The sequence below is a fragment of the Rhinolophus ferrumequinum genome, chromosome 2, assembly GCF_004115265.2.
Source record: "Rhinolophus ferrumequinum isolate MPI-CBG mRhiFer1 chromosome 2, mRhiFer1_v1.p, whole genome shotgun sequence".
NCBI lineage: Eukaryota > Metazoa > Chordata > Mammalia > Chiroptera > Rhinolophidae > Rhinolophus > Rhinolophus ferrumequinum.
Genome location: NC_046285.1, coordinates 44,716,841 through 44,924,226, shown reverse-complemented (window position 1 = coordinate 44,924,226; position 207,386 = coordinate 44,716,841). Strand labels below are relative to the sequence as shown.

The 207,386-nt window shown below is 38.1% G+C and overlaps 1 protein-coding gene across 5 annotated transcripts; it reads left to right on the top strand.

The window, feature by feature from the left end:
- Nucleotides 1-52,359: 52,359 nt before the first annotated feature.
- IGSF11 (immunoglobulin superfamily member 11) lies at nucleotides 52,360-172,225 on the top strand. Of its 5 annotated transcripts, none has more exons than XM_033134863.1 (7): nucleotides 52,360-52,660; nucleotides 149,402-149,565; nucleotides 150,992-151,199; nucleotides 154,512-154,667; nucleotides 167,281-167,403; nucleotides 168,303-168,369; nucleotides 169,924-172,225. In XM_033134863.1, exons 1-7 carry the CDS (start codon nucleotides 52,609-52,611, stop codon nucleotides 170,366-170,368), a joined length of 1,215 nt encoding a protein of 404 aa, XP_032990754.1. In that variant the 5' UTR covers nucleotides 52,360-52,608; the 3' UTR covers nucleotides 170,369-172,225. The 5 variants fall into 5 exon arrangements, with proteins under 5 accessions (XP_032990754.1, XP_032990729.1, XP_032990760.1 ...); XM_033134838.1 differs by having other exon boundaries at nucleotides 52,362-52,660; nucleotides 168,219-168,369; nucleotides 169,924-170,754; XM_033134869.1 differs by lacking the exon at nucleotides 52,360-52,660 and adding an exon at nucleotides 52,784-52,894 and having other exon boundaries at nucleotides 168,219-168,369; nucleotides 169,924-170,754.
- Nucleotides 172,226-207,386: the final 35,161 nt, after the last annotated feature.

Below are 207,386 nucleotides of genomic sequence, written 5' to 3'. Positions count from 1 at the left end.
CGTGAGCAGGGGCGGATACTCTTCTCCTGAGAACAGGTGATGAGCACACGCTGGCATCGCCACCGCCCAGAGGCTGGACCGCAGGCCTCTGTGAATGGTGCCTTAGAGCAGTACCCTTCTCGTTTTCTTGCAGAGGTTCCCAGCGCTGTGTGTGAAATCGAATCGTTCAGGTACCACCACTCCTCTAACCAACAAAACGGTAGCCGATGAAAACAGGAGGGCCGCGTACCTGAACAGAGACAGCTGTTGCCATTACATCACATCCGCGTGTCATCCGCCACTGACGTGTCTATTCACAATTGTCTCTCGCACAGTATGCGTGTGTTAGTGCTGGGCGCTGTGCTAGTAAATGGTCCTGCTCAATGTTCTCCCTTCTACTCTAATCGGTATTGGGCTGACAAGGTCAAATGATGTATTTTTACTTTTAGTTTTTTTTAACCATTTTTACATTTCTGCCATTATAAACAGTGCTGGGGCTGTTTTTCGTGGTACCGAAAAGAGTTTAGTCCTCCTAACACTCATGTTACCAAAGTCATACGGATCTTTCCTCACAATAAGAGTGTAGAGAGGAGAGTCTTGCTGTCCCCCCGCCCAGCAGTTCATGGCTGCAAGAGCTGCTCTTCTCTGTCTCAAGAGAAGGGTGAAACGCTTTTTCCCATCCCCTCTGGGAAGAGCTGTCATGGCTGTGGAAACTCAAGCCCCAAGGTGTTTTCTTGTTGAATTAAACATATATAGCTGGAGGGCTAGAGGGAGGAGAGGGGATCCAGTGAGAATGGGTTCTAAAATCACACTCCCCAATAATCTTATAACAGAAGAGAGGGTTAGGAATTAGAGTTCCAGAAAGAAAGGGAGTAAGGAAGGTGGGGGAAAAATGGGAGAAGGAATATTTAACAAGTGGGGGAATTTGCACTTGATGGTGGTGGCCAGTGGGGTCCAGGTTTTGAGATCTGGCCTTCCCTGTCTGAAATGAACCTTAAGAATCCACTTCAGACCTGCACGGTGTCTAATTTCCAGAGTAAGGCAGTACAGAGGTGGTGATTGATGAGACATTTGATTGACTCTGGAAAGCCTAAAATCTCTGAGGCAGGCTAAGGATTGGCAGTATTATGCCAGATATTCCTTTAATATGGGTTTAATTGCATTCAATAATTAGAGCTAAGACTTAAAATCCAAACACAAATAGTTTTGATTAAAGTTTAAGAAGGAAAGTGGATACCCTTGGTGCCATACTTAGAAGCAGAGAAGAGAATGAAGGCGCACTGAAGTAAAGTCATTTATTTAACAGGACCTAGAACACAGTTGGTGCCCAAGACATGTTTGTTGAGTAAAAATGTATGAACAATCTGCTTTATTTATTTATTTAAAGATGCGTGGAGCAAATGGACAATGCATTTGGAGTACAATAGATGAAAGCTGTGGTTTATAGTTTCAAAGAGGCATTGGTTTTGTTGATTTTTTTTTCATTTGTAAGTTAAATGTTATCATTGTAGAAAAGTAAGAAAAATAAGCAGAAAGAAAAAAATTCCCGAGTCACATCTGAGTTATAACCTTTATTAGCATTTTGATTTATATTCTTCTAGACTATTCCCCATGCAAATCTGTATGTCTACTATCTATAGGTATGTGTATACTTCACAAAATAGAATCAAACTGTGCAACTATTCTATAAAGTGCATTTTCTTTTTCTCTTTTTTTAAATTTTTTTTATTTATTTAAGTGTGTTTTTCCAGGACCCATCAGCTCCAAGTCAAGTAACTGTTTCAATCTAGTTGTGGAGGGCGCAGCTCACAGTGGCCCATGTGGGGATCGAACAGGCAACCTTGTTGTTAAGAGCACTGCATTCTAACCAATTGAGCTAACTGCCCACCCCTACATTTTCTTTTAAAAAATTTAAAAAAATTTTTTTTAAATTATGGTTGACATACAATATTATGTTAGTTTCAGGTGTACACCATAGTAATTAGACATTTGCTTACCTTATGAAGTGACCACCAATAAGTCTAGTACCCATCTGACACCATACATAGTTATTAAAATATTATTGACTATATTCCCTAAGCTGTACTTCACATACGCATGACTATTTTTAATGTTGGCAATTTGTATTTCTCAATTCCTTTCACCTTTTTCACTCATCCTCCTAATCCTCCTCCCTCCTGGTGACCAAACTATAAACTGCATTTTCATTTAACACTATGGTATAAAATGTTCTTCTTTGCCATTAAATGTAATCTAAATTAAAGAACACTAGCTTTTGGAGTCCGCCCAAATTTGCTCTAATTCTGTATCTGCCACTTACTAGATTGTTGAGCTTGGGCAAATCTCATTATTTCTCTGACCTTCAATTTTCTCATCTGCAGATGAAAATGAGAATAATATAATAGTTCGCAGAGTTCTTGTGACAACTAAATTATATAATATATATAATTAGCTCATATGTGCTTCATAAACAGTAACTATTTTAAAATTCACATGTAATCTATTATATGAATCTATTTTGTTGCTTTTAACAGTGATGCATTGACCATTGTTGTACTAACATTTTACAAGCTTGTCGTATTTTTTCTTTAAGATAAATTTTTGGTTGTAGAATTGCTTGGTTAAGGAAATGTCTCATTTTGGTTTTTGAAAGTAGTATATTTAAAAAGTTGAGCTAATTTATATCTACACCAATAATATATGAGAGTGCTGTTTCCCTAAACCAAAACCAATTCTGTGTATATTTTTCATTTTTGCCTATTGATAAGTGAAAACTAGTATCTTGTTTTAATTTGTATTCTTTTTTAAAATATGTTTAATGGCTATTTGTATTTATTTTTTGTGGATGTCCTTGTCATGCTCCTGTCTTTTCCTTATTGATTTGTAAGAGTTTCCAATGTATTAAACATTTTAATTCTTTGTTATGTAAATTGCAAATAAATTTTCCTGGCTTGTTTGCCATGTAGAAGTTTTATATTTTTTATTTTTATGAAGTTAAATTTATTTTTCTTTGTGCAGTTTCTGTCTTTGAAGTCATGCTTAAGAAGCCCTTCCTGGTCTCTTAAGATTATACAAATATTCCTCACATAATTTTTAGTATTTTTGGTATGTGTATTCCTTTTTTCTTACATAGAGTTAAACTTAAGTGTGCAGCTTGATGAATTTTTCTGTATGTACACATTTATGCATACACCCCCCAGATCAAGATGTAGAATGTTTCCAAACTTGAGCAGGTTCCCCATGTCCCCAACTAATGAATATCCTACCCAAAAATTAAGTAATGTTCTGATCACTGTTTCCATAACTCAGTTTTTCTGGCTTTTGAACATCACACAAGACTCTTGTTGTGACTGCTTTTATTTAACATGATGCCTGTGAAATTCATTCATATGCTTACATGTAGCAGTAGATAATTATTTTCCATTGTGGTGCAGTATTCCATTGTACTATACCACAAACTGTCAGTTCTGATGTTGACTGCCATTGGTTTGTTTACCGTGTGGAACTATTAAGAACTTTCTTGGACATGTCTTTTGGTGGACATAAGTGCTCATTTCTCTTGGGATATATCAGATTGTGGGATTCCTGGATCACAGGACAGGCTTGTATTTGGCTTTAGCAAATGCTGCCAGACAGTTTTCCAAAATGGTAGTACCAACTTACACTCTTACCAGCAGTGTGTAAAAGAGGTCCACGTGCTTGCCTTTTACTGTTGGTTGTTCTGTTGTGTTGGTTTCACTGGAGTTTTCATTTGTATTTCCCTTGTGACTAATGATGTAGAACACCTTTACAGATGCTTATTGGCCATATGGATATCCTTTTATATGAAGTATCATTCACATCTTTTGCCCATTTTTGTACTGGTTTGTCTTATTGATTTGTATATCTTCTTTATGTAGTCTGATTGTGTGTATGTGTTTTTAAAAACATTTAAAGCTTTAATCTTTCTGCATTTTATTTTGATATATGGTGTGAAATAGGAATCTAACCTAATCTTATTTTTAAAAGGTTAGCTAGATATTCCAATACTATTTTTAAAAAATGATTATTTCTCCACTGATTTAAAAATACTAGCTTTTCCATATACCAGTCTCTAATATATACTTGAGTCTATGTATGGACATTTGACTCCTGTTCCATCAATAAAAAATTATCTGCTCTGGTGTCTTTTTATTGTTTTCCTTTATAATACACATTAATATGTTTTGGAGCATATCCCTTTCATTATTTTTCTTTAAAAATAATTTGTGACTGCTTCACATATTTGTTCTTCCAAGTGAACTTGGCTTAAGACAACATAAATTTATTTTCTTCCAGTTCTGAAGACTACAAGTCCAAGATCAAAGTGTCAGCAGGTTTAGTTTATCCTGAGGATTGTCTCCTTGGCTTGCAGATCGCCATCTTCTGGCTGTGTTCTCACATGGCTTTTCTTCTCTGTGTGGGTGCATCCCTGGTGTCTCTGTTTGTATGTCCTATTCTGCTCTTCTTATAAGGACCCCAGTCAGATTGGATCAGGGCTCACTCCAACGGCCTCATTTTTGTTTAATTACCTCTTGGCCTTATATCCAAATACAGTTATACTCTGAGGTACTAGGGGTTAGAGCCTCCACATAAGAAATTGAAGGGTACACAATTGAGTTCATTACAGCCATAGATGTGAGGGTTTATTTCTAGGCTGTCAATTCTATTCCACTGGTATAAGTCTGTCCTTATGCTAGTGCCATACTGTTTTAATTCCTGTTGTTTTATAGTAAGTTTTGAAATTGAGAAGTGTGAGTTCTCCAATTTTGTTTTTCTTTTTCAATATTGTTTTAAATATTTAGGGCCTCTTGAAGTCCCATATGAATTCTAGGACTGGTTTTTCCATTTCTGCAAAAAGCCTGTTGGAATTTTGATAGGGAAAGCATTGAATCTGTAGATTGCTTTGGTATTGCCATTTTAAGACTATTAAGTGTTACAATTTATGAACGTGGGATATTTGTCCATTTATTTATGTCCTGTTTAATTTCTTTCAGCAATGTTTTGTAGTTCTTAGTGTACAAGTTTTTTACTACCACCCCCCTTGATTGAATTTATTCCTAGGTATTTTATTTTTTTGGATGCTATTATAAATGAAATTGTTTCCTTAATTTTAGTTTTGGATTGTTTATTGGTAGTATATAGAAATATAGATGATTTGTGTGAGTTGATTTTGTATCCTGCAACTCTGCTGAATTTACTTATTATTTCTAATAGGTTTTTTTCTTTTTGTGGTTTTTAAAGGATTTTTCTATACATAAGATCATATCATCTGAGAATAAGGATGGTTTTAATCTTTTCCAATTGGATGCCTTTTATTTATTTTTCTTGCATAATTACTCTTATTAGAAATTCCAGGACAATGGTGAATTAAAGTGGTGAAAGTGGGCGTTCTTGTTTTGTTCCTGATCATAAGAGGAAAGCTTTCCTTATGGAGTACAATATGCTTTTTTTCATTAAAGCCCGTTAGCAGATTGAGAAAGTGGCCTTCTAGTTCTTGTTTTCTGTGTGTGTTTTATCATGGAAAAATGTTGGATTAAAAAAAAATTGCTCTTTATGCATCAACTGAGATGATTATGTGGTTTTTCCTCCTTTATTAATGTGGTGTATTACACTGATTGACTTGTGTGGTGAACCATGCTGATATTCTTGGGATAAATCCTATTTGGTCATGGAGTGTGATGCTTTTAATATGCTCTTGCTTTGCTTAGCTAGTATTTTGTTGAGGATTTTTGCATCTATATTCATAAGAGATGTTACTTGATTGGTTCCTTCACCCATTTTAATTTTCAGTCTCTTTAGTATTCAATAGTGACTAAAAGCCCAGGTCTTAAGCCAGACAAAACTGGAGTTGAATATTGTCCTCACCATTTAAAGGCTGGGTGTCCTTAGGCAAGTGATCTGTCCTTTGTGATCTTTAGTGTCTTCACTTGTAAATGATAAACACAACTACTGAACTAAGTTGTTGAGATGAGTAAATGATATAACATTTATAAAGAATTCAGTCCCATGCTTAACATTCAGCAAATAAATAGTAGTTGTTACAAGTATTCATGTAAATTTATTGGTCATCTTTTATGTCCCTCAGTAATGTTTGGAATTTTTTTAATATGTTGAGTATATTTGTTAAAAAGTGTTATTCTTATGTAATTTATGTTTTATTATTGTCAATTGGATTTTTTTCTAATATATTTTCTAAATGGCTAATGCTAATATGTAGGAAAGATAATAATTTCTGTTTCTTTTTTATCCTGCCATTTTTTTACTTTCTCATTTGATTAGATATATTCTCAGATTAGTTGATTTTTCTTAATAGACAATGGCAATGATATTTTTTCCTCTTCCTTTATAATATTCATAATTATAGTTCTTTTTCTTTTCTAATATTGAATAGGATGCCAAACATTGTTTAACAATTATGAAGATTACAGATATCTTCATTTTATTCCTGAATATAATGGGAATGTTTCATTAAGTGCAATGCTTAACTTTGTTTTCTGCAATATATGTAAGAAAAAATGTAAATAACTTTCGATCTGTTTTACAAAGGGTTTTAATTGCTTTTTGAATTTTATCAAATAATTTGTAGCACCTATTGAAATAATTGTATGATTGTCTCCATTAATTTATTCATGTTAGTTGAAATAATCATGATTCTGTCCATTAATTTATTCATGTTAGTTACATCAACAGATTTTTTAATGTTAAATCAGTTATCCATTCATGGAATAAACCTTAACTTGGCCATCCTATATTTGTCTCTTAATACAATTCTGGAATCAGTTGCTAATATTTTATTTAGGATGTTTGTATTTTATTAATCAGTGAGATTGAACTGTTGTTATCTTTCCTTGTTTTACGAGGTGTGATAAAAAATATAGTGAATGTTTAAATTTAAAAAAAAAAAGTATTACGGTGAAAAACACATTGCCATTAATCCTCCTCAAAATACTCCCCCTCACTTCAAACACACTTATGCCATCGTTCTTGCCACTTTCTGAAGTGGTTCTGGAAGTCCTCTTTCATGAGTGTCTCTAGTTGTGCTGTCATGGCTGCCTCGATGTCCTGAATTGATTCAAAATGTTTTCCTCTCATGGTCATTTTGACTTTGGGGATAAGCCAGAAGATGCACAGTGCCATATCTGGTGAATAAGGTAGATGAGGACACACCGTAATGTTTTTATTTGACAGAAAGTGCTGTACTAGAAGCGATGTGTGACACGGAGCATTGTCATGATGGAGGACGAAGTAAAGACACTCACGAAAGAGGACTTCCAGAACTGCTTTAGAAAGTGCCAAGAATGATGGAATAAGTGTGTTTGAAGCTAGGGGGATTAATGGCAATGTGTCTTTTAATGTAATAATTTTTTAAAATTTAAATATTCACCATATTTTTTAATCACACCTCGTATATTCTAGATCTAAATCCATTATGAAACATGTTTTGCAAATATTTTCTCCCATGCTTTTTGCTGTATTTTCACTTTCTTGATAGTATCCTTTGAAATACAAAAGTTTTAAACTTTAATGAAGTCCAGTTTAGTTTTCCTTTTGTAGCATGCACTTTTGGTATCATGTTTAGGAAACCCCTAATCCTAGATCACAGAAATTTTGATCTATTGATGAAAACCAGTAAATGCTATCTTTCAAGTGAAGAGTTAATGTATCTGTGGTTTCCTAATCTGCAAAGAGCTTGTAACATTTAACTCCTTACTGATTATGATAGAGGAGCCATAATTTACTAAGGAAGATTGGATGAGTGGAAGAGTGTTTATTGTTCTGCTAACTTGTTGAAATTGATGAAGTTGACTTACCAGAAGGAGTAATACATGAGAGAAGGAAAATCAGAGCTCCTGGATGGTGGCAGCTATGACAGAGAAGTAGCATCAATGCTATTACCCCGATCTATGTTGGGACAACTGTAGGTGATTTTAATACAAATCTAAATTATAATACAAATCTAAATTGGGTTAGCTTTAGGTAATCCATTCCTTTTTAAAGGTTTCAGTGTAATTAAGTAGTCAAATGAAATGGTTCCCATCCTAACATTTTTTATTCAAATCATGTATCCAAAGAGGTCTTTCTAAAAGCAACTATTTACAAATATCATCTCCCATTCACTTGGTTGCCTCTTTGTTTTGGCTTCTTTTGCTGTGCAGAAGCTTTTTAGTTTGATACAGTCCCTTTCACTTATTTTTGCTTTTACTTCCTTTGCCTTTGAGGTCAAATTCATAAAATCCTCTCTAAGAATAAGGTCCATAAGTTTAGTACCTATGTTTTCTTCTATGCAATTTATTGTTTCAGGCCTTATATTTAGGTCTTTGATCTATTTTGAGTTAATTTTGGTACATGGCGACAGATAGCAGTCTAGTTTCGTTCTTTTGCATGTAGCTTTCCAGTTTTTCCAGCACCGTTTATTGAAGAGACTTTCTTTTCTCCATTATATGTTTTTGGCTCCTTTGTTGGAAATTATTTGCCACTATATATGTGGGTTTATTTCTGGGTTTTCACTTCTATTCTATTGGTCTCTGTGTTGAAATATCCAGAATATATAAAGAACTCATACAACTCAACAACAGAAAAAACCAAACAATCCAATTAAAAAATGGGCAGAGGACACGAACAGACACTTTCCCCAAGAAGACATACAAATGGCCAACACATATTTGAAAAGATGCTCAACTTCATTAGCTATTAGGGAAATGCAAATCAAAACCATAAAGTGATATAACCTCACACCTGTTAGAATCGCTATTATCAACAAGACAAGTAATAACAAGTGTTGCAGAGGTTGTGGAGAAAAAGAACCCTCATATACTGCTTGTGGAAATGTAAATTGGTACAGCCACTATGGAAAACAATATGGAGGCTCCTCAAAAAATTAAAAATAGAATTACCATATGGCTCAGCAATCCCTCTTCTGGGTATCTACCCCCCAAAAAACTGTAAACATTTATCCATAAAGATATATGTACCCCTATGTTCATTGCAGCATTATTCACAGTGGCCAAGACATGGAAACAACCAAAGTGTCCTTCCATAGATGATTGGATAAAGATCACACACACACACACACACACACACACACACACACACACAATGGAATATTATTCAGCCATAAAAAAGATGAAATACTGCCACTTGTGACAACATGGATGGATCTTGAGATTATGCTATGTGAAATAAGGCAGAAAAAGCTGAGAATCATATAATTTCACTCGTATGTGCGATATAAAACTGAAAGCAACAAATGAACAAGACAAAGAAACAAAAACATCATAGATACTGACAACAGTTTAGTGGGTTACCCAAACGTAAGGGGGGGGAGGTATAAAAAGGTAAAGGGGGGGTCAATATATGGTGACAGGAGATGTGACTTTGGGTGGTGAATATACAATGCAATACACAGGTGATGTATTATAATTGTACCCTTGAAACCTATATAATTTTATTAACCAATGTCACCCCAATATATTTAATTAAGAAATAAAATAAAAGCAACTATTTAAAAAATTTTAAATATGAAATTTACCTATTATAATGTTCTTACAACATAGAATCTTCCTTTCTCTTTTTTCTCACCTCTCAGGTAAGAAGAAGAGATGTCTCTGTTGGGACTTTTGCTCTGCTGGGACTACTTTTCTAATACTGGTGAGTGACTTGGCATTGATGACGTTTTAATACTATTAGCAGTTCTTACCTCTCATAACCTCACTGAAGGAAGGGCTTTTTATGATACTGACCTCTTCTCACATTCTCCTACTCTTAAAACAAATCTCCCATTTCTCGATCTTGGGAAAAATAATTTTCATTTCAAAAAATATTTATTCAGCATTTGGTATGTGTCAGGTAATGTGGATACAATAAAAAACAGACAGATACAGTTTTTTTACATCAGAAAACTTATATTCTAGAAGGGATCTCTGACAAGAAAATAAGCATTTATAATCCAATGTGTAAGAACTCTGATGGGAGGGGTGGCCCGGTGGCTCAGGCGGTTAGAGCTCCATGCTCCTAACTCCGAAGGATGCCGGTTCGATTCCCACATGGGCCAGTGGGCTCTCAACCACAAGGTTGCCGGTTCAATTCCTCGAGTCCCGCAAGGGATGGTGGGCTGCGTCCCCTGCAACTAAGATTGAACACGGCACCTTGAGCTGAGTTGCCGCTGAGCTCCCGAATGGCTCAGTTGGTTGGAGCGCATCCTCTCAACCACAAGGTTGATGGTTTGACTCCCACAAGGGATGGTGGGCTGCGCCCCCTGCAACCAGCAACGGGCAACCGGACCTGGCACTGAGCTGCGTCCTCCACAACTAAGACTGAAAGGACAACAACTTGACTTGGAAAAAAAGTCCTGGAAGTACACACTGTTCCCCAATAAAGTCCTGTACCCCTTCCCCAATAAAATATCTTTAAAAAAAAAAAAAAGAACTCTGATGGGAGAGGTACCCACAGCTGTTGGTGCATACAGGTGAGGCACTTAACCCAAAGTTGAGGGGTGAGGAGCAGTGACATAAAAGTGGGGTACTGGTAAGTCACTTTGTTGTTGTGAGAGCGTTGCAGTGCTCGAGTCCAGCTGCAGCTCTAACATCTAGTAGCTCCGGTGCCATGGACAAATTTCTTCATCGTTACCACCTTCAGTTTTCTCATATTTAAAATGGGAACAATCATAATAACTCATTTCACGGGTTTCCATAAAAATAAATGAGTTACTACATATAAATAAATGCCTTAGCCTTCGTGCCTTAGTAAACAATACAAATGACAACTCATTAGTATTATGCTGAGGGCTGAAGGGTTCTTAAGAGTTAGGAAGTAAATGGAGTGGTCAGTGTCAGGAGAAGAATATTCCAGGCAGAGAAGAGTGCATCGCATGCCTGGAGGCAAAAGCAATCATGGAGAGTTGGAATAAGTAAAAGAAATTAAATATGCTATAATGCTGAGTATGAGGGGACTGGAAGAAAATAGGTGAAGCAGGAAAGGTAGACTGGGGCCAGACCATAGAGCTGTGTGGCCTTTATTCCAAGGATGCAGAGTCGTGAAAGGTTTTTTTTTTGCAGGCTACTGACATGATCAGATTTGCATTGTAGATCATGCTTATTGTAATTGAAAAATGGATTGAAGGAGAAGATTGGAGGTAGGGAGACTGATAAAACCCTGTTATAGTCCCTCCCATTTTTAAAATGGCCAAGTAGAGATGGCACTCCAGTCTTTTCTCAGAAATCAATGTGCGATAAGACGAACAAGAAACAAAAAAATGCAAATTCAGTCTAGGATGAACTCTATAACCTTGAACCACAATATTTGAGGACGGATTACTGTGAGCAGTGATAGTCAAACAGGAGTATGAGCAGATACAGAAAGATACTGTTTGCAACTGCATACTTCAGGCAAAACTGGCAGAGAATAGTTCACCAGAAGACATACTATACCCTGATGGGACAAAAATCAACATTTTCTCATTTGAAATACTTGGAATGTGCCAGTGGGAGCATCCCGAGACCTAGTTCGTACCAGTGAAAAGCAGAATCAGTAAGAACGAGTGGAGAATCACACTGGTAAACCATATCTGAGTTTTATTTTATTTTATAGGTGAGATAGAATAGAGGAGAGAGATTTTATTGGTGAGAGAGGGCAGAGAAGAGGGATTCTGCATGGGATGCAGCCCTACAGCAACTGATCTTTGTTGACATAAAAGCACAAACAACTTAAATTCATAATCCTGTGTTGTGAGGAGCAGTGTCATGGAGCAGTAAGAATGCCTGCTAATCTAGAACATGGCCTTGGCTCCTTTCTCTTATAAATATCCTACTAACAGTGACCACATACAGAACTCACACCAATCATATATGAGCAGTAATCAACAAGGAACCAGCACAGGATCCACGTAAAGATACGCCACCCCGACACACACACAAAGGGGGGAGGTGGGGAGGACAGGAGTAATAAACAGGCAAAACAAGTGGAGAAAAAAATTCTTGTCAGGAAAAAAATTACAATGGACCAGATAAAAATTTTGACCAAGCGTGTTGCCATGAATTAAAAGATAAAACAAAACAACAACAAACGTCAGTCATGCACTTTCTCTATAAATAATAACTCAAAACAGAGTGTTCCAAGGACTCCGGCTAGATATACTGAGACCACAGAATTGAAAAGGAACTCAGAGAAGAAATTGGAAAGTATTATAGAAATAAAGGTCTCATTGGAAGTAGCCCAAAGGAGAATATATACATATAACTGAAAATACTTTGAAGACCTGGTGGATAGATGGAATTAAGAAAAGCAAGAAAGCATCCAATTAAAAAATGGACAGAGGACCTAAATAGACGTTTCTCCAAAGAGGACATACAGATAGCCACTAGACATGTGAAAAGATGCTCAATGTCCCTAAATATCAGAGAAATGCAAATTAAAAACACAGGAGATATCACCTCATACATGTCAGAGTGACTATCATGAATAAATCAGCAAACAACAAGTATTGGCGAGGATGTGGAGAAAAGGGAACCCGCGTGCACTGTTGCTGGGATTGCAAATTGATGCAGCCGCTATGGACAACAGTATGGAGTTTCCTCAAAAAATTAAAAATAGAGCTACCTTATGATCCAGCAATTCCACTTCTGGGTATTTATCCAAAGAAATCCAAAACACTAATCTGAAAAAATATATATACCCCTATGTTCACTGTGGCACTATTTACAATAGCCAAGATACAGAAGCAACCCAAATGCCCATCAACAGATGGCTGGATAAAGAAGATGTGGTACATATATACAATGGAATATTACTTGGCCATAAAAAATGAAATCTTACCATTTGTGACAACAAGGATGGACCTAGAGATATTGTGCGATGTGAAATAAGTGTCGACTGAGAAAGACAAATAGCATATGATCTTACTTATATGTGGAGTCTAAAGCACAAAATAAATGAACAAACAAAACAGGAAAAGACTCGTAGGTACAGAAAACAAACCAATGGTTACCAGAGGGGACAGGGCTTGGGGAGCTGAAAAAGGTGAAGGGATTAAGAAATACAAATCAGTAGTTACAAAATAGTCACAGAGATGTAAATTAGCATAGAGAATATAGTTAATAATGTTGCAACAACTATTTAGAGTGCCAGGTGGGTACAAGACTAATCAGGGGGATCACTGCCTAGATTATAAAATGTTTAACCACTATGCTGCACACCTGAAACTAATATAAAGTAATAGTCAATGTCAACTAACTGAAAAAAAAATTTAAAAAGTAAAGAAAAGAAAAGCAAGAAAAATGAGACAGAATCCATAAAAATTTTAAAGAAATTGGGAACAAAATAATTGATAGGTAATAAGATCCAACATACATTGAAGGGTATAGATTCAATGGAATAGATCAACATTGAAATATATAATTCAAGAATATTTTTCTAGAAACAAAAGAAGTCTTGGCCCTATTTATAGAAAAGGCATAGTGCGTTTAGGAAAACTTGACACAGAATGGTCAACACAGGTATCATATTCTTACAAAATGACTGGACCTCAATGGTTAAGTCTCTTTTGTGCAAGTAGGCACAAAAATTAAATTTCATATAAGGAAAAAAAGACCAGGCTGGCTCAGACTTCTCCACAGCAACAATCAATACTAGCAAACTGTGGAACGATGCTTAAAATTCCTGAAGGAAAGGAAATAGAGACTTAAGAAAGATATTCTCAGCCAAGTCATCATTCTAAAATAAAAACAGCAGATATCTTTGAACGTTCAAAAACTCAGAGAACATCATTTTCTATTAGTCTTTATAGCAGATGTTTTTCTTGAAGATTCTAAAGGGAAAACTTCAACAACCAATAAATGAACAGAAAAACTATGACAAAAGGAGTCGCAGTGTCACCAGTATGATTAAATGTATGATCAAGTTGGAAATAAAAATGGGTTTATGATTAAAATATTTTATAAACTCAGACAAGGTGGAAATGATAAAACAAACAAAAGGAAATAAGGAGCAGGAGAAAAAATGGGTAGTGGTGTAAGCACCTTTTATAATTGAAAGCCAAATTTATTTACAGCTGATAAATGAAGTAATAGAAGTATAAATATATTTAAAATTTTAAAGATAAGTACTAAGAAAAATCTTATAATGCATGAAAATTAGGTGTTAGAGTGAGTAGGGGAGTGGGAAGGAAATGAAATACACTAATTCAGTCATCGTTGATAATACGTAGTCTATAATAAATACTGCCCAGTGAAATGGAGGATTAAGCATATAGAAGCTGGGAGGGAAATGTTTACCATATACTCTATGGTAATTCCTGAATTTTTACTATTATTTAAAAAAAACGACTTATTTTTCTTAAAAAGAGACTATTTAAGCCACTTATGTAAAATATGATGGTGCCTTGCATTAGAGAAATGGCAGTGGGGAGAAAAGTGGATGGATTATCAGTTGGAATGATAGGTAGTGAGGAAGAAGGAATCAAAGATGATATCTAGGTCTCTCCTGGCTTGGGTACCTGGATATGTGGTTGTGTCATTCCACAGGATAGGATACTCAAATTCCATAAAGATCTGTCCATAGGCTTTGTCCCTTATCTTTCTTTATAGAATTCTGTTATCCTATGCCTTTCTTCCTTTCCATGACTTAAGTTTTTATATCTTTGTGAATAGTTTCCATATTCTTATAAGCTCAAGATTACCTGGATTATCAGGTGCCTACTAGACATCAACTCAAACGTATATCCTTAACTAATCACAGGCAGGACTAAAGAATCATAAAATTTAGACCTAACATGGACCTTAGAAATTTGTCATGGTCTTGTAATTTTATTTTACCAGTGAAAACCCTAAGGTACAGAGGCATTGTGTGACTTTTATTTTTCCTAAAAACTTACAGAAGCTGGAGCATTGGACTTACATATATTTTTTTATCTCCCTGCTCTTCCTTTATTTAAATGATAAATTATAACATTTCTAAGTGGTGGATACTAGAACAACTTTGTCTTCTAACTACATGTGGCAAATAGACAACATAGGGGAATTCACGTCAAACTATCTCCTCTGTGATCTCTACCTCATTGGTTTCAATGTCTTTCTAGCTGCCGAGACTCAAGAGCTCAGAGACCTCTTTATTCCCTTATTTTCATTACCCTCCCTTATCCCACATCTTGCATCAATTCTCTGTTGAATGACTCGTTTTCCTTCTGAAACATCTTATGTTGGTGTCTTTTTCTCTATTGCATTTATTATAGCTAGAGTTCAGATTCTGTTGCCTGGACCATTGCAGTGGCCTTCTAACTGATCTCCTTAACTTTAGGTTTTCCCTTTTTTGATGTCTCTTCTGAATTACATACAGCAAAATGTTTTTTTTTCCCTAAAAATGAGGATCTTATTTTGACCTCTTGTAAAATTTTCAATAACTATTCAAGGCAGATAGATCAAAGTCCAGATTTCTTTTCTTTTTCTTTTTTTTTAATTAAAATTTATTCGGGTGCCAATGGTTAGTAAAGTTACATAGGTTTCAAGTGAAGATTTCTATAATACATCATCTATGTATCACATTGTGTGTTCACCACCCTGAATCAGTTCTCTTTCCATCACTATATGTTTGACCCTGTTTACCCTCATGTACTATCCCCCTTCCCCTTGACCCTCTGGTAACCACTAAACTGTTGTCTGTGTCTATGAGTTTTTCTTTCTTTAATTGTTTGTCTTGTTCCTTTCTTGCTTTCAGTTTTATGTCCCACATATCAGTGAAGGCACATGGTTCTTGGCTTTTTCTGTCCGAAAGTCCAGATTTCTTGGCTGGCATTCCAAGCCTCCATGATTGGTAACTAGCCTTTATTTCTGATTTCATTTCTGAATATACCTGCCACTGTGGCCATACCTGAATAGTCATCTTTTCCAAAATCCAATCTGTACTTTTTGAATCATGTGTATTATTAATTCACCTTTCTCCCTCTATCTGAGGTACTTTCTCCATGTTTATTTTTGTTGAAGATTCATCCATTCTTCAAGAGACCATATATTTCACACCTACTTTAGGAAGCTTTTCTAGAGCAAACCTTCCCCTTACTCCCCCCGTCTTTGAATTTGTGCCACCAATGAAATAATATTCTGACAGCTTTCTTTCCATTTTACTTAGTGGTTTTTGTGTCCATGTACCTTTCTCTTCACATGCAGAGATCGTAGCTTTTTAATTTTGGTATACTTCACCAACCTTCTCTTTCCCAACTTTTGCACATTCTAGATGGATTTAATTGAGGACTCTTTGTGAGTCCTCTGCAAAACTTCATCAATCTAAAACTGAATTGAAAACTGAAGTTAGAAACAAGAGGGATTAACCACAAATATTTGAGTTAATAGTGGAACTGAACTACCCTTGAGACTTGTTATACTTTGAAATGGCATTCTTCACTTATGACTCTTTTTAGTTACAATTTTCATATATCTATTCTGCAGTTGATACAATTGATGTAATCAATTAAAAAGTAAAAAAGTAAAGTTAAAAAGTAAAACGTAATTAATATGACTGATTTCCCAAAGGGACTTGATTATGAATGCAAATAATTTTTTAACCTGATGTTAATGAAAATTGTAAAACATGTTTGGAAAATGTATGACTATCTGGAAAAAATATTTTGGTAGAAAAATTGTTTTATTTTTTAAGAAGTCAATCAACTAAGGGTATCACCTTTATGTGCACCACTTGATTTCATCCACTAGAGGGCAGCAACGCCCCATGATTTCATCAGGCAATAGTAAAATGCTTTGAGATTATCCTTGAATATAGTTTCCAATGCAAAATTGGACAAAATGCATTTGCCATTAATTTAAAAAACATATTTGTTTGACTTTCTGGCCTAGTGGAAATTAAGCCTTAGTATACGCTTTCAAGTTCAGTAAAACAGATTGTGCTGTGTGGCAGAACAATTTTTAGTTTTTAATTTCATTTCTCATTTCATTTGTTCATGCAGCAAACATGCCTTAAGCTCTGTTCTGTGTACTTTCCCTGGGACTACAAAGGTGAATGAGGCATAGGCCTTGCTGCAGAGAACCCTGTTTCATTTAAAAATTTTTATTTCAGTATTCCTATCAGGTGGTCTCTTGAACAACACAGATTTGAACTGCAGAGGCCCACTTATGTGCGTACTTTTCTTTCAATAAATACTGTAAATGTGCTTTCTCTTCCATATGATTTTCTTAACATTTTCTTTTCTCTAGTTTGCTTTATTGTAAGAATACAGTATGTGATACATATCCCATACAAAATATGTATTAATTGACTATTTACTGGTCAACAGTAGGCTATTACCGTGTTTCCCCCAAAATAAGACCTATCCAGAACATCAGCTCTACTGCGTCTTTTGGAGCAAAAATTAATATAAGACCAGGTATTATATTATATTAATTATGTCATATTATATTATATTATATTATATTATATTATATTATATTAACCAGGTCTTATAGTAAAATAAAGCCAGGTCTTATATTAATTTTTGCTACAAAAGATGCACTAGAGCTGATGGTCCGGCTAGGTCTTATTTTCGGGGAAACAGGGTAGTAGCTAAGTTTGGGGGGAGTTGAAAGTGATTCATGGATTTCCGTGGTGTTTGGTGCCCCTAATCCCCAAGTTGTTCAAAGGTCAACTGTACTAAATACAAGCAGGGGTACAAATGTGTCTAAGACGTAATGATACGTGGCATGCCCGGAATGCTTACAACATGGAAAGGCGACTGTTCTAAGTGCTTTACTTCTATGATCTCACTACTCACAACAAGTCTAAAGAGTGGACATGAATATTCCTTTTGTACAGGTGGGGAAATGGAGGCACAAAGAGGTTAAGTCCCTAGCCAAGCATCACACAACATTAAGTGATGGAGCCACCACTGGAAGCCAGGCAGTCTTAACACAACACCCGCATTCCTCATCACTGTGCTGTATACGGTTTCCCACATAAGCTCTGTCCTCAAAAACAAAAAGCCAAAACAGTCACTTACGGAGAAATGAGACATCTGGGAAATGAACAGCATCACACGAATTAAGTGTTTCCTCTCATGGTCTATGGTGGAGTCTGAACAAAGGTACTCCTCTTTCTCACCTAGATTCTGAACGGTTTGAGAAACACAAAAGAGTTGGGAGATAGGGCAAAACATCCCCTTTATTACCAATAGCACCAAGTCTTCTGATTTGGCTCTAGACCTGTTAGCCAAATGGGTTACCTCACTCACCCCCCCGGAAGGGAAGCCCAGGCCTTACCCCCAGGCCTCCCTCCAGGACTGGCTCCTAACAGGGGCAGAGTGCCTGGAGGAGGAGAGAAATGAATGCCCCCTATAAGCCCCTCACTCCCCAAAGGAAGAAGGGACTTCTGAGCCAAGCGGGCGCAATTTGTTCTCCCCACATTTACCACTCAGATAAAGCACTCCCTTTCTTCTGAACAGAGAGAAGCCTGTAATTACATGGACTGAGCTCCTTCTGGGAAGGAACTATCAGATGTGGTGGAGATACATACCTTCCTGATATTTTCTAGCTCCTGCCAGCTATTTACTAGTTAATTTTTTTTGAGAAATCCACTGTGGAAGATAGAATAATGGTCCCCAAACCTGTCTACATATATCCCAATCCTGCAACCTGTGATAGTTTACGTATCAAAGGGGAATTAAGATTGCAGATAGAATTAAGTTTGCTAATCAGGTGATTTTAAAATGGGAGATTGTCCTGCATTATTCAGGCATGTTATGGGCTGAATGTTTATGTCCCCCCAAAATTCGTATGTTGAAACCTTAAGCCCTAATGTGATGGTATTTGGACACTGGGACTTCCGGAGGTAGTTGGGTTTGGATTAGGTCATGAGGGCAAGGCCTTCATGATGGGATTAGTGCCTTTATAAGAAGAAGAGAGAGAAATAGCGCTTTCTGTATGAGCATGCACACAGGAAAGGCCAGTGAGCACAGTGAGAAGGTCACTATCCGCGCGCCAGGAAGAGAGATCACGTGAGAATTCCATCAACTTGACCATGCTGGGACGCTCATCTTGGACTTCCCGCCTCCAGACTGTGAGAAAGTAAATGTCTGTTGTGTAAGCCACTCGGTCTGTGCTCTTTTGTTATAGCAGCCTGAACTGACGAAGAGAAGGGAGGCACAATGGAATCACCTTAAAAAGTGGAAGAAGAGGGATGTAGAAGTGACAGCGATGGCAGTGTGACAAGGATTTGGCTCCAAAAATGTGAGAAAACAGATCATGTGACAACATGGTGTCTAACAGACGTGGGACTCCTGGTCCAGAAGAGGGTGTCGTGTGGATAGGAAGGAGTAAAGCTCAGTGAATTAAAAAGAGGAGCCCAGAGCCTCTCCCCTGGTGTAAGGCCCCATGAGCTGAAACAGGGTCTGTGTGTGAGAGCGTTTGATCTTGTATAAGTCAGTCGATGCCTATGTGACTCTCTCTGTTTCCCTTTGGATAAGCCTTGGCATTTAATAAAGGCCTGAATGTCCAGTCTTTCCCAGCCATGCTGCTGGACATAAAGCAAAGACATATTTGCATAGCTTGAGGGAGAGGTTAATGCAAAGTAGTGCGGATAAAGGTGATTATAAGAGGCAGTCTTCCATGGGCCCCGAGAATCACCGTGTGCTGCTTCTGGGTATGCTCTGGGGAAGCGAACTGAGACTTGAAGAATGAAATGGAGTTTCTAGGCTGACAAGAATTTCCTATATGTCAGATAACACTGAGTCAGGCAAGGCTGTCCTAGGAAGACTTTCTCAGTCTTCTTGATTCCGACCCTTATAGATCTACTCGGTTCATGGGTTCATTTCTTGGAAAAATTAAGTATGTACTCGTATATTCTCTTTGCAGTAGATCTTTAATAATTCATGGTTCTTAGTGCAAAGGAGAGGGTACAGCAAAAAAAGGTTACACATTCTCAGACTTGAGCATGAACCATAATATGAAGTTGTGTGTGTGTGTGTGTTTCAGCTTTTTACTGTCAGTTTTAAATAATAACTTTGTTTGGGTTTTGACTTTGATACTTTTCCTTAGCTCATTTTTCTTTCTTTCTGTCTTTCTTTCTTTTTTTTCATTAGTTTCAGGTGTACAAAATAACATAATGGTCAGACATTTACACCCCTCACAAAGTGATAACCCCACCCCCAAGTCTACTACTCCTCTGACATCGTACATCCTTAGCTCATTTTTATGTGAAATTTTCCGAACTTTTAGAAATGAGGTGGGTTTCAGGAAAGTTTTTTGTTTGTGTTTAAATTTCACAGCGATCCTTATTTTATTGGTGTTAAAAATACGATGACTTGCTTTCTGGCTTTATTTATCTATACTACTTTGGTCTAGATAGTCTTGTCCTTTTTTCCCTATTCCGCTCAATTTTGATTGTGTTCCCAGTACTTTCTCCCCATTGTTATTCCATGTCCTAGTTCTCCTAACTCTCTATCAGCATCTCATTCCTGGAGGACCTGAACTGATAAAGGGATTTTCCCCCCTCAAATCCACCCAAAGCTGGCTAATTGCTGCTTTATTTTTTTCAACCAAATGGACATCAATGCCATGTAAGTTTTGTGGCTCTTAGTGGTCCACCTGCACCAATTTGTATTCGGTGGTTTGTAAGCATACTTTGCGATCCAGTTTTTAAATTAATATTGTTCATGGGTTTTGACTTTTTTAATCTGGTTGCTCTTCCTGTTTTTATGTGAGGATTTGGAAAAATGGAAAAATTCTGCTGCCACTGCCCCCATCTTCCTGGAATCCATATTAAAATTCTTATCAAATATCATTAGTTTGGCCAGTGTACTCCTGCCACGTGATATACCTGATGAGGCGATTTACAAGCTTTATAAAGTATCCCTTAATGTCTTACGATCATCTCCCTTACTGTATCTAGGCTATCTTCTGACTTTAATTTGATTTCTCCCTTAGAAGCAATTATGTTGATTAGCTGAGATGATAAAATACAGTTGGTTGTTCAATTTCTCATGATAAATTATTTATACATTCAGCTTATGTGAGCCCTATTTTGGGCCTATTACTTGTGCCAGGCATTATGAATTAGGTGCAAGAGTGTTGAATAAGCCAGAGACCCTACCCTGAAGGAGCTCACAGTCAAATAAATTTGTTTGCTGGTATTCGTGATCTATCCTTACCTCAGAAGATGTCAGGCCCTTCAAAACAACCTCTGATGAAGAGAAGGAATTTGGACTCTCTATCAAAGCCTTATGAAAGAACTAGTAAAATTTCTGGGAGGTAGAAAGAAACAGAAACTGTGACTGAGCCACAAATTAATGCTTTGAGTATGATTTTGAAGGTTCCTCCTGATGGTTGTTATGATTTGTTATTTCAAAAACGTGGGTAGATTCCTTTAATGACCCAAGTTTTTTCTGACACGTGGTGTCAGCCAGAGTAATTTTAGCAGTCTGGTGAAAAAAGGCCTCAGAAACCCAAATATATGAATAGCCAACAGCTTCTGCAGGGAGCGATAAACAGTACAGTGTTTGGGAGTGTCTGAGCTCATTCCATTGACACAGAACTGATGCAGTGGAATTGCTGGGAGGAAGTGTACCAAAAAGTACAGTGCTGATGACTGAAAGCAAGCTAGATGAGCTTTGCAGGCAGAGGTGGTGTAGCAATTTTCTGTTTCTTGTATAACATTAAGATATTTAGTGTTGAATTGTATGATAGAGCATATTCATTATTTACATTTTTAATATATCTTTGTGATATTATATATTTATATGTATATAGGTATACGAGGTGTGATAAAAAAACTACAGTGAATGTTTAAATTAAAAAAAAAAACAACTTATTGCAGTAGAAGACACATTGCCGTTAATCCTCCTCAAAATTCTCCCCCTTGCTTCAGACATACTTATCCCATCTTTCTTGCCACTTTCTGAAGCAGTTCTGGAAGTCCTCTTTCGTGAGTGACTTTAGTTGTGCTGTCGTGGCTGCCTCAATGTCCTTAACCAATTCAAAACATTTACGTTTCATGTTCATTTTGACTTTGGGGAAGAGCCAGAAGTCACACGATGCCAGATCTGGTGAATAAGGTGGATGAGGACACACAGTAATGTTTTTATTTGACAGAAATTGCTGTACCAGAAACAGTGTGTGACATGGAGCCTTTCTGTTGTGATCACAAAATATGGTGAATGCTGCTGCCGAGTGACATCCAATGCAATGGCAGGGATCTTCAATATGGGAAGCAGCCTGTCAAACCTTAGTAACAGTGTGTGACAAGTTTCAACTTGTTCGGTACAATCAGTCGGGTGTGAGCTATGGTTGAGAGAAGGTGTGCCATAAATCATCCTCCATCATGACAATGCTCTGTGCCACACATCGCTTCTGGTACGGCAATCTCTGTCAAATAAAAACATTACGGTGTGTCCTCATCTACCTAATTCACGGATCTGGCACCGTGTGACTTCTGGCTCTTCCCCAAAGTCAAAATGATTCAAGATATATATACATATATATAAAATCTTTGTGGTAAGAAAGAGTGCTTGTGATAGAGATTAGATCAGTTATTCCCAAGAGGGCTAGGAAAAGAATTGGGAATAAACTCTAGAAATTGTCCACGAAAATAACTAGGGGCAATCAATGAAATAATTCACAGCTTATAGTGCTACATTTGTATTTAAATCATTAATTTAGGCTGTTTGGTTATAGCTATGTCTTAAAACATAACCCTAACAATTGGTTTTGAAGCTGTATAATCCTTACCTGGTATTATTCTTTTTACACCCCCTTTGAGACAGGACAGTTTTGTTCGTTTTATCTCTGAAAACCTTGCTTTTCTTTGCCCTTTTGGTCCCAGAAGCATGCTAAATTGACTTTTTCAGAGAAAGTTTGTCATGTTATCAGATTCTCCTCTTAGGATTTCAGTAAAATTTGTTTTTTAAAAATAAATATTTGAACATATACACTCTGAAGACTGAACGTAGATGAGAAGAATTTCATGTTGTAATCAATGAAACTTAAAGTGATATCAATTAATCTGAAATGTTTTATAATGAGCATGACGACTATTGTGCTTCTTGAAATTTAAGGATAAATGGTAAGCATTGAACTCTGGCACTACAGTGTTTATCTACTGAAGGATAGTATAGACATAATCCCATAAAACACATTATTAATTAACTGTAAGAATACTATTGAGAATATGATGTAATACATTATGTACTACTTTCTACATGAGTACTCATGGATAAATTTCTCTCTGTTCCTGGTGCCAGAATAGTTTTGCTGCTCCTAAACTATTGTTTTATTTACGTTTTAAAGGCCCTATCTTGTATAAGTGATCACATTCCTCTTTGCGTTGCCTGCCAGGAAGCTCAGAGCCAAATTTATGGCTGACGCATAGTAAGTTTGGAGGCTACTTACTACGGCATACATGATTTGTCCTAGCTTCACACTTCATCTTATTTTGCCATTATTTATTACCTTTTAATTTTTGTTATAGCTTATTAATTTATTAATTGTTTTTATTTTTTTGGCAAGCCTATAGATTTTAATTAAGAGGTTTGAATAAAGTGAGTAGCTCATATAAAAAATTACAGAGTGGTAATTATAATAATAATTATAGTCAAAATCTATTGTCCAAAGTTGGTGCTGAATGTGGGCAAACGGGATGAAGCAGGAAATTGCTCTGAACTCTATGTGATGATCTCAGGACCCATAACGTAGGTGGAAGTTGGATGTCAGGCTTTACAATTTCTCTCCTTGGAGCCGCCCACATCTCAGGTGTTCTGGGGACTGTGACCTCAAACTCCTTTTTCTTCCCTATCCTTCATGTTCAGTGCTTGCGTTAGCAGCACAGACAAAAAGTACGTTACGAGGGGAGGCTTCTTGTCCCCTAATATCTTCCCTCGCTGGCTAAAATTCCACCAGACCTACCATGTTTCCCCGAAAATAAGACCTAGCAGGACAATCAGCTCTTATGCATCTTTTGGAGCAAAAAAATAATATAAGAGCCGGTCTTATTTTACTATAAGACCAGGTATATAATATAATATATAATATAATATAATATAATATAATATAATACCAGGTCTTATATTAATTTTTGCTCCAGAAGACACATTAGAGCTGATTGTCTGCTAGGTCTTATTTTCGGGGAAACATGGTAGATTTATTTGGACCAAGAAGCAAATGCCTAGAAAGGATCCAAAAGAATTGGCTCCTCTTATTTCCTTCCATAAGTACGTGTGGGTAAATGACAGCATTATAAACCTGAAAGTAACTTTCAAGCGTCCAAACAAGTCTCCTTTTATAAAGGAAGAGATTGAGGCTCCCTGAGGTAATGTGATTTCCTCTATGGCATACAGTTTACGAATATTAAAAACCAGCCTAGAACCCCTGACTCTGCACCCAGTATCTATTAGGAAATAGACTTTTAAAAACTGTATGGCATGGTACAGTTCTTTATATATACATTTAGTACATAGTATATAGAAAATACTCTACGGAAGGAGTGTCACCTTAGGAGCTGGCAGGGGAGCACCCAGGTCTCGTGGGTTCAGTATTCATGCAGGTATCACTGTCCTGATAATGAGAATAGAGATGGAGCAGAGCGTGAAGAGACAGACTGGGGAAAAGAATACATGAGAACAAGTAGCAATACAATGTAGAGGGAAAAGAGGTAAAGGGTAAGATTATGAGGACAAGCAGAAGCAGATGGGAAAGACAGAGACAAAAATAGAAGTGAGAGAGACAGCAAAAGGAGAACTGAAATGAGCAAAATAAAAACAAATGAAAAAGAGGACTAAGAAGATGAAAAGTGAGTAAGAAAGACAGGAAAAGATAAGATAGGAGAGAGCTAAGGAATGCTCCGCGGGCAGTCAAATGCTCAGTCAGGTGTTGTTAAGTAGCAGGGGGAACCGCACATTGATTATTGTTTAAAGGAATGGGGTATTCATTTTACTTTCAAGTTGTAGAGAGCCACTAATATATTGCCCTCAAATAAAAATTAATGCAACATTTCAAAAAGGAAAGCCAATAAATAAAACCCAAAACTTCCTGGGTAAAATTTTAGTAGGAAATTCATTAACATACTAATAGATTTTTGGTCTGCAGGGAATTAATTAAACTGGGATAAAAAAACAACTGTCACCCTAGGTATGGTCTATCTTTTTTAAAGATGCAAATTAAGCATGGACTCTCAAATGTTACTTAGGATAGGAAAGTTACAATTAGCTGCTATAATAATGTGCTCTTTGGTTCTTGCTTTGTTTCATGGTGGCTTTAATTAAAGGCCCCGTGATGTGGGAAAGTCACATTAATTATTCATCTGCAAACATTTACATAAACTTCCCTGTTCCTCTTCAATAAATTATCAACTTTACATCTACATAATTTAATCAAATGACTAAAAATACACCATCCCCAGCTTCTGCTCCTCCTCTCTGGGCTTTTTCTCTTCAGTGTTATTTGTTACTGGAGAAGATGTCCCACTGTTCTTAAGAAAGAAAAGAAGAAAATCTGTCTGCTGAAATTGTGTAGATAGTGTTTACTTTTTTCCACACTGTCATATTGATTGGTATAAAGCTGTGGTTTGCAAATGTCCATAATTTTTTTGGAGCAAGATAAGAGGTACCGTAGAATCCTGCTATTATTAGAAAGCCAACATGATACTGGGATATATTAATAGAGCATAATATTCAAGAATAAAGCAGCAATTTCTCCCATAATCCTCAGAGTGTGAAGAATGAAAGCTTCAACCACCAAGCATAGAAAAATCACAAAATAGGGAAACTTCTAGGGGTTACAGCTGAAACACAAGCATAAGCATAGTTAGAGAGCCAAGTGCAAAATGAGAAATGCCATTTAAAAAAAATTACTCAAGAAGGCAGATTGGCAATTTGATAAGTCCTTACTTAGTAGGTCTGCAATTTGGTTTAATTCTTAAAGGTACATTGGCAAATAGTTAAATCCAAGGACTGATAAAGGATGATAATGGGAAAAAAATGTACTTCGGAGTCAGCCGGACCTGAGTTCAAATCTCAAGTTTGCTACTTACTAGTGCTCTGATTTTTAGACAGTTTCTGAACTTTCAAAGTCTTAGTAATTTGTCTTAGCTCACGATCATTTGATTACAGGGAGCAAAAACCCATTCAAGCTGGATGAAGCATGCAGGTTTACTATGAGGAAACAAAGGAATCTCATGGAACACATGTACACAAAATATAGCCAAGTTTTATGGAAATTGGAATGTTTTTAGGCAGCTTTTCCTTTCTTTGAGTGATCTAGAGTCTCTTATTTATGATTCCTGTGAAAGACTTTTATTTTCTGGAGAAATTAAAGAGGACCTAAATAAATGGATGAACATGCCATGTGCATGGATTTAAAAAATGAATATTGTTAAGATAGCCATACTCTTCAAATTGATCTAGAGATTCAACATGGTCTCTATCAAAATTCCATCTCGTTTTTTTTTTGTTTTTTTTTTTGCAGAAATTGCCAAACTGATCCTAAAATTCATATAGCAATCCTAGAGATCCGGGATAGACAAAGTTGTAAGACTTATACTTCTTGATTTCAAAACTTACTACAAAGCTATAGGAATCAAGACAGCATGGTTCTGACATGAGAATAAACCTACATACATTCAATGGAATATAATTGAGAGTCCAGAAATCAATCCGTAAGTATATGGTCAATTTATTTTCAACAAAGATGCCAGAATATCCAATGGGAAAAAAATAGACTTTTCCACAAGTAGTGCTGGCACAACTGGATATCCATAAGCAAAAGAATGAAGTTGGACCTGTACCTCATACCACATACAAAAATTCACTCAAAATGAAGGAAAGACATAAATATAAAAGCTAAAACTATAAAACTTTCAGAAAGAAAAATAGCTCTAAATCTTCATCACCTTGAAGTAGGGAATGGTTACTTAAATATGACACCAAAAGCAAAGGAAACAAAAGAAAAGAAAACAGATAAATTGGACATCAAAACTAAAAATACTTGTACATCAAATAACACAATCAAAAGACTGCAAGACAACCCCACAGAATGGGAGAAAATATTTGCAAATAATTTATCTGATAAGAGTCTAATATACAGAATATATAAAGGACTTCTACAACTCAACAAGACAAAAAGTTCTGAAAAAGACAAACAATCCAATTTAAAAATAGGCAAACGACTTGAATAGACATTTCTCCAAAAATATACAAATAGCCAGTAAACACATGAAAAAATGCTCAACATCATTAGGAGTCAGGGAAACACAAGTCAAAACTACAGTGAAATACCGCTTCACATCTACTAGGATAGCTGTAATCAAAAAGCGTTAATAACAGGTGTTGGTCAGGATGTGGAGACAGTGGAATATTCAAACACTGCTACAGGTAATGTGAATGGTGTAGTCGCTTTAGAAACAGTGTGGCAGTTCCTCAAGGGGTTAAACATAGGGTTACTGTATGAGCCAGCAATTCTACTACCAGGTGTATAAGAAAGAAAAATGAAAACATATGACCACACAGAAACTTGTACATGAATGTTCATAGCAGCATTATTCATAATAAAGTGGAAACTGCCCACATGTCCATCATGAATGGATAAACCAAACATTGTATATCCATACGATGAAATGCTAGTTAGCCATAAAAGGAATGAACTTCTGATACATATGACAACATGAGCGGACCTGGAAAAAATGATATTAAGTGAAAGAAAACAGTCACAAAAGATCACAGATTATATGATTCCATACATACGAAATGTCCAGTGTAGGAAAATCCAGAGACAGAAAGGAGATTAGTGGTTGACTAGGGTTGGGAGGGGGTTGGGGGAGGTGGGAGGTGGGCTGTGACCGCAAAAAACTTTCTTTTGGGGTGATGAAAACGTTCTAAAATGTATTGTGGTGATGCTTGTATAACTCTGACTATACCAAAGACTATTGAACCGTACACTTTAAATGGGTGGATTGTATAAGAGATGAATTATGTCTCAAGAAAGCTGGTTTTTTTTTTTAAATTCATATTTTCTGACTTGTGGTGACTCTGGCTTCCTTATTGGGGGTGGCAGGGAGGGATTTAATGTAATACCTAAGTCTCCCAAACGGGGCCACAGCTTCTTAAAAATGGAGTGTGAGAGGATCTGATGGTTATCTCTAATGCAACAATATTATATATGCCTCAAAATTGGAAGGATCCAATGAGACAATATGTAAAGCACCGAGAAAAGTACCTACCTAGGTTCCCCTTTACCATTTTGATTCGTTTTGATTCTTTTACTTCTTGTCAGAGTGAAACAACCATTATTACTTGTAATTTGTTGTGGTACGGTCGCCCAGAAAGGCCAGGAAAGTGGGGTACTTCTTGCAGCCTGGCAATAATCTGTTACTGAGGCTGAGGATTCATCCTGATAAGTCTGTGTTCTGGGCTTTTAAAAATCCTCTAGAATATTTGGCCTTGACAAGGTGTTAGGTTCACCGTTTCCCACATCTTCTGGGCCTGGGAAAGTTTCCTATCCAGAGACTCTGAAAGGACATGATGATGAATTTGAACCCTGAGTGACTCTCGGTGGTCGTTAGCCCCTTGAGTGTCCCAGAATCTGATGCAGTTCAGGCCTGTATTGTGGGCTTTCTGGAAAACCAGAACAAGTCTCTCCAGCCACCTCAGTTTAAATGCATACTATAAGGTTTTCTTGGGGGACAAGTACCTCTCAGAAACAAGGAAATGTCTACAGCTGTCATTACTCTTCCATGCAGGCAAGTCAAATCTATAAGTGACAAGTTAGCCTAAACCAAAGAGTTTATAAATTTTGTATTCTTAGTTTTGAACTTTTGATAGGAGGTGAACTACTCTGTTTATGTAGTTGAATTCTTTCTTTCTTTTTTTTCTTAAGATTTTATTTTTTAGAGAAGTTATAGGTTTACAGAAAAATTGAGCAGTAGGTACAGAGAGTTCCTAGATAAACCCCTCCAATCACATGGTTTCGCCTATAACATCTTGCATTAGCACAGTACGTTTATTATAATGGATTAACTTGATATTCTGGATTTCTAATACAACTTTTGCCACATGAGTGTGATTTCTCAGATAAGGGTTGGTCCATGTCCTCAGGCTTAACCAGATTTCTCATTAGACTGTGGCGCTGTGCTACCGTGTTTCCTTGTATGCTTCCTTTGACAGAGTAGCCGCAAGTAGGTAGACGTTCCCATATGATCACATCAAGGATTTCTGATTATGTTTCTCAAAAGTATGGAAATTTATTTTAATACTGGTTTCCTTATATCCCTGGACTGTGTAAACAAGATTGAAGCAGATTAGATCTTATTTAGCTATGCAGTTTTGTGTGGCTCCATTGGTGATCAAGAACAGAACACACAGGAACCTATTGTTTTGACAGGGCTGAATGTGGCAGTATCTCTGAATTGTACATAATTCCTCAGAATATATATAGTTGCTTAATAGCTTTGACAGTCAGGCCCCAGATGGTATCAAATACTTTTGCAGTAAATATAGGGCAGTACTACTGGTGCTTCTGCATCTGTAGTATACATGGTTTACTTTGGGTAGGCTGCTTTCAGACTACATGTTATAACAACTTCATGTCACAATAGGTAGTATGGGAGAGTGGAAAGAGGACTGAATTTGTAGTTAGACAGACTTATATCAATTCCCCATTATTTCGACAAATAGGAATTGTGTCCTTCGTGTATGTCACTTAACCTTTGTACAATGAACACAATTCTTACTAAGCTGTGGTGAGGAATAAACGATGTGTATAAAAGCATACAACACCGTGCCTGGCACAAAGAAGGAGGACTCACTGAATAGTAGTTTGAATCTGAATTCACCTGTCTGGGGAACTTAATCCGTAAGCCCCAGCTGACGTTGTTATCTCTTCTCCAAGACTTTCCTGACTCCATGTTCTTGACAATGTAATTGTAATTGGTCCTTTGTGCTTCCTTAGTCTTTTTAGACCTCTGTGGTAGCAATTTTCTCATGGTTTAAAAGCATTACCAGAAGACTGTGAGTATTGGCAATTTTCCTTGTGACTTAGGCCCAAGCTCCTACATACAATCTAAAAATTCAAAACTCAAAAGCAAAACCAAAACCAGAAAAACAATCCCTGTACCCTAAAATGCACATATACTCTAATGATAGGTACTTGGATGCTACCCTACACTTCAGAAGTTCTGATTCTTTGCTGTCCAGGTAGGACACCCTGGTACAATTAAAAAAAAAAAAAATCATCTTAAAATAGTTAAATTTTGAGTCTGTTAAAATGTCATCAATCAGTTGTTTTTTGGGTATTGCTTTATCAACTCCCATCACTTCATATTTTTCCCATAAGTCCTCCAAATATGTATTAGATCCATATTGCAATATATTATTTCAGACATAGATATAAATACTAGCAATCCTGTATGTTGAATCCCAGGGAAAGAGGTAAGCTCTTTCTGATGGAGATCAGTTTGTTTTTGCTTTCTATTTTCAAAAGAATTAGAAAAACACATTTGAATTTCTTGCTGAGGGCCTAGCATTAGACGTTATAGTCTCTGCTTTTTTTGGTCTGGAAGAACTGTGATATGTGGGATGTAGCATGAGTTCTAAAGTCAGGAACATCCGAAATTCTAACTTCAAGACTTGCATATTCTTGGTTGAGGTGCTTTGTGGATCTCAGTTTCCTCCTTTGTAAATTGAAGATACTTTCCAGTATTCGTGTCAGGGTTAAGCGAGGTAATGCATACTGCCTAGCACCTAGTGGGGGCTCAACAATTGTTACTTCCTTTTACCCAATGCCTTCTATTCCCAAGTTGTCTCATACTTCAGGGAATCATTGTTACATAGAATTTCAGAGCTGGGAAGAAATAGATCTCAATTTTCATTGCCATGACGACGGAAGGAGAGAAGTGAAAAAGTTCCTCCCAGAAACAGTTAACAACTGCTAACAAAGTAGCACCTTTTAATTGGTGGCAAGTGTATGATTTCCTTCCTCCTGTTACCCCTTTTGCTTCCACTAGTTTCTCTAACCCTATTTATGTACTCTAAAAGGACCAAAAGGAGAAGTTGGTGATTGATTTGCCGCTTACTAAGAAAACATTAGCAATGATATCTAGTGCTTTTATATCACCTACCTTCTAACTGCTGCCTGCAGAATATCATGAACGGCACCTGGGGTATTATTATTATCTGAAATTACATGTTTTCATAATCAATGTCTGCGTTTTCAGATGTTTTAAAGCTACACTTATATTTTATTCATAAAATCTCAAGGAGTTACAATGGTCATTTAGTTTTTCTTTCACTTTCTAAATAGGAGCATTTCTAAAAGGAATTTTTATGCTTTTTGTTTTGACGTGCCTAAAGTTGACTCAGTTTATTTCCATGGTAACATATTTCATCCCTTCATAATTTTTGGGTTTTAACTACCAACCTAATCTACCAAAACTTAAGCCTCTTCTCTCTCTTATAAAAGATATAGAAATAATCATTGTAATTAATATTCTTTATATGCTCTAATTAAGAAAACACAAGTTATGACCTCTTTGTGACAAATAAACTGTTGTCTTTTTATCACATGATAGAGTACAAAGCTATTTTAAAATAATATGTTCCACTTAAAAAACATGTTTTAAAAGTTGCTTTGAAAGACTGATTTCTTTTCTTTTCTTTTCTTATTAGTTTCACGTGTACAAAACAATGTAATAGACATTTATCATTTATTTCCCTCACACAGTGATAACTGCCCTCCCCCCAATCTACAACCCCTCTGACATCGCACACAGCCATTACATTTCCACTGTCTCTATTCCTAATGCTGTACTCCACTTCTTGTAACTATATACATATATATATAAAATTGTAGTTGACATTCATTGTTGTTCAGGAAAGCCTGATTTCTTAAAAGTGGTTTGGCAGGGCTCAGTAACCAAAGTCAGGTTTCAGAGACCAGTGAAGAAGTCATTTACTGAAAATTTCTTATTTGAGAGAAGAAATGAGTGACATAGGAAAACACTGACAGTAGAATTATTTCTTTCTCATTGATAAAGGATCACTACGGATATAGAAGTCATGATTCTTGCATGGAAATATGAAATGGCAGAACTCTCTGGGCTTTTGCTAAAGTATTTGGAGCAGAAAATAAATTTTCTCCGGTGCAATTATAGAGAGGAATTTATTAGTTAGATAAGAAGCTAAAAGAAGTGCTAAGAATGGAACTATAGCAGAGGTTGCTAGCTACCCACCTAATATCCATTCTCTCATTTTTCCTTACTAAGGGAAGCACAATTTTCTTGGAGGCGATGTTGTATTTAGGTTAAAGAATGTTACATTTTCCTGTCTTCCTTATAATAGAGGTAGGCAACTGATAAAGGTTAGGTCAATGATGTATAAATGTAAGTTTAAGATTAACACTTCTGGGAATACTTCCTAAAAGTGAGGGATCCGCGGCTTGTATGCCTTTTCTTCTCTATGGACTTTTCCCTTTTTCCTCCATGAAACATGAAAGACATAATAGATGAGAGTCCATTTATCCTGCAGAGATGAGGGAAAACCATCATCTTATTATCATAGGTACCTCAGCTCAGACCTCAGTCTTGTAATAGTTTCTTTGATGAGTTCAGTGTTGCTTAAGGTTGTCCACTTATCAGATTCGCCTGAGGATATTATGAAAAACTAAGGACTTCTAATAGGTAGGATGTAGTAGGTAGTGGGAGGCCAGTGTTCCTGTCGCAAAACCAAGACAAATTGCAAATATATTTCTAAAGGTATTAGAGAACTGTAAAAGCATTTATGGTACTAAAATTCGAGAGAGAGAACTCTTCTCAGGTAGGTGGATGAACAGCAGCTACTTCTCTCCCTGGGGTCATTTGCCAATTTGGGGCATGGGCTGGGGATCTGAGATGGCCTAGGTGGAAGGACTCCACTGAGAGAAAGAGGAACGCGTAAAATTTTGAGTGGTCATGCAGGGCTGGAGTGAAAAAAAATGAAACTTGAAGCACTTCAGATGCATGTTTGGTTTCCTCCCCAGAACATGAGTCTAGTTTTGGTGTTGCACAGGTGGCTGAGGAGTTCAGTCGAAGGCTTCTCAAAGGCAGAGTGAAATTCTCTGCAATCTCATGCTAGTTAGGAAACAAAAACCTGTCAAGTGAGGGGATGTGCCGCAAACACACAGCTGGTTTCTCCTTCAAGACATTTGCTAGATTTTAAAATAGAGGGGCAAGAGAATGAAGAACTGGGCTGAGAACTTTGGAAAGGTAGACCTGGATCTTCCACAGTTTGTCATAGCTGAAAAGATAGAAAGCCAGCAGGCTCTCAACAAATGTGCAGGAGAACCTGAGGAAAATAGGTGAACCAGAGGCATTCTTGGGTCTTATCCAAACTGAAACTCAGCCCCAATCCAGTTAGTACTTAATTGAGAGGTATCAGCCTCTCATCCTGTGTGCTAGTAGAGGACAGGACAAACTCTCTTTGGTGAAATATAACATTATTTGGAGATTTTTCTTTTTAATAAGTAGAGTTTGGCATACAATAAAAACTACTAGACATATAATGAGGCAAGACAAATAGAATCTATAATTAAGAGGGAAATAAGACAATTGAGTAGGGCCACAGGTGGTCTAGATATTGAAGTGTACAGACAAGGAATTTAAAATAACTATGATTAATAAACTTAAGAAAATTAAGAAAAACATGGCCAAGCAGATGAAGTGATGGAAAATCTCACCAGAGAATTGGATTCTATAAAAAAGTGAAATGGACATACACAACTAAAAATATAACGTCTGAAATTAAGAACTCAATAGGTGGGTTTTATGAGGCTGGACACAAATGAACACGGACTTACTAAACTAGAAGACAATTCAAGAGAAAATATCCAAGTTGAAGCATACAGAAACAAAAGGGTGGAAAGAACAAAATAGAGTATAATAAATGTGTATAGTAATGGTATATCACAAAATACCTGAAGTTTAACAATTGACTGGCAAGCTGGTACCAGCTGGCTCCAAGTTGTGTGAATCATGCTCAGAAAGTCTAAAATATGTTAATTAGAGACCCAGAAAGAGAGAAGAGAATGGGATAGAAGCAACATTTGAAATGATGATAGCTGAGAATATTCCAAAACTTTTAAAATAAATCAAGCCATGGGTTAAAGAACTCAGCCAACTACAAGCATGATAAAAGCAAAGAATACTACACCTAGGCACATCGTTGTAAAATTGTTGCAAACCAAGGTGAAATGGGCTGGATGGTGATGCCCAAAATGGTATCTCATGTCCTAATCCCTGGAACCTGTGAATATTACCTTGTTTGGAAAAAGGGATTTTTTTTTTTAAGTTTATTGGGGTGACAATTGTTAGTAAAGTTACATAGATTTCAGGTGTACAATTCTATAATACATCATCTCTATATATCACATTGTGTGTTCACCACCCAGAGTTAGTTCTCTTTCCATCACCATATATTTGATCCCCTTTAGAAAAAGGGTCTTTATAGGTATAATTAGGATTTTGAAATGAGGAGATTATCCTGTTATTTTATCCTGATGAATCTTAACTATTATCCTATTCTTGTTTCACCATTGTAACAAATTACCTGTACCAGCTATAGAAAAGGAGACATTACTATGAATTTTACAGACATCAAAAATACACTAAAACTATTATGAACAATTTTACACCAATAAATTTGGATGAAATAGATAGACTTTTAAAAAATACAACTAATCAAAGCTGACAGAAGAAGACATAGAAAACCTGAATAATGTTATGTTTGTTAAAAAGGTTGTTCGTTAAAAAAAAAATTTCCATAATGAAAACCCCAGGTTTCATGGATACATAAGTGAATTCTTACTAATATTTATGGAAGAATTAAGACAAAATTTTCACAAATTCATTTGTAAAACAAAACAAAAAAGGAATACTTCTTTACTGTTTATGAGACCAGCATAAACTTGATTCTAAAACTTGACAAGGAAATTACAAGAAAATTACAGACCAATCTCTCTCATGAAAGTAAATGCAAAAATTCTTAATAAAGCAGTAACAAAATTCAGTTATATGTAAAAAGGATATGATCTCATTACCAGTGGGATTTATTTCACACAGTGAAATTAGTGTTCAAAACTCAACAAAAGTAATTTATATATTATTAAGAAAAGAGAAAGGAATAATCTTTGCAACAAATACAATGAAAGCATTTGAGAAAATCTGAGACATTAATTTTTAAAAATATCTTGGCAAACTTGGAATAAAATATACTTTTCTTAATTTGATAAATATATTTATTAAAAACCTATAGGAGACATCATTTTAAATAATAAAACCTCGTAACTTTCCCTCTGATATTGGATATGAGACAAGGAAGTCTGCTACCACACTTCTATTCAACATTTTCTGGAGATTGTAGAAAGTGCAATAAGGCAATAAAAGTAAATAAAGATTGAAAAGGAAGAAATAAGCTTATTATTTTCAGATGACATGATTGTGTATGTAGACCATTCAAAACAATCTACAAACCATTAGAATCAATATGTAAATTTAAATGGACAAGGGTTAATTTTTTTTCTACATGCCATCAAAAACCAAATAGAAAATGAAATTTGAAAAATGATACCATTTATAATAGGATCAAAGAATTAAATTTAACTAGATGTAAGAATAAATTTAGGGATAAATTGAATTAAAAATGGACATGAAACTATTAAACATTATTGTGAGAAATGAAAGAACTCTAAATACATTGCTTGATATGCCATGTCCTTGGTTTGGAAGACCTAATATTATAAAGATATAAGTTTTCCTAAATTAATCTATAGTTTCAACACAATCGCAATAAAAATCCCAGGAGATTTTATTGTGGAAATTGAGGTGCTGATTCTAAAATTCACAATGCAAAGGACTAAGAGCAGCCAAGGCAATCTGAAGAAGGAGAACAAAGCTGGAGGATTTATACTACCAGATATCAAGACTATTATACACCTATAGTAATTAAGACAGTGTGTTGTTGGTGCTAGGATAGAAAAATTGATCAATGAGAACAGAATAGAGGAACAAAACCCTACACGTATGCAATCATCTTATTTCTGATAAGGGCTACACTGCAGTTCAATAAGGAAAGGCTGGCCTTTACAATTAATGGTGCTGGGTTAACAGGCTATCTCTACCTCACACCATCCGCAAAAATCAAATCCACATAGATTTCAGATGTAAATCTAAAAGCTTTTAGAAGAAAATGCATAACATCTTTCTGACCTTATAGTCCTTCACCTGTGGTCATTTCATGCCAACTTTAGGGTTCCTCTGGCACACCGGTTTTCTTGACATCCCAAAGTGTTTCCTTTTTCTCAAACAGGAACACAATAACTCTCATCTGTCCTTTCCTCACCACCGTAATGGAGTGTGTGCAGCTCTGGGAGACCATCTCTGACCTGTCCATCAAGACTTTTTCCCCAGCCATTGTTCTTCCACCACCCATTTTCTAAATTGCAGTAGTGCCTCCTTGAACTGCTACACAGTACAGGGAAAGTGAGGACACTTAGATTTGACTTCTGGCCTTCTCTCTCTTCCTCTGTCTTGGTTCGCCTTTAAAAGTTTCCTTATCTTTCTTGCTAAGGTGGGCAACTCCTTTATGTAATAACCTCTGACCTATCTTCAGGATGACTTAACAATAGAATGCTTTTCTTTGAATCCATCTGACTTGTTTCTTGATACTTAAAAAGGAGCTATTGGAATGAAAAACAAACAAAACTACAAACAATAATGACAAGAACAACAACAAAAGCAGATAGAACTTTTCCCTCTGTTGAAGCCTGGCTAAAGAAAGTGGTCTAAACATGGACTCAAAAAAGTAACCATCATTCTCAAAAGCAGAAGAATGACCTTTTTTTCCCCTCTAGGTGTCTGTTCTGTCATTTTCTGCGCATAACAAAATTCATAGCTTGATCTAAAAGGGGGAAAACTGCAGGAAAACATGATTTACAAAGGGACATTAAGAATGTGTAATTTTAATTGTTTCAAAATATCTCCATTACACATTTTGTTGCTTGAGCCAGAAATGATCTACTTCTCCATTGCCTAATCAACCATCAGTCCTTGCAGATGAATCATTTCTTCAGGGACATCTTCCCAGATTGCTTTATGTTAAATTCTGCTATAGGCCTGAATAGTACCCAACCTCTGTGCTTCATACCATAGTCACATTTGTTTGTAGGATTATGTGATAAATTTCTCCATTTTCCATTAAGCTGAAGGTTTCATAAGAGCAGAGACTTTTCAATCTTTGCTACTAATGTATTACCAATCCTGTGGGCAGAGCCTGGGATATGGTATACTCTCAACAAATACCCTATTTTAATATGCCCCATCAGTAATGAGAATTCACATCTAATGAAATTGACAATTAATTCCTGTTATATGTTCAGCCATTTTTCATAAGGGGGGGGGTAGAGGGTAGGGGAAGGGGTGGAGGATAAAGTGCTTTCTTTCTAAGGGAGGATGTGGGCGGAGGGTGAGTGAATTTAGATTATAAGGCAGGCAGTTCTATCTTAGGAAGCAATGGGTGTGTCCTTGTATATTATGGCCAAGTATTCTTGCATCAAGCTGATGAAACACATGCCAACTCACCATATCTGGAATCACTGATGCTGCCCTGAAGTGGATCAATCAATAACAGGACCCAGAAACAGTCCCATCAATAGCTAAGCTTTATTTTGAAGTGCCACCAGGTGGCGCTAAACCACAGCTAGGACAGGACTACACTTGAATCCAGTGACAGAACCTCTGGAACTCCTGGGCAGCTAGCCAATTTGTTAACCCAGTCATTTTCTTAACCTCATAATATTGCAAACATGCATTTTACATGATGTAATTATTTAGTTGACACTTAATACATCATAGTGGGATTTTTCTATATTTGTTGAGTTGATGAGCGTCAGCATGAGACCTGCGTACATTCAGTAACAGTGGACAGACAGGGTAGGGTTGGTTATGAGGCAAAGGTACGTATTTTGTTAAAGCAATACCTTGAAATCTCTCGCTTCAAAGATCCACACAGAGATCTTCTCGGTTTATTCTGTGGAGTTATCTTGGTTCTGGGCATTAAATGAATTCAATTTTTTTTTTAATGGCTACCAAATACAATGCAATAAAACAGTTTTGGGGGGATATCAAGTCCACAACACGGGTGTTTTCTCCCCATGATGGCAGGCTTTCAAACGAAACAATTCCTATATAAATAATAAAATCAATAATCTAATAATGGTAATACCAACAGTGGCTAACTTTACTTGTCAGGCTGATTATCTGTCAGGAAATGTAAACGGGCATTTTCATATATTTTACCTCATTGAATCCTTATCAAAACGTGTGAGGTAAGTATTATATTCCGTTTTTATAAAGGAGATAGTTTAGGCATAGAGAGGATAAGTGACTTTCTAAAGGTTATTAAAAATATAGCAGAGTTGAAATTGAGCAAACCTTTTATCATTTAGAAGTTCAAATGCAAAAACTATATTTTGTATTTACGTTATTTGATTCCAGTTATCAAGAAAGATATATTATAGAGACTCGCCAAAATCTCTAGGACAAGAAGTATAGTTTTGATGTATAATTTGAAAAGAGCTGGCTATTAAGAAAAACTATAGTAGAATCTTAGAACCATATACACAGGTATATAAACTCTACTTAAGGGAAGGAAGGTCTCTTACCCTGGGGTTCCCCTGAAAGTTTACCCTGAGTCAGAGGCTTATGTAAAGTTAGTTTATTTAAGAAATGATTTTAGGGAGCAGTGTTAATTGCTGAGGGAGGAAAAGCCAGTCAAGGATGTACTTTTTGTTGCTGGATATTATTGGTTGGTTACTGTTAATCATGCCAGGACCATCTGAGGAGCTCGATGAACTAAAAACTGCCCACTTGGAGAATGCAAGGGAATCGGGTTTCCATTGGCTCCCATCCCACATTAATCAAGAGTGGCTCCATAAGTGTTGGCATCCCTGTGTTTCTAGGTTGCACACATCAGTGCCACCAGATTCCTGCTGGAGTCCCAGGCAGCAATGTCAGAGAAGCTCCTGAGCAGAGAGAGGTACTTGGTTAGGACAGTGATGCAACTTACTGTCAGGTTGTACCTGTGAGAAGCTAAGCTTGCAGCAGAAGCTGGAATAAGAGGTAGGGCTGAGAAGATCTGAAATACTGTGCAAGAAGGTTCTAATACTGTAGTACTCTTCCTTTAGGAATACATGGTATTAATCTATGGATTTTGGTAATAATAATAATTAGATATATATATATGGATTTTTCTAAAATGTTATGAAAGCTGTGAACCAATTTATTGGAATTAAAATAACTTTTGGCCATCTGAATTTTTTCTCATTGTGTTACCATAGAAACAAAGCATGGCTCACTATTTTTGAGTTTCAATTTTTATGGGTTATTACTGATTTCATTATTAATAGCACATAAAATCCAGGTATTATTTAGTCTTTCAAGCTCACTAATATAAAAATCTAGATTAATTTTTAAGGGTGTTGACATTCATTTACTTGCGTAAATCTATATCTTTTAAGGAAGACTATTAATTAACAAAGTCAATAGATAGGCTAAAATATGAACAAACAATTATTTAGTTTTAAAAATTAGCAGAAATTTTACCAGTTCAAAATTGTCAGTCAGGTTGCTATTTCAAATATCAGGGTATAGTGGAAAAAATACTGGCCTGGGAGTCAGAAATGTTAGGTTTTACTGTTTGGGTTTTACTACTTAAGAGTTGTATGTTCTTGACCAAGCAGTTGAAAGTTTCTCTGAATCTCACTTTTGTCCATCTGGGAAATTACGGTAAATCTACCTATCTTACAGTGTTGTTTTGAGGATTTAAATGAGACTATGTATATGAAAAAGCACATGGCACATATTAAATATAGTGAGAGCACAGTCAGTGAGGGGAAAATAGAAGAAGCAATTAGAGAGATAATGGGGGATTAGATCAAATTGGGCCTTGTGGTAAGCAGAATTATGCCCCCCACCCCCCCAAATGCCCACTTCCTAATCCCTAGAATGTGCGAATGTTACCTTACATGGCAAAGGTTGTAGATGGAATTAAGGTCACCCTTCAGATGAGATGAGACCTGGAGATGAGATTATCCTGGATTACCCAAATGGGCCCATTGTAATCACAAGAATCCTTAACTATGGAAGAAGAGGCAGGAGAGAGTCAGAGAGATGGCAGTGTGAGAAGGAGTTGGCCTAATGTTTATGGCACTGAAGATGGAGGAAGGTGGCCATGAGCCAAGGAAAGTAGATGGACTCTAGAAGCTGGAGAAGATAAGGAAAGAGACTGTCTGGAAAGGAACGCAGCCTTGCAGCCATCTTGATTTTGGCCCAATGAGACCCATTTTGGACTTCTGATCTCAGAGTTGTTTTACACGACTGAGTTTGCAGTAATTTTTTTTTTTTTAAGATTTTTTTTTTTTTTAATTGGGGAAGGGGAACAGGACTTTATTGGGGAACAGTGTGTACTTCCAGGACTTTTTTCCAAGTCAAGTAGTTGTCCTTTCAGTCTTAGTTGTGGAGGGTGTAGCTCAGCTCCAGGTCCAGTTGCTGTTGCTAGTTGCAGGGGGCGCAGCCCACCATCCCTTGCGGGACTCAAGGAATTGAACCCACAACCTTGTGGTTGAGAGCCCACTGGCCCATGTGGGAATCGAAGCGGCAGCCTTCGGAATTAGGAGCACGGAGCTCTAACTGCCTGAGCCACCGGGCCGGCCTGTAGTAATTTTTTACAGCAGCCATAGAAATCTAACACAAGCCCTGTGGTTTGGAGTGAGGACTTTTACTTTCACTGAGTGAGACGGGAAGCCATTGGACAGATTTGGTCAGAGGAATGATCTAATCTGACCTAATAGGGTCGCTCTGATGCTGTGTTGACAATAGACTGTTGAAGGATTCCTTCCTTCATCTAGCTTTTAGCTTGACTTCCATATTTATTGAGAGATCATCAATTCATTTAAAAATTTAAAAAAAACATGATTTCACATTTTTTTGTAAGTCAAGGTCTCTAATCTGTTTTGTTGCCAGAAAGTCTGAACTACACTTTAAACTTCTATGAAAAACTTATCACAATTTGAAAAACCTGAGTTAACTGATTGCTAATACCCCAATACCACATAAAGTCAAATAACAGTTTCAAGCAGATTAGATTAGTGAATACTGGTAAAGAAACTTTGAAGAATTTTTGAGAGTTATTTTATAAGAAAGAGAATACAAAACATTTTCAGGGGACATAAAACACTTCGTATGTTATTGCCTTTTTCAAGTCCAAAGAACATAGTGGTGCCTTTTTAAGTTAGAATGGATTCAATAGTACATTGTTGCAATGGACTCTGCTCAGAGAGTAACTTTGCCTGGAAATAAATGTGTTCACAATAAAAGGATTTCAAGGAAAAGAGCCAACTTTTCCCCAAATGAATGAAGATGTGAAACTTTGCTGCAGCAATATTCACAATGGTGATAGGGACTCAGCTATGGCGAAGGAAGATGGAGATGCCGCTTACCTTTGTATAAATCCTATCTAGCAAGAGTTCACAGAGGATTGGGCACAAACAGGTATGAGAAAGACTAAGCTGTCAACATATATAGGTTGCAAATCGATCCCAAATGTGAGAAGGATGTTTTAAAATATTAAATGGCCTATTTATGTCTTAACATACAATAAACACTTATTGGCTTGTTAATCAGGGATCTCACTATTATCTTCTCCACTCCTTTATTATTATTTTAGAGACTTTATTGTCTCTTACAAAGGGGAAGAGGGAAGAATTCCTCTCAAATTTTACTTTACTAAAGAAATGACTGTAAGTCATAGTGTCTTTTTTTTTTTTTTTTCTTTTTTTTTTTTCTTTTTTTTTTTTTTTAATTTATTGGGGTGACAATTGTTAGTAGAATTACATAGATTTCAGTTGTGCAATTCTGAATCACATCATCCATAAATCACACTGTGTGTTCACCACCCAGAGTCAGCTCCCCTTCCATCACCGTACATTTGATCCCCCTCACCCTCATCCCCCACCCCCCAACCCCCTTACGCTCTGGTAACCACCAAATTACGTTCCCCAGATTAATTTTCAAACCCCGTGGCCATCCTGTGGTCACCGACTGCCCTCCAATCCCCTCACCCTCCCCCCCAACCCCCACTCCCCCCGCCCATCTAGCAACCCTCAGTTTTTCCTCATTGTCTCCCAAACAGTTTCTGATTAGTTCATTCACTTATTCTTTTCTTTAGAATCCGCAAATAAGTGAGATCATATGGAACTTATCTTTCTCTGTCTGACTTATTTCACTTAACATAATGTTCTCTAGATCCATCCATGTTGTTGCAAATGGTAAGATTTCTTTCTTCCTTATGGCTGCATAATACTCCATTGTATAAATGTACCACAGTTTCTTAATCCAGTCATCTACCGATGGGCATTTTGGTTGTTTCCATGTCTTAGCTATTGTGTATAGTGCTGCAATAAACATAGGAGTGCATAGAGATTTTTGAATTGAAGTTCTGGATTTCTCCGGATAGATACCTAGGAGTGGAATTACTGGATCATAAGGTAGTTCCATTTTCAGAATTTTGAGATACCTCCATACTGTTTTCCATAGCGGCTGCACCAGTCTGCAATCCCACCAACAGTGCACAAGCGTTCCCTTTTCTCCACATCCGCGCCAGCACTTGTTGTTTGTTGATTTATTGATGATAGCCATTCTGACTGGGGTGAGGTGGTATCTCATTGTGGTTTTTATTTGCATTTCTCTGATGGTTAGTGAGGTTGAGCATTTCTTCATATGTCTGTTTGCCATCTGTATGTCCTTTTCAGAAAAATGTCTCTTCAAGTCCTCTGCCCATTTTTTAATTGGATCGTTTGTTTTTTTGGAGTTGGGTTGAGTAAGTTTTCCATAGATTTGTGATATTAATCCCTTATCAGATATATCACTGGCAAATATCTTTTCCCATTCAGTAGGATCCCTTCTTGTTTTATTGATGGTTTCCTTTGCTGTGAAAAAACTTTTTAGTTTGATATAATCCCACATGTTTATTCTTTCTCTTAGTTCCCTCGCGCGAGGGTGTATATCAGTAAAAATCTTACTCCGGGTAATGTCTGAGAAGTTTCTTCCTATATTTTCTTCTAGGTATTTTATGGTTTCAGACCTTACATTTAAGTCTTTAAGCCATTTTGAATTTATTTTTGTATATGGTGTAAGGAGGTGGTCCAACTTCATTTTTTTGCATGTGTCTGTCCAGGTTTCCCAGCACCATTTATTGAATAGACTGTCATTACTCCATCGTACATTCTTGCTTCCATTGTCGTAGATTAAATGGCCATATAGGCGTGGATTTATTTCTGGACTCTCTATTCTGTTCCATTGATCTATGTGTCTGTTTTTATGCCAGTACCATGCTGTTTTGATTACTGTAGCCTTGTAGTATAATTTGAAGTCAGGTATTGTTATACCTCCCACTTTGTTCTTATTTCTCAAGATTGCCTTTGCTATTCGGGGTCTTTTATGGTCCCATATAAATTTTAGGATTATATGTTCTATTTCTGTGAAAAACGACGTTGGCAGTTTGAAAGGAATTGCATTGAATATGTATATTGCCTTAGGCAGTATGGACATTTTAACTATATTAATTCTTCCTATCCATGAACATGATATGTGTTTCCATCTATTTATATCTTCCTTCATTCCTTTCATCAGTGTCTTATAATTTTCTGAGTATAGATCTTTTACTTCTTTGGTTAAATTTATTCCCAGGTATTTTATAGTCTTTGGAGCGATTGTAAATGGGATTGTTTTTTTTAATTTCTCCTTCTGATGTTTTATTATTGGTATATACAAATGCAACTGATTTCTGAATATTAATTTTGTATCCTGCCACTTTACTAAATTCATCTATCAGCTCTAATAGCTTCTTGGTGGAGTCTTTAGGGTTCTCTATATATAGTATCATATCATCTGCATACAATGATAACTTTACTTCCTCCTTACCAATCTGGATGCCTTTTATTTCTTTTTCTTGTCTGATTGCTGTGGCAAGAACTTCCAGAACTATGTTGAATAGAAGCGGAGATAATGGGCATCCTTGCCTTGCTCCTGATCTTAGGGGGAATGGTTTTAGCTTTTCCCCATTGAGTATGATGTTAGCTGTGGGTTTGTCATATATGGCCTTTATTATGTTGAGATAAGATCCCTCTATTCCCACTTTCTTAAGGGTTTTTATCATAAATGGCTGTTGGATTTTATCAAATGCTTTTTCTGCATCTATTGATATGATCATGTGATTTTATTTTTCATTTTGTTAATGTGGTGTATCACATTAATAGATTTGCGGATGTTGAACCACCCCTGCATACCAGGAATGAATCCCACTTGATCGTGGTGAATGATCTTTTTAATGTATTGCTGAATTCTGTTTGCTAATATTTTGTTGAGGATTTTTGCATCTATGTTCATTAAAGATATCGGCCTGTAGTTTTCTTTTTTTGTGGTGTCTTTGTCTAATTTTGGGATCAGGGTGATAGTGGCTTCGTAAAAAGTGTTTGGGAGTCTTCCCTCCTTCTGGATTTTTGGAAGAGCTTGAGGAGAATTGGTGATAATTCTTTTTTGAACGCTTTGTAAAATTCACCTGTAAAGCCATCTGGTCCAGGGCTTTTGTTTGTTGGGAGACTGTTGATTACTGATTCAATTTCCGTGGTGGTAATCAGTCTATTCAGGTTTTCTGTTTCTTCTTGAGTTAGCCTTGGAAGGTTGTACGCCTCTAGAAAATTGTCCATTTCTTCCAAATTGTCAAATTTGTTGGCATATAGTTGCTCATAGTAACTTCTTAAAACTCTTTGTATTTCTGCAGTGTCCGTTGTCACTTCTCCTCTTTCGTTTCTGATTTTATTAATTTGGGTCCTCTCTCTCTTTTTTTTAATGAGTCTGGCTAATGGTTTGTCGATTTTGTTTATCTTCTCTAAGAACCAACTCTTGGATTCATTGATCTTTTGTATTGTTTTTCTGGTTTCTATTTCATTTAATTCTGCTCTGATCTTTATTATCTCCTTCCTTGTGTTCCCTTTGGGCTTATTTTGCTGTTCTTTTTCCAGATCCCTTAAATGTGAAGATAAACTGTTGATTAGTGATGTTTCTTGTTTCTTTAGGTAGGCCTGCAAAGCTATGAATTTCCCTCTTAGGACTGCTTTCGCGGCATCCCAAAGATTTTGGGTCGTCGTGTTTTCATTTTCATTTATCTCGAAATATCTTTTGATTTCTTCCTTGATCTCCTGCTTGACCCATTCATTATTTAGTAATAAGTTATTCAGCCTCCATGAATTGGTGTGTCTTCCCGTTTTTTTCCTGTAGTTCATTTCTAATTTCATAGCATTGTGATCAGAGAAGACAATTGGTATGATTTCAATTTTCTTAAATTTATCAAGACTTGTTTTGTGGCCTAACATATGATCTATCTTGGAAAATGTTCCATGTGCGCTTGAGAAGAAGGTGTATTTTGCAGCATTGGGGTGAAATGTTCTGAAAATATCGATTAAATCCAAGTGGTCCAATGTATCATTTAAGGCTGTTGTTTCCATATTGATTTTCTGTCTGGAAGACCTGTCCCTTGTGGTCAGAGGTGTGTTGAAGTCCCCGACTATAATAGTGTTACTGTTGATCTCTGCCTTTATGTCAGTCAGTACCTGTTTTATATATTTAGGTGCTCCTATGTTGGGTGCATAGATGTTTACTAGGGTTATGTCCTCTTGTCGGATCGATCCCTTTATTATTATATAGTGCCCATCTTTATCTTTTAGTATGTTCATTTTAAAGTCTATTTTGTCAGAAATAAGTATTGCAACTCCAGCTTTTTTCTCGTTTCCATTTGCATGAAATATCTTACTCCAACCCTTTACTTTCAGCCTGTGTGTGTCTTTTGTTCTGAGGTGAGTCTCTTGTATACAGCATATACAAGGGTCTTGCTGTCTTATCCAGTCAGCCACCCTATGTCTTTTGATTGGAGCATTTAATCCATTTACATTTAAAGTGATTATTGATAGGTACATAGATATTGCCATTTTTAAATTTGTAGTTAGGTTGTTTTGATCTTTCTTCTATTTACAGAAGACCTTTTAGTATTTCTTGCAATGCTGGCTTGGTGGTAATAAATTCCTTTAGCTTATTTTTTTCTGGAAAGCTCTTTATCTCTCCATCAACTTTAAATGATAGCCTTGCTGGATAAAGCAATCTAGGTTGTAGGCCTTTGTTTTCCATCACTTTAAGTATCTCCTGCCACTCCCTCCTGGCCTTCAATGTTTCTGTAGAAAAATCATTTGATAGTCTTATGGGAGTTCCCTTGTATGTAACCCTCCGTCTTTCTCTTGCTGCTTTTAGGATTCTCTCTTTGTCTTTAAGCTTTGCCATTTTAACTATAATGTGTCTTGGTGTGGACCTGTTTGGGTTAATCCTGGTTGGAACTCTCTGCACTTCCTGGACTTGTATGTTGGTTTCCTTCATCAGGTTGGGGAAGTTTTCAGACATTATTACTTCAAATATGTTCTCAATCCCTTGCTTGCTCTCTTCACCTTCTGGTATTCCTATGATGCGCATGTTGTTGCACTTGATGTTATCCCAGAGGTCTCTTAGGCCATCTTCATTGTTTTTTATTCTTTTTTCTTTTTGTTGTTCCATTTGGGTGATCTCTGCTACCTTGTCTTCTAAGTCGCTGATTCGATCCTCTGCTTCATCTAGCCTGCTGGTAATTCCTTCAAGTGAGTTCTTAATTTCGGTAATTGTGTTCTTTAGTTCCAACTGGTTTTTCGTTATGATTTCTACATCCTTCTTTATGTTTTCTCTAAGCTCGTTTGTTATGATTTCTACATCCTTCTTTATGTCTTCTCTAAGCTCCTTAAACATTCTTATCACCAGTGTTCTGAACTCTGTCTCTGAGAGGTTGGATACGTCTGCTTCATTTGGTTCCAGTTGTGGAAGCTTCTTCTGTTCTTTTATTTGGGACGTGTATCTTTGTTTCCCCATTCTGGCTGACTGTGTTTATTTTGATATATTAGGTAGATCCCCTAGAGTTCTTAGTTCTTGCTAGGTTATCTTGTGTAGTATGTGTCCTTTATATTTGACTCGCACCACGTCGTCCTCCTCTGCGTGTGCTCCAAAGGTGAGTCTTGTGTTGTGTACACTGTCCCGTTCAAGAAGATCTTTAATTGCTTCCCGCTAATGAGCAGGTGGGGTCAACTCCTGGGCTGACCTGCCGTGAGACTTGGCTCTGCCCCCGCAGGGCACTCTGCTGCGTGAGGGTTGACCACCCCAATGTGATTTGGCCTCTATGGGCTCCAGAGCCTGCCGAGAACCCCCTCTAGGTATGTGACCTGCAGGTCAACCCCGGCTGCACTCCGATTTGGTCTGGAGTTGGCCCCCAGATATGCCGAGTCCCGTGCCACCCAAGCTGGGCCCCGGCAGGGAAGTCCCAGAACAAGGCAAATCACCAAGCACAGCAGCAACGACAACAGCAAAGAAGAAAAAAAAAAAAAAAAAAAAAAAAAAAAAAAAAAAAAAAAAAACAGCCGATAACCCCCGCTCGACACAGGCAAAGATATCAAAGATACAAGATAAAGCAAAACAAAACCAAGCAAAGCAAAACAAAGCAAACAAAAAGCAGCGACCGTCTCGGCCTGAGCCCATCAAGCAATGACCAGGTTGTCCTCTGCTGTACCAAAGAGCCCCCTGCTTATTGCGCAGGCAGAGCCGGTCACCTGGTGCTCAGAGAGACTTTGGGACTGCAGACTTAAAAGCGTGGGCCTGAGGGGTCTGGATGATAGTCTCCACAAAGTCAGTGCAGCTTCTGCCTTGTCCGCACGTATGCACACCGAGAGGAGCACCACCAGTCCTTTGTCCAGAGCTCGTGAGTCCTAGGGCACTCCTTCAGTGTGTGTGTATGGGTGCAGGCGGGAGATTTCTGATCTGCTGACCGTGCCTCACAAGCTGGGCCCCGGCAGGGCAGTTTCAGAACAAAGCAAATCACCAAGCACAACAACAACAACAACAACAAAGAAAAATATCAAATACGTTCACATGCAAAAACCACCTGATAACCCCACTCGACAGAGGCAAAGATATCAAAGATATAAAGACAAAGCAAAACAAGACAAAACAAAGCAATACAAAAAGCAGCGACAGTCTCGGCCTAAGCCCACCAAGCAATGTCCAGGTTGTTCTCTGCTGTACCAAGGAGCCCCCTGCTTATTGCGCAGGCAGAGCCGGTCACCTGGTGCCCAGAGAGACTTTGGGACTGCAGACTTAAAAGCGTGGGCCTGAGGGGTCTGGATGATAGTTTTTACAATATCAGTGCAGTTTCTGCCCTTGCCTGCACAAATGCACACTGAGAGTGGCACCACCAGATATGTGACCAAAACTCTTGAGTCTTAAGGCACCTCTTCAGTGTGTGTGTGTGAGTGCGGGCAGGAGATTTCTGATCTGCTGAAAGCCCAGAGCTGCGCCTGCCTCACTGCTGATCTCCGGGTGTGTCTCGGCCGCTGCACCCACCCCACCCTAGGCAAGCCAGGAAGGGTGGGGGCTGGAGATGGAGGGGTCTTCACTCTCCCAGCCCAGCCGTGCGTCGCCCTCTTCCCGCAGGCCAGAAAAGGTGGTGGCTGGGGGTGGAGGCGTCTCTTCTCTCCTAGCGCAGCCAAAATCACGCACACTGCCCAGTCTGCCTGGGTCAGGGCTGCCCGTCAGGCTTCCCAAAGCGTGAGCGTTAGATACCACTTCTCGGTTCAGGGGCCGGTTTAAGTCTCTGGAAGGGCGGGGTAAGATTGGAAGAGCGGGGCGGGGGAGGGGCCTAGGTATGGAGACTGCGCCCCCCGTCTGCCGCAGGGCGCGCCGCCTTCCCGGCTGGAGAAATCAGCCGCGGGACGCAGGGAAAGAGCCGCCTCCCGGTCTCTGCGCTCTCCGCTCCGCCTGGGCCCCTGTGCGCGCCCGGCACAGCGGGGCTGCACCGCGGTTTCCAGTCCCAGTCTCTGGAAGGGCGGGGTAGGATTGGGAGAGCAGGGCGGGGGGGAGGGGCCCAGGTATGGAGACTGCGCCCCCCGACCGCCGCAGGGCGCGCCGCCTTCCCGGCGGGAGAAATCAGCCGTGGGAGCAGGGAAAGAGCCTACCCCCGGTCTCTGCGCTCTCCGCTCCGCCTGGGATCCTGTGCGTGCCCGGCTCCGTGGTTTTCGGTCCTCGCCCCCGCCAGCTGAGGCTCCGCTGGGGACTGGGCTCTCCCGCCACTGCCGGCCGGGCGCTCCCACGCCGCTTCTCCTCCTCCTCTCCTTGCTCCGTCCAGTTAGCTTACCCCCAAGAATTTCTTAGCTTCAAGCAATCCACGAATCTCTCCACTATATTGTGTGGTGAGCGAAAATTTCCTCGATGGGTTATAGTTCCCGTTTGCAACAAGATCTGGAGGAGAACTCAGAAAGTGCGCCCTGCTGCCGCCATTCCTATGACGTCACTCCCAGTCATAGTGTCTTAAAACCATCTGTGGGGAGCACTGCAGTTGTCTCCCCAACATTTATCCCACCTCCACACCCCATCATCCCTACCAACACCACCACTTCCACTCCACCCCTGTGAGTAGCTGTAGAATTTGGATGAGATTGCCTCCTACCCCCCACCCCTCTAGGGGAGGTGTGACCAAGGAAGAAATGGAGAGGTTGTAGGTGGAATCTCTTCTCCAGGGCAAGTAGATCTCTTTCCTTATCTTCTCCAGCTTCTAGAGTCCACCTACTTACCTTGGCTCATGGCTTTAAGACACTATGACTTATATTTCTTTCAATGTTGGTCTATAAAAAGATAAAAGAACAAGACTTTGTGATGTGGTAGAAGAACTCCACGGTGAATGTCAGAAGAACTTGGTTCCAGTTCTCCTCTGGATATTTGCAATCCCTGAGGTGTCCGTCGATCTTTTTGAGGCTCAGTGTCTTACTGTGTGAAGAGGGGGTGATATTATCTGCTTTACCTACCCCCTGGGGTTGCTGTGAAGATCAAATTAGATAATACATGTAAAAGTACTTTGAAATTTATAAAGTATTATGCAAATGTAAGATGTTGTCTGTTGTTTAGCAATCAGAATACTTAAGAGATTTAAAGAAATCCTACTGTGATCATGAAGCAGATTAGGATAAAAGCACTGATGAAACTCATCATTACTAATAAAAATTTACTCAAAATACATGCTAATGGTATTATCTCTGTGAATTAAAAAGCACTTTTTTTTTTTTTTTGGTTTCCTGTGAGGGTGTCCTTTTGAAAGGCTCTGTGTACAGTACTTGGAGTTTTCAGTTCTCTCGATCTGCTTCCTTTGAGTCCACCATCTACCATCTGCCCACCCGTGCTTCTGGGCAGCCAGATTGCCTCCTGAAATCTGATCGTCCCCATTCTCCCTTCAGAAGCCACACTTCTTTTTCTAATTCAAGGGCTTCCCCACCGAACTGTGAGCACTCTGTCCTCTTAGTAAGTTCCCAGCTCCTGTCGGGCAAGGCAGAAGTATACTATGGTGACAAAGAGGCAGGAGAGCTCTCTGCTCTTCTGATTCATGACAGTGCAGATATATCCCACGTACAATTAGAAGTTATTTAAGGGCGGGGATTATATTTTACACTTTAACCTTCAACCCCAGTGCCTGATGTAGTGTAGATACTCAGTAAATATTTGCTGAACTGATGTGCTAAGAAGTGTATTAGGTAGCTTGCTTTTATCAGGGCTTTGCAGCCTAGATTATTCGGTTATTTATTTAATTAGTCTATCTCTGTACTTAAATCTGGGATTATGGTGAAGAAAAATCCTGCTCTGAGTAGCACCTGCCACATAGCAACTTCCTTGCTTTTCTCTTTATATTACCCTTATACTCTGCTCCGGACTGGGTTAGAAGGCAGGAATATATGCATGACAAGGTAAGGAATCGGACTGGTTGGAGAAAAAGAAATCTACTTGCCCTGGAGTTTAAAAGAATGAGATTAAGCCCAGTGATGAAATCAGAGTTGAAATTTTAAACTTGTTATTAATATCAAAGACTTTGTACTGTCATATTCTTTTCTTGCTATGAGAGATCTCATAAGGGATTCTAGCAAATTTGAAGTAGTGAGCAAAATTGAGGTTATCTCTAGTTCATAATCAAAGTATACCTTTTCAGGGTATTCTTGTTAAAGGTGACTGGCATTTCTGAATGTATTTCCCCCCATTTTTACTTGAAATTATATCAGCAACATTTTTAAAAAAGAAAAAAATGCATCCATGTTTCCCCCATCTTGATACTATTATTTTCATGTCTACATATATCTTCTAATCTTTGTCCAAAAGTGTAGATGTTTTACATATTTGCCTTTCTCCTGTGCATACTATTTTCGTTCCTGAGTTGCTGTGGGAGGATTGTATTTGCCACATGGGAGCTCAGAATTTCTGAATAGCCCCCAAAATCCTAATCTATACTGCTGTAGAAAATGACCAGAATGATCTGGCATTCCCTGGGCAGGTATATCCTCAAATTTAGAAGGCTCAGGTTGGAGGCTGTCGCAGAAAGTGACTGTGGGGGCTGTAGGACACCGACCAGTGCCCTCAATGGAAAAGGAATGAAGATTAGGTTTTATATGGGAAGATGTAGGTAGATATTTAGGTAAAATAATTTCGGACGCCAGCAAGGTCTGTCTTCCCACCCAACTAAAACAAACAAGAAGCAAAAATAAAAATCCAACCAAAGTAACAACCACCCCAATAAAAATCACCTCCTCACTAGTTAACGAATACTTGAAATTAGTTTAAGAAAGCTATACTATTTAAAATGGAAAAATTTTAAATATAAGTTAACGTCAATTTTACGAAAGGGTCAAGAGAAGATGGTAGTCCCTGATAAAATGGGGAATGAGGAATATTAGTACAGCCGCTGCGCTCTTTTCAAGGGAGAAAGTGTAGTCAGGAGTCAGGTTCTTTCCGATTATTTAGGTTACAGAAGAGAGGATTGAGAGAAAGTGAAATGGCCATCTGAAAACTACAACCGACAAGAATCTTCGGACGAAGACAGTGGAAAAATCCCTCCAAGAGCTCTCTGGAGATGAGGACCACCTGTCCCGGGAGGCGTTCAGGGCCGCGGAGGGGACCCGACTGTGGGCGAGGAGGACAACGGCTTCTGGGTTGCGGGCGCTCGCTGGGGTGCGCGGGGGAGCGGATGGCACCGCGCACAGGTGGCCGCGGCCTCGCCAGCTGCGCGCAGCGATCGCTCCGCGGGTGGGCCGCCAGGCGTCGCGCTGGAGCGGTGGTTGCCCGGGAGACCGAGCGGGGCTAGTGGGCGGTGCGGAGCCCGGTGGAGCCCGGCTGCTGCCGGAGTAGCTGGGCTCGAGGTGGGGGGAGTGGCTCCCCCGGCGGCGTGGAGGGCCGTCGGGTCCTGGGCAGCGCGAGGTGGCGGTGGCACTGCGGGGCGAGGCCGGCGAGCGCGGGGCGGCGCGGGAGCTGCACTTGACTCACCTGCGTGTCCGGCGGTCCTAGCACCGCCGGGCGGACCGCGGCCGGGCGGCGGGTCGGGGAGGACCGCGCTGTCCAGAGAGCGCCGAGAGCCCGGTCCGCGCCTCCGCTGCCGCGACGAGGTGCCGGGCGGGTGGCAGGCGCGCTCCCTGCGGCTCCGGGATGACTTCTCCCGGCTCTAGTTTGGCGCCGCTGCTGCTCCTCTCTCTGCAGGGTGAGTAGCCCGCTACGCCATCTGGGGCCAGGCTGGGCCGGCGGCCCGGGCAGAAGCTGTCTGGGGATCGCAAACAGCCTGCTCGCCCGTGCCAGGTCTTGGGAGCCCAACTTTTCAGGGGCCATATTCGTTGCTACAGACCGAGGCTCGCGCGCCCACCCGCCGCGGCTTCTGTCCCGCCGGCGCCCCCCTTCCCGGCCTCCCTCACAACCCAGGTGTTCCCTGATCAGAGAGGTAACTACACCTGCTACTTGGTTACGCTCCATCCTGGGCCTGACTCTGACCCCGCTTTGTTCCTTTTTAGATTATGAACTCCCGTACTTACGAGGTCCAGTGAGAAGCAGTATTTAGAATCAGTTCCCGTTACCAGGTGGCTCCAGGAAAACTAGGAGCCTTCAAAATAATTTAGAAAACTTTAAATTGTATCTTTACCATAACCTTTAACGAGTATATGCAGGTTTTACTGAAAATTTGATCTTTATTTAAAAAAATAACTATACAGTGTGCTACGCTATATTCGAAAGCGATAATTTATTTTTCATATGCTAGTTTCTTCCCCAAAGGATTTAAATTGGCTTACAAAAATACATAGAATATAAATAACAGTATTAAAACACAAGGAATAAACGTGTTTAATTTTCTTGTTAACAGATTTTCAAATATGTATTTAAATTTAATTTTTCTACTCTAACCTTTCTTACATTTTACTTTCTATGAATAGCCATCATATTTAAACTCTGATTTTCATCTTTTCTTTTGTGAGTGCATTGTCCTGTGGAATCAAGTTTTCTCTCTCATTTAATTGATTGTTAACATTTACTGAGATTTATTCTGAAGGGTTTTATTTAAAAAGCAGGTTCAATGATTGCTGGAATATTGTGATTAACTCTGTTTTTTTTTTTTTTTTTAATCCCTAGGAGATATCAGTATGTTTCCCATACTTTTATGGTCTTAATTGAACTGGTAATGTACCCCTAAATCTTTAAGTAACCTAACATTAGCTGACTTAAATTGTACAAATTCTTATAGTGGGGGAGAAAGGAATATAAAACTTTGTATACCTTTTCCATAGAAGCCAGTGAAGGAAATGGTCAAAATTGCAGATAACTTTTGTGGTGTTCAGTAGGTATAGTTTTAGTGATTGTGTATAGATAATAAAATGACATCAGTGTGTACTTCCAAATTAATTTTGTCTGGTTACCAGTTTGAGAGCCAACATTTTTCTCTGTCCTACTTCCTTCAAGTGTGAAATAAAATTCAGTAAATGGGCTTTTATACAATCCCTTGGACATAACTGAAAATATTATAAATACTACTATAAGAACAGCTGAAATTTATGGTAAAAAATCTGGTGTTGACCTTTTATATTACAATAAATATCACTCTTTTTGTAAATAGCATTTGTACATAGTTTGTTTTTAATTATTAGGCAGTACTTTTAAAGAGTTGATGTAGTTCGCAGAATCGGCCTTACGAGGTCATCTGCTTTGTTTTTTCTTTCAGCAGAACTATTCCTAAGCCATCCAAGGATGTTTTTAAAGACTTCCAAGGACATTTCAGCCTTCATGATAATTTGTTATGTGGAGGCACTTTTCAACCTCAAAAATGAAAAAATGTACTCATATGTTCAACAGATTTTTACTGACTTACTCAGAAGTTTGGGTGTCTGGTGGGAAGGGATGGTGGTGGAAGACAAAGATGCGCAAGAGTTTGTCCACAGCCCTTAAGGCAGTTGCAGTTTTAAAACAGGCTGTAAGCATGCACAAATGATTTATGATAGAAGGAATATATGATAAGTGCCATTTATTAATGGTGATATCAAGGAAGACTTGATGGAAACGTTTACTTTTAATCTGGACTTGGAATAAGTTGGATTTGAGTTGACTGAAATGGCTGTGATTGGGCTTTTCTAGCCAAAGCAGCAGCTTGAACAAAGGATATGAAATCAAAGTGCAGGGGCATATTCTGGAAAGGCTAACCTTCTAGTTGCTAGAGCAGGAGATTGTACAAAGGAGGAAAAGGCTAAGAAGATAGTGACAGGATAGTAGAGAGCCTTGAATGCTGAGTTTGGAATTCCTTCAGTAAGCCATGGAAAGGCCACTGATAATTCAGTTTTCTTAAGATAGGGAGGGGAAGAGGGTGAACAGTTATTGAGTGTCTAGCATAACAGTCTCCTGGAGAATACCTGGAGTTCTGACTATATCACGTTCTTGAACCAGTCAATGGCAAAGTTGGTTGGAATGAATTGGGGTCATCTTTAGGACTTCCAATGTGGAATGACGGGGTGGAGTGGAGATCTGAACAAAGTTGCTTCCATTATGAAGAAGGAAAAGGGAAATGGTTGTCAGATAGATAATTGTTGTAGCATCGGCCACTGCAGTGACATAATGCACTGAAGATAGAAATAGAGAGTGTCTTAAATTTTTGAAAGAAAATAGATGTCAAGAATTTTCTGTTTTATATTTGTGTAAATCTCTATGGAGGAACTTCAAAGGGTATTTGAAGAGTTGACTACTATATAGTTCTACCAATGGGTTAGATATATCTAAAGTGTTTCTTGTACAACTTGTGATTCCTTAAAATAGTGGATAACGTTCCAGAATCTGAGAAAATGTATAAAAAGAAAGAAAAGTCCATATAAAATGAAATGAAATTGAGTTATGAGCCTAAATGTTAACATTATGAAAAATTTATTGTAAACTTCAATTTCTTAGCTCTAACATTAATCAGGTAACTGTTTTGGAAGGATTCACTTTTTAGTGAAAAATCTGTAGTGTAACCTACATGAAAGGTGACAGCCACTGGATGAAAATTTTAGAGAAATGAAGCTTAATACATTGTATATTCGACATGGACTATTCAGGAAGCAATTTAAATATTAGATCACCAAGCGCTTGTAAAATGTTATGCTTAGAACTCTTGTCAGACCCAAGGTAATGATGCCATGGGCAAAGACTTTTCCCCCCAGTGACAATATGTGGCACATTTTCAAATGTGTTTTCACACTTTGATAGTGGAAACATTTATAACGAAAAGTCTCATTTGAATCTTCATGCTTAAGCCATGTGATTTAGTGTCAAACAAGGTGATGTGCTGGTACACAAGACTCTTTAGTTGCAGGGAGTTAGAACAAGGGACGGGGACATCCTGGCTGAGTTGGGAGGGAATAAGTTGGGGAAATTGTGGTGTTCCCACTTAAACTGTGATCTGTAACTAGTTTATTTAGAATAGATTTGTATCTACATTATTTGTATCTACACTGTTTGTTTCTACACTAATGATAATCAATTTGTATATTTTACGCATATATGGGATTGCTGGATGTCTGGTAGTCCAGTCACTTCACATTCCCTCCTTTGTTTGATGAGGACTACTTGGCACTCACACAACCCACCCTTGCATTTTGAGGGCAGCTCTCAGAACAGCTGGACGCTCTGAAATCCTCCCTTCATCATACTTTGAGAGTAACTGGTTTCAGAGAGGTTGTCAGTTGTTGGGTGGTGTTCAAAACACCATCTGATTTGAGCTGATTTGGTCTTAAAAGTGGAAAGTTAATTAGTTTACTTAGGAGTTAAGCTGATCTTACTAAATTGTGGAAGGATTTTTTCCCTTTTTATTAAAGTTTGGGTAACTGATTCCCTCTGTACCTGGTTTCCTACCACCTAAGAAAGAGACTGTAGTAGTAGTTTGCGTTTGTGATGGTTTTAAAATTGTAGAAATGTTAAGTCAGTCAGAGAGAGAAAATCTGTTTCCTAATTTCACAAACAATAGATTCAGCCATTGGTCTGGTACCAGTTTGTCTTTACCATTGTCGGATACTACATGGATGCTATATGGTGTGGCTATGCCTCATATGTTATAGGAAGATCACGTTTTAATAAATATCACTAAAATTTTTATGTTTATCTATTTTTATTTTTTATTATTTTCAGGTGTATAAAACAACATAATGATTAAACATTTACACCCCTCACAAAATGATAACTCCCCTCCCAGTCTACTACCCCTCTGACATTGTATACAGCTGTTACTATACCATTGACTATATTCCGTATGCTATACCTTATTTCCTGTGACCATATATATATATATATATACACACACACACACACACACACACACAGACACACACATATATATGTATATATATAAATTATAGTTGATATTCAGTATCATTCTATATCAGCTTTAGGTGTACAGCACTGTGGTCAGGCATACAATCTATGAAGTGATCCTTGGATAAGTCCAGTACCCATCAGCCACCCTACATAATCTATACAGCATTATTGATTATATTCCACACACTGTATTTCACATCTTTGTGACTATTTTGTGATTACCAATTTGTACTTTCTAATCCCTTCACCTCTTCCACCCCCAGCACCCCTCCTATTAGCAACCATCAGTTTTTTCTCTGTATCTCTGAGTTTATTTCTGTTTTGTTTGCTCGATTATTCTGTTCACATGTAAGTGAAATCATATGTATTTGTCTTTCTCAGTCTGATTTATTTCACTTAGCATAGTAGTCTCTAGGTCCATCCATGTTGTTGCAAATGGTAAGATTTCATTCTTTTTTTTATGGCAGAGTAATACTCTGTTGTGTAAATGTGCCACAATTTCTTTATTCAATCGTCTTTTGGTGAGCATTTCGGTTGTTTCCGTATCTTGGCTATTATGAATAGTGCTGCAATACTCGTATGAATATTTTCCTGAAGGCCAATACCATGCCTGGCACATAGTAAGTGCTCAGTAGATACTTGTGAATGAATTAAGTGAGTGGTTACTAATATAAGTGATAATCCTCTGTGTTTGGAGTACCTGAAAAGAATGTGCTTTTGTCTTTTACATAAAAAGATAATTTTTGTTAAAATTTTCTCTAGGGATTTGGTATGACTGTCAGCTTCAACTTCAACCTTAGTATTATATATTTCGTAGAACAGAGGTGATAGGGATATATTTTCACATTCTTTTAAAATTCTATGACTTTGGAAGTTTATTTAAAAATGCAATACTTACAGATCTTTCAAAATTGATTCTTAGCTTATCTTTAGACCTAAATCTTTGAAGTTGTCCATTTTTGAAATACATTTTCATAATGAATTTCCAAAGGTTTTGCTCCATTTAATAAAGAATGATCTTGGACTTTGGGGAATTCAGTTCGAACCTTGAAGTTTCCCATTTCCATGTCTGGTACTTTTAGTCCCGAAGGTCTGTATGTTAGAGCTGATCGCCTGAGAACAGAGATAATGAAAATAACACCTAGTCTAGTGTTGTCTAAGCTCAAGCTCCCCCTCCCCACATCATGTGCATAAAGTACTAGAGGTGCTATTTTAGAAATAGGAGCGTTAACCACAGCAGCACCATGTAGCGGTATCTTAACCTACTCCCAGTAGAGATTGCCATTTGTCCTCCCCTCCCATTCCCTTCCCTTCTCATGAAGTCGGCGTATTTCCAGCCACAGTTTCTTCCAGCTATGATTCATTTTCTTATGGACCATTCTCTCTCAGTCTGCAGTGGTGTTTATAGCTCTCAAAATGTCAAAAGTCTTCAACTAATCTTAGCCACTTTGTTGACCATGTGCCCAAAGATTCCTGAAGTGACATCAAAACATCGATCATAATCTTTGTTTCTTTGGACCAGGTCTATCACTACCAGTTTTGCAACTTCTGTCAGCCCCTATGGGTCAAAATTATTTGGAAGAACACAAAATTAATGGCAGAAAGAGCGGTTGGAGTGTAGTAAACATCACTTGTTGATGAATGTATTCAAATCAGGTTAGAGTTTTAGGCTTTCATTGGCTAAGAAAGGTTGTAGTACAGTTCACATTTGCATATTGCCCACGTGTAACTCCAGAGTGCTGTACTAACATTTGTTGGCCAAGACTTAAGACAGTGTGCAGAACATGTGAAAAATGTGTTAACAGTATACCGCAGATTCTCAAACTTTTGGCCTTAAAGATTTCTGGGGCCTTGAAGATTATTGAGGGTGACAAAGAGCTTTTGTTTGTGTGGATTATGTTTATCAATATTTACCATATTGGAAATTAAAAGTGAGAAAATGTAAAAATATTAATCAATTTAAAAACAATGATAAATCCATTTATGTTGACATTAATAATATATTTTTGTGATAAGTTAGTTCTATTTCCAAAACCAAAAAATATTAGCGAGAAGAGTGGCACTGTTTTACATTTTTGGAAATCTGTTTCATGTCTGTCTCATTAGAAGACAGCTGGATTCCCCTATGGGCTTCTTCATTAAGTTTATTATGATGTATTGTCTTGGTTTGGTTGAAATATATGATGAATATATGGCCTCACACACATATGTAGTTGGAAGAGGAAGGAGTATTTTGATTGCATTTGCAAATAATTTTGTATATCATTCTTTGATATTCCACCAAAACTCAGTAAGTAGTTTCTTAAAGATTGGTTGCAATGCAGAATCAGAAACGATTTCAATAAACATTTCTCCCTCTCTTATATTACAAATTGATTGGTTTATCTTATCCTTATCCTTTGAATGGATTTTTTATTCGTGCATGATTTTTTGGTTACATTATACGTTGATGATTTAGCCCACAATGGCGGATCAAGTTTTCCAAATTTTAGTTATTTCCTTGAATTGACAACAAACAGCTGTCAGATTTCTCTTAAAGTGATAGTCTATTTTGTTCAATTTTGAGAAAAATGTCTGCCAAATATCGAAGTCTGAATAACTATAGTCTGTCTGTGAGTTGTTCTTTCCAGTAAAAATGCTGATCCAAGAAAAAAGCGATTAATTCAGCTTTGAGCTCCACCAAGGCTTTTCCTTGGGACAGTCATTTTGCTTTGGTATGCAACACAAGAGATGTATGTTTCACACTACCCGTTTTGTCACAAGGAATATTATAAAAGGTCAAGATTTAATAAAATTACTGTTACTGCTTCATCAAAGACATTCTTTAGTGAAACTGGATTTTCTTTTATAACCATGAGTGCATGACAGAGAAAACTACAATGAATTTGAGTACAGTTCAGTGCCAGTTCCTTGACTTGTATGGAGGCGCCAGCAAGTACACCCACCACTGCATCTGCACCATCCGTGCAAATGTCAACACAGGCAAAAAGGCAAATTACATTTTACCATTAAGAAGAAAATAGCTTTAATTGTACGGATTTTCTGAAAGGGTCTTAGAGACCCTCTTGGGTCCGTGGACTATAGTAATTGAAACTCTGGCGGACATTAGATTTTTTTTTAAAATTATTTTAGAGACAAATAGCCACACAATTTCATGCTGTGTGAGATTGTTTGCATGTATGTATGCATGTATTAAATGGAGTATGCATGTATTATTTTAAAGTAAATAATAAACTCATTTAAAATTCTTTATTTTTGTATTATAGTTTTTTAAAATTACAACAGTAGCACATCCTAGGCATAAAAATTCAAAAAATGCAGAAGAAGTGTTTAAAAATTGACTCATATCCCACCTCCACCCACTGAGTTCTCTGGTTCTGCTGTGCATTGTTCCAAACCTTTTTCTAATTACAAACAAAGCCTCCATGTACATGTATTTTTTTAATGCCATAAATATTGTTCTACAACTTATCATAAAAAAATAATTTAGTATGGGCATCTAGCCACATCTATTACAAGGATCTACCTTACTGTTTTTAATGACTTAAATTTCGTCATTTAATTTGTTCTATACCATAATTTGTTTAGCTGTTTTCCCGTGTTGGACATTTATGTTGTTTCTAATTTTTTGATGTGAATGGTGTTATAGTGAACATCCTTGTACATGTAACCTATAAATCTGTGTAGGTATTTCTGCAGTCTAGCTGGCCCAAAGTGGAATTGTTTGGATGTACACAGTTAGCAATTGAGGGAGACAACAGCATTGTGTAACAACTTTGTATAGTCAGACATACTGGGTTTGAATTCCTGACTTGTCATTTATTTGCTATCTGACTTTTGTAATGTTGTAATGCCGAGAGTTTGAGTTGGATTATCCTGTAGTGTGTAGGTGGCCCTCTCAGTGCATTAAGAAGTACTAAATTAAAGGAAATGATGCATCTTTAAAGTGTCTAGCATAATGCCTGGCAGAGAGAAAATGCTTGGTTAGTGGCAGTTACTGTTACAAGGATCGATCAGCCCCAACTTCAGTCAGGAGGTCAGAGTTCTATCCAGGAGGTACCAATGGAGGAGGTGTGACCTGGGAGACATCAGACAATTCTCCCCGCCAGCTTTCATTTGCAAAATGAGGGAGTGACATTAGGTAATATCCTGTTCTTTTCCAGCTCTGTAATCTTGTGATTCTTTGATTTGGCTTCCAAGTGTTGAGAATATTGTCAACAAAATAAGCTGGAGGTAATAGGTAGCTGGTTTTAACATATTCATAAAACTTTTAAAAAATAGTTACTTGACTTCCCATACCCCTCTCCTTCCATCACTATAATGAGACTTTATGGTGATATTTATTTTAGGTATTAAAAGCATCTTTATCTGTTGTAGAAAGATTATAAAAAGTGGCTTTCAAATGTAAAGAATTTTACTTTTAAATTTTTTTTAAAAATCGATTTCTGTTCATTTTATCTCAGGCTATGTATGTACCTCTTTATTCTTTTAAATAAATCCTTTATATCATAGACAGATCTTGTATGTGTCAGGAAAGGGTCAGTTGTAAGCAGGCTGTAAATACGACAAAAATTTTCTTTTTCCCACAATCACTGTATTCCGGTCCTTTAACTTGATTTTTATGACCTTTATCTACTTTTCTATCATAATGACTTTTTTTTTGGTCTAAGCCAGGTGTTAGGTATCTAAAATTTATCTATAATGGGTTATATGATGAATATAGATGCTTTAGTATTGCTATTATTTATTAAAGGTGAAAAGCCTGTGAGCTTTTAAAAAACAGTGAGTTTTAGTCAGGGAGGTAGTGATACTTAAACCGAAAGCTTTGGAGGGGTGTGATTAGGGCACGTCTTAATTCTGATTCTAGGTTCTATGTCACCAGTAGTGTTGCCCAGCTGTTCTTTTTTGCATTTTCATGAAAGAGAATGTTTTTACTCGAAGCCAGGTAGTCTCCAAAATGGACAGTTAGTCACATTGGCAGAGCTTTCAAAATAATTCTGAGATTCATAAACTCACTGCCTATTGTGTTATCTTGATAAATATAGTTTGTTTTCAGATCATTCAATTTTTCCTGAAAATAAACCACATTACTTCTTGAATTATGTACTCCACAATAGTTATAGAAACTTAAACATGATTTGTTTTCATGAAAATATTTTCTGAAATTGTGACTTTTAATTTTTCCGCATTTGTGAGTTCATTGTCCTCAGAGCAAGACATGTTTTATTTGCTCTTTGATCAATCTATATTTCCAGTTTCTGTCTTAGTATTTGCACTTACTTGGACAAATTAATCGTGCCCCACCTCTTCCCCAGTTATGTCGAATTCAGGGGGGTTGAGTTGTCTTTCTCATTAGTAAGAAAGTGTAATGTGTGAGCCGCAGGGAGCTGGACCAGTAAGGTCTCTTAGAGCCCCTCTTAATTCCATAATGTCCTTGATCTGATGAAGCCGCTCAGCAAATCTCTTCACAATTTCCATGACCAAGCCATCTGCCTGCATTAAAATAAATCAAATCTGCTTACTCCTTCAATGTCTAACAAATATTCTATAAACTGATGAAGAAGACCAAGGACACGAAAATAATTTGCAATCTTGAGCACTTCCTCTTGAATTCTCGGTTTAGACTCTTTAGACACAGTGGAAGCTGGCATTCCAGCTTTGTCTTTGACTTGCATAAAAGGGTAATGGATCCCTTTCCCCACTCCTTTTATTGCAGTTATCCCATGTGTGGCCGGAGAACTAATTCAGCTTTTCCGCATTTAGGTTTAACATCAGAAAACCTTTACTTGCCCTTCTAGTTTATGTATGCTAGCTGATTAGGTAATTTTATATATGGCAGTTTGCATATATACGCTATATTGAAATCTCAGACAGACTGATTTTGTGTCTGGCCCGTGCTTCCGACACTGTCCAGACTTTGCAGACTGTGTAGATTGTGGCAGCATCACGCTGTACAGGTACATGATCCCATGGCCTGTGCCTAGGTAAAAAACTTTTTTTTTTTTTTAATACCTGAATACCACGGAATCTTTAAAATATTTCTTCTTAGTGTTCTAAACTTCTTACTATCCTTTCTTGCCTTTCCACCTTCATTAGTTTATATCCTTATCATTTTACGTTTACATTATTCCAACAGTTTTCTAGCTGTTCTTCACCTTTCTTCTCTTTGATCCATGCTTTACTCTCTGTCAGGTTCCTTTCCTGTCAAACACTGCTTTCATTATATTCCTCTCTTCCTTCAACAATAACCACAGCAAACTCCAAAAATCTTAAAGGATATATTCCAAAGGTTTTAGAGTATCATTCAGGGTCCTCTATGGCTTGCTACTCTTCCCCACCCCACCCATCATGTTTCCACTGCCCTTATTAATGCTCTGAGCCTACCTGCCTCTGCAGTTGCTCACATTTCCCACTTCTGGTTGGTCTGAAACACCTCATCTCCTTCACTTGACATCCATACTACGTACCCTTTCAGACCCAGCTCTAACCTGTTTCCTCTGAGAGTCACTGCCTTACGTTCTGGGATGACTTCTCAGCAAGAGATTTTTTCTCTTATAGTTTCCTTAGCAATGAGTTTGTCTGCTCCCTTGGAGGCACCTCTAAGCTGCAGTGTCTTGTTTTCTTACACTTGCTTGCAAGCTCCACAAGGTGAGCACTTTGTGCAGTGCACCCGGCAGGTGCTTAATTTATTGAGCGAATGGATGAAGTTTAGATCTTTGCTTCCTTGCAGCCTTTTATCCTGTTATTAGGTAATAGACTATCCAGTTCTCTCATTTTACAGGCAAAAAGTTGAAATTCTTCTGTACATGAAATTGAGATATTCATGTGAACTTTAAAGTTTTTACTAAAGCATAGACATTTCTCATTCTCAAAAATGATCCAAAACATTCTTTTATGCTGCGGATTGAATTTGCATTTCAATTGTGCTCCAGTTTTGAACAGGTTAATAGCATTTCTGAGCCTTTTCCTTTATGTGAACTAAGCTTGCAGTAGCTTCCCACTGTCTTCTTACATCTTCCTGCTGCCTTTCACTATACTTCGTTCATTCCATTGAAGATCATTGACTTATATATAGGCAGTTTTTTTCCTTTGATTATGATGTATTTCAAAGCTGCTATGTTTATTAGAAAAGACAGTCGTGACGGGGCGAAATTTTTAACAAGTGTAGTATACACAAAAATAGCATAGAAATATTAAGAGTACCACTTAATGAACTGTTGTAAGTGAATACACAAAAATGAATATGTGTAACCATCATCCAGATCCAAAGACAGAGCATTGCCAACACCCAGTAGTCCCCCAGTGTCCCTCTCAATCGCCCTACCATTCCCTGTTCCCCAAAGGTAACCACTTTTTGACTTCTAACACCAGAAATTAGTTTGCCTATTTTTGAAATTTATACAAATGGAATCATCCATATTCATTATGCATTCTTTTGTGTCTGGTTTTTAAAATATAACATCCACGTTGTTACGTGTAGCTGTAATTTCTTCACCTTCATTATATGATCGCACTTCATTGCATGAATACACCATGGTATCGATTTATACATCCTACTACTGATAGACACTGCGTTGTTTCCAGTTTTGGCCTATTACGGATTATGCTGGTGTGCACGTTCTTGTACGTGTTTTGATGCATGTCAAAGTGCACTTCTGTTAGTAGGTATATACCTAAGAAGCAAATTGCACATATGCAGTTTTAGTTGGACCTGCCATTTCCCCAAAGTGCTTGTGCTGATCTTGTGCCCACTGCAGTGTGTGAGAGTTTCGTTCCTCTACATTCTTGTGAACACCAGGTATTGTCATTTTTTTTTTTACTCTAGCCATTCTGATGGGTGAATAATGGTGTCTCATTGTATGTACATATTTGTAGGTGTTTTCCACTTCCCTGATTACCGATGAGATTGCTCACCTTTTCCCCTTTTTACTGGCCATGTAGGTATTGTCATTTGTAAATTGTCTGTTCAAGTCTTTTGCCAGTTTTTTAAAACAGCTTTATTGAAATATAATTTGCATACCATATAATTTACCCATTTAAAGTACATAATTCAATGGTTTTTGATGCATTAATTTTTAAGAATTGTGGTAACGTATAACATAAAATTAGCCATTTTGACCACTTTTAAGTGTACAATTTAGTGACATTAAGCACATTTGCAGTGTTGTGCAACCATCATTACTATTTCTAAAACGTTTTCATGACCCCCAAATAGAAACTCCATTAACATTAAGCCCCTGATAATGTCTAATCTATTTTTATCTCTATGGATTTGCCTATTCTAGGTACCTCATATAGCGGAATCATACAGTATTTGTCCTTTTTTGACTGGTTTATTTCACTTAGTATAGTGTTTTCAAGGTTCTTCCATGTTATAACATGTTTCAGAACTTCATTCTTTTTCATGGCTGAATAATATTTCTTTGTACCGTGTTTCCCCGAAAATAAGACCTAGCCAGATAATCAGCTCTAATGCGTCTTTTGGAGCAAAAATTAATATAAGACCTGGTATTATTTTACTATAATATAGGACCAGGTATAATATAATATAACATAACATAATATAATGTAATACCAGGTCTTATATTAATTTTTGCTCCAAAAGATGCATTAGAGCTGATTGTCCGGCTAGGCCTTATTTTTGGGGAAACACGGTATGTATATACTATATTTTGTTTATCCATTTATCTGTTGATAAACTTTGGGGCTTTTGCCAGTTTTTAAAATTAGAGAGTTTGTATGTCTTTTCCCCTGATTTATAAAGTTTTAAAATGTTTTAAAAATGCGTTTGTTATAATACTGGCAGTTTATTGGTTATAAGCATTGCAGAATCTTCTTTTACTCTGTGACTTGGCTTTTCACTCTTACTTTGGTGAGTTTTAAAGAATTCTTTAATTCCGTTTTAATAGTTTTTCCTTTTTGAGGAGCACTCTCTGTGTCTTGGTTAAGAATTCTTTGCCTATCCCAATGTCATGAAGATAATCTCTGTTATATTCTAGAAGCTGTACTGTTTACCTTTTATATTTTGACCTACTTCCCACCTGAAATTGATTTTTCGTGTGTGTGATGAGAGTTGGGAGTCAAGGACTAAAACTTAGCTTTTGAGATGGTTTACCTTAAAAGACACATAGGACCCAAACAGAACACTCTAAAACCTGACTTTATTCTTAAGTAGTATTCATTTCCTCTTTACAGCATTATTTTCTTCTCTCTTTTTTTTTTTGGTCTATTATTTCCCTCTTCTTCCTCTGTTGCCACTGCCTTCTTTATTGTCGTCATCTTCTTCATTAATATCATCTTCATTATCTGGACCTGAGATGAAGTTGTACATTTTATGAACTTAATTTTACTGTTATATAGTAATTTCCTTTAAAAATAATAATTTTTGTTGTATAATAGCATTTTCTATTGTTGAGCACTTTGCATCATTACGTTTGTTTTGTACAAGGAATTTTTAAAAGATGTTAATTTAAACAATTTTTATTTTATTTATTAATTTTTATTGAGGTATAATTGACATGCAACATTTTTTTAGGTTCAGGTGCACAACATAACGATTCGACATTTGTAGATACTGTGAAATGTTCACCACAATAAGTCTATTTAACATCAATCAACGTACATATTGCATTTTCTTTCCCTTGTGATGCAATACAGTATTACTAATTATAGTCGCAGTGCTGTACATTATATCCCCATGAGTTGTTTACTTTATAAGTGGAATTTAGTACATTTTCAAAATTTTATTCACTCATTTTGCCCACCAGCACTCCTAGCTTCTGGCAACTACCAGTCTGCTCTCTGTTATCTGTGAGCTTGTTTTTTTTCTTCTTTTTGTGTTTTTTTGTTTGTTTGTTTTCTAGATACATATAAGTGAGAGTATACAGTATTTGTCTTTCTCTGTCTGTCTTATTTCACTTAGCATAACGCCCTCAAGGTCTATCCTGTTTTCTCAGATCGTAAGATTTCCTTTTTTTATGGCCGAATTATATTCCATTGTGTATATGTACCACATTTTCTTTATCCATTGATGGATACTTAGGTTGTTTCCATATCTTGGCTATTGTAAATAATGCTGCAATGAACATGGGGGTGCATATATCTTTTCATGTTACTGTTTATTTTCATTTCCTTTGGGTAAATATCCAGAGGTAGAATTGCTGGGTCATAAGGTAGTTCTATTTTTAATTTTTTTGGGAACCTCCATACTGTTTTCCATAGTTGCTGCACCAATTTGCAATCCCACCAACAGTGCACAAGGGTTCCCTTTTCTCTACATCCCCGCCAACACTTGTTATGTCATGTCTTTTTATTAATAGCTATTCTAACAAAGAGGAGGTGATACCTCATTGTGGTTTTGATATGAATTTCCCTGATGATTAGTGATGTCGAGTATCTTTTCATGTACGTGTTGGCCATCTGTATGTCTTCTTTGGAAAAACGTCTGTTCAGATCCTCTGCCCATTTTTTATCAGATTATTTTTTTGCTATTGAGTTTTATATGAGTTCTTCATCTCTTTTAGATATTAACTCCAATCAGATATATGATATAATATTTTCTACCATTCCGTAGGTTGCTTTTTCATTTTGTTGATGGTTTCCTTTGCTGTGAAGAAGCTTGTTAATATGATGTTCCGCTTATTTATTTTGCTTTTGTTGCAAAATGAAAAAATTCATCCCTAAGACTCACATCAAGGAGCTTAACGCCCATGTTTTCTTCTAGGCGTTTTATGGTTTCAGTTCTTATATTTAAGTCATTAATCCATTTTGAATTAATTTTTGTGTATAGTTTAAGATAGTGACCAGTTTCATTCTTTTGCATATGACTGTCCAGTTTTCCCAACACTATCGAAGAGACTGTCCTTTCTACATTATATATTCTTGGCTTCTTTGTTGTAAATTAATTAACTACATATGCGTGGGTTTATTTCTGGGCTCTCTATTCTGTTCCATTGATCTATGTGTCTGTTTGTACAAGGAATTTTAACCTGTGGTCCATAAGTGGTTTTCAGAGAAGTCATAGAAATTTTATGCAAAATTTAGTGTTGTATGCATTTGAGATTTTTCTTTTTTCCTGGGGAAAATATCTCAAGTTTTTAAAGTACATTCTTTTTAAAGTATATGTATTTTCCAATAAACCAATGAGAAACCTCCTCCATGACACCAGTGTACTAGGCATTGTGGCTTATACAGAGTATTTAAGATGGTACCTGGTCTTGAGGAATTTGATACATATGTAACTATGGATATTAGTATAGTCTCAATTTGGAGATTTACATGAATCAGAAAAAGTGTAATTATGGAACATTTGTTATCAGAATCTTGTGAGGAAATAGAAATGCAGATAATGTAGTACTTAAAGTGTCAGGAAGAAGAAAGATATAGCCAGAGAGTAGCTTGTGCACACTGCCTGTCTGGTCTCTATCCCAGCCAGTGAGGCAAAACTCCTTTGTTTCTTCTCTATTCAGCACTTTTTAAGGAAAAATACAACCCCTCCCCAACCCACACAAATGGAGGGTTTATTATGCTCCAGGCATCTGGAGGTAGAAAGATGAAAATAGTGTAGGGTCCAGTTTTCAAGACTTCATCCTTTAGTCTGAAAGACAAACACGATTCCACTCATTATGCTATAATGTGTTACATTCACGGTATGAATGAAGTGCTGTCTGCTGCTCAATTTCCATTCTTGTTTTGACCAAGCCACACAATTTCCCCAGGTGGTGGGGTTCTTGGAGTCTGCAGGCTCGGCAGCTGGCCACTTGCAGCAAGGGTTGGAGTGATGGCGTGAGGCAGCAGGCAAAGCAGGTGGAGTCTGAGGCAGTACTCCCGGCTCCCTCAGGGCCTGCCTTAAGAGTGTAAGATACCTACTGTTTCCCTGAAAATCAGACCTCGCCGGACCATCAGCTCTCATGTGTCTCGGAACATTAATATATGACCCGGTCTTATTTTAGTATAAGACCGGGTCTATATAATATAATATAATATAATATAATATAATTAATATAATGTAATATAATATATAATACTGGGTCTTATATTAATTTTTGCTCCAAAAGACGCATTAGAGCTGATGGTCTGGCTAGGTCTTATTTTCGGGGAAACACAGTAGTAGTCCTGTGTGTCCTTGTGAGGGCACTGATAGAGGTCTGAGGTTAGAATGACGTCTGTGTGTGTAGGAATTTCAAGATCAGAGACAAATGCACAGGGATGGGAACTGGTACATACCTGCCACTATTTCCCCATTCAATGCCACCACCACCACTATGGGAAAGAACACCCCCACAGAGGACCCGTTGTACCTTACTGGTTACCAATCTAGGTGTAGCTGGTGAAGATGCTCTACAGCAGAGGCCAGTGTAGACCCAGAGAACTTTGTGTGGATATGAGGGCCACCTCCCTTCTCCTCTGCCTTGGGGTCGTTTGAGGGCTCTCTCCTTCATGTAGTCAATATGCTCTTGAAAATCAGAATGAGGGGAAAGAAGTCTGAAAGGCTGAGCACTTATCTGAGCCATCCCAAAGAGACATCTGTAAGGTTATATAAAGAGGCCATTCAAATTATTGGATGACTAGATCCAATTGATTTCAGTGTTCTCCCTAACCCCTGCCACTCCTGTGATTTTGGGGGTGGGTTGATAGGATTAGGTAAGAAAGAGTAAGGAGAGCATGTCAATTTGGGAAAACATAGACCCCGCTCCTTTGCATGTGCTTATTTATTAACAAAGGAATGTACATTTTCTTAATTGCTTTCCTCTTGAAAACATTTGGTTGAGGTGCCTGCCCATCCCACAGAATCTAGAGTTCTCATCAGTCTACATGCACCAAGCTTGAGCTCTGTCCTAGTTTTTAACTTCAGCTGATGTACCAACATGGCAGCAAATGTGTAAGCAATTGCAAGAACCATGCCACAGTGGTTTGTTGAATCTCAATAAATGATCTTTCCTTTCAAGAAAAGCCTCTTTATTCGCTTGATCACTTGGAGTGCTTTTCTAAAATACTTGGATTTGGCAGGCTTTTTTTGATGCTGAGGTGCCCACAGTGAACTGACTGTGGTTAAACAGCTTGGAACACTGGAATTGAATAGGCTCTGGGCACATGTGCCAAAGGATGGCAAGCCAAGTCATCCTGCCTCCAGTGCCAGCTCTGACGAGTTTCAGTTCTGCTGTCGCCTCCACTCTGGATGCCTCTCTAAGTCACACACATTTCTTCTGCTTTTTAGTGTCACAAGTTTCCAGTCTGGATGTCAAATTTCCATTAAGATCGCAGCTGCCATTACTGGCTGTCCACCATGCGCCATACATTGTCTAGGCATTTTATGTATGTTTCCTCAATCCTTAAGACAAGCCTGTGAGATGGGTGAGTATCAGCCCTATTTCCAAGTGAGGAAATGGATTGTGCCTGTAGAGTAGAATGAATTTCATTTTCTGGAGTTAAGTGCCTGGAAGATTAAGTTAAGATAATATGTAAAATGCCTAATACTCTGTCAGTAAGTGGATTGCATTTTCTCTATGAAGTTCTGTTTGGCTTTGTGGTAGTTTTGTCTCCATTCTAGGGCCTAACTGGAGAAGAATTTGGCAAACTTTTATCTTGGCTGTGGGCTGGATTGTAAAGACCTTTAGAACCCTAATCATGAAAAGATTATGGTGCCCCCTCCTGGGGTACTCCCGATGCGACATTAAACTATAAAGTAAGGGTGAGCGAGTTCAACACAGTTGTGTTTTCTCCTTCAAGAGGACTACTTTAATCTTTGTTCTGAAATAGCAAATATCAACCCTAAGAATGTTTCTCTCTCTCTCTCTCTCTCTCGCTCTCTCTCTCACAGTGCTCCTGTCTGCTGGTGCCCTAAGTATTTGGTATGCACGTTGGGTAATATAACACCAGCCATAAGAGAATTTAAAATGTTATTTATGTTTATTGCGAATAAGTAGGTATGGTAGAAGATTTACATGTTTGTAAATTCAAAAGAGAATGGCTAAAAATTATTATATTTATCTCTTTGGGGGTAACCAGTCAACACAAAATTTTGCTCGGCAGTTGTGTTAGACACTGCAGATGATGGGAAAGGAGAACAAAAGTCAATTTCTGCCTTCATTGTGTTTACAGTTTTCGCGGAGGGAAAGGAGGAAACGTTTTTGGAATGCTTCCTAGGTACCAGTCCTTCAGCATACACTGTGTAAATGCTCTTCACCACACCCTTGCATTATTTCCACTTTATAAACAAGGATACCGATGTTCAGAAAGGTTAAATAAGGTCATAGCTCTTATCTTTTGGTTTCCAAACCTATCTTCTTCCTGCTTCAGGAAAAAGAGAATAAGAAATACTATTGGTTCAGCTTGAACTCTTCCTTCCTCCTCTTTTTCTTCAGGGCCTGGAAAAGAATGCTTATGCTTCCATTTGCAGGTTGGATGTCACCTCCCAGGTAGTCTTCCTCGGTTGGCTTTTTCCTTCCCTGTCTCCATAGAACGTTGCTCAGACATTTAGCCCGTCCCTGTCTCCTGTAATCTACACAACTCACCTCTTTGTTTAACCCTCATCTCCCTTCCTTACCTTTGCACTATGAAGCCAGTGCTTCATAAATATCTGTTTCATATAATGAGTAATGATTGTATATAATTCAGGCTATAAGTGCAACTAGAGTTCAAAGAGACTTTATGGAACAGACGGGAACTAAGAGTCTTGCGGCATCCGAGTAGGTTTTACTCTAGAAGAGAGGAGGCTAGCCATACCAGATTGGGAAAGGAGGGGACAGGGACATAATCAGAAGCTGTCACATGGAAAGAAGCATTGCTACGTAGTTCCTGTTAGGAAGTAATGTGAGTTAAATTTGGACACCACATTTATTATTTCAGCTCTTTGAAAACTTCCCCTAATGATATCGCTTCTTTTGTTTCCTCAAAATTAATTATCTTTTTGTAGCTATGGTAACTCATTTGAAGCTCTATTATGCTTGTAATCTGTACACATTGAAGTATTTGCTTCAGCATTCTAAACATTTTCCTGCATAGTCAATAAAAATTCTGTATTTACAATGTTCTCTTCCTTCTGGTGAAAATTGGCCTTTCCCTTTAGATTTCTAAAGATGACTTTAAAAAGAATTAGGAATGACAGCTTGACTAATAAATTACCATAAGTGACCATCATTTTTGTCACAAACGTTCATGCCATTATTTGTATGTACTAACACATTTCTAGGCAGTTTTTACTTTGAGAAATTTTGAACACATGACACGACACATACCACCCTGGTTTCCCCAATTTTCCCAGCTCCGAGGACCCCTGCACACACACTCCTGAGCACTCCCTCACCTCCTCACCTCCCTTTTGGACTCCTGTAGTTCCGTGGGACACCCTCTGTGCCTCTTGCCTGGCTCTGGTTCCGCCAGTTACAATTCTGTGTTTGTGCCTGTCCTTTTGATGGGCTGCTGCTTACTTCTTCGCTAGCCTTCCTAGCTCAGTCTTTCTGCTTAGTCTTAGCCTGTTTGTCCTGTATGTCCTGTCTCTCTCTCTTTCTAGGAGTTTTGCATTTGTACCCCAGGTCACCTGGATACACAAGATGGTCCCATGTTTTCTTCTTGTCTTTGGTCAGAGTATTGTTTAACCTTTGAATCTTTTTCTTCATCTGGAAAGTGAGGCAGGCAACACCTACCCCTCTGGGTGGCTGGATTAGAGAAAGATGTGGCCCTAACACCTGGTACATAGTGAGTAAGAGGCTGTAGCTCTTTCTTTCCCTTTGGCATGGTAAATCTTTTTTAAACATTTGTTCATTTATTCAATAAACATTTATGGAGTTCCTGCTTTGTACTGGACTTCGGGATATAGCAGGGGCAAAAATAGACTAAAATCAGACTAACAACATCTAAGGCAGTAAAAAAATGTGATAGCATGAAAGTTTCTTTTTTTGAAGTCCCTGGTTCTTCTTAAAATGTTTGTTCACCTATAAAATAGTGATAGGTTAAGAATAATATAACTAATACAGAAAGAAATTATGTTAGACTTAAGTCTCCTTTTAAAGCATTTGCAACCATTTGATTTTTGTTTGTGTTCTCCAGGTACAGAATGGCTTCCTTAGTGAAGTCACAGCGTTGTGGAGATTACAGGCTGGGCTGGGTTTCTGTCTCTGAAATGCCTACACTGGTTGTGTTAGGCAAGCTGGATCTTACACAAGAAACTGCGTGTGCTTGTGTAATTGCGGAAGGGTTAGTTAAACACACTGGAGGTGTTGTGTGCACCAGAAAAAATACACATTGGATACCCTGCCTTATCCTCTTTTTAGGCTTTGGTCAGGACCTTGTATTCCAGACTGGGTAAAATGAAGCAGACGAGAAAACACTCAGATTTCATTTCAGAATCTGCAGCAGCTGGAGTGAACGTCAAACAGATGGGCTTTTCCACCCTGATTATCCTAACTTCCTAAATTTAGAAATACATGCTTTAAAAAAATGTAAATTACCCAGGGGGTGGTGTAGCACATGCCAGGCAGTGCTAACGAGTGCAAATAGATGTCAGCTGCTGACTGAGATGAATCTCAGCTCCCACTTCTAGGTCTCTGTTATTTCGTTCCCTTAGATTTATGTCACTACTTTCCTTTCTGAAAATGTAGTGTCAAGCCTCTTTCTACATGTAGATTAGTATTATTTTAAAATGTTGAGGTTTATATGGTATCATAAACCCAAATAGTGTTTAACCTGACTTATTACTCAAAATTCCTTCAAACTGGTGGAAAAGGATAGGAAAGAGACATTAGATGAGAAGTGTCTTGTTTCTTACCTTTGCAATTACCTAGCTGGGTGAATTTGGGCAAGGCACTTCCTATACTATACGAGGTCGGACAATTAAGTTCGTGATTTCATCCTAGAAAAAGTGCTACATACCTCATTGCTGAATATCACTACGGTCACCTTTGAAGTACTCTCCTTGGGAAGCTATGTACCGATGCCAGTGCCTAGTCTACCCTTCCAAGCAATTTGCTCACCTTTGCTCTTTCAGCAGTCTGACTTTAGCAGCAGTGTGGAGGATGGATTAGATGTGGACCTGGAGGGAGACAGGGAGATCAGTTAAGAGGCTGTCGTACTAGTTCAAGATCATGTGAGATTCCTCATAAACATTGATAACTTAAGTTTGAGTCCAGTAAGAGAGACACATTCTCAATTAATCTTTTAACAACTTGGCATGATTGCTACTTCAACGCCCTCCCTGCTGGACCCCCTGCTCCAAAAAAAGTGAAGACTTGTAAAGAGAATGTTTTCTTCTCAGAATGGGGGAAATGTAAAAAGGCAAAAATGTTAAATTTGTGGGAGTTTCATTAGTATACGGATATAAATATGTAAATAATTGAAAGGTTGTTAGTGTTGTATTGAGATTGAAATCGAGCCATTTGTGTCTATTTTCTAGTTCTAGTGTTGGTGACCAGGCGAGACCTTAGAAATCTGGATATCATGGTAACAGAAGAAATTAAATTTCAGTTAAACAATACTCATCTGAGCACCAACTAAATCAAACCACCTTTTTTTTTTGTGTGGGGGGGACAGGAATATAAACCATGAATACGTTGAATAAAGCGTGTAAGATCATAATGTAGCACTTATTTGGGGATTTTATGAAAGGTTTGGGAAATGTCATAGGAATAACCTGAGAATAAGAGAATTTCAGTTTCACCCTTGAATTTATCTTGAGAGACTAACCACTGATGGTTTGACAGTTTCTCCATATCTCTCAGAAGTCCCCGAGAATCTCTGATGATCTCTTGGCCTCAAGTCTCTTTGAGATTCTAATTAAGTTGTATCTTGCACTTCCTGGGATGGATACTCGCCCACCATCCTGGGAGAAGGGGGGCAGTGCCATTACTCCCCCCTTTTCTCCTCTTACCCTAGACCCCAGCGGAAGTACATTAAGCTAAGTTAGCAGCCCTCTTAAGTATAGCTTCCCTCCCATCCTCCACAGGGGAATAGTTTTTAAAAAATTAATGTTCCATTTATTTAGGGTAATTTTGGTATGGAAACAAAACATGATTTATTTCTTAGTTTAGTGGATGTAATTACAGATTTTGCTGATACCATGATTTTTGTGGGTAGTGTGGACGACGGTAAGCTGTCTGTGACTAATTACCCATCATACCACGGGAAAAAAGGGCCCTCCGGTGGGCACTGGTGATTTTTAAAAAAAATCTACTTTGATAAGGTAGTTTAAAAACAAAAATCTGCATCTATTTAAAGTACACAGGTAGATAACAGGTATATATATTCATGAATCGAGCACTGTAGTCAAGACATGGAACATTTCTGCTGCCATGTAAAGATTACCTGTCTCATTTTGCATCCGTCTCTCCCTCAGCCGCCAGGCTCAGGCAACCACTGATCCACCAGCTGCTGCTGTGTGTTAGTTTGCATTTTACAGAATTTTTGTAAATGGAATCGTAAAACACGTACTCCTTTTGTCTAGCTGCTTTCACTCAGCATAATGATGTTTGAGATCCATTCATGTTGCCGTGTATATGAGTAGTCTATTGCTTTTTATCGCTGGCTGGAACCCTCTTGTAAGGATATACTACAACTTGTTTTTCTGTTCTCCTATTGAGGAAAACTTGAGTTGTTTCCAGTTTTGGGATTACTATTATATGAGTCTTTGTGTGAACATATTTTTAATTTGTCAGGACGTAAATAGTTATAAGTAGAATGGTGGTTGTTCAACTTTCTAAGAAAGTGCCAAACTGTTTTCCAAAGTAGTTGTACCATTTTTTTCACCCCACTACCAGTGTGGAAGAGTTTTAGTTTTTCACGTTGTTGCCAAGACTTGATGTGGTCAATTTTTAAAAATGTTAGTCATTCTAACGTGTGTGTAGTGATTTCTCATTGATTTAGTTTGTATTTCCCCGATCACTAGTGATGTTGAGCATCTCTTCATGTAATGAGTGGGCATTTGTATAGTTTTTCTTTTCTTTTTTTTTTTTTTGAGAATTTTTATAACATTTTATTTGAGCCATACTGGTGACATATGTGCCAGGGAGCAAGATCCCAAATGCTCTAGAGAATATTTTTGAAGCTTCTTTTATGCATTAAAGATTAAGGAGGGAACTGTAAGGAAGATTACCTGAGGGTGGGAGAAAACAAGGCAGGGATCAGATTACTGGATAGTGAGCAAGATTATTTGCCTTTGACGGGGTGTTACTTTTGACGTCTCAAAGGTGTGTTAACCTGGATGCACAAGAGCAACGGACAGGGCTTGCTTAAAAATCTTTCACTGAAGAAATTATGTCTGGGGTGTGACTACCCAGCATGACCTGCCCAGTTAGGACTTTATGATCAGATCACCCAGTGAGGTTACTTTCCATAGAACTCTCCTTTTTTTTTTCCATCTACAATTTCCCCTTTTGGTCATAACCTGAAGGATGTATTGATAACCAACCTTTTGATTGGATAACGTGGTCTCACATCACTGGGAAGGCTCACTTCTTGGAAGTTTCAATATCAACATTGTCTTGTTAACTGTTGGGGATGGGGCAATACTGTAACCATGGGATCTGAGTTGAGGCTGAATTTTCCCCATTCACTATATTGTTTGATCACACCTCATATGCATGCACAGCTATAACTTTACCTGTAAACACTGGTTTTCCTGTATCCCCCAAATTTTGATATGTTGTATTTTTCATTTGAATTCAGTTCAACATGTTCTCTAATTTCCATTGTGGTTTCTTGTTTAATCCACGGGGTTCCTTAAAAGTGTCTTATTTAATTTTTAATCATTTTGGGTGTTCCCTCGCTCTATTATTTTTATTGATTTCCACTCTAATTGTTTTTTGGTCAGAGAATATACTCTGTATGATATCATTCCTTTTAAATTGATGGGAACTTGTTTTATTGGAAAATACATGTTCTCTTGCTGAATGTACCATGTGCACTTGAAAATAATTTGTATTCTGCAGTTATTGGAGGTCAAGGTGGTTGATGATGTTGTTCTGATACTCTTTTTTCATTATTTTTTTGTCCAGTGTTCATTGGTTGCTGAGACAGGGGTGTTAAAATCTTCTATGACTTTGGAATTATTTGTCTCCCTTTAGTTCTGTAAATTTTTGGTTTATGTACTTTGAGGGTCTGTTATGACGTTCATATGCATTTATGACTGTGACATCTTCCACATGAATTAACTCTTTTATTATGAATTTCTCCTCTTTATCTTTAGACTTACTCTTTATCTTTAAGTCTATTCATATATTATTATAACTCTTAGACTTCTCATACTTACCATTTTCATGGTCTGTCTTTTCCCATCCAATTATTTTCAGTCTATCTGTGTATTTAACGCACATCTCTTGTAGATAGCATGTACGTAGTCTTGGTTTTTAATATGTTCTGTTAAGTATCTGCTGACTTGTACGCTATTCCCCCTTTCATTATTGTTTTTTTATGTGATTGCTCTAGAACTTATAATATGCATCCTTAACACTCATGGTATAATTAGATTTAATATTGTACCATTTCATGCAAAATGTAGAAAACTTACAAACTTAGAAGTCCATTTACTATAAGTCCCACTGTCCTTTATGTGATTGTTATCATATGTCTTATACCTACATATAAACCTAAAAGACAATTTATTGCTAAATGGTCATATTTATTTTAAAGAGGTTAAGGGAAAGATATCATTTTATATTTATCTAGATGATAACTATTTCTGATGCTTTTCATTCATTCATGAAGCTTCACTTTTTCCTCTGCATAATTTCCCTTCAGCCTGAAGAACTTCCTTTTAGCAATTTGTATTGTGCAGGACTTCCTATGACAAATTTTCTTATGCTTCTTTGTCTGAAAATGTCTGATTCTCTTTCATCCTTTAAGGATATTTTTGCTGAATACAGTATTTCTTTTCTTTTTTTTTTTTTTTAATTTATTAACTGTGTTTTTTTCCAGGACCCATCAGCTCCAAGTCAAGTCACTGTCCTTCAATCTAGTTGTGGAGGGCGCAACTCAGGTCCAAGTCCAGTCACCATTTTCAGTCTAGTTGCAGGGGCCACAACCCACCATCCCATGGATGGGAATTGAACCGGCAACCTTGTTAAGAGCATGTGCTCTAACCAACTGAACCATCTGGCCGTCCACCAGCAGCTTAGCTGAAGTAGTTGTCTTCAATCTAGTTGTTGAGGGTGCAGTTCACTGGCCCATATAGGAATCGAACCGGCAACCTTGTTAAGAGGGCGTGCTCTAACCAACTGAGCTAACCGGCTGCCTCTTGTATGTAGTATTTCTATGTTGGCAATTTTTTTTTCTTTTATTACTTTAAAGATATTGTTCAAGTGTCTTCTGGCTTCTGTGGCTTTGGATAAGAAGTTTGAAGTCATTGGAATCATTTCTCCGTGTATGTAATGCTTCATTTTCTCTGACTGCTTTTAAGATTTTCTCTTAGTTTTTAAAAACATTTTCATTATGACATTCCTAGGTGTAGTTTTCTTTGGATTGATTCTTTTTGGGTTTAGATAAACTTCTTAAATCTGTAAATTTATGCCATGCACCAGATTTTGAGAGTTTGTGGTCAATTACCTTCAACTATTTTTCCTGTTCTATTTGTTCTCCTCTTTCTTGGAATACAGTTACTGTATGCTAGCATTTTGAAATTGGCACACATATCTCTTAGAGTTTGTTCATGTTTAGATTCTGTTCAGTTTGGATGACTTCTATTACTCTGGCCTAAGTTCATTGATTCCCCCCCTCCCCCCATTTCTTCCCCTCACACCCATGTTCTGCTTTTAAGCTTAACCAGTAAACTTTTTAATTTCAAATATTTTCTGGTTCTAAAATTTTCATTTTGTTCTTTTTTTCTATTTTTTTTTTTTACTGGTATTTCCTATATGTTCATCCATTACAAATGTATTTTTTTTCCTTTGTTGAATGTAGTTATCATAGCTAATTTAAAATCTTTGCCTGAAAATTCCAGGGTCTGCTTGATATTGAGGTACTCAACTATCAGTTGTCTTTTTCTTTGAGAATGGATCAGATTTTAGCCTGTGTGTATGTGTGTGTGTTTGTGTGTGTTTGTGTGTGTGTGTGTGGAGTAATTTTAGATTATGTTCTTGACATTGTGGATATTATGTTGTGGAGACTCTGTTGCTGTTATCTTGCTCTGAAGTATGTTGATATTTTCCCCCCTTTGAAAGCAGGCATTTTCATTGTCATGCCTGTGCTGGTGGTGGCTCAGATCTCATTTCAGGCTGTCTCAGGTCTGCCCTGTACATTTGTAGTTCAGGGTCAGCCAGAGACTTGTGCAATATTTATACAAAACTTTGGCTTCTCTGCCTCTCTTCTTTGCAGGGTTTCTCACTCGCTCTCTGGTGGCCTTTGTTTCTTTGGACCATGATTTCTTCCTCTCGTAAGATGGTCAATTTTTCTAATCGAGTTTTAGTCTCCACATGCTGTGGCTGTAGTGGGCAATGGCTCATATTTCAGTTTGGACTAATACATGCTTCAAGGGTCTGCCAGAGACATAGGCAGAGTTTTTATACAGAATTTAATGTTTTCCTTCTCTGGTTCTCTCTTTTCCAGGGTTTTCCCTCACTGTCTGGTAGCCCTGGTGTCCCTGAGCTCCTTTTCCTGGTTCTTCCAGTTATGAGGGAGATAGGTTTTCTTTTTAATGGGAGTTTAGCTTTTTAGCACCACTGCCAGAACTGTGACTGTTCTCAGGACAAAGCTGCAAACTTGAAACTCAGCTTACTTCTCCAAAATTTTGACTTCCCTTCCAAACATGTTGACTTTTGTTCACTTGCCAGAGCTCTCAGGTAGTTTCTATATGTTGTCCAGAGTTTATAGTTGTTATGTTTGGGAGGATTAATTTGTTAGAAGCTTACTCTTCTGTACTGGAAGTAGACTTTGCAATGATTTCTTTCCCAAGTACCTACTTAACCTCTAAGTAGGGAGGTTTGTTTAAATGACTTCTTGGTAAAGAAAACTAAACTAAAATAAAGGAAATAACTGACTTCTTAGTTCATTTTTAACTAGTATGATTTCTTGAGCTTAAAATTATGTTTATTTAAGGTAACCAGATAGCCTTTTTGGCTACCTCGCTTGAGTACTGAGAGAAGCATTGTGGTGTTTGCTAAGATAGAAATGGTTCCCAATCTTCTTGCCTTTGCCTTTTCTGTCGTGTTTATCATCTCTATTGCTTTTAAACAAGGATGCTGGGGGGAATCCCTATTGAATATCTGGCCTCATGACCTTCCACTTTGCCAGAGGAAGCCCTATTCTTGTGTATACTCTGTGTACCATGCAGGGATGTCCCTTGGCTCTAAGTCCAGCTGGCTCTGAAATAGGAATCTGAAGGAAAGGAAAACCAGCTGATACCACACAGGGCCCCCGAGGGCAGCCTGTAGGATAACTCTTCTCTATAATGCCTCTGCTTCCCCTTCATGTGTCAGTTCTTCATCTTTTCTTTCCTTGTGTTTGCTCTTTACTCTTCCTCCTCTTCTCATTCTGCTTATTGGTTGTACTAAGTTAATACACCAAATTATATCAAAATAGTATCTTACATTTCTTAGTCAGTAAAACATTATTTTGCCTTTTAAATTGTCAGTTTAAGTTAAAATCTAGGTATTATGAGGTATGACAATTAAATTCTTGAACTCATCCAAGAAAAAGTGCTACATACCTCATTGTTGAATATCACTACGGTCAATCACCTTCGAAGTACTCCCCTTGGGAAGCTATGCACTGATGCCAGCGCCTAGTCCACCCTTCAGTGTAATTTTGGAGCTCTGTTTCTGGAATGGCCATCAGAGCTGTCATTGTATTACACTTGATGTCCTGAATGTCATCAAAATGTCTTCCTTTCAATATTTCCTTTACCTTTGGGTAAAGAAATTAGTCATTGGGGGCCAGATCAGGTGAGTAGGGAGGGTGTTCCAATACAGTTATTTGTTTACTGGCTAAAACCTCCCTCACAGACAGTGCCGTGTGAGTTGGTGCATTGTTGTTATGCAAGAGCCATTAATTGTTGGCAAAAAGTTCAGGTCATCTAACTTTTTCACGCAGCCTTTTCAGCACTTCCAAATAGTAAACTTGGTTAACTCTTTGTCCAGTTGGTACAGATTCATAATGAATAATCCCTCTGATATCAAAAAAGGTTAGCAACATTGTTGCAACAACTTCGCAACTTAATTGTCAGATCTTCATAGCTATTTCATTTAGACGTTAGGTCTCTTGTAGTACCTTTCTTTACTCAATTTGTGGGGTAGCTGAAAATAGTGTGACAAAACAGTAAAAAGTGAAGCAAAAAGGTCTATGGAACCTCCCAATTATTTGGGAATGGAAAAACCCGGAGAGGCTTACAGTGAAACAAAATAGCCTTTTTCTGTGTTAATTCTTAAAATCTTCATTTATTATTATTAATTTTTGGTAGTCACATGGGTATTTCAAATAGTAATATGGGAGAAGGTATTGGATAGGGAGAAAGCTTTGGTAGTAGAATTTCAAATATTTTACTCTAAGACTGTTGGTTGGCCTGTAGGATTTACAGTTGTAGAGATAGAACCCAAGTAGGTTAAGGAATGTAAACTCTTCATGCTCAGAAGGGCATGTTTATTTGTAAAGGTAGTTAAGCCCCAATTTAGGATAACTGTAGGTACTTATTTAGAATGACCAAAAATGTAGGAAAAGAGGTCTATAGGGGACAGTACATGCTCAGTTAGTGTTCAGCATTGTTGGCTGCTTCTTCCTCCTAGAAACTCCTTGATTCTTATTTTCCTGTTTCTCTCTCTTTTCCTCTGACTACTCCTTCAGTTTCTATGCAGGATCTTTCAACACTCAGATTTAGACTGTGTACTGCAGACAAGTGCGTGTCAGGGGGAGGAGTAGAGAAAAAGAAGAAAATTGACTTTCTTGGAAAGATTTCACCGTGGAACTTTATTATTTGGTTTTAGATATTGGGGAATTCATAAAGCCAACTGAAATGTGTTTTGGATTATCTGTTGCTGTATTCGTACTGACCTTTATTTCAGATTATAAATGTGGCTCTTCGATTTTCTTTTGTGGATACCTGAAATAATCTTGAGTAGGCTTTGTCTTGCTTTCTTTAGTTTTTTTTTTTTTTTTTTAACCAAGAAATATGTATTCTTCTGGCGGGAAGTTGTTAACGATTCCAGGCCACACTGATTCACTGTATAAAGTTGATCAAATTAATCTCTCACAGGTCTCCGCTTCCTTATCCATATAATAAGCTAAATGGAGTAGATAAGCTTAAAAGGTCCCTTTCACTTTTGATTCAGTGATTAGGGGGACGTTAGGGAACTTTGATAACGCTATTTTAGTAGAGGATATGAACCAGGCAAGCATACCTTTCCTGAGGGAAGAAGAGGAGGTAGTGGATGTGAATTATATATTTGGGTGGCTTGACTAGAAAAAGGAGAGAAATTTGACTAATTAGAGGAGGCAGCAGGTTCAAGAGAAAATGTTCAAAATAACAATCGATATTTGCCTTTTTGAAGGCACAAAGGAAGGGATCAAAGAAAAGGAAGCTCTTGAAATGTGAAGTGGTTGAATGATGGCTCAAATGAGATATTGGTGAGAGGTTGACAGATGACTTAAGGCAAGGAAGGAGTTACCCTGTTTCCTGTAGGATGGGAGAGAAAGATGGAAGGATAGGTTAAAGGATGGACACTCTAGTGTGGTAGAGAGAGAATCCTTTCAATTTCTTTTAGTAAAGATGAAAAGTGAGGTGTTTGCAAAGAGTTGGAAAGGCAGGATGGAAGAAGGAGTTTAAGAAAGATAGATGAATCTTTGGAAGAGCTGTGAAAGTTAGTCTACTAGGAACTCAGTGAGAGATGAACAATGGAGTACCTGTTGGAAGTTGGACAGTGAATTGTAAAGCCAACCTTTTTTGTTCATTTTGTTTTATATTTTTATATTTGTGATTTTTGTTCCCCAAAGGCTCTGGTGTCAGTTGGTCACTGGTACTGTATGTAGCACCTTGCTTTGTGCTCACCTTTTTGTGACCCGATTTCTCAAGAACCTCCTTATGAATCAATGTTTAGAAAGCATTCTGTCACTTTGAGGCTATAAAAGAAAATGTGATTAAAAGAAAATTGATCTTCAGTGGGCAGTCTATTATGAAGTACTATGTTGTAAGTTTATATTTCATATATGGCTTAATGTAGCGTTATACATGAGGAGCCAATTTGACTTTTTTATTTAACAAGTGATGTAGGATGAATAGAAAAATTGAATATTTTTCTAGACTTTCTGCTCTGTCACTCCTTATGGAAATTTTTCAAGAAGCTTATATTTGTGCTGCTTTTGCTTGTAGCCCTGAAGACGTGAAGGAACCCCTTGTAGCTTTGTTTCAACCACTGATTGAATATAGAAAGGGTGTGAGATGAAATTAACTCTAAGATTGCTACGTTCCATGTGATTCAAGGGGGCACATACTGAGTAAGTTTAAGATTACAGACATAATTGTGATAGGTACTTTACAAAACGGTTTTATCTCTGTAATTATCTATACCCTAGTTATTCAATACTACATTTTGAAAGTATTCACTCTTTTAAAAATAGTCTTACATATCTGATTTCCCTTTTTAAAATGTTATTTTAACCATTTCTTATTTGGAATAAGTTATATATTCACATGGCTCAAATTTCAAAAAAATAAAAAAAAATAAAAGAATACTTAATGAAAAGTTTTCCTGGGTCCCATTCCTCCAATTTGTCTCTTTCACAGGCAGGCAGTGTTGTTAAAGTGTCATTCTAGAGTTATTTTAAGTGTATACAATCAAATACGTTTATAACCCACCTCCAATTTTTATACAAGTAGTAGCACACTATGCCTGCATATTTCCTGATTCCTTTTTTTATGTCTGCATAACATTTCATTGCACCGTTATACCATAATTTGTTCTCCCTATTGATGGATACTTAGATGATTTCCAGTCTTTTACTATTATAAATAATGGTAATGTGAATAACTTTATACATACATTTTTTTTTGCATATGTACCAAGGTTGCTTAATTTACTTTCAGTTAACCACATAAAACAAAGTAAATTTTAAAATGACATGTTTTGGGGGAATAAATACAGATTAAAGTGCAGGTTGAAATTTAAGGTTTATCCAGGCATCAAAAAGAAATAAAAACCATAAAGCTGCAGTGAACATCGGAGCACATACATCTTTACGGATAAATGTTTTCAGATTTTTTGGGTAGATACCCAGGAGAGGGATTTCTGGATCATATGGTAATTCTATTCTTAATTTTTTGAGGAACCTCCACACTGCCTTCCATAGTGGCTGCACCAGTCTGCATTCCCACCAACAGTGTATGAGGGTTCCTTTTTCTTCACAGCCTCTCCAACACTTGTTGTTATTTGTTTTGTTGATGATAGCCATTCTGATTGGGGTGAAGTGATATCTCATTGTGGTTTTTATTTGCATTTCTCTGATGATTAGTGATGTTGAGGATCTTTTCATATGTCTGTTGCCCGTTTGTATGTCCTCTTTGTAGAAATGTCTCTTCAGGTCCTCTGCCCATTTTTTAATTGGATTGTTTGTCTTTTTGTTGTTGAGTTGTATGAGTTCCTTACATATTTTGCATATTAGCCCCTTATCGGAGATGTTGTTTGCAAAAATCTTCTATTCGGTTGGTTGCCTCTTTATTTTGTCAGTGGTTTCTTTTGCTGTGCAGAAGCTTTTTAGGTTGATATAGTCCCATTCATTTATTTTAGCTTTTACTTTTCTTGCCTTTGAAGTCAAATTCATAAAATCCTCTTTGAACCCAAGGTCCATAATGTAGTACCTATGTTTTCTCCTATGCAATTTATTGTTTCAGGTTTTATGTTTAGGTCTTTGATCCATTTTGAGTTAATTTTGGTATATGGTGACAGTCTAGTTTCATTCTTTTGCATGTGGCTTTCCAATTCTCCCAGCACCATGTATTGAAGAGGCTGTCTTTTCTCCATTGTATGTTTTTGGCTCCTTTGTTGAAAATTATCTGTTCATGTTTAAGTGGGTTTATTTCTGGGTTTTCTGTTCCATTGGTTTGTGTGTCTGTTTTTCTGCTAATATCATACTGTTTTGATTTTTGTTGCTCTGAAAAACCTTACTTGGTCATCTGGTGGTTGAAAGTCTAATATTTTGTCTTATTTAAAAAGAAATGAATTTCGGGCTTTCCTTTAAAGAAGAGATAAAATACTTCAAAATGATACTTGTATTTTTGGGCAAATAACATATTGTGGGTACAGATAATTTTAATTCCCCATAAATGAAAAGCTAAGTTAGATCTTATGTTTGTCATATTTTTCCTTTTTTTAAAAAAATTGTATTTTGAAGTATTGGAGTATTGGACTTTATTTTTTGTAAGATATAAGAAATCTGAACAGATAAATCAATACAGAGCTGGTAAAAATCATCTTGAATTGAAGTTACAGGATGTTTGTGTTCTGGATTGATTTACAGTTCGATCATTCTTATGTTTCTCGTATTTAGCCAGTGGTCCTTAATAGCTATAAGAGAGATGATATATGACCAAACATAAATCAGTTTAAAATCTTAGGACTGTCAAATTCCCCAGGGTATTGCCTCTGATCACCTGAATAGTAAACCAATTGATGAGGTCATAAGCTGACTTGTCTTACATTTACTAGCTGTTGTACATGCTCCCTAGATATGTATACAGAGGTCCTCAAAATGTTGTTTTAGAAGTTAAAATATTTAAATAATTACGTTACATATTGACTTAAAAATTGAAAATAGAGATTGATGGTATCACAATCTTCCTGAACTTGAAGGGTTTGTATGAAGCAATTAAGAAACACTGATATTGGGGAAAGTTAGAGAGGAAAAAAGATATTGGGGATTATAATCAGTGTCTCCTACATCTTATTTGGAAAAGTAATTGTTACTTATCAGAAACTCTTTGGGAGCTCTTGGTGTTTATTTGTCATGTACAGTACCTTATATTCAGTGCTTCGCACAGTAGCACAGGAAGCCCACAGTAAATTATGACTTAATTATTATTGTTTGAAAATTTTTATAGAAGCCACATTCTAAGGCAGCTCTCTAGAGTCAGTAGGAGAACTGAAAGAAGATCACGTTTGCATCTGTTTCCTAAACTGTTAACTTAGTGGCATCCCCAGACCGAGAAATTGCCTGGTATAGTGGTCAGAATACAGACTTCCAGGCACCACTCCAGATGTACTGTCTGAGAATCAGGAACGATTTGTGATTAATGAGTAGTGAAGTCATTTGGAAACTGGTGAGGACATCCGGGAGCAGAGGGGCAGAGCGTTGTGAGAGTGGTTTGAAGAAGTGGCCAAATCATAGGCTTTGCTACCAAATTGCTCCTTGTAACGTTCCCACCACAGATATAGTGCTGGATCAGTGGTTTCCCTTGTACTTGAAATGCTAACCTGACCTGACCCAGAGCTGCAGAATTTCAGATTAGAGAGACACTTTAATCTTTTCTAAGAAGCTGAGCTTGCTTCAAGCTTTATTAACTTAGTTCATGATTATCTAAAATAGTCTTACTCCTGTTTACCATCGATAACTACTTATGTTAGTCCTGCAATAGTGAGGCCAAATGTCAGGATCCAGGCCCATATTGCCAGTTACCCGTGGGTAAGTCTACTTGGACATCCTGTAGACACCTCAAACCAACGGGCCTGTAGCTGAACTCATCCTCTTGCCCCAGAACTGATCCTCAATCTTTCGTTCTCCCAATGGACTGGACATTGGGCACATTGAGGTGCAGTATCAGGATCATTACTGTATCCCAAACTCATCTTCTAACGTTTTTGTCTCACCCTTTCCCCCCACTTTTTTCAGTCCCCTCGCCTCTTTACTATTACAGACACCTTTTTATTGCTTTGGCTGTGGTTTGCTTTCCTTCCTCCATCCCTCTTTGCACACCGTTTCCCTCTTCCAAGCCTTTAAAGCCCTGTTCAGGTGTCGTCATTTCTATGAAATCTTGTGGGTCGTCTTCAGACAAAATTAATTCCTCTCTTCTCCTTACCACTTTGCACACAGAGCATTGACTGACCTGGATTCATATGCATACATGTTTGTCTTAGACTTGCGGGCTATGAATTCCTTGGGTATTGAGCCCACTATATTTTTTGTCCTTATATTTTAAACATAGTCCTTGGCCTAGGGTGGCTTCAGGCAATGTTTGTTGCAGTAAATGGAACCAAGATTGGCAGCCAGTGCTGCTGGGCTTTGGTAATTCTTAGGAACTCAGAGTGTTCGGAATGCATATGTTTGGTTCTTTGGAGGCGCCAGAGTCAGTCCAATTGTAGACCAAAGCTTGGGCTATAGACACAGGTTGATGTGAGCGTAATTGCTCAACTTCAAATATGCCTGGCCCCATCTGTCATCAGATAGCTTTAGGGCCAGCTTTTAGGAATTCATAAAGGTTTGCTGTTTGGCAAAAACCAGCTTTATTGAGATATAATTTATACACTATAACATTTACCCATTTAAAATGTACAATTTGATGGATTTCAGTATATTTACAGATTTGTACAACTATCACCACCATCTCATTTTCGAACATTTTTATCACTTTGGAAAGAAAACTTGTACCCATTAGCAATCACTCCCCAGTCTCTCCCAACCCCTCCTTGCACGGGGTAACCTCTAATCTACTTAATGTTTCTGTAGTGTTGACTATTCTGGACATTCCATGTCAATGGAATTATACATTATGTGGTTTTTTTGTGACTGGCTTCTTTCACTTAGCATAGTGTTTTCAGGGTTCATCCATGCTTTAGCATGTATCAGTGCTTTATTCTTTATTGCTGAATAATATTACATGTGTGGATATACAGATTTCTATTTATCCATTAATCAATTCGATGGGCATTTGGGTTATTTCCCCCTTTTTGCTATCATGAATACGTCTATGAATATGTATTACAAGGTTTGTGTGGACATATGTTTTCATTTTTCTTGGATATGAATATATACTCAGGAGTGGAATTGCTGGGTCTCGTGGTAACTCTCTGTTTAACTGCCAGACTATATTCCAAAATGGTTGTACCATGTTACATTTTCCCCAGCAGTGTATGAGGGTTCCAATTTCTCTACATCCTCACCAACACTTGTTGTTATCTTTGTATTGTAGCCATTCTAGTGGGTTTGATGTGTAATCTCACTGTGGTTTTGCATTTTCTAATAACTAATAATGCTAAGCTTCTTTGCACATACTGGCCATTTGTATGTTTTCTTTGGAGAAATGTCTTGTTCACACCCTTTGCCCATTTTTAAAAGATTTTTGTTAAAATATAGCTAACAAAATATTATATTAATTTCAGGTGCACACCATAGTTATTCAACATTTATATACCTGAAGAGGTGATCACCAACTTAGTTCAGCAACCACCTGACACTGTGCCACACTATCACAATACCATTGACTATACTCCCTATGTGTGCATTACATCCCCATGACTTATTTGTTTGATACTTGGAAATTTGAACCTCTTATTCCCTTTCATCTTCCCCCCGCCTTTTAATTTCTCAATTACAGTTGACATTCAATGTTATTTGATATTAATTTCAGGTGTACAGCATAGTTGTTAGACATTTATATAATTTAAGAAGTGATACCCCTAACTGGGCTACTACCCACCTGGCACTATACATAGTTATTACCATATTATTGATTATTGAGTATATTCCTTATGCTTTACTTTACGTCCCCATGACTATTACATAACTACCAATTTTACTTATTAATGCCTTCGCCTTTTTCACCTTGCCTCCCAACCCCCTCCCATCTATCAGCCTAATAAATCTAGTACTTATCTGGCACCATACATAGTCATTACAATATTATTGACTATATTAATTATGCTATACCCTACATCGCCATGACTACTGTGTAACAACCAATTTATATTTCTTAATCCCTTCCCCTTTTTCACCCATTCCCCCAATCCTCCTCCCATCTAGCAGCCATGAAAATGTTCTCTGTATCTATGAGTTTGTTTCTGATTTGTTTGTTTATTTTCTTCTTTAGATTCCACATATAAGTGAAATCACATCGCACCTGTCTTTCACTGTCTGACATACTGCACTTAGCACAATACCGCTCCAGGTCCATCCATGCCACCGCAGATGACAAGAACCCATTCCCTTCCCTAGCTGAGCAATATTCCAATTCCATTGTATACGAGGTCTATCTGTATATTGTTTACTGGCTAAAAACTCCCTCACACACAGTGCTGTGTGAGCTGGTGCATTGTCGTGATGCAAGAGCCATGATTTGTTGGCAAAAAGTTCAGGTCGTCTAACTTTTTCACTCAGCCTTTTCAGCACTTCCAAATAGTAAACTTGGCTAACTGTTTGTCCAGTTGGTACATATTCATAATGAATAACCCCTCTGATGTCAAAAAAAGGTTAGCAACATCGTTACAACAAGTTTGTGAACATAATTGTCAGACCTCTTATATTTACCTTCTACTCTTTATCCATTCATCCATCAATGGACACCCAGTCTGTCTCCACGTCTGGCCATTGTAAACAATGCTGCAATGAACAGATGGATGCAAATATCCCCTTGAAGTAGCATTTTGGGTTTCTTTGGATAAATTACCCAGAAGTGGGATTACTGGGTCTTTCTTTGTCACTTGTTATAGCCTTTGTTTTATTTATTTATTTATTTATTTATTTAAATTTTTATTTACTTTTAAAAATATGCAAGCAGGGTTTATTAGTGATATGTTCTCAGGGAAGAGAATGGGCCTAGCCGAGATGGAGGAGCGGGGGTGAAAGGGGAGAGAGAGAGAGAGAGAGAGAGAGAGAGAGAGAGAGAGAGAGAGAGAGAGAGAGAGAGAAAGGGGAAGAGAGAAAGTGGGGGTTAGAGAGCAAGGGCAAGACAACTCAAGGGCCAGAGAAAGCTTGAGGGCCAGAGAGAGCTAGCATTTGTTTTAAAGTCTATTTTGTCGGGTATAAGTATTGCTACTCTAGCTTTCTTTTTGTTTGTTTCCATTTTCATGAAATATTTTTTCCTTATCGTTTTTCTTTCAGTCTATGTATGTCTTTTGATCTGAAGTGTTTCTCTTGTATACAGCATATATAAGGGTCTTGTTTTCTTATCCATTCAGCCACCCTGTCTTTTGATTGGAGCATTTAATCCATTTACATTTAAAGTAATTGTTGATAGATATGTAGTTATTGCCATTATGTTATTCATATTTTTGATTTTTTTTTTCCTATCTTAAGTTCCTCTAAGATTCGTTGTAATACTAGTTTGGTGGTGATGAACTCCTTTAGCTTTTTCTTGTTGGGAGCTCATCTGTCCTTTGATTCTGAATGATAGCTTTGCTGGGTAGAGTAATCTTGGTTGTAGTGCCTTGCTTTTCATTACTTTGAATATTTCATCCCAATCCCTTCTGGCCTGCAAAGTTTCTGTTGAGAAATCAGCTGATAGTATTATGGGAGCTCCCTTGTAGGTAACTGCTTTTCTCTTGCTGCTTTTAAGATTCTTTATTTGTCTTTAACCTTTGGCATTTTAGTTATGATGTGTCTTGGTGTGGGCCTCTTTGGGGTCATCTTGTTTGGGACTCTGCACTTCCTGGACCTCTATTATACAAATGTTGGTATGCTTGATGTTGTCTAAGAGGCCCCTTAAACTGTCCTAATTTTTTTCTCGCTGTTGTGATTCGGTATTTTCTGTTACCTTTTCTTCTAAATTGCTGATTCGATACTCTGCTTTATCTACTGTACTGTTGATTCCCGCTAAAGTATTCTTCATTTTGGTTATCATATATTTCATTTCTGACTGGTTCTTTTTTATGTTTTCTATCTCCATTTTTATGTTTCTCTTTGTGAAGTTCTCCCTGAGATCATTGAGTGTCCTTAAAACCAGTGTTTGGAACTCTGCATCTGGTAGATTGCTTGTCTCCATTTTGTTTAGACTTTTTTCTGGAGCTTGTTCTGTTCTTTTATTTGGGACATGTTTCTTTGTCTCCCCTTTGGCTGCCTCCCTCTGTTTGTTTCTGTGTATTAGGTAGAGCTGCTATGTTTCCCGGTTTTAGTAGAGTGACCTTATGTAGTAGGTGTGCTGTGGGGCTCAGTGGCACAGTCTCTTTCTCTTTTTTTTTTTTTTTTTTTAATTTATTGGGGTGACAGTTGTTAGTGAAATTACATAGATTTCAGGTGTACAATTCTGTATTACATCATCTATAAATCCCACTGTGTGTTCACCACCCAGAGTCAGTTCTCCTTCCATCACCATATATTTGATCCCCCTTACCCGCATCTCCCACCCCCCACCCCCTTACCCTCTGGTAACCACTAAACTATTGTCTGTGTCTATGAGTTTTTGTTTCTCATTTGTTTGTCTTGTTCTTTTGTTGTTTTTGGTTTATATACCATATATCAGTGAAGTCATATGGTTCTCTGCTTTTTCTGTCTGACTTATTTCGCTTAGCATTATATTCTCAAGATCCATTGGGACAGTCTCTCTTGTCACTTAACGTGGGTGCTCCTTGTGTGTTCTTGTGTGGGCTTGTGTGCCCTCCTGTTGTAGTTGAGCCCTGGTTGCTGTTTGTACATCAATGGGAGGGATTAATCCTGATTGGTTGTGAGGACTGGCTGTGACTACAGTGGAGGAGCTGTTGTGCAGGGGCTGACCCTATGGAGCAGGATTCGCGTTAGCAGGGCTCTGGTGCCTGCCCAGTCTGCCCTTTGGGTCTGTTGTCCCTGGAGGGGGCTGGATGTTGCTCTGGCTGGGTCCAGTGTTTACCACCAGGCCTGCCTTTCCTGGGGCCTCCTTGGAGGGGCCCCACCGCAAGCCAAGTTCAGCTGCAGCCTGTGTCCTGCCCAGGGCCACCTGGAATGAGCCACAAAGCAATCTGCAGATGGCTGACACCCATGCTTTGCTTGGAGGTGCCTTGAGAGGCCAAGCCATGAATCAATGTCGGCTATCACCAGTGTTGGGCTTAGGGCTGCTCAGCCCGAGGTATGGGACACACTGAAGACAGATGCTGCTTGTTTGTGTTCTGTGAACCTTTGAGAGATTTTTAGGAGAGTCCTTAGTGAGCCAAGCTGTTTGTGAGGAAAAGTCACTGGAAACCTCTTGTGTATTCCTGAAAGTTGGGTGAGGCAGGATCTCTGAGAATCAGAACCAGTGAAAGGTGTTAGCCAGGTTGGTGGAGACTAAGATATGGCAGCCGACTGCAGTTGCTCACTGGGAGGGGGTAGGGCTCAACAAAGAAACAGTGACTTCCACCAGCTTCTCCATCTGGGAGAAAGCTGCCTCTCCAGTCCTTGCCCTGGAGCAGACAACTCAGTTCCTCCCTGTACATATGTCCCTGGCACCTTTCAAGGTGCTGCCCCAGAGCTGGAGTTCAGAGTGAGTGAGTCCGTCAGCAAGTAGTCTGTGTGCGGTCCCTTTAAGAAGAGTGCCTGGAACTGCAGCCACCCTGGTCTCACTCAGCCACAATCTCTGCTGGTTTTCACAGCCAGAAGTTATGGGGACTTCTGTCTCTGGCACTGAAACACTAGTGTGGGGCTGCCCCCCTCCCTCCTCTGGGGGCAGTTCCTCCACAGCCAAGATATTTTTCCCGATTTTTAATGGTCACATAATGGGTGTGGGACCAGCCCGTTCCATGTCTCCAACCCTCCTACCAGTCTCCAGGTGGCTTCTTCTGTATGTCCTTAGTTGTAGGGCTTCAGTTCAGCTAGACTTCAGGCAATTCTCAGTGATGGTTATTCTGTAGTTTAGTTGTAATTTTGATGTGGTCATCAGAAGAGATAATCACAGCATTTACCTACTTCGCAATTTTGATCAGATCTCCCTTTGCCCATTTTTAAATTGGGTTGTCTTTTGTTATTAAACTTTAAGATGTCTTTGTAGATGATGGATACAAGTCCTTTTTCAGGTATATGATTTACAAATATTTTCTCTCATTCCATTGGTTGTCTTTTCCCTTTCTTGATGGTATCATTTGAAGAACAAACATTTTAATTTGATCACATTTATCGATTTTTTCTTTTGTCACTTGTGCTTTTGGTATCATATCTAAGAAATCATTGTTTAACTCTGGCACAATTTGTTTAGTCTCTTTGTCCCTTGAACATTTTTCTTCAATCTCAAGGTGGCCATGGAATCATTGTAATTTATTTGAGACCCCCAGGATCAGACTCAGAAAGCCAGATCTGTAGGTTGGATAGTGTGTGTACTTGGAGATGGGTGTGAGGATGGTGACTATTTGTCCTGTCAGTCTTGGAGAGGTATTTGCTAGAATCTGTTAATCTGGTAAAAACAGGCTTTTAAAAGTAGGTTCAAATTATGTATAAATAGGCTTTGTACATTTCTACTAAATGTTCAAGGAACACCTTCTAAATTAACCATGTGCTGGAATCTTAGACTATGGTTTAAACTTGTATATAATAAGAGATTTACTAAAAGGGGGGGTTATTGGGTGAAATCTACCAGTGTGGGTTGATAACTGGGAGACTCACAGCAACCACACTTATGTCATGTGAATTTTTCAAAATGCTAGCAATAGTAGTCTTTTTTATTTATTTCACATTTTGAGATACAGGTTGTTTGAGATGATTTCTGGTACATTTCCCTGCTTTTCCTCTTAGTTCTTAGGCCCATTTAAGGAATTGCTAATTGTCCATTATTGCTGGAAAGTACTGATTTCCATTTGAATATAACAGTCTTTTTGCTAAAACTTTCCTATGGTTGATTCGAGCAAATACAAGAAGCCTTCTGTTTGTGGACTGGATGTTCAGCCAGCCGTGACGTCGGCACTATTATCAATGAAGCTTATTCATCACTTTCCATGCTGGTGCATTGTACGGGACTTGCAGAGGATCTCGGAGACTTTGAATGGAGAGCTTCTCCTCTCTTACCTCCATACACGGATAGTATTAAGCAATTCTGTTCTCTGTCTTTTTCAGGCCTTGTGGATAATTAGATCTTTTTGTTTTCCATTGATCCCCAATAATGTCTTACAGATGGCTAGGCACTGGTTGAGACTTTGTTCATTTTCTAATGAAAATGGCACTTAATGCACTTAGGAGATAGTTTTATATTCTCTTCTATGTGAGCATTTATCTTATACCCAATGTCATTTTATAAAGACATAGGCAATATTATGTTTTTATAAAGGAAAATGAAATGACCATTGATGATCTCAGATTAAAAGCTTACGTTTTAGGTAAATTAAACTTTTTAAGTATTTAATCTTATATACTTGTGAATAATTAGATTAAAATCACAGGTTAATTGCTGAATTTCACTTGTGTAGATACAGCTGTAGCAATACAAAAGGGGTTATTTGTTCCAGTTCATGACTAGAATGAAGTAGAATTGTTATAAAACTAAGCCTGTTATATACTTTGGTAAAATCACGTGCCTTGAAATGTAGCTGACACTTCTTATGAGAGCCTGATAAAACCCAATCAGACCACCCTAGTGTGGATATTGAGTTTGCCACACAAGAGTAGTGTTATGCAAAGTGTTTCTTGTGTGTGTTAGTTGTGGCTAATGGGAGTATGAATATCCATGATGGAACAATATTTGAATTGTTTTTGACTACAACAGGCTTACTTTTCTTTCAAAATGGTCCATGCAAAATGGTCTATGCTTGCCCTACATTCTCCACCCTATGGCTTTCTCTCAAGAGTCACTGAGTTTCAGGGGCTCGCTAAGCCTGTGATCTCTATCCTAAGGAGAAGAATATCTCTGGTTCTCTGTGTAGTTTGCTTTGAGTTTGGAAGGGCTACACTTTCTGTGGAGAATGGATGATTCCAGAGGAACTGGTTGACTCAACAGTAAGTTCTTGATTCTGGCATAATTTCTTGAGCCCCCTTTTCCCTTGAACCTTTTTCTTCAATCTCAAGGTGGCCATGGAATCACTGTAACTTATTGGAGAGTCTGTGGACTTGTTATAGCTGCAGGATCAGACTCAGAAAATCAGATTCATGGGTCAGACAGGCCAAAATTGTGTGTGTGCTTGGAGATGGGGGTATGAAAAGGACTCAATTTCTTTCTGGGGACATTTTAGGAAATATTCGTTTCCTCCAGCGAAGATGCCCTCCTTCCATGCCCTCCAACACCAGACCACACACACGAATCCGTGTAGATTATTAAAGTCCAGTATCATTCTAGAATGTCACATTTCAGCCCAGACACCTCTCCTATCTCTCAGCAACACACTTATCATACTTGTATTCACCGCACTTTCACATTGTCATTCTAGAATTTCACAATTCACTCTGATATTGCTCCTATCCCTCAGTAACCCACTCATCATCCTCGTACTTGCTGATCTCCCACTTGTGTAATCAGGCCACTTGTTGGATTAAGTTAACAGCTATCTAATTGCAGATTCTGATCCATATTGATAAGTAAGGAATAGTGTACATTCCTACCTTGAAAACATTTTTCTAAGCCATTCTCTCTTGACTATTTTCATTGACATAATGCAGGTTCTTTTCATGTCCCCCCAATATTATTCTAGTGTGTCCCTAAGTGGTCTCTGTGCCTTCCTCCATTCTCTCTCCCTATCTACCACATTGCTGCTGGAAGAACTTTAATGAAAACATAAACACATCCTTCTTATTATTATAAAAATGTTCGGTAGTTCCCTCTTGTGTTTTGGGTAAAGCCCAAAGCCTGAGCTGTAAAGTCACACAAGTCTCTTTGAATCTCTTTGTAGCTTCACTCTCTGCACTTGCACTGCACTTCTTACTATGCCTCAAAGTTTATGCTGTTTAAATACCATCCGCCTTTATGACCCAGGCTTTTGCAGATGCTCGTCCTCTGCCTGGTTACCATTCAGTTCTCGCTATCCCCAACTTATCCTTTGCAGCTCAGAGGTTATCTCCTTTCTGGAGCCTCTGAAATCTCACAAGCCATTTCTCATCTATGCTGGTATAGTATAGTATAATATATAGTACTTCTGTTATATCATTTTATTTCATTGCTTCTCAAACTTTTTGTGGACCGATACTTTTGTAAAATGTAATAAAAATGCTGGAAAAATGAAGTGCACTAGATACATGCAAAATACAAAATAGAAGCCTCATTTTAAATTATTAGATTTACCAGACTTGCTGTTAAATTGGTATAAAGGTTTCTAAATGTTAACTTGTAGTTGCTTAATTTACCTGTCTTGTTGACCAACACTGAGCAATTGGCAGGGTGGCATTCATCCACAGGCCACTTTTTTTTATTTTATTTTAGATTTTATTGGGGAAGGGGAACAGGACTTTATTGGGGAACAGTGTGTACTTCCAGGACTTTTTTTTTTCCAAGTCAAGTTGTCCTTTTGATCTTAGTTGTGGAGGGTGCCGTTCAGCTTCAAGTTGTTGTCCTTTCAGTCTTAGTTGTGGAGGGCGCAGCTCAGCTCCAGGTCCAGTTGCCGTTGCTAGTTGCAGGGGGTGCAGCCCACCATCCCTTGCGGGAGTTGAGGAATCGAACTGGCAACCTTGTGGTTGAGAGCCCACTGGCCCATGTGGGAATCGAACCATCAGCCTTCGGAGTTAGGAGCACGGAGCTCCAACTGCTTGAACCACTGGGCCGGCCCCCACAGGCAACATTTTGAGTGGCATTGCTTTATAATGTTTATCAGTTGTACTTATTTGCATGTATATTTGCTTTCCTCACTGGACGGGGGCTGTGTCTTATTTATTTTATTCATCTTGTGTCTTCCTGTGTTGGTTTCTCAACCGTTGTCCCCTGTTATCCCCCCAAAATCAGGTCTTACAATAGTGCTCGATCCAGGATTAATCAGGAAACGTTTGTTGAATGAATTAGATGTAGCATTGGTCTCATTACATTATAATCACAACTGGCTTGCATTTCAGTTTGTGAAGTAACTTTGATAGAGCGTTGTATCAGTTTCTGTATCAGTTTCTGTGGATATTTGAACTTCACGAGGCCATAGTGAAGTTCTGCTGGGGAAGGGGCTTGCTAACTCAGTCTGAAGTAGGTGCAGTTATGTTGTAATATGCCTTAATTATAGTGGTCTCTAAGAAATCTGTGTGCAAGATATCTCCCCATTCTTTGCCCAAATGATGAAATAGCTCTGTGTTAGGGGAGGAGTGTAGAACGGGCAACACCAATGATGCCACCTTTTAGTAAATATGTAGTTGCTTTGAGGAGAATTTTGCCAGTTGCAGAAGAAATGCTTTTAATTTTTCTGGTTACTGACACAACACCTGTAGCTGCCTGCCATCCATCTGTCCTCCAGGTCTCCCACCCTGAGGACCATCAGCCCTCATACCCCTCCCTCTATCCCCATGCACAGTTCATTAGGCAGTTTATCTTCAGAATCTGCATTTTTTAAAGTTGTATTCGTTGAGCTTCAGAAGCCTGGATTTTGCCCTATTTCCTGCAATTTTGGAATAGTGTTCTGCTGTGGTGGAAAGCACTGGAAAACCTGAGTTCCAGCCCAGGCTTTGCTGCTGATTGACTGCGTGACTCTGGGCAAGTCACACTCCCTTTATGTCTTCATTAGAAAATCCAGACTAGATTATCTGTAGGGTGTTTTTTTTTTTAACTCTTCCTTTTGGGGAAGAGTTTGATCATGGGATTTGATGTTTGGTCTTTTAACTCTGCCTGGTGATCTTCATATACTGTCATATACAAGGTGTGACAATTAAATTCACGAACTCATCCTAGAAAAAGTGCTGCATACCTCATTGCTGAATATCACTATGGTCACCTTTGAGGTATTCCCCTTGGGAAGCTATGCACTGTCTCCTGTGCCTGTCCACCCTTCAATGTAATTCTGGAACTCTTTCTGGAATGACCATCAGAGCTGTTGTCATATTACTCTTGAAGTCCTGAATGTCATCAGAAAGTCTTCCTTTCAATATTTCCTTTATCTTCGGGTAAAGAAAGAAGTCACTGGGGGCCAGATCAGGTGAGTAGGGAGGGTGTTCCAATACAGTTATTTGTTTACTGGCTAAAAACTCCCTCACACCCAGTGCCATATGAGCTGGTGCATTGTTGTGACGCAAGAGCCATGATTTGTTGGCAAAAAGTTCAGGTCTAACTTTTTCACACAGCCTTTTCAGCACTTCTACATAGTAAACTTGGTTAACGGTTTGTCCACTTGGTACAAATTCATAATGAATAATCCCTCTGATACCAAAAAAGGTTAGCAACGTCGTTGCAACAAGTTCGTGAACTTAATTGTCAGACCTCGTATATACTATGTCAGCAGCAGTTGCCATATTATATTGACATTCTCTTTGCTTTATTTTTCCCTCCCCCATATACTGTAGCTTCCTCAAAGACATCTTGTTCATCTTTGTATTAGCTGCTCTTGGCCCAGTATCTCTATTCATGCGCTATTAATGTTGGTTGACTTCTTAGGCTGAACTCTGTCCTTTGCTTCAGAATTTTGTTTAGCAGTCTGCCTACCAGATGAGAAACCTTGCATTGGCTGCATATTTGATACCCAATTAATATATTACAGAACTGTTTGAGGTTGTAGAAGTCATAAAGCCCAGTTAGGGTAATGCTGATCAGGCACATGCATGTGTAAAACAGATGAGAGTTGTGGTTATTCATTCATTGTTCTCCTCAGGAAGATCTCATTGATTATTAGCTTGATGAGAGATCTGAGTTGGTATTCTTCTGTCTGGGTCTCCTTGGCCTCTGGCAGCAGAGAAAAAGATGGGAATTCTGTGCCCACAGACTGTCCAGCCCCACAAGGCAGCCTGCCAAGAGTCTCAAGTCACATGCCCAGTGAGTTGCTGCTACATTTTTTCTTTCTTGTCTTTTTCAAGGCTGCTGTTGTTGGGCTTTCTGCCTGGTGTCCCTGAATTGTAGCTTTTTCAGTTCTCTGGGTGATGAACTCCAAACATTGTTTAGCAGCCGATGCAATCTTTATTGGGGCTGAGTTACCTCCGCAGAGTAGGCCAGGCATGTTTTCTGACACCACGCTACCAGGCAGGACTTACAGAGGTGGGCGCTTTGGACTTGTTCTAGTCCTTATTTCAGAGCTTGCAGCCGTGAGTCAGACGCTGGGCCCAAGGTTCTCCATACTCGCAGCTTGCTCCAGGATGTTCCCAACCTAGGGTGTGTGTGGGTATCGTGGGTGTGACAGGCCGTTGTCCTCATGCATTTTCTGGAGGAGGGAAATCCTCATCCTCTGGGACGAGCTCATGAAATAACCCTCACACTGAGCTTTTCTCGTTAGGCATTCCACTGTGTATTCTGTTTGCAGAGCTGAGCCGTGAGCCTCTTTGTAGTAGTTCTCATATGCCAAAATGCAAGCCCTGTTGGGAAGGTTAGTGCTTTGAGTATTTGTAATGATGACGATGGATTAAAACTGAGCCTCTACACTTGATGTCCTGATCTACATGTTTGTGAGATGGTTCACAAGGGTTAGAAGTTTAGTAGATCCATGTCTAGTGGAATGAAACTAATTAATGCTTAAGTTTATTGAACCATTAACCTTAACTTTCCTTAACATGGTGTTCTAAGTAACAACCATGGTCTTAGAATGACCCCATTCCAGAGTCAACTATTCTTCCGAGAAATGTGGATAAAAGAGAAAACTGTGAGACTGGAGAACTCAGTAAATTGTCTTTTTAAAATTCTTTGTATTGCATTTTCTTTCCATTTAATTTCTGTGTTGTCTCTCTTAAGTGAGAAGGACTACTGAGTTCACATAAAACCTGTATTTCAATATTGATCCATCCACTTCCCAGCTATGTAACCTTGGGAGAATTTGTTATCCTCTCTGAGCTGTAGTTTCCTTCTCCGTAAAAGCAGGATACTGCCTCTACTTAAGTTACATGGCAGTTTTAAACATTAAATATCATGTGAAAGTATGTGCTTGGTGTGGTGTGCTGCTACCTGGGGAAGACTTTAGTAAGAGTTCCTTGCCATTTTCCTGTTAAATAAAGCACAGAGAATATTACTTGTTATAAATCCCTCACTTGTTACCTGTATTGAAAACTAGGAGAGAATGTCACAAATAGCATCAAGTTGAAATTGAGGCACTTAACGAAAAACAATTTAGTTCAGTGATTATTTCTTGTGCGTCAGGTGCTGTGAGTGGAGGAGAAAACAACTTCCTTGAGCTATTAGTCGTCTAATGAGTAATAAAGTTAACCGCATAGATATTCCAGTGGTGTGACAGGTGCTGTAGAGGCCAAGCTGCTTTGCTGCACAAACAGAGGGAGTGGAGGAGAAAGGGTGGCAAAATGTCAGGAGAGAGTTCCTGAAGAAATGGATTTTTGAACCTCGTTTGTTGAAGAGAGGGGAAGGACATTCTGAACAGAGGGACCTACATGAGGAAAGACAAAAACAAACAAACAAAAAGCAAAACATGTCAAGTGGTATAGGGGTGCAATTGCAAGTTGTTCAGACTTGCTTAGTTGTAGCAATTGTGGGACTTGGCCAGTGGTGGGATGTGAAGTGATGAAATGGAAGGCCTTTTTGTCATGCTAAGATACAGTGGTACCTTGGTTTTCAAATATAATCCGTTCCTGAAGACCGTTCAAGTTCTGAAATGTTCGAAAACAGCTGACAGCTAGGCCTCAGGATCTCGCATTCAGCGGAAGCCGTGTGACATGTTCGACTTCCGAGGTGTGTTTAAAAACCGAGGCATTTACTTCCAGGTTTACGGTGTTCGTAAACTGAAATGATCATCAACAGAGACGTTCGAGAACCGAGGTACTACTGTACTTGGTTTATATCTTACAGAGAATGAGATTCATTCTTCCCAAGTCTTTATCCTGGAGTGTGGCATGATCAAAGTTCCATTTCAGAAGTGTCCCTTTGGTACTAGTGCCCAGAATGTACTGGTGGGAGAGAAGATAAGAAGGGGAAGATATGCTGAGAAGCTGGTGCAGGGGTCCAGAGGAGAGATGATGAGGGCCTGAACTGAAAGAGCAAATGGCAGAAGGGATAAAGAGCAGGAGACCAGCTGAGAGCAATTTGGGAGGTAAAAATCTGTGATTCCTTTGTCTTAAAGGATGAAAAAGTGCCCAGTGTGAATCTCCTAAGTTATTGCTCTGGGTATACTGGACTGGAGAATAAAGGATGGAGATGAGATTTGGGGAAAAGATGACAAATTCAGTTTTGGACAAAGTGAATTTGTTCTGCTTGTGGAATGTGATCCAGGAGGAGAGCAAACCAGCAAGCAAGTCATTATGTGGGTCTAGGGCTTAAGGGAGTTCAGAGCCAGAGGGTAGCTTTTCACCTTAATATTAATCAAAATAATGGAGGAAACAAGTAAAATGGTCCATTGGTCCTTGCACTGTGACAGAGGATGGAAATTTATATCACAAATGTAGCTGTCATTAAAAATGTCCAATAGATCCTCCTCCCCTCCTACCCTTTGATAGAGAGAATTTTGTTATCTCCCTTTTTATCTGTCAATCCCCATAGTGCCTTTTGGTTGAAATACTGCTTTGAAATTAAATTAGATTGAATTTTGAAGGATCTTAAATTTTAATGTGATACTTTACATAACTCCATGCCACATTTTAATATACAGCATATCTTGTGATACCTCTGGGAGTGCTTCAAAGTAATTTATTATTATTATTATTTTATCATTAGCTCTCTGACAAAAGTTTATAGAATATTATTAGAAAAATCAGGATGCATTCCCTGGGCTGTAAAAAGGATGAATGTAAATGTCTCCACTACAGTGGCTTTTTGTCTTCTCACCTGGCACACCCTTCCTTCTCTCTCCTGGAAGTTCTGCAGATTGAGACCAGAATCAAGGTGTCACTGAGTGGCAGCGTTTAGTGACAGAGTTCTGCAGCTCAAAATTTTCTTGATAATCTTCCACACCTTAGTCTTTTCACTTCACCATTTTCTCCCCTTTTCTCAGCAAGGAGGACAGACTTTATAAACTTATTTCAGAGGATCTTAGGAAATCGTATCCTTGGTTGTTCTCATTCTAGTCCTTTGTGGTCTACACATATTTTTCTTGATTATCCTTTTGTCAATATTGACATTTGTGGTCCCTTCCTACCCTCTTCTATCTGAATATACATAGGAAATCAGCCTTTTTGTCCTGGCCTCCTTGAAATTATAGGTTTGTCTATTACTTTCTCTCTTCCCCTCCTTACCTTTTTCCTCTCCTCTTTCTCTTTCTATTCCCTTTTATTCATTAAGGAAAAAAATATTTTAGGTCCTGTCATCCTCCCACCCCACCTTCCATGTATACCTGTTAAACCTCTGTATTGCTCTGGCTACAGGACCAACTGTCTTTTCCTTAAATGCTTCTTGTACTTAAAGGTTCCTGTCTCATACAACTCATTTGATTTTTAGCAGCTTTGTCAAAAGGCCTTCTGTATGTAACAGGTGATATTGTGATATATTAACCAATGTGCTTTCTGTTCCTGGCATTCCCTATTGCCCTCCTGATGGTTTTACTTTTCCTGGTAATCAGGGGAGGAAAGAGACACCTCAGCAGAATGTAGAGAAGAGGCAAGTGTCTGGTTTTTGAATTTTGACAAAGTCTGGGTCAGACTGTAAAACTAAATTTGGAAAAGTCAAGAAAAAGATTCTAGAGACTAGCGGAGGAAGGAGAGTCAGATAGGGAGCTGAGAGAGCCTAGACACTGGCACTGCTTGGAGGAAACCCCTAGGAGGGTGTGATGGATTCTAGACGAGAGCAGGCCTCTCCCTAAGACTTCAGAACAAACATGCAAAGGTTAGTTAACTTTCTGCTGAAATGAAGTTCAGTTACATGAAAATAATTACAAAATGGATATACATTTCTTGCTCATATGATTTGTAGATTGAGATTTGTGTCTGCTGTCTCTATATTGAATAGCAGCAGTGAGATAGAGTGGAAAACTGCTCAGGCTTGGAAGCCGGATTGATTTGGGTTTAAATCCCAGTTCTGCCTAATATCCTAGTCAAGTGACTTCATCTCTTGGAGTCTGTTTTTTGCATTTGTGTAACTGGAATAGGAATACCCATCTTGGGGGAGTGTTTTGATGCTTTGCTGAGATGTGTGTACAATATCTAGAATGGTGCCTGTCTTACAATAGGCACTCAAAAATGCTCTCTTCCACTTAAATTTTTCTCTCAGGACTACCTCTTATTTTGTTCTTTCAAGTTTATAGAACATAGCGACACCCTTCTTTCATGTAGTAGCCTCCAAATATGTGAAGACCAGTACCCGTAGCAGTGCCTAGCGCTGAGTCTTGCATATCTGAGGATCAGTGTGACATATTGTACTTTGCAGCCCATTACTTGTACTTGAGAGCCAGCTAGGCCACTTACTAGCTTAGGTAAGTGAATTAACTTCTTTGGACCTTAATTTCCTTGTTTGTAAGATGGGATGATAATAATAATAATAATAATAATAATAATAATAATAAATAAATAATAAATAATAGCTATCTCATAGGGTGGTTGTGGACATGAAAGATGTCACTACATACAGAAACTTCCAGGTACGTGGTAGTTAATTAGGTGTATAGTAATCACCTCATTGCGACAGAAACTATGCGAGATGTTCACTTGGTCCTGTTTTATTTTCCTCTTTAGAGCCAGACCGGCCTTGTCCAGCCTTCCTTGCAGTTAAATTGGGGCCATGTACTTATTCTAACTGGTAGACTGTAAGTGGAGATGATAGGTGTCACTTATGAGCCAAAGCTGTTTGCCATGTGGGTTATGGAGACCCGCAGGTTAGATGATCGACTCACAAGGTGATACTAAACTGAGTCACCGTTTGGAAGAGAGCTTCTGGATGCATAGAGGACATGGTGTGAGCAAGAAATAAAGTTTGTGTAAAGTTGCTGAAGTTTCAGTTAGTTTGCTACTGAGGCATAATCTAGCATATGTGGATTAATATAATATACCTATTATTGTTTTACATACCGAATGAAAGAAACTGTCAAGTGGTCAATTTTAGCAGAGGCCTTTACAGTGAAGATACTAAGAAGGAGAGAGGAGGGGATTTTATTCAGGAAACAGAAACAGGGTTTAGACAGGGACATTAAGTTTTCTTTTTGAAAAGGCTTTCATGTAAATTCATGTCAGGCTGATAAACGCGTTCGCTGTTACTTTTCTTGCTCTATATCCTATAATAGAACAATTTATTTGTTTTTAGGCTTTTTCGAGCTTGTTAAACGTCAAACAGTTGCGTTCTGGGATGGTTATTAATAATTTTATTAGTGAGTGAGTTTATCAGATCCTGTATTGGACAGCAGGTTTTATCAGGGAGTCTGGAAAAGAGAGTAGAAGAGCTCCAATTAGGTTTTTGAGGAAGGGAGGGGACATTATACGGAGGCTGAGGATGAAGCCTGGGCCATCCATGAAGAGGGCCAAGTGAACCTGGAGGTGACACCTGTTGAGTGACAAAGTGTTGCCAGTCATTGTCCTGGTAGTTTTTCTGCGTGCCACAGAACATGGAAAATGGATTGCAGTCTTGGAAAACAAGTTTTCAAGTATTTTTAAACACTTGACACAAGAAAATAGGGCTTCTCAAAATAATTTATGTATCACTTTTCTCTTTTCAATACTTAATTCTTCATCTATAATAGTTCTCAGGTTGAGTCATAATGAAGATGGTGTCCAGAATAAAGTGTCAGAAAAGTACAAGTCAAGTATTGAGATAACTTGCTTAGAGGTCTAAGCAGACCAACTGCATTTATTAATAGAAATTGAGATGTGAGAAAATCATTGGCCCATAGCATTATGGGCCAAAGTGGTCACATATTCCACATACCCACTTCATGTTACCCAGAAGCCTGCTTTTGAGAAAATAGGAGCATGAACACAAGTATTCCCTAAACTGTCTTTTCAACAGTTAGGGGCTGTTCAGTGCTACATCAGATTATAGGTTTAATAAAATTCAGTAGCAATTTTTTTTTTCTACAGAGAATAGAAATTTTTGATACTGACACAGAAGTGTTACATTGTGGGGGAAAAACAATGTACGGCCCCTCCTGTGCTTTTCTCTCTCTTCTGGTCCTTTGTACTGTGCTGTGGCTGTAGGAACTGTGCCCATAGGAACTCTGACACACAGTAATAATCTGGATAGGACTGATTTTAGAAATGAAGTGAGTGACGTACAGTAAGTTTGGGGAAGAGGTGTTGCCTGTATCCAGTTTTCAGAATATCCTTAATCTTATGACTAGAATGAAAAGTTTGATTCTGTCTCTAGTTTCACTAGTAGCAGGAGTGTTGTTCTTCCTTGCACCCAGTTTCTGTAGTGGCCTGGGGAATTCCTTGGAGTCCTTGATATCCTGGCAGCAGTGGTAGGTACTTCCTTTGATGTATTGGTGAGGATACATTTTTGTGTCACTTTGATGTATTTTGAGGTGAGGAGAGCGCCAGCACTTTGGTGGTGGTGGTGATTTTGGGGTTTATGACTTAGGGACTTCCTGGATACCACATACTATTTGATATTACAGACAATAGCATGAGAGGACTTTGAAAAGATAGCTCCAAGGTTTGACCATTAGCCAGGAAAAAAGAAGTTGAGAAAACAAACTTACTTTTAAGGGGAAGATATTCACTTCATTTTTGGACGTTGAGTTTGAAGTGATGAGTGATGCTGACAGGGTGGTTTGACAGCTTTTGTGAAAAGCTGGGGCTGACAATGGTTTGGATAGAGACTTTTAGTTTTTAGACCCAAATTAAAGTCCCCCCCCCCGATTCTATATTTGATAGAACATATCTTTGAGATTATAGGTCAGGTTTGTGAAAGTATGTGATTTATTATATAAACTTCTGACAAACAGCTTTCTGTGAGCACATCTTTTGTTCAGCAGGGGTACAAATTTATCTGTTATATATAGTAACAGAAACTTACGTGAAGTGAGTACATTTTTTTTGTTAAGGAAAGTTACTATCGAAGAAAGAAAAGTAGGATATGTTTTTAAAAACATATATTTGGCTGTTTTGAACAAAGTGATACAATTTTTTTTCAAGGCAAAGTTTCATCAATAAGAGGAGAGAGAAGAGAATTCTTCTCTGTCCAATTTAATCTGTAGCCATCTGCTGCTGTATCTCATTATGTTCTTCATGTAATTAGAGCAATTAGGATGAGGCTTGCACATGTATTGGTCTTGGAAAGAGGGCTGAGCTATTTGCAGGCTTATTTTGAGAGACTGGAGATTAATGGCCTAATCTTTTAGGTAAACTGATAGAACCTGAGAAATATTTAAGGTGGTAAAAGAAGGAGGGCAATTTTTTTCTCTTATCTGTAATGTTGCCTTCTTATCACCATGGTAACTAGGTATCTTGACAAATATGTTTTTAATGAGATTAACTCAAAAGGTGATAGAGAAGAAAGATTGTAGAAGAAAGAGAGATGAGCTCTGTGGTGTGGTGATTGTGGTAGAAGAAACCTCTTCCTAGATTTTTGACTGTGAGGTGGTTGGAAGGAGGGAATGGAGGCAAGGAGGAAGGAGAATTTAAAGGAGACAGCATTAATCAGAGGAGCGCAAGGCTCTCTTTGGGGAGTTCACGCAAACCATGAATCTGGTTTGCACAGTGAAGAAGGGCAAGGGGAATAGGTACTTTAACCACAATGTGCTGAACCGTTGGGGGTCCCTCAGCTAGGACTGCAGTCATTCCACACACCCAGCTAAGGTCAGTGTGCCATTCTACATCCTGGCTTCTCATGAGGGCAGACAGTTCTTCCTTCCTGCTCTGTCTCCCCTGTTTGCCGTCCTGTCTTCATTGCAATTGCCAATACACTAGAGGTTCTCATTGCCAATAACTCAACCGTTGCATTATTTTTCCAATTTATCTTTCTTAAGTCATTAGCTACTCCAATTCAACCTACCCGTGTCCACCAAATACATTTTTATGAAATATCACTTCATCTTTGTCTCTTTTTTTGTTCCAATGCTTTTAGTAAAGGCTCTGCATTGCCCACAATGCCAGACTGCTTATCCTGATTTTCAAGTTTCCCTAAAAGACGGACTCATGTTGTCACCCATGGCTCTTGTAGCTGAACCCTACTTCCAGCTAGTCTTGTTTTCCCTGTCTTAACAATCTGTCGTGCTTGTCTGTGCTCCTGCTTCTCTGCACATGCCAGGGCTGTCTCGGAAACCCCCTGTTCCTCTCAGTCCTAAGTCCCCCAAGTTCCAACTCAATACTTCACTGTACTAATTATTTTCTACCATAATTGTCTCTTGTATTTTTATTTAATTGTCCTTACATTGCTCAGACTAGTTGTTTGTAATACAATGGGTGCTGAAAAGTTGGTGGTGATTGAGCTATAGTTTGTTTGAAGGGGAAGAATCTTTAGAAATCAAGATGGCCCATCTTGGTTTAAATTTCAAGTGGTTGTGACACCTGATCTTTGGGAACTCAAACAGACAAGTCAGCTTAAAGAAATAGTTGGGTCTTTATTTCATCCCTTTATTTAATCTCCAGTCAGAGCCCTGGTATTACTGAATTTCACTAGGCTCAGGCAGTCAACAGAGAAAATAATTTTCTCCTGTTTTGAGGGGATCTGTCCAGGATACATTGAATGCATTTAGCCTCTGGGTATGTGCCTGGTGCTGTCTGCAGGGAACAGTGAATTCTAGGGGCTGTCCATCCTCCTCTTTATTCAGATCAGGGCTCGTTTATGTGTGCCAGGCCACTGCTGAGCTTGGCACATGCTGGTGGGCAGGAGAGGCCTGCTTGTTTTTCTGCATATGACAAGTGCTGTTGTTCCGGGTGGGGCCTGTGCCTGGGTGAGAGAGCCTGCGTGTGAGAGCAGCAGCGAGAACAAAACGCTGGGAATGAGAGACTGAGATGGAGTAGTAAGAGCAGAAAGAAAAGGAGATGTTAAAAAATAGAGGGAATTGGTATCTACATTCCTAGTGGAAACCGCCAGGGAGAACAGAGTTGTCTTTCTTGGAGCATGCACCTTTACCTACATCCTGTAATGGTACCATCTGAAGGTCACTGACTCTGGCACTTTATGCATTTGTGGCACGACTTATCCCAACTCTCCTTTAAGAAGGTGTTATTAATTCTTTGCTTTTAGTTTGTGCCATATCTGAAACTGTTCCATTGACCCTTGAATTATACCTCCCAACATTAAGCTTTTACAAATTCAGTGATGGCTTCTGCCAAAGTGACCAACATATAGCTGTCTAGCCCTGTACCCATTCCTTATGTTTCAGGCACATGGCTTTTCTTGCTTCACCTATAGGTGTCAGGATTTGCACAGATTGTACAAATCCATCTATTCAACAACAATTAATTGTGCAGTCTTCTCTGACATAAAAAAGAATGTGAAGATCCCTGCCCTCATGGAGCCTTCATTTTAGTGGGGAGACAATAAACATTAGGCATAGTAAGTATAATGTGTGTTATGTTATAAGATGGGAAACACAACAGAGACATAAGGGGGTGAATGAAAACATGGGAATGAGACTATAGGTTAGTATTTTCAATTTGGATACATTTAAGCCTCATGTTTTAATGAATATATAGTTTGAAGAGATTGTGCTTTTTCCTGGGTTTTTAGATTACAGGACCACGAGGAGCCAGACATTCAGACCTCTGTTTCTAGACCCCACAGGAATAATTGGACATTTAGTTAGCCCTGGCTATTTAGGACTAGAGAGAAACGGTAATAAACCCCAAATCTCAAGTCTAGATCAAAATTTAGTGAGAAGAAACTCCAAAGCAAAAAAGACACTTAATTCCTCCTTTCTGTTCTCATGGACTTGGGGTTTCTCCTTAAAGATAGAAATGCATCTTGTTCTAATATTTGTCTTCAATGCAATAATTATTTGCATTTTAGGTAGTTTTGATCAAATATCTTCTTATTGGATAGATTTAAATATGATTTGGGGAATATGCTATCTTAAACTTGCCATTCTTCATCCTTAATTTATATACTAAAATGTTCAGATGTGAGGGAAGGCTTTTAAAGATGCTGAAGGGGGAAAGGATAAATTTCCTTTACCCACCAACTGTGCATTTCCTACCTTTTATTTCCCCTGTTTTCTTCTAGTCACTTATTTTTAAGACAATCAGTCATTGGAAATGAGGAAATACATCTCAGAATTAAGATCAAACCACATGGCCTGATACAATCTTGAATTTTTTATGTTCTATTTTTCAGGTACACACAGAAACCTAAAATGTTTTCCTTTAGGTGTTTATTTTCTGTTACCAGGTTCTCACTCCCAGACGATTGCTAATCTGACTGAAGTTGACCTAATAATTTATAATGGAAATTATAAATTTATAGTGGAAATCTCTCTCTGCTCCCTGCCCCATCTATAGAGCACTCCATAAGCGCCCATTGTATACTTCAGTAGTTCCAGTGCTGTTTGCTCTCTCATGCTGTTACTGACTCTTACTTATATTTCTCCAGGTATTCATCTGGGCAGAGAGGTAGTTAGTGAGGTGGCATAGGTCAGATCCAAAGCTGACCAGCATCCACCGCTAGGCTTTGGTAAGGTGTGTGAAGCTGGGACCATGCTCGTTTTGTGTCAGCTTTATTGGTGCCTGTTCTGCTTCAGCTGCCCAAATACTGCTGGGACACCACGGTGTTATTCTTGGTCTTCTTTTCAGTTAAATATTTTTTTCAAAGAATAAATAACCTATGTTCCTATTCCTACAAAAGCAATGACTGTTTAATAGAGACGTGTGAATGGGAAGGCAGTTTTTAGTGTTTGAAGATATTTTAAAGCTTTTTAAAAAGATCAGTTGTGCTTTCTCTTTCATAAAACTGTAGCTAATTTGAAATCTGATACCGTGTTTCCCTGAAAATAAGACCTAGCCGAACAATCAGCTCTAATGCGTCTTTTGGAGCAAAAATTAATATAAGACCCGGTATTACATTGTAAGACCGGGTCTTATATTATCTAAGACCTGGTATATTATATTATATTATATTACGTTATATTATACCCAGTCTTATAGTAAAATAAGACCCGGTCTTATATTAAATTTTGCTCCAAAAGATGCATTGGAGCTGATTGTCTGGCTAGGTCTTATTTTTGGGGAAACATGGTACTATTTGAATGTCGTAGTAATGAATCTATTACTCAGAAACAGCTCAGTAGTACTAACTCCTAGAATAAGACTCAAATTCTGTTTTGCTGGTTTTTAAATCATCCATTGAACTAGGAAAATCTGTGTGAATGTAATTCAAAACCAAGTTCAGAACCTTTTCCATTCTAAACTGGCTTCTGTTTCGATAATGCCACAAATCTCAAAAGCTGGAAACCTTGGGTTGATTATGTTTTCTGTCTTACTCACTTTCTTCTATTTCTATCAAACATTTCTGTCAGTTTTTCCTTTTAACATCTCTGAACTTACCTGTTTATTTTCCATTCCCAAAGAGCCCCTGGTTAAGTTCCTCTTTACCTCCTGCTGAGTTTGATTTGATAACATTTGAGATAGTAACCAGTGCTCTTTCCAGTTGTTTCCTATTATGCTTACCCTTTTCTTCATTTGGCATTCTGACCTATTTCTTCAGGAAAAGATAAACACAGCATCCTCCATACCACAAAAGAATCAAGTTTTTTTTTTTTTTTTTTTGGTAAAATGTTCATGATTTTAGTTTATTTTTTGTTGAATTTATTAATAATCCTTGTATATGTATATATGTATGGCTTTGAGCAAATACAAGAGAAATAAGGAGTCAAGTTCTTGACTTCTGAATTTTGGAATTCAAGTTCCAGGCATAAAGGGAATTGATCTGGAAGATTCCAAAAATAGTTCTTCTTGTCCTCAGAAAAGTAGAGCTTGGAGTGGTGGCAGAGATATCCCCTGAGCCCAGCGAGGTTGGAGAACACTAGAGCTAGCTCTGAGGGCTGTCTAGTTAGGTGGACCTGAGATAGCTTTGACAATTTCCTGTGGCAGCAAGGAGATAAGCCGTGTGTCCAGAGGGTCATGGGCATAGCCAAGAGAGAGCCAAACTTGCTGAAGGTTTGTAGACAGGGTGAGGAGGGTGAAGGAAGGATCTGGGTAGATGTGCTGGTGGGAGAGCTTCAGATGTTTGTAGAGATCCATCCTTTCCCTACACCCCCGAGATCTAGCATTTTGTTATCCTCTGGAATTCAGATGTACCCTTGAGAAAGAGGAAACCAGAAATTGATTGCAATTACCTTGAGTTGACTGAAATGTAGGTTTTTACCATTCAGTGGAATGGGGGCCTCAAAACAGAAATTAAGTTCAGTTATACAGAAGTAAACTCCAATTTCTTGCACACCTGAGTTTGTGCTTTGCAGTAATACCTGTTACACTAGTTCCTTTCTAGAGCTGCCTCTCTAATCTTGCTGCTTTCCATGGAGGACTCTACCAGGGCTATTTGCAATACACGGTGTGGATTTCCAGATTCCGCATCGCCTGGTTCAACTCCATTGTTTTCCACTGTTTCTGCACTTGAACCTCTCATTTAGATAGGCCAGTCTCCTCCTTAGCCTCCTGTCTGCCCAGCAAGGTTGGAGACCCCTCAGTTTCCCACCCAACCGTTCTTCTTTGCTCATATTTTCCCTGTTTACATTCAGACACCAATTGTCCTCTTCCTCTTATTTTTGCCAGTCTGAATCCTGTTCATTTTCAAGGTTCGGCCCCGATTTTGCTGCCTTTTTTTGTTTTCAAATTCACAATCGTCTTGGTTTAAAAAAAAAAAATTTACAATCCCACTTAGCACTTAGTTACATAGTGCTATTGGGTTCCTTGATTTTTGTTCTATGCTCATTAGTTTTCTCTAACTAGATGAATAAAGCTTCTTAGGTATGTGGGCCATACACCCCATATTTTTCTTGATTTCTCTTGAATGCTAGCACACGGTGGGCATAGAGTAGATAATAAAAAAAATTACTCATTAATTAATAGGGTAGAAGCCGTTGCTATTTACACAGCTTATGAGATGAATTTTGTCTTTATCTGTTAGTTCTATATGTATTTCTATATCTCTGTCACTCTAACAGTTAAGTTAGAAAAGCTAGCAGTGGGTGGATGCACTGTGCATGTCTCTGACAAGTAAAACAAAGCTGATTTGCTCTATTTTTAGAAAGTTTGATGGTGTTCATTTTTCAAATGTCACTTAAAAATGGGTAGCTAAATAAGTACTCTGAGTGTTTTTAATACAGTGCTATACTTTGGTAAAGAGGCTTTTGGAATACGGGCATCACAGTTTTAACATCTTTAGTTAATACCTGTTCAAAGTTAATTGAAGGATAAAGAGAGCTATTGCTCTGTCTTGTTTAATATTTCTTTAAATACTAAAAATTATCTGACATTAGAGTTCCTTTGTGACACAGCCTCAGAAGAATAATATTGTCACAGGTTTGAGTTCTGTGTTTCATTTGTTTGCTTGAAAGAAACTCAGCTGGTTTCCTGCCATGTTTTGTGCTTTATATTTTATTCCATGTTAGGGGCCTCTTCTTAGAAGTGTCTCCTCTGTGAGGTTTTAGAGAGGCTGCATCTTCTGTTCCCATATTACTTCTCTGGCTCTAATAATCCCCTGGAGGCCCAAAGCCGGCAGAAGACCTGGGGAAGGAAGGAGCAGAAACCTGAGAGGCTCCAGGCACACAGGGCTGTTATCCTGTTCCCCTGCCCCACCCTCCCCAACAATGCGTCAGTTCTGCCCAGTTCCAGAGGGGAAAAAAGTTATTTTGCAGAGGTAGTCTATGTGCCCCTCTTTAGGGATGACCTATAAAACATGTCTTTCTTCACATGTAAAAATATATAGTGCATCTAATATGTTTTGAATCCTCAAATGACCCCCTTTACAAATAATTTGAGTTTTGTAATACTCTGCTTGTAAGGCAGCCTTTTATCTGAGGTGCTTTTTTGTTAAAAGCTCTCAAAAGTTGTATAGATGTATATATACTTTCCTACTGGTAATGACCCTGGAACCAGCCAGTGTCACAGTCAAGTTATTGGAGAGTGTGACCTTATTATGAGAACACGGACGCACACGCATTAACTTTGGGAGGAATCCTCGTCGCATTCAGTGGTAATGCTTGGCAGTGCATAATAAAAAAAATAAATAAAATTAATAGAAATGCTTTTACAGAGAGAAAGCAGTAAAGCTATATTTATTAACTTGCTTGCTCATTCACTTACCTATTGAATGTATTTCAATAAATGCTGAGAAACAAAAAGCACAGGGTACTATGAGAAGGAATGCGTAAAAGAGGGGGCCTTTCTGAGAAGGGTTCCTTAAGGAAGTGATGTCTAAGCTGACACCTGAAAAATAAATAGGAATTCGAGAGTGAAAGAGTTGAAGAAGAAGCTGTAGCCTTGAAGTTGGAAATGGCTGAGTATGTCGGAGGAATTGAGGGCTGGACATGGTGCACAGTAACCGAGGAGGAGAATGGCAGGAGATGGAGGCAGCTGCATTTAGAAATGCTTATATTTCATATTTAAAAGATGAGTCTTGGGTTCATGATTGGCAAATAGCTGTAGAAAGTGAAATTGTTTTGGAGAATGTGCTGGAAACATTGTATGTAATTTAACAGAGAATGTAAAGGACGCCTAGAGGAGAGATTTAACACATATCATACTATGATGAGTGGCTTTCATAAACTTTTTACTTTCAAATGATGAATGGGCTATCTCGACATTTACTTGACAGATTTCATGTACCTATATATATATTAATTTGCCTTTTAGTTGAATATTTTGCATTCATTCTTGAAACTCGGTTTATTTGACATCCCGTATGTTTAGTAACCTTTAGAACTGATGTTATCTCACTGAGAATAGAACAGTGTGGTTGGGTTAGAGCCCTCCTTCAAACTCTTGAGTTAACTTTAGAAAGTATGTGTGTCTCTCTCTGTTTTCCTTTTCTTTTCCCTCCCTCAGCTTATCTATTAGGTAGAATTACAGAAGGCAGTGAGAGCAGTTGTCTCTTCTAGACACGGTACTATGTTACCGCTTCCTGTGCAGGCAGAGCTCTGTGCGTTCCAAAGATGGCTTGGAAATGGAAATCAGACGAAGAGGGGGGTGCTGCGCTGGCTTCGTTAAACTGCTGGATGTTCAGTTTCTGAAAGGATGAACGGGGTGTAAAGAATAGGAAGCAGCAAGTTGTTTCTCACTTGGCTCTTAAAGTGAAAACTAAATCTGGCCCTTATTAATGTAATCTGGCTGCTTTTTATTTGGGTAAGTATTTAATCTTTGATATACTTAACGCTAGTCTTGTACTCACTTGAGCCTGGAAATCCTTATGTATATCATTGGAGTGACTCAGTGAGGAGGTGAAAGTTGCCTTTTTAAATTCTGCTCCCTACCAAGCACATTGTCAACTTGATAAAGACATGGAAAATAAATCAGAGAGGTTAGATGTCTTTGGTAGACTTGCCACACCATTTCTGATTTTTAACTTATGTAGAATATAATTAAGATAAACCAAATAACTCAGTCAGGCTTGTAAAGGAGCTGTGCTGTAGGGAAAAGCAACAAGAATCAGGGACCTTTTAACACCTCTGCTCTGCTACAAATTGGTCGTGTAACTTTGATCGGAATACTGAGCCTTTCTGAGCTGTTTCCTCATCAGTGGTTTGAGACCTGAGCCTCTTCTAGTTGCTATGTTTGTTGTTTGAAAAACATCAGCAGAGCCTTTTCTGCATCAGTTTTGATTCAGGGGCTAGACCATGGTCACTCGTAGGGTCCTGGGGCACACATTTGGCCACATGACGGGAAACTCACCGTATCGCCACCCTGCTGGGCTGCACACGATCAAGGGGTGGAACAATGGAACAATCATCCTAGTTTGGCGACTCCCCAGGTTGATGAGATGGGAGTGAGTCCACCAGCATCAGGATGGGTGGAAGAGAGCCTGCTGGGAGCCCAGCCATCAGAGACAGCATGAGGCACCGTTTGATGGAAAGTGTGATGAGCTCTGAACATGAGGGCTGGTGAGTGCGTGGCAAGGTAAAATTTACCAACTGGGGATACCCCTGATACTGGTTTAGTATTACTCATTATGCATTTTATACAAAAAAAGAGTATTTTTGTGCACCGAAATGGGTTCTGATTACATTGGTGTCACACTTCTTTGATCTGCGACTCCTGCAGTTCTATCCCTGTAATTCTTACTTTTTTATTTTATTCTCCTTTCTGTGGATGTCTTTGTCTTACCCTTTCTTCATCTTCTTGTCTGGTCTTTTCTGAACACTATAAACTGTTCCACCCCCCTGAACTCATTCACCACCATGCTGAGTATAAAACAAGTTGGCCTTTCCTCATCTTTCTTTCATCCCTCTAAAATGACACTTATATTCTATGCAGTAGCAATATAGATTTACAGTTAATATATTTAACAGGTGCTTCCCTAGTTCTAAATATACCATACATTTTCGCAAGAATTTTAGTAGATATAGGAAAGTAGGAAGAATAAAATTACCTGTGATACTTCAGGACCTAGAGGTCACATCTGTTAAATATTTGGTCTCTTAAAAAGATCATTTAGTAAACATTTGAATTTTCAGTGCAACCCACATAGACTTGTTGAATTTAGAAAACCAGTCCACCATATTTTTTATGATCTCTAATAATTTGAAACTAATTTTTCCTCAAGAACTATAATCACTTCTATAGGAATGTACTTTCCCCCCCATTTTAACCACATCTGGTATAAGATTACTCTGATCAGTAACCTCAATTTATTAGTTTTTAAAATTTTTATTAAATGTATTGGGGTAGCATTAGTAAAATTACATAGGTTTCAAGTGTATAATTCTGTAATGTATCATCTATATATTGTATTGTGTGTTCATCATCCAGAGCCAGTTGTCCTTCCATCACCACATATTTGACCCCGTTTACCCTCTTCTACCATCCCCTCTTCCCCCTTACTCTTTGGTAACCACTAAACTGTTATCTGTGTCCATGAGTTTTTGTTTGTCTTGTTCATTTGTTGGTTTCAGTTTTATATCCCACATATATGTGAAATCTAACCTCAATTTATTTTTGAGCCAAAAAAGAAGCAACGAAGTGGAAATTAGTAGAGAGAAGAGTTCTTTGGTTTAGTAATTTATGACACAAATTAGATGCTCAACAGTTAATTTTTTTTCTTTTCTCTTACCTTTTCCTCTTTATATTTTCTTATATTCCTTTTCAGCTCACAAATGTAGCTAAGTAATGGAGCCGCACTGGATCTCTTTGGGGTGCTTTGTGTGACACCTGTTAGAACTTGAAATGGCTCTCTAGAAAATACACTGATTCATCTAAGGTGGAGGCTCCTCATCTGGAGTTATCTACATTCTCTAAAATTATATGCCAGAATACATTTATATGTGTACTTCTCTTGGGAGATGATTGGCCCATGAGTTTCATCAGATTTTCAAATGATTCTGTGACCAGAAAAAAAGATACAGGATCTGAATTTAAGATCTGGTTGTGGGGGCGGCCAGGTGGCTCAGTGGGTTAGAGCGTGAGCTCTGAACAAGGTTGCTGGTTCAATTCCCACATGGGCTGGTGAGCTGCGTCCCCTGCAACTCAGATTGAAAATGGGGACTGGACTTGGAGCTGAGCTGCATCCTTCATAACTAGATTGAAGGACAATGACTTGACATGGAGCTGATGGACCCTGGAAAAACACACTGTTCCCCAATAAAAAAAATAAAAAATAAACAAAATAAAAAAAGATCTTCGGCTTATATTCCAAATACCTTTAAAAAGAAAAAGAAAAAGAAATATCTGGTGTGGCCAGTCCTTGAATTGTTGTCAACTCTGGGCAAGTCATATGACCTCTCTGAAAAGAGGGGGAGTTACCTGTGTACATTGTACCTGGAAATTGTAAAAAATTAGTAACAAAACATTTATGACAAATTTGGGTTATTGGTGAGAAAAAATGTCAAGGGACAGTTTACTATCAATCTGAACCGTTCTGAAGCTAGCTGTGAGCTATGAGATTTGGAGGGCAAAAGACAACCAAGCTTTGAACTCTAGTATGATAGATCTGGGTATACTATAAGGAGATGTTTCCCACAAGAATTTCAAACACAAGAATGAGTTTGTCTAACCCTTTCTTCTACAAGCCCTCATAAATTCGATAAAAATTTTATTTGTGTGAGATGGTTTAGAAGTGATCTTATTTGGAGTTAAAATAGTTTACATTACTTATGAAAGAGCCTATATACTGCGTCTTACAGAAAAACCTAATGCATAGTTAAAAATATAAAATGTCTTCTCTTCTTTCCATTTGTGTCTCCTCCCATTGCCCTGCTTTCCTTCCTGCAAGTAGCTTGTGTATTTATTGTACTGTTTGCACTAGCCTTAAGCAAGTGTTTTTAAAGCCTCTTCTTGGCCTGTGACATACTGGTGGGAAGTCTACTCTGACCCCTTTCCTTTCTTTTTTTCTTCTGCCCATTCTTCAGCCCATGCTCTAACTTGCACGCATTACCTGCATGTATGTTAACTGTCTATGAAACGCTGTAGTTAATACAAAATCATAACCCATCCAACTTTTGGACTTCTTTCCCACTTACCTACTGTTTTATTTAAAAATGTGCAAAGCAAATATGCAAACCCAGAATATAATGATGCACCAAGACTATCTTTTCCAAGGTAATCTAATGTATACAACGCTACTGATGAGTCAAGAGGACATAATTGGAGGAACACAAGAGAAATGTGTAGATTCTGTAGACTTTACGTGGGGCGTGGAGAGGTATTGCAATGATTTTAGAAAAGGCCATCAAAGACCTCCTCATTGTCAAATCCAGTGCTTGGAAGACTGAACTGGATGGCCTCTCAAGGATGTTTCTGGCTCCAATATTCTGAGATCCAAAAAGTGTTGCCTAGTGGAAGACCACTGGAAACAAAGGCTTTTGTGCATCTTAGAGCACAGTGTGCTCCTGACCTAGGAAGCTTGGCAGAGAGGCCCATCATAAGACTGCCATCAGTCAATTAAAGTCAATACCAATTAGGGAATATTAATTAAAAATGTAGCTTCCCTAAAGAAAAAAAAAACATTGATTCTCTCTCTATGTATAGATGGATAAAACAATTGACTATTTTTATATATAAATAAATAGACAGAAACACAGTTGTTTTTCCCAAACCAAAAGAAAGATGATAACACTAAATATCTGTTGAATGTATCTAATAATAGTAATCTAGTGCTTTCTGTTTGCCTGACTTTTTAAAAGTGCCTCTTACCACCAAACAGAACTTTCTCTTTTTCGTTCTTGTTTCACATTGTTCCCCTGGCCCACAACCCCATCTGCATGGGTCCTCTAGCTACCCATGAACTCAGTTCTCTCCCACAGGTATAGCACTTCCACAAACCTTATTAGTATGATGGTAGCACATAATTGAAATGGATTGGTATAAATGAAAAGCAAAAGTATTATTTCTACCCTGAGTACTTCTAATTATTGTACGTTTATCAGGTAATTTCTGACTTCTGGGTGGATTTTTGTAATCACTGCTTTAACATCCTATTTTCAGACAAACTATTGAACTATACAGAATTTTAGAGGTAGAATGGACTGTGGAGAGCATAGAGTCAAGTGGTCCTCAAATTTTAGCATGCATAGGAATTATCTGGGGCGCTTAATAAAGATCCCTAGTTTTGAGATTTTACCTCCTGAGATTCTAACTCAAATGTCTGAAGTAGAGTCCTTGAATGAGCGATTTTAAACAAATGTCTCAGATAATCCCAATGCGTGTGGCTCAGGGACATCATTCTGTAGGTCACTGAAGCCTGCGAGTCCCACTCTGGCTCAGGTAGGGTTGAGAATGTGGGCTTTTAATTCTGTGTCCCTGTGTCTCAGCTAAGTGGTCAGATCTACCACCCTTTGGGGACTGCTTTTGTAAAGGCCATCAAAGACCTCCTCGTTGCCAAATCCAGTGTAGACGGCTTGCAGTTTTTATAATAAATTGAATTGATAGCTTTTTTGTGCCTGTGACTACTCTTTTTCTTCCCTCATTTCTCCCTTCTCCAAGTATTTGTCTCACCTCTTTAGTCATTCATTCTTGTTCTCTTTCCTGAGTGCCCCTTCCTGTGCTTACCTCCAGAATGTGGGTGTGCAATGAAGTTATGGCTTTTATTTTTGTCTTTTACTTGAGCGATCTTTTGTTCAGTGGCATAATTTCAGTGGCTCACCTATTTATGACCTTTTCGTTTGGTGGTTCATCTGTGACTTCTAGATCTTGCTCTTTACCTGTATTTCCAGCTCCCTACTGGATATTTTCATTTGCTTGTCCCTCAGAATTGTTAAACTCAGTGTCTAAAGTTAAAGCCCCAGTCATTTTTTCCCAAACATTTTCTCCACTTATATTTCCTGTTTTAGTAAATGGTCCCACAGTGGCCTACCCAGAATACTTGAGTAACCAGAGCAGATTATTTTTTAATGTCCCCCTTTTCTATATGACAAATTTATTTTCAGTAATAGTCATGAAATGATACAATAATATGATCAGAAAATAAATTTTTCTTATTGAAATTTATATACATAAAATGATACCAGTAACAAAACTATTGCAATACAAGAAGGAAGACTTGTAAATTATATTAATGTAATTATATTGATGTAATAATTGACAAAAGTGGGGAAAACATGTGAAGAAACACTTCCGAAAGAGTGAACTTGCATGGCTCAGAGAATGATTTGCAGGTAGTAGGACAGAAGTGAAATAGCTCAAGTTGTGTTTCTTCTGTTATAATCACTGTGCTATTTACTCTTCAAGCACAGGACCGTGTAGTTGCAGACATATGTGGGTTGGAGACAGGAACTGAAGCAAGCTCCAGTTTGCTTTGGAGGCTGGGCCATATAGTTACGTATATGGAAACCCCATATAATTAGTGATTTCTATGAAATGATTTTCACATGGAATACAGTGTTTCCTAAAGAATAAGTAATAAAATGTGCTAATTCAAAGTTTATGTATATAATATATTACTGAAATTTTACAATAACTGGCAATTGTTTAGAACTTAGACCAATACATTTTTTCAGGGAGTCACTTATCAGTGACATTGTCTAAAATTGCTAGTTCATGGTGACAATAAGAAGCAAACTGAGTTTTAGTCAGCTTTATTATTATTATTTTTAAATTGACTACAAACTGTGTACCTCCATCTTGGCAAAGCTCTTTTGCTCTCAGTACGCCTCTGGATACCGTCTTTCGTATATTCACCTCAAGCCAGAAGCCTTCAAATCATTTTCTTTAAATTCGCTTTTTTCTCTGTCTCTTTGGAGTTTGTTATTCTTTTTTCTAACTTCTTCATTGTATGGTTCATTCATTAATTTTGAGACTTTTTGCTAATGTGAACATTTTGGCAAATTGCCCTTTACCACTTAAAAAATAGCTTTGCTTTTTTTGAGGTTTAATTCGTATACAGTAAAATCGACCATTTTTATAGGGTACAGTGGTATGAGCTGAGAAATAAATATGGTGTGGGAGTGTGAAAGAGCCTGGTGTTGGAGGCAAGAGGTCCCTCTTCGGGGATTCCTAACTAGAACCAACTGTCTATGGCCGTGGGCCCCAGAGTGAGTGCCAGCGAGATTTTCCAGAAAAACCCAGCACCAGCCACATCTCCACAAAAACCAGTCCAAGGAAGGGAGCCACCCTGTAGCTGACAACAGCAGTGATGTGTCCGGACATCACCCGGGGCAAGGCCCTCTTCTCCTGCTTTCCAGGAGGGTTTTTGTGAGCGAGCTCCCTTAGCGTTGCCTCCGTTAGGCTTCCAGGGTGAGGGAAGGGGACAGGCAGTGTAGATGCTGAGAGACTGTCCTAAGGACACTGAGTCCTCCAAGAGGAACAGTTATACTAGCACTTGGGCAAGTTGGATTTTGAATAGATAAATGTTTAAGCTGAAGGAGTGTTTCAGTTGGAAGAGATTGAAATATTACTTATTGGCAAGTCTGTTTTCCCACTTTCCACTAGGATTGGCTCCTAAGGATGATGATTAAATCAGCTATAGAAATGAAAGAGTCTGCATTTTCTTGGCACAACCGAATGTTTCAAAAGTAAATTGGTAATATTTTATCACAGAAAGTAACCCGTGCTAAAAATAGCTGTGTAGCCTTACCGTGTGATAATAGGAGTAATATAATAAATGCATGGGAAAAAGATCATAAATATGTACGAGTAGTCATCTTACAGGGGAGTTTTATTTTATTTTTCTAATTTTATGTTTTTTCCCCCTAAATTGTCTGAAATAAATTATATACTTTACAGCTAGGTGAAACAAATGCTATTAAAAATAAGAAATTAATCAACCAGCAAAAACCAATAATTTCTGTATTGGATGTATTTGCATTATTACACAGCTTTATGGTATCCATTTTGTAGGTACATATTTGATATAATACTTTTTATGGAATTTTATATCCTGCTTTTTATCACATAATATTATATAACCTGATCATTTTCGCTTTCCCCTAAATGTTTTTCAAAAGCATTTAATAAATAGTTGTATAATTGTTGATGAAACATTTCTGTATTGCTGGGTATCTAAGTTGTTTTGAAAAGTTTCAGCCTTTTAAGTAATCCGGTAGTAGACACGCTTCTTTGTAAATCTTTGCATCTCTGATTGTTTCCTTGGGATAGATTTTTTGAAATTGGGCTGGATAATAGGAACATTTTCAAAGTACTAGATATCAGTTTTAATTTCAGTGATCCTGTTTGAGCATTGACTAAGGAATGAGCCATATAACCTGGATATGAGTTTTTCATCCCATACATTTGTTATTTCTTAATAAATACAACAATAGCAACAATTAACACACACACACGCACAGCTGTCCTATCTATCTAATCAAAACTTCCTCAGACCACACTCCTAAAAATAGGACGCTTATCCTCTTGGAGGTGAATCCTCTCACTATTCATGTAATTGCTCTCTTTCTGTGAATTCAACAACGACAACCAGCTAAGAATGGCTTTGGTAGTCACTTACTTGTGACTACCAAAGGGGTCACGTTATCCTGGAATGTTATTCCTCACCAGTACCATCAGGAGTAACTCTTGACAGGTGTCTTTAAGGAACCCATTGCTGTTTTCTCTGTATAGAGTATGGTTTTACCTGCTCACTGTTTAGTTATTCTTCTCCCCGTGTTCCCTGGTCTCACTCAAGACTCAGGCTATCCACAGCCTTTCCTTTTTGAGTCAAGCCATGCCAGTGTCCTCCTTTTCTGACATCCGGTAGCATATGTAATCTGAATCAGGAATCTTTACATTGGGGCTTGGATCTTCTCTGAGCAGAACCCTGTGGCCTACAGTTCATGGCAGGGAACATTAAAATTGGCTCCGTTTAAAGGAAAATCTCTCATGCATTTTGGAGGGCAGGTAGCCTATTTGTACTTCTTGCCTAATTCAGAATCCAGTCTTTAACATCCAGTGAATCTGGTGTATCCAACTTTATTTATTGGTAAAATGGCCTTCTCTCCCTTACACATTATTGCAGGTGACTGTGGATTCCATAGCACTCAGCAGATGCAAATTACTGCTGGGAAGAGAGAGGGCAGTTAGCACTGCTTGGAACATACGAAGTGGGCCAATGGCTTCTATTAATGTAGAGAGTCTCATTTGCTGCTTTTGTGCTCCTCACAATGCTGAACTCCATGCGAAGGACAAAACTTGCCCTTACTAAATGTCTTTTCTCTGTTCATCTACACTTCTGTTTCCTTTCATTATTATAATAACACCTTTTGTGATAATTAAGTGTTGAAGAACATCTATTATAAAATATACTTATTAATCCTTCAGGCTGACCTTGTCATTAACTCAGTTTTTTACTCACTGCAATTAAATCTAGCTTTCTTCATTTTTGAATTCATTCGAGTGGCAGAAGCAATCGTAACTCTCAGTGTTTATATTTCTTGATGTTACTGTAGTGAACATGCATGTGTATCCCTTTGTAATGATTTTCTCTGTCTTGCTGCTTATAACATCATCCTTGCTTTCCCCACACTGACTAGGAAAAGTTGGAGTCTAATAAAATGCACGACTACAGGTTCCTGGCCGTGGTCCTCATGTAAGTTGTCTCTGAGTACACTGTGATGAAGTAAGGAAAGGGAAAAATAAAACTGCCAAATTTAGTCACAAAATATGCCTAGATTGCCTCTTGCTTTTCCTTCTAAAGCATGAATGGTGGTCACAGTGATGGTAATTATGACCGTTTCTGGATTCTGGTTCACTGGCACATTTGTCAGCTTTGATTTATTTCTCTTCTTCCTTAATAAAAGAACAGCAATGCATTCATCGTTGGCAGGGTTAATTGTGCACTGTAACTCTTTCTTTACTGCAATTTTTTAAAGGTCCCCCCCCTGTGAAATATAGAGAACTTTGTGGCAGTATCTGTGATTCTGAGAAACACAAGAAAAGAGGTGATTTGCAAGTGATTGTAGAATAAGCATTGTTAAGTTTAGGATTTCCTTCTTTTGAATTTCCACTTTTGGATTTTAGCACGACTGTGCAGCTGCTGTAAACCTAGCTCATTTTGCTTATGTATTCCTAATCGATGTACAAATATGTAACAGGCCCAGTAGCCCAGGGAAAGTAGGAAAGAAGGAAATTTGGAGGGTGAAGTCCTTTCATGGAGGTAAAGAAAGGAGTCCTGGTTACTTGACCCCTGTTCAGGTTGGTAACAAAACCAGCGGCTCCTTTACTTCAGCCTGTAGACAAGGCACTTTCCACTAAAGCCTCCTCTGACACTTGGCTGCTGTTTCAAAGTAGAAATCACTGTCACTTCTCAAAACAAGGGTGAAGTGGGGACTAGTAATTACATTGAAAAAATTATGTTTGAAAAACGTTGCTTGTGAAATAAGCGATGACTGGAAGAAATAAGCCAGCCTGAAAGGAGTGGAGAGCATGGTGTTTAAAAGCATGCATGGACTCTGCAGTCAGACATCTTGTATTCAGAATTTGGCTCTGTCATTTATTGGCAACAAATTGGCGAATTACTTAATCCCTCTGTCTCACTTTTCTTATTTGTAAAATATAGAGAATAGCATGTAGTAATAGGTAATAATAGTGCCTATCTTATGTGGACGTTGTAAAGATTGAGTTAATACATGTGAAAAATTTAGAATCAAGAAATATTAGATATAGTGGCCAACTGGGGAGTGCCGTGTCTAAAAGTATTTGATTTACATTAAAAGCAAACACTGTCGTGATCACTCATCTGTCAGCCAGAAATGTTCATGGATTACCAGTTTGCAATCCCCGGTATGGGGGATACATGAATGATAGCTCAGTGCTATTAAATGACGAGAGTCTAAAACTGTGCTATGAGCCACGTGTGGATATTTAAATTTAAATTAATTGAAATTCAGTTCCTCAGTCACACAGCTACAATTTAGATACTTACTAGCCACATGTGGCGGGTGGCTGCCATGTTGGATAGTACAGATATAGAACATTTTCATCATTACAGAAAGGTCTGTCAGATATAGATAAATCCCCTGGGGCTGTTTATGTTACTGGATGGGATTGCATCTCAGTTGCTATTTAGGATAGAGCCTACCTGTTACTCCTTCCTAATGGTTTATGAAAATCTTCACCATTACTATCTACCACCTTGATTATCCCTCAGTGTGAGATGGCCAAACCAGAGGCAGTGGACAACCTGTGTACACAGTAGTGAGGGATCCGGGAGGCATTGTTTCCTGCTTGATCTTGCACTACAGCTTTTTATCCACTCCATAGCAGCAGTTTCTACATTTGTTTTTCAAGTATTTTTTAAAAAGCTCTTTGGTGACTCTAGGTTCCTGGTGCTATGTGACTCTCCAGTTTGAAGGGAGAATTCCATAGGGGAATAGAAAAGGTGGTTTTCCCCACTGAACTTCGAAGGATACATTTTCAGTGCCTTTTCAGGCATGAAGGGAAAATTGAGTTGGGGTATACATGTGTTTGCATGTGTGTATTTTTTCCCCCACTAAGAAAGGTACATCAGGGAGAAACTGTAACCTTTAAATATTCTCTATAAAAATATATAAAATGCATATTGCCATGGGATTTTTTTTACTGTGTCATAATCTCATTGTGGCGGTCAGTACCTGCTATTGTTAGACTCATGCTTTATCATGTGTAATGGGAAATAGCACCCTTTTAATCGTTTAATGGTGATTTGAAGAATTTTTTGCTATGTTAAAACTTAATTGGGGGAAGCTTGGGCTGTGGTGGGATATAACAGATAAATCCCCTGGGGCTGTTTATGTTACTGGATGGGATTGCATCTCAGTTGCTATTTAGGATAGAGCCTACCTGTTACTCCTTTAACAGAAAGCACAGAGCACAGAGGTAGCGTTTGTGCACTGTGGTTTCTTTAGGAAGACCTGGTGGCATTAAATATTACAGTAGATGCCCCTCGTGTGAGGTTTTACTTTTGTGGTTTCAGTTACCCCTGGTCAAGTGTGGTTCAAAAATATTAAATGGAAAATTCCAGAAATAAACAATTTATTAGTTTCAAATTGCACGTCGTTCTGAGTAGCATAATGAAATCTCACATCTTCCTGCTCCATCCCATCCAGGTCGTGAATCACTCCTTGGCCCAGGTATCCACACTGTATATGCTCCTCGCTTGTTAGCTACTTACTAGCCCTCTTGGTAGCATATTGACTGTCGTGGTATCACAGTGCTTGTGTTCAAGTCACCCTTATTTTACTTAATAATGGCCCCAAAGTGCAACAGTAGTGATGCTGGCAATATGAATATGGCCAAAGAGAAGCCATAAAGTGCTTCCTTTAAGTACAAAGGTATGTATGTATAGGAAAAATATATATATAGGGTTAAGTAAGGACTACCTGTGGTTGCAGGCAAACACTGGGTGTCTGGGGATGTATCCCCTGCAGACAAGGGGGAAACTACTGTATACGTATGATGGGGAGTTACCTACTTTTCCTTGAACACATCTGTACTTTCACTTTGACACAACAAATATAGGGCTAATTCTTTGTATTTTCTCTCTTTACTAAGCTGATGCGTTGGTAACTGTCCTCTTACCTCCCTAACCTAACCTAATTTATTCCAAGCCTTGGGTTTGAGGACTACAGCCTATTTTCAGTGGTGAGTTAATTTCAGAGACTCACATTAAAATGAATGCATTCCTTCTCCCATAGTGAAGTATGCAAAGGCATATACTTGAGATGTGTACATTTTTCTTTATGTCTGTTACACTTTAAAAAGTCTACATTAAGATATGAAGATATAGCTGATTTTTTCTTATTTATAAGTGTTGGATTTATTTACTTTTGGTAAATAAATAGTCTTTCTTGACAATTCATCATTTTAAAGAACATTTGTTCTTTAATTTTAGTCCTGATTATAACAATAATGACTGTTACACATTTTATTTGCTTTATTATGTAATATTCTAATACAATAATTTAGAACTACTTTTGTACTTCTACAACATAGGCTCTGAATGAACTTTAACTTCTGCTGAAATGCACCTTTATGATCTTAATTGATTTTGGGACTCAAATTGCAGTTATATCTGAAGATCCCAGTAAACATAAACAAGGTAACCCTATCCACGGGGACCCTACTAAATTTTAATAAGGTACCCTCCGTACTCCTCGGGAAGTTACCAAATACAAAACAGAGGACAAACAGGCACGTCTCACCTTAATCATTTGAACTCTTACCTTGCCTAAATTCCCCATGATCATAGAATCTTTTGCCCTAAGATATCCCATAGTCAGCATGGATGTTCTGACCCAACGAGTAATAGATTAAATTACAACTCTGGCACTTAAAATTGGCTTGGAAAAATGGGGCTCCCTTGACTCTCCTCCCTACTCCATGAATAAAACAGTTCATATTGCCCAACGTAAATTAAAATAGGACCAAGAACTGAAACCCATGTATAAGATGTTTTTAGAGAACGGGTGGTTATTCCTAGTGTTTCTCCATTGAACAGCACAATTGGGCCTGTTGTTAAACTTGGAAAGAATGAGTGGTACCTCACAGTGGATTTCCATAGCCTTCGTGTCATGATCCTAGCCATTGAGGCCTGCATTCCCAATATTATTGAAATTACTGACTCCATCGGGTCAGCAACTGGTAATACTTTGCCGTCATGGATTTGGCTGATTGCGTTTTGTTCAGAGCCTACTTCCACAGCCTCACAGTTGCAGTTTGCCTTCATCTTTGCAGGGACAGAGTCCACCTCTACCCAGCTGTCAATGGCATGCCTCAATAGACCTATTATTGCATGCAGTCTTTGCAGGCAAGATCTGAACCATATCCAGCTTTCTCCAGAAGCACAAGTATGATATCACACTGATGACATTCTCCTCCGGGGAGAGTCATTTGACATACTCATTCAGGACATACTAATACAAAGGACACAAGCCATTGCCTCACACAATGTTAGGCACTGCTACCTTTGTTAAATTCCTGAAAATTGTTTGGAAAGCTGAGATCCACTCCATCCCCTGCCACTGTCAAGAAAGAGCTAATGGTTCTTTTAGCACCTTCAAATGTTAAAACAGGCTCAAAACCTTTCAGGTCTTTTTGGGTTTTGGAGACAACATATTTTTAATTAATGAATTTTACTGAGGCCAGTTCATGAGGTTACTTGCAAACCAGGCATATCGAATGGGACTCCCTGTCACGCCCCAATTTCAATAGAATGGCTCTCCCGTTCGTGCCCTCCTCCCACTCCAACGCTTTTTTACTAGAGGCTTTAGCCCCCTCCTCTCATGTCTCCTGGGTTCTCTGGACCACCCATTAAGGCCACAGTTGTCCACAGACTTTGGTGCAGTCCCCCGCCCTCCTGGGCTCCAGGCTCTTTGCCATTAGATACTGAGCTCTCCTGGAGATAGAGGCTCACCACTTGGTAAATGTCCAAATGCGAAATGGAATAAATAATAGTGGGAAGATAAAGAAGCAGAAATTCCAGACTTCTTACTCATGAACACTTGAGATTTATTCTTGGGTATTTGAGTTTCTGTCTTTTGTGCAACAAATCGGACACAGTGGACGTAACACTCAGCTGGGAGTTAAGGGTTGGCACGAACTGTAACTTCAGACCAATGATTTCCCTGTTGTGGGGGTAAGTTTTTTCATTTATGAAATAAAGAATTGAGTTAGATGGTATTTAAGGTCTCTGTCTACTCCTTGGACATTCTGAAATGCTTCAAATAAAACCCAAACATTAAAGTGACGTCTAATGTCTAGGATTTACCCTAAACTTTTATTTTTACATGTAAAGTGGAAGACCCTCTAAGCTCTATAGGAAATATTAAGGGTGGGACATAAAAACCATTCAAAATAAATACTTTCAAAGAGACTTTTAATGAAAGTCGATCAGGGAGATCAACAGCAGCAAATGTCGCCTGGTTGTTGACTTGATTTCCGAACCCAGTTTGCGTCATGATAGTCTTTGGAACAGAAAACTCACTGTAGGTAGAAAGACTGATCACAAGGTTCCCAATCTAAATACAACTTGGAAATGAAAATTAGTAAATAAGGTAAGATTAAAACAACCTATACAGTTTAAGTATTTTTTTCTTTAAGCTTCAGTTTGTAAAATTGAGAAACAATTTGTAGACCACTCTTTTATTTAAAAGCTAACTCATTAAATGTACCACCAGACCACTGGGTTGGCTAGATGTCACGTTTGTTTTTGTCAAAAACTCCTAGATATTGCCTGTTTTTTCCCCCACCCCAAGACCATACTCCCCTCTCAGTTACAGAACCAACACATGCAGTTTTGTGTAAGAGTGTTTGCTACTAGATGTGGGTGTGTGAGCATCTAGAGAATGCTATCTCTGTCAGCTCCCAATTAAAAAATAGGAAATGATTGTTTTAAGTAGAACCACCAGTAAATTTTACATGGAGAGGCTTCTCTGATTAACTTTCATTTTCTAGGCATTTCTATGTGTTATTAGTGTTTTATACACACGCACACACACTCATCTTGAGATGTAGTGTTACAGTGGTCATAAATACAATAGGATATACCTTATAATTGAGGAGTAGATTACTCCATTTGTGGATTGTGGCCTCAATGTGATTTTCCTCTTTATTGATGACTTCCTGTAGAAGATGAGGTGGTGGTTCCCATTGGAGTCTGGTTTCAAGGGGAGAAGTGGGGGTGAAAGAAGCAGACTGTTACTTTGAAAATATTTTCATTAGGAAACTCACTAGGAGAACAGACCTGTGTGATCTCTCATTTCTCTTTTTTAGAACCATGAAAAAAAAGTTTAACCTTCTGAAAATTGTAGATACTGTGGTAGTCTTATTCTCTTAATCCTCAGCTCAGCAGCGGCTTTCTTCATGAAACTTTATTAATAATACTATTCTTTTGTTGTTATCTGACCTGGGTAATTGATTTTATATCCAAACTCTCAGATTGTATACGTTGTATATGTTTATTGGATGCTGCTGTGATTGTTAATTAATTAGTTGCAAGCCATCTTATACCAAGTATTCTATGTTGATTTGGCTGAACCTGAAAACCACAGACAGCTTTGAGGAGACATGGAATTGTCTGAAAGCAATAATACATTGGAATGCTGTGAGACTCTCTTAAGTTCCTAGGATGCTGGAGGGGAGTGGCCTTCTTGGGTTCTAGGCATAAAATGGTGCACACTGTACAAAGAAGAGTAGTCAGTCTAGAACTGTTAGTGATTCTAGTCTCCAACTGGAAGGTGTTTGGGGAGGGGAGAAAAGGAGAGAAGAACTGTAAAAATCGTGTGGAAGGAACATAATATTGTGTAAGTAGTTGTAATACCGTAGATCTGATAGTGCTTGACAGTTTTCAAAGCCCTATCACTCACAAGTTGGTGGAAGCACGTATTTTATTGCATGCAACGTTTTTTTCATTGTGGCTAGAGTGGAGCTGGACAAGTTTTACTCTTAAACTATCAGCCTGACTCTCACAAGGAACAGCTAAATTTTTGCAGAAAAGTGGCAGCTGTGCAGAAAGTTCTATCTGTCCTTTGATGTCTTCGCTTTGCTGCCATTTTTTCTCATGCCAAAGACAACATTTCTCCACCAGCCTGTCTGGGCTCAGTTTGATCAAAATTCAACTGAAATCACCCTCTCACCCTGAGACAGCTCTGGGAAGGGCTGGGTGGTCAGAGTGGGGCCCTGCAGACCCATTGCTCCGCAGAGCAGAGTCGTAGGACTCCTGGGAGAGTCGCCTCTAGGTCACCCACGGGGCCCTGGTGTGTCAGTCACAGACTGCCAGCTAGCCTTGGTTCCATTGTTTTTCCTGAGACCTGAGGACTCAGCAGTTTGTTAACAGGCCTGTGATTCTAGAAGTAGCCATTCTTGTTAGAGAAATGTCTCTGAAATTGTAACCCAATCTCACAAGCAGAAGTACCTCATCCTGAGAAAAGCGAAATAAAAGTGCTTATCTTCTGCGTAACATTCATCAGCATTGTGTTTAATCGAATAACAGCTCTACTTCTACTAGACTGTAGGTTCTATGAGGGTAGAATCTGTGTCTCTTACATTTGCCCCTCTTACTGGTACCTATCATTTGGTTGGCCGCCTGAATTAAGAAGTGTAAAATTCTATTGGCCGGGGCCCATGTGAGCCTGTGGGTCGAGGCAGAAGCGTAAATAGTGTGGTTCCCCAGGGCTCCCCAGTTCCCAGCCACGGCCTCCTCCTTTACTCCTCCCACCCTTCCTCCCCCACCCACCGCATACGTACCAGTGTTCTGGCCTCAGTTCCCGTCCCATTCCTGAAAAGAATTGAGTATATTCTTTTCTATTAAGCTACTAATAATATACTTGTCATCAAAATATTTTCTCCTCCACTTAACCTGTTATGGGCATATCCTTTATTGCCTGTTCTTTCCCTATGTTTTAATAAAGGGAGCCATAGATTTTATCTTTTAGTGGCATTCAAATTACTGGATATAAATGTATGAGCCGGGCCAGTAATAAGACTCCACCCCATAGTGAGAGAACCTAGGTGAACATCTCAGAGTGCCCCAAGAGGAAAGCCTTCTGGCTTCTAGTGTAGGCTTCTCACTGGTGTTTAGTACCTTCTGAGAAAGTTGCCTAGGCACCGAGAAGTTAGGAATGGAAACAGTGAGATCTATAATAGTCTGTCCCTCAAAAGAGCAGGTCTTGAAGGGGAACTCTCATTCCTCTAATGCTGTCATTGCCATCTCAACCCTCAGGGGTTTTTATCCTTTCTATAAAGTGGGGCTGTGGGGGTGCAGTGCTTGTGTTTTTTCTGACGAATCATGGTTCCTCCTACCAGCCTGGTTGCAAGACCTCTTTATGCTGAAACCTTAGGTTTTGTGTGCCTTTGCTCATCCTGCAGTTAAAAGTCAAAGTTAAGGGCGGCCAGATGGCTAAATTGGTTAGAGCGGGAGCTCTCAACAAGGTTGCCAGTTTAATTCCCCCATGGGATGGTGGGCTGCGCCCCCTACAACTAAAGATTGAAAACGGTTACTGGACTTGGAGCTGAGCTGCGCCCTTCTCAACTAGATTGAAGGACAAACGACTTGGAGCTGGAGAAACCTGAAGAAACACACTGTTCCCAAATATTCCCCAATTAAAAAAAAAAAAAAAAGTCAAAGTTAAGCCCAAATAGGGGAACGCTGACTGCAAACTAGGGCAAATAGTTACCAAAGGGAGACCATAGAACTTTCTTGCTTTCACCTGGTATAAAAGTCCTTGTTAGTGTAAGTGACGCTTTCTAGTTTTAAACTTTCCACCAGCAGTATAATGTGCAATGGACACAAAGTCACAATCTTATAATGTTACTGCTGTAGCGGTCTTAGTTATTTAGGATTAGTAGGTGACATAAAAGCTGTTCTTCTGAACATTGGGAAATACGTTACGCCTCAAAAGGTTTTCTTTTTTTAGTAAAATAGGCTGATCTTGAGATTAAATGTGTTGTAGAGTACTATACATATGTTACAATTATAAGTGCTGTAGAAAAATAACAGTCATAGTATGCTAGCTTAATTCTGTTTTTTAGTGGTTGGTCTTCCACAGCAATATGAGGTTTCAGGAGAATAGGTGAATTTTTTCTTAAAACCATTACTGAATTTAGCAGTTTGGCAGGATTTATATATAAACATGTGTGCATGTGTGTGTGTGCGTGTATGTGTGTGTGTGTGTGCAACATAACATGTATTTTTTTTTTTTATCTCCCCGTCTATTTCTTGCTACTGCAGTCCCGTGGTTGCTATGGAGAAGGTTATGCTAAGGAAATGCATCAGAAGGTTAAAAGTTCTTCCTGCATCCGGGATAGAAATAACAGTTCCCATCTCTTTATGCCCTCCCCTCGTGTGATGATCTTCTGTACTGCACTGCCTACTGCCCAGGGGAGGATGGCTTGATGCTCTATTTAAAGAAAAATACACGAGGAGCTAATTCTCCTCTTTTTCACTTTTCAGCTTTATCACATATCATTTTAGTATAGGCACAGAATGGAAGGAAAGAATAGGCATATTAGGGTGAATCGTCAACTCGGGACAGTTCTGTTTCGTATGAGTGATTTTTTTTTCCTTCTGTCTTATTTGCGTGTGTAAAATTTTAATTTATTCTTATTTGCTGATATGAGGGAGGAAAACCTTAGAAAAGGACCTGACGTAGAACAGTTGGGATTTGGTTAATCTGCTTAGAAATGGCATTAATCTGTGGATCAGATGCAGTCAACAATATAGGGCCTTTTACCCCCATTATCTTCCCCATTCTTTTTTTTTGCTTATTCTTCCTGTGCTATCTTTGGTTTCATTTAGATTTACATTTTTATTTCCTACCAGCTCTTTGTTTTTTAATATTTCTTTTCTATTTTTACTTGACATTTCATTTTTGAATTTCACCCCTGCTTTGTCACGAGAAAGTGTTCGGTCTTTTGGTTTTTTAACTCTGGGAGTGGAGGCTATATAGCTCTGTAATAACACATATACCAAAAGAGGTATTCTCTTAACATGTGCTTAACAGTAACTTTGTATAGCTTTTAATAAATTAAAAATTGCAGCTGTAGGTATGTATCAAAATAAGTGTATGACCGTAATTTTCTTGAGATATTTCATGCCTCTGGGACAGTTATAGGAGTCGGGGTGAATACTTTCTTTTGTTCTCTGTTTCTTATTACTCCTTTCGTTTTCTTCCTGAGATCAAATTCAATTGCAATTTAAGAACCTCTTGTGCCAAGTACTTTAATGTATACTTCTTCAAAGTGATCTCGTGAGGTAGATACATATTTGTATCCCTTTTTTTAGAAATGCAAAAAAACAGAACAAAAACAAAACAAAACTAAGGCTCAGAGAGTTTAAGTAACGTGCCCAAGGTTACACAGCTAGTAAGTAGCCGTTCCATACTCTAAATCCTGCGCTCTTTTCACTACCAGGAAGCTGTGAGGAGGAGGCATAGGAAGGCCCTGGTTTGAATCCCGGGTTTGAAGACACAGGTTTGAATCCCCGTTCTGTGGGGTAGTGTTTTTAACATCTCTGGGCCTAGGTGTCCTCATGTGTAAAATGTGATTAATAATCATATCACCTCCCATTCTTGTTTGTTACTAGGCTTATATAAAGTGCTTAGAAGAGTATTTGGCATATAAATTCTTGCTGAATATTATGAAATACATATTGGACATTTACTGTATTATGGTCATTGTGTGCTGGGACCCAGGCATATAGTTTCTACTTAGAATCTGCGGAGAAAGACCTATGCTAAGAGCATTTAAAGTGTGAAGACAGTTTCAAAGAAGTACAACATGCTTTGGAGGCATTTAAAGGGGAAATGTAACCTGCTCTGGAGGTCAGGGAGACTTTGAATCTGAAGAATACATAGGGATTAGAAGGATCGTGTGTGCACGCGCGCGTACACAGCAGAGGAGGGTATTTCAAACTAAGGAAAGATCATAGAAATCCAGGAGAGCCCGGTGTATTCCTGGACCTGAGAAAAGTCCACTGTGGGAGGAAGTGCTGTAAGACTGGTTCGAAAGATAGGCAAAGGCCAGATAAGCAGGACCTTGAGGGCCGTGGGAAGTACTTGGGCGTACTGTGTCAGCGCGCAATTATGATGCCACATCATTTCTCTCTGCGTTCTTAGATTTCTCAGAGCTTCTAACAGGATAGATAATCAAGCGTCTTATTTCTACATTTCAAATCTCTTATTTTTTCGTGTTGTACCCACTAAAGAATGCTTTAACCTAGCTAACAGATAAACTAGTACTGACATAAACATATCCAAAAGGTTCAAGAAAAATTTAAGAATAGTGTTTCGTTTGGAAAGAGGCAATATATTGCTGAACAAGAATAAAATATTTCAGTTGAGCCATTTTAAAAAAAGCATTTCATTGGTTTCAGAATATAACACCCTCCTGATGGTTTCAGATGGCTTTATTTGTTCATAAATAACTCTACTTGTTGATTTAGTGGCTTTTGTCATATGAATGCTTCATTAAACAACTGGAGCTTGCTCGTTATAGCCAAATAGGGCTGTATTCAACTGAGTGGCGAAGTTGAGAGTGCCTGGTTGTATTTATCAGTAGAGGCCATTTATCTGGCCTTTTGCCATCTGGAAACTCTAGTTAGTATTTCCCATTATAACTTTTCAATCTGCTAACCAGACTGATACTAGCTTTGAGCTACAGTGTGACACTGTCAGAAAGGCCTACCAAAATATAAACTAAAGTGCTCTGTGATGTCTTTAGACACAAAGCAAAACTAAGCCAGGAAAGAAAAATACAGTCTTCCCATCCTAGTTGTTATCCAGGTTAAAAGCTTCGATTTTCAGAAGTTCTTTAGAAAGCTAAACAGCAAAGAATTTTGAACTTTTTTCCCCTGAAAAAGGCAGGTCACTTGCAAGTTCAGATTTGCCTAGAGGGTTACCCCCTGTAATAAATAAGAGGCAATCCTGAAACACCAGAAAAATACCCCGTAGGCTGTCACTTTTTTCTCCCCAGGCCCTGCTCTGTCTCTAGACAATGATTTCTGAAATTTGAAAACACAGATATTAGGTTGGTGCAAAAGTAATTGCGGTTTTTGCAATTTAACCTTTTAAACCACAATTACTTTTACACCAACCTAATATATTAAAAAAGTGAAAAAAAAAAAAAAAAGTCATCCTAGGGGCTGGGACATTAAGATTTAGGATCCACAAAGGTTTGCAAGAAATGGCTATTCATCTATTATCTGTAAATCAAGTTAAATACGAATCTGGGATTCTCTTCTTACCAGAATGGCAGGAAATTTAATATCAGTTATTATTCAGGCTCCTTTCTCCACCCTGCAAGATCTCTCACAGAGCCAAGACACTGGGAGACCCCTCTGATAACTAACATTAGCCATCAGCGTTCTTTGACGTCTTGTTTTGCAGCTTCTGTGACTTGTGGAACACCAGGAATCTTGTACCAAGAGAGCCGTAGTGGCCGGGGGCAGCCGTCCTCCTTGAGGAGCTGCGGTTTCCCTTGGCCTCTGAGCAAAGTAGAGCATGGGTACCCTCTTCGCCAGGAACTTGGCCAGCTTCCATCCCCTTCTTAATAGCCCCTTTTCTCCTTTCTCAAATTCGGAGGTGGTCACTCCCATCTCCTCTCCCTCAGTATAGTTTCCTCAGTGAGCACCGGATTTCACTAGAGACAGGAAGCCTGTTTGTCTTCAGTAGTTTCAGCTTTCCACCTTGTAAAGGCCTATGAGGTAAGGAAATACGGAGAGCTTGACAAAGACAGGCTTGGAAGAGTTAAGGGAGAGCCAAGAGAAAGAGAAATAACTTTTTAGTGTTTTCATTTACTGCTTGCTTTACTCAACCTTTCCTCTATTCATGTCTGGCCATCATATATTGAATAGTATTACTACATTTGGAGAAATTTCCACATTATGAGTCCACCTCTCCAGGGCAGAAGTGAGAACTCAGCTATCCAGCCTCTTTTGCAGCTTGGACTTCAGGTTTTCAGACAGAGGCACGTAGGTGAGACCATGATTTGGACACGAGCCGTGGGATGAACGGGCTCTGTGCTGAGCTTCTGTTTGCTGGCACAGATTGCAGCAGACAAGTGTGGCTTCAGGCATGACAGTGTAGGGAGCAGTGCCGGAGACAGACCTGGCATCAGTAGTCGTGCAGTAAGGGTCTGGCATTTAGGCTTTGGCGACAGGACCAGTGCAGCAGCTTTCTCATCAGGCCACTTGTACAGCATAGTTTTGGTGTTTTCCTAGAAGTTTAGCTTTGAGCTTGCTTCTCTATCTGTCTAGTGTTTCTGTGAGCTTTCCAACATCCCCCCGTTTTTTTTTTTAATTAAAAAAATCAGATTTGAGGTACGATTTGCATACAGTGAAATCCCCCTCTTTAGGTGTATAGTTTGTTGAGTTTTGACAAATGTTTACAGTCTTCTAATCACCACCACAATGGTGATGTAGAATGTTTCTATACCCGCAGAGTTTGTCCATGCTCCTAATATAGTCATTCTGTGTGGCCTACCTCTCTCTGCCCCAGCTCCAGCCCCTAGCAAACACGGGTGTGCTTTCTGCCCCTATAGTTTTCCCCTTTCCATAATATAGAATTAAAAAAGAAATGGATGCATACTGTATAGTCTTTTGTTTCTGGCTTCTTTCGCTTAGCACAATGCTTTTGATATTTTTCCATGTTGTGTGTCAGCAGTTTGTTTCTTTTTGTTGACTAGTAATTTTCCATTATTTTATCCATCTGCAAGTTGATGGATATTCAAGATGTTTCCAGTTTTTTTTGGCCATTGTGAAAAAAGATGCTATGAACATTTGCATATATCTCTTGGATAAATACCTAGGATTGCAACTGGTGGCTAATATGGTTAAGTGTATATTTAACTTTGTTAGAAATTGTGAAACTATTCCCAAGTGACTGTACCACTTTGCAGTCCCGCCAGAAATGTGTGAGTTTGAGTTGCTCTGTATTCTTGTTCACACTTGGTGTTGTCAATCACTTAATTTAATTCATTCTAGTTGATGTGTAGTGATATCTCAGTGTGGTCTTAATTTCCTTGTTGACTAATGAAGTTGAGCATCTTTTCGTGTTATTACTCATTTGTATGTTTTCTGTGGTGTGTTTAAAAAATTGGGTTGTTTGTGTTATTGAATTGTAAGAGTTGTTAATATACTATAAGCACAAGTCCTTGATGTGTTTTGAAAATACTTTCTCCCCAAATATGACTGATATTTTTATTTTCTTAATAGCGTCTTTTAAAGACAAGAAATTGTTAATTTTTAAAGTCTATCAATATCTTAATCATGAATTTTATATTCTAATCTTAAAAGTCTAATTTATCTATTTTTAATAGTTCATATATTTTGTATCCTAAGAAATCTTGTTCTAACTCAGAGTCATAGAGACTTTCTCTTATATTGTCTTACAGAAATTTTATAGTTTCACTCTTAAATTGAAGTTTTTGATCCATTTCAGGTTAACTTTATATCAGGTGTAAGATAAGGGTAAAGTTAATATTTTCGCATATGTAGGTCCAATTTTTACAGCACTGTTTTTTGAAAAGAGTATCCTTTTGCCACTGACCAGCCTTGACTACTTTGATGGAAATAAATTGACCATATATGTGTAGATATATTTCTGTACTCTCTGTATGCCTGTCCTTATGCCAGCCAATCCCACACTATTACCATAGGTTTCTAGTAGGTTTTAAAATCAGGTATTGCAAGTTCTCAAACTTTGTTCCTGTTCAAAAATTGACATTTTAATATTCACTTTTACATGTATATTTTAGAAGCAGTTTGACTATTTCTACAAAACAGCTCACTAGAATTTTGATTAGAATTGTATCAAATCAATAGATGAATTTGAGGAGACTTGACATCTTAATACTGTTGTCTTTTGATTAATAGCCATGCTTTATCTCTCCATTTATTTAGGCTCTTAAATTTTTCTCAGGAAAGTTTTGTAATTTTCATTGTATAGGTCTCACAGATATTTCGTTAAAGTTATCCTGAAGTGTTTTGTCTTTTTGATGCTATTATAAATGGTATTATTTTAAATTTTAATTTCCAAAATTTCATAACTTTCTGCAACATTTCTAAACTAATTTATTAATTAGAATTAGTTGCATTTTTGTAGATTCATTAGAATTTTTAATGTGGTTGATTGCTTTATCCGCAAATAAGATACATTTTTACTTTTCCTTTCTAGTCAATATGCCTTTTGTTTCTTATCCTTGCCTTATTGCAATGGCTAAGACCTCCATGTTGCATAGACATGTAAAGAGCAGACATCCTTGCCTTATTTCTGAACAAAGAAAGAAAGCAACTTTAGCCATTAAGTAAAAGTTGTCTTTTTACTGTTAAATATAATGTTAGAAGTATATTTTCTGGCAGATTCTTGTTACCAGTTTGTGGAAGTTCCCTCCTCTACCTTGTTTGAAGAGAGCTTTTGTAATGAATAGATATTGATTTTTGTCACCTTTTGTGTACCCATTGGAAAGATTATGTATATATTTTTCTTTTTTAGTATTTTGACATGGTAAATTATATTGATTTCAAATATTGAGTGAGCCTGCATTCCTAGGATAAACATGACTTTTGTCATGATTAATCATTCTTTCTGTATAGTGCTGGATTCAGTTTGCTAATATTTTAAGGACTTTGTGTCTATGTTTAGAAGGGATGTTAGTCCTAATTTTCTTGGCATTCTTTGTTGGATTTTCATATTAGAGTAATGCTAATCTCATAAAATTAGTTGGGGTGTGTTCCCCCTTTTTTCTGGAAGAATTCATATATAGTTTTTATATTATTTTTATTATTATTATTGTTATTAAATAGCAATAATAATGGGCAGAGTTTACCAATTAAGCTCTCTGGACCTGGTGTTATTTTGGTGGGAGGATTTTGAAATGCATATTTAATGGACATAGGGCTATTTAGGTTATCTATATCTTTTAGAATGAGCTTTGATAGTTTGCATCTTTCAGGGAATTTGTCTATATATCTGTGTTACCAAATATATTAGCATAAAGTTACTTATAATATCCCTTTGTTATGCTTTTAATGTTTCTAGGATCTGTAGTTATATCCCCTCTTTCATACCTGTGTTTTCTCTTTTATATTCTTGGTTACATATTTATCAATTTTGTTAACTTTCTCAGAGAGCCAGCTTTGGATTTCATTGATTTACTCTATTTTTCTGTCTTCATTTTTTAAAATTTATTTTGACTTGTTTTTTATTTAATTTGCTTTTCTTTTTCTAGTTTCTTAAGGTGGATGCTTGATTGTTGATTATAAACCTTTCTTCTTTTTATAACATGAGCATTTAGATGATGTTAATTTTCCTTTAAGTACTTGGTTGCTTCCCATAAATTTTGATATGTTGTATTTTCATTTTTATGCAAGTTAGCATGTTTTCTGATTTTCTTTGTAATTTCACCTTTGACCTGTGAATTATTTAGAAATGGATTTTTATAAATATTTGATGATTTTCTAGATTTCTTTTTGTTATTAAGTTCTAATTTGATTCACATTCTTTGTATGATTTTATTCTTGGTAAGTGTCTTATGTGTGCTAGAAAATAATGTGTATTCCATGATGTTTGGTAGAGTGTCCTAAAATCTCTTAGGTTCATTGCTTTGTTCATAAGTTCATTGTTTAGGCCTTAAGTATTTTTACTGATTTTTTAAAAACCGATTTTATCTATTTGTTCTATGGATTTGTTGTATATGATTGCTAATGACAGAAGAGTGTCCCAGTCTCCATTTATAAAACTATAATTGTAAACTATGATTATTTTGTTTTTGGTTTTCTCCTTTCACTTCTATCAGTTTTTGCTTCATGTACTCTGAAGCTCTGTTGTTAGTTACATACACTAGACTATTATGTTCTTGATGAATTGACCCCGTTATCATTATTTAATGTCCCTCTTATTCCGATTTTAGTGAACTAGCTCTTCTCTCTTCATGTGCTGCTGCTCTCAAACTCCCCACCAAGAGGGAAGGCCTTATTGGATTAGCCAGGCACCATTGTATTTTATGTATCTTTTGACAAGGTTCTTAGGACAGTTATCTCATAAACAACTGTCTAGTCTGTTGGTGACTGTTTTGGTCAGGTGTTGATTCCTGGGACACTCACTTGTAGCTAGGGTGTGAATGAGATTCTCTGTCACAAATAACTGTGACCCATGCTTAAGGAATATGCTTCATTCTGCTTTTCCTGAAGGGATTTGTGGCTATGGTGGCAATCATAGTGTTATGTCCTCCTTAGCATTGCAAAACCTGTTCTGCTTTTGTAGCTTGCTTCTGCCTCTTGAAAGGATAATCGTGTTATTCAATTAGTTTTACAAAGGGATGGCAAACACGAATGCCCACAGGAGTCAGGCAGGTATCCTGACTGAGTAAAGTGGGCTATATCGTAGAATAACAGGGAGTGGTGGGGATTGTGGCAGTGTGGATAGTGAGCGCACGTTTTGTCTAAAGGGGCATCGGTTATCAACTGCCATGTGAAATGCAGGCCCAGTGTTACTCTCAAGCTAAGTTGGTAATCTAGAGTTCTGTGTTATTTAATTGTAAGAAATTCAAAGTATTAAAAACTCTGTGTGGGTCAGATTATATAGGCCAAGCAAAATATGTATGTAAATCATCTGTAAGCTTGCCGGACTGTGGTCACCCCTGTAAGGGAATTCCTAGGTGGACTAGAACACCTATGCCTGAATCTAGATATAAAATCAGGAGAGGGTGATAATAATGGGAGACTTGCTGTAGAGGATTCTAGTCAAGTTCATATCAAGTGTTAGGATCTGTTGCTGAGTGAATGTCACCCACATAATAGATATGTCATGGCATAAAGGGCCAAATAGGCAGATGTATATAATTTCTGAACATTTGAAAAGTGACAAAGGGGGCTGATAATGTAGAGCGTGGACACGGGTCCAGTACAAGGCTTTGGGCTTCCCTCCGTATCTCTGCTTCATCTCTGGATCTGCTCTTTGGAACCATACTTGAGGAAATCATTTTTGTACCCTGGTCCCCTGGCATGCTATTTGCCCTTGGCCTGCTCCCTGAGGACTGTTTATAGTTGGAAAGGAGAAGTCAATGAGAAGGCACTTCGGTAGCATCTAAGGGGAACCATAATATCATAGAAATAATAATACTAAAGTACCGTGGAACATGTATAAGTGTTCAGTGCTTCAGCCGGAAAATAAGGATATATAATTTTATGGTAGCCTGCCTTTGTATACCAGTAATAAAATATACAGTTTAATATGGCATAAAATAAAGCAGAGATTTGCTGTGATCCTCCAAATTGATTAATGTAGATTACCAATGCATAGTAAAGCCATCTACATTGATCAACTTAACCAGATATTTACTCATCATTTAGTTTAGTACTGTTGATGGCCAAAATATAATTTAATGTCAGTGAACACATTCTTTTTAGTTAAGATGGCAATTTAAAAAATACATACACACAGAAACACACGCACATGTGTATATATGAAGAAGAATTATAAAGATAGATTGTTTCATCTAACTAAAATTTAGTTAAAGTATGAAAAAAAGTTATTTATTTATTTATTTTTTAAAAAGTTATTTGTTTTTAAAATCACTATGATATTAGAGACTTATGCTATTCCATTGTTTCCTGCAGAAAACAAGTAGTATCGCATAGAGTTTTGAAATTTATGTTTTGAAATTGATTTTGGTCTGATGAAACTACAAAACTGAATTTGAATAAGTTAAATGAATTTTATACTATATTTTTATATGTAAAAACAGCACTTAGGAAATCGTATGGGAATCATATAAGCCAGTACCATTTTGGGACTGCTGATATTAACATTTGGGGTGAAAGGACAACGTAGGTCTCTCAAAATGCCATAAGATCCTTTTGATGCTTTACTGACTGTATTCTCAGAGGGAAGTGTTCTGACAGTTCTGAAACATGAGCACACGCTCCACAGGCATCAGCAAACATTCTATTTTGAAATCTCAGTTGGATTGCTTGGGCCAGTCCTCATGCTGAACTTCAGGTGTTCTGGCTCTGACAGATTTGTAAGGAGGGTTTTGTGTCCTTTGAGTCTAGCAGGTCACTCACTTTAAAAGGTCTTTTGTCTCTTCTCTTAGCGATGTAGTGTGGATGATCCCTTTTAAGATTTTTAAGGATTTTTTGCTGCCAGCTTATTTTTCTCTAACATGTATCCCTTGGTCTGAGAAAACGTGAATTTCTTTCTGCTTTAAATCTTGGGAAGTAGAGGCCTAAAGAAAGAGTATAGACAACTGTTATTTATGATTTCAACTACTCAGAGGAAACGGGGACATGTGCTTTTTATGTCTTATTTAATTGCTAAGAGTCATTCAGAATTCATGAGTTGACTTAATTTTTCTTGGGTGAAGGTAAGGAAATATTCAAGTGTGCAAAATGCTGCCAATTTAGCTCTTAAATTATGCATTTTACATGTAAATATTGCAAATTGTAGGATATTTTAAATGAATTTTTAATTCAATATTTCGCATTAAAGTTTAAATTCCTGCCTAGAATTTCAAACATGGAAATGCACTCTAAAAGGAAATAGGATTTTGAGTTGTTTTTTTAGTAAGCTAAAAAAAAAAAAAAAAAAAAAAAATTAAGCATTTAAAATGTGAAAAACACCCATTTCTTTCCTTCTTAGTTTTTCTAAGAATTTTTTAATTATACTCAGTTGAATCAGTATATTAAATAGGAATCCTGAGACATAATCCAGAGCAACTTTATTTTGTCTTCCTCATCTCTTTAAATTTATTCAAAAGCCAGTTCTTTCCGTAGATGTAAACTTAAGCAGGTTATACAACTTTTCTGATCACTCTGAATTGAAAAATAAAGCAAAACGTGGTATTTGTCTTTCTCTGTCTGATTTATTTCACTTAGCATAATGTTCTCTAGGTCCATCCATATCGTTGCAAATGGTAAGATTTCATTCTTCTTTATGGCCGAGTAATACTCCATTGTATAAATGTACCACAGTTTCTTAATCCAGCTGTCTACCGATGGGCATTTTGGTTGTTTCCATGTCTTGGCTATTGTAAATAGTGCTGCAATAAACATAGGGGTACATATATTTTTTCAAATTCACGTTTTGGATTTCTCTGAATAGATATCTAAATGTGGAATTACTGGGTTATAAGGTAGTTCCGTTTCCAGTTTTTTGAGATACCTCCATACTGATTTCCATAGTGGCTGCACCAGTTTGCAATCCCACCAACAGTGCACGAGGGTTCCCTTTTCTCCACATCCTTGCCAGCATTTGTTGTATATATAGTCACAGGATGTGGAGTACAGCATAGGGAATAGAGTCAATGGAATTGTAACAGCTATATACGATGTCAGAGGGGTAGTAGATTGGGGGAGTGGGGTTATCACTTTGTGAGGGGTGTAAATGTCTCACTATTACATTGCTTTGTACGCCTGAAACTAATAAAAATAAATAAATAAAAATAAATAAAGCAAAACAAGAAAATCTTAATTTATATACAGAAATATATGTGTAGTTCTCAGTGTGCCAGTGCTCCACCCTCTCGGAACCCAGAGGCCTACCTGCAGCTTCCTGCCTGCAGAAGTCTCCTTAGACACAGCCCTCTTGGACAGCTTCTAAGATGATCTTGCACCAGCTCTTACGTGTGTTCACACCTGATCCATTGGGAACATTCAGATGCCCTTTGCCATGACACATTCAGGGAATGTAGGCTGGAAATGGAACTACCTTATGACCCAGCAATTCCACTCTTAGGTATCTATCCAGAGAAATCCAAAACACTAATTCGAAAAAATATATGTACCCATATGTTTATTGCGGCACTATTGCAGCTTTGCTGGGTGGGAATGGCATGGGACTTAGAACACACCACAGCTCTAATAAAAAATTCTCTCCATAAAATCTCTTTATAGATGTTCACTTCTGACCCATTCTCTGTGTAGTTCTAAAAGTTATATAGCCGGTTTTCAGCCATCTTCTTTGTGCAAATCCATCAGGGTAGTCTACCTTAAAACTCACTTTGGTATCTGATATTTTAATATCTGATACATTTAGGGTGTTGGATGACTTTCAAAATGCTGTTCCATAGAGAATGCTGACAGCTTAAAGAGCATAACAACCTTTTTAATAAAAAAGTTAAATGTTTCTATCCACGTGAGACTGAGTAGAGCAAATATATGAGTATTTACAAAAAAATTGAGTTTTTATTGCTCAGTGTCAGTTCTGTTGGTACAGAAGTAGCACTTCATCCTAATCATAATACGAGCAATGATATCATTAGTTTTCTGAGACATGGTCTGTGGAAATTTGGTGTGGTAGAAAACGTACTGTACTGGAAGTCAGAAGATGCAGTTCCCAATCTTAAGACCTTTCATAAATCTGTCTGTTTGGACCCTAGTATTTTCATGTGGAAACTGAATTAGATCAATTCAACAATATGTATTTATTGAGTTCTTACTGTGTGCTTACAGCAATGAAGTTCTTAATATACTTCACAATATACTGGTGAAGATACTTTAAATAATCACATTAATGAAAGTATGATTACAAGTTTAGATAGTGTTCAGAATAAAAGGAACAGTGCTTTATGAGATCCTGATGTAGGCGGAGCGTCAGGAAAAAGGCTCTTCTGTGAGAAGGTAAGACTTGAGCTAATATGAAGGATGAGTAGGAGATTACCAGGTAAAGGCATTGGGTATGGAACAGAGCAAATCAGACAGACGACAGGCAAAGGCTCTGACTGAAGAGGTCAAGAGAAATATAGTTCATAAAACGGATCAGATTTGATCATGGATTGGGTTTGGGAGATGATGAGAAAGATTTCTCAGTTTCTGACATGTCCAGCCAGGTGTGTAGTTGAGTCACTCACTAGCATAAGGAACATTAGAAAGGAGCCAGATATCCAGAGGAGGCAGGCATGGAGGGCAAGATCAAGAGGTTGATCTTGGACAAGTTGACTTAAGGTGTCTTTGAGATAGCTACATGGAGATGTTTAGGAAGCATTTGGATATAAGGTTAGAGAGAGAAATGTGGACGCCTTTGTCATGTATGAAAGAATCGAAGCCATGATAGTAGATGAGAATCTGTAGGGAGAGAGTTTAGCATAAAAGTAGGCAGCCATGTAGAGAAGGGTGAAATAGCAAAAGAAACTGAGAATTATCCAGTGATACAGAAAGAAAGCTAGAGTAAATTATATCACTGCAGCTAGGGGAAAAATGTGTTTCAAGAAGGAGGGGGAATGGACATCACTGTTAGATGCTCCTGAGAGTCAAGGAAGGATCACAAGAGTCATGAAGGCATCAGGAGTTCTCTGGGAAATCTAGGGAGAACTACTTTTTAAGAAGTGGGTTGAAGACTGAATGGCAGAAGAGTCTTCAAATGGAGAAAGTGAGTATAGGCAGCTCTTTCAAAAAGATTAATGATGATGCATCAGCGAGGGGCAGTCCCTGGAGGAGAGTGGGGTAGAGTGGGGGGGGAGATTTTTTTTTTTAAGTGGAAATACTTGAGGATATTGAAATGCTATCAGGAGGGCTCCAGTGCAATAGGAGAGGTTGACGCTTCAAGAGAGGGAGCCTCCATGATAAGATTACTAAGGAGGCCACGAGGATGGATTGTAAATTATGGGTTGACTTTAGATGAGCTGCTCTAACAGGAGAGAAGAAGACAATGAGGCAGATCAAAGCTGATTTGTAGGTTTGGAAGCAGGAAGTTGTGGGAGTTTCCGTCTGATGGCTTTATGTAAAAGTCCATACTAGTTTTAAATTGGGGGATTGTATGATATATGAGGAGCCATCAAAAAATACGGTGAATGTTTTAATAAAAATTTATTATAGTAAAATATACATTGCCATTAATAATTCCCCTCAAAATACTTTCTCTCGTTTCGAACACACTTATCCATCATTCTTGCCACTTTCTGAAGCAGTTCTAGAAGCCCTCTTTCGTGTCTTTAGTTGTGTTGGCGTGGCTGCCTCGATATCCTGAACTGATTCAAAATGTTTCCCATTCATGGTCATTTTGACTTTGGGGAAGAGCCAGAAGTCACACGGTGCCAGAGCTGGTGAATAGGTGGATGAGGACACACTGTAATGTTTTTATTTGGCAGAAATTGCCATATCAGAAGCGATGTGTGACATAGAGCGTTGTCATGATGGAGGATGAAGTAAAGACACTCATGGAAGAGGACTTCCCGAACTGCTTCAGAAAGTAGCAAGAACGATGGGATAAGTGTTTTCGAAGCGTGGGGGATTATTTTGAGGGGATTAATGGGAATGTGTCATTTACTGTAATATATTTTTTTATTTAAACATTCACCATATCTTTTGATCGTACTTCATAGTGGTGATAATAATGACAACATCTATGTGTTAGTTATATGTGGTATAGTGTATGTTCTCTATAGATACACTGCCTGGGATGTGAATTCAAGCCTTACCACTTCTTTTGTGACCTTGATCTGGTTTTTGTCCTCTCTGGGCCTCAGTTTTTTCTTTAAAATGGGAATAAATACCTCGTAGGATTAAATGAGTGTGTATGTACGAGTATGTATATGTTTATAAATAGTATTTAGTGTGGACTTGCTATTTGGTCAGTGTGCCCTAAATATTAGCTAGCAGTAGCTGTAGTGGTAGCCGTCATCGTCCGCCATCAAAATCCAGTACTGCCCTTGTCATTCCCTTTGGATGACGTGATGGCAGTATTCAGCCCTATTGTGCAGATGAAGCAACAGAATCAGAGATTATGTGATTTATTTGGGGCCAGATTTCAAACTAGATCTGTCTAGCTTCAAACCCACACTTCTCTAAGTTCTGAAAGCAGCTTGTCTAGAATACTCATATTTCTTCCGTAGCTCTCTTGGTACTTGAGATTTCAAGGTTAACATTACGTAAAAATGTGAAGTAAATGAAGTTGGTCTTTCATAGCTTCCTCCACCCCAGAGGCTTGCTCTCTGCCGGCAGACCTGCTTTATTTCCCCAGCTCCCACCTCTACCCTGCAATCTACTCTCCCTTGACTGAAATCCTACCATATTTTGGTAGTTTTCCCCAATCTACATACTTCTCTTTCATTAGTTTATATTCCAATTTTTTTTCTTTTTACAATTTGTATCAAAGATGGTGTGAGTTCAGCTGGAAATGAGTGCACTGAGGGTGGAGGTATACATTATTCTGGGTGGATTAAGGGCGTGTATTCCCTTTACTTCTTGCTTGAAGTATTATCTGAAGAATGAAGTGATGGAGGCTCTGTCACCAGTTTGGCTTCCACACTTGTTCCTAAAAACATCTCCAGTGGCATTTATCATAATCATTTTAACACATAGACTCCCTTAACCCACTCCTACCTGATGAGGCAGCTTGTTCTGTTGTTCATGGCCTGTTGCATGATCAAATAACCTCCCCTTTCTGCCTCTTAATGCCGGTGGTTCTTTCAACTTTCCTTTTTAAAACTTAGAGATTTTCCCTGATGTTATTAAGTACTTTATAGTCTACCACCAATGGCTTATTTTATGAAACATTTTATCCTGCAAATTTACTGAGAACATCATCAGACTACATGTGCAGAACGTGAAGTTCTATAAAGGAAGGTGCTGTGTGTGTTTGTTTATTTTCTAAACTAATTGTAAGCATAAGCATATGTTGTGGTGTTACTTCTTTGGGAAAATTGAGATAATATCATTTCAAAATAAAACAGTGTGAGATACTGCCTTGGACTTAATGTATTTTTCATGATTAGAATAGCTTCTTTGTTGGATCTCCCTGACCATTTTAATCTCCGGTTAGTCTCGTACTGTGCAGTAGTCCCAGGCGGGTGGGGCAGATATTCTTTTCAGAAGAGATAACAGTTGATTTTGGCATCCCAGGAGTTGTCTCTGGTAAGTCACTGTTTACTTTTTTTTGAATTCTAACAGCATTATTGAGGTATAATTTACTTTCCACAAAATTCGCCCTTTAAAAGTATAAAATTCAATTGTATTTAGTAAATTTATAGAGTTTTTTTTTTTTTTTTACCATCCAAACAATCCAGTTCTAAAAGTTTTCCATCGCCCTAGAAAGTTCCATTGAACCTATTTGCATCAATCCTCCTCCCTCCTCCCTAGTGCCAGGCAGCCATGGATGTGCTGGCTGTCTCTACAGAGTTGCCTTTTCTGGACATTCCATGTCAGTGGAATGATGTAATATGTGGTCTTTTGCATCTGGCCATTTTCCACTTAGCAGAATGGTTTTGGGAGGCTCATACATGTTGTAACACGTGTCAGTAACTTGTCGCTTTTTATTTCTGAATAATATTTCCTTGTATGGATATTCTTGCATTTTGTTTGTCCATTCGGGGGTATGATATGAATAATGCTACTATGAACATTCACAGACAAATCTGTGTGTGGATGTATTTTGGGTTTATTTGGGTAGATTCTTAGAAATGGAATTGCCAGGTTGCATGGTAAATTTATGTCAAACTGTTGAAACTGAAACTTTTCCAAAGTGGCTGTACCATTTCACATTCCCAGCAGCCGTGAATGAGGATTCCAGGTTTTCTACATCCCTGTCAGCACGTGGTTTTGTCTTGGTTATAGCCATGACAGTGGATGTGTAATGTGTCTTACTGTGGTTTTAATATGCCGTGTCCTAATGAATAATAATGTTGAGCATATTTTACCCATTTTAAGGTTTGTCTTTTTATTATTGAGTTGTAAAAATTCTTTGTGTTTTCTGTATACAAGTCCTTTATCAGATGTATGACAAATATTTTTCCCAATCTGTACCTTGACTTTTTATTTTCTTGATTAAATCTTTTGAAGCATAAAGGTTTTCAAAATTTTAATGAAGTCCTATTTATTTGCTTTCTTGTGATTTATGGGTCTGGTGACATATCTGAGATCTCTTTGACTAACCCAAGGTCATACATATTGTCCCCTACGTTCATTTCTAGAAGTTTTATAGTTTTAGCTCTTACATTTAAGTCTATGATACATTTTGAGTTAATTTTTGTGTGTGCTATAAGGTAAGGGTCTCAGTTTTTTTTTTTTATATTACTATTGAATTGTTCTAGCACCATTTGTTGAAAAGACTATTCTTTTCCCTATTTAATTGTCTTGTACCTTTGTTGAAAAGCATTTGACGAGAAATATAAGGGTTTAATTTCAGAACTCTCAGTGCTGTGCCATTTATCTGATGGTCTAGCCTTATGCTAGTACCACACTGTCTTTATTACTATATCTCTATAGCAAATTTTGAAATGGGATAGTATGAATTCTCCAGATTTGTTCTTTTTCAATATTTTTTGTTTTTGGTTATTCTAGCCTTTTCCCTTTTCTTGTACTTTAGAATTAGTTTTTCAATATCAACAAAAAGCCTGCTGGGATTTTGATTGGGATTGCCTTGAATCTATAGATCAATTTGGGGAGAATTGGCATCTTAACAATATTGGATCTTCCAATCCATGAACATTGCATATCTCTCCATTTATTTAGTTTTATTTGATTTATTTCATCAGTATTCTATAGTTTTCAGGCTCTAGATCCTGCATATATTTTGTTAGACTTATATATAAGTATTTAACTTTGCAGTGTGCCATTGTAAGGATGCTTTCAGAAGAATTCGGCTTATTTCTCGTCCCTCATCACCATTTCTGGTTTTACTTTAACCCTTTCAGTTCAATTCTGCCATGTTGTATTTGAATATGGCCAAATACCAGACAGTGTCTTATAAAATAGAATAACTAGCCTCTAATATTTTTCACTTGTAGTTCCTAAGAGGTAAATGGATGCACAATTTTTATTATTTTGACTTAGTGACTGTCAGTAGTTGTTTAGTAAGACTGTCATGTCAGTCTGCTTACATTATCGATAATGTAAAACAAACAAATCTTTTCTGAAGGGATTTGGGCTCTCAGAGAAGGGAGAGCACATGATCTCCTGTTCGTTCTTCTGTAGGTGTCGCAGCTTCCCTGGAAGTCTCAGAGAGCCCTGGGAGTATCCAAGTGGCCCGCGGTCACACAGCAGTCCTGCCCTGCACTTTCACTACCAGCGCGGCCCTCATTAACCTCAATGTAATTTGGATGGTCATTCCTCTCTCCAATGCCAACCAACCTGAACAGGTATTTGTTTTCCATCCTGGGCTACCTCTAAACCTTCATCTTTTCAGAAGAGGTTAGGAAAGTATCCTGAGTACGTATTTGATTTCTAGAATAAGGTGGCACTTTCAGTGTACCTATGTTGTTTTAAATCCTACTCCTACATTATTAGTCACTCAACTATCAGAAGAGGTTATCCTCTTTTTCAAAAGTTTGTTTGTTTTTTTAACAGATGTCAAGGGGATTCTTTTGAGTATTTTATGTAGGGACCTGGAATTTCATTTTTAAAAAAATCACTGACAGGAAATACGAAAACAGAAAAAGCAAAATATATTTTGAAAGGAAAGAACTGGCACTAACATAGGCATATTCAGAGAGGACTTTTTAAAGATAGTGATGATGTTAAGGAAGTAACATTACATAGTAGTACTTGAATTATTTGGCTAATTTCACAAATATTTTATAATAAACAAAGCCAGGTACACTGGAGCCTCAAATAAATTAGGGTTCATTAAAATACAAGTTACTACCTAATAAGGTGCATCAATTACAGATAAAAGACCCATAATATGTGATACCCACTTCAGAAAATAATGCTCAGAAAATTAATGAATTGTGATCATGAGTATACCTTCGTTCCCAAAGTTAACTTTTTTTCTCTCATAAAGCTTTTCTGCTTCAATAAACTTATTACTACCGAAAAATATTTGCTAAGCTAAATTTTCTGATATGAAATTCAAGCAGATATATTTAATAGAAACTTCTTGTATTTCTTAAAACTATGGAAGTTTTATAATTGGACTAAGCCTTTGAGATCATTTCATTCAACTTCATCATTTTAGGAGTCAATGATTGAGTCAAAGAGGCAAAGAAAGACTTGACCACAGTTACCTAAACATTTGCAGGTAGAGCTGTCATAGAACCAAGTCCCTCTCTCTCAGCCCAGAGGGCTTTTTACAACACCATTCTGAGTCCTCTCCCATGAGTAGTTAACTTTGATAATAGAAATCAACATAAGAACAGCAATCATGGGCTTATAACTCTTCTTCCCTTTTATGACATTCACTAATATTCAGTCTTTAACTGTGTTCTATCATTTTGTGTCCTATTAAGCGTGAGAATAACTGTTTTTTAACTTTGATTTTGGAATTAATTTTTTGAACTGGTAAAAATATTTTTGGCTGATAGCAGGGTAGGATAAAGACATTTTTTTTTATATTCATATAAGTTAGGTAAGGAAACAATGTTCTTTTAATTTGGTATGTAAGAATTCAGAACCCCTACATACCTATGGACAGGTGTCATAGTAAAAACTTGGTGACAACTCTAAGATTAGAAATAATATGTTCTAATGTTTGGTGCAGTCTACTGACTGTCTACTAGATAGTTATTGTTATGTGTCTAGAAGGAGATGCAGTGGCCAATTTATTTACTTTGCTTTCTTTTACAGGTCATTCTGTATCAGGGTGGACAGACGTTTGATGGTGCCCCCCGGTTCCATGGTAGGGTAGGATTTATAGGCACCATGCCAGCCACCAATGTCTCCATCTTCATTAATAACACTCAGCTCTCAGATACAGGCACCTACCAGTGTTTGGTTAACAACCTTCCAGATAGAGGGGGCAGGAACATTGGGGTGACTGGTCTCACTGTTTTAGGTGAGTGACAGGAACTATTCTGGGCACTTTGGCTATACTTAGGAATCTACTCTCAAGCGTATTACCTTCTGCCTATCCTTTCACACTCTCAGTCTGCTTGTGTCCTTTTCCTGTCCTTGCTCCTCTCAGACCCATCTCAACTCTGCTTCTCTATGCTTCTTACAATAGTCTTCCCCATCCCTACTCCATGTCAGGTGGCTCTCTAAAGCTTACTTCCTAAATGATTTTTTCTGAAGGTCGTGTAAAAAAGTACTATCAAAAGTGGCCTCTCACTTGCCTTGAACTTCTGCAGGATAGGACTTACTGTTGAGAGCAAATTAAATCAAGAATTGTTCATTATGAGTACGAAGCAGAAGTTGCAGCACATGTGAGACTATATTAACTACTACTTCATGACTATGTAACAGAGTAGACTCACTCCAGTTCTCGGCTTACTTCTCTTGTCCTGGCATAATTTAATAACACCTTCTTTTACTCTTAAAAGTTTCCTTGTTTTGAATGATAAACTATATGATCAATTTGGTCTTAATACCAAGACCAAATAGATTTATGGTCTTTTCCAAGACAATGAACAACAATAAAATTTAGATTAAAATTTAGGTCTCTTTCCTTAAATCAGTACCATTCCATTATACCAGCAAATGAGACTATCTAATAATTAAGTCCATTCTAAACATGTTCTATTTCTCAGCCCTGCTGCTTCTGAAATAGAACACTTGTGGTAGAAGTAGCTAAATTCAGTTCATTTGGGGAGAACGAGGAAGTACTTAGAAAAGCTGATGCCTTTATTATCCTCCATCTTACTCGAGTCTCAGAATCTTCCCCCATATTTCCTGGCAGGTTCTCCTCCTTTTCCCTTCCATTATTGAGTCACTGGAGGACAACAGTGTTGCCATTTTCCTTCTTTGGGTGAGGATATGCTATAGATGTGGTGCCTTGTTCTTCCAGTCTTGAAACAGAATAAGAAAACTAAGGACCAGGTTGGAAATTTCTATCCTAGAAATATGAGTCACTCTAATATATTAAAATTGTATTGACTTCACAGTACTCTGAGAACTGGATACAGAGTACTGCTGGAATTTAATATTATTCTGATGCTACCTGTAAGTTAGGTAACTATCTTCCCACATTATCCAAGTTTATTTTTTCATTTTTTTATAGGAAGAAATAAAAAGCCTTTAATTTATCCCAGAATTAATGGTACCGACTTCAAAGAATTCTTTTGGGTTTCCCCTCATTGCATCACAGTGGCAACATCAAAGCCAGTAAATTGAAGAGATTGGTCATCTCATCACAGCAGTTAGGATTTTCTGAGATGTTTAACTCTTCCTACCTATACCCTCTCATTGTTCTCTCTTCCCCCACCCACTTTCTTTCCTGATTCCTCCACATTCTTCGTTCATTTTCCATTCAGTCATTTTTGCAAGGTTGAACACATTTATTGAAAAGCCATTAGCATTGTAAGTTCGTCATCATTTGTATTTCATCTCTACTGCCCACGTTCCCCAGTATGAGATTCCAAGCTATGGGCTTAGTTTATATTTTTATTTACTTACTTTTTTTTTTTTAACTATAAACCACCACCTTTAGTGTGTTTGTGTGTGTGTGTTTTGTTTTTGTTGTTTTTTTTGAGTAATTTTTGTTTCACGTTCCTTGTGTCCTTATTTGTCTTAATGAGTATAAAATGTCCACTGCATTACTATCCAGTAGTAGATATACTTGACCCTTACTCTAATTTCCCCCCATAAAGCAGAATTTGGTGTAAAGTGGGTCTGTCTGGGTTTTGTTTGTAAAGTAACAGACAACTTTTTTAAAGGTGATCTTAGCCAGAATAGCTGGCAGCGTAAGTGGTTGTTTGCTCTTCCTTGAAATATCTTCTCTACACGTGGCTTCTTTCATGAATTAAAAAAAAAATTAATTGTGGTAAAGCACGCATAACATAAATTTAGCATCTTAGCCAATTCTTAAGTGTACAGTTTAGTAGTGTTAGGTACGTTCACATTGTTGTACGACCAATTTCCAGAATTCTTTTCATCTTGCAAAACTGAAACTCTATATATTAAACAACAGTTCCCTCTCTTCCCAGCTACTGGAAATCACTGCTTTACTTTCTGTTTCTATGAATTTGACTACTCGAGGAACCTCATATAAGTGGAATCACACATTCTTTGTCTTTTTATGACTGGCTTATTTCACTTAGCATAACGTCCTCAAGTTTCATTCATGTTCTAGCGTGTGTCAGAATTTCCTTACTTTTCAAGGTGGAATAATACTCCATCATATGTACATAGCACATTTTGTTCATCCATTCATCAATCTGTGGACACTTGGGTTGTTGCCATCTTTTAACAATTGTAAATAATGCTGCTGTGAACATGTGTGTATTTAGTAATGTTTTTAAAGGCAGTGTGTGGTGCAGAGGATTTTTTTTTTTTAACATTTTAGCAGCTTTATTGATTCACATACAATACAATTGGTTTATTAAAAATATACAATAAAATGATTTTTATATATTTGTAGGCTCATTCAATCATCATCACAATCAAATTTTGAACATTTACATCATTCCCCAAAGAAACCCATACCAGTTAGTATTCACTCCCTGTTTTTCCCCAAGCTTTAGGAACCCAGCAATTTTCTTCCTGACTCCAAAGGTTTGCCTATTCTGGATATTTCATATAAATGGAATTACGCAATATGTAGTATTTTATGATTAGCTTTTTTCACTGAGCGTAGGTTTCCAAAGTTCATCAATGTTGTAGTGTGTATCAGAACTTTATTCCTTTTAAGGGTGAACAATTTTCCATTTTCTGGATATAAGATAATTTTTACTGAATTCATCCATTAACATTTGGGTTGTTTCCATTTGGGGGCTGCTATGAACATTCATATACAAGTTATTAAATCACTGTATGTTGTCATATTTCTTGGGTGTGTACCTAGGAGTAAAATTGCTGGGTCAAATGATAATTCTTTGTTTAGCAATGTGAGGAACCGCCACAACAGGATTTTAAGAATTATTCTTCAGAGGAAGCAGAGTGGAACCAAGACCCCAAGATACCTTGAAAATAGAAGTTGAGGGTATAGCCCCTTTAACTCTTTTGCTCCCTGCCAACTGACATTGTAAGCCCTGCACTTATGCGCAAGCCCTGTGACTAGTACATAACCACTGGCTTCATTCATGAGGTTGTCTTCTGGTATGTGCTCCAAAAACAGTGTTATCTGGGGTTCCAGTGTGCTGAATGTTGAGGTCTCCTCCATCATCATTTGGCTCATAGTAAATGCATCCTTTATTGCTTACTCTTCTTATAGTGCCCCCTTCTGCCCCACACTGCCAAATCCAAGGATCCCAGGATATCGGCAGCGATGTCATCCTGCTCTGTAGTTCAGAGGAAGGCATTCCTCGACCAACTTACCTTTGGGAGAAGTTAGATAATACCCTCAAACTACCTCCAACAGCCACTCAGGGTATGTATGGTGTCACTTTACCCGTTTAATTAGTTATGGAAAATTATGATTCTAAGACTCACAATGTAACTTAATAGAATTTGAAAAATGACATACTGTGTTTGTAACTGCTGAAAAGGATGTCTGGATCATTTTATGTTTTCTGTTTTAAAGAGAATAAACCATTTTCTTTTATCTTCTTATTGCTGCCTTTATGAAATGTATCTTATCCAGTGGTAACTATACATGGAAATGCTGTTCCATTTTAGTGAAGATTTAAAATAGCTAAATGGTAGCTATTTTTATATTAACTGTAAAATAATTCATGACATTTATAACTAAAAATCCACTTCCTACTTGAGACACAACTGCGTATTTTGATATGAGAAACGTCAGCATGGTCATGAGAGGGTTAATCATCCTGTTTTCAGCCTCAAGTCTAATTAGAGGAGGAAGATGGGAAAGAGAACAGGAAAAGGCCCCAAATCATGGGAGATCCAGGAGTTGATCACACCAGACAGGTAAACATGGAGGAGGCATGTCTTATCATTGATGGTTTTCTACATGTAGATCCAGCTGTTTAAATTTGATGTTAAAGAGAACACCCTTGAAAAATTGGGGGAAATGCATGAAGCAAAATGAGAGGAAATTATATAATTATATATAAAATCTATTTCAAGAAAATAAAATTTAGCAGTCTCGAGTGTTGCATCATCTTCAATACAGATAATGTTCCTTGTAGCATTCTGAGGGCAGATTTACAAAACTTAAAGAGTTGGCAGTTAATGGAGAGGTCTAAAGCAACCTTAGTTATGCCTGATAAGTTTGAATCATATTGATGGTTTATGCCTATCATGGAAAAGGAAAGTCCTAAATTGTATGGTAAAGTTAGACATATTAAAGAACCAAGATCACCAACCTCTTACAGAGCTTATAAGTTTTCTTTAAGAATCCCACCAGAAGTATTAATGGACCTCCCATCACCTTTTAATTAACTTAGCTCAAATTTCGTTATTTTAAAAAGAGCTTCTTTCAGCATAACTTTTGGGTTATTCTAATACTGATTTCTGCAATACTGTTGTTCCCTACTGATTGCTCATTGCTACATGTCTCGGCCAAACTGTGGGCTAAATAGTATTTTTTGTGGACTAATTTGTTAATCTCACCATTGTAAGTGACATGTTTAAAATAGATTCAATTATTTATTTTATAACATTTTTTTGAAATATCGGGAATTACAAACATTTAAAAGTGATTGTTTGTAACTTGTGAAATACCTATAGAAAGAGCTTTCCATAACTTTATTTCTGAGTAAATATATATCTGTCAAATTTCTCAGTATCTTCTTTGCAACTTGAATATTCTTTGGCACTTTAGGTATAAAAGTGAATTTGAATGCAAAGATGAAAGTGTTTGTCTTTTATAATTCAAACTGGATCAGTTATTAGAATTACTTTAGATAACTTCATCTATTAATGTACATTAAATGAGTCTGATTTTTTATTTAAATTTTCCTCTTGATGGCTATACTAATAAAGATCTCAAAAATAGCACTTAATCCCAAAATAACTTAGAATTTTTCCAGAAGATTTACTTTACTAATATGTTTGCAATTGCTTAATATAAACTCAGGATGTGTTCTCTGAGAAAAGAATATTTAACACCAGAGGGGGAGTAACCCAGATATCTGATTAGTGATAGGGACACAATATTTGGGGATTGGCACTGTCCTTGTGTATAGGGGCTAGCTTAAAGGAGTCTTCTTCTGGCCCAGTCTGAGACAATTTGAACGTTAAAACAAATGCATACCCCATTGCATAAAATGAGAGCGCCTGAATCTCTACTTATGTACATAAATAAATTGGGAGGGGGGCAAAGCATTTTCTTATCGTGGATGCCTATTAATGTATGTAGAAGGAATAATGGAGTTAGGAAAATCATCACTGATGTCAAAATAGTGGACAAAAGTTTGATAAGGAACAAGATACGTACATAGTTCCAAAATATGTCCCCACAAATTACTGATTAATTACAAAGAAAAAATATTACAGTTGGCCCTTGAACAACAAGGGTTTGCATTGCATGGGTCCACTTATATGCAGATTTTTTTCTATAAATACCGTAAATATATTTTCTCTTCCTTATGAGTTTCTTAATAGCACTTTCTTTTCTCTAGTTTACTTTATTGTAAGAATACAATATAAAATACATATATAAAATGTGTGCTAATTGTTTATATTATTGGTAAGGCTTCTGGTCAACAGTAGGCTATTACTAGTTCAGTCTTTGGGGAGTCAAAAATTATATGAGGGTTCCGCCTGTGTGGAGGGTCGCACTCCTAACTCCTGCATCGTTGGAGGGTCAACTGTAACTGTATAGAGAGAAACCTGGTGGATACCACTTTAGCCAGGTGATCAAAATGAACATTACCAATGTCGTGACAAACTGGTATCCCATGCCTCCTAATGCTATTCCTGTCAAAAACACATAACCTGAATCCAATCATGAAGAAACATCAGGCAAATAAAGGGGAAGACAAAACTGTTCCAGACTGAAAGAGACTGAGGAGTTAAAACAAGTAAATGCAATGCAGAATCATGGATTGGAATCTGGACAAAGGACGAAATAGCTAAAAATGACATTATTGGGACACTTGATGAAATCTGAGTGTAAACTGTGGGTTACATAATACCGTTGTAGCAATGTTCAATTTCTTGACTTTGATGCTTGTGGTGTGATTATGTGAAGATTGTCTTTGTTCTTAGGGAATACTACATGCTTGATGGTTAAGAGGCACAGTGTCTTCAACCCACTCTTAAATGGTTCAGAAAAATATGTTTAGTGAGAATGTGACACACCTAATCGGGCAAAATATGAACAGTTGTCAAATCTGAATAGATGCTATGTGATATACAACAGTTCCTTGTGGTATTCTTGCAACTTTTCTGTAAGTTTAAAATTATATCAAAATAAAAGTTACCCAAAAGTTGTCTTCAAATAATTCATATGTGGATATTCAAGAGCTGAGTAAATTTAGAACCAGTATCCTGTGAGGTATACTTCATTTTCATACAGAGGAATAATAAAGTTGATTTGGTATTATCCTTTTGGTATATAATACTTTTTGAATTCTAAGATAATTCAAAAATATGGTGGAAACCATATTTAAGGTTATTATTTGAAGCGAAATATAGCACTTGGGTCTGTGCTTTTAAGGCCTGTACAACTGGCCCAGGTTCCATTAAGTGGAAGCATAATGCATGAGACAGTTCACCAGCCTCTACATCAGGGATTCTCAACAGGGGACAGTTTCATTTGGCAATGTCTGGAGACATTTTTCATTGTCACAGCTGGGAGGAGGGTGCTACTAGCAGCTAGTGGGTGGAGCTGAGGAATGCCGCTAAACTTAATTCTTTAATGCACAGGACAGCATCCATACCGAAGAATTATCCAGACCAAAATGTCAGTAAGTGAATTACCTTAGTAGATTTTTCAAACATTAAAACATCCTTCCATTTCTGGAATAAAGTCTGATTGTGGCTATTTTTAAATAAATCGCTCCATTCAGTATGGTAATATTTTAATGGAATTTTTGCATCTGTGATCATAAGTGGGAATGGCCTATGATTTTTCTGTCTTCTATTGTTCTTGGTTCAGTTTTAGTATCACATTATACAATGGCCTCAAAATGAGTTGGGCAAATTTTTCTCTTTTTCTATTTTCTGAAATAGTGTGAGAGAGATTACCTGATTATTTTGTAGAATCTGCCTTGCTGTTAATGTTTTGTTGGTAGATTTTTGACTACTGATTCAGTTTCTCTAATGGTGTAAGTTTATTTAGATTTCCTGTGTCTGTTTTTCTGGAAAGTGTCTGTTTTTGTCTAAGTTTATACATATTGGCATCAAGTTGTTTGAACTATTCTTTATATGAAAACAGAGGAGTGTATTTTAGAGTGCAGGTTCTGGAGTTAGAGGAGTTAGTGCAGGTTCTGGAGCTGGAATCCTGGCTCCAGGAATCACTGACTATGTGACTCTGTGCCTTAGTTTTCTTCTATGTAAAATGAAGACAATAATATTAGCTGCATTACAGTGTGGAATAAAGATTAAATGAAAACACATGGAAAATATTTAGAATATCTGGCATGTGTAAGCACTTAATAAATATTAGCATTTATACTATCATTAGTGGTATTCTCTTGTGAATTTTAAAACACTGTATTTATGTTCCCCTTTTCATTCCTACTTCTGTTTGTGCTTTTCTTATTTATTTCTTATTTATTTATTTATTCATTTATTTATTTTATCAATCTGGCTGAACGAAGGTTTTGATTTTATCTTCTTGTATACTTGTATTAATTTCTGTCCTTTATTTATTCATTCATCAAATATGTGTTGGGCCCTACCATGTTCCAGACAGTGTTCTAGGTGCTGGAGATACATCAGTGAACAGAACAGAAATCCTTTCCTGTGAGCTCATGTGCTAGTGGATGGAGATTGAACATAATCAGCAAATTGCAGAGGTTGTCACAAAGTGATGAGTTCTGTAGGGAAAAGATAGATCAGGGTAAAATGGATTCGTTGGGGCATGAGGAGATGCAGTTTTGAGAAAGTTGCTTAGGGTAAGCCTCACTGAGAGAATGATATTCTAGAAATGCTTTAAAGACGATGAAGGAGTGAGCCGTGTGGATATGGAGCTGGAGAGCATTCTAGGCAGCGGGAACAGCCACATGAAGGCCTGAGGCACGGATGTGCCTGGTGTTTGTGATGAGCAACAAAGATGCCAGTGTGTTTGGAGTGGAGTGAGCAAGGCAGGGAATAATAAGAGCCATTATGTCAGTGATAGGTCCTGGGATGGATATATACGGATGGATGGGTGGATGGATGATGATAGATAGATAGATAGATAGATAGATAGATAGATAGATAGATAGATAGATGGATAGGTAGATGGATGGATAGACAGATAGTTAGATAGATAGATGAGATAGCAAGGCAGAGAATAGTAAGAGTCATTATGTCATTGATAGGTACTAGGATAGATATATACGGATGGATGGATGGATGGATAGATGATAGATAATTGAATTGTATTATTCAAATATTCTATGTCTTTACCGATATTTTATCTGTTTCAGCTATTATTTTATGAGAAAAGTGTTTAAAAATCACACAGTAGTATTGTGGATTTGTTGATTTGTTCTTGCAATTACACCATTACTCTATATACTGTCTTGAGCCTATGTCATTAGGTGCTTACACGGTGTTATATCTCACTGATTCTCTATGTTTAATACGCATTTTTGCCTTATTTTACCTGTGATTAAAATCCCTATTATGGCTTTTTTTGGTTAATTCTTTCTGGTATGTTTCTATTTTATGGTTCATATACTTTCAGGTTTCCATGCTTTATGCTTGAGATTTATCTCCTATAAACATCGTATGTCGGGATTTAGTTTGGTTTTAGTCTGCAACCTGAGAGCCTTTGTCCTTTGATGATTAAATCCATTTATATTAATGGTGATTATGGATATATTTAGATGAATTTCTAATTTTTTATGTTTTCTATTTACCCTCCCTGAGACCTTCTGATTATTTCAGTACTTCTTTATAAATTATGCATTTTTTCCTTCATGGTTCTTAAGAAATCTTTTGTTGTCCTCATCCTTTCATAATTTAATAATATAGTGGAGTGAGATGGTTAACTCTCCTGCTTGCTTGAGAACTCTATGCAGAACTTTGTATGGAGGTCATAAATGGAGCAGGAGAGTGTCTTAAACATTGCTGTAGCCCAGCACGCTCATGTTACAAAGGGGAAGACTGATGCCTAGAGAGGACAGGTACCAGGTTTGCCCAAAGTCTGCTGATGGAAAGCACTCCCCTTCCTCTGCAGTGCCTGGCAACCTCAGGGGTCTCTATTGTCCTTCTGGAACTTTCTCTGCCTTTTCCATTCCCAGTAAGAGTGTTTCTCTCAGGGAGTAAAAAAGTTGTCACCCACTTGACTTGCTGAATAAACAGGCGCTTATTTTCTCTTAATCAAGATGTTATTCTGACTGAAGACAAGTTTTTTCCCTTTCTTTTTGTGCTCTAACGGAAAGAAGCAAGACCCATGCAATGTACTTCCTCTTATTTAAAAAATTACTACCAGCGATGATCACAACTATACTCATTAGCTTATATATTTATCCATTCTTTAAATATGTGTGTGTGTGTGTATACACAACTTGTTCTGTGTATATACACTCAGGATAGTGTGTTGAGGAGTGTAGAGAAATATAAATGTAAAGAGACATATCTCCGTTCTAGAGCTCACTGTCTAATGGAGGAGACAGATATAACAAGATAATTATAGTACTACATGCTTCATGCTATAAAAATGTGTATAATGCTATAAAATTAAAAATATAGAAGTTTTAATTTTCCCTGAAGAGTCTAGGAAGAAGTTTATATGGAAAGAGATTCCTGAGCAGAAAAGTATCTTAATGACTGAGCAGAAATTTAAAGGGGGTATTATCAATTGAGGGAACCATGCGTGCAAAATCTTGCAAGTGTAAAAGTTTAGCATTCTAAAGTGAGAAAATCTGTGAAGATGACATTGAGATTCGTGGAGGTTTGGCCAGAAAGGAGGTTGGCAGGTTCAGGTCCATATTGTAAAAAGCATTGTATAACAAGAAAGGAGTTTGGATGTTACCTTTGAGACTATGGGTATTCACTGGACTTTATAAAGCTAGAGAAGATATCCAGACTTGCATTTTAGAAACAGCCTTACCAATCAGGGTGAGAAATTGGCAGTCAGGTCACCGATGGTGGGCTTTGATAACAGCTCCATTAAGGAAAGAAGAGGGCCTGAAGTAAGGCTCTACTGATGGGGATGGAGAAAGGACAAGGGACAGGGTGGAATTCAAGAGAGATTGAAAACAAAAATCAACCAAGACATGGGGCTTGGTTAGATGTTGGGACTCAGAGAAACGTGAAAGTTAACTTCGATTTCTGTCTTAGGCCATTGACTGAACAATAACTATTAACTCAGAGAAGAAATAACTTAGAGGTTTGCTTAAGGAAGATAGTGAGTTAGTGGTCCTTTGGGACCTCTAGATGGGGACTGAAATAATGATAATTGGAACAGGTAACGTTTCTTGAGTACTAAGGGCCATTCTCCTTTGAGAATTAAAACTTAACAATCAACATAGAGACATATGATTCGAAAGAATCCATGCATGTCAAGTGAAAAACAAGAGCACTCACAGTCGACATTTCTGGGAACCCGGACAGAAGTATGTAAGAAAGAAGCAGTCATGATCTGATCTAATGAGTTAGTCTTGCTTGTAGCTGTTGCCATGTGCTGTGGTTTATACTATGTTTATATACTATGTTTACATACATAGTATACATAGTATATTTTATACAAATGCCATGAGTGGTATTCCAAGAAATAACAAATTGTGGAAGCAAAATAAGTTCTTAGCTTGACAATTTTGATGTGTGATTCTATGTAATGTTGTTAATACCAGGGGATCCAAATATTACATTATTCAAATATTACCCAGTAATATTAATGGGTGTTTTCCAGTGTTTAAACATTTGCTATAGACTTCAGTTCTTTTAAAAGCAGAAATGCAAAGAGAAGAAGATGGGAATGTTGCTGTGGAATACACTGACATAAATCAGGAATGGATGTGAAATCTGAATTGGCAAAAGCAGTATCTATTTCTGTAAAACCAGAATCAGGGCAAATAGACAAAATATTTTCATTAAATAAAGGAAATGAACTATTATTAAGCAGCATGTATCCTAACATCTGCCTTGAAGGTGCTTTGGACATTCCCTTAATCGGTATAGGTTCTCTCCCTGTCTTCTCCATCTATGTCTTCATTCAACCAAAACCAACACAAAAATAAAATTTTCTGCGTCTGGAAAATTGGAAATGAAACAAAGGTCAGTACTGTTGGATAGAGTACTTAATGCTGTATAGTGTTTAAATATTTTCTTTTAGAATGACAGTTTAAATATTAAACATTTGTCATACTGTCTTTGAATTTTTAAATAGATTTTAATTTGGCATTTTTTGGTTTATTCCCTTTTTTTTTACTATGTTTTTAGTATCAAATGTTGATATTAGATTGCGATTAGTTTTTACGTATGGAAATACACACAATTTTGACATATTGGTTCAAATAACAATAATTCATGCATTCATTATGATTGTTGCTACAGAATACTTCTGAAACTTTTATGTAAGAAATTATTATTATGGGCACTCATTATTTAAAAATACATAAATCATATAAAATGTAGAATAATGTATGATATAGGAATTCCTGTTTCTCAGCTTCAAATCCTGAGTATTAATATCTATAGTGATTTTGGACACATTCAGTATTTTCCCAATTTTTTGACTTATGTTTCTTATGATTAAATATATGTATATATATATATCAATTTCCCAAGCAATACCAGGAAGAAATGTCCGCAGGGGAGCATTACCAGGCAGCTTGTTACATGCATTGTCTAATTTAGTTCTCATAGTGACCTATGATGTGGAGGCACGTTGGTAGCTCCATGTCACACACGAAGAAACTAAAAACAAGTGAAGGAGAGGTAACACATTCAAGAGTACATAGTAGGTAGGTGGTAGGGCAGATTGCAGCCCAGCCTGTCTAAGTCTAGAAAAAATCTGCAGGTGGTTCGGGAACCAAAGAGGGAGGCCGGAAGTGGAAATGTGCCCATACTTATTTCTTGCTAGTTTTAAAGGGCATCTTAGTCCACGTGCATAGCTTGTGTGGGCTATAGTGTTGCTGCAGGTGAAAACAGAGTGGAGTGTGATGCCATTTGTGCTTTCAAATATAATTCCGCACTGTCGGACTTTCCCTATTCTCTAAAAGAAAGACGATCAGAAGAACATTTATTTTCTAACTTCATTTCAACAAATTATTTCTGTGCCAGAGCAGGCCAAGGGAAGCAACAGATTGAGAAAATAGCCTATCTCGTGCTTGTGTCTAGAAACAGTCTGGTGCTTGCTGAAGAGGTGCTCTCGTCTCCGTTCTGCCTCGACTACAGAAGCAGCCCTGTCCTGCTTCTGGATAATCCTCTTACCTATGTGTCCGTCTCATTCCCTGATGATGTTCTGAGTTAGCTTAGGCATCGTGTGTCTAATACTTTCTAACATCAGTCGGCTGGTGGTGTTTGTGTCTGTAGAGACAAAGGGAAGAACAGTGACTTCACCTTTTAAAAATAACTTCTTAAAGCAAGAATTATAAAGTTTACCTTTTTCTACGGTGCCAGAATGCTGCTTATATCAGCCATTTAAAATTTCCCGAATTATCTCTGTGGAAATGTTAACAGAAGTACTGGTTTGGTGTGAGCTGATGAAATGTCTACAATTTCAGGGCTTAGGAAAACAACACAGTGTGGGGGGGCGTGGGGTTAGTTGCCCAGAGTATGGTTTTCTTGCCTGATGACATGGTCCTGTATTTAAGATGGAGTTAGGCAGACGGCTTAGTTTACTACTAACAGCATTGGAACGTTGGATGGTTAGGAAATCTCCTACAGATGCACTCCATAGAATATCATGCTTTTAAATGTGTGGTGATCAGTAGCTTTTGACATGGACAGATATGATTTTATAGATTGCTGCTATTTGTGTACTGTGTCATCTTGGACAAATTGCATAGCTTCTCTGAGAATATAAAACCTAAGATTCTGAAGATTAAATGAGACATGCAAAGCTCTTAGTACAGTGCGTGTGGTACACGATGGGCACTAAAGAGAAGGGAACTCCTTTATCTGTTGAGCACCTTTCTGTGTGCTACGTGATTTCTGAGGATGGTGATGCAAAGAGCAAGACAAATTCAGCCCCTTATCTTAATGAGACAAGTAGGCAAGCGGTCACAATGAATGGGCTAAGTGCCAGCACTAGAGAATATAGGTGGGGGGCACGGAGGAGGGGCATTTGGTGAGGGTCTGGGAAATCAGACAGAACACAGAGGAGGAGAAAACAGCTTCCCTCTAGACTGGCCCAAGTATCTGAGTGAATTCACTGAAAGCTCTTACATATTGGCAGCCCTCAGAGTTTGTTTCCCTTTTTCTTCCTAGTCTTATTTTTTTTTCAATTTTTCAATTACAGTTGACATACAATATTATATTAATTTCAGGTGTACAACATAATGATTAGACATTTATATAACTTGCAAGTTCATAACCTCAGTAAGTGTGGTGCCCACTGGTTTGTTTGTCTTTAAGGAAAAGGAAGTGTACACAAGTGCCAAGCAAGTATATAGACCTGAGTGTGTGCAGTACAATCCAAATGTCCAAATTCATCAAGCATCATGTTCTGGATAAGTAAGTTATCCATATAATATGGGTTTGACCCTTTAAATGCTCCCATTGAAAAACAAAAATAAATGAAAAGCAAATAACAAATCTCCTTTCCCTGGCCTATATACTCGGTATTGAGGTGAATTCCAGTGTGGGACGATTCAGTCATTAACACTACCCACTGCATTGTGTCAGAAAGGCAGAGAGCGAGCCCTGAGTGTGGAGGGCTTTCAGAGTTTGCTCCTCATGAGATGCCCCTCCTGTGTGCTCCCCACGCCCTGTATTCTCTAGTTTGGGCGTTTAGCTCATTGATTGTGATTGCTTGCCTAGATTTCTCATTAACATAAGAGATTGGGTTTGTCTTGTTCGTGGTGTATCAGAAATCAGAAATCACCCTCAGAAATCGTCCTCAGAAATCACCCAGCACACAGAAAGGTGCTCAATAAATACTTACTTGTTAGGTGTGTGAACAAATGCATGCGTGCTGTGGTCAGGTCTGCTTCTGCTGCCTGCTCCGCTTCTCTGCTCTGCCTTTGACCCAAATAGACATGGAGGTTGCCAGCAGAAACAAGATAACTAACTCTTAGTTCCCTGTAAAAATGAGCCAGCCCAGAGTGGCAGTGGCTCCAGGTGCTGCTGTAGGGAGTATGTGGATTTTGTGCCAGAAATGTGCCATTAGCAGCCACTTCCACTTCTTCCTAGATTTCCAGCTGTTGTTTTGAGTGGATTGAGATGACTAAGTGCATTACATTGTGCCTAAGGGAGGCAGAGAAGCCTAGAGCTTAGGTGTCAGACAACCCTCCATCCAATTCCATTTCCTCGTGACTAGCTGTGTAATCTTCTTAGTCATCTAAAGCCTCAGTCTCCTTATGTGTTCAATGGGATTAATAATAATAATGCCTCATAGAGGCACTGTAAGGATTGAGATAATACATATAAAAGCTTAGCCGATGCTTGGCACATAGTAATATCTGTTAACTTTAATTTTTATTACTGAAAGTCATTTACATTTTATTTATAAGGAGTAAAACTATGCTAATGTTGATAAATTACTAAAATGTGACCTCCTGAAACATTTCTTGGTAATATCACGTGGTGGCCTTGAAACTGCACTGCTCAGATCTCCTGCTGTGGGGAACGTAACTGACTGCCGGCCAGGACTGCTTCCTCAAAGATACACTTGTGTGTCACGTCCAGGCCAGGTTTCTTCTCCTGGACAACTCCCAGCCAGCGATTGGGCACAGTGGGGCTACTCATGCAGGCCTGTTCCTGCAAGGGGTGGGACTCCCTTAACAGGTGACTTTGGCTCTAGGACTCCCCATCAACCTAGCGGAAACTTCCATAACACTGTGCTGCAGTCTGAGACACTCCCTCCCCCACACCCCTCCTTTCTTCCCTCTCTCCTTCACAGGGGCCAGACTGCATTTCATTCTGAGTCTCTCCCTGCCTGCTCCCGCTCCCTCTTCATTTCCTTTACTGGCAAACCCTCTGATAAATGTCTTTCTTGTCTTGGCATCTGCTTCTTGGAGGATCTGGACTTAGACAGTTACAACAGTTGTTGAAAGGAGTAACAATCTATGCCTTTGGGTACAGAATAGATTTGTTTATTCCATAAATATTTATTGAATGTCTACCACATGTGAAGTGTAATGCTATGCCCTAGTGACAGACTGATGGACAATCCTCATTATTTGGTACCTGTGTTTGAAGACTGTCCCCCTGTGTTAGGTATCTACTTCTACATCATTAAGCTAACCAAACTTAGCTTAAAACACTGACCATTTATTATCTCATAGTTTCTGTGGGTCAGGAATTCAGGAATATCTTAGCTGGATGGTTCTTTCTTTTTTTTTTTTTTAAATCATTGTTGAGAGAGTGGATATTTTTTCTATCAAGTATGAAGTGATCATTACTGTAATGAGTTTAACTTCATTTTTTTTTTATTATTGCATTTCTTCCAAATTAAAATTTGGTGTTACTGATTGGAAATTCTCTAAGATAGGCATGAACCACTGTTTCCTCAGGGAAGGCTACTCACTTGTGCCTCCTTACGGTGATTTGCAGATTAAGTTGTAAGGTTGTCTTTATTTTCAGGACAGTTCTCTAGAGCTCCAGGACTTTAACATGATATTGTGATTCGAGTCTTTAAAATTCATGAACAAAAACAACAACAACAAAAAACAAACAAACAAAAATCTCTGCAAAGAAAGCTATTGATACCTCTTTATTGTTTATCTATTTTTTATAGCCTTCTGCTGAGTTCTTTGGTTTTCTTATTTTTTTTCTTTCTCTAAATCCTAACTTGATTATTCCTTTTCTGACAGACCAGGTCCAAGGAACAGTCACCATCCGGAATATCAGCGCTCTGTCTTCCGGTTTGTACCAGTGTGTGGCTTCTAATGCCATTGGTACCAGCACCTGTCTTTTAGATCTCCAGGTTATTTCACGTAAGTATATAAAATTCTGATGTCCACTCTGAGTTTGAAACACCAAGATCTCTGCTAAACTGGAGAATGAAGAGTTCTGCTTACTTTTTTTTTTTAGATTGCTTGAAGATTAAATAGAATTTCTTTTGGTTTTAATCATTATTGAAGATACTTTGTAAGTGTATTACGTATACTTTCCAGCCTCAGCCATATGGCATCTTCTTTATGACAAAACGTTTTCCTCCTTAGGGTCATTAGAATCAAATCAATTATGATTGCACAGTGCTTTAGACATTATAAAATGTGTAATGACCCATGGCCATGGCCAGGGCAAGACCTTCTTGTATTTTCTCCAAATCCCTTATACGAGTATCTGCTTAATTGTTGGGTGCCCTGAGCATAAATAAGCAGTGTAGAACTTTTCTCTTTATTTGAGAACTCCGAGTTATCTGAACTCTAGTTGCAAAAGGAGTGATCTGGCTGGGATGAGGTGATAAGTTATCCTGCTGGTTGCTGGGTTCATTAGGGGGAGAGCAGGTAAGTTAGACAGGTACCGTCTTTTTCCTGCTCTGCGCTGGGTGTGGTTCTCCTGAAGCTGTGAATCGTAACTATTATTCACTAAATGAATGTGAGCCAGCTCTGTGTTAGTCTTAGTCACTGGGGATACAGAAAGTTAAGGGAAATTTAACTTTATATGGGTGCCATACTTTAGGCAATTTTGTACATTTTAAGAAGATTCTTTAGTAAATTTATGTTTATAAAGTTGCAAGGGTATATATTGCTTCTCCCTTTTTACTTTTTTTGTTCTTTAAATATACCTTAAATATATTTTGCAGCCCAGCCCAGGAGCATTGGACTAATAGCTGGAGCCATTGGCACTGGTGCAGTTATTGTCATTTTTTGCATTGCACTAATTTTAGGGGCATTCTTTTACTGGAGAAGCAAAAATAAAGAGGAGGAGGAAGAAGAAATTCCTAATGAAATAAGGTGTGTATGTCAGACAATTTTTTTAGTATATGTGCTGCCGAAGCGAGCACGTATGTCAGATAATTTGTCTGCTTAGCCAATATTTGTCTCTCAATTAATTTGGGCAACTAAGATTTTTTGGTTAATCTTATGATTGTCATGGCCAAGCTAGTTAAAATAACTAAATGATATTTTCTTGTATGTCATATCACTTTCCTTCATGGTACTAGTCTGCTTTCTTTACTGGATCATGGCAGAGGAGGAGTAGGAGGACACAAGTGAAAAATGTTCCGTTTCCCTCCCATCTCTCTAGAGTAAGTGGGGTGAGGTGGCAGCCACAGTAGAAAGGTTAGATTCAAACATGTGTTTAACATTAACACATATAATAGATGAGGACATAAAGCAGGAAGGAATACCAGAAGAGCATACCAATACCTGTCCACAGATCGGCCAAAGCAGTATGGCTTGGTGTGAAAGACAGTTCTGTCAAGAATAAGAACAGCCTAAGAAAACAGTGTCAAAATGATCGTTAAAGAAAATGACTTTTGGCATATTGTGGAGATACGGGGGTTCAGGCTCAGTCTCAGATTGCATTATGTTATATATCCTTATGGAAAATACTTTAATGACTCCAGTCTACTTAGCATGACATACACAGCCCTTCAGGATCTGACCCTCACCTGCTTCCCTGATCTTATGTCTCACCACTTCCCTGATCACTTCATGTTCCAGCCTATTCTTTATTCTCTCATGCCTCAGGGCCTTTGTTCAAGTTTCTGCCCTCTTCCTAGACAATGCTCCTTCCCTTTTATCCATCTCTTCAGTGGATTACTTGATCTGATTCAAGATTAATCCAGGCATCACCTCCTCATATAAGTTGACTTTAGCTCCTTGTCCAGCCTTTCAGACTTGCAAATGATCTCGCATTTGTCACCCCCATTTGACCATAATGCTTCTTGGGTATAGGAGCTATGTCTTTTCTACATAAAACATTTAGTAGAATGCTTGGTTCTCAATAAATGTTAATTACATCTTAAATTAATGACTTCTCTTAGCCTCTTATAATTCTTAAGGGTTTGGACTGTATGCAGGAACAGATTTCATCTCAGCATAAGAGTACTGCGGAAAACCTCTTTCAGCCTACCACAAAGATTTCTCTAACCCCAAAGGGCAATGAGGCAAACTCTAGCCATGTCTTGAAGTTACCCACACACATAGCTTGGTTTCCTGTCTATTTTACAGCAACTAGCTCAGTGGATTTCTTCATGGATTAGTTTCCTATTTAGAGCAAAATGTTATATTGGAAGACACAGTCTTTGAGAGATTTGAAATGACCTTTTCTACGCTTAGAGACTGAGAAGTGAGGAAAGTTTTCATGAGCATTCTCTCAAAGGGAATGAATGTCAAAGCCAAGGCCACCAGACTGTTGTTTGCTGTCATGTTAGTGTGGTCTTTCCTGAGGATTTGTATTTCACAGACATATTAGCCTTAACATAGAAGAAACAGTCTTGGGCAGGAGGGTAGGTGTGAACCTCAAGTAAAACCTAATGACAACTTTATTTTGTTCCTTTTCAGAGAGGACGATCTTCCACCTAAATGTTCCTCTTCTGCCAAAGCATTTCACACCGAGATATCCTCCTCAGAGAACAACACATTGACCTCTTCCAACACGTACAACAGTCGATACTGGAACAACAATCCAAAAGTGCATAGAAATACGGAGTCATTCAACCACTTCGGTGACTTGCGCCAGTCTTTCTCCCTGCACTCAGGCAATGCCAATATACCATCCATCTATACTAACGGGAGCCATCTGGTCCCAGCTCCACATAAGACTCTGGTCGTGACAGCCAACAGAGGGTCATCACCGCCGGTCATGTCCAGGAGCAATGGCTCCGTCAGCAGGAAGCCTAGGCCTCAGAACACACACTCCTACACCATCAGCCAAGCCACCCTGGAGCGAATTGGCGCCATCCCTGTCATGGTGCCGGCCCAGAGCCGGGCCGGGTCCCTCGTATAGGACGTGAGTGGATAGTGTGTTCAGAAAAGAATTAGTGGAATGCCCCATACAAGGGGGAGGGTGTGGTGGGCAAGTGCGGGGAAAGAAACACTTTCCTTATAATGATACTAGTAAAAAGCACAAAGAAGAAGGCAAATGGTGTTACCTGGCCACTAAGATTTGTGAAAAGAACTGGAATGTTCTGTCATGAAGACTTGTTTCCCCACCACACATGTCCCGGGATTCTATTCAATAAGCTGGATCTCAAAGATGTGCCAAGCCAAGGAAAAAGATACACGAGCAGAACAGCACTTAAAACTGAAACTGCAGTCCAGATGGGTTTGTTCTTTAATTCATGCCTAACTTAATAGTTTTTCAGGAGACTAAAGTGCCAGATGGAGTTTAAATAATGCAATTATTTTAAAAGATAGGTGTCTTTAGAAATGTAATGAACAACCCTGGGATATCTTCTGCCTCTCCTGAGCATTCCTTCTTTCTGTACAGGGCTAATGGCATGAATGGTAAACACTGGTCCCAAAAGGGCTGGCTCTTGTATCATAGAATCAAAAGATTTTACACAAACAAAATTCAGTAAGAAATGGGGGGAAAACAAATGCAATTCTTTGAAAAGCCCCTTCATGTTTATTTATTTATCTCTTCCTGAACCATGAATTTCCTACTTGGAATATTGCTATATTGACAGATTCTCGCCCGTCTGTGTTTTTCCAAGGTCTGCTACAGGTCCATGAGAATTACTGTTGATTACTTCCTGGAAAAGTATTTTTTTAAAAAGAACACTACTTTTTTTTTTTTTTTTTTTTAAATACATGAGAGGCATTGGTCTAGGAAGGAAAACTGTTGTCATCACCACATTCAGTGATTGTGTTTATCGAGCCCGGCAGGAGGCCCAGCAGGAAAGAGAGAGGTTGTATGGGCAGCACAGGAGCAGGGAGGCAGGTGTGGGGCCGAGCATCCTGGCAGCCTCTTCGCAGGGCTGTCCAGGTCTCTCTTGCTATCACACTGGGTTACTCTTAATGAGGGCAGCACCTGATGCCCTTTGTACCAAGTGAGACAACTTTCTCCTTGTTTGACAAGTAGAGGTTAGTAGGTTGTTACAGGGAGGGCAGGAGTTCTTTTCTTTTTCCAAAATAATTATTTTTGTGAAAGAGATGAAACTAAGACTAAAAGGATGTCTTCAGATATGCTTCTGGGAGGGTCTGCCCTATATTTGTCAGAGCTCAGGGTTGCAATTTTGCCCAAATGTATTTGACACCGCTGTAAAGATAACTCCTTGTGTGATTAGTTACGTGGTGTGGCAGGACTTGGAGTCCACCAGATAATTTACAAACTCCCGATTCTTTTTTGTGCTGTGTAGATCTGGCCATACTTGTATTGGTGACTATCTCGCCTTAATTACACTTTAAGCAGCACACAAATGATTTACTTCCAAACTTTTTTCTTAATTATTTATGGTACTGACCCCGTGATTCAGTGAGAGCATCTTTTCTTTTCCCGATGTGGTCTCTTGCTCCCTTTTCCCACTATGCTTTTTTGCCCTTTTTTCCTGCAAGGATAGTCATCAGAGGGAGTAGCCTCCTGATTTTCAGACTTATTTGAATAAATGGAAACCAACAGCTGCTGCATACACTATTTTTCCAAGAGGGCTAAGCTCAGAACCTAACCATTCCAATATTGATGAAAAGCTGAATTTACTTTAGCATGAGTTATTTTTTCCATTTGATGGTTCTTGGCTTTGTAAACATTTAAGTAAACGAATGTCTATACTTTTTAATAAAAGTGAAAATACCATGACACAGAGAAGATGCAACTTTCCTATGTTGTTAGAAAGCATTTATCTTGCATTTCTTTATTCTTTCTAATTATCTAAAATTTAATAAAACTTTATTCATATAAAAACAAGTTGTCATTAATTATAATACCAACAAATATATGATTTAACATTCACCTTAATGTTATAAGCATTTTCCATTCTGTTAAGTAGTATTCATAATCACTTTGAGTACATATTCCAAAAATTAATTAACTCTTTTCTAATTGTTAGAAATTTAAGTCGAGTCCAATTTTCATGTATGACTGAAGCTATCATGACCTTTTTCATACATTGAGCTATTTTCATATTTCATGCTTTTTTTACTCCTGAATCTTTAACACCTAGCACAGTGCCTAATATGGATGTAGAGTAGGGAAATGACTGATGGTTTCTGAACTAAAGTTGCCAAGTTTTAGTTCAGAAAGTTATGACCATGATTTTAGCTCTTGATATGTACACACACACACACATATATATGATCATTCCTTTGTTTTCACGTTTTTATTTTGTGATAATTATATATTTACATGCAGTTGTAAGAAATAATATATTTTCATATACCCTTCATCTAATTTCTCCCGATGGTAACATCTTGCAGAACTATTACAGAGTATCACAAATTCACAGTCCATCAACCTTATTCATATTTCAGCAGTTGCACATGCACTTATGTGTGTGTGCACATGCATACACATTTAGTTATGTGCAGTTTTATCTTGTGTAGGTTCCTGTGACCACCACCACAGCAAAATACAGGATTCCTTGTGTTTTCCTTTTATAGTCACAGCCACCTCCCTCTTCTCCAAGTCCCTAATCCCTAACCTGTTCTCCATCTCTATAATTTTGTCATTTCAAAAATGCTTTGTAAACGGAATCATGCAGTATGTAAGCTTTGAGGATTGGCTTTTTTTCCACCCAGAACAATTTCCTTAGCTCCATCCAAATTGTTGGATGTATCAATAGCTCATTCGTTGTTGTTGCTGAGTACTATTCCATGGTATGGACGTGCCGCAGTTTGTTTAACCATTTATCCACTGACAGATTTGAAGGATATTTGAGATGTTTCCAGTTTGGGGCTAATATAAATAAATCTGCTGTGAACATTTTTGTACAGGTTTTTGTGTGAGCATAAGTTTTCATTTCTCTACGCTAAATGCCTGCAAATACAGTTGCTCTACTACCATTAGTTGAAAAGTCTGTTCTTCCTCCAGTGAATTGCTTTTACGCCTTTGAAAAAAAATCTTTTAGGTAAAATTGTGTGGGTTAATTTCTGAGCTCTTGCTGTTCCACTGATCTTTCTGTGTATCCCTCCAGCAACACTATGCTGACCACTGTAGCGATTTGACAAGCTTTAACATCTGGTAGAGAGGTTCCTCCCATTTCATTCTTCTCTTTCAAAATGGTTTTAGCTATTCTAGTTCCTGTGTCTTTCTAGATAAATTTTAGAAGGAGATGGTCTATGCCTACACAACACCTTGATGTTTCAATAGGAATTGCATTAAACCTGTAGATCAGTTTGAGAAGAACTGGCATCTTTACTGTTTTGAGTCTTCCAATCTATGAACATCATATTTCTCCATCCATTTATGTCTTCTTTGCTTTATTTCATCAGCATTTAATAATTTTCAGGATGCAGATTCTGTATATTTTTTGTTATATTTGTCCCTAAATATTAATTTTTGAAGCAATTATTAATGCTACTGTGTTTTAAGTTTTGGTTTCTATATTCTAGGTTTTAGTCAATAGAAATCTAATTGAATTAAGTGTGTTGATTTTATATTTGGCATCCTGGCTAAACTCACTTCTTCAAGAGTTTCTGTTTTTGTTTTTTGTTCTGTTTTGTTGTAGATTCCTTGAAGTTTTCTACATACATAATCATATTATCTGCAAATAGCGACAGCTTTACTTCTTCCTCTTCAATCTGTGTGCCTTTTTCTTTTTTCATTATTGTGATGGATAGAACTTATAAAAGTAGTAAGTATGATATCCTTCCCTTTTTCCCAATCTTAGGGGGAAATCATTGTTAGCTGTAGGTTTTAGTAGTGTTTTTAGTTATTTTTATTCTTTTAATCAATTGAAGTTTCATTACTAGTTTGCTGACAGTGTGTACCATTTCTGGGTGTTGGATTTTGTCATATTTTTTTTCTGCATCATTTGATACAAACATATTTCTTTTTTTTCTTTAGCCTGTTGATATGCTGGATTACATTGACTGATTTTCAAATGTTGAATCAAACTTGCATACCTGGAATAAATTTCAGTTGGTCATGGCTTGTAATTTTTTAAAACATTGCTGGATTTGATTTTGTAATATTTTGGTGAGGGTTTTTGTGTGTAAGTGCGTGGAGTTCCCTAGTAAAATCATCTGTGCCTAGAGATTTGTTTTTCAGCCTTTAAATTACTAATTTAATTTCTTTAATGGTTATAAGATTTTTCAGGTTATCTATTTCACCTTGATTGAGTTTTGATAGTTCGTAGGTTTTAAGGAATTGATCTATGTCTTATAGGTTGTAAAATTTTTTAGTGTAAAGTTATTTTTAATATTTCTTATTATCCTTTAAATGAGAGCAGGATCTTGTTTCACTCTTGATGATGAGCTGTGTCTTACATTTTATTTTTGTCAGTCATGTTTGAAGTTTGTGAATTTTACTGATTTTTTAAAAAATAAACCACTTTTTGTTACATTATTTTTTTCTACATTTCTGTTTTTCATTTTATTGATTTTTGCTCTTTATTATTTTCTCCCTTCAGCTTGTTATGGATTTATTCTTCTTATGTTTTTCTAGGTTTTTGGTGGGAGCAAAGATAATTGATTTGAAACTTCCTATTGTCTAATGTAAGCATTTAGAGCTATAATTTCTCCCTCAGTACTGCTTGGCAGCATCTACATATTTTGACATGTTATATTTTCATTTTCATTCAATTCTGTGTATTTTAAAATTTCCTGTGAGAATTCCTCTTTGCCCATGGATTTTTCTGAAGTGTGTTAAATTCCAAGTCTTTGCAGATTTTCTTGTCTTCCTGTTAGTGATTTTTAGGTTGAAGTCAGAAAAATAATCTGTATTATTTTAATTCTTTTAAATTTATTGAGTTTTTTTATGGCCCAGCACCATGTTGGTACATGTTACATGGGCTCTTTAAAAGATATATTTTTTCTGCTCTAATTAGGTAGAATGTTCTGAAAATGTCAGTTAGATACAATTGATTGATTGTGTTGGTCAATTTTATGCCCTTACTGATTGTCTGTCTAGTAAATCAGTTGCTGAAACTGGGTGTTGAAATCCCCAAGTATGATTGTAGATTTGTCTGTTTCTCCTTTTAGCATTGTCAATTTTTACTTCGTATATTTTGAGGCTTTTTTTTTTTTTTTGGTGCTCATATATTTAGCATCACTGTGTCTTCCTGGTACATAATGTTTTTATCATTATGTAACATCCCTCTTTGTCTCTAGGGATTTTCTTTACTCTGAAGTCTACTTTATCTGGATTAATATATCCTGCATTTTTATATTTAATGTTTGCATGGTATGCCTTTTTATCACCCTCCTACAACAGTCCTAGGTCATTGTATTTGAAGTAAGTTTCTTGTACACAGTATATTGTTGGATTGTAATTTTGTGTCCACTCTGCAAAAATCTGCCTTTTCATTGGTATATTTAGGCTATTTACATTTAAGGTGATTATTGGTATGTTTAGGACTTAAATTTATTTTATATTTTTGTTTTCTGCCCTTCCCCCCCCATTTCTTATTATTTATTTCTCTCTCTTTTTTTCACCTTCTTGTGTTTTATTGAACAATTTTTAGGATTCCTTCTTGCTGTATTTATAGTGTTTTTTGAGTATATCACTTTGTGTAGTTTTTTTTTCTCCTTAGTGTTTATTCTACGTATTATAATAAGCATACATAGCACATCACAGTTTACTTGTATCGATGTTTTACCACTTTGAGTGAAGTGTGAAAACTTACTTCCATATATATCCCTTTTCTTTCCCCACTTTTAAATATCTTTTTCTTGATCATAATATGATGTATAATTTTTGTTTCAATCATCAAATATGATTTATAAGACTCATGAGAAGTGCATGTTTCTGCTTTTGTTGTTGTTGTTGATTCTTCCTGTCTGATGGTCCAAGATTTCTCCTTTTATCATTTCCTTTCTTTGAAGAACTCCCTTCAGCCAATTTGTAAGGGTAGGTTTACTAGCAACAAATTCTATTTTCTTTTGTCTGAGAATGTCTTTATTTCCCCTTCACTCTTCACAGGGTACAGTATTCATGGTTGGCCGTTCTTTCCTTTCAGACTTGAAAAATTTGGGAAGTGTTCAGCCATTATTTCTTAAAATACTCTTTCAGCCCTACTCTCTTTCTCAGATCCTTCTGGGACTGTGATGATGGATCTATTGTTACTGTCCCACAGGTTCCTGAGGCTCTCTTCATTCTTTTAGTCTATTTTATCTCTGTTGTTCAGGGTAAATCCTATTGATCTGCTCTCAGGTTTACTGATTTCTGTCCTCTGTCATTTCCACTCTACTATTGAGGGTACATCCAGCAAGTTTTGTATTTCAGTTACTGTATTTTTTAGTTTGATAACTTACACTTAATTCTTTTTTAAACAAATTTTAATTTTAATTTACAACTTAAGTTATATTGAAATATAATTTATATAACATAAAGTTCATTCATATAAAATATATAATTCCATAGTTTTTCATATGTTTATAGAGTTGCTCAAATATCACTCTAATCTAATTTTAGAACATTTTCATCACCCCAAAAAGAAACTTATACTCGCTAATGGTCATTCCTTTTACCACACCACTTTCAGCTCCACGCAACCACTAATTTACTTTCAGTCTCTATAGATTTGCCTATTCTGGACATTTCATAAATAGTATCATACAATTTGTGTGTGTGTGTGTGTGTGTGTGTGTGTGTGTGTTTTGTGACTGGCTTATTTCACTTAGCATGTTGTTTTTTTTTTTTAGGTTCATTTATGTTGTAGCATGTGTTATTACATCATTCCCATTTCTTTACTGAGATTCTGTAGTTTTTCAATTAGTTTCAACAGAATTCATAATTGCTTATTGAAGCATTTTTATTATAACTGCTTTAAAAATCTTGTCAGATAATTCCAACATTTGATTCATCTTGGTGTTGGCATGTGTTGATGGTCTTTTCTCATTCCAATTGTGATTTTCCTGCTCTTTGGGGTAATGAGTGATTTTTTATTTTCTCCTGGACATTTTAGATATTATATAATGAGATTATGAAACCTCTTTTGAATATATTGCTTTAAGCAGGCATTTCCTGTTAAAGTGTAGCACAAGAGCTAGATGAGTGTGTATGTTTTGTTTCCTGCTGTGCCCGACTGAAAGCATTTCAGCATAAGTGATGTGTTTACACTGTCTCTTTGCAGATGGGTAGGGTAGAATGATAGCTTCCCCTAGACTCTGCTTACCCCTTCTTGGTGAAAATGGTGCACAAACTTGCACTAAGTTGTTGCCTTCAAGTGGGAATATAAGCTCAGCTCCTGGAAGGGCCCTGCTGACACCCAAGAGGGAAGAAGCAGAACACTGACTCATATCACTTGTTGCTACAGGGCTGGAGTAGAAATTCACCTCCATATTGCCCAGTTGACACCAGGAGAGGTGAGGGAGGCAAGTGTAGTGCCATCTCACTCTGCCTTGTTGATGATAAGTGTGGGGCAGGCTCACTTCCTCATTGGGCCTGCTGAAACATGGGGGAGGGGAAAATGAAGTGTCAACTACCCTTCCTTGCACCACCTTTTCCCACCTTGTTGATACTGAGTGTGAATGTAGGCTCATTTCCCTCAATGGGGTAGTACCAAGGGCTCTAGGAGCTCCATCTTCTTTCCACTGCTCAGAATCTTTCTGTGCTTATTTGTTGTGTTAGGTCCAGTATTTTTTTTAATTGTGAGAAGAAGACTGTCTTACAATAAGGGTTTGCAATGGAGCTATTCCATCTTAGCTGGAATCAGAATTCCTAAAGCATTACTTTTTAAAATATCAGCAGTTAAACAAATTTTACTGTACTGTATTTGGAAGCTTTGAAGATTTTCAATTGTGTAGTAAATAAGTCTTACTCCTTGGTTTGACTCATTTAGTTCCTTCCACCAGTGGTTCACCATCTTTCCATTCTCAACTGCTACTCCTCGAACTTTACTCCAGTCCTGTTCACCTTCCCTTGACTGGTTCTTTTTTTTCCCCATTTTTTTTCCCTGCTCTTTCCACCTCGGTTCCACCCAAATCTTCCTGTACCACAAGTCCAATCCAAATACTCTGTCCTCCTTAAATCCTCTTTGTCAGTCTAGTTAGAAGGGACTGCTGCTTCTCACAGTCTGTATTATATTCCTGTGTTTATGTACAAGATTGATCTCCCCTGCTGGACTGTAAACTGAGTTTTTCCACAATCATTTTTGATCCGTTGCTGTGTACTTAACACCATTCTAGGTGTTAGAGATAAAAACAGAAAAAAAGCCACATGGCTATCCTCAACGAGTTCGTATAACAGGAGGAGCACAGACCCATAATGAAATAATTGCAATTAGTATCATAAGTATACAAGGTGGATGTTTTTACAAGTTCAGGCAGGTGGGATGATCTCTTCTATATTTTGGTGGCAGTTGCAATATTTAGCACTTTGCTTTACTCAAAGAAAGTGCTTGAAGGATGGGCTAAATTGATGAAACTGAAAATATATTATTGGTCTCTTAATCTCAGGTATTACAAGTAGCAGTCAAATATCAGAAAGCAAGGGTACATCAGAGTGGATCACCCAAGAGGCAAGTGATTGCACCAATTCCCTAGGGGGCGTTTGATGTTATTAGATGTGCAGTATTCTTTAGAAAAGCTGTAGACATAACACACCAAATGGCAGTGACTCGGAAGAATCCCATGTTAAGTAGCTATGAAGTATTTTACATAAAAATAATAATAGCTATTATTTGTTTTGTGCTTCCTATGTGACAGGCACTTTTTAAAATGCATTTAAGTGTTAATTCATTTAACCTCTTCACAATGCTATGGAGAAGACATCATCATTCATAGTTTATAAGTCCAAACACTGAGGCTAAGAGTGGCTAAGTGATTTGGCCAAAGTAGTAAGTAATCTGCCAGTTGTTTTTCTCAATAAATACTCCTATCTGAGTGAACCAATATCTGAAAAGAGAGATCTGGGGCCTTGGTTGTTTTGCCCTTTTTCAGACAAGTCATCTGACTGTGGCACAAATCATCTAACTTGTGTTTAGTATAATAATACTTAACTTTACACAGAAAAAAATTTGAGAAGTGTTAAAGAGAAAACTACAGGCCCAAAAGGGCATTACTCATGCTAAAACCCATGATACCAAACCTAGATTTAATACTTGATCTAATTGCAGTTTCAACTTTTCCCAGAAAGCTAATATTAATCAACAAGTCTGGAATTTTCTGGTCAAGCACCAGTAAGGTAATATATCACATGGGCCCTCTCGATCCCCCATAGAAAGAAGAGGCATAATAAAAACTCTTCCCATTCTTTTCCCCCAAAGAAAAGGTGTCTTGGCTCCAAAATAATCCACTCTTAACTTCTTAGTCACACCCTCTTCTGCCTATATATAAGCTCCACTCACTTTTCAAAGTTGGAACATTCTTTCAAGGCTTCTTGAATTTATATCTTTGAGTTGTAGTTCTCAGTAAGGCCCAAATAAAACTCTTTCTTACATTTATAGAAATTCAATTTTCTTTTTGTTGACAGAAGATAAATGCAACCCAGAGAAAAGGTGACTTGTAAGTTCTATATGCGTATACCGTGTTTCCCCCCAAATAAGACCTAGCTAGGTAATCAGTTCTAATGCATCTTTTAGAGCAAAAATTAATACAAGACCTGGTCTTATTTTACTATAGTATAAGACCAGGTCTTATATAATATAAAATAATATAGTATAATATAATATAATATCAGGTTTTGTATTATTTTTTGCTCCAAAAGACACATTAAAGCTGATTGTCCGGCTAGGTCTTATTTTCAGGGATACACAGTAGTTATTTATAGCTTTTCCTCATAGCTCCCTTGTATTATTTCTCCATTTAGGTAAAGGCAGGGCACAAAATTCTTAAGATGCTTAATCATAAGACATTAATTACAGTGATAAAATTATTAGACAAAGCAATAAGTGTAAGTGCCGACTGTATTTAACACTGTAGGTTCAGTTGATATCTGGTTAACTTTGGCAGGTTGGATATCTACATTAGATAATTTAGCCTAAAATAATCTACATTGAAGCCACATTTCTATACCATCCATCATTTGCTCCCCAAGTTCATCAGATTTACAGCAGTTTTGCATTTTGGGCTTGGAGAAATTATATGTCCATATACATGTACGTGGAACGAGTTGCAATTGTACATTAAATTGAACAATTTATAAAATTCTCTAAGGCGCACATTTTTCTGCAAAATGGAGATAATAGTAGCTCCTTTTGCCATTGTGAAGACTAAATAAAGTAATACACACAGAGTGAATAGCACAATGTCTGGCCATAGTAAACACGCAATATTAGCCATTAGTATTATAGTAGTCATTCAGAAGCTTTAAATTTCTGGGCGGTAGCTAAGTCATTCATGCTTAGTATTCCAGTTATTCTTGTCAGAGGTACTATTTGAGTGCTGCTGCACATACAATAGCACTTTGAGACTCTTTGTTTAAGAGAAAAAAGACTGTAATTATTGTCTGTCTGCTCAAATAGTTGTTTCCTATGTTTTCCACATTTCATTTCAAAATATGTAGTATATCTATGTTTGCATTACCATCAATTTTAAATCACTGAAGAGAGTTAAGAGGATGGGAAAACATCAACATTCATAGAGCATCTACTGTATACCACACTACATGCTAATCACTTTGTAGCCCATTTAATTCTTATAGCACACTTCCAAGTTTAGTGTTATGCTAATTTTATAAATGAGAAAACCAAGGCTTACATGGGATAGCTAGTCACAAGCTAGTCAGTTAGTATTGTTCATCTAGTTCCATGGACTACCCCTCTATTAAGATAGCTAATAAATATTAAAAATCCTGGCACTACCTCAAATTTCTTATGTCATAGACAGAAGTCTCAATTCCAGTCATTCTTTCCCCAAGCTTTTTAATTTTTTTATTTAATAATTGGAAAAAATATTCCATTTCTGACTTTTTAGACCATTAGAATAATTTTCTCCACACAGTCAAGCTTTTTGAGTCTTCCTTTTTAATTCCTATGCATTTAGGGAGACTCATAGCCTTTTAATTTTTTCTCATCAATTTCCTAGGGCATTTGCAATTTGCATAAATACGAGTTCCCTCACCACCTTTAGCTCTGTAATCAGAGCTATTGTGAGAGGAGGGTGAACCTGAGGAAATTCTCTTCATTGAGAAGTTTTGAGGGGCAGGGGGGAGCATTAAAGAAGTCTCTGGAGGCACATAGTGGATTCAGAGGGAACAGCTAAGCAGAAGGACACACTGAATCACACTGGACGCTGAGTGGCAGTCCCAGCTCTGTCACTTCCTAACTGATTTTAGGCAAGTTGTTTAGCTTCTCTGAACCTCATTTTCTTCACCTATAAAATGAGGATCATGATTCTTAACATCGTAGTTGTGAGGATTCAATTTGATAATGATGTAAAATGACATAGTTTTTGATAAATTGTAGCTGTTATTGTTTTACTTTATAAGTAATTTATTTTGAGTTTTATAAGGAGGGGAAAGTTTCAATGGAGAGACTGCAGAAGAAATGCTGATTTTGTATCTCCTGAGCGGTGTATGTTGGCAACCAATTTTTTAAAAACTTAAATCCTGTACAAATTAACTACTACACATGTCTGTGGGGCTTAGTTGGCCTATGGTCCAGTACTTACACTCTTGTTCCAGAACAGACCCATTTCTGGCAGCTCCATAGGTTGATCCAGCCTGGTGCTCTCCTCTGCTGAGAAGTATCTCGTTACTGGAAATCACGTGCAGGCACTCTTCTAAGTACTTTACATCTATTAACTCATTTTAATCCTCACAACAACTCTATGAGGTAGATACTCTTACTATCCCATTTTACAGATGAGGAAATGAGGCACTACCATATTTCCCCAAAAATAAGACCTAGCAAGACTATCAGCTCTAATGCGTCTTTTGGAGCAAAAATTAGTATAAGACCCAGTCTTATTTTATTGTAAGACCGGGTATAATATAATATAATACAATATAATATATTATAATATAATAAACACCGGGTCTCATTTTAATATAGTATAAGACCGGGTCTTATATAATATAAGACTTGGTCTTGATGGTCTGGCTAGGTCTTATTTTCGGGAAAACACCGTAGTAGGCCTCGGTGACATAGCAGCAGCAGAGCTGGCACCAGGATTCAGATGTAGGCAACCTGGCTCTTAATATTCTGATATTTGTGCTTCCAGAAGAAGAAGAAAAAAGAAATAGTACATTTCTGGCCATTTTTAAATTAAGAGGAAGATTTGAATTATTTAGATCAGTGCACAGTTCTCCTAACAATCTGGGCTTACCCTTTGGAAAGGAGGAGGAAATGCCTGGCTCTGGAATCTGACTTCCTTTGCTAGGTTCTTCTGAAGTAAATGGAGCTGAAAGCACCCATTGTGTAAACTCCCAGCCTACCCCACCCCCCAGGGAGAAGTCATGAGTAAGTCTTGAGTGTCTACATAACTCTAGAGGCCCATAGAGGAAAACTCTTCATTAACAATGCATTGATTTGTGACTGCACTTTTATAAAAAGAATAGCTTTAATGGAGGCTTCTGCAGCTTTTTAAAAGTGTAGTGTTTTTGGTTACTTGCAAAGCACTGAAAAGGAATTAACTTTTAGATGGTTACAAGGAATCTTCAGACCCGTTGCTGCTAACACTTTTTTTTCTTCATTGAGTATAAGGGTGCAAAGAATGTTAAATTTCAGGGAAGATTAACAGGACAGAGAATTTCTTCTCAGTTGATGAAACACAGCTTAAAGGGGGGAAAATCTTTCACCTAGCTCCGACTTTAATTATTCCATATGATGAAAAACATTCCCGTCTTGTCTGAAAAAGAAGGTGAAAACGTGTCATTTTAGTCTTACACTGAAAAAGTTATAAATATACTTAAGAGAAGAAAACAGGGCCGGGTAGAAATTTTTGGTCAAACAAAAGGAGGGCTTGGGGTTGAGTCACTCCAGTCTAGGAAAAGGAAATGATGTATCGAGAGCCTACCATGTGCCAGACACAGTCCATACATTATCTTATTTATTCTCACTTCAGATCTATGAGGTAAGTATTATTTTCCCTGAGGTGTTGGGAAAAGGCAATCATCCTTATTTCTCCTCCACCTCCCTGCCCCCCTACCCCAGACACTATTGGTGGCTTCAGAGTAAGGAGCCACTTAGAGGTGGCAATCTATTAGAAAGTGGGCAAGGTTGAGGAAGAAAAAGTGGAGGATTTTCCCTACAATTCTGTAAGCATAGCAAATATCTGTTTGTCTTTTGCCTATTTATTTAGGAGTGCTGCAGGAGATTATGGGTGAGCTACACCTCCTAGCTCCCCGATCCACCACCACCTCCAATATTAAGTCCAGACTGTGGACATTTCAATATCCTTCCCGTCCTCTCCTTCGCAACTGCTTTTCTTTCCCTTAACCAGTGTTTTTTCCCTTATTCACCTGGACTGTCATGATGGTCTCTTCAGCTGGACTTCCTGTTTTTAATCTTATCCACATCCAGTCCATTCTCCACACTGTTGCTGATTGCAAATGTGATATTTCACCTCTGTTTATAGCACTCCTTAAATATCCCTCATTGCCTACGGAAAGAGGTTGAGTAAAAAATAAAAAATGGTGGATCTCAGTAAGGACCAACTAATCAGTATTACTGGAGGTTTGTTGGGCATCTGTAGTTTTGAAAGTTGCATAAGCAATGATAATTTGCATCCCTCTTAAGAATCAGTGGCCCAGAATATCCAGCTCCTTGGTATGGTGCACAAGACCGTCCATGATCTAACCCATACTCAGCTTTCCAGCCTCACTTCTCACCCCAGGCCTATCTTACCTTATGCTCCAGTCATACCGATATTCCTTGCAGTTTTACCCTTCTGTGTTCCTGCACCCCTACTGCTCCATCCTCGATCTGGAATGCTCTTCTTTTCTTCCTTGACATCTTGGGGTGAACTCTTCTTTAATCTCAGCTCAGGAATCACTTCGCGGGGGAAATGAGGACTCTATCTCTGTCTTTTGGACCCCAACTGTGCGTCTTCTGTCCATCTGCAACTCTAGTGTGTTAATTTGTTTAAATGGCTGCCTTCCCAGGATAGACTTGGAGCACCTTTGCATTTTAAGTACTGAGTACATAATGCTTATGGTTACTAAATGTTTATCGAATAAAATGAATACACTTTACTGTTAATCCAAGGCCACACAGGACTCCAGGACTGTCTAAATCCCATGCTTTTCTGTTCTGCTTCCTGCAAGAAACTATGACAGAAACGTTTAGGCAAATTGATAGATAAAGCACGCTATCTCTTAAGGATGGCCCTTGAGAACCATCGAAATGCATACATGCTTAAAAAATATTATATTCAGGCCATAGAGATAATTGGTACCTTACTTTTTATCACTTACTGTAACATTAAAATATCCTGATTAAATATTATTTTAAAAAATATTTATGTAGCTAAATAATATTCCATTGTATTTTGTCATTTTTAATCTAATGTTTTTCAAATTGTGGCTCACAACCCCTTTAGTGGATTGCAATCAACACTTAAAAAAATAAAATTGGATGCACTGTACATAGTAAAGATATGTATTGTCTCATGAAGATTTTTCTCAGATTATGTATATATCTGTATATGTACATGCAAATGTCTGTCAAGTGAATGAATATAATAATAGTCAAAAGTTCAAAAGTTACTGTTTTAAGCACTCTTCAACAGGAGGACATTTAAGTTGTTTATATTTTTTTATGATTATAGATAAAACGGTAATGGAATACTCTGTGGATAATTTCGTGAGTTTGTTTTCTTAGAAAAGATAGATATAGCAAAAAATTGGGTCAAAGAATATGAATATTTTAGCCTCGATATCTCTTATCAAATTATTATCTAGAAAGATTATAGCAAGTTATACCACCAGTAACATCATATGATACACACTGGTGATTTTTTTTAGAACTGGACCCTGAGGAATGAATGTTCCCAGTTATTAGATCAGGGAAGAAAGAACATTCCAGGCAAAGAAAGCAGAAAAATGAAAGGAACTGAGTTGGGATGCTGAACGTGCCTACTGATTTGGAGGAATAGTAGGTAGTGGTGTGCGTGGGTTGCTGAAAAAGAGCAGGAATATGGGTCATGTAGCTTGAGGCCAGGGTTCAAGGCCTTTATGCGCCTTGCTAAGTTTTTAGTTGTTATTCTTTAGGACCTGGAGCATCAAAAGATTTGAAAGCAGATAGTGAAGTGATGAGATGACACCTATATTATAGAAAGACAAAATGGAGGCGAAACAAATCTTTAGAAACCAGTTAGGAGGCTATTTAAATAATGTAGTTAAGAAATGCCGAGAGACTCGACAAGAGTCAGAGAGGTGGGGATAGAAAAGAGGGTACCACTCTGAGACACGCCTCTTACAAGAATAATGTGGCTTGAGGGTTTATAGTTAGATGACTTATACATAGTAACGGAAATAGGGACCCAGTTTGAGGAGAGTGGGTGGTAATATAGCGGAACCCAGTCTTGCCTCCTAATGGAGAAATCATGGGACAACCTAGTAAAACATTCCATGAGACTCTAGAGTGCTTTCCAGTCTCTGGTCCTGAGACAGTAGTTTAAATCTCCGTGTGGCCTGGGTTTGACTGTGTTTCTGGAACAATTTAATAATGGATGGGATGGGACACAATCCAAGTATAGAGCCATTGAGAAGCATACTTGTTTTTCCACTATTAATATATCCTTCTCAAAAACTCAAGAAGCCATTTCTGATAGACAAAACTTAGAGATTAGTACCTCTGGCGGGGGGATGGTGGGAAGTTTGACCTTGAATACGAGATTCTGATTTGGAGAAGCATCATGAACAAGTTTAATATTTGAATATGGCATTTATGAATGCTGGGGCAATGACAAGTGCTCAGGGAAAAGGTGGGCTTACCTACTGCTAAATATTTCATTTTCTCATTCTGCAGTTCTGTTTATTGAAATGACTAAGATATAAAATGGCAAATATTTATCTCCTTTCATTAAGTGACTGAGGCAAACCTAGAAAGCTGAATTATGTAATGGCACGGTGTATATAGTTCACTCTTTTTCCTTTCTCCTTTGCTTTAAGATTTCATTCATCTTTTTTTTCAACAAATATTTATTAAGCACCTTATTGTGCCAGGAACTTTCTAGGTGCTGGAGGTGAAGCAGTAAACAAAAGGAAATTTCTTCCTTTAAAGAAACTTACCTTCTAGAAATTGTAGCATAAATCCGACTTAGGAAAGTCATCCCAGCAGTATCAAATCATAGATATGTGTGGCACTCAATTCACCAGATAGTTCATTTTTTATCATTCTAGATATTAGACATTATGGCTTTATGGCTATCAAGACCATCAAAGTTGACCTCTTTGAGTCAAAATCTATCTACAACAGAACATGCATAAATTGTGCTAATATGCATATATGACTCTGGTTCCTCTTTAATAATAGCAGTGTGTTCTGGACTTAGATTCAGGAAATACAGTACTTGGCTGACTAGCAGGGTAACCTTGGCCAATTGACTTAACCTTTGCAGCCTGGTTCCACGTTTGCAAAATGAGTACCATAATATCTGCCCTCCTCATTGGACAAGGTACTTATACGTCTCAAATGAGACTGCAGACATGAAAAGTACTTTGAAGAGTACAAGGGGTAAAACAAATATCAGGTTATTATCACCTCCCATGATCTTATATGGGCCCGAAAGGGCTTGTCCAGACCCAAGGACAGTCAAGTTCACTATGACTGTTGATTCTGCAAAGATGCAAAGAAGGCAGGGAGAAGATGGTGTGCTATTAGGGGTAGCACTGCATACAGAAGATCCCAACCCTGAATGATAATCGTGAGGACCTGGGGATATCAAAACATAACAAAACAAGAACTGCTTTTGAAAAACCTTCTTTAATATTTTGCCACTCCCCAAAGCATAGCACATAGATGTTGTCCTAAAGATGCTTCCTGATTGATAGTCAAGGAAGGTAGGGCAGGGAAAAATACTTTCGTGAAACGTTATGTACAATATAACATGAAAAGGTGCAGTGGTTTTTCCTTTTCTTTTTGTTTTGTATTGTTCTGTCCAAGTTAGACTCTAGGCAGTGTCCTGCATTTCGGACGTCATATGCATGGCACTGTTTCTGGATCCTTTTAGGTCTCAGGCATTGATTGTTCAGTAGCTCTAGGGTGACACTTGCTGCAAATTGTAGGAACTGCATCCCTTAAAAACTCAATATTCGGATTTCCACAGGCACATGCCGTGTGATTGGTTAGTAATTACACCAATCCCACAAACCTCTCATGAAAACCAGGTTCACTGTGCCGCGGAATACCACATTTTTGTTTAATTGATGTGCACTTGGAAATTGAAAGCGAGTTAGTAAATATCGCCGAGCGCCACACTGAGCACTGTGCTGCCATCGTGTGGAGCAAGAGGCAATGGGGGATAATGGGGTGCCCTGGCCTTGGAATTAATCTGGAGACCTGCAGCGAAGTTGCAGCGCATGTCACTTACCACCTCTGTAAGCTTTCTGTGGGTCATAAAACCTACCTTGCCTATGCAACTGGGTTATTACGTGCGTTAAATAACATATACGTGACAACTCTTGTAAACTGCACAAAGTGGTCGTACTAAGACATCCTTAGGGACCTTACACTCTAGCGGAGTGTAATATAAGCAACAATCAATAATGACACCAGACCCATATACGATATTGGTAGCAGTAATAATAATAATAGCTAACAGTCTGTGGTGGTTTTACACTGTAACTGTTTAGCTAAGCGGGGAATACATCTCCCAGGATTCCTTCCTTGTATGATTCTGGGTTAGGCTTGGCCACAGGAGAAATTCACGCGAGTTTTGGAAGGCGGAAGTGATACAGCAGCTTCTGTGCGGGAAAGGTGGTGTAGTGGGTGGGCTTAGGCAGCCAGGTGCTGTTGTGGTTCTTCTGCTTTGAGTTGATTGGAGTCAAGGGACTGCTGGGCCTGCGTCTCCTGCTCCCACCAGACCTCCTTCAGCTCCTCCAACTTTCGGTAAGCACTGTGCAGCTTGGTGGTGAGCACCTGCTGCATTTTGGGGTCATCAGCAATGTGTGGGTTAAATGCGGTAAGACAGAGATGGGGTTGCAGTTTTCCTTGCTTTCCCCAGCTTTGGTATAGAGTTCTTCCTCAACTGCCAGCTCTTATGACCTAGCATTTCAGGCCACCAGCAGATGCAGAAGCGACAGCCTTCTCCGCAGTAGTTTTCAGCAGCTTCCCTTTGTGGTTCCTGATTAGTGATTTTTCTCTGATCCTCTAGCTTTCCCTTTTGAGAACTTTACTTACCCTGCTTTCCCCACAGTAGTGTAAGGTCTAATCTTTGTAATAAAACCCTTATTCCTCATCAGTCATAGAGGTTCTGCTTCCCCCATTGAACCCTCCATGATACACACTTATAGAGACTCTTTTAAACATTTCACGTACATGTACATATCTAATTTACAACACAAGCTTGGTGAAGAGGTCCAATTTTATCTGCATTTTTAAGAGGAGGCAACTGAGGCATAGGAAGGCTAAATAACTTGCTCACCATCACAGAACCACTAAGGGGCAGAGCTGGGATTTGAACCCCAGATTCAGTTTGGCTCCAGCCTATGCTCTCACTCTCCTTACTATACAGTCTCTTCTGGTTATTATTTTCATTGCTGTTCTTGTTGGCGTTTAGTGTCAGGAGAGAGCCATGAGGACTGAAGTTGCCTCTGAAGGGCAATGAAAGTTGCGTGAAAGAACTGAGCCTGAGAGTACTGGTCCTGCGCTTCAGAACAAATGTGAGCTCCCGACTGAGGCACCAATCCACAAGGAAGAAAGGACAGGCAGATGGTCAAAATTAAATCCAAAGTCCAAGTGCTAAATGGAGGAACAGGGTTGGTTAGGTTCTCAGAGGAATCCCACGCAGGTTAGCACGAGAGAGATCCAGCCATAGGCGTTGAGAAGCTGGTTAAAAGGACCTGCAGATCAAGAGTGGGAATCCAGTGGGAATTCAGCTTCCTGACACAATGATTATGGTGTAAGTAGAAAAAGAGGAACTAGTAGTCAAGTTATGACTAGGTGAATAGCTTTTAACACTGATCTTCGTAATTCCCCTCATCCTGGCACTGAGCCAGTTTAAGCCCACAAGTGGTAGTTAAGTGGATATATGTAATTAGTGCCACATCCTTTCCTTCGGCGACCCGCCTTCCTTGATTCTATGTGGTTCAGGTGGGGCTGACCAGACCCACCTGACCAGGTGGGGGCTGATCTGGACTCCCAGGTCCAGAGTGGAGCATGTGATCAGGCTTGGGCAGTCAGAGCCTTGTTCAAGAGAGCTATTGAAGACAATGTAGGTTGGAGTTGGCTCTGTTCCCCTGGCCTCAGTGACTGACTGGTTCATGGATGATTGTATGATGTCAGCAGGACCAATTTATGCTATCAGAATGATCTTGTCTTTTCCTCTGTGCCTGTGAGCTATAAACACAGCATAAGTTAGAACAACTTGTGGATCATCTTGCCCAGCCAAATGAAGGTCTCTATCTTTTTGGAGAGAATGAGCCCAATATGAAAGAAAAGCAAAACAGAGAGAGAGCCCAAACTACATTATTTGAAAGCCTGGATCCAGCCATACCTGAAGACCTAGCTCTAGGCTTCTGCTCTCTAATATGGCAGCCATTAGCTCATCTGGCTGGTGAGCACTTGAAATTTAGCTAAATTGAAATGTCCTTCCTGCAAATGTAAAATATACACCAGATTTCAAAGACATGTGTGAAAAAAGGTAAAATCTTAATAATTTAAACATTGTGATTACATGTTAAGAGTAGAATAATTGCAGATATATTGGATGAATAAAATACATCATTAAAATTCATTTCACATAGACACAGACAATAGTTTAATGGTTACCAGAGGATAAGGGGGGTGGGGGGGTGGGAGATGAGGGTAAGGGGGATCAAATATATGGTGATGGAAGGAGAGCTGACTCTGGGTGGTGAACACACAATGGGATTTATAGATGATGTAATACAGAATTGTACACCTAAAATCTATGTAATTTTACTAAAAATTGTCACCCCAATAAATTAAAAAAAGAAAAAAACAAAGTACTGAGATAAACAAACAAACAAAAATTAATTTCACCTGGATCTTTTAACTTTTTAAATGTTTCTATTGACAATTTTTAAATTATATGTATCTCACATTATATTTCTATTGGCTAGCATGTCTCTATACTCTTTAGTTACAGTAGCCAATAAATTCCGTTTTTTCCTGATTGTAATTTGAATTGAGCTTTTGTCACATGCAAATGAAAGAGTTAGGACAGGCACATATTGGATTTTGGCTTGGGCGGTTATGAAGACACAGGAGTGCCAAGCAGAGCTTACATAAATCATCAGGATGGAGACCACAGAAGAACATTAAGCTCTCCTTATATATGGCTTCTGTGACCTCCCAAATCACATCTGTTTTTCTCATTTCTCTTCTGAATGCTAGGCACAGATTTACAAATGTTAGCTAGACATTTCTCTTTGGCTGTTCCCTACCACGAAGTTAACATGTTTATAAACAAATTGCCAGGTCTTTCTGGTCAACCATATTCACAGATTTGAAGTCATCCTTGATCTCATCACCCTCCCCTACCTCTTGTTTCCCTTTTTTAAAGAGGAGCAAATATTTTTATTAAAACGAAAGTACAGCTCTCTTATGAGAGGGGGTACCAGAAGCTGGGATGCCCCTACCTCTTGATTGTCAACAAAACAGACTTCTGAGCCCGGGTGAACTTTTAAGATTCTATAGTTGGGTGTAAATGCAATTCATAGATATGAAAACTTATTGGTCAGAAAACCTGTTGAATCTTTCTCCATGCTCTTTGCCTGTCATAGCTCTTCCCAAGTGACAGAAGCAGGCAATTGCTACATTCTGGCCCGACCTTTCTCCTAAAGAAAGCCCCTGGCTACCTCCTCTTGCTCCTGGTATAATTGCTTGGGTTAAATAAGCTGCTTGATTGCACTGCCCCCTTGTGGTGCCAACAAATGTTAGTTAATTAGTGTGCCCAATAAAAATTAGTCAAGGATTAGAGAAGTAACATCAATTTGGTTTTCAATTGCTTATTTGTTTTCATACAGGAGATATATAACACTCGACTCATTTACTTATCAAATTAATACTAGAGAACAAACCTTAATTCATTATGTTAAAAATAATTAAAATGCATACTTTAATATTAAGGGTGAAAGAAAGGAAAGGAGCAGAAGAGAGAATGATTAGGAGTAACAGACAAAGAGAGACCTCAAGAATGAGGCAGAGAGAGAATAACAAAAGGATATTTTAAACATAGAGAGATGAGGAACGATAGAGTGAGAAATACAGAGACGCACAGGGAAAGAGAAAGGGAATCATGGAATGAGGGTTCTGCAGAGTCCATTCCTGTTTTCCCAAGAAAAATTCCTAGCGATTCAAGACAAGAACTGGGGCCCTTCTTGGTGGTGACTAAGTGGGCCTTCTGAGGAAAACAGTGAAGAGGCATTAGGCTCCTAACAGCTAAGACTAAGAGCAAGACTGGGCGGGGTGGATGGTTACAGGTATGGCACTTGATGCTCCTTCTCATAGTGCCTCATACTTTGCCATGAGTGGGGCATCTCTCAACTTTGTAGGAGGGGCTATGAGAAACTGAGGATAGAGGGCCACAAACATAACAGTCAGTGCTCTAAAAGCACATGACAAGGCAAGTCCATCATCCTGTTTGGGACTGTACTAGTCGGCTTGAGCTGTTGTAACAATATGATAAATTGGCTGACTTAGGCAACAGAAACGTATTTTCTCACAGTTCTGGAGGCGAGAGGTCCAAGATCAAGGTGCCAGCAGGGATGGTTTTTGATGAAGCCTCTTTTTTGGCTCTCTCTTTGGCTGCCTTCTCACGGTGTCCTCACATGGTGTAGAGAGAGGGTTTTGGTGTCTTTTCCTTCTCCTGTAAGGACACCAGGCCTATCAGATAAAGACCTCAACTAATCTGATTACTCCCTAAAAGCCCTATTTTCAAGTACAGTCACAATGGGGGTAAGGGCTTCAACGTATGGATTTGGGAGGGAAACAATTCAGTGCACAAAAAGGACCAAGTTAGAATGTTGGAACATGTGTGATGATACGGTTCTTTCCCACCTCAGCAGAGTGGTAGGCATAGGAAAGGTCAATGAAGCACCAGAGAATGGAGGGATAGTGGCGATGTAGTGATGATGGCGCAGGAAGGGAAGGCCCGGGTGACGAAGCCTGCCTCCGTGATGATGAGGCCCTTCCATCATCTGCCAGGTAGCAGAGGTAGGAAGAAAATAGTCACTCCAGGCCTCAGAGACTCAAAGGTGAGATTTTCTCTATAACTATAAAGGCCACCTCGTAATGACTCTTAAGCATAATGACCCAGTCAAGAGCTCTGTCAGGGAAAGGGAGGAGCTCTGGCAGAAATGGGTTCCAGTGTTTTCACTGGCAAAGGTTTAGTTTCTTTTTGGTTTTCAATTGCTCACATCTTACTCAGGCTTGTGACACCTGGGAGACATAAAGATAGTGATACAGGGAGAGACAGAAGTGATGTGGGGTGATGGACATGAGAGGATTGACTGAGGGGAGCCAGAGAGAGACTGAGAGCCACACACATACAGACAAGCTCTAGATACACTATTATCGTAACCCTGGAGGCACTTTCTGTAGTGGGGAACCTTTATGATCTAGCCTTCTGGTGCATCACGTTAAAGACCTCATGCTGGGTGGTATGTTCCCAGTCACAGGGGTGGGGGGAAATGGGACTTCTGATTTTTGTCACTGAGAAGGATGGCATTGAGCCAAGAACTGGGATCTGGTTTGGGGACCAGGTTCCTTTGCATTCACTCCTGGTGCTGTGGAGCTGGAAGAGAGCCAGCTGGAGGACTCATCCTGCTGTGTCCTACAAAGCAGATGTACTTGGAGAAATGGTTAGTTTCAAGTGCACCCTGTAACCAGCATCTCCTCAGGCCAGTGAAGAATGCAATGGAGCAGAGTCATAATCAACATGTTTACACATCTGTTAGGGATGTCAGAAGAAGAGAAGCAGGAGGTGACTAGTAGTTCACACTCATAAGAGCTGGACCTTTCTGCACTTGGTAGAGGAGAGACAACAAAGGGGCTGAGAACGAATTAAAGTGAAATTGCCATTTAAGTTCCAGGACCTTGAAGGTCTTCCTTAAGCCATTTAGAAAGCAGGGCACAGCCAGGCCAATTTCACAGATCTCAAAATCTGCAGACCAGCAACCGCCTGTAGTGGGTGTACGTAGTCATCTCATCAGAGGCAAGGATAGAAGAGGCAGCAGGAAATCTTCAGGAGAGCTGCACATCACATCCATGGGCACCAGAGCCATGTGGTACCTGGCAAAGTAATTCGTAGGCGGCCCTGAAGGCTGGTATCTCCCTTCCCTTGTGTGCAGACCCATGAGCTAGAATGTAAGCGAAGCGTGTTTAGCAGCAGAATGACTATAGTGGGGGGGTCGGGTGGGAGTTTTGTGTCCAGGAGACTAAAAGCCGCTGGAGAGCTAGGCCAGCAGGGGGAGGAGAGAAGTTTACAGATTGTGTGAGAGGAAGTTGAGGGAATCATTGATGCTTGGGGGAAAGGGAGGTGGGGTGTGTGCGTATGTGTGTCAGCTTGAGTCCAGCTTGAGTGGAGGGTGTGACATGGAGAAAATAAGTAAATAACACCTTTCTGCCTGTCAGCGAGCTAAGAGGAAAAAGCTGCAGCTCCCTTGTCCTGGGTCACCTGCTTCTCAGAGTTCTCACATTCCCAAAGTCCCGTGTCCATGTTTGTTGTTGTTGTTATTTGCTCTTTCTGGGATAGAATTGAAAACCCAGTACTTTGGAGAGAAGGGTAGATCTTTGCAAGGTTTTTTTCAATTAGTTATAGTGGTTGGTAAGATAAGTATCCCCATGTTCAGACTTCCAAGGTTGCTGTTCCAGGATCACACTCCACAGGCCACAACTTGTTAGGAGGGTGCGAGCGAGTGTGGAGTCTCTGCAAGATTCTGCAGTCTGGTGGTGCTGCTTTTGTTTCACGACCACAGCACCCCAGAGTCCCAACTGACCTTTGTTGCTTGCTGATATCATGACAGTAGAAGAAGTAACGTGTCAAGACCTGCTCACAGAACTAAACTGTCCCTGAAGTTTGAAAAGGCCAAATCTTTTTTTTACTTCAGAGTAGGGGTTGGCACACTTATTCAGATAGTAAATATTTTAGGCTTTGTGGCCTATTTTCTGTTACAATCACTCAATTCTGCTATTGCAGCATAAAAACAGCCATAAACAATATGTAAACAACGTGCATGGCCGTGTTCCAATAAAACTCTATTTACAAAAAAAGGGGCTGCCTGCTGGCCAGATTTGGCCGGCAGGCCAGTTTGCTGACTTCTGATGTAAAATATTTTTATAATCTTCTCCCATCTGAAACTCTTGCCATCACCAGAACCATGTATATTCCATACTTATAAGGAGAGGGGAGGAACTTGAAAATTCAGGGTATTTGATACTTCTCCCTGGGGTCTTGGCCTCTGATAAGCTCAGGTGTGTACCCCAATCAATCAGCATTTGAAAACCCTTCTGGGCCTGAGTTACTGAACAGAGTTCGAAGTGTCCTCTCCACTGTCCTGTATCAATAGACACGTCAAACACCGAGATTACATTGTCTCTGCCTGGCAAGTATGGGGATGATGGATCGATTCAGCTCCAACTGTGCCCTGATTATAAGAGGAGTCTCTAAAATGTTTCCAGATGAAAACAGAATTCAGGATATCACCAACCAAAGTTAAAGAAATGTAGGAGGGATAAATGCAAATGTAATTTTACTAGAGATTGCCATTTTGCCTATCAGACAGTTGCCTCATGAAAGAGCATATGCTTAGACTCATGGGTTTTGCTGGGAGGTAAGTGACATAGTATATCTGTGTTGTTTTAATTTGTGTGTGATTAAGGTAAGCATGAGTAAGTGAGTAAGGTAAGTAAGGAGTGAGGTAAGCATTTTTTTTATGTTTATGAAATTTCCTTATCTGTGAATTTATTTGATGGCTCTTGCTCTTTATTTTATTGGGTTTTTTTTTTTGTGTGTGCTAGAATATTTTTTTAAAAAGCCCTCATATATTTATGGAGACTAGTCTTTTTTATATAAGTTATATATATAAGATAAAAGTACATTTTCTCTAGTGTGTTCATCTGTATTGTAGTTTTTAAATTTTTATTATAAAGTGTTTTTTTTTCATTTAAAAAAATGTTTTACGTAGTCAAACAGAGCATTCTTTCTCCTTCTTACTCCTGAAACTTAAGTCATGTAGGAGGATTTTTCTTTTTCCAAGTTAAAAGGAATATACTTGTTTTAAAGTTTTTGTATGATTTCTTCATACTTACATTGCTAATCAATTTGGAAATTGTTTTGGTGGGTAGCATGAGGATGGATTCAATTTTGTTTTATTTTCCAAAAACCTAGTTAGTTATCTTAACATCATTTTTTAAAAAGTCATTTTTCCCTTATGATTTGAGATGCCATTTTTCATATATCAAATTATCGTATTTACTTGGGTCTACTTCTAAACTTCCATTCTGTCTGCTCATGTCAATATTACATTGTTTTCATTTTAAAGAATTATAATATGCTTTAATATCTTAGGCTAGGAGTCCTTTGCTCTTTTTTTATCAGGATTTTTCTGGCTGTTTTTTCTTGTTTCTTTTTTCAAGTGAACTTTATAATTCAGTTGTCTAGCTATAGAAAACAATTTTATTAGTGTTTTTGTTAGGGTTGAAATAAATTTATGAATTAACTCACAGTTAAGATCTTGATGATATTGAGGTTTTTTTAATTAAAATATGTGGTATATGTTTCCATTTGTTCATATCTACTTTAGTATCTTTCATAAATATTTATGATTTTCATCATTTTCTTTTGGTTCAAAGAACTGCCTTAAAAGTTGCTTGTTGAGCAGGTCTGCTGCTGATGAGTTATTTCAGTTTTTATCTATCTGAAAATGTCTTTATTTTACCTTCACTTGTGAAGAATATTTTGTCTGTATATAGAATTCTAGATTGACAATGTTTAATTTTCCTTTCAACACTTTAAATATGTCATTTGCTTCTGGCTTGCATTATTTCTCGTGAGAGTTCTGTGATAATTCTTAGCATTTTGGGTCTTTTAAAATTTGGCTGCATTTATTTTCACCATTGATTTCTGGAAATTTGACTATGATGAACTAATGTGTCTTTTTTTTTTTTTTTGGTTTATTCAGATTATGGTGTGTTGAGCTCTCCAATCTGTGGGTTATTTTTCATTAAATTTGGAAAATTTTCAAGAATATTTTTTCGTGTGTGTGTGTGTGTGTGTGTGTGTGTGTGTGTGTGTATACTGCAACATCTCTCCTCTCCCACTAGAAATCTGATCACATTTTTATCACAGTGCTTGCTATTACCCTATAGTCACTGAGGTTCTATTAATTTTTCCAGTCCCCTCCCCCCACTACCTATGCTTCAGCTTGGGTAGTTTTCATTGTCTTGTCTTTATGTTCACTGATTTTTTTTTCATTGTCCAGTTTGCTGTTATGTCCATCTAGAGCATTTTTCATTTCAGTTCAGTTACCAGTTTTAAATTATATAATTTTCTATTTTTTTAAAATATAGGATCACCCTATCTCTTGAGATTCCTTATCTCTTCATTCATTATATCAATCTTTTCTCTTAAATCCTTAGACGTATTTATACTAGCTATTTAAATTAGTTTGCTAATTGCAAAATCTTTGTCATGTCATATCTAGATCTGTTCCTATTGATTGTCTTTTTAAATTATGGATCACATTTTCTTACTTCTCATGTCTGGTAGTTTTTGATTGTGTGCTAGACATTGTAGATGCTAGAAAACCTGGCTTTGGTTTTCTTCATTTAAAGAGCGTTCAATTTTGTTCTGTCAGTCAATTAATTTGATGGAGGATCAGTGTGATGATTTCAAGGCATATTTTAAAGCTATGTTTGGATAGATATATTGTAGGCTTTACTCTATGATTAGAATAAGACAATTTATTTTTGGCTTTTCTCAGTTGAATTCTTGGAGTATGCAGTGAAGCTCTTTTACATTGGCTGGTTGAAACACTCATATCTCTGTGTGCACTCTATGACCTCTGCGATCTACACGCAATGCACAGAGCTTGTCCCCAGTAACTATTGTTTCAGTTAACTTGTCTCCTCTCATCCTGTGCATGTACAACTTAATCGTTCTTCAAAGTGCTAAGATCCCTTGCAGATCTCTTGCTCTCCCCCTCTGTGAAGCTCCCTTCTTCCTAGTACAAGTCGTCACGAATTCTATCCCCTTGAGGTCTGATCTCTAAGCTCCCTCTCTCCAGGCAATAAACCCATTATAATCTGCATGAATATACCTCTCTGAACTATGGCCTAGAAATTGCTTTCATACAGAAAGGCAGGGAGATCAGAGGATTTGCCTCACTTGCTTCCCTTCTTTTATATGCTGCTTTTGGTCCAACATCTAAAAACATTTGCTTCATAGATTTGTCCAATTTTACATTTGATTACTGTGAGAATATTAGTTTGTATCAGTTACTATTATGGTCAGAAGTAGAAGTCCAGTCTGCATGGTTTTTTGTTTTTTTTTCTTTCTTGTCCTTGTTACTTGGCATGATGTTCAGGAGGAAACTTTGTAGATCAAACAAACAAAGCTATCTTGCTTCCATCATCCTGCAGGGTCCTGAAATCCTCATGCATGGTGTTGACTATAAATATGTCCTATCTCTATAGTAACTCTCTAAATGATTTTAGCTACCACATTTACCTTTGGAGTTTTGGCAGCTTGTCATATTTGCCTCTGAGCTTGTCACCTTGTTGACCCTCAACTCTTGAGGGACTCTATCCTGGCATGAGTGGCCTCTATACTCAACTCCTAACCTTAAATCTCATGCCACATTGTGCCCTTGCCTAGCCCTTGTGATTGGGTATTCAGTCAGCTGACAGGATTCAGTTCTTCACAGAACAGGCAGGGAGAAATCAACCTCACCAGTTTCTAGAGTTACTGTAGAGTACAAAGACACTCCAGTTCATGTGGGCATGGCCTGAGAATTCAAGCCAGAAGCCCCATGGGGCTGTTGCTGCTGACAGCACACCCTTTGCTGCAAATCTCATAGGGATTAATAGTGACTTTGCCTCTAAAACTTCTACCCTTTGTAGCAATGAGGCTGTCACTTCCCTGGAATTATAGATTCATACAGTGCAGCTGCTTTATTCCCATAGAGAACCAACATGGTTTTCCCTGTCATGCTGAGATGCTCTTTACAAAGGCTTTTTACAGAGACAGCATCCCTACTCCCAGCCTTTCCTTCTTCCCAACCAGGCAGCCTGGTGACAATGTGCAACTGTTCTAGCGAAGGGGTATAGGGATGCTGATTCCTTTTATTACTTTATCTTGGGCTGAAATTGCGGGCTCATGTGACATCCAGTCACAATTTTATTTTGTCTTCTTTGGCTTTTAAAAGGCTTAGCTTCTCCTAGTTAATCTACAGAAACTCACATACCAAAGGACAGAATATGAGAGATTTTTATATGATATGGTTCTTAGCAAGAATCTGCAAACGTTTCTTCCAACTGTGGGTGCTTTTCTCCCTCACTGCGGATATGCAGTCTCTCTTTGGAAAGGGAACAGACAGACCCTGCCACACCTTTCTAACAAATAATGGTTACTTTCTATTAATTTAGTTTAGTCCTGTGAGAAGGAAAAATCCTTATGTGGTGGTGCCAGGAAATCTAGACCCCATGTAGGACATTTTCTGGAGAATATTTGATACATCCCTTAATATAAATGTCTTGTAACTTGATTCAGAGCCCTTGTACGAAAAATTCTCAGGCAGTTTATTTCATCAACCATAGATATGGTTGCTTTATTCCTCTCTTTCAGCACTCTAAGAATTAAAATTTCTTATGAATTAGTTAATTAGAAATTTAATTTGGAAACGACATACGATAAACATTAATTTCATATAGAAGCCAAACTGTCTTGTGTTGCCAGCTGTGTTCCTTACCTCACCTGTGTGGCTGAAGACTTGGGCCATATTTCCTGGGCTTCAGTGAGGGGTGTTATCCAAGCCCTCTGGAACCCCCTCTTTTTCCCATCTCTACTGACAAAAGCATATCTTTAGTTGTTTGGACGCCTGGTCATATAGACACCTACTGTATGCACCACATGACCTTCCGTAAGGTACTTAAAAGGGAAAGCCACTGCAGTTCCTTTTCTCTGTGTGACATTCTCTTTGATTCTTCTTGTCTTCCTCTGGCTGTTTTCCTCCAGTCTCCGACTTCAGTGTTTCCTTTACTGGTGAGCGTGCTCCTGCTGGTCTTTAGCTGAGAGGCTTTTCCCAGTCAATTATTCAGCCTCTGCCCCTCTCTATGGTGCTTTCCTATATTGCAGCCACATTGCATTATTAAACATTTTCATGATAAACAATTCAGTGTAGCATCCAAAATTAAAAACATTCATCCCGAGGCAAATAGGAGCTCTAGTTTATTGGAACGTGCTTTAACAATAATCTCATATTCCTCAGAAGCAGGTTATCAAATTACAATCTGAGTGGCTGGGTGGTAGATGTCTTTCTAGGGTCCCAGGGCCTAGTGACCCTCTCTGAATTTGCCTTTGGTTCTCAGAAATATGGTTCTCACTGAAGCTGTGAGCTTTACTCATAGAGCTGATATCCTATTAGAAAGTTTCTCCCAACAATCTCTCTCTCTCTTACTTAACCACACCTCTGTGAGCAATAGGATCAGTTTGCTTCCTCCATCATTAGATCTAGGTGAACCACATTGTACTATTGTATTAATTAATGTGTACACGTTGAATAAATCACTAAGCTCAGAATTATGTAAATGAACAGAACTTTAAAATTCTTACCATTTCTGGAAGAATTTTATTGTATTAACCCTTGAGGAACTCTCTAGGGTAATCTCAAATTCTTCCTCATATGTTTCTTAAGTAAATGGCATTGCCTTAAAGAGCTGTTCAAATCTACCTTTAAAGAGGCAGAACAGCAAAAATGGTGGATGCGTTACTTCCTATATCCTCCAACAGTTCACAGCTCATATCTTAGTGCCTCAGTTTCTCAAGTGCAAAATGAGGATTATAATAGTATCCAGCACTTAAGGTTATTGTGAAAATACAGTGAATTAATAAATGTGAAGCTCTTAGAACACAGAAACATTATTCAATAAATGTTAGCTACTATCACTAGTATTTGAAAGGACTTGTGATAAATACTATTTTAAAAGGTGCATCAAATCAACATTGTATTTGGCACTATTTTTTCCCTCCAGTATCCCAGTACCATTAATTGGATTTGTTGTTTAGGTCTCTCTAGACAGAACCTGAATGTACCCAAGGCAATGACTGGGCTTCACCACTTTTCCGTGGACCATTTAGATACTGCATTCCTGCTTTGAGTTGCTGAGTTTCACTCATTCTTTCAATGGTCTCTGCTACCAGCTGAGATAGCCTTCTGCTCCTCCTCTTCCTCTGTCCCCAGGCACTAGTGAGTGTTGACATGGGCTAAGATTGGAGAATGATGTAGATCAGGAACCTCTGTTGGCATTTGCGGCTGAGTCAGTTTCCTCAGTGCCTATTTCCTGGACCTGGCTCTAGTGCTCTCCCAGGCCCTCTCTTTCATTTTGGTAATGATCCATTCCAACAGGTTCCAACTCTCACGATTGAAAAGTGGCCCATTTTCAAGGTGAAACAAATTAATGTCAAGTTTCAGAAGGGTAGTATTTAAAATCCTTCAAAAGCCGTTCATCCTCAACATGATGTAGGAAGACCAATGGTGATGACAAGGGCATTTGCTATTTACCAGATGCTATAGACTGAATGTTTGTGTACCTTCAAAATTTGTTCGTAACCTAACCCCCGATGTGATGGTATTTGGGTGTGGGGCCTTTGGGAGGTGTTTAGGTCATGGAAGTGGAACCCTCATGAATGACATTAGTGCCCTCATAAAAGAGACTCCAGAAAGCTCCTTTGGCTCCTTTTTCCATGTGAGGAGGCTACAGTGAGAAGACGGCCATCTGTGGACTAGGAAGTGGGCCCTCAGCAGACACCATAACTGCCAGCACCTCGATCTTGGCCTTCCCAGACTTTAGAAACTGTGAGAAATAAGTTTCTGTTGTTTATCAGTCACCCGGTCTATGGTATTTTTGTCGTAACAGCCTGAACAGACTAATACACAAGGTTACTGGAAATGTGACCTTGTACTAGGGTGACCCTATTACGGTTCATCCAGGTTAGTCTCAGTTTATACTTGTCCTAGAAATTATTATTTTTTTATTGAGATATAATTAGCACATAACATTATAGTAGTTTAAGGTATACAACATGATGATTCGACCTACCTACTTATGGTGAAACGATTACCACAATAACTTCAGTTAACATCCATCACCACACAGTTAGCATTTTTTTCTTTTGATGACAACTTTTAAGATCTACTCTCTTAGCAACTTTCAAATATACAATGCATTATTATTAACTATAGTCACCATGCTGTACATTACATCCCCAACATTTATTTGTTTTATAATGGTAAATTTGTACTTTTTGACCTACATCCATTTTGCCCACCCTGTACCCTGATCTCTGCCAAACACAAATTCACCAATCTGTTCTCTGTATCTATGAGTTCAGTTTTCTTTTTTTTTTGATTCCACATGTAAGGAAGATCATACAGCATTTGTCTTTCTCTGTCTGACATATTCAGTTAGCATAATGTCCTCAGGTTCCATCCATGTTGTTGCAAATGGCAGGATTTCATTCTCTTTTATGGTTGAGTAATATTCCATTGTAATATACGATATCTTCTTTATCCATTCATCCATCATTGGATACTTAGGTTGTTTCAGGGCTTGGTGAATGTAAATAATGCTGCAATGAACATAGAGGTGCATATATCTTTTCGAGTTAGTGTTTTCATTTCTTTTGGATAAATACTCAGAGGTGGAATTGCTGAGTCATATGGTAATTCTATTTTCAATTTTTTGAGGAACTTCCATACTATTTTCCATAGTGGCTGCCCCAATTTACATTTCCACGAACGGTTCCCTTTTCTTCACATTCTGGCCAATGCTTGTTATTTCTTGTCTTTTTGATAATAAACATTCTAATAGGTGTGAGATGATATCTCATTTGGTTTTGATTGGCATTTCCCTGGTGATTAGTGATGTTGAATACCTTTTCATGTACCTATTGGCCATCAGTATGTTTTCTTTGGAAAAAATGTCTGTTTAGATCCTCTGCCTATTTTTTAATTGAATTTCTTTTTTTTTTTTCCCTACTGAGTTGTATGAGTTCTTTATACATTTTGGATATTAACCCCTTACCAGATATATGACTTGCAAATATTTTCTCTCATTCAGTAGGTGGCCTTCTCATTTTGTTGGTGATTTCCTTTGCTGTGCATAAGCTTTTTAGTTTGATGTAGTTATACTTGTTTATTTTTGCTTTTGTTACCTTTGTTTTTGTGTTGAATCCAAAAAATTATCACCAACACTGAAGTTAAGGAGGTTACCACGTATGTTTCTTCTAGGAGTCTTACAGTTTCAGGTCTTATGTACCCTAGAAATTATTAATACTGTCCTTCCTTCATCTTAGAAGTGTCTTAGTTTGGACAATAAATTATAAGGTCATTCTACCTTGGACTGTTGTCTTATAATCACCTTCCAAGTTGTTTTATGACAGAAGTTCCCAATCTGACATCAATTTCCCATAGGTCTCCACCTCTGAATTGCAGCCTGGTGGTTTCTCTAGTCTCCTCTATTTTAACATCTCTGTTACAAAGCTTCCAGGAGAGTTATGTTGAGAATTATGTTAGAAAACCTAACATGCATACTTGCGGTGAAAGGTATGATGAAAATAGGACATTAATCCGCAGTACAGTAGAATAGAATAATCTCTTCTCAGTTGATACCTCCTCCTGAAGCCTTCCTTGATTGCCTCAGACAGGTGAAGAAATCTTTTGTGCTTATATATGATGCCCTGTGCTTATATCTATTTTATTAGGTTGTTGCAAAAGTAATTGTGGTTTTTGCAATTATTTTTAATGTTTGAAACCACAATTACTTTTGCACCAACCTAATAGACTTGACCATATTATATTCAAATTCACTTTGCTCTGTTACTATACTTCTTGAAGGCAAGGACAGTTTTGCAATTATGTGTGCTTTCTTAGGGCCTGGCCCAATGCCTGGCACTAGTAGGTATTGAGAAAATGTTTGTCGTTCTGAACATTTGTCATGTTAATTGAACTCAAGGCTGCTTTTTTTTTTTTTTATCAACTCTGCTGTTGATCAGTTTATTAGTATCTACTACAGGCTGCTGCCCACCTACATTATAAAACAAGTTAATCGGATGTATTATCTGTCATGGAGGCCACCCACCCAGCCTGTGCTTCCAGTCTTCCATGTCTGGAACCTTCCCTTCTACCTCACAAGGAAGGCAGGTGAACCTCTTTCTCTTTTCTCTACTGTTACTAAATCCTATGACACCCCATGTTCCTGGTCACCTGATCCTAAGGCACCAAAAATAAGATTTTTAAAACTGAGGCAATACCTACCTTAGACAGGAATTTCTTCGTGAGATCCTGTTAGCGACTATAGCCAATCCCAGAGATACATTACCACAAGGAGCGTGGCCAAACCCATTACCACCTTCCTTACCTGGGCCCATTGACAGAAGTAAAGCCAATGACACACAGGTAAGAAAGGTGGTGCTAGGTTGCCCTGGCCAAAGTCATAAATCTGAAGTCTGAGATAGGAACTGATCTTGACAAAAGAGACCAATCATATAAAGAGAAACCAATTAGAACTTGGAATAATTCTCATTCTCTGTAATTCTGGTAAAACATTTGAAAGTAGTGCCTCACACATGGTGTTTACACTCTATAGATTTAAATGACCTAAGCTGCTATTATCTTGCTTTACAGTGTATAATTGAGATTTGGGCATTAGAGGATGGAAAAAAGGTTTCAAAATCCAAAGTGTGACAATAGCAGTTTCTGCCTTTTAAGTGGGGTAAGGGTGACATATTTAATATGAGAAGAAAAATATACATCTGTACTGCTTCCTTCTACTCAAAAGGCCAGAGCGGAGAAAGAAAGGAAAACGTTAAACTTCTAAGTCTCGGCAAGATTTTTGGGAGTACCAAAGATTGTTTTATCAGAGGACCTAAGTGAGTTTTTATGTATGCAGAAGGGAACACAGAGCTATGACAGAGGAGAACTGAATTATTCTGCATAATAAAAGGAGAGGAATTGAGATGTGAGATTTGAGGGAAAGAGGTATTTGAGCAACAGGTCAAGGTGGTCTGAAGACTTTGAAGGACAGGGGTGGCTGATAATCTAGTGTAAGGTAGAGCTTCTGTGCAAACCCCTCCGTTGCCCCCAATCCATGAGAAAGTCTTTTGTTTTCATCATGCTTTGGGGGGACTCAAAGGCAACAGAGTTCTACCTCTACATAGCTTGTATTGAGTACAGCAGAGCTTCTCGAACTTGAATATACATGCAAATCGTTGGAGATCTTGTTAAACTTGCAGATTTTGATTCAGTTCGTCTTAGGTAGGGCCCAAGGCGCTGCATTACCAGGAAGTGTTCAGGCGTTACCAGTACCCTTGGTCTCAAGACTTCGTTTTTAGTATCAAGGAGAGAGGCAAGAGAAACATAAGCAAGAAATGCAGGTGAACTGTCACATTCAGCAGATTGAGAAAATCAGAATCAGAAAAACCTTGAGAACATAAGCTCTAGAGATCTTCAGAAATCTTAGGGGAGAGTATTAGACAGCTCCCTGAACACAGGAAGAAAGGATGGAATCCGTTTTATTAAATCTCAAATGACAAGGAGAGGGCAGGTGACACTTGATTTACAGGCACCTGAATTACTGCTTGAGTTTTAGGATCGAAACCTTCTTGATTTGCTTTTCATGGTCCTTTTTCCTGACTGTTCCTTCTTTTCCTTTAATTCTAATCTGCATTTTGCACACATCCAATGCATGGTCTCAATTGGAGTCCTAGGAAGAAAAGTCAAGCTTGCCCTGAAAGTGTCACCCCTAATTAATATCCTAGAAGGCCACCCTCTCATTAGTATTCAAACCTGGTTTCAGCCCGGATCATTAATGGACTCTTTTCTCTGAGGATGATAATTATGTGTGACGCTGATGTTCCCTGCCAGTCTGGGGACGTGAAGAGCTTTATCATTGCGGTGGGTTCATCAGAGAGTTAAATGGCATGGCTGAAAGCTGTTCCACCAAGAAAACATCTTCTGACATTGTGAGCAAAGTTTCAGCCATCATCAGACCTGATCTTGCTGCATAACCTCAGTGAGGTTCGTGGAATCGCTGACGGACGAGAGTGCTAACTGCTGACGCGTCTGACACCAGTCAACACTGTTCATCGTTCTCAGCTCCCCCACTGAGTCACCTGTACGTAGGTTAAATGCAACAAAAACAAGAGTTCCTCCTCTGAAATCAATTCTAATCTGGGATGCTCTGCATTCTGACTTAGTTAATACGAGCTCTGAAATTATGGATCACACAACGTTTCCCAAAACCTCACTTTCCCCCTCATCCTTTCACTCTGTTGACCATTCTCTAGCCTCGTCTTTTATAGCTTTGAGTGTATCAAAGAACTTGTGCACATATTCTTATTTGCTGCGTACGCCACGATCCCTTTCTCATTCTCTTACTGCTTCAGCACCTTCCCAATGGAAAATTACTTGTCACTTTCCCTGGATTGCATTCTCAGGGCCATGTGTTTCACAATATTAGGCAAGCATTTCCCTCCCTCTGCCTGATATTTCTCAGAGCTCTGGTTAAGTCTGACATATTAGGGTGAGGATGGCAGCTCTTCTTATGTGGCAGGTGAGCGAGTAAGGTGGGGCACGGAGGGTAGTGCTAGGAATGAGAACCAGGGCAAAGAGCAGACAAGAAAGCAGGCAGGCAAACCAGAACCTGGGGTTACATTTTCCTGAAGAGCAAAGCAGCACAGTTGGTGTGCCTGCCTTTCAGGGAGAGGGTTAGGACTTGCAGAGCTGTCGAAGCTGAAGAGGTAGAGAAAGGCAAACAAGAAAACTCCGGTTTATAAGGACAGCTGCAAAATCAGGCTGTTTACTGAAGCAGTCTCAGAAGTATATGGATGTTTTGTGCTAAAGTCAGATCTGTTCCCTGGAGTGGCTCTCTCTGGATCTGCAGGTAGAAGTGAGTGAAATAACCTAGAGAGTGGAGGATGGGGTAGGAATTGAGAACACAAAGAGAGAGTCAACTCCTGATACAGATACTGCTGACCCAGGAGTACTGCTGTCTGGGAGGGACAGCACCAATCATGTTGCAATCCAGATTTTAGAAACATTTATAAGGAGCTGGTATGAAGTTTACTACTAGCAGAAGCCTAGTAACCCCTCCCCCCAGTAGATACTGTTAATGTTTGTTGTACTGAGCTGGATAGTGTGAGCAGGCTGGGGTTTGTCTAAGTGGAGCCCTGGATGCATGAATCAGGTAGCAGGGAATTCATAAGGGCAAAAACATTGAGAAAATGGAATACAGCAATAAAAGGAAGGCTGCATGTTAGGAGAAAGGCTATCAAAAAAAGGGGCACAGTGTGAGAAATCCAGAGGTGGGGCATCTCCAGGGTGGATTAATTCAGTCGCTCACTAGGTAATGTCTTTGAGTGGCCAGCTTCTTTCATTTTTTTCTGGTCTCCATCCCGACTGGGGTGTTTCCCTCATGGTGATGAGATGGCTGCCGCTGTTCCTCGTTGCATAAAAACATAATCACAAACAGGATTATAAGGACCATCTCTTCCAGGTTCTCCTTCTTGGTAGAGAGGTCTCAGTAGACGTCTTCTCATATTGCTTTGGCAGGAGCTATGTTCCTATGTAACTCCTAAAC

What these genes read in the sequence shown, in the direction of transcription:
- IGSF11 (XM_033134838.1), top strand. Translation starts at nt 52,609, where the DNA reads ATGACTTCTCCCGGCTCTAGTTTGGCGCCGCTGCTGCTCCTCTCTCTG. An exon ending in ATGCCAACCAACCTGAACAG is followed by an intron (nt 149,566 to 150,991) that starts GTATTTGTTTTC and finishes TTTCTTTTACAG; the next exon opens with GTCATTCTGTATCAGGGTGG. An exon ending in AGATCTCCAGGTTATTTCAC is followed by an intron (nt 167,404 to 168,218) that starts GTAAGTATATAA and finishes TATATTTTGCAG; the next exon opens with CCCAGCCCAGGAGCATTGGA.